The sequence below is a fragment of the Scyliorhinus torazame genome, chromosome 7 (genome assembly GCF_047496885.1).
Source record: "Scyliorhinus torazame isolate Kashiwa2021f chromosome 7, sScyTor2.1, whole genome shotgun sequence".
NCBI classification, from domain to species: domain Eukaryota; kingdom Metazoa; phylum Chordata; class Chondrichthyes; order Carcharhiniformes; family Scyliorhinidae; genus Scyliorhinus; species Scyliorhinus torazame.
The window spans coordinates 69,306,641-69,594,998 of record NC_092713.1 but is presented as its reverse complement, the minus strand read 5'-3'; the positions used below and the strand labels follow the sequence as shown (position 1 = coordinate 69,594,998).

Here is a 288,358-nt window from a genome sequence, read left to right as displayed (position 1 = left end):
AACGAGCCTGAGGGTGCCGGTGACGGCACCGCTGCCGCTCTCACCGACCAGGTACACCACGAGTCCGGTGGTGGCGGCAACGCTAAAGATCTGGGGGCAATGGAGACGACATAGGGGTGAGATGGAAGCCTCGGTGTGGTCCCCGATCCGGGAGAACCATCGGTTCGTCCCAGGAAGGATGGACGGGGGGTTTCGGAGCTGGCATCAGGCAGGGATCAGCAGGATGGGCGACCTGTTTATAGACAGGACGTTTGCGAGCCTAGGGGCGCTGGAGGAGAAGTTTGGGTTACCCCCGGGAAATGCGTTCAGGTATATGCAAGTGAGGGTGTTTGTGAGGCGGCAGGTGAGGGGATTCCCGTTGCTCCCGGCACAGGGGATTCAGGACAGGGTGATTTTGGGTGTATGGGTTGGAGAAGGCAAGGTTTCGGCGATATAGCAGGAGATGAAAGAAGAGGGGGAGGCTCCGGTAGAGGAGCTGAAGGGGAAGTGGGAGGAGGAGTTGGGGGAGGAGATTGAAGAGGGTATGTGGGCTGATGCCCTGAGTACGGTTAATTCCTCTTCCTCATGTGCCAGGCTCAGCCTGATACAGTTTAAGGTCATGCACAGAGCGCATATGACAGGGGCGAGGCTGAGTAGGTTCTTTGGGATGGAGGACAGATGCGGGAGGTGCTCGGGAAGCCCGGCGAATCATGCCCACATGTTCTGGTCGTGCCCGGCACTAGATGAGTTCTGGAGGGGTTTCGCAAAGACTATGTCCAAGGTGGTGAAAGTCCAGGTCAAGCCAAGTTGGGGGCTGGCATTATTTGGGGTGGCGGACGAGCCGGGAGTGCAGGAGACAAAAGAGGCCGGTATTCTGGCCTTTGCGTCCCTGGTAGCCCGGTGGAGGATCTTGCTCATGTGGAAGGACGTGAAGCCCCCCAGTGTGGAAGCCTGGATAAATGACATGTCAGGGTTCATTAAGCTGGTGAGGATAAAGTTTGCCTTGAGAGGGTCTGCACAGGGGTTCTTCAGGCGGTGGCAACCGTTCCTAGACTATCTCGCGGAGCGTTAGAATGAGGTCGGTCAACAGCAGCAGCAACCCAGGGAGGGGGGTGTTTCTTTCGGGGGGGGTATTTGGGCGGGCAGGGGAGGGGGTTTTCCCTAGGGATACTTGTAAAAAGCATATGGGAGGGTTATTATGTGCGGGAGTAACCCATTGTATAAGTTCTGTAGTATGTTTGATTGATATGTTTATGTTCTGTTTTCTCTTTCTCTTTTCTGTTACGGGAGGGAGGGTTTAATTGGTTGAAAATTTTTGTTGTAAAAACTTTGAAAAACATTAAAAAAAATTTTTTTTTTAATCTTACCAATGACCGAAGTCAGGCTAACCGGCCTATAATTTCCTGTCTTCTGCCTCCCTCCCTTCTTAAACAGGGGTGTTACATTAGCCACTTTCCAGTCCTCTGGGACCCTTACTACCTCCAGTGATTCCTGAAAGATCATTACCAATGCCTCCACAATCTCCTGAGGTATCTCTTTAGAACCCTGGGATATAGTCCATCCGGTCCAGGTGATTTATCCACCTTCAGACCTTTTCAGTTTCCCCAGAACCTTCTCCTTGGTAATGGTCACTGCACTCGCCTCTGCCCCCTGGTTCTCCTGGAACTCTGGCGTTCCACTGGTGTCTTCCACCATGAAGACTGATGCAAAGTAACTATTCGGTTCATCTGCCATTTCTTTGTTTCCTATTATTACTTCTCCAGCCACATTTTCCAGTGGTCCAATGTCTATTTTTGCCTCTCTTACCTTTTTATATATTGTAAAAAAACTCTTCCTACCTTCCTTTTATATTACTAGCTAGCTTGCTCTCTCTCATACTTCATCTTCTCCCACCTTATTGTTTTTTTAGTTGTCGTCTGCTCGCTTTTAAAGGCTACCCAATCCACTGGCTTTCCACTAAAGCTCGCCACTTTGTATGCTTTTTCTTTAGCTTTTATGCTGTCCTTGACTTCCCTTAACCAGTTTTCCATTAACCATATGTGTAGGTTTCCTTTGTCTCTGAAAGTGCATTACATTGTAAATGAGCAAATCCACAAGTGAAAATAATTTACCTTCATGAAACCTCCTATTTGAAGTCAAATATAAAATTTGGAAGGCAAGGCACGTGTTTCAAACAGCGAATTTCACATGGCTTAGAATAGACTGAGAAATCTATTAAGGATGAAAATCTTTTTTTAAAAAGTTTACACCAGTTTAATTTTTATTTCAGCTTGTGGTTATCGGAATGAAAAACCATTCTACAAACCTGCCAGTACAGCTGGCTGCTAGTGCGTGTGTATTCAATTTGACAAAACAGGATTTAGCAGGTGGTATGCCTGTGCGCCTTTTGACCGAAGTGACCCGTCTCTTGCTGAAAGCCATGGAACACTTTCCCAATCATCAACAGGTAAAGAGTTGAACGTGCTATACAAAACAGTTGAATTAATATGCATACTGACCTGTTTGCAAGCAGTCAACTATACTCCCCCATTAGTCTCTGTTGTCTGTAAAATCTTAGACACTTCGACCAGTTTATTACTCAAATATTTTACCCAGGCATCTTTATTGGTGAGGCAACCAAAGGACAATACAAGTGTATGATTTAACCAAATTTATTTATCAAACAGCAAAAACAGTTACTCCTCCTAAATGATCCCAAACAATACTAAATGACCTCAAGATTCTTAATACTACCCGAGTTGATGAACTCGGTCAAGCTGAGTCTTGATTTCTCCAGGGCTGCTTCCTTCCATCCCTGGTCGGTTGCTCTGCGCGGATTTTGCACTGGAGAGGTCCTGGCTGGTCGATCTTGTACACCTCTTTGTGCCTTTCCAGAAGGTTCTCTGGCCCTCAGCCAATGAGGTCACGGGGCAGGGGTCACAACACCCAATGGAGTTGCCAATTGCAACTCTGCAGGACACCAGTGCTACTCCAGAATGCTGACACCAAGTTTGAATTTCATCAGGCCAGTCCTGGAGCTGACTGTAGTTTGATTTAATTTAATGTGTCTGATTTTAGCTGGCCTAAAATCTACGCCGCTGTTTATTTTACCATGATCCACCCAGCTCAGAACAAACTTTTGTTTTATGGAGCATGTGATTGAGGCACTCCACCTCGGTGAACTCCCCACTGTCCCCCAACATTACCTACCTGTGGATTGGGTCACCCTGTGATTCCCCAATGGTATTGCTGAGCATGGTGAGCAAGACATCCATGCCAAGGATTTTGACCCCAGGTCACCAGTGGCCCGCTGTCTTGCTGGCCTGTGATTTGACAAATCTTCCCAATAAGAGACAGCTTTGGTCTCTCTCTGGCGGTCAACAACATTTTGCCCAAATTCTGCAAATTTGTCACTGCCTGTTAATTAGGGTCTCTTCATTCCCCTCCCTATGCTGGGTCTCTTTTGCACACTTCCAAGTCTGGCTTTTCTTGCTGCTGTCAGCATTTGGGCCTCTTAAACTGCTTTGTATTTAAATGAATGGGATCAGACAGGAACAAAGTACAATTTCTTGTGTTCTTTGACTTGGTCCTACAGCAAACCTGCTTATACATTTTTTGAGCATTTTAAAAGTTTAATATAAAGTACATTAAATTTTTATTTTAGCTTCAGAAGAATTGTCTGTTGTCTCTGTGCAGTGATCGTATTCTTCAGGATGTCCCATTTAACAGGTAAGTAATCTCGTCAAATGCAATTTTTATTGTTGTAAATATTGGGGCTGAAATTTCTCTTAAAACATGGGAAGATGCTTCTTGTGCACAATGAATAACCTGTGAACTGAATAACCTGTGAACAAAACTGAACAAAATTAATGTAAATCACAGTCTCTGAGATTTATCCATTGAAACAGGATCCATGTTTCTGATTCTACAGGATCTGAAATTCTTCATAGAATCGTTACAGCACAGGGGAAAGCCATTCGGCCCGCTGTGTCTGTGCTGGCTCTCTGAAGGAGCAATTCACCTAGTCCCACCCCTCTGCCTTTTGCTCATAGCCCTGTAAATTCTTCCTTTTCAGATAATTATTCAATTCCCTTTTGAAAGCCTCACTTGACCCTACCTCCACAACACCCTAGGCCAGTGTTTTCAGACTTTTTTTCCCGGGACCCACTTTTGCCAACCGGCCGACCTTTGTGACACACCATGTTTGCTTACCTTTAATGCGAAAGGGGGAGTCTGCTTGGTCCTCGCAATCTCACTTGAATCGGTTTCAAAGGAAGAGTGGGCAGTGCACATGTCAGGTGCAGACTTCAGCCAGTTCCTTTGTGCCATCTTCATCTTTATGAAAATGGAAAATCCAACCTCGCACATGTAGATTCTCGTGAAGGGTAATAGCAACAAAATGCTTATTTTACTCAGCACTGGATACTCGTAGGGGAGGCTACTCCATAATGCTGACAGCCTCATGGGCTTTTGGTGTGCTTTAAATGTGGTATCACAGGTCAGCTAGAGCAGCATAGTCTTTTCATTTGTAGTCAGCTGTAAGTTAATAACTGGTCTCAACTTCAAAAGAAATTTTTCACCCAACACTTCTCTTTCAAAATCTAAAAATTCTCCTAATTTTCCAGCACTTCCCTGCGTATAACATACATGAGCTTTGCATCCTTATTTGCATTGGCACAATTGACAAAAACATACTTCAAGAAATCCTCTTTATACTTATTTCTTCTGAGTTAAGTTTCTTCTTTGTTGCTGTTAACCAGATGCCCTGGAGCTCTCTACAGAGCTAACGCTAACACTGCTTTGTCCTACCCTGGACTGTTCTGACCAGCTCTCTCTAGCAGATTTTGTTGTCCAGTAGATATGCTGCTTATTTAAGTCTCTGGTCGTCTCTTATTTTTATTAAAACAATCCATCGCCGCAGTCCTCTTGCCGCTGGAAAATGCAAGCAACTCTGCTCTGTGATTTGGCGGCAAAAGCACATTATATGGAGGGCGCTCGATGTCAAGTGTATGCGCAGGTTGCGTGACCTGCTCTCTGCTGCCGCTTCTAGCCAGAAGACTGCACACAGCTTCATTTATATTCATGTAAAAGCCGGTAGCGGCCGTTGGGTGCTTCTCCTGTGATCGTGGGAAAGCCATGACCGATCGTTCCGCGACCCACCTGCAGGTCGCGACCCATACTTTAAAAAACCCTGCTCTGGGCAATGCATTCCAGATTCTAACCATTCGCTATGTAAAAATGTTTTCCTCACGTTGCCTTATTTCTTTTATAGATTACCTTCTAGCTGTGTCCTCTGGTTCTCAATCCTCCCTATCCATTATATCCAGACCTCTCATGATATTGAATATCTATCAAATCTCATGTCCACTTTCTCTCCAAGGGGAACAGTCCTAACTTCCTCCATCTATCTATGGAACTGAAATTCATCTTTCCTAGAAATGTTCTCCTGAACCTTTTCTACACCCCACAAAATGTGCCACTCAGAACTGGATGCAAAACTCCAGTTGAGGTCAAACCAGTGTTTTGTACGAGTTTAACATAGCTAGCTTCTATCAATGTATTTATAGTACAAAATATGAATTGAGTGTGTGTGTCTACAGATGTTTAAAAGACTTCGGGTATTTAAATAAATCTAATTTCACTGGTGTTGCGACTCTGGGTTAAGCGGGCCTGGAATTGACCGAGCACTAGCCCAGAGTGTCGAAACTCCCACTGTTTTAATAACCCATTGCTTTTCTGTTCTTCCTGCCAAAGTGGACAACCTCACATTATACTCCATTTGCCAAATTTCAGCCCACTTGCTTAACCTATTCATATCTCTCTGTTGTTTCTTGGGACCAGATTTTCACTATCAAGGCGGGTAACTCAATTCGGGAATCTTCCAATTCGCTGGACCCCCTCAGTTTAAAAAGTGCTTCGATAAGTGCAATTTTCAGCTAGGCTAACTGACCTGTAATATCCTGTTTTCTGCCTTCCTCCTTTCTTGAATAGACAACATTTACAGTTTTCCAATTTGCAGGGACTTTTTGGAAGCTTAGAACCAATGCATCCAATATCTCTGTTGCCACTTCTTTTAAGATTCTTAAATACAGGATATCAGATATGGGGACTGATTAATCTTTAGGACCATTAATTTTCCTAGTACTTTGTCTCTAGTGATCACTATTGGTTTAAGTTCCATCTTCTCTTTTGCCCCTTGATTTTTTGTTATTATTATTGGGATGCTTCTTTTGTCTTCTACCATGAAGACAGCTACAAAATAGTTGTTCAAAGTCTCTCCCATTTCTTTGTTTCCTATTAGTAATTCCCCAGTCTTATCGTAGCCTATGAGATGAACACTGAATCTAGATATTCTTCCTTTGAGTAGTTAATGCTCTAGACCATGATCTACCCGAAATGGGAACAGAGTCCTGTAGCATATGCGATTAGCTGGGTGCTTTCCGGTACTCTGAGCACTGAGAAATACCACACTATCGAACGCCCATTCGGGTCGATTGGGAACCTTAGTGGGGAACCCGAGGCTGAGGCCACACTTAGTCCCATTTCTCACACTGCGGAGCTCCATCGGCGGAACTCCTCCATGAAGGATGAGATTGGGACTTACCCGACCCTTGAACCCCCCCCCCCCCCCCCCCCCCCCGTTAAGGCGGTCTTCAGGCACCACCCGCACAGGACACCCCTCTGGGCGTGATCCACTGCGTGGGAAAAATGCCAGCCTGGAGGTGCCACCTGGGCACCTTGGTGCTGCTAGAGTGCTACCCTGCCCACAAAGCAAGAACTTGGGGCCTCCAATCCCCTGGGAGATTTCCAAGTGTGCTGTTCCGCCTTGTTCCCGATTGTGGAGACAAGCACTGAACCGCACTCTTCCCCCTTGGCAACAGCAGGACCAGAAAATCATGCTGGCCTGCCTCTTCAAAAAACACGCAGCGGGTTGGTTGGTAAATCCCACCCTGTATCTTTGTTGTTCTCTGATTATGACCCTGTGTTTTTGGCTGTCTGCCCCGATCAACTTCCTTGACTCCACATTAACATATGTATATCTCAGCGACCTTCCTAATCATCTATAATCTGTTTCTGCTCCATAAGCTATTTGCACTTTATTATTATCGAAACTGCCATTCTAAACTCATTACCGCGAGAGACGCATACAATTTCATTCAGAGAAGAGCCATTTTCTCCAACTCTTGACCCTATTTGCAGGTTATGTTTGTGTGTTCCATCCCTTCCTGTCACAATCTGGTTATTATTGCCCTGCCCTTTCTCATTAACTTTCAAAATCTCCCTGAAGTGATCCTTGCCCTGCCGCCAATTATTTAGTTTACCCTCTTTACAGTCCTAGTTATACAATTTTCCAGGGCACAATCAGGAGCGTTCAAGTGAGGGCCAGACGAATAGCACAGCTTCTCTACCCACTACTTGTGCCAGTGCCCCACGAATGAAAACTCATTTCTCCCATACAAATCAAGCCATGCATTCAACTCTCTGATCTTAGTTTTCTAAAATAAATTTAGAGTACCCAATTCATTTTTTCCAATTAAGGGGCAATTTAGCATGGTCAATCCACCTAGCCTGCACCATCTTCGGGTTGTGGGGGCAAAACCCACGCAAACTCCACACTGACAGTGACCCAGAGCCGGGATCGAACCTGGGACCTCGGCACCGTGAGTCAGCAGTGCTACTCACTGCACCACCGTGCTGTCCAACTCTTTGATCTTAGTTACCAGTTGCCAATTTGCTTGTGGCTCCGGTTGTGTCTGGCAATAGCAATGCCTACCTCTTGTGGATCTGCTGTTTTAATTTGGCCCCTAGCTGATTGTACTTCTATAGCAGAACTTCTTTTAGTCATACTTATGTCATTGGTACCTTCGTGGACCATGACAACTGGAACCTTTCCCTCCTACTTCCAAGTTCTTCCCCAGTCCTGAAGTATCCTTAAATCTAGCACTGGGCAGACAAAGCCTTCAGAACTCGCTGCTTCTGTACCTGAGAGCATATTGATCCCCCTAACTATATTATCCTTCGGCATAAGTACATTCCTCTTTGCTCCCTAACTATATTATCCCTCGGCATAAGTACATTCCTCTTTGCTCCCTTTTACTTGAAAGGCTCCCTGAACCACAGTGCTATGGTCAGTTTGCTCATTCTCCCTGCAATTTCTGCCCTCATGTACACCGGCTGAAAGAACCTCAAACCTGTTGGACAAGTGCAAGGGTTGCAGCTTCTCCAGTGCTATGTTCTGGATCCCCATACCTGACTCACGTACATAATCATTATTCTCTTGTCCCTGACCAGGGGCAGCACGGTAGCATAGTGGTTAGTGAACACAGTGAACATAGAACATACAGTGCAGAAGGAGGCCATTCGGCCCATCGAGTCTGCACCGACCAACTTAAGCCCTCACTTTCACCCTATCCCCATAACCCCTCCTAACCTTTTTGGACACTAAGGGCAATTTAGCATGGCCAATCCACCTAACCCGCACATCTTTGGACTGTGGGAGGAAACCAGAGCACCCGGAGGAAACCCACGCAGACACTGGGAGAACGTGCAGACAGTGACGCAGCGGGGAATTGAACCTGGGACCCTGGCGCTGTGAAGCCACTTGTGCTACCGTGCTGCCCAGTTAGCACAGTTGCTTCACAGCTCCAGGGTCCCAGGTTCGATTCCCGGCTTGGGTAACTGTCTTTGCAGAGTCTGCACGTTCGCCCAGTGTCTGCGTGGGTTTCCCCTGGGTACTCCGGTTTCCTCCCACAGTCCAAAGATGTACGGGTTAGGTGGAATGGCCATGCTAAATTGCCCTTAGTGTCCAAAAAGGTTAAGTGGGGGTCACTGTGTTACGGGGATCGGGTAGAGACGTAGGCTTGAGTAAGATGCTGTTTGTAAGTCCTATTATTATTATTTATTTCCCTGGTAGTATTTTAAGCTACAACCCTAGTTTAAGAAAAAGAGCGCTTTAAAAATCTCCACCTGCTTATCTAGTTGGTGCCTCTAAATTTCAGCTCTCTGGTCTCATTGTCTCTTGCTCCCTTTCTGAGACCACTCCTTGTCCTGTAAAAGATTTAAACAGTGTCAATTCCCCTCACTCACCAAATTCCACTCTGTCTTGCACTACTCCTTCGAACTGGATTTTGTACTATTTACAAACCTCTTGCATTTATACTAGCGGAAATTCCAGAGGTCTGAGTCAAGCCCTTTTGACAAGGAAATCAGTTCTTAATTAGCTACCCAAATAACTCACTGCAGCTGCCACTAGCAAGCAGCTTGTTTATCACTGGAACTGGAGATTAATACATATATTGTAGTATCTTTCAGTCTCAGTCAGAGTTCAATAGATCTCAATATTTTTATTTAGGATTTTATCACCATTTATTCATCAATGCTAAAGGGAACCCTTTCCAAAACTCCAAACCCTCAAAATTCAAAAGATGAAAACGACAACTAAGAAATAGAAACAAAGATAGAACTGACATACCTAACCTCATAGGGCAAGTGTTGCCCCAGCGCTGTAGGTTGAACATCGTTATCCTATATATTCCTATCTGAATGAGAATCTGGGGTGACTCCGTGCATAGGGAAGAATAAACTCCGACATGGATGTCTTGACTTCTCAGCAGCATTTACCCAAATCTATGCAGATGTAAAGGGCTGGGATAAGTAAAATAAGAAAACAATGGGTTGAAGCTTGGTCTTGATCCTTTTTGTCTTACAGAATAAACATTTGGTAGTTATTTTGGTGGCTTTTGACTTTCAGGTAATTTCAAACCCAATTTTAAAATGACCATCGGTGAAATAGAATTGGAATATTATTGACAAAATAAGAATGCCAAATTTAGTGGTATGTTAGTAAGTGGATCTTAGACCTATAAATTCCTTGAGGAGAGAGGTTGTGTGTGAAAGTGAGAAACTGGAGACCAGTACAGTACAGCTCACCTCCACTGAAAACTAACAGGAATAATGAAGAGGGTAAGAAACTGAGCATTGAGGAAGACAGGAAGAACAGATACAAGTGAGGAACATGAAAATAATGTGTTGTATGGTTACCAGGAAAATACGAAGCGCTCATTGTAGCTGTGCTATAATTACTGGCACTACTACAATGCATCCTTTTCTTATTTATTTATAAAAAAATTTAATCCAACATGTAAATAACTTTGTTTTTTTCAGGTTTGAGGCGGCCAAATTGGTAATGCAGTGGCTTTGTAATCATGAAGATCAGAATATGCAGAGGATGGCGGTGGCTATTATCTCTATTTTAGCAGCAAAGGTATATGACTTTTTATTCAATGCTTTACAATAATCAAGTAAGGATTGTTGATTCTGTGAATGGAATTCTCCCCCACCCCCTTTTTTTCCTGCATAAACCCAGTTGAAAAGTAAAGTTCTCTATTCGCTCCCTCCACATCTCCCTTGTGTATGTAAAAAGCAAAATACTGTGGATACTGTAAATCTGAAATAAAAATAGAAAATGCTGGAAATAATTAGATTCCCCCAGCTTCAATGGAGAGAGACACAGAGGGAACATTGAAAACATTTCCTCTGTTTCTCTCTCCACTGCCAGATGCTGCCAGACCTGCTGAGTGTTGTTTTCGGGGGTTTGAGATACAAAACTCTTTTCATTAAAATATCTAGGTTCTGAATCCTAACATGTAATAATGTGATCCTTGTTTGTGCCTAACCTAATATGGTACAAATAAGTAGTATTTATGAAAAAAGGATATGTAAAATCTTCCTTAATAAATTCTCCTTCACAAAACATAGTGAAGTTTCAATGGAAGTGCCTTATCCCTCAGAACGTCAAGTGCTGCCAGCACAAGCAATGTCTTTCTTCCCTCTCTGAAGTGACAATACCTCTCCAAAGAATAATACCACAAAATACCTAATTGGCTTAGGGTGAGAATCATCTGGTGTTGCCCCAGCTCTGTAACTAGGCTCATGTAAACTGAAGACAAACTCATTTCCTCGGCTCCAGCGGTGCATTCCATTGTGAACAAGTGATATATCCTTGTAAGTTGCAGAACAAGTACAAACGGTGTTACATCCACTTATCAATGATGCAACCTATTGTAAACTATTCACATCAACATATTTTAACCTGAAGTTCCATGGTTACTAAAGCTGTTAAGAGCAAAGTTAATAACACTTCCTAAAATAATATCAGGAAAGAGATTTTCCTTTAATATATACATATGTTTTATTCTTTATTAGTATCACAAGTAGGTCTACATTAACACTGCAGTGAAGTTACTATGATAATCCCCTAGTCGCCACATTACAGCGCATGTTTGAGGGAGAATTCAGAATGTCCAATTCACCTAACAAGCACGTCTTTTGGGACTTGTGGGAGGAAACCGAAGCACCTGGAGGAAACCCACACAGACACGAGGAGAAGGTGCAGACTCCGCACGGACAGTGACCCAAGCCAGGAATCTAACCCGGATCCCTGGCGCTGTGAAGCAACAGAGATGGTTAATCAATTAAACCTAACAATACATGGTTTTGTTAAAGATGAGGTGTCATCCTAGGTTTTTAAGCTGCTGAACTCGTTTTGTTATTTCTTCAAAGCTGAGAAAGAAGCCCTTCATTGCACCGTGTAATTCCTTGAATCCAGACATTATAATACCTTTAAAGTAATTAAGTCATAAAATTCATGACACCAGTTCCCTGAAAACTGCCTTAATTATAAATTGTCTCACTAGCAGAAATTCAAACTGAACTGTTTAAGAAGTGGTCAAGATAAAATTCAGACCAACATAAAACCCTAAAAATTAGTTGTACGGAGCAGCACGCTCCGCAGTGAGCCGCCTCACGGCGCCGAGATCCCAGGTTTGATCCCAGCTATGGGTCACTGTCTATGTGGAGTTTGTACATTCTCCCGTGTTTGCGTGGGTTTCGCCCCCGCAACCCAAAAATGAGCAGGGTAGGTGGATTGGCCATGCTAAATTGCCCCTTAAATGGAAAAAATAAATTGGGTAATTAAAAAAAAAAATTAGTAATACAATCAAAACCTCGCACAAATATTTCCAGCATTTTCTGTTTTTGTGCCTTAACTTTTAAGGCCAGGGAACATTTTGTATTGTAATAATGTGACTTCCCCCCCCCCCCCCCCCCCTTCTCCCATTTTACACTTGCTTGACTAAGTGAGATTTTCAATTGGTACTGATTGTGGGTAATCTTGTGCTGAAGATCTGCACCCATTTAAGAACTGTATTGATAATCTACAGTTGAAATGTTTACCGTTCGTTTTGAGGTAGGGGAAAAGTTCAACCCCATCACTCTGGGCTAGTTTTGATCTAGGATTTTAAAAGTAAAATGATAGTGTCTGAGTAACATCTCATGCAGCCTTCAATAGTAATTTGAATGCATCACAAAACGTTCTGAACTTGTCGTCATTTTTGAATAAACCTTCTTTTGCAGCTTTCCACTGAACAGACTGCGCAGCTTGGTACTGAGCTCTTCATTGTTAAGGTAACCTTTGTTGTCCTTGGCCCCCACCACTATTAAAAAAAAATCTCTGATTTCCCACACAATGGGATGTAGTCTTTTTACTTGTTTGTGCTGGTAATATCACGATAAACTATGTGCAATTGGCCAAACCTTCAGAAGATCAGGGAATTTTAAATGCGAGTTGCCTTCAATATCACTTTTGTTTTACCACAATTCCAAATGTCTAATACTACTGCATGTTTTCCACATCCTCCCAAGTTAGTTTCAACCCTCCCCAATAGTGCTTGCAAATTGCCCAACAAAGAAATTAGTAATGTTTTTTGGGTGATGAACCCATTTTCACCATTAATAAAACTGCACTAGGTTATCATTCTAAAATTAATATTTTAATATTTTTATTGCAACAAAGAAAATAAATGATTGTGTTCAGCAGAACCTCTATCCCAATGTATCTATCAGATTTGTTTTCGACCTTGAATAAGCATTAGGATTTACATGAGTGAACCTAATTAGTTCTCTCTTTTTTTTTTAAACCTCAAGTTTTCTCTTCATACAATATTGGTTTCTTGTAAAATGATTGGATGCTAAATCAGCCTCTGCTAGAGTAGTATAGTTTGGCCTGGGCAGCTTTACAATCACTATCAAAGCAAGGAGTGATCCAGTGGCTCATTTGTCAGCACTCGTGCCTCTAGTGTCTGAAGATTGAAAGTTCAAATTCCATTCCAGAGATTTGAATGAAAAAAAAAATCTAGTTTGACACTTCAGCACTGTGGGTGTGCTGCACTGTCTGAGGTGCAGCAGATGAAATGTTGAATGAGGTCCCATCTATTTTCTCAGGTGGAATTAAAAGATCCTGTGCCGCTATTTTTAAAAAGCGCAGATCCTAATGTTTGGGCCAATATTTATCCCTCTATTGACATCACAAAATTATCTGGTTATCACATTGCAGCAGCAGATTTGCACAAGTATTGTAGAAAATGCTACATGCCAAGAGTGACCACACATCAAAAGTACTTTTATTGATTGTAAAGAACGCTGGGACATCCTGAGGTTGAGAAAGGCACTGTAAAAACGCACATCTCCCGTTTCACTTTATAAAAGATGCTATTATACACTATTACATAATTTGAGAGTTCCAACTGACCGTGTTAGGTCTGAGTGAGACAGTTCTCAGACTTCAGCTGTTGTCCATTTGGCTGAGAGACTAGTGTTCCACTGATCGAGATTGTCACTCCATCTGTCTTACTTTTAAAACATTTTTAAAAATAGTGCTTTTACAGCTCCTAGACATTTGCTCATTATAACTGTAAATCATTGCGGACAACATACTCACACTTTTCTATTTTATAGAAATTGCTGCATATAGTTGAGCAGAAGACAACCCTGGCATTAGTGGATACCACTTTAAAGTTTACACTTAGTGCACTTTGGAACTTGACCGATGAATCTCCGACCACCTGCAAGCACTTTATAGAAAATCAAGGCTTGGAATTATTTATGAAAGTACTGGAGGTAATTATTTTTTTAAAGTAGGTGATGCATCATAGTGTCTTTGTTTCTTCTTTCCTGTTTTTTCACACATTGTGATTCCTTGATTTAAGAAGCTAGGCAGGTAGATTTTCCACCTCTTCCATACCGTCTTTTCCCCAACCATCCTCCATAGTGTCTCCTTGTGGACCAGCTTTTCCTACAGATTTCTCTGTATCTCCTCAAAAGTGACATGAAGTGTCTTATCCACTTATTCTTTGGTGAGATGCCAGGTCTCGTCTCCCATTTGATGGTACAGAGATTAGAAATATACTCTTGTAGGGAATTGCAAGCTCATCACATATCTTCTATTCCAGATTTTTGTGAAATTAATGAGGAAAGAAGCAGTTATTGTGACTTAAATAAGTCGTCTGTTATTTTAAAAGCAATATTTATTTGTTTTTTTAACCTAATGATTGCCTATGCGCAAGTTAGTTCAAACATCAACACATGATGCCATTAAAGATTTCAATTTTTGGTGGTCATCATTTTAGTTACAAATACTACTGGGCTTTTATGTACAGTAAAATTTCTTCCAGCTGCTGTCATGAAAGAAACAATTTGGCCATAGTACAGTGTCTTATTATTGGGGCGTGTGTTCACCAGAGTCTCCATGCCACAATGCGCTGCTGTATTAAGTTGTGAGCAAAGGTTCCAAGTACAGTTCTGATGTGCCTTGTTCACTCTTTCCTTCAAGTTACTTAGGACATGCAATGAGCATAGGCAAGAGGTTTCTCTGTGACACAAGAATTGTACTAGGGCTGTGTTACAACATGTCGTTTTGAGTACAGAGTGTTCTTATAAGCCTTCTCCTATGTCATTGTTTTACTGGCATCTATTGAGGGTTCTGAGCATGTGCGAGCTTCGGGCAGGCTTTTGCAGTCTGCAAGAAGTGTGCTGTAAGCCATAACTGTTACTAGAGGTCCTGTTTTCATTGCTTTTACTATCTTGTTGTTTATTTATATAAAGAAGTTCCTTTCAAACAATGCATTTGGCTACTTCCTTTGTGGTCTCAAGTTACCACAGACTGCTGTTGCTCAATGCTATTATTACAAAATGATGGCATTGGGAGCAATCTATCCACCTTGGCCATGGAATTATTTAATGTAGAAAATATATGAGGGATTAACATGGCTGTGCTTTTCTGCAACTTCATGCTCATTGCAGTTTAAATAAGACAAGCAACTCACTGGGGTAGGTCTTAAATATTTCACATACTTTGGGGGGGCAGCACGGTGGTACAGTGGGTTAGCCCTGTTGCCTCACGGCGCTGAGGTCCCAGGTTCGATTCCGGCTCTGGGTCACTGTCCGTGTGGAGTTTGCACATTCTCCCCGTGTTTGCGTGGGTTTCGCCCTCACAACCAAAAGATGTGAGATTGGTGGATTGGCCATGCTAAATTGCCCTTTAATTGGAAAAAATGAATTGGAGTCTCTAAATTTATTTAAAAAGCAGGGAAAAAAAAGTTTCACATACTTAATTTGGAGGGTTGGTTGATCTGGGAGAACCCACTGATCTTTTAATAACTCTGGAATCTACAACATCCACCAAAGCTAATTTTAATGTATTCACTGAAGAACTGCACATCCTGTGATTAGGAGCAGCTCCACCACTTCTTACGCATTTAAATGGTTTGGTAACTGTTTTGACTCCTACAAACTGGTAACTTGCACCATTTATTATCTGCTGTGCTGTGTTAGCAAAATCAAAATCTTGATAACCCCAAACATAGATTAGTTACTGTTTTTTTTTAAGATATTGGGGAATATATAGGATCGCCACTATATTTCCTGTCTGATCAGAGGCAGCAAATGTAAGTCACCATGTTGCATCATCTAAATACATATATGTTTCTAATTCAGAATGATTTGGAGAAAAGCAAATACTAAATAGCACAGTATATGGAAAAAAACTGTAAACTGTCCACCTGGGTGGATCTGCTCTTTTCAGAACGCAGCTATCAGATTTTCTTTTGTTTCCTGGAATAAAATTATTTCTTTGGATGCATCTAATGGGCCTTCCTTTGTTCCGTGGTAAGCAGAATGCAATTTTTGTTATGAGATTTTAAATGTGGAATAGGGTCTATTCACTTAAACCCAAACCCGAACATTTTCTGCTCCAATTCCCTTCCTTTGCTTCCTTTGTGCTTTATCACTGTTTCTGGTAGAACATTCTAAATTACCTGCTGCTTGGAAAGAAATGATTTCTCCTCACGACTGCCTTTTGGTATTGTCCTCAGATTATATCCTGTAACTTCCAACTAACTGACCAGTGAAATAGATTTCTCAGTTTACTTGAAACCTCAGTTTTCTAGCTTCCTCCTATTTTAAAGCACCTCGCCTCTAGTGGGATCTTATTGAACTCCTTTTGCACCTTTTCCATGGCATTTTCTTCCTTAGTAAGGTGCTTATATATTCCATCAGAAGTTTAACTCCTGGTCTGTAATAGTTACTTACATTTTTTAAAGTCAAAGATAGAATTTTCCAATTTTGACACTGGAAACTGATGACTGAGCACTTCCTGGGTGCTGTAATTGACTATCCGTCTAGGATTATGTGCTAAAGTCCTGGGGCGGGATTCTCCACTCCCGTGCCGAAGTGGCCGCGCCGTCATGAACGCCGTCGAGGTTCACGGCGGCACGAAACGGCCCCGATCCCGACCGATTCAGGCCCTGATAATGGGCTAGGATCGGGGCCGCGTCATCTACACGCGCCAGGCCTTGTCGCCCGCGTAAAGGCGGCGCCGCATAGATGACTCGGCCGGCGCCGCATAACTGGCGTCCTGCGCGGGTTGGCCGGCGCCAACCCGCACATGCGTGGTTGTCGTCCTCTCTAAGTCCGCCCCGCAAGAAAATGGCGGACGGATCTTGCGGGGCCGCGGAAGGAAGGAGGTCCTCCTTCAGAGAGGACGGCCCGACGTTCGGTGGGCACCGATCGCGCACCGTTCACGACGGCAGCAACCAGGTGTGGACTCCGCCGGGGGGAACCCGCCGTTTTGGCCTGGCCGCTCGGCCCATCCAGGCCTGAGAATAGCTGGGGTGCCGGAGAATCGCCATTTTGGGTGTCTCCATCGATTTTCCGCCCGCGGAGCTCGACGGGGCCGTTCCCGCCGCTTGGGAGAATCGCGGGAGGGTGTCGGACCGGCGTCCCGGGAAAGTTTGGCGGCCCAGGCGATTCTCCCAACCGGCGCGGGAGTGGAGAATCTTGACCCTGGTTTGGGGCTTGAACAGGAGAGAGTGCTGGTAATAAACCAAACTGTTATTGTTGAAATTACCGTTACAAACACTTTTAAGACGAGAATTAAATAAAGTACTAGTGTGGCACACATTGCTTTGAAAAAAATGTCTTGCAAAGTTACTACTAATGAGAATTGTTACTACTAATGAGAATTGCATCTTTTGGTGTGGAAAGATCAGCATGGCATAAACTTGTTTGCCCTCTAAATATACAGAAGCTAATGCAAATCAGTGAAGGATTTCTACAAAATTTACGACAATTTACATAACACTTTATTACTATTAATTATTTTACATGATTATAAAACAGTAAGCGCTCCAAATAATGAGGGTTATGTAAATAATCAGATTTTGATTTTAAGTAAATTGGGTAAATCAGTGAGGTAATAATTAAGGGAAATATATTTAAGAACATCACCAAAGGGAGGAAGGTTGGAGATTTGTTAGGACACGGATTGCCCCACAGCAGTGGAGGCAGGGTCTGTAATAGATTTTATAGAGAAATGGATAGATTTTGAGAGGGTATGGAGAAATTACAGCAATGGTCGTCAATAACTGTCAGATTGATAGCATGGATGGGATTTCCCGATTCAGTGGTGCAAAATTCTATATTTCTATGAAATTTTTTTTTTTGTTCAATATTTATTTTTAAAATCAATTTATGTGCTTGCAGTACATTAATGACTTACTTTTGTATTTCTAGTCCTTTCCGGGTGAGCCATCCATCCAGCAGAAAGTTCTGGGTTTATTGGTGAGTAACCTTTGTGTGTCATGAAGATTATGTTTGGAAAAAGAAATGGTAAGTGTCTTGCTGTAGCACAGTGTGGTACAGCTCATCAACAACAGATGCGAAGCTGCATATCAGAGTGACAAAATATGAGTTTACACCAAAGATGCTGCAGACAATTTGTTCTAGATCTTTGCTATAATTGTTATGCAGAGGCCGGTATTTACCTAGAAGATGTAGAAAGAATTGAAGCAAAAATACACTGGAATAAACTACTGCTAGAGAGCTGGATGCAGGTTGACTACAGCGATGTGCTTCATTCCTGCAGTCAGCTTAGTGGATGGAGATGAGGGGAAAGGCAAAATTTATTTGATGGGAGGGGTGGGAGCATGTCCTTAGCAGGAAAAAAAAAATCTGTTTAAAGATGCTTAGTTTCTAATAGTAATTCAAATATTTTATTATGTTTTAGAACAACATAGCAGAAGTGAAAGAACTCCACCCTCAACTGATGAAGAAGAATTTTATTGAACATATCGGGTAATAATTATTTTGCCACCATTTAGTTTTAAAATTCTTCATTCTGGTGAATAATTATAGTAGATTCCACTTGTCATCCAGGCAGGTAACTGCAGGAAAAGATGGGTTCCCAGTTGGAAGTATTTATTCTTCCTGCTAAGGAATGTTCAAAATAAATAGTTCTGTAATATTTTTCTTCAAAGCTTTTGTTTCAGGCTGCGCATGCAATTTTATGGCAGATCTGATTGCATTGCTCATTTAGACTAGGATGTATGATCATTTCCAACAAATTAAATTGTCAAGACATGAACAATGTGCATACATCCTCAGCATTTTGATGTTTGCTTTTTTCCCCCTAATAGAATCAACCATAACTCTGAACTTATTTAATAATGGATGATTAGACAATTTTAAAAATAATCTTCTGATTTAGAAAAAATACAGTTAAGTAATAAAATGAACACAGTACGAAGTCTTACAACACCATGTTAAAGTCCAACAGGTTTGTTTCGATGTCACTAGCTTTCGGAGCGCTGCTCCTTCCTCAGGTGAATGAAGAGGTATGTTCCAGAAACACATATATAGACAAATTCAAAGATGCCAAACAATGCTTGGAATGCGATCATTAGCAGGTGATTAAATCTTTACACGACGGACTTCCTACAGAAACTCAGCACCCATGGACCAGTTGAACCAGGAACATTCCTCGTCACAATGGACGTCTCGGCACTCCACACCAGCATCCCCCATGACGACGGCATTGCTGCAACAGCCTCAGTACTCAACACCGACAACTGCCAATCTCCAGACGCAATTCCGCAACTCATCCTCTTCATTCTGGATCACAACGTCTTCACCTTCGACAACAAGTTCTTCATCCAGACGCATGGAACAGCCATGGGGACCAAATTCGCACCCCAATACGCCAACATCTTCATGCACAAGTTTGAACAGGACCTACTCACCGCACAGGACCTTCAACCGACGTTATACACCAGATACATCAATGACATTTTTTTCCTTTGGACCCACGGCGAAGAATCACTGAAACGACTACATGATGACATTAGTTCCATCCAACCATCAGACTCACCATGGACTACTCTCCAAAATCAGTTGCATTCTTGGACACACTCGTCTCCATCAAGGATGGTTACCTCAGCACTTCGCTTTACCGCAAACCCACGGATAACCTCATGATGCTCCACTTCTCCAGCTTCCACCCCAAACACATTAAAGAAGCCATCCCCTATGGACAAGCGCTCCGTATACACAGGATCTGCTCCGACGAGGAGGAGCGTAACAGACATCTACAGACGTTGAAAGATGCCCTCGTACGAACGGGATATGGCACTCGACTCATCGATCGACAGTTCCAACGCGCCACAGCTAAAAACCGCACCGACCTCCTCAGAAGACAAACATGGGACACAACCGACAGAATACCCTTCGTCGTCCAGTACTTCCCCGGAGCGGAGAAATTACGTCATCTTCTTCACAGCCTTCAACACGTCATTGATGACGATGAACACCTTGCCAAGGTCATCCCCACACCCCCACTACTTGCCTTCAAACAACTGCGCAACCTCAAACGAACCATTGTTTGCAGCAAACTACCCAGTCTTCAGAACAGTGACCACGACACCACACAACCCTGCCATGGCAATCTCTGCAAGACGTGCCAGATCATCGACATGGATACCACTATTACACGTGAGAACACCACCCACCAGGTATGCGGTACGTACTCGTGCGACTCGGCCAACGTTGTCTACCTCATACGCTGCAGGAAAGGATGTCCCGAAGCGTGGTACATTGGCGAGACCATGCAGACGCTGCGACAACGAATGAACGGACATCGCGCAACAATCACCAGGCAGGAATGTTCCCTTCCAGTCGGGGAACACTTCAGCAGTCAAGGGCATTCAGCCTCTGATCTCCGGGTAAGCGTTCTCCAAGGCGGCCTTCAGGACGCGCAACAACGCAGAATCGCCGAGCAGAAACTTATAGCCAAGTTCCGCACACATGAGTGCGGCCTCAACCGGGACCTGGGATTCATGTCGCATTACATTCATCCCCCACCATCTGGCCTGCGAAATCCTACCAACTACTGGCTTGATGTAATTCACACGTCTTTAACCTGGGGTTACCCCATCTCTGGATCTGTAAAGATTTAATCACTTGCTAATGGTCGCATTCCAAGCATTGTTTGGCATCTTTGAATTTGTCTATATATGTGTTTCTGGAACATACCTCTTCATTCGCCTGAGGAAGGAGCAGCGCTCCGAAAGCTAGTGACATCGAAACAAACCTGTTGGACTTTAACCTGGTGTTGTAAGACTTCTTACTGTGCTCACCCCAGTCCAACGCCGGCATCTCCACATAATAAAATGAAGAGTGATTACATTTTTCTGCATGTGTTGCATTAAGATTTTAATATGTTAGGATTTAAATTTACGCTCCATTTAAAAGTTTATAAGGATGAAGAAAAGAGGTTGTAAATTTGAGCATTTTTGTTCTATGTTGTAGTAATGGTTGAGGTTTAATTTGACTAACTGACCATAAGACACTCTGTTAAAGCTCAACCCAATTAGCAAGGCTATTTAGAGATTGGAAAGAATTTGCCATGTTTAGTTTTGCCAACAAAATCAATTTATTTTGTTTGTGTCAGTCTGATAAACAAATGGGACTGTTTTGGGGGAAATGATGGTAAAAGAAGTTAATGTTCTTGAATTTTAAAAAAATGTTGTGTTAATGGAATGTGCATGTAACTTGATGGATTGGATTGGATTGGATTTGTTTATTGTCACGTGTACCGAGGTACAGTGAAAAGTATTTTTTGCGAGCAGCTCAACAGATCCTTAAGTACATGGGAAGAAAAGAAAATACATAATAGGGCAACACAACATATACAATGTAACTACATAAGCACTGGCATCGGATGAAGCATACAGGGTGTAGTGTTAATGAGGTAGTCTATAAGAGGGTCAGTTAGGAGTCTGGTGACAGTGGGGAAGAAGCTGTTTTTAAGTCTGTTCGTGCATGTTCTCAGACTTCTGTATCTCCTGCCCTAAGAAGTTGGAAGAGTGAGTCAGCCGGGTGGGAGGGATCTTTGATTATGCTGTCCACTTTCCCCAGGCAGCGGGTGGTGTAGATGGAGTCAATGGATGAGAGGCAGGTTATGTGTGATGGACTGGGCGGTGTTCACGACTCTCTGAAGTTTCTTGCGGTCCTGGGCCGAGCAGTTGCCATACCAGGCTGTGATGCAGCCCGATAGGATGCTTTCTGTGCTGCATCTGTAAAAGTTGGTACGGGTTAATGTGGACATGCCGAATTTCCTTAGTTTCCTGAGGAGGTATAGGCGCTGTTGTGCTTTCTTGGTGGTAGCGTCGACGTGGGTGGACCAGGACAGATTTTTGGAGATGTGCACCCCTAGGAATTTGAAACTGCTAACCATCTCCACCTCGGCCCCCTTGATGCTGACAGGGGTGTGTACAGTACTTTGCTTCCTGAAGTCAATGACCAGCTCTTTAGTTTTGCTGGCATTGAGGGAGAGATTGTTGTCTCTACACTACTCCACTAGGTTCTCTATCTCCCACCTGTATTCAGACTCGTCGTTATTCGAGATCCGGCCTACTATAGTCTTATCGTCAGCAAACTTGTAGATGGTGTTGGTACCAAGTTTTGCCACGCAGTCGTGTGTGTACAGGGAGTAGAGTAGGGGGCTAAGTACGCAGCCTTGCGGGGACCCGGTGTTGAGGACTATTGTGGAGGAGGTGTTGTTGTTCATTCTGACTGATTGTGGTCTGTTGGTCAGAAAATAGAGGATCCAGTTGCAGAGTGGGGAGCCAAGTCCTAGGTTTTGGAGCTTTGATATGAGCTTGGCTGGGATTATGGTGTTGAAGGCGGAGCTGTAGTCAATAAATAGGAGTCTGATGTAGGAGTCCTTGTTTTCGAGATGCTCTAGGGATGAATGTAGGGCCAGGGAAATGGCGTCTGATGTGGACCGGTTGCAGCAGTATGTGAATTGCAGTGGATCAAGGCATTCTGAGAGTATGGAGGGGACGCGCTTCATGATCAACCTCTCAAAGCACTTCATTACGACTGAAGTCAGGGCCACTGGACGGTAGTCATTGAGGCACGTTGCCTGGTTCTTCTTTGGTACCGGTATGATGGTGGTCTTCTTGAAGCAGGTGGGGACCTCGGAGTGGAGTAGGGACAGGTTAAAGATGTCCGCAAATACCTCTGCTAGCTGGTCCGCGCAGGCTCTGAGTGCACGACTGGGGATCCCGTCCGGGCCTGTCGCCTTCCAAGGGTTCACTTTCAGGAAGTCCAATCTGACTTTGGAAGCTGTGATGGTGGGTATGGGTGAATTATGGGCTGCTGGGGCACTCGACGGCGGATTGTTGGTTACCTGCTCGAACCGAGCATAGAATGCATTGAGTTCATCGGAGACTGGTGCGCTGCTGCCAGAGATACTGTTCGGCTTCGCTTTGTTATGTTGTTTAGCCCTTGCCACAACCGCCGAGAGTCTGTCTGTGACTCTAGCTTGGTTTGATATTCTCTCTTGGCATCTCGGATGGCTTTGCGGAGGTCGTACCTGGATTTCTTGTATAGGTGAGGGTCATCTGTCTTGAACGCCTCAGATCTGTCCTTCAGTAGGGAGTCAATCTCGCGATTGAGCCATGGTTTCCGGTTGGGGAACGCACGTATTGCTTTCTTTGGCACGCAGTCGTCCACACATTTGCTGATGAAGTCTGTGACGGTGGTGGCATACTTATTTAAATTGGTCGCTGAGTTCTTAAATATGGACCAGTCCACTGTCTCTAAGCAGTCACGTAAGAGCTCTTCTGTCTCCTCGGACCAGCACTGCACAACCTTCTTAGCTGGATTCTCCCGCTTGAGTTTCTGCTTGTATGCCGGGAGAAGGAGCACCGTCTTATGGTCTGATTTCCCAAAGTGCGGTCGGGGGATGGAACGGATGGAATGTATTGTATTATCTGGTGTGCAGATCACTCCTGATGCACATGTATGTCTCTAAAAGTGGATTTTAAACATTTTTAATGGGGGATTACTTGTATGGTAGATGTTATGATGGTTTATATATTAATTTTGGTCAAAAGTGAGGTGAAACGTCCAAATGTAAGAGTTTTGGAAAAGATTAAATGTTTCTAGATAAATTATTTCTCTTTGATTTTGATTTGTGGTCTGCTGTGCTTTTAAATCTTTGGATCATCCATTGGAGTGCCGCACTATTGTAATTACCACCTCAGGTTAGTGATAGGGCAAATTAGCCAATTCCTCCTCCTACCTTTGCTGTGAAGTATGGATGTCTGCTGGAGGACAAACTAAAACTGATGTCCTCCAGTCAAGACTCTGGTGAGGATGCTGGTAACTTGAGTGTGATGCTGGGGAGTCAAGAGTTTATGTCTTTGCAATCGTTATTTGTGGGATGTATTTGAGCACATTTTGGTTAAAAATTGAAACTGGTTCCTTAACCTTATATAATCCATCCAGTGGTAAAATGATTTTTCAAATCTTTCTATGATTTATTTTACATAGATGTTACATAGAGTCCCAACAGTGCAAAAAGAGGCCATTCGGCTCATCAAGTCTGCATAACCGTCTGAAAGAGCATTCTGCGTAGGTCCACTCCCTGCAACTTAACCTCGCAGGTTATTTGGCCCTTCAAGTCTGCATCAGCACTCTGAAAGACCCACTCCCCAGGCCACCCCATAATCCCGCAATTTAACCTGCACATCTCTGGACAATAAGGGGCAATTTAGTATGCCACCTAGCCCACACATCTTTGGCTGTGGGAGGAAACGAGTACCCAGGGGAAACCCACACAGACAATGGAAGAATGTGCAAACCACACCAACAGCCACCCAAGACTGGAATCGAACCCGGGTCCCTGGTGCTGTGAGGCAGCAGTGCTAATCACTATCCCCTATGTTCAGAGAGCTGTTGATACATTGAAGAGTCAGGAGACTGTCGACAATTTTCATTTATATAGTACCTATAATTTAAAAAAAGCCTCCAGTGCATCACAAAAGCTTAAGGAAAATTGATATTAAGCCATCCGAGATTAAGTGAGTGACTGAAGACTTGGGTAGAAAAGTAAGTTTTGAGGTTTTTAAAGGAGGGAAATATTTAGTGAAGGAATTTGAGAATAGAAGATGGACAGCTACAGGTGCTTGTGTTACTAAAAGGACAAAGGAAAGGTGCACGCTGCATGAATGTTTTTGTAGGTCAGATGGACTATAGAGCTGGAAGACATTGCAGACATAAAGTGGGGGAGAAACTATGCAGAGGAGGAAAATTGTATATTTAACTATTTTGGGAGGGAGGGAAGTCATTGTAGGTCAGTGAAGTCCTAGCCTTATCAAGGATGATTCTGAGTCTTAGAAATTCAATATTCTGTAAGAGGTTTACTGTTAACATTTACTGCTTGAAGATATGTTTGAGGGGAACTGTGGTCCAAATTCTGTTCAGTAGATTCTTGAGGGGCTAAAGACTTTGTTTATGTAATATACCTTGTGTTTCTGTTTTAGTGTTTTACTACACAACAAGGAAGTGGAAGTCAGTTACTTTGCTGCAGGAATAATTGCTCACTTGATATCCCGTGGGCTAATTATCTGGACGCTGGATCTTGACCTTCGAGCTTCTCTTCTGGAGCAGCTGGTACATGGCCCATTGTATTTTGTAAAATGTATTTGCATGAGAAATTCTAATGTACAACATTGTTTTACAACTAATTAGAAATTTTTGTTGCTTTCGAGCTGATGCTAGTAATCCAGAGGAAAGATTTCCGTGGTTTAATATTTAGAATTAAATCAAATATTCTTTATTTACTCGTCTCTCGTTCCACATCATTATCTTTTTGTGCTCTTTAAGGATCTAAAAGTATAGGACTTGAGTAGGAGTAGGCCATTCGGCCCTCAGGCCCACTCTGTCATTCGATAGGATCATAGCGCTGACCTGGTTGCACTTAACTGTATGCTCTGCTCTCTTTCTTTCCCCCATCCCCACAAACAAAAATAAAAACAGTGTGCTAGAAAAACTCAGGAACTGTGAAGAGAGAAACAGAAAGAACATTTCGAGTACAATATGTCTCTTGCACTCTGAAGGTCCTCTGTACCTCTGTGTCTTTCCTTTTTATAGTGTATTAGTTTCCCTCCTTGACCTCCCCAAATGCATCATCTTTCACCACTCCAGATTGAATTCTATTTGCCACCTTTCTGCCCATCTGCAGGGATGTGGGGAGAGTGCGGGGGAATGGCAGTACATGAATTACTCCTTAGGAGACCCAGCCGAGACCCAACATGGACACAATGGGCCAAATGGTGCCTCCTTTCATGTAACGATTCTATGATGACTCTTCAAACCCTAGATTCTATCTAACGCTGCCTTGAATAAATCGAATGCCCCAGTCTCTGCTGCTCTCTGGGGAAGAGAATTCCACAGCCTGATGACCCTCTCAGAGAAAAATATTCTCCTCATCTTTGTCTTAAAATGGAGATCTCTTATTTTTAATGACAGCAAAAAGTGCTAGATTAAAAGTATTCGTCTTATTTGCCCTTTTTTTGTTTAAACCAGATAAGCCCTTCATTGTCGAGTGAACCTTCCGTGAACTGCTTCTAACACAGTTGTATTTATTTTATGGGGACCAATACTGTACACACTACTCCAGATATGGCCTCACCAATCTGTCCTTGGTCCCTTCTTATTTCTATGTGTTGCCCTCGATGACGTCATCCAAAAACATAATGTTCAGTTTCACAAGCATGCTGATGCCACCCATAGCCAAGAATGCCTGCTGCCATTGATGTAACATCACCTGACTCCTTCCCCTTCCCCACCACCATAAGAGCATAGCCAATCTACTGCTGACACCCTCATCTATGCATTTTTGATCTGTATGTTACAATTTCAATGCTGTCTGGGCTAGCCTCACATCTTCCACTGTCTAATTCATAAAAATTATGCTGACAAGTCCCATTCTTCTCCCATCAGTCCTGTGATTGCTGACCCTACATTGGTTCCTGGTCCAGCAACTCCTTGATTTTAAAATTTTTATCCTTATTTTCATATCACTCTGAGACCACACCCTTCTTCTATCTCTAGCCTCCTCCACCCCTCCAAATCTCTGAGATTTCTGGATTATTCTAATTCTGGCTTCCTTGAGCATCCTCCATTTTAATCACTCCAACAGTGGCTGCCATGCCTTCAACCTACCCAGACCCTTAACATTGATAGTCCCTCCATAAGCACCTCCACATCTCTTGGCTCTCTTCTCCTTCTAGAGGATTCCTACACCGGCTGAGGTTATCCATGAAGGCCCTGCCTTCTCCATCTTGCCTCTCGCCTTTGAGGTGTAATGACCCTCGGGTTAAATCACCACCAGTCAGCTTTCTCTCAAAAAACGCAGCTGTGGTCCTCTGGGACTTTGCCAACTTTCATCAGTCTCTCTCTCTCTCTCTCACACACACACACTCCACCCCCTCTCTCTCTCTCTCACACTCCATCCTCTCTCTCTTTCACATACATACTCCGGCTCGAAGGAAGCCTTTGGAAGTCTTACCCTCCTTGTGAGGGCCGGTTTAGCTCAGTTGGCTGGACGGCTAGTTGCAGAACAAGGCCAACGTCACGGGTTCAATTCCTGTACCGGCTGAAGTTATTCATGAAGATCCTGCCTTCTCAACTTTGCCCCTCACCTGAGGTGTGGTGATCCTCAGGTTAAATCACCACCAGTCAGTTCTCCCCCTCAAAGCCTATGGTTATCTGGGACTATTGCGACTTTATTTTTACTCTAGAGGATATCCTGTTTAAGTGCCTTACTGGGCCTGAGAATAATTATTATGATAAATCCACATTTTTATTTTTAATGCTTTATTTGATATTTTAGTTTCTACTTTAATTGAAATCTATTTTTACTTTCTACTTTCATTTCTACTTTGAAATGAAATGAAAGAATTTCTACTTTCATTTTCAATTTTCATTTCATTCATTCATTCAATTGCATCTACATGTCCCAATCATTTATTTTCTGTAAAATTTACAGTTATAAGTGAAGGGATTCAGCACATTTTACTGAAGTATAAGAATACTTCAGTACAATAGGTTGCTTACTCCAGTTGATAACATCACTGCTGCTGGCAGACTGAAGACCTCTTGCCTTGGTGCCAGATTCACAGCGAAGAGTTTAGAAGTTGGATGTTAATTGATTTTACCTGTCGGAAACTGTAGTGGGAAACCATTAATAAGGTTTATCCAGTGTCGGAGATTTTGAAATCTGATTTGTCTTGCACTTAAATGATTGTCAACTGAAAGTGCACTTCATCGTGATGTGGAGGAGAGGAGCAGGAAATAGTAATGGTGAGGTCTTGAGTCGATGAAGTATTGAGGGCAACTGCTGTATTTGACATTGAAATAGATGGAGAGATTAAATTTCATATCCATTTTACTGTTTCTTTTTCAATTGAATTGCTAAGAGAGCATTACTACACTGTATATATTCCAATAATCACTGGAGTCCAGGAGTGGCAGAACTCCATGTTTATCTAAATGCATAAAAAGGCTGCTCACTCACCTTCACTTCCAATCATTTTGCAACAAAAATTAAGCTGATGAACAGTTTGCTCTTTTTGGTCAATTGAGACCACTGTGATGATCCTTTTTAAAATGAAAGTCAGGGAAACAACCTGGCTGGAACCACTGCTGCCATGGTATGAAAATGACTGAAGACCACCTTGTTCAGGGATTACTAAATGCTGAGATGTTGCACATTTTCTGTCAACTATTACTTTTTTGTGACTTTTTTTCTTAGTGCTACGTACATGGGCGCGATGGCTGTCTGGATTTGGGCACATTTAACGGGGTGTTTCTTGGCTTGGCAAGAAACACCACGCTATTCAACGGCACTTTGCCATTTATTTTGACCTCGGGAACTTTATCTCTGCCCAGGCCGCACTTTTCTTTCCTGCTGGTGAGCCCAGCAGGAAAGACTCCTTGCAGATCGGGGTGCCATTTTGTGTGGTTGCCCTGATTTTTCCAGCTCCCCCTTCCCCAAGCCTCGGGGAAGGGCCCAGGAACACCCCTCTTCCACCTTGTATGGCCCACCCTTCCCTGATTCCAATACTAATCGGCATCCTGGTGAGGTGTCTCGGGGTGGCCGTTAGGTCCCGGGCAGCATGGTAGCATAGTGGTTAGCACAATTGCATCACAGCTCCAGGGTCCCAAGTTCGATTCCTGGCTTGGGTCACTGTGGAGTCTGCACATTCTCCCCGTGTCTGCGTGGGTTTCCTCCGGGTGCTCGGGTTTCCTCCCAATGTCTAAAGATGTACAGGTTTGGTGGATTGGCCATGCTAAATTGCCCTGAGTGTCCAAAAAGGTTGGGTGGTGTTATGGGGATAGGGTGGAGGTGTGGACTTGGGTAGGGTGCTCTTTCCAAGGGCCGGTGCAGACCAGATGGGCCAAATGGCTTCCTGCACTATAAATTCTATGATTCTGTGACCAGGAGAATCCTGCAAACACAATGGCTCATTTAAAAACATTGATCTGGATCATGCCTAACGAGGTCAAGACCCAGATCGCAATTTCTCACGAGACTCCGTTAAATCTGGCAAGGCATTTTGAGCGTCGCAAACCTCGCAAGAACGGCCTCATCCTGACACCAAGTCTGGCGCGACAATGAGGCCCTTAAATCGGGCCCCTATGTTTTAATAGAGATGAGTACCTTGGACCTCCTTGAATACAACTGAAATTTATTCTGAAATTCCTACTATATGTACCAAACCCCCTTCGCCCTACTACTTTCTGAATAGCAACCATTTTGCTTTATTTATCTAAAGACAGTTTGCTAACTTTCTTTTTCTTTTCAGAATTCTGTCATTCTAAATTGGCCGACTCCAGATTGTGAGATGGTAGCTTACAGGTATGTTTATGTTATTGATGATGCATTAGTGATGGTCTCCAGTCCCCAAACGTTGAAACTGGGATTCAGGGATAACTATAAAATGCGTTCATGAGCCAAGTTCTGTGTATTTTGTTTTAAAGCCAATTTCAAAATATATTGGTATCCAAATTTCTTGTCCACGTTTATTTACTAAAGTGATTTGTACGGATTATATGATCAGAAAGTCTCAAGCCTCTTAAAAACTTAACACATAATCTGGGCTGACACCAATGCAGTACTGAACACCAGTGTCAATGTGCCATTTGTTGGATGGGACGATACTTTGAGACACTCTTATCTACCCTCTAATAGAGATAAAAAATCCCCTGGTATTAACAGAGAGGTTTGTCATTTTGTATCTCTCCAACACCATTCAAATAGATTACTTAATCATTTACCTCATTGCTGTCTGTTGGACCTTGCTGTGTGCATATTGGCTGCTATGTTTTCCTATAGTATGACTGACAATTTTTTTTATAGTGCCTGTGCACTGTACAGTGATTTGGGCATGCTACGGTTGTGAAAGGCACTAAATAAATGGAAATAACTTTTATAGCCTTGCTGCAGCAGTTCTATGAATTTGTAATTATGGGCAAATGTATGTGAGAGCAAAAATATGAATGTTAAATGAGCACCATGCTTCAGGGAGAGAAGAATGGAACAGAGTATGAAAGTGATTCAACAGATCAGACTTGCTTTGCCTCAGTTCAAACTTAATGTACATAGGAACATAGGAATTAGGAGCAGAAGTAGGCAATTCAGCCCCTCAACCTGCTCCGTCATTCAATCAGATCATAGATGATCTCTTCCTGGTCTCCAAACCTATCCCTCTACCTGTTTCCCATATCCCTTTCATCCGTTTTTTATCAGAACAATATCTATCTCCATCTTGAAATCATTTAATGATTCTCACTCCCCATCGCTCTATGGGGCAGCGTGAGTTCCACAGATTCACTACTCTCTGTGAGACGTAGTGCCTCCTCATCTTAGTTTTAAATCTATTGCCTAATGTATCTTAGTTCTGTGAATGTAGTGGAATCTTTACTAAGAATTGCAGATTTTCTTTTTCCTTCCTGTTAACATGGAGTAAAAATTTATTTCCAGGTCATTCAGTCCATTTTTTCCATTGTTGGAATGCTCTGATACACCAGGAGTACAGATTTGGGCTGTCTGGGCAATGCAGCATGTCTGTAGCAAAAATGGTAGGTGGAAATGGTGGATGAAGTGCAGCAATGCTTGTTTATGTATGTTTATTGTGCTTAAGCAGAATTAAAAGTGTAAGTTTTCCTTTAACCTCAATTCATTTTCAAAATGAAGTGACTATTTTTCTGGTTTCTTGGGTATTTTTCAAAAATCCTTTACAGTGGAGTCTAATTGGAGTAACAATTTTTAATGAACTTTGTGTTAATTAATGACATTTCTCTCTGGCCACAGTTTATAACACAATTAGAACCAGGGGCGACATTCTCCGACCCGGCTGGCGTGAATCCCGCCCCCGCCGGTTGCCGAAGTCTCCGGCACCGGAGATTCAGCGGGGGCGGGAATCGCGCCGCGCCGGTTGGCGGGCCCCCCCGCTCGATTCTCCGGCCCGGATGGGCCGAAGTCCCGCCGATAAATTGCCTGTCCCGCTGGCGTAAATTAAATCGCCTACCTTACGGGCGGGACAAGGCGGCGTGGGCGGGCTCCGGGGTCCTGGGGGGGGGGCGCGGGGCGATCTGACCCCGGGGGGTGCCCCCACGGTGGCCTGGCCCGCGATCGGGGCCCACCGATCCGCGGGCGGGCCTGTGCCGTAGGGGCACTCTTTCCCTTCCGCCTCCGCCACGGTCTCCACCATGGCGGAGGTGGAAGAGACTTCCTCTACTGCGCATGCGTGGGAAACTGTCAGCGGCCGCTGACGCTCCCGCGCATGCGCCGCCCGGAGATGTCATTTCCGCGCCAGCTGGTGGGGCAACAAAGGCCGTTTCCACCAGCTGGCGGGGCGGAAATTCCTCCGGCGTCGGCCTAGCCCCTCAATGTTGGGGCTCGGCCCCCAAAGATGCGGAGCATTCCGCACCTTTGGGGCGGCGCGATGCCCGTCTGATTGGCGCCGTTTTGGGCGAAAGTCGGCGGACATCACGCCGTTTCCGGAGAATCTCGCCCCAGAATAGCATAATTTTCAAACTGCTCTGTCATCTAACATACACACAATTTTAACCTACCTCACCAGGCAAGAAACTGACTGACATGGGTTGGCCATTGATCAATAAAATGCACAACCAATCTGTTCTAATCAGTTTCCCACTTGCCTGGTTCAGGTAAAATTGTTCCATTGAATTTCATATAATTAGCCAGCTGAATTACTGCAGAAAGGGTGGTTGTTTTAGAGTCTGTTAATGATCCATCATATATATGTTATGGCAGAGACTACTTTTGCTTCATTAAACTTCAGATTCAAGAATAACATCCAACGTTTTATGCTCTGTTCTATAGCACCCAGGTACTGTAGCATGCTGATTGAAGAGGGTGGAATACAGAAACTGTACAACATTAAGAACCATCCTCAAATTTCACCAGATGTTCTGCGGATTGTTCTAAGCATTATTGAAAGTTTGGAGAAGTATATTGTACGTCATGGGAAGGTTGTCTCTTACCACAAAGAGCCAGAAACTAAACACAGTGTGGTCTAAGCAGTAAGCTGATGTTTTTGACAGATTGTACCAGTAAGTATTTTTTAAGAAGGGTTTGATAACTTTAAATTCCTCAAAGTCTCTACAAAAATATTGTGCTTTTGTTATCCCACTTGTAATGGGGAGGGTATTTGCAATCCTAATTGTGTATACACTGGCTCTCTACTACAACAATCCAAAACACTTCTCTTTTTAAAAAAATAAATAAATTCAGAGTACCCAATTCTTTTTCTTCCCAATTAAGGGACAATTTAAGGTGGCCAATTCACCTACCCGGCATCACTTCTCTTCTGTTGATGACCTTGTATTTTCCTCTGCTTCAATATTTTATTCAATTTTCTCTTAAGATGCAGAGGCCTCTGCTTAAATCAGTTTGTGGCAACCCAACTCGTGCTCCAATTTCAGAAGATTTCCTTTCTATTATATTTCCTTGCTTTCCTCAGTGAAACAACACAAAGGATCAAAGGAAGGCCTGCACAGACTATCCATGTCTCACCCATCCCTTGCTCAAAACCTATTACATCTGTAACTTTTCCCAGTTCTGAAGGTCACAGACCTGAAACAGTAACCCTGTTTTGCTCCACAGATGCTGCCAGAACCTCCTGAGTATTTCAAACATTTTTTTGATTTCATTACAGATTTCCAGCATCTGCAGTATTCTGCTTTTCAAATAGACAAAGAATAATTCTTTTATGTTCTGTATGGCTTTAATATCCAATCTATCATGGAGTTCCCCAAACTGCCACAAACAAATTTGTCCTTTAGCCCTTGAGCTGTGTGCCCCTAATTAGAAGGTGCTATTGACCCTTAACCTTTGTAGCTTATTTATCTGCACTCGGGACTCCTGGAACTCTTCGGTGTATATCTTGCGTTTTCACTTCTACTTTCCTTGTATTTCTCATTTGGTTTGCATTTAAACATTGACATTTGTCTTATAGTCCCACACTAAAATCCATCTTCATATATTGTTTTGAAATCTTTCTACATAAAAAGTTTTAACAACTTTGATTTCCATTTCTCCTTCATGGGCGGCATGGTGCCACAGTGGTTAGCACTACTGCCTCACAACGCCAGGGACCCAGGTTCAATACTGGCCTTGGGTGACTGTGTGGAGTTTGTACGTTCTCACTGTCTCCGGTTTCCTCCCACAGTCCAAAGATGTGCAGGTTAGGTGGATTGGCCATGCTAAATTTCCGTTAGTATCCAAAGATGCACAGGTTCTGTGGGGTGATGGGGTTTTGGTAGGGGGTGTGGGGGGGGGGGGGTGGGGGGGGGGAAGAGGGGGGGGAGAGGGGGGGAAAGGGGGGGAAGGAGAGAGAAAGAGATAGGTGGAGTGCTCTTTCAGAGGGTTGGTGCAGACACAATGTGCCGAATGGCCTCTTTCTGCACTGAAGGAATTGTATGATTCTGTGTCTGATGTATTTAAGAGTGGTCCTCAAGCGGGGGCACGTTTTAAAGTTAGGTTCTTCGAACATGCTCTAAAGCATTCACTTCCAGTAAATGTATTCTAAAACCATTACCAATATTATTTTAACGGAGATCTTTTTGAAAGTATTCCTTCCCCTCCATCAGCCCCCTAGAAAGTTTTAACTAATGCTGCTTTGTATAGGTAAATATTGTAAGTGGAATCTGTTGAGTTGCCATGCTAAATGTTTGTTACCCTGTTTTAATGCAGAGTTGGAAACATAGAAAATGCAAGCAGGAGGAGGCCATTCGGCCCTTCGAGCCTGCTCCGCCATTCATTATGATCATGAAGTTGAGCTAAATTTCTTCTTGAAATTACACACCGTTTTGACCTCAACTACTTTCTGTGGTAGAAAATTCTACTGATTCACCGCTCTGGGTGAAGTAAGTTCTCCTCACCTCAGTCCTAAAAAGTTTACCCCTTATCCTCAAACTATGATCCCTAGTTTGGACTCCCCACCACGGGAACATTCTTTCTGAATCTACCCTGTCTATTCCTATTAGAATTTTGTAAATTTCTATGAGATACCCTCTCAATCTTCTAAAGTCCGGGTCTCTCCTCGTATGACAGTCCCAACATCCCAGGAATCAGCCTGGTAAACCTTTGCTGCACTCCTTCCATAGCAAGAACATCCTTCCTCAGATCTGGGCACCAAGACGGTACGTAATACTCCAGGTTTGGCCTCCCCAATGCCCTATACAATTGTAGTAAAACATCTCTATTCCTATATTCAAATCCTCTTGCTATGAAGGCCAACATACCATTTGCCTTCTTTACTGCCTGCTGTACCTGCGCGCTTACTTTCAGAGACTGATGCACGAGGACACCAAGGTCTCGCCGAGTATGCACCTCTCTCAATTTACACCCATTCAAATAATAATCTGTCCTCCTATTTTTGCTACCAAAGCGGTTAACCTCACATTTACCAACATTATACTGCACCTGCCATGCATGTGCCCACTCAGTCTGTCCAAATCCTGCTGAAGCATCTCTGCATCCTCCTCACAGCTCGCCCTCCCATCCAACTTTGTATCATCTTCAAATTTGGAGATAATATTTAGTTCCCTCGTCCAAATCATTAATATATAATGTGAATAGTTGGGGTCCTAGCACAGATCCCTGCGGTACCCCACTAGTCACTGCCAGCCAATCAGAAAAAGAACCGGACAGCGGTGTATGGTACTTATTATTCCAATCTTGCAGGAGGAACAACCATATGTTCAAATCCTTTTTATCTTATTGCTTCGGCACTTGCTGGCTCCTGTGTACAGTACTTCTAGTAGCTTTCTGTTGGGTTCTTGCAAAGTACAAGTGTAGTGCCCAGCTGGAAATGTTATAGCAGTGACTTGATTGGAGTTCAGCTGTATTCATTTTAGCACTTGGGGTGGAATTATAGAGTAGATCTCCCTGTTGTTTGTGACTTTATGAATGGAGTTCACTGTACCATTGGCACAAGAAATCACACTGTTCTACCTCTTTTAAGGTGAAATTTAAGTTGAGTCGGAGAACTGATTCTTATAAATTTCTATTGATGAAAGCTTTGTAAAATTAGTGAGCAATGGTTGATTGTAAATGAAAGCCAGGACTGGGAAGAATAATAGTTTTTTTTAAAAAAAATTACACCCTAATAGTGACTTTCTCAAGTATTCAACAAACCCCATTGTGCAAAAGTTAGAAGTGAAGCCGCAACGAGTCTCCAATTAAAATGCATTTACTTTTTCAAACAGATAGATGATGTTTCGGAGAAATGTGCAACGCGTAACCTTTTTATTTCTGAAGACTATGAAGAGAACTTCCCTGATTGAAACTGTATGCTATTAAACATTTCTTTAAGCTAGGTGCAGGAAGAATATATCACAGTGGAGTGTTAGTGTGGTTTGTGGTATTGTTCTTGCAGATGTTTTGTTCTACCAAAAGCAGCTTATGCTTGAATAAATACTGCTGATAAAATGTTTACTTAATCTGGATGTCACTCATACACCTACTTTATAAAGAATAAATCCATGTGTAGAAAAGCTGAACTATGATTAGCTTAAACATGTTTGATCCTTATTAAAAATATTTTGTACAAAATGCTGATGACTTCTTCAGGGGAAGCAGGCGTTTGAAATTGCCAAACTACTTTGTATTGATGCTTGTTTTTGTCTTTCATAATGCTTGTACAGGTAAATGTTTTAAAGTATCATTGGTTTTATGATTTTTCTGCTCAGAGGGACTCTTGCCATCAATACCTCATTTTAAAAAACATTCTATTAAAATAATTATGATTTTACTTTATGTATTCTACTTTCTGTAAATTCTAATCGGATGTGGGGAACTAATTTGGTGTTACTGAGACAGAGCTTCCTGTTCCTCACTCACCCTGTAATGCGCACAAGCTGACTTGAACTCCATTGAGCCCAGTTGTTTTTCTGGTTCAGTTAATGCGTTTATTTATTATGGGTCTCTTGGGTGGGATTTGTGTCTGATCAGGAAAGCAAAGCTCAGTGAAAGTTTTTAGTTACTCTTTTCAGATATTCCCCCACAAGTCTGCTGAACTGATGCCCAGGACTCTGTTGAAATGACCAGCTCACCGAAAGAGTGAGATTTGACTTTTTTCCCCCACCAGTATCCTGCTGGAGTCAGTTTCTCACTTCCAGCTGACTCGCTTGGTCATGGATATTCACCATTTATACAAAAAATATATATTTTTAAAACCCTAAAAGACCAGAGCAATGTTCAAGCTAATCACCATTCTTTTAACCTCCCAGCTTTTTAACTTAACCAGGTATTCAGAAGAGGGGAGCCAGATTCATTCAACTGCTGATCACCCAAATGTATTCCAACCATATCATTCTTCTTTCAACATTGCCTCTCTGTTACTCAGCACGATATGACAGCACTCCATTTTGCTAAATTATTTCTAGCTGGACTATCTCTGCCAGTGATTTCTTGCCCCCTACCCCTCCCCCTCCCAGCTATTCCTTGGCTATTTCATCCACATGGACAATGCTACTGCTGTTTTGGCCCCTTCGGCTTGTCCTGTTGGTCTGCGTATCCAACATGGAGCCGTAATATGCTCCAGCTGAACAGCTCCAGACTGGAGCCATCTTCAGTCCTGACCACAAACTCCATGCCCTTGACACTGAAGCTGTGAGCTTCCTGATGCACGACCCTGCAAGGCTGTCACCAGTATCAAACACTAATTGGTCCACTTAACGAGGGCCCAAGGCTTCACCCTACAAATGATGGTCCCACCGGCTGATTCACCAGGACAGCGCCTGCTACCCCCTGCTAATGAGGGAGAGCTGCTCTTAAATCAATCCCGCAGAGCAAACCCCACATAGCCATGCCACCGACCGAGGAGACCTTCCCCATGATTCGGGGATGCCGACCTGGCCAGAATGTTTGGCGCGATAGAATCCAGGCGGGATGCCCTGTTCCACCAACGGGCTCGGAGGGTCGGCCACAGGGCAGCCAGTGTCGCCTGGGAGGAAGTGGCAGCGCCTGTCAGCTTGGATAGCTGTACCAGGCTGCATGCGTGAGTTGGCATTGGTACCCTCTTTCCCCCCCCCCCCCCCAACCCAAAGACTGTTGTGCCTGCGAGGCGATCAGCACATTTGTGGCACAGTTGTCATCCCCGCCCTCCACCAGTGCAGAGATGCACACCTCGGTGGGCCACAGTAGTGGAGAGGCTTTTGAGGCACATTCTGGTGAACACCACACAGTTGCCATGCACATCAGGTGAAGGTAGGAACACCCAGCCGAGACAGTAGTCGGAGGTCTGCTGGATCCCAGGACACAGCTGGGTACCAGACAGATGCTGAATCTCTGGACCAGGTTTACCCAGAACTGCTGCAATTGACAAGGTGCGGCCGTGCGATTCGGAGGGGGATGTCAGTGACATTCCAGCAGGTCCATAGCTGATTGGAGGAGTCCCAGAGGCTACAGGTGCAGGAGATGGCACTATAAATGCATGGCACCGAGGCCAACACTGCTAGGGTGGCAACTGCAGTGGAGAGCCTGGTGCACGACATGGGCAGCATGAGTGATGGTGTCCAAGGCGTGGCTCAGTCAGTAACGGCCATGGCTGAGGGCCTTAGCAGCATGTCCTCGCTGGGGGACGTGTCCCAGTCCCAGGTGGACCTTTTGAGGTACTTCAGAACATGTCCCATTTGTTGGGAGACATGTCCCAGTCACATGTGGACTTTGCCAGGGGCGTCACAGCATATCCCAATCACTTGAGCACCACCGAGGGCGTCGACACCATGGTGCAGACATTGGGGAGCCGCCAGGGCTGGCAGAGCCTAATGACGCAAGGGCAACCGGGGCTCAACTCAATCCAGCTGCTCCTCTATCCCAAGATGATCCCCAGGGCCCTGCAGGCACTGATCGGGAGGAAAGGGCACTGGGTACCACCCCGGAGCCACCCTGTGGCATGATGGCGGGCAACTGCTCCTCTTTCTCTCCCCATCCCCCCCACAGTCCCTGGAACAGGGTAGTACGACGCTGCGTTTGCTGCCTTCCGACCCCATGGACGTAGCATAGTGGTTAGCACTGTTGCTTCACAGCGCCAAGGTCCCAGGTTCGATTACAGGGCTAAATCGCTGGCTTTTAAAGCAGACCAAGGCAGGCCAGCAGCACGGTTCAATTCCCGTACCAGCCTCCCCGAACAGGCGGCGGACTGTGACGACTAGGGGCTTTTCTCACTAACTTCATTTGAAGCCTACTTGTGACAAGCGATTTTCATTTTCATTTCATGTGGCGACTAGGGGCTTTTCACAGTAACTTCATTGCAGTGTTAATGTATGCCTACTTGTGACAATAAGGATTATTATAATAAAGAAGGCCACGCGACCCGGCAGGCTGTTTCCACCTCTGATATACATCCTGGGGCCACACCTAGATGCAGCGGTACAGTATGGAAGGCTAAGCAGGTTGAGAATCACAGAGGACACTTGGGAGAGGGAAAGGGCTGGGGTAGGCAGCTAGGGGCAGTTGAGGACACAAATGTACAGCGTGAAAACACTTTGCACTGGAGAAATATGATGCCTCTGGCATGCTATTGCACGCTGACCTCCAAACCACTGCTCCAACCCTTGGGCATGGTGGTCCTGTATTCCCTGCCCAGGCATACCACGTGCAGATAATGGGTACGAGCGAGCATTCAGCAAACAGGTAGAGGTCAGACTATGGCATAGACTGAGCAGTGCTCAGCTCGCAGTGGGATATCACCCCCCTGCCTTCAACAGTGACCTGCTGATAGCACCACCAGAGTCGCATTACCCTCGAGTGATGTAACACAGAGACCATTGGTGGGATGGTGGGACAGGATGGGTGAGATGAAGGACATGACTGTCTGATGAGAAGCGGGCATGCTGGACGTTGCTGCCGCCTATCCTCTATCCAGGGTCTGGTCCTGCGGGTCCCTACACGGGCTCGTCTTCCAGCCCCTCCTGAGCTGGCGCCTCCCCATCCTTCTTCTCGGAGTGGCTGCATGTTCCTCCACCTCCAGCATATCGCCTGCTGCTGTACCAGGCGTAGAGGGCACAGCAGACCACCACAAAGCGTGCGACCCTCTGGGAGGTGTCCTGCAGGGCACCACCAGAGCGGTCTAGGCATCGGAACCCCATTTTGAGGAGTCCGATGCACTGCTCAATGACAACCCGGGTGACCTCATGGTCCTCGTTGTATCGGGTCTCTGCATTGGTCACCGGCATCCGTACTGGCATCATTAGCCAGATCTTCAGCGGGTCCCCCTTATTCCCCAAGACTAGCCGCCCATCCTGGGGTAGTCCTCGATGAAGTCGGGGGTGTCCGACTGCCCCAGGATGTAGCTGTCATTCACACTCCCTGAGAAGCGTGCAGACATGTGCATGATCATCATGTGGTGGTCACACACTAGCTGGACTTTTAGGGAGTAGAACCCCATTCCTGTTGATGTAGGGCACTCCCTGACGGCCCGGTGCACGCAAGGTGACATGCTGGACTTGGAGAATCCTGTCGATGGCAAAGAATCCTGTTGCCCAGGCATTTTGTTGGGCCTGATCCATGACTAAGTTTGTACAGTTAGCTGCCCGGACAAAAAAGGCATTCATAACCTCACGGACAGACTTGTGGGCTGTAGATTGTGAGATGCCGTCCCGCTTGAGCCCTGGAATGATCCTAAGGCGTAGAAGTTCAGGGCTACGGTGATCTTGATGGCCACTGGGAGCGGGTATCCTCCTCCTCAACATGGTGCCAAGTCAGCAAGGACATGGCACAGATGCTGCACCATCCCCTTGTTGAGGCAGCGCCTCCTGCGGCATATGCTATCCGTCATCTGTCCGAAGGACCTGCATCACTTGCAGACCATAAGTACACCTTGGGCCATCGCCGGCCTCCCCCTCTGGGTCGCTCCCTTTCATGGTGGGCAGCCTGTCCTCCGGGTGTGGGGCAGAGCCCTGACCATGGGACTCCGCCTCGAGCCTGTCGACCCTCCTGCTGCTGCTTTCTCCAACGGCTGGTCGCCTGGCCTGCCAGCTGCACCTCGAGTGCAGCTTCTGTGGGGGGTCCCAAGGTATCATCCATCTCGTGTAATATCTGTAAGGAATTGGAGAGACTGACAACCAGCAATGCCTTTCACCCCTCATATCCCCTGCCATCCCTCAGGGTTCAACAGCCCTGCCCACGCACCCCGAGCTGCAACGGGGGGCCCTGGTCACTAGACCCCAGACACCTGGTATTAATGTTACCTGGACCAGGCACTGGTCTCCCAGGAGCACACACCCACCCTGTCGTTGCGTAAATGTCCACAATGCTGGGGACCGGCCCCTGGGTGTTCGGATGTTGGCTGCTGCGTCCGAGGTGTTGCTCCCTGCAGTGTTCACGCAGTGTCCAGGCCTCATGGTCTGATAGGCAATAACACCAACATGCGACATGCCTCGCCCACTCACAGGAATCCACTTGGGAGCTGTGAAGTGCTCACTTTACTACGATTGTTAATTCCCTATTAGGAGTAGCCTTCAGCCACATAAACAGAGGCCGCCATGATCAGTGGGAGTTATGGAGCTGGAGTTACCCACGTTATGGGGGTACATAATCCAGGGGGTGGCATAGCAGACCCACAGGCACTGAGGTACCCCCCAACTCCCCAGGCACGTGGTTCACTGCCCGGGATCGAAGGTAGCTACTCACCTCCTCGGATTCCCACAGCAGCCATTCTGCCAGCTTTACGTTTTTTAAAAGGTATACTAATTGGTGCCGTGTCACCACTTGCTGGGGAGGCGGTTAGATAGGGTGTCGTTCCTGTTAATTGTAGAGAGATTTGCTTCAATTGGTGATTATTAGTTTCTCACCACACCATGGCGGGATTCTCAGCAACGGGGATGAGCTGGTTAGATAGCGCACAGATGGCGCCTGGCGTGTTTCCGAACTTTGCTCTCTCCCATGCTCTAATAGTGGCATTGCGCTCTCGCTCAAGCGTCATGTGGCCATCCAATCGCGTCCTTGATCTTCAATGCATCAAAAAAATGTAATTCTCCTTTTGTGGTTGCATATCTCTTTCTCATTCCTGTACGTCTGTCTCCAGGAACCCATCTCTACCAGTAGGCCCTAGATGTTGGAATGTCCTTGCTAAACCTCTCCTCAGATATTTCTTCAAAATCACCATGTTGACTCCCTTACATAACATCAAATAATCATTTTCAATTTTAAGTGCCTTTACATTTCTCAACAATGTAATTTGTTGCTTCTCAACTAGCATAGCTGTGGTGAGATTTAAAAGAACAATTGCCTGTAAAATTGTGCAATTACACAGAAACTGATGACTTTATTCCTCTTTCCTCACTAATTTCCTTCTGATATTGGTGCATGATGGTACTAGTTTATTGTCCCTTACTGTTCATGTATGAGCCTTGGACACTGAAATGTTGCCAGTTTATTAACAGGAATTGATCAAATCAATGTCTATAAACCATCTGGATATGCTATACCTACAGCAGGAATTGCTGGACAACTGATCAACAAACTCAGCACAAATAGGGGATTGAACCAGCTATCTTACAGCCCTATTCTACAATCTTTGTGCTGTTACTTCCAGGAAAGCATTCATTGTGCATTTTATTGGTTAGTGGACATATCAGTGATAGCAGCACTACATGTAGCAGGGCTCAGCTTATATTATGAAGCAATGTTCTATGTAGAAAATATAACAGTACAGTTCTGCTTCCCATCATCCAATTATTAAAGGATGGGATAGTTTCCTCATCAAATTTAAAAGTTACATTTTGAAGTTAAACAGACCGCTTTAAATTTCAAAACATACAAGCTAACAACTACCACCTAGAAGGCAGTCAAAATCAGTACTGTCACCAGTTGTAGGGACCTTTTAATTAACGTCCTCTTTCCAAAGTCATGACCCATTTTTGTGCAGTTTTCTTTTGGAAGATAATTACCTCAGTTGTAATGTCATTAATTTCCATAATCTAACAGTAGATTACAACTAAAGAGCTGCTAATTGTTAACTGGTTTACTGTTAAACACAGATTAGTTTACAACATTGCACTGCTGTTCAAGTCTCAGATGAGTAAATGGAATGGTTTTGGGTAGACAAGCGAATGAGTGGACCAAAATACATTGATCAACCCAGGAAAAAAAGACCAAATATTTAATCAGTTGTCCAGAAGTACTATTGAAAGCAGAGTTCTGCAGTATATATTCAGGATTGCTACCTTCTGATGAACTCATCATTGGGACTACTAACATCAAATTCACTTGTACAATTATTTCCCGTTAAATGACATACAGTGAAAATATTGCCCAGGATGAAACTTGGACTGATTATTATAATACTTGATGTGGAAACGAGGTGAAAAGTTCAGTAATCTCCTTTCAGAAAGGAAATCTGTCAGAAAGATTATGTAAAAGTTCAGAATTTAAGCAGCCCTGGTGATTGTAGCTGGAATCCTTATCTTGCAGATCTGAGACTTGTTTCATTTTATTCTCCAGTAAAATGTGGTAATCGTTTTTCTTTAAATGCCGCCATACCTTCCAACCGGTCCCTTGTAGGAATGACCTGTATTAGCAAAACGTATAATTACCTCAACAAAATATTTTAATTTTTTTTTTGGAATGAATAGCTTAATTGAAGGTTTCGCATTTAACCACAAGACATAAATCTTCAAATCTCCGACTATTATGCCACGTGTACGTGTTCCGTACAAGTGCTTCAACAATGTAATTGTTGTATTCGGCTTTTCCTTTTGTATGGATAATGAAAGGATACCAGAAAGAGGGGGATCTCCGGATGAAGCCAGGAGCAAAGGGAACCTCGTTGCATAGCCTCCTCCACAAGAAACAAAGCTGCACAATATACGAGTTCCCTTACTGGGTAAAATACAACCAATCAGGATCTAACGCAGCATCACAAGACCTCCAAGCAATGAAATTATACCACAGAAAAAGGGAAACACCCCAGTTACCGCCATCAGTACACGATATGGCTTGGCAGGATACACCCTCCTACAGGAGCCAGTAAGCCAAGGACTCTTACACCGTGCTAAGACGCTTAACACAACAAAACTCAACTCCTCTCCGGCCAAATCAGAACCCACTTGAAACCCAATAACAAGAAGAAAAATGGTCAAAATATCCATGAACAGAGTAATGGGGTGGGGGTCACAGAAATACAGTTCTCTCAACAGGTTAAGGACCACGCCCCAGAATTAAATATAACCAATCAGAGCCTGTATCAGTACGTCACCTCCCAAATAAACAAAATTCCAGAGGAACACCAGGATTAGCCAATAGACATCAGACAGGGGGCTCGATTCAACAAAATGGGATCACAACAAAATGGGAACAAAGTCCCATAGCAAGCGTGTTTAGCTGCGTGTTTTCCGGCGCTTGCAGCACCGCAAAAATGACAATTCTACACGACTCACGTTGGTATAAGGGGTCTCAGCAGGGAATGCACAGCCGAAGTGCACATTGCCCCGTTTTGTACCTTGGAGAGTTCCGCTCGCTGGAACTCCCCAGTGTAGCAGGAGATACGGTGCCCCAATCTCCGAGGCCGTCGAAGCAATCCCCTACCTACCCCCAACCCGAAAGCACTATGGGAAACCCCGCACCCCTCCCAAAACATGCAGAGCACCCCCAGCCCAATCGCTCACATGAACAAAATGCCAGCACGGCACCTAAGCAGTGCCCATGCCAGCTGACCGTGCCAGCCTGGATGCCAGGCTAGCTATCTCGTTTTAATATACAGATTTACCAAAAAGTGATCCTGCCCATTGTGGGTAGGATTTACATCGCAACATCTCGCAAGATCGCGTTGGATCTTGCAAGGTGTTGGGAGCCAGGTCGATCCTGGGAGCAGTGTCTTCTATCGGCCATGCTGAGCCATAGCGAGCTGCTTTTCGGGCGTAGCGTGGCCATTGGATTGCGCTCATGGACTGGCAATGTACACTTTCACAGAAAGGATACCAGAACAGCATAACCACATAGGAAACAGGATACTGCCCTCCCAGGGGGAGCCCCAGCCCAAAAAGGGGACAGTCTGGAAGTCCCTATATAAGGCCACTTGGTGAAGAGCGACCTACTCATACATTCGGCCTAATCTCCAACTGAAGAAAGACTCTTAATTGCTGAATCAAAGCACTCAGGCCCTGCAGCTAACAGGATAAGTCGTCCTCAGGGGAACCAAATCTCAAGTAAACAAATAGTCCAGAAGCCCTCAAAATGGGACATCTCAGGGAAGAATCACCTACTACCCTGCCCAACATATCCTCCAACTGATCCAGATAAACTTAATTACTACTGCCCTAACCTACTCAGTCAAGCTAAACTAGGATCAAGGACACACTAGAATAGGGGCTAACAGGCCTAGGATACTCACATCACTCCTATAAATTGAACAAAGCTAACTACCCCTATCTCTAGGCACCCCAGAGGTGCCCAATTTTTTTTTAAACACAAGCTTTTGAAATATTTTCTTAAAGACTAATGAGTTTTTTCTTGAAAGCAGGAATGACATTTCATACCTGAGCATAACACATTTCTTCAATTGCCATTCCAGATGAAATATCTACCTGCAGAGAATTGGAAATAGCATATTTAAACATCTATAAACTGGAAGTCTAATATTGCTTTAATTGGACAGTACAATAGATGACGCGCAGTGGTTAGCACTGCTGCCTCACGGCGCCGAGGACCCGGGTTCGATCCTGGCCCTGGGTCACTGTCCATGTGGAGTTTGCACATTCTCCCCATGTCTGCGTGGGTCTCACCCACACAACCCAAAAAGATGTGCGGGATAGGTGGATTGGCCACACTAAATTGCCCTTTAATTGGGAAAAAAAAGAATTGGGTACTCTGAAATTATTTAAAAGTGATAAAATAAACCTTCACAATTTGCTTATCCTGTACTTTTAAACAATTAAAATTTCTGACATTAATTTGAGAACGATAACCTTTACCATTCGGAAATATAGTTTTAGATTTACTTTGTAATTTTAACTAAATGCCGGCGTGATCATTTGGCCAAGGGAAGCTTTTTGACCTTTTATTATTCTGACTGAAGAATTTCAGTTTTTTTTTTTTTAAAAAGGTTGAGGAAAGTACATACACCCATCAAGCTTGTCTCTGTGGTATTTATTTGAATGGTCTCATGCATCCAGCTGCATTCTGAACAGCCTCAAGCTTTGGTTCCACTATCTCATCTGGCAGTTAATGTTTATGACTAACATTTTTTATAGTACGAAGTCTTACAACACCAGGTTAAAGTCCAACAGGTTTGTTTCGATGTCACTAGCTTTCGGAGCGCTGCTCCTTCCTCAGGTGAAGGAGCAGCGCTCCGAAAGCTAGTGACATTGAAACAAACCTGTTGGACTTTAACCTGGTGTTGTAAGACTTCGTACTGTGCTCACCCCAGTCCAACGCCGGCATCTCCACATCATAACATTTTTTATGATCAATTTTAAATTTGACTGGCGTAAGACAAAGTGGATACAAATAAATTTAAGTACTTAAAAGGTCACCATTTAAAAATAACAGGAGTCAGTGCTGGAGCGATTACTTCGTATTGAAATCATGTTAATTTTGGAAACAATTTTGTTTTAGTTCAATGATGTCAGAATTCAATTGTGCTCATCTACCGACAGTTGTGTACACGTTTTAAAAATTAACAAGCTAACTACTTCAATTTATCCAGCAAATAACCAAGTTATACAAATCAGGAAAGACTCCAGTTCAATCCCTTATCGGTGCAGAGTTAGATGATCTGAGTTAGCACAGAAATAGATATGCTGCGCTTGGCCTCAACACCGTGGGGGAAGGTAAACAACATCCAGGATTCTCAGTGCGGATTGCTATTTACCACTCATGGAAAAAGCAGAGTTTTAGATGCCAGGCAAGAACATTAATGGAACAAAAGACATGCTGGAAAAGATCATCAGGTCAGGCAGCCCCTGCGACAAGAAACAGAGTTAATGGGCAGGATTCTCTGGCTGCGTTCGCCCGGCGACCGGAAAATCCCGCCCGAGATCAACGGAATTTTCCATTGTTGGCGTCTCGCCTGTGGCGTTCTTGCGGCGGGCGGGGTGGAAGAATCCAGCCCAATGTTTCCGATTCATGACCTTTCATCCGAACAGTTCTGATGAAAGATTATCAATAAGAAACGTTAACTCTGTTTCTCTCTATGGATGCTGCCTGACCTGCTGCATTTAACCAGCATGGTTTGTCATTTCAGATTTGCAGCATCCGCAGTATTTGACTTTTGTAAGAACACAAGTGGGTTTGGCTAGTCTACCTGTCTCAGTTTAAGAAGTCTACTCGTCCGGGCTCATTCATGGAGAATGGCTGCCAACACTAGCTAAACTATTGTCAGGAAGAAATATTATGAAGAAAATACAAGTACAACAAACGATTCTCTTCAAAACTGAAGATCAAGATGGTGAAACAATTGGGATCACTCCATACACTGGAGTTTAGTGCTGGTGATTAGCAAGTGGCTGCAGGTATAAGCTCTCCTCCAAAGTTTGAACACTTGCATGCTGATACATCTGTGTTGCATTGGCCGGGCTGTTACATTTTAGAACAGGCAAGAACAGACCTAGCTGCCTGTTCAGGTGGAAATAAAATGTCCACTGTACTAGTCAAAGGCAGGAAGATTTTGAAGTTCCCTCAAGCACCATCGCCAATACAGATTAATTGGCTGCTTACCTCATTTGATGTTTGCAGGACCCTTCAGTGCACAAAATGACGACCACGTTTGTGACTAAACTCAAATTTTATTGAAATGTTTTGAGAATGTAAAAGACACTATAAAAGATATTTTTTGCTTCTATTTTGTCAAAAATGACTAGTTGATAGCAGGTGATGGGTTCTATTATTTATCCTAATCCCTCATAACCTCAGGCTACCCGACACAAATCTGAAAAAAGAGGTTTGAATTTCTTAGTACAGCCCTTGTGGGGAAGATGATTCTCGAGGTTAAGATCAATAAAGTCGCTCAAATGGATGGTTTGTGCCAACTTGGCTTATTCTTTTTTAGGCTTAATCCATATATTCAGAAATTTTAATTGTATAATTTCACTTAAAGAGGCAGTGTATGGTGTATTTCAGAACCAGTATGTCAGCAAAGCTTGGTGCAAATTAGTTGGCAACACACATAACTGGATAAAGCAGTTTGACGGGTGTTCTGTCAAGAAAACTGTCAGGTGTCTTTTATATAGAAAAAAAACAATTTCTCTCCTCAAGGCACTGAGTCATGGAGAAGGAGGAGGTCTCAATAGCCCTCAGGTATAACAAAAGATCATTTGACATTCTGATTAGGAGGGTCAGCAGCTTCTTGAACTCTACAGCTTGGCCTAACTTGCACACTTTGCGACAGGAGCAGGAACCTTGCTATTCTTTTAAATACACAACGTAAAATCACAACTGCCGCATCAACTGTGATCAGCTATCTATGAGCTATGGATCAAACTCAGGACCATTTTGCATGTCTTTATACTACACTGGATGGGGTACATTTAACCGATGAACCAGCAAAGGAATGCCTACATGGTTTCAAATATAAAATATTAAAAATTAGAAAAAAACTTTGTGGGGGGCAGATGATAATCCAATGAGGAGGTTTTCATTGGAGTTTATTTGAATACTGTCAGCTGCTTGCCCATTTGAGATAGAAAGTGGCTTGGCAGGCACCTGCTGGAGTGTTGTAGCATTATGCTTCATTCTTATTCACAAATGTATATATTGTACATCTACCACATTACCTCAATGCCTTTGTTCATCGCCTGCTTTGCCATTCTCAGAGCTACTGGTCCCTTTAAGGTCAATCAGAAAAAAAATATTTTGAATACAAAACAATATTCAGATAGTTACAGTCAAAAAATCATTAAGTTAGGAGTGGTAAAATGGCAACCTGCTCTTTCCACCTCGGTGTTTTTTTTAAAATAAAGAATTTGCTTACCAATTCAGTGAGTGTTTTAAATTTTAAAAGAAAATAGTGTTTATTGTACTTAACCCATTTATATTAAAAATGCTCCAATCACATTTACATATGCATCCAAGATTGTCTCTCTCACACACAGTAGGTTGGGCGGCGGGAGGAATAGGTGAATTGTTCGTGTCCAAAAAGAAAGTCAATCGTATATGAATCCTGTAGATTGGTGAATTGGACAGTTTCAGGCTGAGTTCATTGACCTTTCAGAATTCTGCTTCAAGACTATTTAAAATGTTGACAGATAATCCCGTCTTTTCCTCGCGTCAGCAGCTGTTTGGCTTATGTTAAAGATGCTGCACGTGACTTTCGCCTGAATACAGGCAGGGTACATGCTTGTAAAATGCCTGGAGTGAGAGAGATAAAGAGAGGTGGGGGAAACTACAAGTTCTGTTGCTGTTACCCGCTCCAGGTCTTTCTGGTTTCTGACCCTGGGAATTGGTGTCTCTTTGCACAAAGGGCTAAGACATTCCTTGATAAATTTAACCAGTTATTAAACATGGTCATGAATTCATTCCAGGTCCATTGTTTAAAGTAATTAGATTAAAATGGATGGTCTTCACCCACTTTAATAATTATTCCAAATATTGAATAGTTCAAAAAGTAGAAATTCACATTCATTTAAGCTAATTTTTGTCCTGGGTGGGGTACATCCAGACAGCCCAAATCCGTTCTAATAGCTTTGTAAATAGCAAGGTGTGGTTATGTAGATGTTTGGATATTTTGAAACCTGCTGTTTGTTATATTACCTTGTGTAATATATGTTACTCATTTGCTTCTTACCAAGATGATCTTCCAATTAAAGCAAATGATTTATTGAGTAACTTAAACAAATAAACTGTGAGTTTGTTCTCTCTCCAACACTTATACGGGCTGGTTTAGCACAGTGGGCTAAATAGCTGGCTTGCAATGCAGAACAATGCAGCAGTGCGGGTTGTCATGTGAGAGTACCTTTAAGAAATGGATGTTTAAGCAATGTACCTTTAAGAAATGGAACTGATCATATTACTGAAGTGATGTCAGAGGGTGGGGGGAGCTGAGCTCACTTCTGCTTTTGGTTTCAGTTTGAGGAGACAGCTGGGAGTGTCTGTGTGTTTGGCTGAGAGCTGCAGGAAGAAAACACAGAGCTGGTCTGTGGATGTCTGCAAATCCAAAGACTATAAATATATTGAATGTAACCTCATGTCTGTTTTTGAAGGTGAAGTCTTTTGGATGTTTAAAGAACAGTTTGAAGGATTATTTAGTGTTGTAGTCCTTTGGGGTTATATTTGAAGTAATGGGTGTTAAGATATTCAATGTTTGTTTTTAAAAGGTTAAATTGAGTTCCTAGAATAAACATTGTTTTGTTTTAAAAACCATTTGTCCGTAATTGCTGTATCACACCTGGAGAGTATACTGTGTGCTCCCCACACCACAATCTATTAAAAGTTATGGGTCGGTTGAACTCCATGAAACACTTTGGGGTTCTGTAAACCCGGACCCATAACAGGGTTCAATTCCGGTACCAGCCTTCCCGAACAGGTGCCGGATTGTGGCGACTAGGGGCTTTTCACAGTAGCTTCATTGAAGCCTACTTGTGCCAATAAGTGATTATTATTATTATACTAGATATTAAATAAACAAGATAGAATAAGAATAAACTATGATTAACTACACCTGCATTCTGAGCTCTCTCTCTCTCTCCACCTCTGGTCACTAGTCACTTATACACACGAGGCGGGAACTCGGATTGAGTCCGTCTTTTATACCTCTTTCTAGTGCTGCCCTCTAGTGATCTAGTTATGTCTATACATTAACCCCTTGTATACATACAGATTAGTTCATTTGAACCTTTTTGAAACTTATTCTGTGGCTTCAGTCCACTCAACAGTCAGTTTTAATATAAAACAGGGTTTTATAAAAAATACCAACAGTTCTCCCCCTGCATTAACACCATTTAGATTGGTAACACATAGATGATCTATTTGATAGGATTGCCTTCAGCTGAAGCAGCCGTGGAATGACCAAGCTTCCTGGCTGCAAGATGGAAGTAGTATAGGATATACTCCACCATTCACATATCTATCCACTGTCAATGTTGCCATGAGTGCTTATATCACAAAAAATTAAGTAACTGTTGAGGTCTTCATTGACTTTATTAACACATGCTGTTTATTTTACATACCTGTGGAAGTATCTCTTTGGCCAGATCAAGTGCCTTTTGATAAGCTGCATCCCCCAAATCGTTTTGGGCCACAGTATCATTCACTAGACCTATGGACATTGCTTGTTTGCCATCTATCCGTCGACCAGTGAAAATAAGTTCCTTTGCCATGCCAATTCCCACAACTCGAGGCAACCGTTGGCTACCACCTTGAGAACAGAAATAAAGAGTTTTGATTAACTATCACAGCATAGATTAGCTATTTTCTTGCACTGGAATTTCATTTAATATTTACAATTCTACTTTTTCCACATGGTTGAAGCTTGTGGCAATATGCAAATCTTATTATACAGCTGGAAAAATTCATAAAACATATAGGGCGCGATCCAACGGCCATGCTGCATCAGAAAAGCAGCTCGCCATGGCGCAGCGTGGCCGTTGATAGCCGGGAGACCCACATTGGGCGGGATCATTTTTTTAGCAAATCTGCATATTACAGCGACGCAGTAAGCCTCACTCTAATGTGCAGATTCCAGGGGTACCTGAGGCTTTGGGATTCAACCCCTTCGCCCCAGAGACCTAGGGTGAGCACCATTTAGCACTCATCCCCACAAACGGGGACCAGCGGGACCAGCACTCTTGGGGATCTCCCATGGGGATCGGAGGCCACAGCTGCATGCCCTTTGGGCAGGGTGGTGTCCTGGCACTGTTGGTGCCACCTGGCACCCTGGTAGTTCCAGCTTGGCACTTTGGCATTGCCACCTGGGTGCCAGCTGGGCACTGCCCAGGTGCCAAACTGGCATTATTTGTGTGTGTGCGCGCGCGCAATCGGGCAGGGTTGCCTGGCATGGGTGTTGGAGGGAGGAAGTGGTTGTTTTGGGGGCCTCAGAGATTTGGACATCATCGATCTCACGCTACAATGGGGAGTTCCAGCGAGCGGAGCTCCCCACTGCACAAAAAGGGGCTATGTGCAGCCTCAGCCGCGTGTTCCCAGTTCAGGCCCCTTATTCAACGCAAGTCGTGTTGATAGCCATGCCTTTCTCGGCATTGCGAGTGCTAAACACGCTCGCTCGGTGACTTTGTTCCCTTTGGGAGAATCGCGCCATAGGTTCATAAAACACATGTTTAGCATGTATTTCCTACATCAGAAATCTCTGGATGCCTTGCGTATACCATCAAGGTATTATTTTTAATATATTCTTCTCAATCCTATCAACACCACTGTGCTTCTAAAGTAATAAAACATAAAATGCTGGAAATCCATAACAGGACAGGCAGCATATGCGGAGGATGGAACAAAGTTTCAGATTTGATTGTTCATTGGACCGCTCCCTTCAAACACTGGTTCTATAATTGTTGCTACATGGGTTTTATTTAAACTTATTTAATTATCCCCCACCTCCCAAGTCAATTCACTGCAGGAAACGTTTAAATTATCCCTCCCAGATGTAAAAGACTCTGGGTGAAGAGGGAAAAGCAGAACCAGAAAGTGGAAAGAGGGGAAAAGGATAGGCAGAGATAAAGGAACTGGAAGAAGGCCAAACACAATAGCAAAGACAACTAAACAGGGTGAACAGGCTGCAAAAAGGAGAGCATGCAGCTATAGTGGAGACTGTGATCAAAATGAGGGATGGAGAGAGGGGAAAAGAAACATTAATACACAAGCAACACAGGGATAATAGAGTGCTATTATGATAATTTAACTTGTACAAAACCACATGAGCAATCTCCCAGTAATCTATAATATGTAAAATATTGCAAAAAGCCAAAGGAACCCAGCACTAAAGGAACCCATTAATATTTGTACGTTCTGGTGGATCATCTTAAAACAAGATGATCAGCTGTTCTTTCATGTTCTCAATAGTGCTGGCCATAATCAACATCTTGGGCGGGATTCGCCGCAATCGGCGCGATGTCCGCCGACCGGCGCCAAAAAAGGCGCAAATCAGTCCGGCATCGCGCCGCCCCAAAGGTGCGGAATCTTTGGAGGGGCTGAGCCCTCACCTTGAGGGGCTAGGCCCGCGCCGGACTGATTTCTGCCCCGCCAGCTGGCGGGAAAGGCCTTTGGTGCCCCGCCAGCTGGTGCGGAAATGATATTGCCGGGCGGCGCATGCGCGGGAGCGTCAGCGGCCGCTCACGGCATCCCCGTGCATGCGCAGTGGAGGGGGTCTCTTCCGCCTCCGCCATAGTGGAGACCATGGCAAAGGCGGAAGGAAAAGAGTGCCCCCACGGCACAGGCCCGCCAGCGGATCGGTGGGCCCCGATTGCGGGCCAGGCCACCATGGGGGCACCCCCCGGGGCCAGATCGCACCGCGCCCCCCCCCTCGTAGCCCGCCCGCGCCGCCTTGTCCCGCCGGTAAGAGATGGTTTGATTCTCGCCGGTGGGACAGGCATTCCAGCAGCGGGACTTCGGCCCATCGTGGGCCGGAGAATCGCCGGGGGGGGGCCCACCAACCAGCGCAGCGCGATTCCCACCCCCGCCGAATATCCGGTGCCGGAGAATTCGGCAACCGGCAGGGGCGGGATTCACGCCAGCCCCCGGCGATTCTCCGACCCGGCGGGGGGTCGGAGAATCCCGCCCCTTGTGCTTATGAAACTCAGAATATAATGTCTAAAGTTGTGTGATTCCATGATTAGACAGCATTTGCTGAGCAATCCAGAGTCTGCCAAGAACTACACTTACAAACAATTTAAGATCACTAGTTAGGCTCACAATGAGGCTCACTTATGCTTGCTAGAAACTACATACATTCATATGCAAGGACCTGTCTTTGCAGGCAAAAGGGACATGCCCAGGAATTGTGTCTTTTCGGAATTAAACAATAGCGTGGATGACAGTCATTCCCTGGTGCCTTCTCCATGGCAATTCTCAATCAGAATCAACTTGCCTACCAATCAGCATCCTTTCCTCATGCAGTATTGGTCCCTTTGAAATTTGGCAATCTTACATCTGTCCTGATGAGTGCAAGATGGAAAACTTTGACAGAATGTCTTTTTTCCAGCGATACTTAAACGACTATCTTCAGATTTTACTCTTTTTTGGAAAATTCCTGAATATATCAGTCAGTGCTATCACCAACAATTCCTCAAGTTCTTTCATTCTCTTACTCAAGACCCCCATTTAAAAAAAACCAATCTTCATCCTCATAAAACCTACTGTAGCACAATCAATCACTCACGAGGCGAGAAGAGATAAAGTCAATCGATGGCTTTATTACGCAGCCTTGTTCCCCAGCAGCTCGGTTACAGAATGCGGCTGCTGGGAGAACCCGGGTTTAAATACTCCGCCTTACTGGGTGGAGCCAGCAGGCGGCAGATCCAATCCGGATCCAGTGCCTGTCAACCAATAGCCTCTCGGCATCACTGGGTACCGTACTACCCCTAATATATACCACCACATTCACCCTTTGTTAAAAAAGAACCCGGCGGGGTGGTGGGTCGCATGGTGGTAGGGGTTTCCAAGGTCGGTACTGGGATTCCCTTAACAGAGTGGCTATGCATCGATATCAACTGTTAACTATTTACAATGCCGCTTTTACTGGGCCACTGAATTATTTACAGATCTTGCTTTGTCACGCAGATTCGATGAGTCGAGTGGGTGCCCTGGTCGGCTTTGCCGATCGTCTCAGCCCCGGTGGTGGTGCAGGAGCTGGCTCGGGCACTGTTGTCTCTGGGAGCGTCGCGATGTTTGTTCCTGTTTCACTACTCCTGGGCGGGCACAGGAGGAGGACCGATCCACCCGGGAAGGGAGCAGCTATGGGGTGCGCCAGCGGGAGGGCGGGGGTGATTGGTGTTGGGGGGGTGTGAGGAGCTCCGGCGGGCGGAAGGTCCCTCAGGGAGACCGTGTCCTGTCGGCCATCGGGGTACGCCACGTAGGCATATTGAGAGTTTGCATGGAGAAGATTAACCCTCTCGACCAACGGGTCTGATTTGTGCGCCCGCACATGCTTTCGGAGCAAGATGGGTCCTGGGGCTGCCAGCCAGGTCGGAAGTGACTTTCCAGAGGAGGACTTCCTAGGGAAGACAAGGAGGCGCTCGTGAGGCGTTTGATTAGTTGTGGTACACAGCAGCGACCGAATGGAGTGGAGGGCATCCGGGAGAACTTCCTGCCAACGGGAAACTGGGAGACTTCTGGACCGTAGGGCCAGTAGGACGGACTTCCAGACCGTTCCGTTCTCCCTCTCTACCTGACCGTTCCCCCGGGGGTTGTAACTGGTCGTCCTGCTCGAGGCGGTGCTCTTGCTGAGCAGGAATTGACGCAGTTCGGCGCTCATGAAGGAAATTTTGGGGAAACCGAACAGTGTAAAGATGGTGCAGAGGGCTTTAATGACTGGCCGCGGTCATGTCGGTCCATCACGTTTAGGAAGTACGTGTTGCGATCGGTGGATGGGAGGGGGCCTTTGAAGTCCAGACTGAGGCGTTCAAAGGGACGGGAAGCCTTTATCAGGTGCGCTCTATCTGGCCTGAAAAAGTGCAGCTTGCACTCTGCGCAGATTAGGCAGTTCCTGGTGGCTGTTCGGACCTCCTCGACGGAGTAGGGGAGGTTGCAGGTCTTCGCAAAGTGGTAGAACCGAGTGACCCCCGGGTGGCAGAGGTCCTCGTGGAGGGCTTGGAGACAGTCCACTTGTGCGTTGGCACATGTGCCGCGGGATAGGGCATCGGACGGCTCAGTACGCTTTCCGGGACGATACAAGATCTCATAATTATATGTGGAGAGTTCGATCCTCCACCGCAAGATCTTGTCGTTCTTGATCTTGACCCGCTGTGCATTATCGAACATAAAGGCTACCGACCATTGGTCCGTGAGGAGAGTGAATCTCCTCCCGGCCAGGTAATGCCTCCAATGCCGCACAGCTTCTATGATGGCCTGGGCCTCCTTTTCGACTGAGGAGTGGCAGATCTCTGAAGCGTGGAGGGTACGAGAGAAAAAGGCCACGTGTCTGCCCGCTTGGTTGAGGGTGGCCGCCAGAGCTACGTCGGATGTGTCGCTCTCGACTTGGAAGGGGAGGGACTCGTCGATTGCGTGCATCGTGGCCTTTGCGATATCCGCTTTGATGCGGCTGAAGGCCTGGCGGGCCTCTGTCGACAGGGGAAAAACGGTGGACTGAATTAGCGGGCGGGCCTTGTCCGCGTAGTTGGGGACCCACTGGGCGTAATAAGAGAAAAACCCAGGCAGCGTTTCAGGGCTTTGGAACCGTGAGGAAGGGGGAACTCCATAAGGGGGGGCATGCGTTCAGGGTCAGGGCCTATCACTCCATTACGCACTACGTAGCCAAGGATGGCTAGACGGTCGGTGCTAAACACGCATTTTTCCTTGTTGTAGGTGAGGTTCAGGGCGTTAGCGGTCTGGAGGAATTTGCGGAGGTTGGCGTCGTGGTCCTGCTGGTCGTGGCCGCAGATGGTGACGTTGTCGAGGTACGGGAACGTGGCCCGCAAACCGTGTTGGTCAACCATTCGGTCCATCTCCCGTTGGAAGACCGAGACTCCGTTAGTGACGCTGAATGGAACCCTTAAAAACTGGTAGAGCCGCCCGTCTGCTTCAAAGGTAGTGTACTTGCGGTCGCTCGGGTGGATGGGGAGCTGATGATATGCGGACTTAAGGTCCAAGGTGGAAAAGACCTTGTACTGTGCAATACGATTGACCATGTCAGATATGCGGGGGAGAGGGTACGCGTCTAGCTGCGTGTATCTATTGATGGTTTGACTATAGTCTACAACCATCCTCTGCTTCTCCCCGGTCTTTACAACTGCCACCTGGGGTCTCCAGGGACTATTGCTGGCCTGGATTATGCCTTCCTTCAGCAGCCGCTGGACTTCTTACCGGATAAATGTCCGGTCCTGGGCGCTGTATCGTCTGCTCCTGGTGGCGACGGGTTTGCAATCCGGGGTGAGGTTCGCAAACAAGGAAGGCAGTTCAACCTGGAGGGTCGCGAGGCTGCAGATAGTGAGTGGGGGTATTGGGCCGCCGAATTGGAACGTTAAACTCTGAACGTTACATTGGAAATCTAAGCCTAGGAGCGTGGGAGCGCAGAGGTGGGGAAGGACATAAAGTCGGTAATTCTTAAACTCTCTCCCCTGCACCGTTAGGTTCACGATGCAGAACCCTTTGATTTCTACGGAATGGGATCCCGCTGCCAGAAAAATCTTTTGGGTACTCGGGTGAATTGAAAGAAAACAGCGTCTTACCGTATCCGGATGGATAAAACATTCCGTGCTCCCAGAGTCGATCAGACATGGCGTTTCGTACCCGTTAACCAGCACCGTCGTCGGTGCCGTTTGGAGCGTCCGAGGCCGCGACTGGTCCAGGGTCAGAGAAGCCAGTCGTGGTTGCTGCATCGGGGCGTTTTCTTCAGGCCCCATGGAGCCGTCCATGCTGGGGTCCTTGGCTGTCAGCCAAGATGGCGGCGTCCACGGATCGCACGCGGTCGGGGGCGGACAAAATGGCCGCGCCCATGAGTCGCACGTGGCCGGGGGGTCACAAGATGGCGCGCCCATCCCCCCGCATGGAGTCCGGGACCCAAAATGGCAGCGCCCGTTGGCCACACATGGATCGTTGGGGGGGTTGAGTCTGTGGTCCCAGTTCTCCCCCGGAGATTGCGGCGACCCCCCGGGACTGGCACACCGCTGAATAGTGCCCCTTTTTACCGCAACTTTTACAGATGGCCGAGCGGGCCGGGCAGCGCTGCCAGGGATGTTTCGACTGCCTGTAAAAATAGCAGCAGGGCCCCCCCCCGGTGGTCTTGTGCTCTGGCCGCGCAGGCTTCTGGGGTGCCGGGGAGTTGGTCGCGGCGGGGGACAACAGAAGCGCGGGCATTCTGCGAGGCCACATCGAGGGAGGCAACAAGGGCCCGTGCCTCCGTGAGCCTCTCTCCAGCAGTCGCTGGCGAATTTGGGATGAGGTCATATCTGCTACAAAAACATCCCTGATTAGGAGTTCCGTATGTTCGTTAGCCGTCACCAGTGGGCAGTTGCAGCTTCTTCCCAATATTAGCAGCGTGCTGTAGAACCCGTCCAGCGATTCTCCGGGGATTTGCCGTCTCATCGTGAGTTGGTGGCGTGCGTAGACCTGGTTTATGGGCCGAATGTAGATCCCTCTCAGCATGGTGAGCGCCGTCGGGAAATCCTCCGCGTCTTCGATGAGCGTGTAGATCTCCGGACTCGCCCTGGAATGCAGGACCTGTATTTTCTGGTCTTCTGTAGGTCTGCCGGGGGCCGTTCGGAGGTATCCCTCAAAGCACGCTAGCCAGTGTTTAAAAGTGGCCGCTGAGTTTGCTGCATGGGGGCTGATTCGCAGACACTACGGGCCGATCCGGAGCTCCATAGTCCTTTAAAGTGTGCGTAATAAATTGTAGCACAATCAATCACTCATTGAGGCGAGAAGCGATAAAGTCAATCGATGGCTTTATTACGCAGACTTGTTCCCCAGCAGCTCGGTTACAGAATGCGGCTGCTGGGAGAACCTGGGTTCTTATACTCCACCTTACTGGGTGGAGCCAGCAGGCGGCAGATCCAATCCGGATCCAGTGTCTGTCAACCAATAGCCTCTCGGCATCACTGGGTACCGTACTACCCCTAATACATACCACCACACCTACCATTGACTCTGTCCTTCCAATTTTCAATTTCCCTTTCCAAAGTCTTTGTAAATGTTGTCACCTTCCAAATTCATTCCCATCTTTCCCACAGCTCCATGTCTGAATCTTTAAGTTAGGATTCCTTCCCAACACAGCACTGGAATAGCCTTAATCTGTCACTGGTGACATCCTCTGGACATGACCATTTTGCACTATTCATTCCAGTAGTTCTTGAGCACTCTGCAACAGTTGATATAGCTGATCACATCACCTCCTCCAATGTCTCTCCGCTCTTCAGCTGAGGGGGGCTGTCCTTGTTTGGTTCCACTCTTACCTATTCAATATTGGCCACAGAATGTCTAACCTGGCTTCTCTTATCACCCCCACACTGTCATCTTTGGAGTCACCTAATAATATGGCCTTTGTCCCTTCCTCTTCCTCATGTTTACTTTTATGAAATGAAAATCGCTTATTACCAGAATTCCTCCAATGTTGTACACCTTTAGAACAGTTCTCTTCTTGATGACCTGCAGCCCCTAGGCCACCACATTCTGTTGCCATTTCTTTCTGCATTTGATGGCAGATTCTCTGAAAAACTGGTCTGGACTGTACAGCAACACTATCCCTCCTCCACCCTCCCCAGGTAGCTCAAATGGTAGAATTTTGATGCATCCTCCCTGGAATGTGTTTGACAGTAAATTGGGTGGTGACAAGGGTCTTACTGCATTTGTGCTCTGCGGTTGTAATGATTTCCAATCAGTTATAGGTGCAAGAGATGGTCATGGGCCTAGAAATGTGGTTGTCCCAATGTTTGAGCAGGAGGTGATGGGGAGGTGGGCACCCCTGCACCTGAATTGTGAAGCCCGAGACAGTCAATATTGGACCCGATGTGGGGCCATCCATCTAATAGTCAACAAAGATCAGCCTGCTGCTGCCATCCACATTCAGGTAAATAAAATGTGAAAAACCTATCGTATAGGTTACAGGCAATCGCAAGGTCTGCTTTTACCAAATGTGACCAATTGTGGGGAGGTTTAGTCACTGATGTATTTTAATTACTGGTAATGCAAAAATACTCCCAGTTTTCAAACACTGTCCACTCCATCTTTTATATAATGAAAAAGGTAACTCACCAGCACCTGGAAGGAGACCCCTGGTAACCTCAATAAGACCCATTTTGGCAGAAGATGCTAAAGTTAAAGAAACAAGTGGCAATAAAGTAACTGCTCTTGTGCATGTCAACAAAATATTCAGAGACATGAGCTGTTTGACAGCACAATATGCAAGCGGATAATAAGAACTGCAATACCAGATTATTGAAATTTGAACCAAGGAACTGCAATGTAGTATTTTCACTTTTTATACAACAGCACTGAATAAGAAAGTGAGAGGGAAGAAAGGAAAATGAGGGAAATCATGTGCACAAGAGGAAGTGAGGAAGAGCACATGGGAAATCATTCACAAGAAGCACTGGATTTGCTTTTACTAATTGAGCCTTTGGTCTGGTCTCCTGCCCAATTTAATCAAAACTACTTCTCTGGATTTACGTTTTCCACACTATTTACATTCTTACATAACTCGAGAAGATCAAATTGGAAACACATATATTCAAGGCTGAAAAAGTGAAGTCTTTCAGTGTTTCCTCGTAAACCAGCCTTGAGGCTCTTTGTACTGCCTCAAACACTCGAATATCTCTCCTATTACCCAATGACCAGAGCTGGCCACAATATTCAAGGTGTGATCTGAGCAGAGAACGATACAGTTTTCTCACAACTTCCTCAAATTTGTATCCTTCTGTTTTACTATATAGTTTTGGTGATTGATACTCTGTGTTGGCTGGACATATTGCAAATGAAGTCTATGAGGACAAAGTCTCACAATGTCATCCTTAGCTATTTCAACATCAGAGTAGGTATTGTCTACTGCCTTTCCTATGTGCAGGACCTTTCACTTGTCCAGATTCAATACCATAGAATTCCTATAGTGTAGAAGGAGGCTATTTGGCCCATCGAGTCTGCACCAACCCTCCGAAAGAGCACCCTATCTAGGCCCACTCCCCTGACCTATCCCCGTAGCCCCACCTAACCTGCACATCTTTGGACTGCGAGTGGGAACCAGAGCACCCAGAGCAAACCCATGCAGACACAGGGAGAAATTGCAAACTCCACACAAACAGTCACCCAAGGTCGGAATTGAACCCGGATCCCTGGTGCTGCGAGGCAGCAGTGCTAACCACTGTGCCGCCATTGTTCTGTCTACTTAAATATTTTATACAGCATGAGTTGCAATTTCCAAATTGCCTTCTCCAAGTATTCTGCCTCTCCACAAATCTGACTAATTTTAAAATCCAATTATGTTTAAAGTCAATGGTGCAAATTTGAACCAAAGTAGTACCCCACTGAATACCTATTTTCTACCTTTCAACTAATTATTTGTCTTTATCCAAGACTTACCATGAATTCGCACTGTTTTGAGGTTTATCTCAGTCTTTTAAGTGGAACATTTCAACGTTTCCTGGAATTCTGAATACAACATGTCATAGCGTTTCCGAGTCAACTTAGATTGTCACTTACTCCAAGAAGTTGGAATCAGACAGATGTTCCTCTGAATCCATGTTGGCTGCTGTTTACTATGTTATTAGTAAATAACTTAGCAAATAACTGGGGCTCCATCCTGCACTCAAATTCATCTTTGAAATGGAACAGTCAAATTAGCTCCTTTTCCTTGACATGCTAATTGAGAAATCTGCCAGAGGGTTCTCTACTATCATCTGCCACGAGCATACACTCATTGATCAATATGCACATTGGGATTCTTACAGTTCCAAGCGTAAAGACAGGCCTTATTGACAACTCGTAAATAGGGCCCAAACCATGTATTCACCATGCAAGTTTGATGCTGAAATAGGGTGCATCAAAGCTATCCTGTGAGATAATCGCTACCCTAATCAGATTATTGCTTGCTGTATATCGTGCGAAGACATGGGCCTAAAGCCACCACCTTCAGTCCTGAAAGGTGCCCTGTCTGCCTCAGATTACCATGGAAGAGTAAGGTGTCTCAAAATTTGAGCAATAGGTTACGTTAGGCATTTCAGGGACTTGGGGTGACGGCCATAGTCTGATCAGTCACACAGTAGGTGGCTCCTGTCTGGAGGTGTCAGTTTTGGTCCTTTTTACCTGATATATGGGGGATTTTGATGGATAAAGTGTGAGGAGAGTGGAAGGTGATTGTTTCTCACCCCGGATTGGAATGTGTACGGGGTATCAAACCCGGTTAAAGTGGTGAGAGGCCTGGCCCAGGAGTTGGAGGAGACTCGTGGCGCAGCACAAGGTGAGAAGATGGCAGAGGGGGAAGGGCCGTCGTCGATGGTGAAACTTAAACTGCCGATGGAGCAATTGATGAGTTTTATTAAGGAGGAATTTTGGCAGCAACAAAGGAGATGCAGGGAGACCGGTTGAGCGTGATTCAAGGAACAGTAGCGCCTCTTTGCGGGACCTGAATTGGATGGAGAAGCGCTAGGAGGTGCAAGGAGCGACAATCCAGGAGGTGGAAAAGGTGGTGTCCGGGAACCGGATTGTGTCGTTGGAGGCGGAGATGGCGATCTTGGGAGATGTAAAGTGCTGCGTGTGAGGGTAGATGACAAAGAGAATCAGTCTTGGCGGCAAAATCTTCGTAATACAGGCCTGCTGGAGGAAACCTTTGCATTGTGGGCCTGCTAGAGGGAGTGGAGGGAACAAGTGCCACGGGCTACTTCGCAAGTATGTTTGCGAGGTTGATGGAGGAGAGGGTTTTCGACAAGGCCCCGAAGGTGGACCCACAGGTCCTTGAGGCAGAGGCCAAGGACTGGGGAGTTGCCACGGGCGGTGATTGTTCGCCTGCACATGTTCCAGGACAAAGAAAAGATCTTAGATTTTAGGGCAGCACGGTAGCATTGTGGATAGCACAATTGCTTCACAGCTCCAGGGTCCCAGGTTTGATTCCCAGCTTGGGTCACTGTCTGTGCGGAGTCTGCACATCCTCCCCGTGTGTGCGTGGGTTTCCTCCGGGTGCTCCGGTTTCCTCCCACAGTCCAAAGATGTGCGAGTTAGGTGGATTGGCCATGCTAAATTGCCCATAGTGTCCAAAATTGCCCTTAGTGTTGGGTGGGGTTACTGGGTTATGGGGATAGGGTGGAGGTGTGGACCTTGGGTAGGGTGCTCTTTCCAAGAGCCGGTGCAGACTCGATGGGCCGAATGGCCTCCTTCAGCACTGTAAATTCTATGTTCTATCTTGAGGTGGGCTAAGACAAGTCAGGACTGCAGCTGGAAAACAATCGGATTCGAGTCTACCAGGACATTGGTGCCGACCTGGCGAAGAGACCGGAGGGATAAATAGGGCTACGTCAGTGCTTTTTCGGCACAAGTTTCAGTTTGGGTTGCTGCATCCGGCCAGACTTTGGGTCGCTTTTGAGGGCCGGCAATATTATTTCTTGATGCCGGAGGAGGCTACTTACTTTGGTAAAGAGCACAGGTTGGGGGGGGGGCTGAGTAAGGGACTTGTGTACCGTCTGTATTTTTGGGAGAGATTTGTACTTTGCGTACTTTTTGTAGCATTTTATATTTTATGTATTTTGTTGTACCTATTTGCAACTTTTGTACAGTTTATGTTTGCATGTTCACGGATTCTTGAGGATAATTGATCATTTTGAGTATGGGGTGTCTTTGGTGTGTTTTTTTACCATTATGGGACATTGAGGGAGGGGATATGGGGATGGGTCGACAAGGGGATGTGCCACTGCAAGTGGAATGAGGGGGGGTGGGAAGCTGGAGGTGTAGGTGGGGCCCATTGGGCTTCCAGGTGGGAGTCGCCATGCTAGCAGGAGATGCTAGTGAATGGAAACAGAGTGGGGGTGGGGGCTGCAGAGGTTAGCCTGAGTGGGGGAGGGGGGGTTGGCGATGCAGTTGGTAGGTTGGTTTAAGTTTGGGGGAGGAAGGAGGGTGTGGAATCTGGGGTGTGCCCGGTTTAGTGAGGGAATGGAGGTTTGGGCGGGGTCCGAGCTGGGTGATGATGGCGGGTCTTAGTAGAGGGGGGAGGCAGATGTCCCCTGTGAGGATTGGAACATGGAATGCACGTGGGTTAAATGGTCCAATTAAACGGTCCCGGGTGTTTGAGCAGCTAAAGGGTTTGAAGGTGGAGGTGATTTTCCTGCAGGAGACATGCGGGTGAAAGATCAGATGTGGCTCTGGAAAGGTTGGGTGAGGCAAACATTGTATGTAGGGTTTGATTCAAAGCCTGGGGAGGTTGCAATTTTGTTTAGCAAGAAGACGGTGTTTGTGGTGGCCATGGGAGGTGTGGGACCCCGGGGAGGGGGGGGGGGGGAGCAGATTTGTGATAGTGAGCAGGGTATTAGCGGGGGCACCAGTGGTGCTGGTGAATGCCCAACTGGAACGATGTGGACTTTATGAAGAAGTTACTAGGGTCTATCCTGGATTTGGATTCTCACCAATTGATCATGGGCAGGGACTTTAATTGTGTACAGGAGCCTAGGCTGGATAGATAAAGTCCTAAATCAATGGCCAGGTCGGGATGGCGCGGGAGTTGGTGGTGACCAGATGGGGATGGAGGACCCTTGGAAATGTAGGTACCCGGGGGAGAGGGAATATTCTTTCTTCTCCCATGTCCACTAGGTATACTCTTGTATCGATTTTTTTGTTGTAGCTAAGGCGATTTTGATGGTGGCTGTGGTGGCAGAATAATGATCTCTGACTACGCTCCACACGATGTTAGGTTTAGGTCGAGGCAGATACAGAGACCGGGATGGAGGTTGGATTTGGTGCTTTTGGCAGATAAGGAGGCACTGGCGGTTAAGAACGAGGTTGTTCTCAATCAAAACGGGAAGGTCTGCAGTCATGTTCTGGGAAGCATTAAAGGCGCTGGTTCGGGACAAAATTATTTTGTTTAAGGCCCACAGAGATAGGGTTGAGAGGGAGGAGAGGCTGGAAGGTATTGTAGTTGTGGACCGGAGTTACTTAGTGGCCCGACTAGGGAGTTGCTTGCGGAAAGGAAGAAGCTACAGGGGCAGTTTGATCTGCTGACAAGAAGGAAGGCAGTGCGTCAGCCACACCGGTTACGGGGGCTGCAGTGTGAGTTCAGGGAGAAGGTGAGTCACCTGCTTGCCAATCAGCTGCGAGGGCAGGCAACGGTAACGCAGATTGTGCAGGTGAGGGCGGCGGTGGTGGGGAAGGGGTGCCAAAGTGTTTGAGGCCTTTTATCAGGGGCTGTATAGGACCAATCCGGGGGAGGGGGGGGGGGGTAGATATGGGCTTTTGGATGGGTTGGTGTTTATGGAGGTGTAGGCGGGAAAGCGGCAGATATCGGAGGAGCCGCTGGGATTGCAGAGGGTAATGGAGTGTGTTGGTTTATAAACAGTTCTTGGCTGAGTTGGTCCCCCACCTTTTGAGTATGTTTAATGGGGCAGTGGAGAGAGGGGAGCTCCTGGAAACACTGGCGCAAGCGTATATTTTGCTGATTCCAAAAAAAGGACAAGGACCCAATGGAGTGTGGGTCTTGTAGGCCCATTTTGCTGTTGAACACGAACATGAAAGGCTTGGCTAACTTGTTGGTGAGGTGGTTGGAGGGGTGTGCGTGCCGGATGTGGGGCTGGATTCTCCGCCGGCGGGATGCTCCGTTTTGCCGGCAGCCCGGGGGTTTCCCATCGGCGTGGGGCTGCCCCACATTGGGAAACCCTATTGACCGGCCGGCCTAACGGAGCATCCCGCCGGCGGGGTAAAACGACGGGAAATGTGGCGCGGCGGGGCAGAGAATCAAGCCCGTGGTCTCAGAGGATCAGACGGGGTTCGTGACAGGGCAGCAGCTCTCTAGTAACATTAAATGTGGTTGGGTCCCTTTTGGGGAATGAGTAAAGAGTGCCTGGGGTGATTGTACCTATGGACCAGGAGAAGAAGACCGGGTGGAGTGGCAATACTTGCTTGAGGTCCTTGGGAGGTTTGGGCCGAAGTTCGTGGCCTGGGTACGGCTATCGTGCGTGTCCCTACGGCTAGTGTAAGAACAAATGAGAAAAATTCAGAGTACTTTGGGTTGTATAGGGGGACAAGGCAGGGTGCCCCTTGTCACCATTGTTGTTTGTGTTGCTGATTGAGCCCTTGGCGATTGCGCTCCGTGCTTTTAATGAATAGCAGGGCTTGGGGGGGGGGGGGGGGGGGGGTTGTTGGGGGTAGAAAGCGGTCTTAAATGCTGTTGATTTATTGTTGTATGTGGCACATTCACTGGAAAGTATGGAGAGAATTTGGACTTATTGGGGAAATTTGGGGCCTTTTCCAGGTATAAATTGAATGTCGGGAAAAGTGAGATCATTCCGGTGAACGCTCTGAGGCTGTGTGCGAATATGGGGGCCCTGCCGGTTAATGGGGCTAGGGTTAGATTTCGGAATCTAGAGATTCAGGTGGTGCATGACTGGGCTACTTGTGCATAAATGAAACTTGACAGGTCTGATGGAGGTGGTTGCAGGGGATTTCAAAAGCTGGAACCCCCTGCATTTAACATTGACGGGGATGGTACAGGTGGTAAAGATGAATGTGTTGTCCAGGTTCTTGTTTATTTTTCAATCCTTCCCAATTTTCCCTACCCAAGGCCTTTTTCTGAAGGGTGGACAAACTGATCTCGGGCGGATTAGGATTATTTATGGGTGGCTGGGAGAGAAGGGGTCAGCCCTAATGAAAGGGATCAAGCGGAAGTGGGAGAAAGAGTTGGGGATCGAGATGGGGTGGGGAATCTGGAGTGAGAATAATGCATCAAATCAACTCAACCTCCTCCTGTACGAGGATGAGCCTTATACAGTGTAAAGTGGTACATAGAAGATGTGTGCAAGCGGCGTGGGAGGGAGCCGGCAAACCATGTTCATATTTTTGGGGTAGCTTTCGGGAGGCAGCGTCCGAGAGTCTGTCGGAGAGTGTGAGGGTCAGGATGACATCAGAGCTTATGGTTGTGATTTTTGGGGTGTTGGAGGCTGATGGATCTCGGTGTCTATTCGGAACCCTGGATATCCGTTATCCCTTCTCAGTTCCCAAATAACAGAGGTCAAGTATGTGCTTTTTGGTAAAGTCCACTTGTACTTTATTTGTCAGCTATGCCACTGATAAACTTATTTTCAATACAAAATTTAGAAGGTTTCCAACTAGCCCTGCAGCAAGCTAGTCAGATTGATTGTCTTTAGCGAATACAGTAGTTGAGTTTTCATTCAACTACAGATCGTAGTAATTCTTCAAATCATAATACACAGGATAAAATAACTAAGTAATTTAAACAAAAGAAAGATGGTGATTAGCAAAAGCAAGCAGCCAAAGGAAATAGGTTTCAGAAATATAGATGGGGTGATCTCAGGATGAGTTTTTCCCGGTAAGTGATTCTTAAGGAGGTTATTATCTTACGGTCTAGCCTTCTTTTTACTTCTGATTGGCTTTAACTAATTTATAATTTATTCAATTTGGCCAAAAGGTCTGTCCATCAATTTAAGAGATATATGTATTTAAATGTATTGGTGCAAATTTTCCATTCCATCGCCTGCCAATTTTCCAAATTATCCACACTTGCATCTAACATTAATTAGAGAAAAACAGTTTTCGTTAAGACATTATCACCCTAGACCAGCTGTTTCCATAGAAACAGGACTACCCGTACAACAGCACAAGTTCTTAAAATACAATGGGACCTTTTAGCTAGTTGACGAGACTGACCTTGCAGCCTCAATCAACTTGCAAATGTGAAACTTAAGTTTAAGACAGAAAGTAAAGTGTATGATCTGGATTAACCCTTAATGGATTCCCAGCTATTGTTGCTTAATATGATTATAGTTAATTATTCTTAATGAGTTCTCGTTTAACCCTTTTACCTCTATCATATTCCCTTACTCTCATGGTTATAGCTGACTAGAAAAGTCCATTTCTATCAGAGGCGCCAAGGTTGCAGGAAGGGAAGGGGCTGATGTCATGGCCTTCGCCTCTCTGATTGCCCAGCGATGGTTACTATTGAACTGCAGGTCAGCAGTGGCACCGGGGGCCACGGCTTGGTTGGGGGACTTATATGAATTCTTTAGGCTGGAGAAGATAAAGTTTACCCTAAGGGGGTTGGAGGAGGGGTTTTCCGTGCATTAGAGGCTGTTTCTGTCTATCTTTGAGGAATTATCCATGGGGGGGGGGGGGGGGGGAAGAGAACGGGGGGAGTTGGGGATTAAAAGGGGGAAATATTTAACAAACTGGATGTACTTTGTTTATTTTGTGCTATGTTGACGTGTTTGAGGGTGTTTGGAATAATTATATATATATATATATTTTTTTAAGTTAGCCATTTCATGCCGCTACTCTGCAGTGGCAAGACAAGTGTTATTCGCAACTAACAGGATCCTGCCATCAAGTCAAAAAGACATTCTGCCTATCACACAAACGAGTAATGTGGTACAGTACCAGTGTGACGCTCGGTACGTAGGCCTTATAGACCAAAAGCTGGTGGATTGTAGCAAGCCACATGTCTCATTGGCCGTTCGCAGCAGGCAAGGTACTGACCATACCCAATTAGCTGATGCTTGCAAAAGTCAAAACACAGTATCCCGCATTAGCCGTGATTCCGCAATTGGACAACATTTGATAAACAATCCTGAGTGTGCTAAGAATTACACTGACAATCAGTTTAAGATTATCAGTCGGACTCACAGTGTGGCATGCTTATGCCTACTGAAAACTACAAATATTAATACAGAGTCCAGAGTCCAGTCCTTTGCAGACAGAAAAAACATGTACACATATTGTGTCTGTTTCAACTGAATACAATAGGCGACAACCATTCTCTGGTTCATTCACCAGCGCAATACCTTGACCAATCAGAGTCAACTGCCTAGTTTGAAGTTTCTATGGCAATGCCTCTACCAATCAGAGCCCACTCTCTTACCATGAAGTATAAATTGTTGTTCCCTTTATATTGGATGTGCTTGTGAATGTTCTGATGAGTGCAAAACAAAAAGCTTCCATATGTGTCCTTTTTCAACGATGCTCAAGTTATTATTGTACAGATCATTTTTAAGTTTACAGCAATTTTCAATTAGTTGTGCAGATACTTGTTTCACATATCCTGTAATGCATTTGTTCAAAAATCTTTATAGTTAATGAATGAACACTACGATCCAGCTAGCTCTATTTTATCCGCATGCTATGTGAAATCATACAGCCATAGGAACACCGTTAAAGATGATCATTTTCAACCTTTGCCTCATTTTCAGTGAGAAAGCTGGAACAAGAGGATTAGAGATAATCCTGGGAAAGGTCTTTGAGAACTTACATTACTTATAACCCAGATAGGTTATAGCATTGAAGTAATGGCACAAACCCACCAGTCATCCCACCAAATCTCAATTTTTGAAGAGCAGCTTTTAAATTATTCTTAACTATATGTGAAGCTCTACATTTCTACTTGCGAGACCTCCGTATGGTAAGTTATATAGGCAGATGTGACATAAAATTTGACCCTACCTGCAACACGAAGATCACATGCCAATGCTAGCTCCAGACCACCACCAAGAGCATACCCATCTATTGCAGCAATGGTAGGCATTGGCAGTAATTCTTTAAAAGAAGAAATAACACCATTTAAGTCTCGAAAAACGTTATTAAAATTTATGCAATATCAAAGACGCAATCTGAATAACAAAGTGATCAGAGCTAGCCCTTGCAATTACAGTTTCTAGCAATCACATTGGCTAAGAATCACCTGCCCATCTATTGCGTCACTAATGCAGCTTGAAGACTATAGCTAATCACATGACCATAATGATTAATCCATTTTTGATTGACAAGCCTCTGGACTCATGCTAATAAAGCTCAGTTGGACGCTAGATTTTAGAAGCTCTGTTTAGCTAGTAATGGTCCATATTTATAAGGGTTTTGGTCCTGGTGATTGTTCATATGGGAAAAAGGTGAGGACAAACCTCAATTACATTGGTCTGCGTATCTCTTTCATTAAATCTCAAGTGATCAGGTACCCCAGAATGGGAGTACAGAGTGGAGATAATGAGAAATGAGTGCAATGAGGAATGATTGCTAACTTCGGTAGCTGGCGAGTGTTCAAAGGCATTAATTAGTTAAGCAGATAAATAATTGATTGGATACTCAGGAAGTTAAGGATGGTGTTACAGCCAGGGTGACGACAGAACTAAAATCCTTGTACCCTTTCCCTTACTGTCTGTATTCAGTATATTTTTTGAAAAGGAAGGCATGTTTCTTAGCTTCCAGAGTGTGTGCTGTCAATTTAAAGGACATGATGTGGAGATGCCGGCGTTGGACTGGGGTGGGCACAGTAAGAAGTCTTACAACACCAGGTTAAAGTCCAACAGGTTTGTTTCGATGTCGCTAGCTTTCGGAGCGCTGCTCCTTCCTCAGGTGAATGAAGAGGTATGTGCAATGTAATTTAAAGGACAACAGCAAGCTTTTGTGGGCTCAAATAAAGGAGGATTATTTATTAATGCATTCATCTTAAAAGTCTAAATTCTACATCGCTCATACACACACGTGAGAAAGATACAGTTCATAAGATTAGCAAACTTTTAAACGTTTTTTAAACTAAAGAATAGCTCACAATTCAGGGGCGAAATTCTCCTACCCGCCCCGCCACATTTCTGCCCCGACCGGCCGGCGGGAGTCTCCGTAACACCGGCCGGTCAATGGGGTTTCCCATTGTGGGGCAGCCCCACGCCGTCGGGAAACCCCCGGGCGCCGGCAAAACGGAGACTCCCGCCGGCGGAGAGTGACGCCCCAGGTGTTTGGCTCATCATAGAAAAAGCACGTTGAAGCAATGCTTTCACTCCTAATGGGTAATTTAGGTGGGTTCAATAGTTGGAGTCGTATATCAGGGTTATTACAGGATTTCCTCAAAGGAGATGGATAATGTTAGTCACTTGTAGTTTTTCTTGTCTGGAGGTCAGGTTTCTTTACAGATGGGATTGAAATAGGGAATCAGGCTGGGAGACTTTTATTTGTAGCCAGGTTTTTTAAAAAAGCACAGGTTCTACAGCTGGTATTGTGCAGTGGGTGTCCTTTGCAGACTGACCAGATTCTCTCTGGTTCTTGGGATAATTGATTTGTTATCTACAACTGGTTTTGGTCACATGGTGACAAATCTCATTGCCTTCCATTGTCAACATAATGGAGTGGAGCCAGGATGATTGACAATGGGGAAATGATTGGTAACCTATCAACACGCCAGCTATGATTAGCTCACTGAAAGATCTTGGGCGGAATTCTCCCCCACACGCCGGGCGGGAGAATCGCTGGGGCGCCGCGTGAGTCCTGCCACGCCGCCCCGACACCCGCACGCGATTCTCCCACCCACCCCCAACCAGCGGCGTGGGAATCACGCCTGGCCGCTCGGAGAATCGCAGATCGCCGTTTGCAAAAGGGTCCGACCCCAACACGACAGGTTCCCGCCGGCGCCGTCCACACCTGGTCGCTGCCAGCGGGAACTGTGCAGGAATGCTAGGGAGGCGGCCTGTGGTGGGGGGGGGGGGGGGGTCGGGCGGGGGGAAAGAGGGGGGTTCCTGCACCGGGGGAGGCATCCGATAGGGTCTGGCCCGCGATCGGTGCCCACCGATCGGCGGGCCGGCCTCTCTAAAGCAGGACCTCCTTTCCTCCGCCGCCCCGCAAGATCCTTCCGCCATCTTCTTGCGGGGCAGCCTCGGGGAGGACGGCAGCTGCACATGCGTGGGTGATGTCATTTACGTGACGCCGGCCGCATCATTGATGCAGCGCCGCTCTTTACGCGCCGCCAAGGCCCAGCGCGCGTAAAATACCCGACGCCGCTCCTAGCCCCCCCGGGGAGGGAGAATAGGGGGCCCAGCGGGATTCTCCCGTACCCGGCAGGGCGGGGGTCCCGGCGGGATGGAGTGGCGTGAAGCACTCCGGCGTCGGGCCGCCCCAAAGTTGCGGAGGATTCCGCACCTTTAGGGGCTAGGGCGCCCTGGAGTGGTTGGCACCCCCCCCCCAGCTGAAGGGACTCCACCGGCCGGCGCGTGTCCGCGCATGCGTGGGAGCGTCACCGGCTGCTGGCGCCATCCGCGCGCATGCGCAGGGGGGTTCACCTATGCGTCGGCCATGGCAGAGGCTGATGGTCGGCGCATAGGAAAAGAGTGCCATCACGGCAGAGGCCCGCCGTGGATCGGTGGGCCCCGATCGTGGGCCAGCCCACCGTGGGGGCACCCCTGGGGGCCTGATCGCCCCGCACCCCACCCAGGACCCCGGAGCCCCCCCGCGCCGCCAGGTCCCGCTGGTAAGGGACCTGGTTCAATTTACGCCGGCGAGACTGTCATAGAAGCAGCGGGACTTTGGCCCATCGCGGGCCGGAGAATCGCCGTGGGGGGTGGGGGGTGGGGGAGGGGTGCACGGTGCGATTCCCGCCCCCCGCCGAATCTCTGGTGCTGGAGAATTCGGCGGCCGGCGGGGGCAGGTTTCACGCCGCCCCTTTGCGATTCTCCGACCCGGCGGGAGGGGTCGGAGAATCCCGTCCTTTATTTGATATTCCATTCTCAAGGCTCCGACATATCTGGAAGTCATTGTTTGTTAGATATCTTCCACTGAGCTGGTAAGAATGATCTCTTTGCACCCTAGAAATTCATTTGAATTTGAGAACTTTCAGAGACATTTTTGAATGCCGGTTAATTCTTTGTTCAGAAATTGCAAGAGTCACCTGATCTCTGGCAGCATGTTTGGTGTTCATTTGTAAAAGAAAGGCAATTCCAGAAATTATATATATATATTTTTTTAAATAATTTTTATTAAAGGTTTTCATAAAATATCAATAACAAAATGAGAAAGATAAAAGAACCCAACAGGGTTAAGTGCAAAACACAATCTAAAAAAGCAATCCCCCCAAACCCCCCCCCCCGGTACATAAATAATAAATTAACATTAACACCCCGACTTAACACAACAGGTGTATACACCCCCTCAGACCCTCCAGTGTAAATAACATAAACAAAAATATAGTAAACCCCCCCCCCCCCCCCCCCCCGAGCTGCTGCTGCCATTGACCAATGTTTATCGTTCTGCCAGAAAGTCTAAGAACGGTTGCCACCGCCTAAAGAACCCTCGTACCGACCCTCTCAAGGCGAATTTCACCCTCTCCAATTTAATGAACCCTGCCATATCGCTGATCCAGGATTCCACCATGGGGGCCTCGCACCTTTCCACTGAAGGAGAATCCTTCGCCGGGCTACCAGGGACGCAAAGGCCAGAATTCCGGCCTCTTTCGCCTCCTGCACTCCCGGCTCCTCTGCCACCCCAAATATTGCGAGCCCAAAGCCCGGTCTGACCCTGGATCCTACCACCCTCGGCACCGTCCTCGCTACGCCCTTCCAAAATTCCTCCAGTGCTGGGCATGCCCAGAACATATGGGTGTGATTTGCTGGGCTCCCTGAGCACCTAACACACCTGTCCTCACCCCCAAAGAACCAGCTCATCCTTGTCCTGGTCATGTGTGCCCTGTGCAGCACCTTAAACTGTACGAGGCTGAGCCTCGCGCACCAAGAGGAAGAATTCACCCTCCCTAGGGCATCTGCCCACGTCCCCTCTTCGATCTCCTCTCCCAACTCCTCCTCCCACTTACCTTTCAGCTCCACCACCGAGGCCTCCTCCTCCTCCTGCATCACCTGGTAAGTTTCCGAGATCTTCCCCACTCCCAACCACCCCCCCGAGAGCACCCTGTCCTGTACAGTGTGTGGCAGTAGCCACGGGAATTCCACCACCTGCCGTCTGGCAAACGCCCTTACCTGTAAGTACCTGAAGATGTTCCCCGGGGGGAGCCCGTACTTCTCCTCCAGCTCACCCAAGCTCGCGAACTTCCCGTCCACAAACAGGTCCCCCAACTTTCGTATCCCTGCCCTGTGCCACCCCGAAAACCCTCCACCTGTTCTTCCTGGGGCGAACCGGTAGTTCCCCCGTAATGGGGTCCACGCCGAGGCCCCAACTTCCCCCCATGCCGCCTCCACTGCCCTCAAATTTTGAGGGCCGCCACCACCACCAGGCTCGTGGTATACCTCCTTGGAGGGAGCGGCAGCGGCGCCGATGCCAGCGCCCCAGATTCGTACCCACACAGGACGCCATCTCCAGCCTCTTCCATGCAGCCCCCACCCCCTCCATCACCCACTTGCGCACCATCGTCGCATTGGCGGCCCAGTAGTACCCACAGAGGTTGGGCAGCGCCAGCCCCCCCCCCTATCTCTACTCCACTCCAGGAACACCCTTCTCACCCTCGGAGTCCCTCGCGCCCACACAAACCCCATTATACCCCTGTTAACCCGCCTGAAAAAAGTCTTCGGGATAAACAGGGGGAGGCACTGGAACAGGAACAAAAACCTTGGGAGCACCGTCATTTTGATTGACTGCACCCTACCCGCCAAGGACAGCGGCAACGCGTCCCACCTCTTGAACTCCTCCTCCATTTGCTCCACCAGCCTTGTAAAGTTAAGCCTATGCAGGGCCCCCCAGCTCCTGGCCACCTGGACCCCCAAATATCTGAAGCTCCTCTCCGCCCTTTTTAGTGGGAGCTCACCAATCCCCCTCTCCTGGTCCCCTATCTGAACTACGAACAGCTCGCTCTTCCCCATATTGAGCTTGTACCCCGAAAAGTCCCGGAATTCCCTAAGGATCCTCATTACCTCTGGCATTCCTCCCACCTGGTCCGCCACATACAGCAGCAGGTCATCCGCATAAAGCGACACCCTGTGCTCCTCCCCACCCCGCACCAACCCCCTCCAGTTCCTCGACTCTCTCAGTGCCATAGCCAGGGGTTCAATCGCCAGTGCAAAGAGCAGGGGGGACAGGGGACACCCTTGTCTCGTCCCTCGGTGCAACCGAAGGTACTCGGACCTCCTCCTATTTGTGGCCACACTCGCCATCGGGACCTCATACAACAGCCTAACCCACCTGACAAATCCCTCCCCAAACCCGAACCTCTTCAGCACCTCCCACAGGTACCCCCACTCTACCCTATCAAAGGCTTTCTCAGCGTCCATCACCACCACTATCTCCGCCTCCCCCTCCCTCGCCGGCATCATGATAACGTTCAAAAGCCTCCGCACATTCGCGTTCAACTGTCTCCCCTTCACAAACCCCGTCTGGTCTTCATGGATGATCTGCGGCACACAATCCTCAATCTTCGTGGCTAAGACCTTCGCCAGCACCTTGGCATCTACATTTAGCAAGGAAATCTGTCTGTAAGACCCACATTGCAGGGGATCCTTGTCCCGCTTCAGGATCAAGGAGGTCATTGCCCCGGACATCGTCGGGGTAAAGCCACCCCCCTCCCTTGCCTCATTAAAGGTCCTAACTAACAGCAGGCCCAACAGGTCCACATATTTTTTATAGAACTCGACCGGGAAACCATCCGGCCCCGGTGCCTTCCCCGCCTGCATGCTTCCTATCCCTTTGATCAGCTCCTGCAGCCCAATCGGGGCCCCAAATCCTGCCACCAGTCCCTCTTCCACCTTTGGAAACCTCAGTTGGTCTAGAAAACGGCCCATCCCTCCCTCCTCCCATGGGGGCTCGGATCGGTACAATTCCTCGTAGAAGTCCCTGAAGACCCCATTGATGCCAACCCCACTCCGCACCACGCTCCCTCCCCTGTCCTTAACTCCCCTGATCTCTCTAGCTGCGTCCCACTTCCGAAGCTGATGTGCCAGCATCCGGCTTGCCTTTTCCCCATACTCGTAGACCGCCCCCTGGGCCTCCCTAGAGAAATGATATATTAATATGCTTTTACTGGCCATGACAGTTGTATTTGATTAACAGAAGAGGCTGATAAAATTGCAAAGAATATTAGCAAGTCTGAGGATTGGGAGTGTTTTAGAAACCAGCAAAGGACCATCAAACAGTTGATTTAAAAAAAAAGGGGGGGAAATTGAATACGTGCCAAGAATATAAAAGAAGATTGTAAGAGTTTTTACAAGTACATAAAAAAAGAATAGAGTAAATGTTGGTTCCTCAGATGCAGAGGCATGAGAAAATGCCACGGGGAAATTAGGAAATTGTAGAGACATTGAACAAATATTGTGGCTGTGATCTACTGGCGGCGTCCTGCTGGAACTGGGGCGCAACGCGGCCGTCAGATCCTGGGAGAGGCCTCCCCCGGGATTCCCGATGGCCGTTACGCCTCGTGAGATCTGGTTAGATCTCGCGAGATGTTACGATCTGGGTCCCGCCCATTTGGAAGTTTACGAACCCACCTAGCCGTGCTCACATTGGATCTAACGGCCACCCAGCATCTACCGGTCTCGCTGAGGAGAACCCAGCCAGGCGCTGTTCAGTACTGGTCCCTACAAACGGGGACCGGGCGGAACGGTACCTGGGGGTCACCCAGGCGATTGGAGGTCCCCGGGTGGTTGACCTCTGGGCAGGGTAGCAGCTGGACACTGCTGGTGCTACCTGGACATTTTGGCACTGCCAGCCTGGCAGGGCCACATGGGCACACTGGCAGTGCCACCCAGGCTGCTGGCAGGGGCACTGCCAGTGTTCCAAACTGGCATTTTGCCCACGACAGGATTGGGCCTGGGGGGGTGTCCTGGCTGTGTGAGGTGGGGTACGGGGGGCTCGATTACCCTCTTATAGATGAGTTGGGGTTTTGGAGAGATCCAGGGGTTGCACTGGGGTTGAGATCAGGGCGCCATTTAAAAATGGCATCCTGTTCTCTTCCTGCACGTCGGAGCTCCTCAGTGCAGGAAATGGAGCTGCGTGCAGCCTTTGAGGGGGTGGGGTGTTCCTCGCTGGAGCACTAAAATAAAAGTGCTGTCAGTAGCGCCCAGCTAGGGACGCTAATTCCGCCCAGAATGGTCTCTTTTTTTAAATTTAGATCGTGCCATGTGTCTCTATCTTCACAGCAAACGACACAAGTTACCTACAGGAGAGTAACCTCGGTGCTAAAAGGAGCGAGGAAATTAATATCAGCCAAGTATTGGAGAAGCTTAGGTGACTAAAATTCAACGACTACCCTAGGTCCTAGAGATAGCTGCAGAGATAGTGGCTGCTCTTGCTGTGATGTTCCAAAATTCTCTAGATAATGGAAAAGCAGATTGGAGGTGAAGATAGGGAGAAAAGCTTCACCCAGAGTTGAGAATCTTTGGAATGCTCTACCCCAGAGTTGTGAATGCACCGTCATGGAATATATTTGAGGCTGAGTTAGACAGAATTGAATCCCAAGATCAGCCATGATCATATTGAATGGCAGATTTGACAGGCCACATGGTCTTTTCCTGCTCCTATTTCTTAAGTTCTTGCCACTTTCCCAATAATCAGATGGCAAATAATAAACAGTGCCAACAGTTTCAAAAAGATTTTTCACCTCAAAAGGAAATCTTGTTTTAAAGTGTGTTGTCAAGTGGCAAAAATAATATCTAAAATGTTACAGGATTATTTCAACAGTTTCTTTTCATTTATTATACATAATAGATATACATTTCCTGGCCCACCATCTGCCCCAATGTTGGATATGTACTTTGTAGCTCAAGCTGTGGAAGCTGACTGCACCTCTGTCAGAGCTTGTGCTAGGTATCAGAACTAGAAATAGAGGACTGGGCCTCAAAGCCTTAGAGTAAACTAGAGAATAAATATCTGGTCATTCAAAAATAAAGGCCAAGACACTTTGGGCTGGTCTTCAACTTGCTACTGGTTCGCTTCGATTCTCCAGCCTCCTTCTGTGCCATGAGTTACTCTTTGACTCTGACCCTAACCCAAGGAAGGTGCGGGTGCAGTCCTCCACCAGAAAGGGGACGGATGGACACACGCACACAGGAAATTGAGGCAGAAAAGCTAGGAATTCTGCCTATCTGCCTTGTTTGTGTGAGTATGCTCAGTCCATGTTAGTTATGGGCATAGGTTCTGGTCCACCCGCAGGAGAAGCATTACAAGTTCCAAGTTGGAATAAAGTGGGCAAAGACCTGATAAGATTATTTTTCACAGCCCATTTCCTGCCAATTCCACAAGGCTCCAAAGATAAATTGGCCCATGTAATGCAAACAATCGAATAGTGCAAGAACTAAGCCATCTTGAAAACACAGTTATATGGGATGAATTTCAGGTTGCACCTTAAAGCACTACACAACACAAGAGAGATAGCAACAGATGATATGGCCCGTTAAACCTGCTCTGTCATTGAATACGATTATCAGCCATAATCTGTCTGCTTTTGTGCTCCAACTCCATTTTCCTCACAGCTACCCATATCCCTCAATTCCGCAAGGCCAAAAATATGTCTATCCCAGTTTTAAATACAGCCAACAATGGAGCACGAACAACTATCTCGGATAGAGCATTCTAAAGATTCATAATCCTCTTGTGAAAAGAAATTGCTCCTCATCTCAGTCCTAAACGATTATCCCTATATCCTGAGACAGTGTCCAACTGTTTTAGATTGTCAGCCAGTGCAAACCACCTGTCAAGCCCTTTCAAAATTTTGTATGTTTCAATGAGTTCCTCGTTAGTATAGTGGTTAGGATCCCTGCCGGTCAAGCGGGAGACTGGGGTTCAATTCCCCAATGGGGAAGTTTGAAGTTGTTCAATAACGGCACTCGCAGGTTTTTATGGTGGCACAGTGGTTAGCACTGCTGCCTCACAGCTCCAGGGACCCAGGTTTAATTCCGGCCTTAGGTGACTGTTTTGAGTTTGCACTTTCTCCCCATGTCTGTGTGGGTTTCCTCCCACAGTCAAAAGATGTGCAGGTTAGATGGATTGGCCATGATAGAAACTGCCTCTTGTCCAAAAGGGGTGGGGTTATGCAGATAGGTTAGAGGTGTGGGCCTAAGTAGGATGTGTTTTCCAAGGGCCAGTGCAGACTCGATAGTTCGAATGGCCTCCTTCTGCACTGTAGGGATTCTATGATTCTAATGAGATCACCTCTCACTCCTTGGAATATAAACCCAATTCACTCGGTCTCTCATCATAGAACAATCCTCTCATCCCAGGGACCATTCTAGTGAGCACTCACTGTACCGCCTTCAATGTAAGTATATCTTCCTTAAATATGGAGACCAAAACTTCACCACAATATTCCCCTCCAAGTCTCTCTCAATATTAACATTTACATGTTTCACACTGATAGAAACCTACTTTATTATAGGTAATAAAAGTTTAAGGGAAGGAATGATTTAGTGACATTATACTATTAAAAATCATATATTAAGCCATGACAGCAGAGAATGCTGAGAGCATGGGAAAAGATCTGATAAGGAAGTCAGTATTCAAACTGACTATCCAAGTTGCAGAATAGATTCATTGTTATCATTACTAGGCAAACATCCCAGTTCTAGAAAACATGGTGGGAAACAGGTGGTTTGATCACACTATATTTGGTCACATTATAGAAACATAGAGAAGTTTTCCCATGCCGTATTATCTCTTAAAACTTAAAAAAATATATATTTATTCACATTTTTCAACAAATTTTCAACAAACCCCCCCCCCAACAAAAAGAAACAAGAACACAACAATCAGAAATTATACATTGGATTTCCCCCATATACAATAGCCCCCCATATAACATTTAAAAACACAAATAGGGAAACCCCCCCACCTTCACCCAAACGCCACCCCAAAATAAATCCCCCCCCCCATTCCCCCCCCCCCCCCGCCCTTGGGCTGCTGCTGACCTCCTCCTAACGCTCCGCGAGATAGTCCAGGAACGGTTGCCACCGCCTGAGGAACCCTTGTACAGACCCTCGCAAGGCAAACTTTATCCTCTTCAGCTTGATGAACCCTGCCATGTCATTGATCCAAGCTTCCACACTAGGGGGCTTCGCATCTTTCCATAGTAGCAAAATCCTCCACCGGGCTACCAAGGACGCAAAGGCCAGAATACCGGCCTCTTTCGCCTCCTGCACTCCCGGCTCATCCGATACCCCAAATAATGCTAATCCCCAGCTCGGCTTGACCCGGGCGTTCACCACCTTGGACATAGTCCTCGCAAAACCCCTCCAAAACCCATCCAGCGCCGGGCACGACGAGAACATATGGACGTGATTTGCCGGGCTCCCCGAACACCTCCCACATCTGTCCTCCACCCCAAAGAACCTACTCAACCTCGCCCCTGTCATATGCGCTCCATGAGTAACTTTGAACTGTATTAGGCTGAGCCTGGCGCAAGAGGAGGAAGAATTAACCCTACTCAGGGCATCAGCCCACAGACCCTCACCTATCTCCTCTCGAACCCAAACCTCCGCAACACTTCCCAAAGATACTCCCACTCCACCCGATCAAAGGCCTTCTCCGCGTAGCTGCCACTACCTCCGCTTCCCCCTCCACCGAGGGCATCATAATCACATTGAGGAGCCTCCCCACATTAGCATTTAGCTGCCTACCCTTCACAAATCCCGTCTGGTCCTCATGAATCACCCCCGGTCCAAACAAAAAGTAAAAAAAGAATCACCCAGTCCTCAATTCTCGTAGCCAGCACCTTCGCCAGCACCTTAGCGTCAACATTGAGAAGCGAGATCGGTCTATACGACCCACATTGCAATGGATCCTTGTCCCGCTTCAAGATCAAAGAAATCAGCGCCCAGGACATTGTCGGGGGCAAGGTTCCCCCCCCCCTCCCTCGCCTTATTAAAAGTCCTCACTAGCAACGGGCCCAGCAGGTCCACGTATTTCCTGTAGAATTCAACCGGGAACCTCAATTACAGTCAGAAAGGGGACTGAACCTAAAAAAGATTACAATTTCCTTTTGAGATAGGGAGAGAACCTTTTTGGCTCTCTCTGAAATCATCTTTAAGTTCTCTCTCTCCTTCTCTGAATTCATCTTAACCTAACCTTTGAAACCTATTACTATTTTGCTTTGCAAACAGCTATTTCCTTTTGTTTTATTTTTGTATTGTGCATTTTGATCTGAAGAAATTACCACAAACTGAATTGTATTTTGAATTCAACTCAACTATCTGTATTTGCGTTGGACAAACAACTTTTTAGATTCTGTATTCGCATTAAATTTGACTTGATCAGTAGACTTTGAAACTGATATAAATAAAGCTATACTTGACTTCACCCAAGAAGCTCAGTCTCGAGTTCTGCAAGATTGATATATAGTGCGGCGACACATAAATATATATTAACAAAGTACAGATCCATCACACACCTTTTAAAATATACTCTGTTTTTCTATTCTTAAGGTCAAAGTGAATAAACTCACACTTCCCCACATGACATTCCATCTGTCACATTGTTGCCCACTCATTTAACCTGTCTATTCCTTTTTGCAGCCTCTTGCATCCTCCTCATAACTTACAAAGATTAGCGAAAATGTATCCAAGTCTGCTGACAATACATTACACTTCCCAGCCCTGATCCTTGTGACACTCCACAGCCTGTCAATTTGGAAATGCACATTTAAACCTATCCTTTGCTCCCCTTCTGTTAACCAATCATCTATCCATGCTAATATGCGGTGGCACGATGGCACAATGGTTAGCACTGCCGCCTCACGATGCCGAGGACCCGGGTTCCAACCCGGACCCTGGATCACTGTCCGTGTGGAGTCTGCACGTTCTCCCAGTGTGTGCGTGGGTTTCCTCCGGGTGCTCCAGTTTCCTCCCACAGTCCAAAGATGTGCAGGTTAGGTGGATTGGCCATGATAAATTGCCCTTAGTGCCCAAAATTTCCCTTAGTGTTGGGTGGGGTTGCTGGGTTATGGGGATAGGGTGGAGGTGTGGGCTTGGGTAGGGTGCTCTTTCCAAGAGCCGGTGCGGACTCGATGGGCCGAATGGCCTCTTTCTGCATTGTAAATTCTATGAAATCTATGAAATCAATTGAAAGTAAAAATTAGGCAGGGTTTTATTTTTGAAAATAGGCAGTCAATTGGATGTTGTTCAGTTTAATCAGAAAAGTGCTACAGAAATACTTAAAAATGGACACATAGCAGCGGCTGAAGAGATAGGGGAAGGCTATCTCACCAGTATTTGTGGCTACTGTACTAGCTTAACGACCCAAATCAGAAGTTCACATCTTTCAATAAATCAGGCAATTTGTGGTTTCTCACTAAAATAAAGAGGAAAACTGCTAGATTATCTTTGAAAATCCAAATGGTACAGCGATATCCTTCAAGGAAGAGTAGCTATCAATTGATCTGGTGACTAATTCACACAAGATAGTTTCCAACAGATTGAGTGACCAAGATTTTTAAATGAGGTGAACATTCACTCTGCCGTCTCTTAATAGCACAGCTCCAGTATACATTTTCAAGATAATGCATTTGATAAATTAAAAGATTATCCTTCTTTTGTAGATTTTATTCTCTGTTGTTCTTGATTTCACTATTATTTGGTATATTTTAGTCATCAGAAGTAAATATGCAACAAACTGCAATATATTCAAACCATGGAGCCTCCTGCTGAAATGGAGATGGCTTTGAAAAACTAATGAACACGGTGCTTAACACAGATTAGGTCTGGTGAAACTCTACACTGACCTCCATGCAATGAACATTACATTACCCACAAATACCCCTGGACTTGACTTAACAACACACACTTGCCACTTTGTTTAAATACCGCTACTGAAACACAGATATATATATTTAGAAATCAATTTCTTTGAACTTGCCTATATTGCTCATTAGACTTCGCAGCTTATGAACAAAGTGGCCAACCTCTGTATTACTCATTTCAGCACGTTCCTTCAAGTCAGCACCTAGAAAATGATTTGGGGAAAGAGGAAGGGAAAATAATTTGGAAAACAACTTCACTAAGAGCAAAGACATCACTTTTGTTGGCACTGGCTTAAAAAAAAGCAAAGAATAAAACTTGGTAAGCAATAGTTTCCATTGCAAATAAACACCCAACGGCTCTTCTGCAATGCAATGATCAATACAGTCACTTGGAGTTAACACAGTTAGGATAAAAATCCCCAGTAATCGATCCAATTTTTAAATTTGTGCACTGAAATGATTTCAAGTTAAACAAATTTCTAACGTCAACAGCTTTCCAATACTCTCAGTAGAAATTAGTTACCAAATCAAATCTCAACCGTTTTTATGGCATCTCATTTCACCACCCAGCAGAACCAATTATATACAATGTTATACCACTGCATTTTGGCAATCAATCATAGGCAGAGTGCAATGGCCCATTACTAGACTGCTGCTGAAAGGGGCATGAAAGGGCTCTGCATCTGCTGATTCCCCACATGAGGAAGCAGTTTCACAGCCTACCTTGCATAAAGGAATCACTTTGGGGAACTGTTGCATGTCTCATTTATTTGGGTCAAGAGTAGCAACAGGAAAGCCAAAAGGCAAGGAGGTGGTGGGGAAATAGGTGAGAAACCAAAGGAAAAGGTTGTGACGGTATAGATCAATATGTTCAGATTTCAAACTCTATTATTAGTTACCATAAAAAGATTATAAGACTAGAATTTATTAAAACAATGACATTATGGTCCATACACTTCAAAGTAAAGTAGCAAACAAAACTAAGTACATTTAATATATTTCAATTTAATATTTGCAAGCCATGTTTTATTAATCATATCATCACCACTTATTCTAATTAGACTAGCTCCTCAACAATCAAAAACTGAGGCACAATTTTGTCATTTAAGTATCTGCCATGAAGTTTAGAGCTCCAAAATGGTTTTCCAAATGCTGCAGGGCCTTGTATAGTTAGCAGAATCTTACACCATTACAAACAGGAATATGCTAGCTACAGGCCGAATGGATTACAAATGACTCAGGTTGCAGATCCCTTACCTGCACAGAAAATTCCTTTGACCTGACTCTTAAATAGTACCACACGCAAACTTTTGTCCTGATGCAAATCTTCAATGGCTTCTTCAAGCTAAAAAGAAGTAATTATTTCTGGTTTTTCATAGTAGTTCTTGTGAATATAGTCACGGGTGAGGAAAATCAAAGTCCTCATAATGGAACTGTAAATTCTCATGTCAAAGGGCTGCACCAAAATTGATGATGGTATTGATAAATGTATTTAGAGAAAACAGATAAAGGGAAAAGGAAGAAATGCGAGCAAGAAGAAAGAGAGAAAAAAAGCATGCAGACATATGTGATGCAAGTTAACAGAGTAGGTCTTTGTTAAATATATATTTTATAAAATTGAGTTAACACATGCCACATTTTCCTGGAGACTAGTTTGACGTTGTAGGGGCCATCGAAAGGCCTAAAATAGAAGACTATGCAGCAAGGGACTTGCACCACTAATTATGAAGCTACATATTTTCCTGGAACCCTTTCTGAAACCAGTGATAATTATCAAAGCTCCTTCCACCCTCATTACAATGAATGCTGATTGTGATTTTGCTGGATTTACATCAGTTTAAATCCATGTTCCACTTACTTGCATTTCAGGTTGCTGATATTAAGAGATCTTGTTCAGAGTTAGAGATTATCCTCCAAAGAGGCAGCTGTGCTAAAAGGAGCCCTATCGCAAGCTTCAGCTCATAATTCTTTGATTTTTTTGGGGGGTGAATTTAAGTCGAAATAGGACTGAGTTACTTGCGTTCCAAGTCTAGGTCGCAGGTGGCACGAGGAGTGCAGGTTCGATACTCCAAGACAAGTGGCAACACAGTGAGCGATAGGACTGTACATACCTGCTTAACAAACACATTTCCGAGGGAATTTCTTGCATGAGGTCTACTCATTAAAACTGTTGCAATCCCTGAAAGGAAAAAAATTAAACAAACTGACTTCATGTTTGCAACCATCAATTTTGTTGCTGCACCTAGATTTCTGTTAACTCCCAAAAAGGATTCTTTAGTCACTAGCATCACACCATTCAGCCAGAACTAAAGCAGTGCAGGCAGGGGGCTATGCTTAGGCCACTTCCAAATCCTATTTTTTTGTCCAGCTTCCGATGTTCCAAGCATTCATGGTAGAATGGCCCACTTTAATCTTCTAGAAATGACAGAAATTAAAAGCTGTTCACAAAGATGAAGCTTTGCCTGAGCCCATTCCGCTTCAAATAAGAAAGTAATGTTTTAAAAACTTTCTTTCTTGAGATCTAGGAGGGTGCTTTAACATTTAAAGTGCAGCGAATATGTTCCCTTCCCAGTGCCTGCCCAACACCAGCTACAGGAGAAAATGCAAGTGGCGTTATGGCAGCAAAGACTGTTGTATACTAAAGTTAATCTTCATGGGGGCTGGTTTAGCACAGGGCTAAATAGCTGTCTTTTAAAGCAGGCCAGCAGCGCGGGTTCAATTCCCGTACCAGCCTCCCCGAACAGGCGCCGGAATGTGGCAACTAGGGGCTTTTCACAGTAACTTCATTTGAAGCCTATTTGTGACAATAAGCGATTTTCATTTCATTTTTTCATTTTCATGTTCACTTTTAGTGCAAATCAAAACAAAAAACAAACCATAAACAAGGAAATTTACCAGACAATTTTTTTCCATTACGTATCAACTTTGGATCAGTGGCACATGCTTGCTTCCACTTCAGAAGGTGTTCAATGCCTGCTATGGACACAAGCACACTGTCCGTGGCCCAGATTTTGCAGTCAGCAGCTAATAATTGGCGTTCGTTATTCATTACACTTAGTGCCCACAGACCTTTATAGTTGCCCTTTTGAGTAACAACTTATGATGACATGGTGTCTAACAGTGTGCCAACCTGTTTACAAGGCATCTAGAACCCAAGTAAGGTAATCAACCTGTCCTCTCAATCAGGGCCATGAATCCTCATGCAGAAAGCAGAGTGTAAACCAGGAAGTGAAAATTCAAAGTCATTTTTTTCATAGAAAGCAAATTAAAGAGCAGGAATTAAAGATAATGGGACAGGAGGAAGAAGCAAGACAAGAAAATCATTTTTAACTCTCCAACAATAATTAAAGTCTGAAATATTACCAAAGAAGAGCAAGGTAGTGTGCCTTAACGACTACCGACCGATGGCCCTGACGTCTGTTATCATGAAATGCTTTGAGCAGCTAGTCATGAGATGGATCAATGCCAGCCTCCCAGACGGTCTCGATCCACTGCAGTTTGCCTATCACCGCAACCGATCCACAGCAGATGCTATCTCTCTGGCCCTACAATCAACACTCGAACATCTCGACAACAAGGACACCTACGTCCGACTGCTGTTCATAGACTAAAGCCCTGACTTCACACCATTGTCCCGACAAGACTAATAACCAAACTCTGAAAACTTGGGACTTGACCCTACCCTATGCAGCTGGATCCTTGACTTCCTCAACAACAGACCGCAATCTGTCAGGATAGGCAACAGCACCTCCTCCACAATAGTCTTCAACACCGGGGCCCCGCAAGGATGTGTGCTCGGTCCTCAGTACTCCCTATACACACATGACTATGTGGCAAGATTTAACTCCAATTTGATCTGTAAGTTTACGGATGATACGACTGTGGTGGATCGTATCTCAAACAACGACGAATCAGACTACAGAAGGGAGATAGATCACATGGTTGCATGGTGTACTGAAAACAACCTCTCTCTAAATGTTGGAAAGACCAAGGAACTGATCATCGACTTCAGGAAGCGTAGTTCGACACCCCCACCCAGTCTATATCAATGGCTCCGAAGTGGAGATGGTCGATAGCTTTAAGTTCCTGGGAGTCACGATCACCCACAGTCTATCCTGGTCCACTCACATTGTTGCAAAAGTCAAGAAAGCCCAACAACGTCTCTACTTCCTACGGAAGCTAAGGAAATTCAGCATGTCTGCATCGACTCTCACAAACTTCTACAGATGTGCCATAGAGAGCATCCTATCTGGCTGCATCACAGCCTGGTATGGCAACTGCTTGGCCCAAGATCACAAGGCACTGCAGGAGTGCGGTGAACCCAGCCCAACGCATCACACAAGCTTGCCACCCTCACATTGATTTTGCCTACACTGCCCGCTGCCTCAGGAAGGCAGACAGCTTTGTCAGAGACCCCTCACACCCAGGCTTAACCCTTTTCCAGACCCGTCCCAGGCAGAAGATACAGAAGTCTGAAGTCCCGCACATCCAGACACAGGGACAGCTTCTTCCCCACAGCTACAAGACTCCTCAACGATTCTCCCTTGGACTGATCTGTTCCCTGTAAGAACACTATTCACGACGCCCTATGCTGCTCTTGCTCATGTATTTGCTTTGTTTGTCCCTTGTTCCGCACTGTAACCAATCACTATTTGCTGATGTACCATTTGTCAATGTACTCTGCTGATTATACTTTTGTCTACTATGTACGTATTGTGTACGTTCCCTTCACCGCAGAAAAATACTTTTCACTGTACTTCGACACATGTGATAATAAATATCAATCAATCAATCATTAAGGTTCTACATTATAAAAGTTCATTTTCAATGCCAGAGGATGCTTGGCAAAATAAGATTTATCACAATATTTAAAAAATCACTGACGCCTTAATGAACAAGCCCTATTTTTTTCTGATGGACTCAGTGGGTAATTAGTGGAAAATTACCACAATTTAATTTGTATGTCAATGCCTCACCTCTCAGCGAGTTACTAGAGCAGCAAAGCTTGTGGAGGTGAAATGCAAATTGGACGGCAACTTCCTGATTTCAGTGTTTGAATGTGCGGGGGTTACTTCATATTACCAGTAACCATTGATAGTCTCACTGTTATTCTTAACACAAATTCTGGGCCATGATCTAGGCTGACACTTCAGTGCATTACTGCGCTGTCAGAGGTGCTATTTTACAGGTGAAATATTAAACCTTGGGCCATCTGCCCTCACTCATGGAGATGGGTTGTGGAGATGCCAGTGCCGGACTGGGGTGGGAACGTAAGAAGTCTCTCAACACCAGGTTAAAGTCCAATAGGTTTATTTGAAATCAAAAGCTTTTGGAGCGCTGCTCCTTCATCAGGTGAAGTGGAGGCAGGTTCATAATCACAAAGAGGCGATACACAATGGCAAGATAATTACAGATTGGAATGTGAAGAATGGTTGGAATGTGAGTTTTTGCAGGTAAACAAATCTTTACAGGAACAGAGTGTGTGTGGAGTGAGTGATATTCACAGGTAATCAAGGTATGAATTATCTCAAGCCAGAACAGTTAGTAGGAATTTGCAAACCCGGACAGTATGGTTACATGTAATGTGACATGAACCTGAGATCCTGGTTGAGGCTGTCCTCATGTGTGCGGAACTTGGCTATCAGTTTCTGCTCGGCGATTCTACGTTGTTGTGTGACTCGAAAGCCGACTTGGAGAATGTTTACCTGAAGATTGGAGGCGGAATGTCCATGACTGCTGAGGTGTTCCCTGACTGGAAGGGAACACTCCTGCCTGGCGATTGTTGCGTGGTGTCTGTTCATCCGTTGTCGAAGCGCCTGCCTGTGGTAGTCACCACTGTTGTATTATATTGTATATATGGGTATTACGGTAAGGCCCCTGTACCACAGGTACGGGGGTAGATCCCTGCCTGCTGGCTCCGCCCAGGAGGTGGAGTATAAATGTGTGCGCTCTTCGAACAGCAGCCATTTCGTAAGCTGTTGTAGGAGGCCACGCATCTCTGTGTAATAAAGCCTCGATTACATTCTACTCTCGCCTCGTCGTAATTGATAGTGCATCAATTTACTACACAGAGATTTTTCAGAGGTGGACCTCCGCATCAAGCCGGATCGCCTGCAGCTGCATCCTCAAGCAGACAACGGCAAAAAGGACTTCCAACATTGGCTAGCTTGCTTTGAAGCATACATCGGGTCTGCGCCAGACGCAATCTCAGAAGCTCCAGATTCTGTACACGCGGCTGAGCTCCAACGTTTTTCCCCTCGTCCAGGACGCGCCTACCTACGCAGAATCCATGGCGCTACTGAAGGAGAATTACGCTCAGCAGACCAACAATATCTATGCCAGGCACCTCCTATCCACACGGCACCAACTTCCCGGTGAGTCTGTGGAAGATTTCTGGCGTGCCCTGCTCGCCCTGAGGAGAGACTGTTGCCACCAGGCCATTTCGACCACTGAACATTCGAACCTGCTAATGAGAGATGCATTCGTTACAGGCGTAGAGTCTGACTACATCCGTCAGCGCCTCTTAGAAGGGGCCATGCTTGACCTCGCGGCAACCAAGAAACTAGCGCTCTCACTCACGGTCGCCTCACGCAACGTACAGGCTTATGCCCCCGACCACACGGCCCACCCCCCCTGTGCATCGTGGACCCCACCAGCGGCCACCCCATCGTGGACCCCACCAGCGGCCACCCCATCGTGGACCCCCATCAGCTACCTCCCTCAGCCAACCCCACGCCTGCGCCGCGCGGCAGCCAACCATCCCCAGAGGACTCAAGTGCTACTTCTGCGGACGGACAAAACACCCCCAGCAGCGTTGCCCGGCGCGGAGCGCGCTCTGCAAGGCCTGTGGCAAGAAGGGACATTTCGCTGCAGTGTGCCAGGCCCGCTCAATCGGCGCTATTGTCCCGGCACCCCCCCCATGTGTGGCCAGTGGGCGCCGCCATCTTCCTCTCCTCAGACCACGTGCGGCCCGTGGGCACCGCCATCTTGCTTGCCTCAGAACCAATGGGTGGAGCCATCTTGCCAGCCCCAGGACACGTGCATCCCGAGGGCGCTGCCATCTTGCCTGCCCCAGGACACGTGCGAACCGTGGCCACTGCCATCTTACCCGCCTCAGGGCCCCGGCCCTTCGGGCACCTCATCGGGCCGCTCATCGCCTGCAACCGCCGCCGACCAGCCGTGTCTCGCCTCGGTCACGATCGACCAGTCTCGACCGCACAACCTCGCGACCGCTTCGACATAGGTGAAGGTCGACGGGCACGAGATATCCTGCCTTCTGGACTCCGGGAGCACTGAGAGCTTCATCCACCCCGATACGGTAAGGCGCTGCTCCCTCATGGTACACCCCACTAACCAAAGAATCTCCCTGGCTGCATCGCCACCCTCACCGTCCAGGGCGTAGAGTTCAGCAGCTTCCGGCTCTACGTCCTCTCCAACCTCTGCGCTGCCTTGCTACTCGGCCTGGACTTCCAGTGCCACCTCCAAAGCCTAACCCTGAAATTTGGCAGGCCCCTATCACCCCTTACTGTTTGCGGCCTCGCGACCCTTAAGGTCGACCTGCCTTCCCTGTTTGCAAATCTCACCCCGGATTGCAAAGCCGTTGCCACCAGGAGCAGACGGTACAGCGCCCAGGACAGGACCTTCATCAGGTCTGAGGTCCAGCGGCTGCTGCGGGAAGGTATCATCGAGGCCAGCAACAGCCCCTGGAGAGCCCAAGTGGTAGTGGTGAAAACCGGGGAGAAAAACAGGATGGTCGTTGACTACAGTCAGACCATCAATCGGTACAAGCAGCTCGATGCGTACCCCCTCCCACGCATATCTGATATGGTCAATCAGATTGCACAGTACCGGGTCTTCTCGACAGTGGACCTGAAATCTGCCTACCATCAGCTCCCCATCCGTAAGGCGGACCGCCCATACACTGCGTTTGAAGCAGACGGCCGCCTTTATCATTTCCTTAGGGTTCCCTTCGGCGTCACCAACGGGGTCTCGGTCTTCCAACGGGAGGTGGACCGAGTGGTTGACCGGTACTGACTGCAGGTCACTTTCCCGTACCTGGACGTCACCATCTGCGGCCACAACCAGCAGGACCACGACGCTAACCTTTCCAAATTTCTCCACACCGCCACACTCCTCAACCGAACTTACAACAAGGAGAAGTGGCCCGACCCCGATCGCATGCGCCCTCATGGAATTCCTCTTCCCCACGGCCCTCAAACGATGCCTGGGGTTCTTTTCGTATTACGCCCAGTGGGTCCCAAACTATGCGGACAAGGCCCGCCCACTCATTCAATCCACCGCTTTCCCACTGACGGCCGAGGCTCACCAGGCCTTCAACCGTATCAAGGCCGACATCGCCAAGGCCGCAATGCACGCGGTCAACGAGGCGCTCTACTTCCAAGTCGAGAGAGATGCATCAGATGTCGCTCTGGCCGCCACCCTCAACCAGGCAGGCAGGCCCATGGCATTCTTTTCCCGCACCCTCCATGCCTCCGAAATTCGGCAAACCTCCGTCGAAAAGGAGGCCCAAGCGATCATTGAAGCTGTGCGACATCGGAGGCATTACCTGGCCGGCAGGAGATTCACTCTCCTCACTGACCAACGGTCGGTTGCCTTCGTGTTTAACAACACATAGCGGGGTAAGATCAAAAATGATAAAATCTTGAGGTGGAGGATTGAGCTCTCCACCTACAATTACGAGATTTTGTATCGCCCGGGGAAGCTCAACGAGCCCCCGATGCCCTGTCCTGAGGAACATGTGCCAGCGCACAAGTGCACCGACTCCGGACCCTGCACGACGATCTCTGTCACCAGGAGTCAACCGCTTTTACCATTTCATTAAGGCCCGCAATCTGCCCTACTCCATCGAGGAAATCAGGGCTATCACCAGGGACTGCCAGGTCTGCGCGGAGTGTAAACCGCACTTCTACCGGCCGGACCGTGCGCGCCTGGTGAAGGCCACCCGCCCCTTTGAACGCCTCAGCGTGGACGTCAAAGGGCCCCTCCACTCCACTGACCGCAACACGTACTTTCTTTATGTGGTCGACGAGTATTCCCCTTTGGTCCCATGTCCCGATATGACGTCTGCCACCGTCATCAAAGCCCTCAATACCACCTTCGCTCTGTTCGGTTTCCCCGCCTACGTCCACAGTGACCAGGGATCCTCATTACTGAGCGAGGAGCTGTGCCAATACCTGCTCAACAGGGGCATTTCCTTGAGCAGGACGACCAGCTACAACCCCAGGGGAAACGGGCAGGTGGAGCGGGTGAATGGGACGGTCTGGAGGGCCGTCCAGCTAGTCCTACAGTTCAGAGATCTCCCGGCCTCCCGCTGGCAGGAGGTCCTCCCCGACGCATTTCAGTCCATTCGGTCGCTCCTGTGCACCATGACCAATGAAACCCCCCATGAACATCTCTTTGCCTTCCCCAGGAAGTCCACCTCCGGGGTTTTGCTCCCAACGTGGCTGACAACTCCAGGACCCGTTCTCCTCCGCAAGCACGTACGGCTCCACAATGCGGACCCGTTGGTTGAGAGAGTACAGCTACTCCATGCGAACCTGCAGTACGCCTACGTAGCGTACCCCGACGGCCGCCAAGACATAGTCTCCCTCAGGGATCTGGCACCAGCTGGGTCCCCACGCCCCACCCCCTCTGCCCCGGCACCACCTTCCCCTCCCGCGGGACACCCCACCGCAGCCCCCGCTCCAGGACAATCCATCCTCCCCTTGCTCCCACCCGGGGATGAAGAGGATTTTGACATGCTCCCGGAGTCACTGAAGACCAAGCGGACGCCTGAGTCGCCATCAGCACTGCGGCGCTCTCAACGACAGATCAAGGCACCCGATCGTCTAAATTTGTAACCTTCTCTGTAATTTTAAAACCAATGTGTATGTATATAGTTTTCCACCACCTCCGCTGGACTCATTTTTAACAGGGGGTGAATGTGGTAGTCACCACTGTTGTATTATATTGTATATATGGGTATTACGGTAAGGCCCCTGTACTACAGGTATGGGGGTAGATCCCTGCCTGCTGGCTCCGCCCAGGAGGCGGAGTATAAATGAGTGTGCTCTCCGAACAGCAGCCATTTTGTAAGCTGCTGTAGGAGGCCACACATCTCTGTGTAATAAAACCTCGATTACATTCTACTCTCGTCTCATCATAATAGGTAGTGCATCACTGCCGATGTACCATGCCTCGGGACATCCTTTCCTGCAGCGTATGCGGTCGGCAACAATGACCGAATGGCATGAGTATGTACCATGTATCTGGTGGGTAGTGATCTCACGTGTGATGGCAGTATCCATGTCAATGATGCAATCATGTCATTGAGGCATGATCAATTGCACAAAGACTTGAGTTGGGTACAACTGAGGCTTTATTGCTCCAAGATGTGTGGCCTCCCACAGCAGCTGGTGAAATAGCTGCAGCATGGAGGACACACATATTTATACTCTGCCTACTGGGCGGAGCCAGCAGGCAGGGACTACCAACATACCTGTAGTACAGGTCCTACCGTACATCACCTAATAGAGGTGCAATAGTGGTTTATCACAGTCATGCCAGACATTCAGCTTCCGAAAGCTTGTGACTTCAAATAAACCTGTTGGACTTAAACTTGGTGTTGAGACTTCTTACTATGGAGACCGGTAATAGATCCCACCAGCATCACTAAAACAGTTCACCTAACCAAAAGAAAAATAGTGCAGTTGCTGGAATCCTGAAATAAAAATAACGGATGCTGGACATACTCAGTAGGTTGGGTATAGCAGGTGTACAGAAAGACACAGGATTAATCTTTTAAAGTCTGTGGCCTTTTATCTGACTATCTATTCATTTGCCTCTTCTATTTCTAGCATTCTGTTGCGTCTCAACTGGCTGCTACGTTACAACAATGACCGTATTCAAAATTATTTCATTGGCAGTGACCTTTAAGTCATAAACGACGTCAGATACATTTCTTAAATTTATTTAAATCGGAATGATGAATGTACCGACGGGAAACCTCACTATTACAGACAGACTTAGGTTAGAGCAAACACTGCTCAGCACATTCACACTCCGTGACCTCGAGGGCAAAAGTCGTACACAGTTGCAAACATTGCAATAGCAAAAGCATAACACCGGAGACGAATCCCTTACCCGAGTTCTCCCCCTGTAGACGCTGGACATGGATTTCGGTAGGGCCACTGATGTTGGAGCATCGCCTTCTGCTGACAGCCAGCGACGTGACTCTGCCCCATGTAGAGCCCAGTCCTCCCCTGGTCAGTGAGGTCAGAACAGTCTGCAGAGACATTCCGATACCCGAGCGAGCAAGGCCGCCTCTGCCAGGTGCGGTCAAACTTCCCACACACACGACTGACATCGGCTGCAACAAGTACGGAAGTGAAATTGGCAAAGTTCTACATTGACTGGGAGGCTGGTGTTGAGAGGAAATCCCGCCTAAGCGCCGACCTCATTGGACACAGGAACATCCCCTCTCATTGTCCTGATGTGTTCACACTGCCTGAGAATATTTTGTTTATTAAACGGTGGGTATAAGATTAAAATTAAGCAAGACTTCAGCTGGCCCAGTTAGTTACTGGGAAAATGTTGGAATTAAGGAAGCAGTAGCAAGCCATCTGGAAAATAATAATATAATCAAGCCAAAATGGCTTTGTGAAAGAGAAATGCTGGTTGACAAATTTATTATAGAGTTCTAGGCTGTACCAATACATTTCCCCCAATTCCATGAATCAGTAAAGAAAATGCTAGTTTGCAGTTTCTGTGATAAAACAATAGCAAAATACTGTGGATGCTGGAATCAGAAACAAAAAAGGCAAATGCTGCCAGGCCTGCTGAGTTTTGTCAGCATTTCCCTGTTTTCCTTACAGTTTCTGTTATTGTAGACCGAGTGGTCGTGTGGGAACATGGCCACAAAAGAGGTCGTGTGGCGGGAGCCTGGGCAGAGCTGCGAAGCTAATGAATAAACTACTCTTTGTGGAAAGCCCTTGCTATCAATAATTCAGGAACCCACATTTACAGTTATATTGTCTCGTGTGCGACATGAGGCCAATCTCGATTTGCATAACTAACTGCAAATACTGCATATGAAGTCAGCGTCGGAGGGATGGATAAGGATGAACTCCCCCCAACATTATCACAGGCTTCCATATCCTTAATATTAAAGAAGGATAAAGACCGGGAGCAGTGTGGGTCCTATCGCCCAATATCATTGTTAAATGGGGATGCTAAACTACTGACAACGATCATGGCCTCTTGAATTGAGGACTGTGTGGCGGGGGTGATAGGGGAAGACCAGACGGGGTTTGTAAAGGGGAGGAATCTGTCGGCGAATGTCAGGAGATTACTGAATGTGATAATGATGCCCCCGGAGGGACAGGATTGGAGGAGACGGTCACAATGGATGGGGAGAAGGCGTCTGATCGGGTGGAGTGTTTGTGGGAAGTGTTGGGACGGTTCTGGTTCGGGCAGGGATTTGTGGACTGGGTCTGACTGTTGTATAGAATGCTGGTAGCAAGTGTACGGACAAATTGGGTGAGCTCGGCATGCGCCGTGGAACAAGGCAGGAGTGCCCACTCTCTCTGTTGCTCTTTGCTTTGACAATAGAGCCACTGGCAATGGTGCTTAGAGTGTCAAGAAGTTGGAGAGGGATAGTGCGGGTGGAGAGGTGAGCACAGGGTCTCGCTATATGCGGATGACCTGTTGCTTTATATTTCGGACCCACTGGGAGGCATCGGGGGAGTTATGAATATTCTAGAAGAGTTTGGCCGGTTTTCCGGATACAAGTTAAACATGAGGAAGAGTGAGATCTTCCTGGTTGAGGCAAGGGGGCAGGAGAGGAGGTTGGGAGAGCTGCCATTCAGGATGGTGAGGGTGAGCTTCAGGTATTTGGGCACCCAGGTGGTGCGGGGATAGGAACAATTGCACAAGTTGATTCTGGCGCGGTTGTGGAATGATGAGGGGGGATTTCAAGATGTGCTCCCGCTTTCACTGGCGGACTGGGTGCAGACTCCCGAGGCTCTTATTTGTTTTTCAGAACCTCCCGATATTCATCCCAAAATCATTCTTTAGGAAAGTTAATGCTTTGATATCGGGGTCTGTTTGGGTGGGGAAATCCCCACGGGTAAAGAAGGTGCTGATGGAGCGGGGACACGGGGGGAGTGGGCTGACCTTGCCAAATATAATGAACTATTACAGGGCAGCGAATATTGCTATGGTTAGGAAGTGGGTAGTGGGGGAGGGGTCGGCGTGGGAGCAGATGGAGGCGGCCTCTTGCCGGGGCAAGAGTTTAGGGGCATTGTTGACAGCGCCTCTGCCACATACAACAGCAAGTCGTCCGCAAACAAAGACATCCTCTCTATTCCCCCTCCACTTTGTGGATGACCTCAATGCTATGGCCAGAGGCTCAGTTGCTAAGGCAAACAGTAGTGGGGACAGTGGACACCCCTGTCTTGTGCCTTTCACCAAGTGGATCTTTAACCCGCAAATGGGTCTCCAGCACATCAGCCTTCAAACCTCTAAGGTGAGCAATCACTCTAGATCTCTTTGCCGAGCTGCTCAATCCCCTCAATTTCCATGTGACCAGCTGGATGGGGGGGTCATCTATCCCCGCCCCATACCAGAGTCAGCCATTCACACCCTGTGGGGCAGTCCAGCAACCTCTCAAGGCGAGCCAACATCAGGCCCACCCAAGATGTCCACCAAATCCCCAACACAACCGAACAAAAAAGTCCCAAGCTACTGTCAGAAAATTAATCCACCCTTCCCGCCTCCTCCATCCCATCTCCCGCCAACACCACACCCAACCAGCATCGACTAGGCATTCAAAGACTCCCCCTTGCCCCTGAACCTCACCCAACATGAAAACAAAACCCCTAAGCTCATACTTAAACCCCCCCCCCCCCCCCCACCGTATGAGTTGCAGCAAGTTGAAGAGGATGCCGTTTGTCCTGAATTCAATGTGTCGTTCTGTGTCAAGGTCTTTTGAGTGCGTACTGGAACATGGCTAGGAGGTTTGTGGCAAACGCTGCAGGAGCCAATACACAGCCTTGCTGTTGGTGACAGAAAAGGCATCTAATGATGCACCACCTTGCATCACACTGGCCATCATGCCATTGTGAAACGAGCAAATGACTCTGATCATCTTTTCAGGGCAGTCGCATCGGCATAGAACTGTCCACCAGCCTTTCAGGGTACTGTGTCAAAAGCCTGGGTCAGGACAATGAACAACGTATGATGGAGAAAGTGGGAGGGGTTGAGTAGTCTACTCCCATGTTCCTGTATAGAGGTTCTTATTCTGCCGCGGGACTTTTCTTGAATTTGACCTGCTGCAAAGATCATTTCCACTGTTCCCCGGCACGGACGTCACACTGTCATTCTGAGTTCACAGAGTCAATGAGATGAGTGACACTTCAATTAAGAATAACGCTTATAGAATCGTAGAATCCTTACAGTGCAGAAGGAGGCCATTCAGCCCATCGGGTCTACACCGAACGAGCATCCTACCTAAGCCCACCGCCCTCACCCTATCCTTGTAACCCCACCTAACCTTTTAGACACTACGGGCAATTTAGCGTGGCCAATCCACCTAACCTGCAAATCCTTGGACTGCAGGAGGAAACTGGAGCACCCGGAGTAAATCCACCCAGACACAGGGAGAAAGTGCAAACTTCACACAGGCACAAATGGCGGAACCGAACCCAGGTCCCTGGCGCTGAGAGGCAGCAGTGCTAACCACTTGCTAGCTTCCTGCTGTTGAAAGAAGAGATATTCCACAATGATTGTCACAGGTGGACTTGCCCCCTTTCCGTTTGTTATGGAGGCCTAGTAGTCGTAGGGCACAGTGCCCAAGTTCCAGAATAGACAGAAGAGACTAGGGAATTTCCTAACCAGGTCAATTGCTCCATTATTGAATTCTTCAGATGGGATGCCATCAGCTCTCGGTGATGTGCCCAATAAAAGCTGTTTATTGGTCTTTGTGACTTCCACTTGAGAAGGATCAAGAGGGAGCTCTTCTCCAGTGTGGTGCTGTGGAAGTGACTCAATGGTATCATTGCACACGATGCAGATGTGGTTACAAGAATGGTTCCAGAGATGAGAAACTTCATTTATGAGGATAGATTGGAGAGATTGAGACTGTTCTCTTTGGAGAGAAGACGGCCAAGAGGAAATTGATATAGCTGTTCAAAATCATGAGGAGGTTGGACAGAGTAGATAGGGAGAAACTGTTCCCACTTGTAAAAGAATAGAGAAGGAGAGGACACAGATATAAAGTGATTTGTAAAAGAAGCAAATGTGGTTCGGGCCAAGAAGACAGGTTCCAACCATTTTGATGAAGCCAAAGAAACTAAATTAAATAAACTGAGGGACAAATTTAAAGGGGCAGGCCCTTAAAAGGATACTGCCTTAAACAAAAACAAATCACATGTGAAACTTAAAATATCAAACTAAAATGTGATTAAAAGCACCCCAGTCCCTGCGGGGCTCAGCGGGCACGGAAAGCCTCAATGGTGCCCGTGGACACTACATGCTCCCACCCTAGCGACACCCAGCCGCGAATGTAGCCACGGGAGAGGGGCAGACAGTCAGGTCAGATGACCCCCTCGGTCACCTGCTGTCTGCACTTGTTTATGGCAAGCTTGGCCAGGCCCAGGAGCCTGGTGTGAAGACAGGTCCAATTAAGGCATTTAAGAGGGAATTAGATGATTATTTGAACAGAACCAATATGCAGGGTGTCAGGGAAAAGGCAGGTGAATGGCAAAACGTCATATTGCTCATTTGGAAACCCTGTGCAGACATGATGGGCTGAATGGCCTCCTTCTGCATCGTAACAATTCTATAAACCCCTACATTTTGTTACACATATTCCACATGTTTAAAATCTTCCTTAAAATTCACTACTATCACTATCTCCTTGGTTGGCTTCCTATTGCTGATCTTTATGAAGTGCCTTGAAACAATTTTCTCTCCAGAAGTTAAAGAATGCAAGGTTTTGTTGAAGATAGTACAACATTTACATGTTTCTGAAGCGTAAAAGTACAGCATTCATGAGCAGCCCAACGGTAACATGTTTTTAAAAACTGGAAGTTGTATTACGTAGTGCCCAAAGACCATTGCAAAACTAGATTTTTAAGGGTGACTTCCAAAATAGGGATGAGATGTGTCATGCCAAAGAAATTCTGGAATAATTCCTGTATATGAGGGCAAGATGGCTAAAGGCTATGTCACAGAGCATCAAGTTAAGGACTGGAATCATTTTTAAAATTTTACTCATGCAAGTGTGCTTTCTTCAACACACAAATGTGTGTCGTACTGAGAGTTCATCTAAGGGTATACCACATTTGCTGATCACATTAATCTGACATTACTGTGGGAGATTAACCTCCTTGCAAAGAATGCCTGGAAGGAGATGCAGTAGTTTTTGTCAAGTTTTGTCCTCTGTGATGCAGCCTTAAATGTCCACAACCATTGAAGCAATTAGCAGCAAGATGAGAATTCAGGACATTTCCAAACGGTGCACGTGAATGTATATTTGCAGGTGCAATAACTGTGGGCAAGATCATTCAGATTTCCACCCCACTCCTTTCTTGCCTTCAAATCCTTCTGATCCTTTCTCGACGGACCTTCTGACTCAGGCTGGGTGAGAACTGTTCAGGATAACATGTTCCCGGGACCTTTTGTCAAGGGCTTCAGATTTGGGTGTTTGGAGGCCATGCCCTTTCTACATAGCACTGGCTGCCAGCCATTCCATGGAGGGAGCCAAGCGCTCGCTTGCTGGAGTTGCGATAGCAGACAGAATGTGGGCAGACTCCTCCAGCCTTCAGTGCAGTCTGCGCATCTCTGGATGTTCCCCTGCCGTGTCCACATTACCAATATCCATAAATTCCCGACAGTGGAGAAGAGACCATTCTGCCAATCGGGTCTGCATCAACCCTCTCAAAGAGCACTCTACCTAGGCCCACTCCCTGACCTTATCCCAATAACCTCGCACATTGATCATGGCTAATCCACCTAACCTGCACATCTTTGGATTCAAAAGGGAAACTTAACATGGCCAATCCACATAACCTGCACATCTTTGGACTGTGGGAGGAAACCAGAGTGCCCGGAGGAAATGTACAAACATGGGGAGAACTTGCAAACTACACACAGTCACCCAAGGTCCTTGTATGTGATGTGCTCACCAGACTGTGGCCCAGAGCCTGCTCTAAAAGTCCTACTCTAGGACGATCTGGAGGAAAACATTCAGGGACACATCTTTGAACCGTGGAGCCACATGTTGCCTTCTGTGGGACATTCTGGTTGATGCAGAACCTTGCATGACAGCCAGACTGATGCTCCTGGCTTGAAATGAACAGTTGTCCAGGTGCCCCTTAAATATGGCAGCAGGACATTCAACCTCATGCGGTAATGGTGAATACCTCACTGAAAGATTTGCTGTGTTTCTTGGAAATACAAATGTAATAAGTTGAGCAGCACAAGATAGGAAGATAGGGTGTGGCCAGCTGTCTCCCCCCCCCCCCCCCCCCCCCCCCCCCCCCCGCTAAGCAGAAATCACTCTTGCTTGTGCTCCTGCCACCAAACTTATACGCCATTGGAAAGATTCCATCCTCAAAGTTACTTTTCCCTGGAGCGGCCAATTAATGGCCAGAATTCTGGCTCACTGTCAGCAGGTAAGCTCCTGAAGATGGAGGATAAATCAGAGGCCTTCCTAACCTAGCAGCAGGCGAAGATGCCAGGTGTTATGACACCCCACAGGGACAGAGCCTGTATAGCATCCATTTCTAAGTTTATTGACAACTCAAGAATACAAAAGAAACAGCAACTGGGCCACGGCCCGGCTGCTCTCACAGTTCCAGCATCCGGTCTCCAGACACCATCCAGTCTAAAACTGCAAAAGCGAGTCTGTTCTCCTCCACTTTCAGCCCAGCAGCAGCCAACCAAAATGCGCCCTGTGCTCCACTCCCAACCGGTAAGCAGAAAGGCAGCCAGTAACAGATACGAGATCGAGACGTGGCAACTGGAGGAAGGCAAGCACTTTTCTTTTTCCCCTGCAAGCAACTGGCAGCAGCAACAGGCTCCTCTTGCCCTCCATCCAACCAGTGATAGTGAAGTGGGAAATGGTTCAAAAGGGCACTTGGCACAGAAGATGGCTGCCTGACACACAAGATGGAGACACAGAGAATAAAGCAGACATAACTGATGCCTGGAGTCCAGCGGGGTGCCAGTAGGACAGATAGGAACAGATCCAGGACAAAGGGAGCCAGACAGGAAGATTAAGAAATACATAAATGCGGGACACCACTTGAATAAAGCTGACTTCAGCCAAGGTGTACACAATGATATGCTAATACGAATGTCTTGGGCCATTTCCTAAAACAAAGGGACAATCGATACTACTTTCCTGCTGCTGCCTGTAACCTGTTAAACCTCTTTGACTGCGGCCATGTGTAAATGGCAAAATGTTACAAATAGCGATATAAAACGTTTAAAGATAACAAGGTGATAATTGTTTTGTATCTGAGCGCATTGTGAACCCAAAGTGGCTGTTTAAAGATAACAAGGTGATCATTATTTTGTATCTGGGCTCATTGTGAACACAACGTGGCTGTTTAAAGATAACAAGGTGATAATTGTTTTGTATCTGGGCGCATTGTGATAGCGATGTACAATCTATAAAATGTTTAAAGATAACAAGGTGATAATTGTTTTCTATCTGGGCTCATTGTGAACCCAAAGTATAAAATGAATGACTACCATTCAAACCGGGAGAAAGGCTGGCTACTGTACCGCGCGGGGTACGTACACTTTCTCCCGAAGCTTCGTGTAACAATAAAACTGCATTTATCTGAACACAGCAAGTCTGACTCTTGAAGTGGTTAATTTTTCCCACAACAGTAGCATCGTTCACCCTTGCCGTAATCCAGGCTTCAAAGCCCGGAAGAGGCAGCCAGCAAACAGAATAACACACCAGATCCAGAAGCAGGGTTACAGCCAGAAGCAGCAGGAGCTCAGAGAAACACATCCTGCATGTGCCTCAGGGCATGAGCTACTCAGGTGACTAGGCAGCAGAACATCCTCCCAATTGGAGGTGCTCCCCACAGAATATAAACCCCAATCTGGAAGCAGTTCAGGGAAGGAGACCCTGTCGGGAGTGGAGAGGAGAGATAATTGTGACTAGTGTGGAATAAGGTGAGTTGCACTCTGTCTGCCTGGCCTCTCATGGAGTCTTTGCCTCCGCCCACAACAGCAGGTATGTAGGGAGAAAGCACTTCAAACTGGGGGCATACTTTCTTCAACATTTTTGAATTTAAATTATGTGTTATTCTGCCAGGCCAGACCATGAGGAAGGGACTATCAGCGAACTGCAGGGTGATCTGCATCAAGATAGACAGGGAGGGCCTCTCCACACAAGGGGCTGCTCTATGCAGCTTTAGTAAACATTTAATGGCTTCCTGCTGGATGTGGGTAGGTATTCCTGCTGCCCACAACCCCCTATCGCACTGCCGCAAAATGGCCTGGGGGTGGGATGGAGCCAAGCAATTGCATGCTTGCTGGCGGTGCTAATTCTCGCACCTGTCCACCTCTGCTCCTGCCTTTGGCAGAGGCCAGTACACAAGCCCAAAAGTATTAAAGCTGTTTGATTAGTTGTCTTTTTTGTCAATCTCAAAGTTTTGCTTTTTAAAAATACACTCCAGATAAAATATTTAGAAATTTACCTCCAGTATCTTTTCAAACTTTAAGCAGCAATTGTTAAAGCTGACTGACTGGCACAGGTGCACCCTGGTACATTGTACAATCCAAGTTCAGCCCATAGAATCAAAGTTCTGGGCAAAAATATCAAAAAAAATTCTGGGTCTTTGTGAGAGGCAATGGTTGCCAAGTAACAATGTGAACTAAAAGTCCAACGGCAGTTCTAAAGATACACTGTGAAATATAATGTTTTACATTTATTTTGTTTCGATCTTTATTTTGGACAGGAACAATTTCAGTTGCCGAGGAAAAAAATGAAGTTACCAGTTCGGAGAAGTCTGTGAGAACATGAAGGCAGCTTGGACCAATCAGAGTCACTAGTTCCTAATTCATCATCAATCTGGAATAGGGTGAAAAAGGCAGCGAGAAAAAGACAAAGAAGGACAAAGCACGGAAGGAAAAAAAGAGGCCCATATATTTCCAAAAAAGTGAAAAGCTTATCAAATTTAACTACTCCAAGTCACAGCGAATCTGAAAGATAGGGAAATTTCTCGCTGCATTATTGTAATACTATCCCAGAAGATTAAGAATGCTGTGGATTAATTTCTTGAATGACAGGATGTGAAATACTGATTGAAACATAAGCCAATTTGTGGAATGTGGCATACAGCAAATCAGAATGCTGACATAGATCAGAAGTGGCCACTGTGAAACATGCAAATCCTGTTTAAAATTGGAAATATGCAAGAGGTCTGCCTGAACTGGGGGATGTCAAACAAGGGCAGCACAGTGCCAGGTTCAATTCCAACCTTGGGCAACTGTTTGGATGGAGTTAGAACATTCTCCCCGTGTCTGCGTGGACTTCCTCCGGGTGCTCCGGTTTCCTCCCACAGTTCAAAGATGTGCAGGTTAGGTGGATTGGCCATTCTAAATTTCCCCATAGTGTCCAAAGGTTAGGTGGGGTTATTGGGTAATGAGGGCAAGGCGGAGGATTAGGCCTAGATAGAGCTCTTTCAGAGGGTCAGACAGTTACATGGGCAGGGTGGGTATAGAGGGATATGGGCCAAATGTGGGCAAGTGGGATTAGCTTAGTGATAGAAACTAGGCGGCATGGACAAGCGGTCGAAGGGTCTGTTTCCATGCTGTAAACATCGATGACTCTATGGGTCAGTGCAGACTCAATGGGCCGAATGACATCCTTCTGCGCTGTAGGGATTCTACGATTCTACGACAACATTAGCCAAGGTAGTTAAGGGACCTCAGGTGGCGGCTATGGAGTGAGTGGTTGCACCCAGGATAGCACCGGCTCAAAGGCATGCATTTGAGCTCTTTTTGCCAGAAAACGGGAGAATTTTGACGGGAAAGTGTAACTGAAGGTGTGGAGGAGAAGATTCCCCTCAGGAGTGGCATCAGACCCGGCAGAAGAAGGAATTGGAAGAGACCCGTGGCACAGCAACAGTTGGAAAGATGGCGGAGGGAAAGGGTCATCGTATGTTGGAAAGCCCCAGATGGAGCAGCTGATGGCGTTTATCAAAGAGTTCTGCCAACAAAGAAAGGAGATGCAGGAAGATCAATTGAAGGCCATCGGAGGAGCGGTTGCACCCCTGAAAGGCTCAATGGAGGGAGTCGAGAAGTGCTTGGAGGCACGGTTAGTCACAGATCCGGGAGATGGAGAGGGTGATGTCTGACCATAGTGATCGGGTGGTAGCATTGGAGGCGGTGGTGGGGCTCCTGGGGGCCTTTTCAAGTTGTTAAGAGCAAAGGTAGAGGGGCAGCATGGTGGCACAGTGGTTAGCACTGCTGTCTCACGGCGCTGAGGTCCCAGGTTCGATCCCGGCTCTGGGTCACTGTCCGTGTGGAGTTTGCACATTCTCCTCGTGTTTGCATGGGTTTCGCTCCCACAACACAAAGATGTGCGGGGTAGGTAGATTGGCTATGCTAAATTGCCCCTTAATTGGAAAAAATGATTCGGGCATTCTATAGTTATTTTTAAAAAAGAGGAAAGGTAGAGGAGCAGGAGACAGATCGAGAAGGCAGATGTATTGTTGGTCTGCCTGGAGGTGTGAACGGCATGAGTGCTACGAGATAAGTCTCCAGGATGCTGGCCGGGCTGGAGGCTGAGAAGGTGCTGGACAAGGTTCATAGCACGCACAGGTCCCTAAGGCAGAAGCAAGAGCGGGGGAAGCTGCCGCAGACAGTGATTGTAAGGTTTCACAAGTTTGTGGAGAAAGAGAAGAGCCTGCGGTGAGTCAGGGAGAACTGCGAATGGGAGGGGAGCAAGGTCCGAATATATCAGGAATTTGGAGCGGAGCTGGCGAAAAGGCGTGCTGGGTTTAACAGGGCCAAGGCAGCTCTCTCAACGGCATATCCGGTTCGGGATGCTGTACCCGGCAAAACTATGGGTGTATACTGCACCTGCCGCTTGCGGGGAGGGCCCAAGTGGTGAAAATGAATATCCTGCCATGTTTCCTATTCCAGGCACTCCGATTTTTATTCCTAAAGCCTTTTTCCAGAAACTGGACACAGTTTTGGAGTTAAGGGCAGGGGATGTGCCATGGGTAAAGAGTGCCCTGCTACAGAGGCAGAAAGAGGGGTTGGCATTACCGAACCTGCTGCACTACTACTGGGCAGTGAATGTGGAGAAAGTGAGGCGGTGGTGGGAAGTAGAGGGGTCAGAATGGAGGAAGAGTCCTGTAGGGCTCCAGCCAGACATCATGGTGACGGTACTGCTGACGAATGTGATATAAAATAGTTAGTTTAAATATATTAGTTACAGTAACATAGATGTAGGCCGGTCTAATTCTAGTGAGTTCACAGACAAAGGATTTCAGAAAGCATGGCAAGGAAGGGGGAGGGGTGTCTGGTAGAGGAGGAGAAAAGGATGCTGGGTAACAAGAGGCCAGGGTTAAGGAATGAGAAGTGAGCCAATTAGGATGTATGGCCAGGTCAGGAGGGGTACAGGATGACCTATGGGAATCGTGTATCTGAAACGTGATGCCATTTGAATGTATTTGCAGAGATCCCTTTGTCTCTTCATTCGTTTCCAAGGGGTCCAGGAGACTGGTTCTGTGTTCTGTGTCCCTGAGAAGCGAGTCAGACTTGCAAGTTGGTTAAAAATAAATAATACTATGCCTATAAATCCATCTCGAGTTTTATTGAGGCCAGACTGACGGGTAAAGAATTCAACATTTGTCATTTGGTGCCGGAAACCCGGGATTTCTCCAGACGGTTATCGACCAACTACAAAATCAGAATTAGACTGATTTTGGTCAAGGAAAGTGGAAATGGGCCCACAATGTGTGTAGCTGGAAAATGACACACATTGGTTTTCCCTCTTCTTATGGTCTGATTGGTCTGGTCACTTGCGGTTGGTACGGAAAGATCGTCTCGATGAAATCAAAGGTCAGTCTGGGGATTAGAAAATTTAACTGATAGGATATCATAATTGACAGTTCGGTTTTGGATTTGTTTTGGAACTGATGGGACCTCAGAGTGGAGGGTTTAGTTCCAAGAGTGTGTGAGTGTTTTGATGAACTGATGGGACCTCAGAGAGGAGGGTTTAATTCCAAAAGTGTGTGAGTGTTTTGATGAACTGATGGGACCTCAGAGAGGAGGGTTTAGTTCCAAGAGTGTGTGAGTGTTTTGATGAACTGATGGGACCTCAGAGAGAGGAGGGTTCAGTTCCAAGAGTGTTTTTAAATCTATAGTTGATTAAGCTAAAATTGTATCCTTCGACTGTAGTGGCAAGAAACGCAGTCTAGAGGACTAGTTAGAGATTATGGGGAAATGTTTGGATAAATTTCAAAACAAAAGAACATCCAAAAAACTGGATGCTGCATGTTAGTTAAAGCAGAAGTCTCTCAAAGGGTTAACAGCAGCAGCCAAAGTTAATGACTACAGACAGTGCTTCTCACAAGGGCCTTGAGATAACAGGCAGCCTGTGGTGTAATTGGATACCTTTCTTTCGAGTCAGTGAAACTCCAGCAAAGTTACGTTTTGAATTAATTAAAGGAAACCAGTGGATTTCTCCACCTCTTTGATAAAAGTTAATTATTTTAGCAAGCAATTGGTTGACATTGACAGAATCTTAAGTTTGAATTACTTGAAATAATGTTTATCTCATTTTATTTGTGAAATAATAGAAACTTAAAGAAACTCACTGACACCATTTTAAAAAGTGTAAATCTGGAGATGACAGTTGACTTTGCTCCGGTATAAATCACCGCAGCTAACTGCTCCCTCATTGATAGCAGCCAACATTTTTGTGACTGTAAGAAAAACTTGTTAAAAGAAAAATTGTTAAGATAAAGAATTAATTAAGTTGTAAAAGTTATACAAGTTTGTGTTAAGCAAATTGTAAATTCAGTTCTGAGTTGAGATCAGAGCTAAGCTTGCAGGTTGCAGTATTTCAATTTGAATTTTCAACCATTTTAAGTTTTAAAAGAACACTGTGAAAACCTTTTAAATAATTTTGCCAAGTAGCAAAAATTGCCATTGGTTATAAATAGGCAAATTAAATTTTTTTTTTAAAAAAGAGAGCCAAAGTATGAAAGCTAAAGAGTTAATTAGATTATGGAGATAATATTGTCAGCATGAGAGGGATAAGATCATGTTATTAAGTTGGCAAGAAAATGCCCTTAAAATGGGGATTCCAATTAGTGAAAGGGGGAACCAGAAAATTCTGGAGATCTTGAAAAAGGAGTGTGCATTCAAAAAAAAGGCTACGTAGTTCAATGGCTGGCCTTGCATTGACAGAAGCAGATGAGGACCTAGAAAATTGGACCATGTCGGCTAGAGTCCTGACTGCACCAGTAGCATTGTCTGCACTAATTCCGGAACCACCAGGGCATCATAATTTAGATTCAAATCATGCCAGCCTCTTCAGTTGATAGCTTGGGTCCTATTTCAGCATCTTCACTGTCTGTTAGAGAAGGGGAGCTCTGGACTTCCGGTGACGTCGGGCGGGAGGCGGCCGCACAATGGAGAGCCCCCGCTCGGGAACGGCAATTTCGGGGCTTTAAGCCCGGTCCCAGGGTGCGCGGAGGCGGCAGAAGAAGGGAGAAGGCATGGAGGAGGCACTGAGAAGACACAGGAGGAAAAAAAGAACAAAGAAAAATGGCGAGGGTGAGCAGAAAAACGGCCGAAAAAAACCAGCTGGAGGTCCGTCGGGGAGTGGAAAGGTCACCGTGGGGTCACCAGGAAAAATGGAGGCTGGAGCACCAGGGAAGGCCACACTGCTTACGGCTGAAGAAATAACCAAGGTGATGGCTGTGGAATTTGAAAAGCAGTTGGCGCAGATTGCGAAATGCATGGAGACGGTGAGGAAGGAGATGAGGGAGGTTTTGAGTGTGCTGGTGGAGGAGGCGGTTTCCCCGGTGAGGACGGAGGTGGCGAGTGCAGTGGCAGAGGTGCGGGAGCAAGGGGAGGCGCTGAAGGAAGTGAAGGAGACATTATTGCAGCACGGTGATCAACTTGCCTCGATGGGGAAAGAGATGCGGAAGGTGATGGATACTAACAAGGATCTGCGAGGAAAAATGGAAGACCTGGAAAATAGATCCAGGCAACAGAACTTGATGATTGTGGGGCTGCCCGAAGGAGTTGAAGGACCGAAGCCGACTGAGTATTTTGCCACGATGCTGGCAAAACTACTGGGGGAGGGGGAGGACCCCTCCCGATATGAACTGGATCGGGCTCATCGGTCGTGGAGGCCTGTACCAAAGGCGAGTGAGCCGCCAAGGGCAGTGACTCTGTGCTTCCGTAAGTACAGGGTGAAGGAGAAGGTCCTGAGCTGGGCCAAGCAGAAGTGGGTGGTGCAGTGGGCTGGAGCTGGTATACGTGTATACCAGGACTTTACGGTGGAGCTGGCAAGGAGGCGGGCTGCCTTCAACCTTGTGAAGAGGGCACTGTACATTAGCAAGGTGCGGTGCGGCATTGTATATCCAGCGAAGCTGAGGGTGACTTACAAGCTCAGGGACTTTTATTTTGGAACGGCGGAAGCAGCGGAGGAGTTTGCGAAAGCAGAAGGACTGTGGCAGAACTGACAAACTGAGGAATGGCCATGTGCCTATGTAACCTCATGACTGTATTTTCTTCTTTTCTGTATCACTGTGCGCGGGTGTAGAGATTAAAGGAGCCAAGGTGGTATATATTTGGACGAGGGAAGGGACGGGACTTTCACTCGAAATGAGAGTTCTTTGGGGTGTAGGTGGATAGGCGGGGTTTGTTTGCTAAAAGGGGATCTTTGGGCTTTCCTGGGGCCGGGCAAGTGGGAAAGGGACCCGGGCGGGGGCCTCCACGCTGGCCGGTGTGTGCCGGCCAGTGAACGGGAGTGAGGTGGGGGAGGGGCTGCGGCCATCGGAGCCTGGCAGAACAGGGTCCGAGTGGTCTAGCCGGGGTGGAAAGTTGGGGGGGAAGGAACCGAGGGTAGGGGAGGAGTTTTACAAGAGGCAGTGGACGGGAGGAGCTGGAGGCCTGGGGTGGGGGGTGGGGGGGGGGGGGGGGGGGGGGGTGGGAGCTGTGTAAGATTAAGGGTGACTACGGGGAATCCCTGATTTATTTTTGTCATTTATTTATGTAAACATGCGGGTTGAGGTTTGGGGGTTGATGGGTAGATGGGATCGTTGTTGTTATTATGGGGACTGACATATCTTGCTGATTATTGTTTATTGTTGATGGATGTAAATGTGGGAGAAAATGTGAAAATGGAGGAGAATTTTTTTTAAATTATTTTTTTTTAAAAGAGAAGGGGAGCTCTGTTCAGCAAGCTCAGTTAGCTCTAGGACCCCATCTCGGACAATGAGAGAGGGGCCTGATTCTATCCAGAAACAATCATGCATACCACCTAGATCCCTTCAGACCGATATGGTAGGACAGAAAAGTAGGAGAACAAAGAGGATGGGAATGGTTCTGAGGAGCTGGAGCTCCCCCTTGTAGAAGGGAAGGACGTCGAAGTCTTTGAAGAACCAGAGGAATCCGCTAGAGCGCCCCCTAGTGAGACTCTGAGACAGTTGCCGATTTGGAAAATACCAAACCCTGATGCTGTAACATCAGTTTGTGGTGACTACTGGATTGGACTGTAACTCGTTGGCCCGAGAATTACTGTGTATCTTCCAGCTACAGCTAGAGTGCGGAGACGAAGGGGTAACGGTTCAATCATGGAGGATGAGACAACAGTGCTATATTTCTATCACTCCCCAGTGGTGGATGTTAGACATTGAACATTCACTGCATCACGTTACCCTGGCCTATGACAGAACCGGAAAAAACAGGGAGTTGGAGGACAGATACCGGCCGTTAATTGGGACCGAATGGCCAGTCAAGGTTACAGCCACAGTCACGGGAAAAGAACGTACAGCCGATTTTGTTACAATACCACCACATTTATGGCCACAGTCAGCTTCTGTGGGTCCTCATATTACACGTCAGGTCCACGACCAGTACCATGCCAAGGATCTGGGGTCTATGGGAAGGGTAGGCAGTGGATACCAAACATCGCTGTCTATACAAAGCTGCTGACGCCTTACACTAGTGAAGGGGGGAATTTTACTCTCACCACCGAGGCACTCGAAGCCTTCCGTTGCCTGAAGGAGGCCTTGTTACAAGCACCGGCCCTCGGTAGGCCCTTGTACGACTGACCGTTCCAGATATACTGTACTGTTCTGGAAGGATGTTCAACAGCGGTACTCACCCAGCAACATGGGGACAAGCACCGGCCCGTAGCATATTACTCCTCCAAACTTGATCCAGTGGCGTTGGGCCACCCTGTTTGCACCCAGATCTTGGCAGCGATATACAATAGTTTGCAGGCTGCTGCCAATATAACTCTCCAACAGGATATTACGGTGTATAGCTCGGTCATCGCACTACTGGGGCAACTGCAGACTCAGAATCTTACCGCAGCTCGTCAGAATAGGTATGAAATATACCTTTTGAACAATCCATGTCTGACATTTAAATACTGTACCACTATCAATCCAGACTGTTTTCTTAGCGGTCCCCCTGTCCATGAAGATGCACCTGGCCACGACTGTTTAGCCTTAATTCAGGAAACTACCACAATAAGGGACGATCTGAGTGATATTCCATTAGAACAACCTGACATGATTATGTATGTTGATGGCAGTGCATTAATAAGCCCCACTGGCCAGAGACTGTCCGGTTATGCAATCGTAGATCAGGATGGTCTGATCCTAGAAGCGGCCGCTTTTCAGACCCCTTATTCAGCCCTACAAGCCAAACTTTTTGCCCTTACCCGTGCATGTATACTTGGGGTAGATTGTCGGGTAAATATTTACACTGACTCCCGATACGCCTTTGGGGTAGTTCATGACTTCGGACAGCTCTGGAAGAATAGGGGATTCCTTACCTCGGCCGGCACGGAAATATCCCACCGGGGTTTAGTTAATGACCTACTGCAGGCCCTCCTTATGCCCGCGCAGATTTCTATCATTAAATGTGCTGCCCATACAAACGGTAAGACTTCAGTTGACGTTGGTAATGAACAAGCAGATTGTGCAGCCCGGACAGCTGCGCAAATTCAGCAAGTGATGGTGCCTAAAATGTTAAGTCACACTAAACAATCTGCTATAAATAGGTCTGCTTCTGACAAGCCAATGCCAACCATCCAAGACGTCATAAGGTTACAGGAGGATGCTCCTGAGAGTGATAAACATATGTGGAAACGGTTAGGTTGTACATATGATTCTGTTTCCTTGATGCCATTTGAATGTATTTGCAGAGATCCCTTTGTCTCTTTCGTCATTCGTTTCCAAGGGGTCCAAGAGACTGGTTCTGTGTTCTGTGTCCCTGAGAAGCGAGTCAGACTTGCAAGTTGGTTAAAAATAAATAATACTATGCCTACAAATCCATCTCGAGTTTTATTGAGGCCAGACTGACGGGTAAAGAATTCAACATTTGTCACTGCTGGCACCGAGGAGATATAGAGAGAGCCCGGTTGTACAGTCCACGATAAGTGTGGAACTAGCTGAGGAGACATTTTAGATTGGAGGGGAAGTCGATGTTAACATCATTGGTTAAGAACCATGGGCTCAAGTTGTGGGAGATGGATGGCATTACAGGAGGTGGAGAGAGGTGGGGCTGGTGAGGGTGAGGGATTTATATTTGGAGAAGAGGTTCGCGGGACGCTAGCAAAGATTGTGGCGATTTTTGGAGTATCGGAAATGCCGGAGCTGATGGAGGGGAGGAAGGCCGATGTTATGACCTTCACCTCTGATTGCCCGGCAAAGAATTTTACAGGAATGGCGGTCGATAACAGCACTGGGGTGGCAGCCTGGCTAGGGGATCTGTACGACATCCTTCGGTTGGAGAAGATTAAGTTTGAATTGAGGGGTTCTGCGGAGGGCTTTGAGACATGGTGGGGATTGTTCATGACCTTGTTTGCAGGGGAGGGGGGATGGTAAAGGGGGGAAACTTGTAAAGACTGTAAAATTGTGAGTTGGGGAGAATGTTCTCCAGATTATTCATGTTTTTGTATTTTTGAATAGGTTTGGAACAAAATATATTTTTTAAAAAGTTGAGGTAGTTAAGATAAATAATAAATCCTGCTTCAATGCCAAAAGTTGATATCAATAACAGAAGAGTAAAAAAAAATCCACTTCAAAAACTACAAACTTTGCAAACATAAAACCTGCAGGTGGGGACTTCCGGTGGCGGCGGGTAGGAGGAAGCCGTACGTTGGAGGGCTCCCGCCCGAGAATTGATTTTTCGGAGTTTTGGTGGCCTGTCCCAGGAGCAACTTTTGATTAAACAAGGGTAGGAAGGCATAAAGAAGAGAAAAAGGGGGCTAATGAAGGTCCGCAGTGGGTGGAAAGGTCGGTGCAGGAACTGGAAGGAAGGCAGAGGCTGGGTCGCCGGGTGAGGCTGCACTGCTCACGGCAGAAAGGATGACCGAGGTGATGGCTGTGGAACTTAAAAAACAGTTCACAAAGCACATGGAAGCGATGAGGGAGGAGATGGGGGCGATATTGAAAGTGCTGGTGGAGGAGGCAATTGCCACGGTGAGGGCGGCGGTATCGAGTGCAGCGGTTTGGTGCGGGAGCAAGGCGAGACACTGAAGGAAGTGGAAGAGGCACTATCGCAACACAGTGATCAACTCACCTCAATGGGGAAGAAGCTGTGGTGGGTGGTAGAGACCAGCAAGGGGCTGCGAGCCAAAATGGAAGACCTGGAAAACAGATCCAGCTGGCAGAATCTGAGGATTTGGGTCTGCCCGAAGGGGTGGAAAGCCAGAGGCCGACGGAGTATTTTGCCATGATGTTGGCGGAGCTATTGGAGGAGGGGGAGATCCCTCTCAATACGAACTGGATCGGGCTCATTAGGTCATGAAGGCCTATACCAAAGGCGAGTGAGCCGCCAAGGGTAGTGACTGTTTGTTTCTGTAGGTACCGTGTGAAGGAGAAGGTCCTGTGCTGGGCAAAGCAGAAGAGAAAGGTGCAGTGGGCTGGAGTTGGTATCCGCATATACCAGGACTTTACGGCGGAGTTGGCGAGGAGGCGGGCGGCCTTCGGCCGAGTGAAAGCAGCACTGTACAAAAGCAGGATGCAGTGCGGCATAGTGTATCCAGCTAAGTTGAGGGTGACCGATAAATCCAAAGACTTTTATTTTGAGACGATGGAAGTGGTGGAGGTGTTTGCGAAGGCAGAAGGGCTGTGGCAGAATTGAGAAATGGGACTGAAGACTGGTCTTGTAAGGAGGGTAGGGGGTTGGTAGGAGAGTAAGTAGCTGTATGTAGCTTTATCTTTTCACTGCATGGTGTTGTATGTACTAAATGAGTCGACGCTGCCTGTTTGGACAAGGTAAGAACATAAGAACTAGGAGCAGGAGTAGGCCATCTGGCCCCTCGAGCCTGCTCCACCATTCAATGAGATCATGGCTGATCTTTTGTGGACTCAGCTCCACTTTCTGGCCCGAACACCATAACCCTTAATCCCTTTATTCTTCAAAAAACTATCTATCTTTATCTTAAAAACATTTAATGAAGGAGTCTCTACTGCTTCACTGGGCAAGGAATTCCATAGGTTCACAACCCTTTGGGTGAAGAAGTTCCTCCTAAACTCAGTCCTAAATCTACTTCCCCTTATTTTGAGGCTATGCCCCCTAGTTCCGCTTTCACCCGCCAGTGGAAACAACCTGCCAGCATCTATCCTATCTATTCCCTTCATAATTTTATATGTTTTTATAAGATCCCCCCCCTCATCCTTCTAAATTCCAATGGGTACAGTCCCAGTCTCCTCAACCTCTCCTCGTAATCCAACTCCTTCAGCTCTGGGATTAACCTAGTGAATCTCCTCTGCACACCCTCCAGTGCCAGTACGTCCTTTCTCAAGTAAGACCAAAACTGAACACAATACTCCAGGTGTGGCCTCACTAACACCTTATGCAATTGCAGCATAACCTCCCTAGTCTTAAACTCCATCCCTCTAGCAATGAAGGACAAAATTCCATTTGCCTTCTTAATCACCTGTAAACCAACTTTTTGCGACTCATGCACTAGCACACCCAGGTCTCTCTGCACAGCAGCATGTTTTAATATTTTATCATTTAAATAATAATCCCTTTTGCTGTTATTCCTACCAAAATGGATAACCTCACATTTGTCAACATTGTATTCCATCTGCCAGACCCTATCCAAATCCCTCTGCAGACTTCCAGTATCCTCTGCACGTTTTGCTTTACCACTCATCTTAGTGTCGTCTGCAAACTTGGACACATTGCCCTTGGTCCCCAACTCCAAATCATCTATGTAAATTGTGAACAATTGTGGGACCAACACTGATCCCCGAGGGACACCACTAGCTACTGATTGCCAACCAGAGAAACACCCATTAATCCCCACTCTTTGCTTTCTATTAATTAACCAATCCTCTACCCATGCTACTACTTTCCCCTTAATGCCATGCATCTTTATCTTATGCAGCAACCTTTTGTGTGGCACCTTGTCAAAGGCTTTCTGGAAATCCAGATACACCACATCCATTGGCTCCCCGCTATCTACCGCACTGGTACTGTCCTCAAAAAATTCCACTAAATTAGTTAGGCACTACGTGCCCTTTATGAACCCATGCCGCGTCTGCCCAAATGGGACAATTTCCATCCAGATGCCTCGCTACTTCTTCCTTGATGATAGATTCCAGCATCTTCCCTACTACCGAAGTTAAGCTCACTGGCCTATAATTACCCACTTTCTGCCAAATGTTCTATGTTCTACCTCCTTTTTTAAACCATGGTGTCACGTTTGCTAATTTCATATCCGCTGGGACCATCCCAGAGTCTAGTGAATTTTGGTAAATTATCACTAGTGCATTTGCAATTTCCCTAGCCATCTCTTTTAGCACTCTGGGATGCATTCCATCAGGGCCAGGAGACTTGTCTACCTTTAGCCCCATTAGGTTGCCCATCACTACCTCCTTCGTGATAACAATCCTCTCAAGGTCCTCACCTGTCATAGCCTCATTTCCATCAGTCACTGGCATGTTATTTGTGTCTTCCACTGTGAAGACCGACCCAAAAAACCTGTTCAGTTCCTCAGCCATTTCCTCATCTCCCATTATTAAATCTCCCTTCTCATCCTCTAAAGGACCAATATTTACCTTAGCCACTCTTTTTTGTTTTATATATTTGTAGAAACTTTTACTATCTGTTTTTATATTCTGAGCACGTTTACTCTCATAATCTATCTTACTCTTCTTTATAGCTTTTTTAGTAGCTTTCTGTTGCCCCCAAAGATTTCCCAGTCCTCTAGTCTCCCACTAATCTTTGCTACTTTGTTCTCATCCCATTGTAATCTCCTTTGTTTAAGCAGAAAACACTAGTGTTTGATTTGACCTTCTCACCCTCCATCTGTATTTTAAATTTCACCAGATTGTGATCGCTCCTTCCGAGAGGATCCCTAACTCTAAGATCATGAATCAATCCTGCCTCATTACACAGGACCAGATCTAGGACCGCTTGTTTCCTTGTAGGTTCCATTACATACTGTTCTAGGAAACTATCGCAGATACATTCTATAAACTCCTCCTCAAGGCTGCCTTGACCGACCTGGTTAAACCAATCGACATGTAGATTAAAATCCCCCATGATAACTGCTGTACCATTTCTACATGCATCAGTTATTTCTTTGTTTATTGCCTGCCCCACCATAATATTACTCCTATCAGTGACTTTTTCATCTTACTATTCCTGATTTCCACCCAAATGGATTCAACCTTATCCTCCATAGCACCGATGTCATCCCTTACTATTGCCCGGATGTCATCCTTAAATAACAGAGCTACACCACCTCCCTTTCCATCCACTCTGTCCTTCCGAATAGTTTGATACCCTCGGATATTTAACTCCCAGTCATGATCATCCTTTAACCATGTTTCAGTAATGGCCACTAAATCATAGTCATTCACGATGATTTGCGCCATCAACTCATTTACCTTATTCCAAATACTACGAGCATTCAGGTAAAGTACTTATGTTGGCTTTTTTACCTCTGTTCTGAATCTTAACACCTCGATCAGTAACCTCTCCTAAGTTATATTTCCTCTTAACTTTTCCCCTAATTTTCCTTGTCGTTGAACCCATATCTTCATGTAACAATCTGCCGCGTTGCTTACCATTAATGTTTTTCCTTCCCGTTTTATTCCTTTTAGTATTCCTGGTCCTATTAACTGAGCTCCCCTCAGTCACTGTACCTTGTACTGTCGCCCTTTCTGATTTTTGACTATGGCTTCTCTGCCTTACACTTTTCCCCCTTACTGCCTTTTGTTTCTGTCCCTGTTTTACTATCTCCCAACTTCCTGCATCGGTTCCCACCCCCCTGCCACATTAGTTTAAACTCTCCCCAACAGCTCTAGTTGGGGAGAGTTGGGACTTTCCTTTGCAATGTTGGTTCTTTGGGGCTTGTGTGTTTATGCTGGGGTTGTATGTTAAAGGGGATTTCTTTGTTTTCCTGGGACCGGGCCAGGGGAGGGGGGGGAAGGAGAGCCGGACGGGAGTCTCCATGCTGGCTGGTTTAAGCCGGCCAGTGAACGGGAGTGAGGTGGGGGGAGGGACTGTGGCCATCAGAGCCTGGTAGAACAGGTTTCGATGAGCCTAGCCGGGGTGAAGAAATTGGGGAAGGGACCGAGACTGGGTGAGGTATTTTCGAGAGGAAGTGGAGGGGAGGAGTCTACAATTCATGGGTGTCATTCATTGTACACTCTCGGGGATTGGATGGCCTTGAATATTAAGGGGGGGGGGGGGCGGACTATATATGTTAATGGTGACCATGGGTGATTCCTGATTCCTTTTTTTTTATTGTCATGCAGGCTGTTGTGTGGGGGTTGGTGGGAGGATGGGATCGCTGTTGTTAATAAGGGGTTTGACATTGTATCTGTTACCGTTTACTGTTTATTGGTGGGGGTAAATTTTGAAGAAAATGTGGAAAAAGGAGAATAAAATCATTAAAAAAAAAAAACCTGCAGGCAACAGAAATCCTTTCTTTGCCCATCCCAAAATGCCCTTGAACTGAGTGGCTGGCTCAGCTATTTCAGAGGGCAGTTAAGTGCATTGCTGTGTGTCTGCGGTCACATGTCGGACAGACCAGATAAGGTAGGTGGATTTCTTTCCGTAAAGGACTATTGCAGTCAATGAGCAGCCCCGAGGTGACTTTGAGGGACGCGCTGCGCCAGAGCGGTTGGGACGGAGCGAGCACGAGGAGCGGCACCAATCGCCATCATGTTGGGGCTGATGTTCCGACATGCCAAGAGCCACAAGGGCTTAATTCCATTGTTTGTCTTCATTGGAGCTGGAAGTATTGGAGCAACCATGTACCTCCTGCGGCTTGCTCTCCGTAACCCTGATGTAAGCTGGAATCACAAAAACAACCCTGAACCATGGAATGATATAGCACCCAATCAGCAGTACAAGTTCTTTGCTGTGAACATGGACTACAGTAAGCTGAAGAAGAATCGACCAGACTTCTAAATGTTGAAGGCAGACCATCTTGTCCAGGTGGCTTTGTTGGGCCTTAAAGCTCGACGCACAATGAGGCCTATGTTATTACTGTTATCTATTGAGTGTACCTGATGTGTGTGTATATGTGAAACATTGATGTAAATAAATCTGGATGCATTCCCTAAAAAAAAAATTTTTTTTAAATAAAAAAAATGAGCAGCCCCAAAAAGATAAGCTAAAAGTAGTTTATTTCCTACTCACAATTAGGAAATACAGTAACTAAACAACACTCCAAGTCCCAGCCGGACCATCCTGACATGTTGGCTCCCTCTTGGCTGGCTTTTGTCTCTGGGAATTAACAGGCCCCACTGTTGGACCTGTGGCACAGTGGGACAGTGGTTAGCACTACTGCCTCACAGCTCCAGGTACCTGGGTTCAATTCTGGCCTTGGGTCACTGTCTGTGTAGAGTTTGCACGTTCTCCCAGTGTCTGCATGAGTTTCCTCCGGTTGCCTCCCACAGTCCAAAGATGTGCAGGGTAGGTGGATTGGCCATTCTAAATTACTCCTTAGTTCTAGGGATATGTAGATTACGGGGATTGGACAGGTGATTGGGCACATTAGAGTGCTCATTCGAAGGGTTGGTGCAGACTCCATGGGACAAATGGACTCCTTCTGCACTGTAGTGATTCTATGATTTCCCCCCTCCACCCCTCAGCAGGAGAGCTCGTATCCCATGAGCCCCATGAGGAGATTGATCCGCTCATCTCCGTGGGGGTTATAACAAGGACATTAGTGAAGAACCAAAACTAAGATGCAGTGCAAGATCATAGTTTAGGCCAGAGATGCTACTGGACAAAACTTTGTAGAAGCAGAACGCTAATAACTTGCATTTAAATGGTGTCTTTAACATACTAAAATGTCCCGCCCTTCCGGTGGCGCCCTCGAGGAAGCAGGTCGGATTGTTCCCGCCCGCGATGGGCAAACGGACTTTTGCAGAATCTGGCTAGGTTGAGGGGACAATAGGGAAGAGGGAAGAGGCTCTCCCCACCCCCCCCCCCCCCCCCAAGGATATGAGCAGCTGGACCAGAAGTGGTCGAGTGGAGCGGCAGGGCTCGAAGCGGGAGCAGCGGGGACCCCAGGCCAGGCGGCGAAACATGGTGGACCGCAGGGACCAGAGGCTCACTGGCCAAGGGAGCAGCAGATGGAGTTTTTTTAAGAACTGCTTCGCCGAATTGAAGAGGGGTGAAGCTCTCCAGCCAGGCGGACATGGTGGCGGAGCTGGAGCACGAGGTGGAAGGGCTGAACGCCCGCCAGAGGAGGATGCAGGAGCAGCTTGAAGAGCTGGGGAACAGAGCCAGGAGGCAGAACTTGAGGATCATTGGCCTCCCCGCGGGCTGCGAGGGGTCGGATGTGGGTGCATACGTGAAAGGTATTCTCGAGGCGCTGATGGGGCCGGAGGCCTTCCCCTGACCCCTGGAGTTGGATGGGGCGCATAGAGCCCCCGCAAGGAAGCCCAGGACGGGCGACCGACCGAGGGCCTTGGTGGTCTGCTTTCACTGGCTTGCTGATGGGGAATGTGTGCTGCGATGGGTCAAGGCGGAGAGGAGCAGCAGATGGGTGGATTGTGAGGTGCGCATCTACCAGGACTTGGGAACAGAGCTGGCCAAGAGACATGCAGGATTCATCAAGTTAAAGGCAGCCCTCTACAAAAAGGTGAGGTTTGGAATGCTGTATCCTGCGAAGCTTTGGGTTACGTTTGAGGAACTCCACTACTACTTTGAGACACCAGAACAGGTTTGGACTTTTATTAAAGAAAAGAAGCTGGACTTGAACTAACGGGCACTTAGTTTTTTCAGTGCTGTACAGTGACGGCGGTCTGTTAACCTAATTTGCTCTGACTAGGCTTGGACTTTTATTAAAAGAAGAAGCTGGACTTGAACTAAAGGACTCTGGGCTCTCAGAGCTTTTGTGTGGCGGCGGTTTGTTAAATTATCCTGTACTGTAAATGTTCTATCCAAGATTGTTTTCAGCCGGGACAGAGAGCAAGGGCTGGAGGCGCATTGTGTAGGGTGTTCTTGGGGGATAGCATCGAGGGGGGGCGGGGGGGGGGTAGAGAGAGGGGCCCTGCAAAGGGGGCCCTGCGCTTGGTACCTTTTGGCGGGAGATCGGGGCCTCGGAGAGGGGGATGGGCTAGGGGCTGGTTAGGGGACTTGAAAGGGCACAGTGAGATACAATCAGGTTAATGGTGTGTGGGGGGAGGGCCCGAGCGCTCGGGTGGTAGACAGACAGGCGCCAAGGGCAGGGGTCAGCGCAGCTAGCGTAGGTCAGGGGGCCCCAGGGAGAGTAGGAGGAGGGGCGGGCTAGGTCCAAGCGCAGGGCTGGCCTGGCAGGTCGGGCCTCGGGGGGTAGGGGAGGTTTGGAGAGGGCAGCCGGGAAGGAGAGCAGAGAAGACTTAAGTGGGCGGGGGGGGGTGGTTATCTAGGGATCCCCCGGGGTAGAAGGTCGCTTGCAGACTCTCAGAGAACAGTGCAGAAAACCGACAGCAGTGGCACCTGAGGGGGGAAGGGTTAGAGCCACGTTAGTTTAGTTGAACACGTGGGGCAGGGCAAACAGAGCTGACAGGGGAAGTGCTTTATTAACATGTTTATTCTTTCCCACTGTTTGTTTTCACTATGTTAAGGCTCTTTGCATAGGGCCTGTTTTCTCTCTGGAAATGTTACAAATTTGTTTTAAATAAAAAATTTCAACAAAAAAAACATACTAAAATGTCCCAAGGCTTCACAAAAGCATTGTCAAACAAAATTTGACACTGACCCACATACATTAGTACAGGTGATCAAAAGCAGAGACAAAGATGCAGGTTTTAAGGAGCAACATGAAGGAGAGGAGAAAGTTTGAAAAACTTAGGGGGGTGGAATTCCACCAGGCAGTTAAAGCAATGGCCACCAATAGTAGAGCGGTTAAAATGGGGGCTAAACAAGAGGCCAGAATTAGAGCACATATGTCAGAGGATTGTCGGGCTTGGGGTGGTTAGTTATAGGGAATTGAATAAATGAAAAATGATCTAGTTATTTTCACCCTGCATCAAATCATGTACCATGGCTGTAGTGTGTACTAGCTACAGAATGCAGCACAGCAAATTGCTACGACTTCTTTGACAGCACCTCCCAATTCCACAACCTCCTTACAGGTGCTTACAGGTGCATGGGAGCACCATCACCTTCAAGTTACACCTTTCCTGCACTGGACAAACATTTTCTGTGTTGCATTATTGTGGAGTCAAAATTCTAGAACTCCTTACCTTACATCATTGTGGTAGCAGCCATACCACATAGTCTACAGTATTCAAGGAGGCCAACACCACCTTCCCCAGTTCAATTCTTGATGGGCAGTAAATTCTGCCCAGCTGTGTGCACATCCTGAAAATGAATTTTAAAAACTCCCAATTCCTGTAAACGATTCAGAAAAATATTGCACCACTAATACCTTTTTATGCAAACTACTAGATACTATATGTATTTGATTCCATTATAAAAATAAAAGAAGTTAAGCGATTGATTGTACATTGTCAGAACATAAACCACATCAAACATAATATGGCCGTTGGATCCGACATTATACAACTTGTGGTATTTTTCCAAAACATTTGTGCAAAATCTCCAAATTGAAGTGCAAAAATCTTTGCAATGATTATGGATATATCCTGTCTGGGTGACTTGGAATATTGTAAAACTTCAGACGCTTCTAATTTTGCCACCCCGTTCTGAAGGTGTTGTATAACACCAGGGCTGGTTTAGGACAGTGGGCTAAACAGCTGGCTTGTAATGCAGAACAAGGCCAGCAGCGTGGGTTCAATTCCCATACCGACCTCCCCAAACAGGTGGCGGAATGTAGTGACTAGGGGATTTTCAGTAATTTCATTGAAGCCTACTTGTGACAATAAGCGATTATTATTATAACATCAACCCTTTGAGATTTCATCTAAGTAGCTATTTCTCATACAAGCTGAGACAACCAGTGCTAACAGGTTATTCAACCACGAAGGGTAGCATTGCAAAGCTTAATGATATTGTCACCCAAAATTCACATGTGTACTTTCCAGCAGGAGTCACTAAATTACAGGTAGAAGTAGGAATACTGGCCGATTTCCTCCCCACCCCAGACTAGCCAAGGGACATTGAGGCCAATTGTTGTGCCTTGACTATTATAATGGACTTTGAATTAGCTATTGCATTAAGTGTTCTTTTTGTCAAATAATCTAGACAAAGTTGTTGGCTGAACACAATCTTTGAGGAAACCGATGCACTTGGCGGAATACTCATCAGGAAATTTTCTAAAATGGCTTACATGCTGTGAGGTGTTAAAATCCACAGATTGTACCTGAATGTCTAACAGTTTTCTAACTTTGATCATTGTCTCTATATCCTTGTAAGGAATTATTTTATCTGATTTTGAGTAAAAGAAAAGTTGAGGCCACCTCGATGGGTCCACCTTCAAAGCATCATAGCATGACAAGGAGATAAATTGTGTTACTGGATAAAGCACAACCTGAAGAAATACAAACAAGACAAAAGCAGGAATAGCAATGCACTTCACAAAAACATTGGTTGAAGAACCCAAGACAGTATACAATGCACGGATACCACCCTGGAGGTTCCTGTTTGCAGGTGCACTATCAAAAATGGTTCCTACTACATTTAACTTATTGAAATAAGTTTCAGTTTTGTTGCACAGGAGCTCAACAATGTGGCGGTATAGCATACATCCACCATTACTGAAAACGTGGAATAAGATTGGATGCTCTTCCATGCCAATATCAAACAGGAGATCCAAGAGTTTTCTTGCAGTGTAATGGAGAGTTTTGTCGAAGATTCCAGGGAAAAATATCTGACGCCACGGAGCAATAAATCTGAGAGCTATACAACCCTGAAACAAGAAAAGTAAATAGATTTTAATACAATATATAAAAGACATTCATCATTATCTCAAAATAAACAACTTTAAGCAAGGAAGAGAGTGGTGATTTTATGATGACTTTTGAAGATTTTCAATATCCCAGTGACAGAATGGAAATTAAATTTGCACAGTTTTAAAAATCGAGAGGTTGTGACCACTGAGTAAGGGGCCAGGACAGTTTAATTTGTTAAGCAGCCAACTTTCCTTATTGTGGTCCGCAACTGAGAAATACAGAGCGGGATTCTATGTTTCTGAGACAAAGCGTTGATACTAGTGCAGAATCTGTGGGCTTTCATGACAGAAAACCGACGCTGCATCAGGTCCGATTCAGCTACTGTTGAGGGGCTGGCACCATTGCCGCATGGAACACAATCGATTCCAATGAAAAGCGGAGCGGGATTCGCTAGGTTCGTGATCGACACTCGGGAGGCTGACAAGCTGCAGCCGCACATACACATTACACTCCCCACACACACTTATCCCAGCCAAAAAGATGTCACTGGTTATGAGGAGCGCACCAATACAGCTGATGGGTCGGCTGGGGCCAGAGGGCACCCAGGGGGCATGCCCTGGGGGGGACATCTATGCGACATGTGACACTAGGTTCAAAGTGGGCTGTTAGCGGTGTGCGCAGCTGCATGGCTGCCTTGCCAGCTACGGCATTGGCATTCCATGTCCGTCCATACCGATCCCACAGGCCACCTCCTGGCCATCCCCACTCCTCTCCCTGGCAGAAGCCCCCCAGCCAGCGGCACAACTGTCAGCACACTATGGCACTGTTGGATACTTTTTGTACCCCCTCTCTCTCCCTCAGCAACTGCCACGTCGGTTTCACGATTTTTAAAAGCACAAGTGAACCACGCCGTCAGGAACGCGGCCCATTGGGCGCGGAGAATCGCGCACGCCCCGGAGAATACTGGTCAGGCCCGCTCATGATATGCAAACGGTGTCTACTGTATGTGCATTCCGGAACACATTGACGCCGCTGTCGAGATGCTGGAGTGTTGCGATTTGGCATCAAATCGGCAACTGACGCGATTTTGTCGTTGGAACCGATTCTCCGCCCAATCCTTTTTCCCAATGTTGGCGTCGGCTGACAGAGAATCCTATCACAATGTCTCATTCTAGATGGTCTATCAAATTATCATACTTATTATTGTGGAAACAATTCTGTTCATTATCAGCAAGAATTAGGTATTTTCTGAGAATACTCAACTGGTAAATTCTTGGGGGAGAAAGGACCTGGAGGCATGGTCTTGCAACTTACTGGGAGAACAGACAAGAAAGACAGACTGTACTGCAGACTGCAAGATGCAGGTCTGTAGTTGGAGGCTAAGATGCAGACGGTTAGTTTGTACATGAGAACATGTTTCGAAAGAAAAGTAATAATAAAAAAAGGCAAGGCAATCAATGAAAGGGATAAGACCTGTGGTTTATTACTTTTTCAAGACTAGAACTGTGATTAAATGGAAGAAGTGGTTGCTTTAATTGATAGCCTGTAAATTAACTTGCTGTCTGCAAAATAAAACAGTTTAGTTAAACGGCATCAGGCTGTGCCTCTCTAAAATGGTTCTCTGTCTGCTTACGGAAAGATTGGAGAATTACAGGGGCAGCATGGTGGTGCAGTGGTTCGATCCCGGCCCGGGTCACTTTCCCTGTGGAGTTTGCACATTCTACCCGTGTTTGCATGGGTCTCACCTCCACAACCCAATGATGTGCAGGTTAGGTGGATTGGCCACGCTAAATTGCCCTTTAAATTGGGAAAAAAACAATTGGATAGTCTAAATTTATTTTTAAAAATTGGAGAAATGCTAGTGAAGCCCACATGAAAGACATGCACCCACCAAAGGATGGCCATTGCAATAACTTAGGAATTTCGGAACTTCCACCAAATATGATACCCAATCTAGAGAGCCTCCAAGGAAATTTAAAACAAATATCCAGTTTGAATAACAAAGGTGTCCACATTGTTATGCCTCTTGGTAGCTATTATACAATTAGATATGGAGCAGAACAGACATAATCCACAAGACAAGGATGTTTGAATCACTTATGGAAGCAACCGCTAACACTATCCCTAAAGGAATAGCCAAGGCAGACCCCTAATTTATTACGTTATCACCCAAAGTCTATGCAACATCACTGCAAATGTAATAATATTCAGACAAAAGAACATGAATCAGAATCAGATAAGACAGATGTAGCAAGAAAAATATTCCGGATTTTTAAAAAAAGAACCATATCAGTGGACAAAACACTAACATAAACAATGAATTATGCATCACGATACACAAATCAACCACAATTCTGGCAGAGGATAATTTTGTGGATTTCATTTGATCAATGTCTTCATTTAACCTGGATTTTCAGAGATTATTTGATGAAGTTCAGTATGACCTCTTTAAAAATACATGATGATAATGTGAATGCAACCTACAGCAAATTAATGAGACACAAGTGATCCGCTTGTGTATGTGGATCGCTGAAAATTTAGATATTATCTACTTATTATCTGACTAACCAGCAATGTTATTCCCCAGTAAAAGCACCAAGAACTCAGCACAGGCCATAGATCAGAGCCTTTCCCAGTACTGTAAATTCACAGAAGGAAACTGATGAAATATCTGAGGCTTGTTGTGTTGAGTTAGTGCTGATCCAGTGATGTTTTACATCTGTGTCTGACAGCAGCTTAAATAAATATTGTTACATTATGGTACTGAGTGTAATACAATGTGATCTATTTGGTAAAATGCACATGAAGCAAGGGGGAAAGTTTTCTATTTATGACCAAAGCATGTATTTCTCAACTCTCACCATAGCAACGTGTAAAGATGCACTTTCACAGACTTCATTAGTGAACACAAAATATATTTATTAATAAGAATTGTACAGCAGCCTCATGGCTGTAGCTACTTCCCAAAATATCTCTACCTAGGAGCCTTTCTCACCATGGGGTGATTCCACACTAATTGGTCATCTAGGCTGTGACTCCTACTCTGCTGGGTTGCCCTTAAAGGGACAATCACCCACACAATGTGACCTGAATTCTCTCTGTCCATGCATTTTAGTTACATAACCATTTCTACTTTCTGAAGAAGTGTCATCTGAACTCAAAACCTTAACTCTGTTTCTTTCTCCAAGGATGCTGCCAGACCTGCTGAGCTTTTCCTGCATTTCCATTTTTATTTCAGAATTCCAGAACCTGCATTTGCTTTTATTTATTTCCCATATTTTGTTCCTGCCGACCTTCATGCAAGTGTATCTGCTGGACGTTAACCTTGCCCATTGTCTTCCAATCCCACTCACAAGACCCACAACTATCCCCTTGTACTCTGCCAGTAGAACAACCATTGTCTTTCTTTGCATTTGCCAACAGCTTTGCAAAACCCTGGTTGGACCCCATCTGGAGTATTGTGAGCAGTTTGGGCTCCACTCCTTAGGAAAGATAGAATTACCTGCAGGGAGTGCAACATAGATTTACAGAATGACATTTTGACTCCAAGGACTAAATTATGAGGAGAGATTACACAAACTAGGGTAGTTTTCCTGGAATTTAGACGGTTATGGGGTTATTTGATGAAATGAAAATCGCTATTGTCACAAGTAGACTTCAAATGAAGTTACTGTGAAAAGCCCCTAGTCGCCACGTTCCGGCGCCTGTTCGGGGAGGCTGTTACGGGAATGTGGCAGGATCAAAGTTTTCAAGTGATCAGATAAGGTAGATAGAGTAACTATTCACACTTGTGGATCTCCCTTAAAGGAATACCACGAAAACTCCAGGGAAGGAATAATATTGAAGGTGGCAATATTTTAATCCTATATTAAGTTGTCCAGTTGTAATGTGGTGATTGAACCAGTTGGCCCTGTTTAATGCAATGAAAGTGCCAGGAAGGTGACAAGAGAAAATGTTTTCATCTGAAACGGTTGTGGAAATAGATTCAATAATAACTTTTGAAAGGGAATTGGATAACTACTTGAAGAGGAAAGTTTGCAGGACTATAGGGAAAGAGTGGTGGAGTGGGACTGATTAGATGGCTCTTTCAGAAAGTTGGAGCAGGCACAATGGATTGAATGTCTTTCTTCTATGCTGTATTATTCCATAATCATAAGTATTTTCTTTGTTCTTACATAATCTAATTTGCCCTTAGTTGTGTCAAGTAATTGTGGATCAGCTGCAGAAAACAAGTTACACAGAAAGATCTGGGAAGGACAGGCCTATTGGGTAAATTCTTATTTTTTAAATAAACATTTTATTGAGGTATTTTTGTCATAGTAACAACAACAAAATAAACAATATACATGAAACCATAAACATAGTGCAAAAACCGTTTACCTCTGGTACAGGTCCCACCCTTATTGACCCCCTACTTTAATCTAATCTACTTCCCCCCCTCCCCCCCATCTGCTGACGATTAATTTCCCGCAGAGAAGCCGACAAACGGTTGCCACCTCCGGGTGAACCCTAACAGTGACCCTCTCAAGGCGAACTTGATTTTCTTCAAACAGAGAAAGCTAGCCATGTCTGATAGCCAGGTCTCCGACTTCGGGGGCTTTGATTCCCTCCATGCTAATAGTACCTGTCTCCAGGCTACCAGGGAAGCAAATGCCAGAACGTCTGCCTCTTTCTCCTCCTGGATTCCTGGGTCTTCCGACACCCCGAAAATCGCCACCTCTGGACTCAGCTCCACCCTTGTTTTTAACACAGTGGACATGACGTCCGCAAACCCCTGCCAAAATCACCTGAGCTTTGGACATGTCCAAAACATGTGGACATGGTTCGCCGGTCCTCACGCACATTTTGCGCACCTGGCCTCCACCCCAAAGAATCTGCTCATCCGAGCCACTGTCATGTGAGCCCGGTGAACAACCTTAAATTGTAACTGGCTGAGCCTGGCACATGTTGCAGACGCGTTGACTCTACTCAACGCGTCTGCCCATAGACCATCCTCTATCTCACCTCCCAGCTCCTCCTCCCACTTGCGCTTCAGCTCCTCGGTCTGCGTCTCCTCCGACCCCATAAGCTCCTTATAAATGTCCTAGACACTCTCTTCTCCTACCCACCCTCTGGAAATCTATCCTGTCCTGAATCCCCCTTAGCGGTAGGAGCGGGAAGGTTGACACCTGTTTACGAAGGAAGTCCCGCACCTGCAGATACCCAAATTTGTTTCCCCTCGCCAACCCAAAATTTTCCTCCAACGCCCTCATACTCGGAAAGCTCCCCTCTATGAACAGATCCCCCATCCTCTCAATCCCCGCTCTCCGCCATAACCGGAACCCCACCTCCATGCTCCCCGGGAAAACTGGTGATTATCACAGACTGGGGTCCAGACCGATGCTCGCACCGCTCCCACATGCCACCTCCACTGGCCCCAAATTCTCAGGGCCATCACCACCACTGGTGGAGTACCGTACCAGCGGGAACGGTAGAGGCACAGTTACCAACGCCCTTAAACTGGTGCCCTTACAAGAAGCCGCCTCCATGAGCACCCATGCCGACCCCTCCCCCACCACCCACTTCCTGATCATAAGAACATAAGAACTAGAAGCAGGAGTAGGCCATCTGGCCCCTCGAGCCTGCTCCACTATTGAATGAGATCATGGCTGATCTTTTGTGGACTCAGCTCCACTTTCCAGCCCGATCACCATAATCCTTAATCCCTTTATTCTTCAAAAAACTATCTTTATTTTAAAAACATTTAATGAAGGAGCCTCTACTGCTTCACTGGGCAAGGAATTCCATAGATTCACAACCCTTTGGGTGAAGAAGTTCCTCCTAAACTCAGTCCTAAATCTACTTCCCCTTATTTTGAGGCTATGCCCCCTAGTTCCGCTTTCACCCGCTAGTGGAAACAACCTGCCCGCATCTATCCTGTCTATTCCCTTCATAATTTTATATGTTTCTATAAGATCCCCCCTCATCCTTCTAAATTCCAACGAGTACAGTCCCAGTCTACTCAACCTCTCCTCGTAATCCAACCCCGTCAGCTCTGGGATTAACCTAGTGAATCTCCTCTGCACACCCTCCAGTGCCAGTACGTCCTTTCTCAAGTAAGGAGACCAAAACTGAACACAATACTCCAGGTGTGGCCTCACTAACACCTTATACAATTGCAGCATAACCTCCCTAGTCTTAAATTCGATCCCTCTAGCAATGAAGGACAAAATTCCATTTGCCTTCTCAATCACCTGTAAACCAACTTTTTGTGACTCATGCACTAGCACACCCAGGTCTCTCTGCACAGCAGCATGTTTTAATATTTTATCATTTAAATAATAATCCCTTTTGCTGTTACTCCTACCAAAATGGATAACCTCACATTTGTCAACATTGTATTCCATCTGCCAGACCCTAGCCCATTCACTTAGCCTATCCAAATCCCTCTGCAGACTTCCAGTATCCTCTGCACTTTTTGCTTTACCACTTATCTTAGTGTCGTCTGCAAACTTGGACACATTGCCCTTGGTCCCCAACTCCAAATCATCTATGTAAATTGTGAACAGTTGTGGGCCCAACACTGATCCCTGAGGGACACCACTACCTACTGATTGCCAACCAGAGAAACACCCATTAATCCCCACTCTTTGCTTTCTATTAATTAACCAATCCTCTATCCATGCTACTACTTTCCCCTTAATGCCATGCATCTTTATCTTATGCAGCAACCTTTTGTGTGGCACCTTGTCAAAGACTTTCTGGAAATCCAGATATACTACATCCATTGGCTCCCCGTTATCTACCGCACTGGTAATGTCTTCAAAAAATTCCACTAAATTAGTTAAGCACGACCTGTCCTTTATGAACCCATGCCGCGTCTGCCCAATGGGACAATATCCATCCAGATGCCTCGCTATTTCTTCCTTGATGATAGATTCCAGCATCTTCCCTACTACCGAAGTTAAACTCACTGGCCTATAACAAAGAACAAAGAAATGTACAGCACAGGAACAGGCCCTTCGGCCCTCCAAGCCCGTGCCGACCATGCTGCCCGACTAAACTACAATCTTCTACACTTCCTGGGTCCGTATCCCTCTATTCCCATCCTATTCATGTATTTGTCAAGATGCCCCTTAAATGTCACTATCGTCCCTGCTTCCACCACCTCCTCCGGTAGCGAGTTCCAGGCACCCACTACCCTCTGCGTAAAAAACTTGCCTCGTACATCTACTCTAAACCTTGCCCCTCTCACCTTAAACCTATGCCCCCTAGTAATTGACCCCTCTACCCTGGGGAAAAGCCTCTGACTATCCACTCTGTCTATGCCCCTCATAATTTTGTATACCTCTATCAGGTCTCCCCTCAACCTCCTTCGTTCCAGTGAGAACAAACCGAGTTTATTCAACCGCTCCTCATAGCTAATGCCCTCCATACCAGGCAACATTCTTGTAAATCTCTTCTGCACCCTCTCTAAAGCCTCCACATCCTTCTGGTAGTGTGGCGACCAGAATTGAACACTATACTCCAAGTGTGGCCTAACTAAGGTTCTATACAGCTGCAACATGACTTGCCAATTCTTATACTCAATGCCCTGGCCAATGAAGGCAAGCATGCTGTATGCCTTCTTGACTACCTTCTCCACCTGTGTTGCCCCTTTCAGTGACCTGTGGACCTGTACTCCTAGATCTCTTTGACTTTCAATACTCTTGAGGGTTCTACCATTCACCGTATATTCCCTACCTGCATTAGACCTTCCAAAATGCATTACCTCACATTTGTCCGGATTAAACTCCATCTGCCATCTCTCCGCCCAAGTCTCCAAACAATCTAAATCCTGCTGTATCCTCCGACAGTCCTCATCACTATCCGCAATTCCACCAACCTTTGTGTCGTCTGCAAACTTACTAATCAGACCAGCTACATTTTCCTCCAAATCATTTATATATACTACAAAGAGCAAAGGCCCCAGCACTGATCCCTGTGGAACACCACTGGTCACAGCCCTCCAATTAGAAAAGCATCCTTCCATTGCTACTCTCTGCCTTCTATGGCCTAGCCAGTTCTGTATCCACCTTGCCAGCTCACCCCTGATCCCGTGTGACTTCACCTTTTGTACTAGTCTACCATGAGGGACCTTGTCAAAGGCCTTACTGAAGTCCATATAGACAACATCCACTGCCCTACCTGCATCAATCATCTTTGTGACCTCTTCGAAAAACTCTATCAAGTTAGTGAGACACGACCTTCCCTTCACAAAACCATGCTGCCTCTCACTAATACGTCCATTTGCTTCCAAATGGGAGTAGATCCTGTCTCGAAGAATTCTCTCCAGTAATTTCCCTACCACTGAAGTAAGGCTCACCGGCCTGTAGTTCCCGGGATTATCCTTGCTACCCTTTTTAAACAGAGGAACAACATTGGCTATTCTCCAGTCCTCCGGGACATCCCCCGAAGACAGCGAGGATCCAAAGATTTCCGTCAAGGCCTCAGCAATTTCCTCTCCAGCCTCCTTCAGTATTCTGGGGTAGATCCCATCAGGCCTTGGGGACTTATCTACCTTAATATTTTTTAAGACACCCAACACTTCTTCTTTTTGGATCTCAATGTGACCCAGGCTATCTACACACCCTTCTCCAGACTCAACATCTACCAATTCCTTCTCTTTGGTGAATACTGATGCAAAGTATTCATTTAGTACCTCGCCCATTTCCTCTGGCTCCACACATAGATTCCCTTGCCTATCCTTCAGTGGGCCAACCCTTTCCCTGACTACCCTTTTGCTTTTTATGTACGTGTAAAAAGCCTTGGGATTTTCCTTAACCCTATTTGCCAATGACTTTTCGTGACCCCTTCTAGCCCTCCTGACTCCTTGCTTAAGTTCCTTCCTACTTTCCTTATATTCCACGCAGGCTTCGTCTGTTCCCAGCCTTTTAGCCCTGATAAAGGCCTCCTTTTTCTTTTTGACGAGGCCTACAATATCTCTCGTCATCCAAGGTTCCCGAAAATTGCCGCATTTATCGTTCTTCCTCACCGGAACATGCCGGTCCTGAATCCCTTTCAACTGCCACTTGAAAGCCTCCCACATGTCAGATGTTGATTTGCCCTCAAACATCCGCCCCCAATCAATGTTCTTCAGTCCCCGCCTAATATTGTTATAATTAGCCTTCCCCCAATTTAGCACATTCATCCTAGGACCACTCTTATCCTTGTCCACCAGTACTTTAAAACTTACTGAATTGTGGTCACTGTTACCGAAATGCTCCCCTACTGAAACATCTACCACCTGGCCGGGCTCATTCCCCAATACCAGGTCCAGTACCGCCCCTTCCCTAGTTGGACTGTCTACATATTGTTTTAAGAAGCCCTCCTGGATGCTCCTTACAAACTCCGCCCCGTCTAAGCCCCTGGCACTAAGTGAGTCCCAGTCAATATTGGGGAAGTTGAAGTCTCCCATCACCACAACACTGTTGTTTTTACTCTTTTCCAAAATCTGTCTACCTATCTGCTCCTCTATCTCCCGCTGGCTGTTGGGAGGCCTGTAGTAAACCCCCAACATTGTGACTGCACCCTTCTTATTCCTGATCTCTACCCATATAGCCTCACTGCCCTCTGAGGTGTCCTCTCGCAGTACAGCTGTGATATTCTCCCGAACCAGTAGCGCAACTCCGCCTCCCCTTTTACATCCCCCTCTATCCCGCCTGAAACATCTAAATCCTGGAACGTTTAGCTGCCAATCCTGCCCTTCCCTCAACCAGGTCTCTGTAATGGCAACAATATCATAGTTCCAAGTACTAATCCAAGCTCTAAGTTCATCTGCCTTACCCGTAATACTTCTTGCATTAAAACATACGCACTTCAGGCCACCAGACCCGCTGTGTTCAGCAACTTCTCCCTGTCTGCTCTGCCTCAGAGCCACACTGTCCCTATTCCCTAGTTCTCCCTCAATGCTCTCACCTTCTGACCTATTGCTCCCATGCCCACCCCCCCTGCCATACTAGTTTAAACCCTCCCGTGTGACACTAGCAAACTTCGCGGCCAGGATATTTATGCCTCTCCGGTTTAGATGCAACCCGTCCTTCTTATACAGGTCACACCTGCCCCGGAAGAGCTCCCAGTGGTCCAGATAATGGAAACCCTCCCTCCTACACCAGCTGTTTAGCCACGTGTTTAGCTGCTCTATCTTCCTATTTCTAGCCTCACTGGCACGTGGCACAGGGAGTAATCCCGAGATTACAACCCTCGAGGTCCTGTCTTTTAACTTTCTGCCTAGCTCCCTGAACTCCTGCTGCAGGACCTCATGCCCCTTCCTGCCTATGTCGTTAGTACCAATATGTACAACGACCTCTGCCTGTTTGCCCTCCCCCTTCAGGATGCCCTCTACCCGTTCGGAGACATCCTGGACCCTGGCACCAGGGAGGCAACATACCATCCTGGAGTCTCTTTCACGTCCACAGAAGCGCCTATCTGTGCCCCCTATAAGTACCCGCTTTCTGCCTACTTCCTTTTTTAAACAGTAGTGTCATGTTTGCTAATTTCCAATCCGCCGGGACCACCCCAGAGTCTAGTGAATTTTGGTAAATTATCACTAGTGCATTTGCAATTTCCCTAGCCATCTCTTTAAGCACTCTGGGATGCATTCCATCATGCCAGGAGACTGGTCTACCTTTAGCCCCATTAGCTTGCCCATCACTACCTCCTTGGTGATAACAATCCTCTCAAGGTCCTCACCTGTCATAGCCTCATTTCCATCAGTCACTGGCATGTTATTTGTGTCTTCCACTGTGAAGACCGACCCAAAAAACCTGTTCAGTTCCTCAGCCATTTCCTCATCTCCCATTATTAAATCTCCCTTCTCATCCTCTAAAGGACCAATATTTACCTTAGCCACTCTTTTTTGTTTTATATATTCGTAGAAACTTTTACTATCTGTTTTTATATTCTGAGCAAGTTTACTCTCATAATCTATCTTACTCTTCTTTATAGCTTTTTTAGTAGTTTTCTGTTGCCCCATAAAGATTTCCCAGTCCTCTAGTCTCCCACTAATCTTTGCTACTTTGTTTGCTTTTTCCTTCAATTTGATACTCTCCCTTATTTCCTTAGATATCCACGGTCGATTTTCCCTCTTTCTGCCGTCCTTCCTTTTTGTTGGTATAAACCTTTGCTGAGCACTGTGAAAAATCGCTTGGAAGGTTCTCCACTGTTCCTCAACTGTTTCACCATAAAGTCTTTGCTCCCAGTCTACCTTAGCTAGTTCTTCTCTCATCCCATTGTAATCTCCTTTGTTTAAGCACAAAACACTAGTGTTTGATTTTATCTTCTCACCCTCCATCTGTATTTTAAATTCCACCATATTGTGATCACTCCTTCCGAGTGGATCCCTTACTATGAGATCTTTAATCAATCCTGTCTCATTCCACAGGACCAGATGTAGTACCGCTTGTTCCCTCGTAGGCTCCATTACATACTGTTCTGGGAAACTATCACGGATACATTCTATAAACTCCTCCTCAAGACTGCCTTGACCGACCTGGTTAAACCAATCGACATGTAGATTAAAATCCCCCATGATAACTGCTGTACCATTTCTACATGCATCAGTTATTTCTTTGTTTATTGCCTGCCCCACCATAATGTTACTATTTGGTGGCCTATAGACTACTCCTATCAGTGACTTTTTCGCCTTACTATTCCGGATTTCCACCCAAATGGATTCAACCTTATCCTCCATAGCACCGATGTCATCCCTTACTGTTGCCCGAATGTCATCCTTAAATAACAGAGCTACACCACCTCCCTTACCATTCACTCTGTCCTTCTGAATAGTTTGATACCCTTGGATATTTAACTCCCAATCATGACTATATTAGCCACCCAGTAATAGTTGCTGAAATTTGGCAGCGCCAGCCCACCCTCCGCTCAAGCATTACCTTCCTCACCCGCAGGGTCTTGCCCGCCCAGATGAAGCCCGTGATCACTCTGTTGACCCGCTTAAAAAAGGACCGCGGAATAAAGATGGGGAGACACCGAAAAACAAATAGGAATCTCGAGAGGACCATCATCTTCACCATTTGCACCCTCCCAGCCAAAGACACCGGAAGCGCGTCCCATCTCCGAAAATCATCCTTCATTTGGTCCATCAGCCGGGCCAGATTCAATTTATGCCGCCGGTCCCATTCCCGCGCCATTAGATGCCTAGGTACCTAAAGCTTCCCTTTACTAACCTAAACGGCAGCTCTCCCAGTCACCTCTCCTGTCCCCTCACCTGGACCACAAACATCTCTCTCTTTCCCATATTAAGCTTATACCCCGAAAACCGGCAAAATTCCCCTCGAGTCCTCATGATTTCTTCCATCCCCTCTATTGGGTCTGAAACATACTGAAGCAGGTCATCCGCATAGAGTGAAACCCTATGCTCCACTCCTCTCCGGACCAGTCCTCTCCAGCCCCTCGAGGCTCTCAGAGCAATTGCCAACGGCTCGAGAGCCAGCGGAAACAACAGTGGGGAGAGGGGGCATCCCTGTCTCGTCCCCCGGTGCAGTCCAAAATAGTCCGATGTTGTCCTATTCGTCCGTACACTTGCCACAGGAGCCTGATCAAGTAACCTGATCCAGTCAATAAAGTCCCGCCCGAATCCGAACCGTCCCAGTATCTCCCACAGATAGTCCCATTCTACCCGATCAAAAGCCTTTTCTGTATCCATTGCAATCTATTGGGTAAATTCAACCAACACTTTCACTGCATGATTTGCACATTCAACACATGCTAATAGATCAACAAAAAACAAAATTCTGCAGATGCTGGAAATTTGAAATAAGGCCAGATCTTGTTGAAAATTTACAGACAACTTGAAATGTGTTAATAGGATCATGATATCTCAATTAAATGTGGAACAATTTGTTGATGAGTACATTCTAAAATAGATAAGTGAAAAGAAACATTTTCCTCAACACCAACCTGATCTTTGTAGATGTTGCTGTACTTTGCTAAATGTTTGTCTTGGCAGCCAGCCCAACCCAACAGAATTATCACAGGGTCTTCTTTTAAGCCTAAAATACACAAAACATTATGTGTACACAATTGAATATTAAATCTAACACTGTGATATAGGTACAATTTCTATTTGGATTCTTGTGACAAGTCTGGCTTTGTCCAAAATTAGTCCTTCACAAACAATTTGAACTATAAAAACAATTAAGTATCACCTCAGGAAGGATATTTCGGCCTTGGAGGGAGTGCAATGTATGTTTACTAAAATGATACCTGGACTATGGGGGTTGTTACGAGGAGTGATTATTCAAATTAGACCTGTTTTCACTAAATTTAAACAGTTAAGGGATGATCTGATCAAGGTACTCAAGATATTAACAGGGCAAGACAGGGTAGATAAAGATAAACCTTTTCCATTGGTTGGAGATTCTAAAACTAGGGGGGGCATGGTCTAAAAATTAGGGCTAGGCGAGAGATGTTAGGAGAGATGTTAGGCAGAACTTCTTCACTCAAAAGGGTGGTAGAGGTTTAGAACTCTCTCTCACAAACAACAGTTGAAGCTAGAACAGTTGTTAATTTTAAATCCGAGACAGATTTTTGCTAAGCAAAGATATTAAGGTATTTGGGCCAAAGGCAAGTATATGGAGTTAGGTCACAGATCGGCCGTGATCTCATTTAATGGCAGGACAGGCTCGAGGGCCGAATGGCCTACTCCTGTTCCTATAAAAGGGCAATTAGTTGCAATATTTTTCTTTAATTTCTAGTATTTAGATTTCACTTCACTTGTACAGACTTTGGAATTCTTATGAATGCAAGACTCTGAAATATTACTTTGCATAGTCTTAACTGAATTTGCAGTGAAAATAAATCATTTGCTTCATTTAGCAAATTACAGTTTGTGAACCAAGACAGCAAGTGTTCCAAAGCTGTTTGAGCTTGAAGACGACGTAGCTCAGCCAAACCCTCTGTTCACCAATGGTCCTATTTTGGATAGCTAGTGGAGCTGGAGGAACAAGCAGGCTTATTTGTACTGTGATACGTAAAGAGACAATGACCAAACTTTTCTGGCCCTTCCCGTCAATGGGATCTTCTGGTCTCATCGACAGTGGAGGGTGCGAGCAATAGTAAAAGCCATTGACAATGGCATGACCGGGAGATCCCGCCACCGGCCAATGGTGGATCGCCTCGACCGCTGCAAAACAGGCCGCGGAGATGTGTGGAAAATTCCATTCAATGCCTCCAGAAATTCCAGAGCATGCATGGCCCACCCAAAACGACTTTACAAAAAACAAGATTAAATCAAATGGGTCAAATCAAGTAGAATCAAACCAAATATTCTACATGCTGCCCCACTATTGGTAGAAGGCATTGATCCACAGATAATTAGGTATAGAAAATAAATATTTTGCAGATGCTGGGAATAAAAACAGAAAATTCTCAAAATATTCAGCAGGCCAGGAAACAGAGGTAATGGCCAGGACTTTACTGTGGTACACACGCACCATCATTACTCCTCTGGAACTGACAGAAACATCTCTGCACATGCACACTTAAACATGGAAGTCAACAAGTTGCTGTGAGTGATTCCATCCCTTCTCCCGAGGGTGCAATCCTGAAGTCTCCACAGACTGTAATGAATTAGAAATCACCAAATGGCAGAACTTTTTCTTTTACACTATTAGTCTGACTGCAAAAAACATTGAAAAGATTACTGGGGAATGAGACATAACTGGATTTTCAATGGCATACTAAGTTCATAATTATAGCTCAAAGACTTATCTGACTAATTTTATATCTGTGGAATGCTAAATTTCTCCAATATGTTAAACGATTCCACCTTTTTTAAGTTTAAGATATCAGCTTCTACCTTAATCCCAAATGTATTAACCAATTATTTATTACACTTTCTGTAAAATTGAATTCAAAATGAGGGATAACCAGTGCATTTTACTTTCGGGTTTACTGCCAGTAAGAATACTTAAAAGTGATTATCATGCTTTTAACATCACCATTCCTGGGTGCCAGAAATCTCTTGTGAATTGGCACCAGATTCAAATTAATGTCAAAATCAAAGGAATGGAAATTAACAGATTGTTGTGGTTAGCGTTCTTCGAGGTCAACGCCGAGCACCATTGCTTCACTGCTGATTGTGAATTCTGGGCTAAGATTTCAGGTGACCTGATGACCTTTCATCAGAACTGGAAACAAAGTTAGAGATGTAAAAAGGTTTAAGTACTGATCAGGCAGGAGAAAAGAGGAAGGAGAGGAAAGAACAAATGATAAGCTATGTGATAGAAGACATGAAATGACAAAAGAGATTTGGATTTGTCACGCGTACCGAGGTACAGTGAAAAGTATTGTTCTGCATACCTTCCAGGTAGATCATTCCATACACGAAAAACATAGCACATACAATAAATACACAATGTAAATACATGGACAAAGACATTGGGTGAAGAATACGGAATGTAGAGCTACAACAGTAGAGAAGATGTGGAGAGATCAGTTCAGTCCATAAGGTCATTCAGTAGTCTGGTAACAGCGGGGAAGAAGCTATTTTTGAATAAGTTGGTGCGTGTTCTCAGACCCTTGCATCCTCTGCCTCATGGAAGAGGTTGTCAGCGAGAATAACCTGGGTGGGATGGGTCTTTTGATTATTCTGCCCACTTTCTCAAGACAGCTGGAGTTGTAGACAGAAGAAGTGGGTTTGCATGATGGACTGGGTTGTGTTCACGAATCTCTGTACTTTCTTATGGGCTTGGCCGAGCAGTTGCCATACCAGGTTGTGATGCAGCCAGATAGGATGCTTTCTATGGTGCATCTGTAAAAATTGGTAAGAATCAATGTGGACAAGCCAAATTTCTTTAATTTCCTGAAGAAGTATAGACACTGTTATGCTTTCTTGGTCGTAGCGTCGACGTGGGTGGACCAGGACAGATTGTTGGTGAGGTTTACACCTAGGAATTTGAAGCTGTCAACCATCTCCACCACAGCACCATTGATGCAGACAGGGGCGTGTATGACACTTTTGCTTCCTCAAGTCGATGACCAGCTCCTTAGTTTTGCTATCATCAAGGGAGAGATTGTTGTCATTGCACCATGCCACTAGGTTCTCTATCTTCTTCCTGCACTCTGATTCATCATTGTTCGAGATCCAATCCACTATGGTCGTGTCATCAGCAAACTTGTAGATGGCGTTGGAGCTGAATTTTGCCACAGTCGTGTGTGTGTAGGAGTATAGTAGGGGGCTAAGTATGCAGCCTTGCGTTGCCCCTGTTTGAGAACTTATTGTTTATCCTTATTGATTGTGGTCTATGGGTCAGGAAGTCGAGGATCCAGTTGCACAGGAAGAAGCCAAGTCTTAGGTTTTGGAGTTTGGATAGGAGTTTGACTGGGATTATGGTGCTGAAGGCGGAGCCAGTCAATGAATAGGAGTTTGACAGTGCAGGGCCAGGGTGATAGCATCTGCTGTGGGCCAGTTGTGGCGATATGAAAATTGCAGTGGATCAAGGCATACTGGAAGTATGGAGCTGATGTGTCTCATAACACTTAATGCAGTACTGAAGAAGGGCTGCATTGTCTGTGGCACTGTTTTTAAGATGGGAGATTAAACTGATCAGCCATGGTGTCTGCTTCGAATTGTCTTTTTTTTTTAAATGACCACTTCTGTCTCTTCATGTCGAAGTTACAAAAAGGTCATCATTCAAAAGAAAAGCTGGAAAAACAATTACTTTAAAGTAATTAATGGGATCTGAAGTTCTCTCGATGGCACAATAAGATGCTAAGGAATTGCAAGTTATTTGTTTCTTACAATCAAAGAGAGATTGGTGAGGACAGTGATAATACTCATTAAAAAAAGGAATAATGAATTCCTGATACTTGGAGGTGAGGAAACATAGGCAAGGGATTTAAGATGGAAGGATATTCGTGAAAAGTGAAGCTGGACTTCTCTCTGCTTTCCAGGATAGATCCCACAGTACTCAGTGACTTTGGCACAGGAGATCAAAGTAGTACAGTACTTGATGTGGTGCAATCAGATGTGATAATGCATGGGCAGCATGGTGGCACAGTGGATAGCACTGGGACTACGGCGCTGAGGACCCAGGTTCGAATCCGGCCCTGGGTCACTGTCCGTGAGGAGTTTGCACATTCTCCCTGTGTCTGCATGGGTTTCACCCCCACAACCCGAAAGATGTGCAGGTTAGGTGGATTGGCCATGCTAAATTGCCCCTTAATTGGAAAAAAATAAATAATTGGGTACTCTAAATTTATAACAAAGAAAATGTGGTAATGCATGATGAAACTAGTTGCGCAATTAGATACACTCACATTTGTACTATAGCCAATTCCATGATTTCATTTGGGCACCGCCTTGCATTATAGTGGAACAATTGACCAACTGTAATACTATTTATGTAGCTTTGCCTATTTGGGTGCACTGCGTAAACAGTCTCGCCATATTTAATATGAATATTACTTATTAGAATAAAAATAACTTACCAAATACAATACAGGGTGGAATTCTCCAAAGCTCCCTCTGCCTTGAGAGACAGAGAGAAAAAGACTGAGAGAGAACATGGCAGAACACCCAGAAATCGAGGTTTTATGCCAGCATTAATTTACCAGCAGGGTCTTCCACTGGTGCCCACACTGGCAGCTCAGAAAATCTGCCGGAGGTCAGCGTGAACCTAATTTGCATCCTGTTAGCAGGATACAGATGAAGACCCAACCCCCCACCCAACACCAGATTCTCCGTGATGCCGGCGGGGAAACATGGAACATGGGTAATGGGTTTAAAATGACAAGATATTCATAAAAAATTAAGCTGGACTTCTCTTTGCTTTCCAGGATAGATCCCACGGTAATCAGTAATTCCGGCACAAAAGACCAAGATAGTATAGTACTTTTGGGGCTGTTTAGCACAGGGCTAAATTGCTGGCTTTGAAAGCAGACCAAGGCAGGCCAGCAGCACGGTTCAATTCCCGTATCAGCCTCCCCGAACAGGCGCTGGAGTGTGGCGACTAGGGGCTTTTCACAGTAACTTCATTTGAAGCCTACTTGTGACAATAAGCGATTTTCATTTCACTTTTTAAAAATAAATTGTACCCAATTCATTTTTTTCAATTAAGGGGCAATTTAGTGTGGCCAATCCACCTACCCTGCAGATCTTTGGGTTGTGGGGGCGAAACCCACGCAAACACAGTGACAATGTGCAAACTCCACACGGACAGTGACCCAGAGCCGGGATCGAACCTGGGGCCTCGGCGTCGTGAGGCAGCAGCACTAACCACTGCACCACCATGCTGTCCCTAAGGTGGTATAATACTTGATGTGGTGCAACAGGGTGTGGTCTGGAGTTCGAGATGGAGACTGTCTGTGTGGAGTTTGCACATTCTTCCTGGGCCTGCATGGGTTTCCTCCAGGGTTCTCCAGTTTCCTCCCACAGTCCCTAGATGAGCGGGTTAGGTGGATTGGCTATGTTAAATTGCCCCTTAATGTCCAAAGGTTAGGTGAGGTTACAGGGATTAGGGGTGGGCCTAGGCAGAGTGCTCTTTTGGAGGGTCTGTGCAGAACCGATGGGTCAGGTGGCCTTCTGCACAGTAAGGATTTATGTTCCCATCTTTGTTCTCAGAGGTCCACCTTCCATTCTCAGAGTACTCCCGGAGATCTATTTTCACTTTCAGGTGGCCCATCTTCTTTCTTTTAAAGTTAGAGTTCCCAATTATTTTTTTCCAAATTAAGGGGCAATTTTAGTGTGGCCAATCCACCTAACCTGCACATCTTTTGGGTTGTGCGGGTGAGACCCACGCAGACAGGGGGAGAATGTGCAAACACCACAGACAGTGACCCGGGGCCGTGATCAAACATGGGTTCTCAGCACTGTAGGCAGCACTGCTAACCACTGCGACACCATGCCATCCTACCCATCTTCTTTCTTCAATGGTGGGTCAGTGATGTTGCCGGACTTTCAATATGGTACCCAGACACGACGACAGGCTACACGGCATCCAGGCCTGTCCCGCTACTGAATACGGCATAAAACACTGGGGTGCATTATTAATTAAGTACTGTCAGTTGTCACAGTGGGAAACGTCCATGTACTCAACTCCGCCACAGCACTGAGTCTCAAAATGGGAGAATGCCACCTACCATGCTTAAAACTGGATGCAGAGGCGAGTAGGGAAGCACAGAAGTTAATTTGCAAACCATTATAATTTGTGCAACCGCCGTTCAATTTTTGATTAGGATGACAACCGTACAACAATTAGATGGGAAAAAATAACAATACTCAGCAAAAATCAATACTTTTGAGATAACCAATGAGTCTAAATCGGTTAGGATTGTATTTGTTGGCGTTTAGAAGAGTGAGGGGGGGCGGGGGGGGCGGGGGGGGATCTCATAAAAAATTAAAATTCTAACAGGATTGGACAGGGTAGATTCAGAAAGAATGTTCCCGATGATGGGGGGAGTCCAGAACTAGAAGTCATAGTTTGAGGATAAGGGGTAAACCTTTTAGGACTGAGGTGAGGAGAAATGTCTTCACTGAGAGAGTGGTGATCTGTGGAATTCACTATTGCAGGAAGTAGTCGATGCCAAAAGGTTGCGTAATTTCAAAATAAAGGGATCAAGCCGAGCAGGCTTGAAGGGCCGAATAGCCTCCCTCGAATTCTATTTTCTATGTTTCTATGAAAAAAAAGAGGTCAAATTAACAAAAGAACAGAACCAATATTATGACTTGCAAGAGATCGAAGTCTGGATCAAACACGCAGAAGCCACTTGGGCTTCCAGCTCTTCCGGCAGCGGACTCGCCCGCGGAATTATTTGAAGTTAATGCATTCTTAGTATATAAATTTATGTAAATGAGAAGCTTGGTGATCATTCCGTGCATCTGGAAAGTCGAGAGCACCTGGACCACACCCGCGCAAAGGTAGTCAGAAAGGGGGTGGGGGGCAGGGATAATCAGGGGGGGGGGGGGGGGGGGACATGACGGGGGACAGAGATAATCAGGGGGATGGGGGGAAAGAGGGTGGGCAAGCGGCCTTCACCTGAGTCGTTGGCTCGCGGAAACACGATGGTATATTTCAGCTCCTTGTCTCCCATCCTTCAACCGTCCCTCTTTATCCGCTCCGACTTCCTGACCTCATCCTGAACTACCGGAAACAACCAATCCGGAAGCGAGCTCCGCGCGCCTCGGGTGGGGCGTTTCCTTAGCAACCGCGCCAAACAGGAAGCTGAGGGAAAGCCCGCCCCCTTGACCCTCTCCGTGGCTTCGATTGGCCAACTAGGGCGGCAGTCCCCTCTTCAGGCAGCGAATGGCCCGGGAGGACGTCAATCACCAATTCGGTTTCCCCGTTTCACGGTAGGTTGGCGTGTGCGCGATTGTGTTGTCTCTTCACCGTGGACAACATGTTGGGTGGAATGGATTTTCTATTGATTAAAATAAATTCTGAATCGACCAACCGTGGGGAAAGGGAGAAATATTTGCGGCCGAGCAGGAGGATTTTCGGGCCATCGTGCCCCTGCCAGCCGGTAAAAAGCTGTCCAGCTGCACCCCGCCTGCCAGCTCTTGGTCCGTTGCGCTGTACCTCGGCATACTGCGGGCGCATTCCAAGTGTTTATAAAATGCGATGAGGTTGTTTTTTTTGCCTCCACCCGCCTTTAGACAGTGAGTTTGAGAGGCTCAAAGTCCTCTGGTAAATCATCTCCTATTACAAATCCACAAAGTGAACGATGTGAGGGAGGCAGGCAAAGATTATGAGCACCCCTGTTTACATGACCTTCATTTCTGGAGCAGCACATTTGACCAATGGGAATGTATGACCCTCCCATTCGCCAAACTCAGAACTTTTCCCATCCCTCAGCTGCCCCCTCTTACAATAACCTGATGCCCTTTGAGCTTTCCTAGCAGCCATGTTGACGGACATGCAGAGTGTGATGCTGCCTCTGCAGCCCGTCCACTTCCATCGTCCTCTCTATCCACCCTCAAGCTACTTCCCATCACCCTTGACCTACCCGACATCACCCTGCTCCTTCCAGGAACCTTCAGCCATCACTCTTAACTCAGACCCAATGTCCCTTGAGCTTCTGTCTCTCAATCTCAAACCACTTCCCCCCCTCTCTTGTCATCATCCTGAGGCCCCCCTCCTTCATTCCTGACTTGCCCTTGGTATCTCGTAACAATTCCTCAGAGACCTTTGATCTGCCCACCAGCTGGTCGTGCCATGCTTCACACTTGATATCCCTTCTCTGACTTGTTAGATGTGGTACAACTGCCTTCCTTGGACACACAGGACCAGACCTCTATAATGATGAACCCTACCCTATAAGCCAGAGCTTGGTCCTTTTTGGATACCTCCTTTCCCCACGCCACACTTGCCTTGTTGTACTACCGATTGAAGACCCAACCACCACTACTCTCTGTTCCTGCCCCCCAATCCTAGTCCTTGCCGCCACGTGACCATCTAGCTGCTGCTGCTTCCCTCCCTGTACCACTGAGTTAGACAAAGACAAAACCTTAGCTTTGATCCAAAAAAGTAAAAAACCTCACCTTGTATATGTCATCTCTAAGCTGTCAGAAAGCTGGAGACACAACATTTTGGTGCGCTGCTGATTTAATCTTGGCACAGGGTAGGAGACAGAGAGTAGTAGTGGAAGGGAGTTTCTCAAAATGGAGAACTGTGACCAGTGGTGTTCCACAGGGATCCGTGCTGGGACCACTGTTGTTTGTGATATACAAAATGATCTGGCGGAAGGTATAGGTGGTCTGCTTAGCAAGTTTGCAGATGACACTAAGATTGGTGGAGTAGCAGATAGTGAAGGGGACTGTCAGAGAATACAGCAGAATATAGATAGATTGGAGAGTTGGGCAGAGAAATGGCAGATGGAGTTCAATCCGGGCAAATACGAGGTGATGCATTTTGGAAGATCCAATTCAAGAGCGAACAATATGGTAAATGAAAAAGCCCTGGGGAAAATTGATGTACAGAGAGATCTGGGTGTTCAGGTCCATTGTACCCTGAAGGTGGCTGCGCAGGTCGATAGAGTGGTCAAGAAGGCATATGGCATGCTTTCCTTCATCGGAAGGGGTATTGAGTACAAGAGTTCGCAGGTCATGTATAAGACTTTGGTTCGGCCACATTTGGAATACTGCGTACAGTTCTGGTCGCCACATTACCAAAAGGATGTGGATGCTATGGAGAAGGTGCAGAGGAGGTTCGCCAGGATGTTGCCTGGTATGGAGGGCGCTAGCTATGAAGAGAGGTTGAGTCGATTAGGATTATTTTCATTAGAAAGACGGAGGTTGAGGGGGACCTCATTGAGGTCTGCAAAATCATAAGAGGTATAGACAGGGTGGATAGCAAGAAGCTTTTTCAAGAGTGGGGGACTCAATTACTAGGGGTCACGAGTTCAAGGTGAGAGGGGAAAAGTTTAAGGGAGATATGCGTGGAAAGTTCTTTATGCAGAGGGTGGTGGGTGCCTGGAGCGCATTGCCGACGGAGGTGGTAGAGGCGGGCACGATAGCGTCATTTAAGATGTATCTAGACAGATACATGAATGGGCAGGGAGCAGAGGGATACAGATCCTTAGAAAATAGGCGACAGTTTTAGATGGAGGATCTGGATCGGCGCAGGCTTGGAGGGCCGAAGGGCCTGTTCCTGTGCTGTAATTTTTCTTTGTTCTTTGTCCTTTGACAATCTGGAATTCATAATGATAATATTTTCCCTGAAGAAATATAATCTCAGTGGGTAAAATAATCCATCCAAGGCTAACAAGAAAATTTAAAGGTAGTTTTAGATTAAAGTGAGAGGCTCATAAAGTAGGTAAAGAGGATAGTACACCTAAGGTTTAAAATTTTGCTAAGGATGACCAAGAAATGAATAAACAAAGAAAAACTGGGACTTGAGAGTAAACTGGCTAACAACATAAATCAGATTGTAAAAGCTTCTGAAGATATGTAAAAAGGAAGAGTTTAGAGAGAATAAATGTGGAGCCAGTCAATGAATAGGAGTTTGACAGAGCAGGGCCAGGGTGATAGCATCTGCTGTGGGCCAGTTGTGGCGATATGAAAATTGCAGTGGATCAAGGCATACTGGAAGTATGGAGCTGATGTGTCTCATAACACTTAATGCAGTACTGAAGAAGGGCTGCATTGTCTGTGGCACTGTTTTTAAGATGGGAGATTAAACTGATCAGCCATGGTGTCTGCTTCGAATTGTCTTTTTTTTTTAAATGACCACTTCTGTCTCTTCATGTCGAAGTTACAAAAAGGTCATCATTCAAAAGAAAAGCTGGAAAAACAATTACTTTAAAGTAATTAATGGGATCTGAAGTTCTCTCGATGGCACAATAAGATGCTAAGGAATTGCAAGTTATTTGTTTCTTACAATCAAAGAGAGATTGGTGAGGACAGTGATAATACTCATTAAAAAAAGGAATAATGAATTCCTGATACTTGGAGGTGAGGAAACATAGGCAAGGGATTTAAGATGGAAGGATATTCGTGAAAAATGAAGCTGGACTTCTCTCTGCTTTCCAGGATAGATCCCACAGTACTCAGTGACTTTGGCACAGGAGATCAAAGTAGTACAGTACTTGATGTGGTGCAATCAGATGTGATAATGCATGGGCAGCATGGTGGCACAGTGGATAGCACTGGGACTACGGCGCTGAGGACCCGGGTTCGAATCTGGCCCTGGGTCACTGTCCGTGAGGAGTTTGCACATTCTCCCTGTGTCTGCATGGGTTTCACCCCCACAACCCGAAAGATGTGCAGGTTAGGTGGATTGGCCATGCTAAATTGCCCCTTAATTGGAAAAAAATAAATAATTGGGTACTCTAAATTTATAACAAAGAAAATGTGGTAATGCATGATGAAACTAGTTGCGCAATTAGATACACTCACATTTGTACTATAGCCAATTCCATGATTTCATTTGGGCACCGCCTTGCATTATAGTGGAACAATTGACCAACTGTAATACTATTTATGTAGCTTTGCCTATTTGGGTGCACTGCGTAAACAGTCTCGCCATATTTAATATGAATATTACTTATTAGAATAAAAATAACTTACCAAATACAATACAGGGTGGAATTCTCCAAAGCTCCCTCTGCCTTGAGAGACAGAGAGAAAAAGACTGAGAGAGAATATGGCAAAACACCCAGAAATCGAGGTTTTATGCCAGCATTAATTTACCAGCAGGGTCTTCCACTGGTGCCCACACTGGCAGCTCAGAAAATCTGCCGGAGGTCAGCGTGAACCTAATTTGCATCCTGTTAGCAGGATACAGATGAAGACCCAACCCCCCACCCAACACCAGATTCTCCATGATGCTGGCGGGGAAACATGGAACATGGGTAAGGGGTTTAAAATGACAAGATATTCATAAAAAATTAAGCTGGACTTCTCTTTGCTTTCCAGGATAGATCCCACGGTAATCAGTAATTCCGGCACAAAAGACCAAGATAGTATAGTACTTTTGGGGCTGTTTAGCACAGGGCTAAATTGCTGGCTTTGAAAGCAGACCAAGGCAGGCCAGCAGCATGGTTCAATTCCCGTATCAGCCTCCCCGAACAGGCGCTGGAATGTGGCGACTAGGGGCTTTTCACAGTAACTTCATTTGAAGCCTACTTGTGACAATAAGCGATTTTCATTTCACTTCTTAAAAATAAATTGTACCCAATTCATTTTTTTCAATTAAGGGGCAATTTAGTGTGGCCAATCCACCTACCCTGCACATCTTTGGGTTGTGGGGGCGAAACCCACGCAAACACAGTGACAATGTGCAAACTCCACACGGACAGTGACCCAGAGCCGGGATCGAACCTGGGGCCTCGGCGTCGTGAGGCAGCAGCACTAACCACTGCACCACCATGCTGTCCCTAAGGTGGTATAATACTTGATGTGGTGCAACAGGGTGTGGTCTGGAGTTCGAGATGGAGACTGCCTGTGTGGAGTTTGCACATTCTTCCTGGGCCTGCATGGGTTTCCTCCAGGGTTCTCCAGTTTCCTCCCACAGTCCCAAGATGAGCGGGTTAGGTGGATTGGCTATGTTAAATTGCCCCTTAATGTCCAAAGGTTGGGTGAGGTTACAGGGATTAGGGGTGGGCCTAGGCAGAGTGCTCTTTCGGAGGGTCTGTGCAGAACCGATGGGTCAGGTGGCCTTCTGCACAGTAAGGATTTATGTTCCCATCTTTGTTCTCAGAGGTCCACCTTCCATTCTCAGAGTACTCCCGGAGATCTATTTTCACTATCAGGTGGCCCATCTTCTTTCTTTTAAAGTTAGAGTTCCCAATTATTTTTTTCCAAATTAAGGGGCAATTTTAGTGTGGCCAATCCACCTAACCTGCACATCTTTTGGGTTGTGCGGGTGAGACCCACGCAGACAGGGGGAGAATGTGCAAACACCACAGACAGTGACCCGGGGCCGTGATCAAACACGGGTTCTCAGCACTGTAGGCAGCACTGCTAACCACTGCGACACCATGCCATCCTACCCATCTTCTTTCTTCAATGGTGGGTCAGTGATGTTGCCGGACTTTCAATATGGTACCCAGACACGACGACAGGCTACACGGCATCCAGGCCTGTCCCGCTACTGAATACGGCATAAAACACTGGGGTGCATTATTAATTAAGTACTGTCAGTTGTCACAGTGGGAAACGTCCATGTACTCAACTCCGCCACAGCACTGAGTCTCAAAATGGGAGAATGCCACCTACCATGCTTAAAACTGGATGCAGAGGCGAGTAGGGAAGCACAGAAGTTAATTTGCAAACCATTATAATTTGTGCAACCGCCGTTCAATTTTTGATTAGGATGACAACCGTACAACAATTAGATGGGAAAAAATAACAATACTCAGCAAAAATCAATACTTTTGAGATAACCAATGAGTCTAAATCGGTTAGGATTGTATTCGTTGGCGTTTAGAAGAGTGCGGGGGGGGGGGGAGGGGGGGGATCTCATAAAAAATTTAAATTCTAACAGGATTGGACAGGGTAGATTCAGAAAGAATGTTCCCGATGATGGGGGGAGTCCAGAACTAGAAGTCATAGTTTGAGGATAAGGGGTAAACCTTTTAGGACTGAGGTGAGGAGAAATGTCTTCACTGAGAAGACTGATCAGCCATGGTGTCTGCTTCGAATTGTCTTTTTTTTTTTAAATGACCACTTCTGTCTCTTCATGTCGAAGTTACAAAAAGGTCATCATTCAAAAGAAAAGCTGGAAAAACAATTACTTTAAAGTAATTAATGGGATCTGAAGTTCTCTCGATGACACAATAAGATGCTAAGGAATTGCAAGTTATTTGTTTCTTACAATCAAAGAGAGATTGGTGAGGACAGTGATAATACTCATTAAAAAAAGGAATAATGAATTCCTGATACTTGGAGGTGAGGAAACATAGGCAAGGGATTTAAGATGACAAGATATTCATAAAAAATTAAGCTGGACTTCTCTTTGCTTTCTCAACCAATCCGGAAGCGAGCTCCGCGCGCCACGGGTGGGGCGTTTCCTTAGCAACCGCGCCAAACAGGAAGCTGAGGGAAAGCCCGCCCCCTTGTCCCGCTCCGTGGCTTCGATTGGCCAACTAGGGCGGCAGTCCCCTCTTCAGGCAGCGAATGGCCCGGGAGGACGTCAATCACCAACTCGGTTTCCCCGTTTCACGGTAGGTTGGCGTGTGCGCGATTGTGTTGTCTCTTCACCGTGGACAACATGTTGGGTGGAATGGATTTTCTGTTGATTAAAATAAATTCTGAATCGACCAACCGTGGGGAAAGGGAGAAATATTTGCGGCCGAGCAGGAGGATTTTCGGGCCATCGTGCCCCTGCCAGCCGGTAAAGAGCTGTCCAGCTGCACCCCGCCTGCCAGCTCTTGGTCCGTTGCGCTGTACCTCGGCATACTGCGGGCGCATTCCAAGTGTTTATAAAATGCGATGAGGTTTTTTGTTTTTGCCTCCACCCGCCTTTAGACAGTGAGTTTGAGAGGCTCAAAGTCCTCTGGTAAATCATCTCCTATTACAAATCCACAAAGTGAACGATGTGAGGGAGGCAGGCAAAGATTATGAGCACCCCTGTTTACATGACCTTCATTTCTGGAGCAGCACATTTGACCAATGGGAATGTATGACCCTCCCATTCGCCAAACTCAGAACTTTTCCCATCCCTCAGCTGCCCCCTCTTACAATAACCTGATGCCCTTTGAGCTTTCCTAGCAGCCATGTTGACGGACATGCAGAGTGTGATGCTGCCTCTGCAGCCCGTCCACTTCCATCGTCCTCTCTATCCACCCTCAAGCTACTTCCCATCACCCTTGACCTACCCGACATCACCCTGCTCCTTCCAGGAACCTTCAGCCATCACTCTTGACTCAGACCCAATGTCCCTTGAGCTTCTGTCTCTCAATCTTAAACCACTTCCCCCCCTCTCTTGTCATCATCCTGAGCCCCCCCCTCCTTCATTCCTGACTTGCCCTTGGTATCTCTTAACAATTCCTCAGAGACCTTTGATCTGCCCACCAGCTGGTCGTGCCATGCTTCACACTTGATATCCTTTCTCTGACTTGTTAGATGTGGTACAACTGCCTTCCTTGGACACACAGGACCAGACCTCTATAATGATGAACCCTACCCTATAAGCCAGAGCTTGATCCTTTTTGGATACCTCCTTTCCCCACGCCACACTTGCCTTGTTGTACTACCGATTGAAGACCCAACCACCACTACTCTCTGTTCCTGCCCCCCAATCCTCGTCCTTGCCGCCACGTGACCATCTAGCTGCTGCTGCTCCCCTCCCTGTACCACTGAGTTAGACAAAGACAAAACCTTAGCTTTGATCCAAAAAAGTAAAAAACCTCACCTTGTATATGTCATCTCTAAGCTGTCAGAAAGCTGGAGACACAACATTTTGGTGCGCTGCTGATTTAATCTTGGCACGGGGCAATTTGTTGAAGTTCCCATTTGATGAGTATCCATGGTTTGCATTTACTTGGTAAATAGGTTCCTGATAGCCGCTCCACCGCTAACACATTGCTGACTGAATTTCTCAATTTCACTTCCTGTCTAGAAACTGAAATTTCTGCAGCTGTCTAATGATGTTCTCTCACCCAGCTCATTTCCTGTACCTGTAGGCTCCATTAAATTCCACCCCATGTGAGGAGTGACATATTAACCTTTTTTTCCTCAGCTGACAAGAGATTAATAAAATTCAGAAAATGGCTTCATCAAAGGAAGAAATGGAAATGTCTAAACTTATGAGTTTTCTACAGGAATGGGACAATGGCGACAAAGCTGTCCGACATCGTATTTTGAGTGACTTCATAAACACAAATAAAGGTAAAACTGGTCCAGAACTGGAATTACAGTTTGCTCAAGGGGCCAGTTTGTTTCTCACAAGATTGACAGCATGGCTCAGATTAACGTATCCTTTCCATTAGACTGAATTTTAACAATTGCCTTCTGTTAAATTTTTATGGAATATTTTTAAATAACTCAATGAACATTTGTGTGGCAGGAGGAGGAAACAATGGGCACTTTTGTGTCTTACGAATCATATTTTGATTTAACCACAGTAGACAGAAATATGACATAGCAGACACGGCCTACAAGGATACTGGAAACAGATCACATAGTAACTTACAATATTGAAACAATAGTAAAACAATATTGAATATGCACTTGAACAGGGAAAAAAAGCTATGGGGGAAGAGCAGAATTTTGGGAGCCGGTGCAGGCATGATGAACAGAATGGGCTCCATCTATGTTGTATGAGTCTATGATAATCAGAGAGAAATAGATGCTGAACCAAATAGGGGGGAATAACCAAAATCTGAGGGAAAGAATTGGGTTTTAAGGAGATTATTAAAGGTATGGAGGGAGATGGAGAGGCAGGGTTTAGGCAGGAATTCCTGCATATAAAAAATCTGGACAATTGACTGAATGACTGCCAATAGTAGGGTGGAGGGAGGGGGATACATAAGAGGTCTAAGTTGGAGGAACTCAGACTTCTTGGAGGCTAGTTGGGCTACAGACGCTCACAGAGATAGAGTGGGGTGAAACACAAAGGAATTTGATCATCGGGATGAACATTTTCAAGTTGAGGCTTTCGAAGACCAGGAGCCAATGTATACAAACTAGCACATTATACATGGTATCATAGCAACCGTGGGAGACATTCATTCAAACCAGGGAATGAACTTAGCTCTAGTAATAATAATAATCACTTATTGTCACAAGTAGGCTTCAATGAAGTTACTGTGAAAAGCCCCTAGTCGCCACATTCCGGCGCCTGTTCGGGGAGGCCGGTACGGGAATTGAACCCACGCTGCTGGCATTGTTCTGCGTTACAAGCCAGCTGTTTAGCCCACTGTGCTAAACCAGCCCCTAATTGTGCAATGAGATGATGTTCATCAGGAACCTTGCAGTAAAGGAGTCTTTGGGAATATTGAGTTTGACGCCTGAAATTAGGGTCTTTAACCTGAAGAAAGCAAACAATGTAAGTATGAGGGCCAAGTTGACACAAGTAAATTGGGAAAATGGGTTAAAAATATGACAGTAGATAGTCATGGACAAATATTATTTAAAATTCTTTGAGGAAGTGACAAAGTTGATTGATGAGGGAAGGGCTGTAGATATCATATACATGGACTTCAGTAAGGCATTTGATAAGGTTCCCCATGGTAGGCTGATGGAGAAAGTGAAGTCTCATGGGGTCCAGGGAGTACTAGCTAGATGGATAAAGAACTGGCTGGGCAACAGGAGACAGAGAGTAGTAGTGGAAGGGAGTTTCTCAAAATGGAGAACTGTGACCAGTGGTGTTCCACAGGGATCCGTGCTGGGACCACTGTTGTTTGTGATATACATAAATGATCTGGCGGAAGGTATAGGTGGTCTGCTTAGCAAGTTTGCAGATGACACTAAGATTGGTGGAGTAGCAGATAGTGAAGGGGACTGTCAGAGAATACAGCAGAATATAGATAGATTGGAGAGTTGGGCAGAGAAATGGCAGATGGAGTTCAATCCGGGCAAATACGAGGTGATGCATTTTGGAAGATCCAATTCAAGAGCGAACAATATGGTAAATGAAAAAGCCCTGGGGAAAATTGATGTACAGAGAGATCTGGGTGTTCAGGTCCATTGTACCCTGAAGGTGGCTGCGCAGGTCGATAGAGTGGTCAAGAAGGCATATGGCATGCTTTCCTTCATCGGAAGGGGTATTGAGTACAAGAGTTCGCAGGTCATGTATAAGACTTTGGTTCGGCCACATTTGGAATACTGCGTACAGTTCTGGTCGCCACATTACCAAAAGGATGTGGATGCTATGGAGAAGGTGCAGAGGAGGTTCGCCAGGATGTTGCCTGGTATGGAGGGCGCTAGCTATGAAGAGAGGTTGAGTCGATTAGGATTATTTTAATTAGAAAGACGGAGGTTGAGGGGGACCTCATTGAGGTCTGCAAAATCATAAGAGGTATAGACAGGGTGGATAGCAAGAAGCTTTTTCCAAGAGTGGGGGACTCAATTACTAGGGGTCACGAGTTCAAGGTGAGAGGGGAAAAGTTTAAGGGAGATATGCGTGGAAAGTTCTTTATGCAGAGGGTGGTGGGTGCCTGGAGCGCATTGCCGACGGAGGTGGTAGAGGCGGGCACGATAGCGTCATTTAAGATGTATCTAGACAGATACATGAATGGGCAGGGAGCAGAGGGATACAGATCCTTAGAAAATAGGCGACAGTTTTAGATAGAGGATCTGGATCGGCGCAGGCTTGGAGGGCCGAAGGGCCTGTTCCTGTGCTGTAATTTTTCTTTGTTCTTTGTCCTTTGACAATCCGGAATTCATAATGATAATATTCTCCCTGAAGAAATATAATCTCAGTGGGTAAAATAATCCATCCAAGGCTAACAAGAAAATTTAATGGTAGTTTTAGATTAAAGTGAAAGGCTCATAAAGTAGGTAAAGAGGATAGTACGCCTAAGGTTTAAAATTTTGCTAAGGATGACCAAGAAATGAATAAACAAAGAAAAACTGGGACTTGAGAGTAAACTGGCTAACAACATAAACCAGATTGTAAAAGCTTCTGAAGATATGTAAAAAGGAAGAGTTTAGAGAGAATAAATGTGGATCCTTGATGCACTATCAATTACGACGAGACAAGAGTAGAAGAATGTAACCGAGGCTTTATTAGATGTGTGGCCTCCTACAGCAGCTGGCAAAATGGCTGCTGTTCGGAGAGCACACACATTTATACTCCGCCTACTGGGCAGAGCCAACAGGCAGGGATCTACCCCCGTACCTGTAGTACAGGGGCCTTACCGTAATACCAGTATATACAATATAATACAACAGTGGTGACTACCACATTCGCCCCCTGTTAAAATGAGTCCAGCGGCGGTAGTGGAAAAACTATTTACATACAGATTGGCTTTAAAATTACAGAGAAGGTTACAAATTTAGACGATCGGGCGCCTTGATCTGTCGTTGAGAGCGCTGCAGTGCTGGTGGCGACTCAGGCGTCGGCTTGGTCTTCGGTGACTCTGGGAGCGTGTCGACATCCTCTTCATCCCCGGGTGGGTCCAAGGGGAGGACAGATTGTCCTGGAGCGGGGGTGTGGTGGGGTGCGCTGGGGGGAGGGAGGGTGGCACCGGGGCAGAGGGGGGGGGGGGTGTGGGGACCCAGCTGGTGCCAGGTCCCTGAGGGAAACTGTGTGTTGGCGGCCGTCGGGATACGCTACGTAGGCGTACTGCAGGTTTGCGGGGAGTAGCTGTACCCTCTCAACCAACGGGTCCGCCTTGTGGAGCCGCACGTGCTTGCGGAGGAGAACGGGTCCTGGAGCTGCCAGTCACATTGGGAGCGAAATTCCGGAGGTGGATTCCTGGGGAAGGCAAAGAGACGTTCATGGGGGGTTTCGTTAGTCGCAGTGCACAGGCCGAATGGAGTGAAGTGCGTCGAGGAGGACCTCCTGCCAGCGGGAGGCCGGGAGATTTCTGGACCGTAGGGCCAGCTGGACGGCCTTCCAGACCGTCCCATTCTCCCGCTCCACCTGCCCGTTTCCCCTGGGGTTGTAGCTGGTCGTCCTGCTCGAGGCAATGCCCATGTTGAGCAGGTACTGGCACAGCTCATCGCTCATAAATGAGGATCCCCGGTCGCTGTGGACATAGGCGGGTAAACCGAACAGAACAAAGATGGTGTTGAGGGCTTTGATGACGGTGGCAGACATCATATCGGGTCATGGGACGGCAAAGGGGAATCGGGAATACTCGTCAACCACATTGAGGAAATACGTGTTGCGGTCGGTGGAGGGGAGGGGCCCTTTGAAGTCCACGCTGAGGCGTTCAAAGGGGCGGGAGGCCTTCATCAGACGCGCCCGTTCTGGCCGGTAGAAGTGCGGTTTGCACTCCGCGCAGACCTGGCAGTCTCTGGTGATAGCTCTGACCTCCTCGATGGAGTAGGGCAGATTGCGGGCCTTAATGAAGTGGTAAAAGCGGGTGACTCCTGGGTGACAGAGATCATCGTGCAGGGTCCAGAGTCGGTCCTCGATCCTCCACCACAAGATCTTATCATTTTTGATCTTACCCCGCTGTGTGTTAAACATGAAGGCAACCTACCGTTGGTCAATGAGGAGAGTGAATCTCCTGCCGGCCAGGTAATGCCTCCAGTGCCGCACAGCTTCGACGATTGCTTGTGCCTCCTTTTCGACGGAAGAGTGCCGGATTCCGGAGGCATGGAGGGTTCAGGAAAAGAATGCCACGGGCCTGCCTGCCTGGTTGAGGGTGGCGGCCAGAGCGACGTCTGATGCATCGCTCTCGACTTGGAAGGGGAGCGTCTCGTCGACCGCATGCATCGCGGCCTTGGCGATGTCGGCCTTAATCCGGTTGAAGGCCTGGTGAGCCTCGGCCGTCAGTGGGAAACCGGTGGAGTGGATGAGTGGGCGGGCCTTGTCCGCATAGTTAGGGACCCACTGGGCGTTGTACGAAAAGAACCCCAAGCATCGTTTGAGGGCCTTGGGGCAGTGGGGAAGGGGGAGTTCCAGGAGGGGGCGCATGCGATCGGGCTCGGGCCCTAGAACTCCGTTCTGAACCACATAGCCGAGGATGGCTAATCGGTTCGTGCTGAACACACTTCTCCTTGTTGTAAGTTAGGTTGAGGAGTGTGGCGGTGTGGAGAAATTTGGAAAGGTTAGCGTCGTGGTCCTGCTGGTCGTGGCCGCAGATGGTGACGTTGTCCAGGTACGGGAAGGTGGCCCGCAGTCCGTACCGGTCAACCATTCGGTCCATCTCCCGTTGGAACACCGCAACCCTGTTGGTGACGCCGAAGGGGACCCTAAGGAAATTGTGAAGGCGGCCGTCTGCTTCAAACGCAGTGTATGGGTGGTCCGCGTTGCGAATGGGGAGCTGGTGGTAGGCAGATTTCAGGTCCACTGTGGAAAAGACCCGACACTGTGCAATCTGATTGACCATATCAGATATGTGTGGGAGGGGGTACGCGTCGAGCTGCGTGTACCGATTGATGGTCTGACTGTAGTCAATGAACATCCTGTGTTTCTCCCCAGTCTTTACTATTACCACTTGGGCTCTCCAGGGACTGTTGCTGGCCTCAATAATGCCTTCCCACAGAAGCTGCTGGACCTCCGACCTGATGAAGGTCCTGTCCTGGGCGTTGTACCGTCTGCTCCTGGTGGCGACGGGTTTGCAATCCGGGGTGAGGTTTCCAAACAGGGAAGGCGGGTCGACCTTAAGGGTCGTGAGGCCGCAAACAGTAAGGGGTGGTAGGGGCCCGCCAAATTTCAGGGTTAGGCTCTGGAGGTTGCACTGAAAGTCTAGGCCGAGAAGCAAGGCAGCACAGAGGTTGGGGAGGACGTAGAGCTGGAAGCCGCTGAACTCTACGCCCTGGATGGTAAGGGTGGCGATGCAGTACGCCCGGATCGCCACTGAGTGGGATGCGGAGGCCAGGGAGATTCTTTGGTTAACGGGGTGTACCGCGAGGGAGCAGCGCCTGACCGTATCGGGGTGGATGAAGTTCTCAGTGTCCCCGGAGTCCAGAAGGCATGATATCTCGTGCCCGTCGACCTTCACCTTTGTCGACCCAGTCGCGCGGTTGTGCAGTCGAGACTGGTCGATCGTGACGGAGGCGAGACGCGGCTGGTCGTCGGCGGTTGCAGGTGATGAGTGGCCCGATGAAGTGCCCGACGGGCATTGGTCCTGAGGCGGGTAAGATGGCGGTGCCCACGGGCCGCACATGTCCTGGGGCAGGCAGGATGGCGGCGCCCTCGAGCTGCACGTTTCCTGGGGCAGGCAAGATGGCGGCACCCATTGGTTCTGAGGCAAGCAAGATGGCGGCGCCCACGGGCTGCATGTGTTGTGGCTGGAGCAAGATGGCGGTGCCCACGGGCCGCATGTGGTCTGAGGAGAGGAAGAAAGCGACGCCCACTGGCCACACGTGGGGGGTGCAGGGACAATAGCGGCGATTGAGCGGGCCTGGCACACTGCAACAAAATGCCCTTTCTTGCCACAGGTCTTGCAGAGCGCGCTCCGCGCAGGGCAGCGCTGCCGGGACTGTTTTGTCTGTCCGCAGAAGTAGCACTTGGGTCCCCGGGGTTGGTTGGCTGCCGAGCGGCGCAGGCGTAGGGTTGGCTGGGGGCGGTCGCTGATGGGGTCCACAAAGGGGTGGCCGCTGGCGGGGTCCACAATGCACAAGAGGGATGGGTCGTGCGGTCGGGGGCATCAGCCTGTACGTTGCGTGAGGTGACTGTGACGAGAGCGTTAGTTTCTTGGTCGCTGCGAGGTCAAGTGTGGCCCCTTCTAAGAGGCACTGGCGGATGTAGTTCGACCCTATGCCCGTAACGAACGCGTCTCTCATTAGCAGGTTCGAATGTTCAGAGGCCGAAGCGGCCTGGCAATCACAGTCTCTAACCAGGGCAAGCAGGGCACGCCAGAAATCTTACACAGACTCACCGGGAAGTTGGTGCCGTGTGGACAGGAGGTGCCTGGCGTAGATCTTGTTGGTCTGCTGAGTGTAGTTCTCCTTCAGTAGCACTATGGTCTCTACGTAGATAGGCGCATCCCGGACGAGGGGAAAGACGTTGGAGGTCAGCCGCCTGTACAAAATCTGGAGCTTCTGTGCCTCTGAGATTGGGTCTGTTGCAGACCCGATGTATGCTTCAAAGCAAGCTAGCCAATGTTGGAAGTCCTTTTTGGCGTCTGCTTGAGGATGCAACTGCAGGCAATCCAGCTTGATGCGGAGGTCCATCTTTGAAAAATCTCTGTAATAAATCGATGCACTATCAATTACAGTGAGACGAGAGTAGAATGTAATCGAGGCTTTATTACACAGAGATGTGTGGCCTCCTACAGCAGCTGGCAAAATGGCTGCTGTTGGGAGAGCACACACATTTATACTCCGCCTACTGGGTGGAGCCAGCAGGCAGGGATATACCCCATACCTGTAGTACAGGGGCCTTACCGTAATACCAGTATATACAATATAATACAACAGTGGTGACTACCACAATCCTTTAGAGGCAGAGATAGGAGAAATTATAATGGGGAATAAGGAGATGGCAGAAACATTAAACAAATACTTTGGATTTGTTTTCATGGGAATAGATAACAAAACATTCTGGAGGTAGTAAGGAATCAAAGGTCTGATGAAAACGAGAAATTTAAGGATATAATATTTGTAAAGAAAAAGCACTGGTGGAATTATTGGGACTAAAAACTAGCCATATCCTCGACCTGATGGTTTACACCCTAGTTTTTTTAAAGACTTGATGCCTGATATAGTGATTGATTGGTTTTAATCTTCCAGAATTCCCTAGATGCTGAAATAGTCCCAGTGGATTGAAAGCTAGCAAATTCAAGAAAGGAGGGAGAGAGAAAACATGGAATAGGTTAATTAGCATCAGCTGTAAGGAAAATGGAGGAATCCATTATTAGAGGCTGAATTCTGCAGAACCTCCTCGGCTTTGCTTTCAACAGACTTGATGGTGTGCAGCTCCCGGAAACACCCTTATTTGAATCCCCAGTGACAACCCTGTGCACTATTTGGCCAATTTCAGTTGTTTTAAGTGACAGAAACAGTTGCAACACTCTGTTGCCAGTTCCTGGATGCAGTCTTCATTTCTTTTTTTTCCAGCTGTGCCACACTCCTCTTCTCCCTCTAGCAGAACCTGGTCAGATGGACTAGTTTTCACATCTGCTGGAGGTCATGTGAAGTGAGCCTGTTTTACATCCCACAGCCGTGTTCATTTAATAGCCTGATTTAGTATGCATAGATCCAAAGAGGTTGCAGGAGCAGAAGGACCTGGGTGTATGTGCATAAGTCATTGAAGGTTGCAGGACAGATTGAGAGAGTAGTTAATAATGCATACACTATTCCAGACTTTATAAATAGGGGCATTGAGTAGAAGAGCAAGGAGGTTTTATTGAACTTGTGTAGAACACTGGCCATGGAGTATTGCGTTGAAGTTTTGGCGCCGCACTTTGGGAAGAATCTGAAGGTATTGGAGAGAATCCAGAAAGGATTCATGGGAAATGTTCCAAGAATGAGGAGCTTCAGGTATGAAGATATATTGAAGCAGTTAGGACTGTTTTCCTTGGAGAAGAGAAGGTTGAGAGGAGATTTTACAGAGTGGTCTGGGCAGAAAAGATAGGGAGAAACCTTTCACTCAGGAAAAGACCAAGAACCAGAGGACACCCATTTAAAGTAATTTGCAAAGGAAGCCACAGTGATATTAAAAATAATTTTTCACACAGCGAGTGGGTCCTGTCTGGAATGCAGTGCCTGAGGGTGATAGTTCGATTGAGGCTTCAAATTGTTATTTGAAGAGGAAGTGCAGGGCTACGAGGAGAAGGCAGGGGACCAGCATAACCCATTCAGATAGCCGGTGCAGACAGAATGAACTGAATGGCCTTCTTGTGCACTATAATAATTCTGTGAATCTGTAATAATTCTGTGATTGTGTGCAATTTCCCCAAACACATTGTTTCCCTTTCAGAAATCGTCTCCAATTGCTGCCTGGCAATTGCCATTGTTCCCTGGGACAGAAATGGTACAGGCGGCCACCACTGTTGCCTCTGACCAAACTCCAGCCACTTGCCCCCTGTGCATGTGCTCCAGTGCCTTCAGCCAATCAGCTTGCGCTGACTCATGCATAAGACAACAATGTATTTGATGCGACCATTCACACGAAACAAGGAGAAGTAAACCGTGGCTTTAATCGACTAGAACAGTGCCTGCCTGTGACTGCTCTGCTACCTGAGCCGCCTACAGGGCTACTGCTCTTTATACCTCCCCTCAAGGGGAGGAGCCAGGGGCAGAGCCCACAAAGGCACCAACATGATACATCACAGGTAATACCTTACAATGGTCCACAGGTGGAGTCCTCATGGGCAACAGCGTGATACAGTTACATACATGGTGAATGGTTAATGCAATACATTCACCACAGTATTCAAGAACTTGAGAAGAAAAGGAGGTTGGAAATGGAGCAGTTTTAGGGATGCATGGGTCTTAGCGTAAAATAACTATTTTTGGAGGATCTGCAGTAAAATGGTGGGATACACAGCAGATTGGCGTGTGGTATGACAAATTTAGCTTCGTTCAGAATTTAATGGCAGTTGTGGAATTTGGCTGTTTTGGGGAGATGGGAGTACTGCAAAGTGAAACATAGGACTGGAAATTGAATAAAACTTACTGTATGATTGCTGAGGTTTGGTTGTCGTGATATGACAACCAATAATTTGAATTAATGTGCGGTTTTGGCTGTAGTGGAAGGAAGTAATGGCTCCAGGATGTGATAGCATCATCAAGTATTTTGGCAGCAGGTGTCTTTTAGCATTGCTGGAAGTGGGCAACAGTCTGTTAGTGCCTGTCCGGCGCCCCGTAGGGACTAGGGTGGGCATTGCCCTTGAATGGGCCGTGTGATGTCGGGTTGGGGTGTATGGTGGAGGGTGGGGTGTGGGGGTGTAGGGGCACCCATATGGCCGGTATCACTCTGCAGAACCAGGGGCCAAGGTGGAAGATCAGTGGGATACGCAGCAAGATGGCACGGGAATGGTACGGGAATTGAACCGTGTTGCTGGCCTGCCTTGGTCGTCTTTAAAAGCTAGTGATTTAGCCCAGTGTGCTAAACCAGCCCCAGATTGTGGTACTCTAAATGTGTGCCACAAATACCCAGTATGTGCAATCCGGAATGCATTGACGTCTCTGTCGTGGTGACGGAGAATTGCCATTTGCCGTCAAATCGACACCTGCTGCGATTTCGGCATCGGAACCAATTCTCCACCCAATCGCGGTTCCCGATTTCGGCGTCAGCCAACCTAGAATCCTGCCCCATTGATGTATTCCTTCAGAGGTTAGCAGGCTGAAACTATTGCAGAAACTATGAATTCCCTGATGGAAGAAGGCACACAGAGATGAATGAGTCTTCTAGGTACTGAAACAGGAGTTCTGATGTTCCAGTAGTACACATTGTAGCTGAGGGCTGGGCAGTTTACCTGGACAGGGCTCTTTCTGCTGCTACCTGTTAGGGGGTAAAATGGCAGACTGCCGAAGTTCAGTTCCACATGCAACACTACAGGTTCCAGCAGCTTGGGGCCAGTCATGTGACATGCCTCCCACTTCTCCTCCTGGGCTTTGGATAAAGGATGTACTTGCCCAGAATCTTGTCTGGAATCTTGAGAGATTTAATAGAGTTCTTCCAGACACATGGGTCAGAAACTTCCGCTGTTCACACTGGCGGGATCTTCTGGTTCCGCCGATGGCGCAACCCGGCCACGGGTTTCCCAGCGGTGAGGGGTGCATTCGATGGGAAACCCAATTGACAACGGTGGGATAGAATATCCGGCTGACCACCAATGGCAGGCTGCCTCCTCCACTGCAAAACACGCGGTGGGTTGGGATGGATTGGATTTGTTTATTGTCACGTGTACCGAGGTATAGTGAAAAGTATCCCGCCCACTGTCTCCGTGGCCAGAGCTCTGCTCTGGAAATGTGAAGGGTGTTGGTGCATTTCTTTGGAATTTGATTTCCTGCAGTCACAGACATAGCGCCTCTATTTTGAAAATATAAATTTAGAGTACCCAATTAATTTTTTTTCCAATTAAGGGGCAAATTAGCATGGCCAACCCAGCTATACTGCGCCACCGTGCCGTCCTGGGCATTAGCGCCTCATTAAGAATAACAAGGACCCTGCTGGTTTTTTGAAATTCCTATGGTATGAGCTATGGCCAGTCAGGCATATCAGGTCAAAGCCTTTGTCTATTTTTAACATAAAATAATAATTTATAAAGTAAGCAGGTTGACATAGACATAGGTGAAGCAGCATTTCACTTGCACCTCCTTCAATTCGGTCTACTGTCTACTGCTCTGAATGCGGTCTCTACATTGTGAAGACTTAACGGAGACTGAGTGACTGTTTTATGGAACACTTTCGCCATCCTCAAGCATGACCCCAACCTTACAGTCACTTGCCATTTCAATTAGCATCTTGCTCTCACACCCATGTGTCTGTCCTTGGCCTGCTGCAATGCTCCAGTGATGCCCAACGCAATCTGGAGGAACAACACCTCCTCTTCCGATTAGGCACACTTCTGGACTCAAAATTGAGCTCAACACCGTTAGACTGTGAACCTTCCCCTCCATCTTGACCCCCCCTCCCTTTTTGTTTTTGTTTCCTTGGTTTGTCCCAATGTAAAAAAAAACTCCTCACAAGGTCATCTGTCACTTGTTTTTCAGTTTTACTTTAACTGATCACTGACCTTTGTTCTCCTATTAACACATTCTGCTATCTTGCCTTTATGTCACTGTTAGCACTTCTTTAGTCCTTAATACCACCATTAACACTCCCTTTGTCTTGTGACACAACATTTTTGTCAATCTCTCATTAGCTCTGACCTATCCCTGACTTTCTCTGCTGCTCCACCTCCTCCTCCCTCTCCAACTTTCATTCATTACATTTTGTGATGTTGGAAGAGATTGGGCGGCGATATAGGTGGGGTTTAGAGAGACACACAATGTAACCAACCAGAAGACCAAGTCTAAATCAATAAACAATTTATTGATGAACACACCTGAAGGCACATAGTCAGGTTCATGATTGTATAAACAGAAAAGGGCCTCAAGTTACTGAAGCAGTTCTTACACAGTCCGTTGTCCGTTTCCAAAGTGCATTGTCCAAAATTGGTCATAACCCACAAAGCACATAGCAAGTAAGTCACACAGGAATCCAACATCCTTGGCATTTCTATCCCTCTTCAGTTCAGAAGATGTGTCTTATGGACTCAAAATGTCAACTCTGTAACACTGCAGATGCTGCCAGACTTGCTGAGTTTATCCAGCATTTTTTGTTTTTATTTATGACACATATTTTTCTTGTCTTCTGGCTGGTACAACAGTTATAAGTCAGGCATTTTTAATTTAAAAAAAGATATTAACTTATTTGGTTTATTTATTCTCTGGAAATTGGGAGCATTGTTCTATTATGCCATATTAACAGGAGAACAATCATTATTTTCATAAGTACTTAACTTCTTTGAACAGCTACATGGTTGGTACCTGTGTAACTGAACAATTACAAGCCATTGGTGTATTTTTATCTGCAACAAGTGGGTAAGCATTGACTTAATCATTGCGATAATATTTATATCATCAATAGCTCTTCATTTTCTATTTTGGTGAAAATGTGAACTTTTCAGTTGTTGTCTGGGGCACATGCCAACCATTTCTGGAGAATTAGGCCCCTAATCCAAGACCTCTGTAAATGTTACTTTAGACTGGTGCTTGAAGGTGGGCAATATACTTATAGCAGTCTGTCACTCACTTTCAATGCGACTACAACACTCCAAATCCTATTACAGAAATGCATTTGAGGGGCAGCATGGTGGCGCAGTGGTTAGCATTGCTGCCTCACGGCACTGAGGTCCCAGGTTCGATTCTGGGCCACTGTCCGTGTGGAGTTTGCACATTCTCCCCATGTTTGTGTGGGTTTTGCCCCCACAACCCAAAGATGTGCAGGGTAGGTGGATTGGCCACGCTAAATTGCCCCTTAATTGGAAAAAATGAATTGGGTACTCTAAATTTATTTTTTAAAAAGAAATGCATTTGAGATTGAGAACTCATTAACGCTTTAATTTAAAAGCAATAATATACCTTTCTCTCACTATAATCATGTTAAATTTGTGAAACATGTTTATAAGTTTTTTTCAGCTGTATGTTTTGAATTGAACTGTTCTTTCTGGTTCGTGTAGATAAAGTTTAAGCATATTCAGTCTGAAGAACATTTATTATTCATATAAAGGCTTGTACTTTACATTTTCTTTAAAAAAATAAATTTAGAGTACCCAATTCTTTTCTTTCCCAATTAAGGGGCAATTTAGCATGGCCAGTCCGCCTACCCTGCACATCTTTTTGGATTTTGGGGGTGAGACCCATGCAGACACAGGAAAGAAAGAATGTGCAAACTCCACACGGACGGTGACCTGGGGCCGGGATCAAACCCAGGTCCTCGGCACCGTGATGCAGCAGTGCTAACCACTGCGCCACCGTGCCGCCCCTGCACTTTACAGTTTCTACAGTATCTGTGTATATGTTGATGTGTTGGGTACTCTGGATCTGTGGAGACTGTGTTTACCTTTGCAGTAACATAGACAGGCTACCAACACGTGTAATAGTACAACTCTATTTTATTTAACTAAGAGCTGTTAAACATACTTGCACTGTGGGTCGACACTATGTTAGATTGACTGAAGACCTATGCCTAACCTGACCAGCCTATACTGCTAGCACATGGTGGATGTTTGTGCTCCTGACTGCGGGCTCTGTCTGGCTCAGAGGCTGCATCCCGAATGAGCGGGAAATCTAGTGCCCTCTGTCTTTATAGTGACCGTGCCCTAACTGGTGATTGGCTGCTGTGTTGTGTGTGTGGATTGGTCTTGCAGTGTCGGTCAGTGTGTGTCTCTGCACCATCATATACTGATGTGTATATTATGACATCCCCCTTTTCAAAAAGAAATGTGTGTTCGTGGTAATAAATAATGTAGTATGCGAATGTTCCTAACTATGTGTGGCACATGCGAGCATATTTACAGGACTATGTACAGAAACTCTAAGATATTTACATTGGAAGGTGTCTAGTGCAGATGGACACAAAATATAACTAGAACAACAGTGTGTACAAACCAGCGAGTTAATCAAACAGGGTAACGAAACAATCAGTTAATGAATTCAAAGAGTCCATGAATTCAGGCAGTTCATAAATCCAATCTCTGAGGTGGGCGACGAATTCTGGTTGACCGCCTCAAGGGTGGGTCAGGGGCCGCCTGTTCTGGAATGGGCGGGACTGTGTCAGACTCAGAGGGTGGCAAAGCGAAAGGGAGATCTGCAAAGTCCGTGACGGGTTCGTCGTGACGTCGAGGCAGGACCTGCTGATCTGGTGGCGAGCGAGGAAGGAGTCGTAGTGCCTGCCTATTTCGGCGAAGAAGAGAGCCGTCTTGTAGACGAACCAAAAATGACCTCGGGGCCACTTGTCTGAGCACCACAGCGGTGGCGGACCGACCACCATCGAGAAGTTGGACGCAGACCTCATCATCAGGAGCCAGAGCAGGGAGATCCGTGGCGCGGGCGTCGTACGCCCATTTGTGTTGGGCCCGAGACAACCGCATTCGATGAAGGACTGGAAGGTTGTCTAAGTCCGGGACATGAATGGCCGGCACCGTCATCCGCAGCGTGCGATTCATCAACAATTGAGCCGGTGACAGGCCAGTGGACAATGGAGATGATCTGTAAGCAAGCAGGGTGAGGTAAAAATCGGATCCTGCATCGGCCGCCTTGCACAGGAGTCGTTTGACAATGTGCACCCCTTTTTCAGCTTTGCCATGGAATTGGGGGTAATGGGGACTGGACGTGACATGTGTGAAGTTGTATCGTTTGGCAAAATTGGACGACTCCTGACTGGCAAAACACGGGCCATTGTCGGACATGACCGTGAGCGGGATGCCATGGCGAGCGAAGGTTTCCTTGCACGCACGGATGACCGCAGTTGAGGTGAGGTCGTGTAACCTAACTACCTCCGGGTAGTTTGAGAAATAGTCCACTATGAGGATGTAGTCCCGGCCAAGTGCATGGAACAAGTCGATGCCCACTTTGGTCCAGGGGGATGTGACCAACTCATGGGGTTGCAAGGTCTCCCTTGGCTGAGCAGGCTGGAAACGCTGGCATGTTGGGCAGTTAAGAATGACATTGGCAATGTCCTCATTGATTCCAGGCCAGTACACTGCCTCACGGGCCTGTCGGCGGCATTTCGCCACTCCCAGGTGGCCCTCATGGAATTGCTCAAGGACGAGGTTCCGCATGCTGTGCGGAATGACGATCCTGTCCAGCTTTAGTAGAATTCCATCTACTATCGCCAGGTCATCTTTAATGTTATAGAATTGAAGGCATTGTCCCTTGAGCCACCCGTTTGTCAGGTGGCGCATGACACGTTGGAGCAGGGGATCGTTGGCCATCTCACGACGAATCTGGATGAGTCGTTCGTCCGTGGTGGGCAGATTGGATGCGGCGAATGCCACCTGAGCATCAATTTGGCACACAAAGCCCGCTGGGTCGCAGGGTGTGGTGACAGATCGGGAGAGTGCATCGGCGACGATGAGCTCTTTACCCGGTGTGTAGACGAGTTTGAAGTCGTACCGCCTGTGTTTAAGGAGAAAGAGCTGCAGGCGCGGCGTCATGCCGTTAAGGTCTTTTTGAATGATATTGGCCTGTGGTCTGTCTCGACTGAACTTTGGGAGTTCATAGACATAGTCATGGTATTTGACGACTCCAGTAAGAAGGCCCAGGCACTCTTTTTCAATTTGCGCGTAGCGCTGTTCGGTGGGCACCATTGCACGTGACGCGTATGCGACAGGAGCCCATGAGGAGGCGTCGTCACGTTGAAGGAGCACTGCTCCAATGCTGGACTGACTGGCATCCGTGGAGATCTTTGTTTCTTTGGCCGGATCGAAAAATACCAACACCGGGGCCTTGGTCAGCTTCGCCCTGAGTTCCCGCCATTCTTGTTCGTGGGTGGGGAGCCATTGGAACTCGGCCATCTTCTTAACCAGGTTCCTGAGAGCCGTGGTGTGGGAGGCGAGGTTAGGGATGAATTTCCCCATGAAATTGACCATGCCCAGGAAGTGGAGGACCGCCGTCTTGTCCTCCGGTGTCTTCATGGCCTTAATGGCAGATACTTGTCAGCATCCGGCTGCACGCCAAACTGTGAAATGTGGTCTCCGAGGAATTTAAGTTCTGTTTGGCCAAAGGAGCATTTGGCCCTGTTGAGGCGGATTCCGGGCCATGCTGATGGATTCGTCGGAAGACGCGTTGGAGGTGATCAATGTGCTCCTGCGGGGTGGTAGACCAGATGATGATGTCGTCCACATACACGCGAACCCCTTCGATACCTTCCATCATCTGCTCCATTATTCTGTGGAACACTTCCAATGCAGAGATGATGCCAAACGGCATCCGGTTGTAGCAATACCGGCCAAATGGGGTGTTAAAGGTGCAGAGCTTCCGACTGGATGCGTCGAGTTGGATCTGCCAGAACCCCTTGGATGCGTCTAGCTTGGTGAAAAATTTGGCGCGAGCCATCTCGTAGGTGAGTTCTTCGCGCTTTGGAATCGGATAGTGTTCTCTCATAATATTGCGGTTGAGGTCCTTGGGATCAATACATATGCGTAATTCGCCGGATGGTTTTTTCACGCACACCATAGAGCTGACCCAGTCAGTCGGTTCTGTAACTTTCGAAATTACGCCCTGATCCTGGAGGTCCTGCAGCTGCTGCTTGAGGCGGTCCTTGAGGGGTGCTGGTACCCTGCGAGGTGCGTGCACCACAGGCGTGGCATTTGGTTTTAACAATATTATATAAGTGTATGGGAGTGTGCCCATGCCCTCGAATACACCGTGGTATTGGGTGATGATGGCATTCAGCTGTGTCCGAAAGTCAGCGCCTTGAGATGCGGAAGTGTCAGCGGGTGACACGGAATGAACCCTTTGGACAAGATGTGGAGATGCTGGCGTTGGACTGGGGTGAGTACAGTAAGAAGTCTTACAACACCAGGTTAAAGTCCAACAGGTTTGTTTCGATGTCACTAGCTTTCGGAGCGCTGCTCCTTCCTCAGGTGAATGAAGAGGTATGTTCCAGAAACATATATATAGACAGATTCAAATATGCCAGACAATGCTTGGAATGCGAGCATTAGCAGGTGATTAAATCTTTACAGATCGGATCTGTAATTGCAGGACTGTGCAAGGATGCAAAGGTGGGTGAGGAAAGATTGAAAAGGTTCATCCTTACCCTGCAGACGCTGTTGAAAGACATAGCGCTCAAAACTTTCATTTACCTCGATGTCACAGTGACTGTCGAATTTGAGCAGGACTATCTTGAACTTGGACTTGTCTTCACCTTCAGTGAAAGTGAGAGAGTTGAAGATATGGATGGTGTGGTCCCCGGCCGTGGAAAGGAAGAGAGCAATCTTCCTGGCGTCTGAAGCAGCTTCCAGGTCTGTAGCTTCAAGGTATAGCTGGAATCGTTGTTTAAAGATTTTCCAGTTTGCACTGAGTTTGCCGGTGATGCGGAGTGGCGGGGGAGGGCGGACGCTGTCCATACTAGCGGATGGGTGATTGCTGGTCGAAGGCAGATGACTTGAAGGTAGGTCTATTAAACTCTAACATCAGATACTGGTACCATGATGTGTTGGGTACTCTGGATCTGTGGAGACTGCGTTTACCTTAGCAGTAACATAGACAGCCTACCAACACTTGTAATAGTACAACTCTATTTTATTTAACTAAGAGCTGTTAAACATACTTGCACTGTGGGTCGACACTATGTTAGATTGACTGAAGACCTATGCTTAACCTGACCAGCCTATACTGCTCGCACATGGTGGATGTTTGTGCTACTGACTGCAGGCTCTGTCTGTCTCAGAGGCTGCATCCCGAATGAGCGGGAAAACTAGTGCCCTCTGTCTTTATAGTGACCGTGCTCTAACTGGTGATTGGCTGCTGTGTTGTGTGTGTTGATTGATCTTGCAGTGTGTCAGTCAGTGTGTGTCTCTGCATCATCATATACTGATGTGTATATTATGACATATGTTTGCAAAAAATAGCTAAAACATTTGCTTTTGGACATTTACAAGTGTACCATATTTAATTATATGAATTTTAACATTTATTCCAGACATCGATATCTGATAGAAGTTTTAGAAGTTGGTGGTGTTTTGACTCTTCTGGAAATTCTGAAACTAAAACAGTTGCGAGAAGATAACAAAGAAGAAGCATTAAAATTGCTTCAAATTATTGCGAATGCTGGACGAAAGTGCAAGGAAATAATCTGTGAAAGCTATGGTAATCTAACACATTGGCACCGATCTATGTGATTTTGGCTGTGTAGTGTAAATTCGATCTGCTTCTACGTGAACTAACCTCACCCAATGTTGTCAGCTCATTAACATAGTCTTATGAAGGTCCTACTGTGTAGTGTGAGGTGCTTGGGAATGGACAGGAATTTCAGTTTCCAACAACCAGTGAAAGACCAACAATACCGTTCTTCTGTGTAGAGAGTGCCCGGGCTGGGATGTCAAAAGGTGAGGCATGAAGATGGACCAGACAGAATACCTTTTTTTGAGACTTATTAAGGCCTCACTCAGAAAGTCCATTACAAATGAGTACTATGTGGTTGAAGGGCTGGTTAGATGCTCCAGTTACTCCGGGAAAGTGGAAAGTATTTCTTCACACTCCTGATTTGTGTCTTGCAGATGGGGGACAGAGTTTGGAGAGTTAGGACATGAGTTACTCACTGCAGAGTTCCCAGCCTCTGACCTGTTCTTGTAGCTACAGTATTTATATTTTTATTAAGGCATTTATAAGAACAGTCAATACAAATCAATACAAGAGCAAGAACACACAGGAAACTCATAATGAATAAATAACTAACCAACACCCCAACCTCCCTACCATTCCCCTCCTCCTGTCCTGTCTTTCCCATTTTAGCCCCTTTATCCCCACCTCCTCCCCCTGCTGATGCCTCAATTCTCCTTGAAGAAGTCAGTGAACAGTTTCCATCTCCGGCAAACCCATCAACTGACCCTCTTATAACGAACTTCATTTTCTCTGACCTTAGGATCTCCGGCAGGTGACTCACCCACACCCCCATTTCGGTGGCTCCAAGTCCCTCCTCTCCAGCAAAATCCATCTCCAGGTTACCAGGCAAAGGCCAGAACATTGGTCTCCCTTGCCCCCTGGACTTCTGGGTCTTCTGATACTCCAAATATTGCTACTTCTGAACACGGGACCACCTTCACCCTCAACACCTTGGACATTATGTCCGCAAACCACTGCCAGAACCCTTTAAGTTTCAGACATGCCCAAAACATGTAAACATGGTTCGAAGGCCTCCCCGCGCACCGCCCTCACCTGTCCTCTATCCCCTCAAAGAACCTGCTCATCCTAGCTGCCGTCATGTGCACCCTATGAACTACCTTAAACTGGATAAGGCTGAGCCTGGCATTCATCCTCCTCAGAGCCTCCTCCCACAACCCGGCCTCCATTTCCCCCCCTGTTCCTCCTCCCATTTCCATTTGACTTCCCCTATCGGGGCTCCATCCCAGTCCATTAGCCCTTGCCGATCTCAGACATCTTGCCTTCACCCACTCCTTCCCTCGATAGCACCTTATCCTGCAATCCCAAGGGCGGCAAACCGGGAAAGGATGGCACCTGCGTCCTCACAAAGTCCCAGATCTGTAAGTATCTGAACCCGTTCCCACTGGACAGCTCCTATTCCTCCTCCAAGTATTCTAAACTCGCAAAGCTGTCCCCCACAAACAGGTCCACAAACCGCTCGATCCCTGCCTGTCACCACCCCTGAAACCACGCATCCAACCCCCCTGGTGCAAATCTGTGATTGTTGCAAACCGGTGCCTGCACCGAGACACCTTCCAACCTTAGATGCTGCTGCCGCTATCCCCACACCGGCAGGGCTCATGGAGTATTTGGCTGGTGAGAACAGCAGAGGTGCCGTCAACAATTCCCCTAAACTCGTACTCCTGCAAGAGGCCGCCTCCATCTACCCCCAAGCCAATCCCTCCCCCACTATCCACGTCCTCACTATAGCAATGTTTGCTGCCCAATAGTAATTCATTATGTGAGGGGAGGGGGGATAGAGAGAGCGGGGAGGGGGGATAGAGAGAGCGGGGAGGGGAGGGGGAAAGAGAGAGCGGGGAGGAGAGGGGGAATAGAGAGAGCGGGGAGGGGAGGGGGAATAGAGAGAGCGGGGAGGGGGGATAGAGAGAGCGGGGAGGGGGGATAGAGAGAGCGGGGAGGGGAGGGGGGAGAGAGCGGGGAGGGGAGGGGGGATAGAGAGAGCGGGGAGGGGAGGGGGGGATAGAGAGAGCGGGGAGGGGAGGGGGGAGAGAGCGGGGAGGGGAGGGGGGATAGAGAGAGCGGGGAGGGGAGGGGGGAGAGAGCGGGGAGGGGAGGGGGGATAGAGAGAGCGGGGAGGGGGGATAGAGAGAGCGGGGAGGGGAGGGGGGATAGAGAGAGCGGGGAGGGGAGGGGGGATAGAGAGAGCGGGGAGGGGAGGGGGGATAGAGAGAGCGGGGGGGGGGATAGAGAGAGTGAGGAGGGGGATAGAGAGAGCGGGGAGGGAGGATAGAGAGAGCGGGGAGGGGGGATAGAGAGAGCGGGGAGGGGGGATAGAGAGAGCGGGGAGGGGGGATAGAGAGAGCGGGGAGGGGAGGGGAGGGGGGATAGAGAGAGCGGGGAGGGGGGATAGAGAGAGCGGGGAGGGGGGATACAGAGAGCGGGGAGGGGAGGGGGGATAGAGAGAGCGGGGAGGGGGGATAGAGAGAGTGGAGGGGGGATAGAGAGAGTGGGGAGGGGGGATAGAGAGAGCGGGGAGGGGAGTGGAGTGGGGATAGAGAGAGTGGGGAGGGGAGTGGGGGGGAATAGAGAGGGAGGGGAGGGGGGATAGAGAGGGAGGGGAGGGGGATAGAGAGAGCGAGGAGGGGGATAGAGAGAGCGGGGAGGGGAGTGGAGTGGGGATAGAGAGAGTGGGGAGGGGAGTGGGGGGGAATAGAGAGGGAGGGGAGGGGGGATAGAGAGGGAGGGGAGGGGGATAGAGAGAGCGAGGAGGGGGGATAGAGAGAGCGGGATGGGGAGGGGGGGATAGAGAGAGCGGGGAGGGGAGGGGGATAGAGAGAGCGGGGAGGGGAGGGGGGATAGAGAGAGAGGGGAGGGGGGATAGAGTGAGAGGTGAGGGGGGATAGAGAGAGCGGGGAACGGAGGGTGGATAGAGAGAGCGGGGAGGGTGGATAGAGAGAGCGGGGAGGGGAGGGTGGATAGAGAGACCGGGGAGGGGAGGGGGGATAGAGAGAGCGGGGAGGGGAAGGGGGATAGAGAGAGCGGGGAGGGGAGGGGGGATAGAGAGAGCGGGGAGGGGAGGGGGGATAGAGAGAGCGGGGAGGGGAGGGGGGATAGAGAGAGCGGGGAGGGGAGGGGGATAGAGAGAGCGGGGAGGGGAGGGGGATAGAGAGAGCGGGGAGGGGAGGGGGTATAGAGAGAGCGGGGAGGGGAGGGGGATAGAGAGAGCGGGGAGGGGAGGGTGGATAGAGAGAGCGGGGAGGGGAGTGGGGATAGAGAGAGCGGGGAGGGGAGGGGGGATAGAGAGAGCGGGGAGGGGAGGGGGGATAGAGAGCGCGGGGAGGGGAGGGGGATAGAGAGAGCGGGGAGGGGAGGGGGGATAGAGAGAGCGGGGAGGGGGAGGGGAGGGAGGATAGAGAGAGCGGACAGGGGAGGGAGGATAGAGAGAGCGGGGAGGGGGGATAGAGAGAGCGGGGAGGGGAGGGGGGATAGAGAGAGAGGGGAGGGGGAATAGAGAGAGCGGGGAGGGGAGGGGGGATAGAGAGGGAGGGGAGGGGGGATAGAGAGGGAGGGGAGGGGGGATAGAGAGGGAGGGGAGGGGGGATAGAGAGGGAGGGGAGGGGGGATAGAGAGGGAGGGGAGGGGGGGATAGAGAGGGAGGGGAGGAGGGATAGAGAGTGAGGGGAGGGGGGATAGAGAGAGCGGGGATGGGGGATAGAGAGAGCGGGGAGGGGGGATAGAGAGAGCGGGGAGGGGGGATAGAGAGAGCGTGGAGGGGGAATAGAGAGAGCGGGGAGGGGGGATAGAGAGAGAGGGGAGGGGGATAGAGCGAGCAGGGAGGGGAGGGGGGATAGAGAGGGAGGGGAGGGGGGATAGAGAGAGCGGGGAGGGGGGATAGAGAGAGCGGGGAGGGAGGGGGGATAGCGAGAACGGGGAGGGGAGGGGGGATAGCGAGAGCGGGGAGGGGGCATAGAGAGAGCGGGGAGGTGGGATAGAGAGAGCGGGGAGGGGGGATAGAGAGAGCGGGGAGGGGGGATAGAGAGAGCGTGGAGGGGGGATAGAGAGCGGGGAGGGGAGGGGGGATAGCGAGAGCGGGGAGGGGAGGGGGGATAGAGAGAGCGGGGAGGGGGGATAGAGAGAGCGGGGAGGGGGGGATAGAGAGAACGGGGAGGGGGGATAGAGAGTGAGGAGGGGAGGGGGAATAGAGAGAGCGGGGAGGGGGGATAGAGAGCGGGGAGGGGAGGGGGAATAGAGAGAGCGGGGAGGGGGGATAGAGAGCGGGGAGGGGAGGGGGAATAGAGAGAGCGGGGAGGGGGGATAGAGAGCGGGGAGGGGAGGGGGAATAGAGAGAGCGGGGAGGGGGGATAGAGAGAGTGGGGAGGGGAGGGGGGGAGAGAGCGGGGGAGGGGAGGGGGGATAGAGAAAAAAAAAAGTAATTCATTATGTTTGGCAAGGCCAACCCGCCCCCCCCTCTCGCCCCCATTCAAACAGCACCTTCTTAATCCATGGGGTTTTCCCTGCCCACACAAACCCCAAGATCCAAGTATTAACTTCCTTAAAGAATGATTTTGGGACAAAGATCGGGGGTTTCTGAAAGACAAATAAGAGTCTCGCCAGCACTGTCGTTTTCATTGTCTGCACCCGCCCCGTCAGCTACATCCCACCTCTTAAAATCCCCCCTCAGTGGTTCCACCAATCGCGCCAAGTTCAACTTGAGCAGCTGCTTCCATCCCTGTGCCACCTGAATCCCCAAATATCTGAAGCTTGTCCCCACCACTTTCAATGGCAGCTCACCCGACCACCTCTTCTGCTCCCTGGTCCTCGATCGGGAACACCTCACACTTCCCCATGTTTATCTTATACCTGGAAAATCAACCAAACTCCTCCAGAATACTCATAATTCCCCCGATGCCTCCCAGTTGGTCCGAGAGATAAAGCAACAGGTCGACCACATATAGCGAGACCCTGTGCTCAACCCTCCCACCCCACACAATCTCTTTCCAGCTCCTCAACGCTCTAAGCGCAAATGACAATGGCTCTATTGCCAAGGCAAAAAGCAATGGGGAGATGGACACCCCTGCCTTGTTCCACGGTGCAGTCCGAAGCACCCCGAGCTCACCTGATTCGTTCACACGCTCGCTAACGGCGCCCTATACAAAAGTCGGATCCAGCCTACAAACCCCTGCCCGAACCCGAACCGTCCTAACACTTCCCACAAGTACTCCCATTCCTCCCGATCAAAAGTCTTCTCTGCATCCTTTGCTACTGCCACCTCCATGTCCTGTCCCTCCCGGCATCATTATCACATTTAGTAATCTCCTAACATTCGGCAACAGTTGCATCCCCTTTACAAACCCCGTCTGATCTTCCCTTATCACCCCCGGCACACAGTCTTCAATTCGTGAGGCTAGGATCTTTACCAGCAACGTGATGTCCACATTTAGTAGCGATATCAGGCGATAGGACCAACAGTGCTCCAGATCTTTATCCTTCTTCAGTATTAGGGATATGGACGTCTGTGACAATGTAGGGGGGCGTTCCCCCTTTTCCCTAGCCTCATTAAATGCCCTGACCACCAGGGGCCACGGGTCCCCCCCAAATTTCTTATAAAATTGTACAAGAAACCCATCCGGACCCGGGGCCTTCCCTGCCTGCATCATCCCATCATCCCAATGTCCTCCATCACCTCTACCACTCCAATGGGGGCCCTCAGCCCGTCCACCAGGTCCTCCTCCACCTTGGGGAACTCCAACCCATCCAGGAACTGCTGCATTCCCTCCCCCCGGCCGGGGGCTCCGATTCGTAAAGCCTCCTGTAAAACTCCTTGAATACCCCATTCACTCCACCAGGTCCAGTACCACTCTTCCCCTCCCGTCCTTCACCCTTCTGATCTCCCTCGCCACTTCCTGCTTCCTGATTTGGTGGGCCAGCATCCTACTCGCCTTCTCCCCGTACTCATACACTGCCTCCTTGGCCCTCCGCAACTGACTTCCCTGTGGACACCAACCCGAACTCCATCTGGAGCTTCTGTCTCTCCTTCAACAATCCTGCCTCTGGGGCCTCTGAATACTTCCTGTTCACCCGCAGAATCTTGTCCACCAACCTTGTCGTCTCTGCTCTTTCCACCTTTTCCCTATGCACCTGGATTGACATGAACTTTCCCCCCCCCAACCACCGTCTTGAGTGCCTCCTATAGCGTGGTGGCCGAGACTTGACCTGTATCGCTAAGTTCCACATACCCCTGAAGGGCAACCCTCACCCGCTCGCACACCTCCTCATCCGCTAACAACCCTACGTTCAGTCTCCACTGCGGGCACTGGACCGCTCCCCCTGGTCCACTTGCAGGTCCACCCAGTGCGGCGCATGGTCCGAAACCATGATCGCAGAGTACCCTGAGTCGATGGCCTCTGCCAGCAGCGTCTTGTCCACCACAAAGAAACCAATCCGAGAGTACACCATGTGCACATGGGAAAAGTACGAGAACTCCTATGTCCTCTACCTCGCAAACCTCCATGGATCCACCGCCCCTAACTTCCCCCCCCAACCACCGTCTTGAGTGCCTCCCATAGCGTGGTGGCCGAGACTTAAACATAGAAAATACAGCGCAGAACAGGCCCTTCGGCCCATGATGTTGTGCCGAACCTTTGTCCTAAATTAATCATAGATTATCATTGAATTTACAGTGCAGAAGGAGGCCATTCGGCCCCCTGAGTCTGCACCGGCTCTTGGAAAGAGCACCCTACCCAAACTCAACACCTCCACCCAGCACCAAGGGCAATTTTGGACACTAAGGGCAATTTATCATGGCCAATCCACCTACCCTGCGCATCTTTGGACTGTGGGAGGAAACCGGAGCACCCGGGGGAAACCCACGCAGACACGGGGGAGGACGTGCAGATTCCGCACAGACAGTGACCCAAGCCGGAATCGAACCTGGGACCCTGGAGCTGTGAAGCAATTGTGCTATCCACAATGCTACCGTGCTGCCCTTAAGAACAAATAAATCGGCACTATATCATTTTACCGTAATCCATGTACCTATCCAATAGCTGCTTGAAGGTCCCTAATGTTTCCGACTCAACTACTTCCACAGGCAGTGCATTCCATGCCCCCACTACTCGCTGGGTAAAGAACCTACCTCTGATATCCCTCCTATACCTTCCACCTTTCACCTTAAATTTATGTCCCCTTGTAATGGTTTGTTCCACCCGGGGAAAAAGTCTCTGACTGTCTTACTCTATCTATTCCCCTGATCATCTTATAAACCTCTATCAAGTCGCCCCTCATCCTTCTCCGTTCTAATGAGAAAAGGCCTAGCACCCTCAACCTTTCCTCGTAAGACCTACTCTCCATTCCAGGTAACATCCTGGTAAATCTTCTTTGCACCTTTTCCAAAGCTTCCACATCCTTCCTAAAATGAGGTGACCAGAACTGTACACAGTACTCCAAATGTGGCCTTACTAAAGTTTTGTACAGCTGCATCATCACCTCACGGCTCTTAAATTCAATCCCTCTGTTAATGAACGCGAGCACACCATAGGCCTTCTTCACAGCTCTATCCACTTGAGTGGCAAACTTTCAAAGATGTATGAACATAGACCCCAAGATCTCTCTGCTCCCCCACATTGCCAAGAACTCTACCATTAACCCTTTATTCCGCATTCATATTTGTCCTTCCAAAATGGACAACCTCACACTTTTCAGGGTTAAACTCCATCTGCCACTTCTCAGCCCAGCTCTGCATCCTATCTATGTCTCTTTGCAGCCGACAACAGCCCTCCTTACTATCCACAACTCCACCAATCTTCGTATCGTCTGCAAATTTACTGACCCCACCCTTCAACTCCCTCATCCAAGTCATTAATGAAAATCACAAACAGCAGAGGACCCAGAACTGATCCCTGCGGTACGCCACTGGTAACTGGGATCCAGGCTGAATATTTGCCATCCACCACCACTCTCTGACTTCTATCGGTTAGCCAGTTCGTTATCCAACTGGCCAAATCTTCCACTATCCCATGCCTCCTTACTTTCTGCAGAAGCCTACCATGGGGAACCTTATCAAATGCCTTACTAAAATCCATGTACACTACATCCACTGCTTTACCTTCATCCACATGCTTGGTCACCTCCTCAAAGAATTCAATAAGATTTGTAAGGCAAGACCTACCCCTCACAAATCCGTGCTGACTATCCCTAATCAAGCAGTGTCTGTCCAGATGCTCAGAAATCCTATCCTTCAATACCCTTTCCATTACTTTGCCTACCACCGAAGTAAGACTAACTGGCCTGTAATTCCCAGGGTTATCCCTAGTCCCTTTTTTGAACAGGGGCACGACATTTGCCACTCTCCAATCCCCTGGTACCACCCCTGTTGACAGTGAGGACGAAAAGATCATTGCCAACGGCTCTGCAATTTCATTTCTTGCTTCCCATAGAATCCTTGGATATATCCCGTCAGGCCCAGGGGACTTGTCTATCCTCAAGTTTTTCAAAATGCCCAACACATCTTCCTTCCCAACAAGTATTTCCTCGAGCTTACCAGTCTGTTTCACACTGTCCTCTCCAACAATATCGCCCCTCTCATTTGTAAATACAGAAGAAAAGTACTCGTTCAAGACCTCTCCTATCTCTTCAGACTCAATACACAATCTCCCGCTACTGTCCTTGATCGGACCTACCCTCGCTCTAGTCATTCTCATATTTCTCACATATGTGTAAAAGGCCTTGGGGTTTTCCTTGATCCTACCCGCCAAAGATTGTTCATGCCCTCTCTTAGCTCTCCTAATCCCTTTCTTCAGTTCCCTCCTGGCTATCTTGTATCCCTCCAATGCCCTGTCTGAACCTTGTTTCCTCAGCCTTACATAAGTCTCCTTTTTCCTCTTAACAAGACATTCAACCTCTCTTGTCAACCATGGTTCCCTCACTCGACCATCTCTTCCCTGCCTGACAGGGACATACATATCAGGGACACGTAGTACCTGTTCCTTGAACAAGTTCCACATTTCACTTGTGTCCTTCCCTGACAGCCTATGTTCCCAACTTATGCACTTCAATTCTTGTCTGACAACATCGTATTTACCCTTCCCCCAATTGTAAACCTTGCCCTGTTGCACGCACCTATCCCTCTCCATTACTAAAGTGAAAGTCACAGAATTGTGGTCACTATCTCCAAAATGCTCCCCCACTAACAAATCTATCACTTGCCCTGGTTCATTACCAAGAACTAAATCCAATATTGCCCCTCCTCTGGTCGGACAATCTACATACTGTGTTAGAAAAGCTTCCTGGACACACTGCACAAACACCACCCCATCCAAACTACTTGATCTAAAGAGTTTCCACTCAATATTTGGGAAGTTAAAGTCCCCCATGACTACTTGACCTGTATCGCTAAGTTCCTCATACCTCCAACCCTCACCCGCTCACACACCTCCTCATCCGCTAACAACCCTACGTTCAGTCTCCACTGCGGGCACTGGACCGCTCCCCCTGGTTCACTTGCAGGTCCACCCAGTGCGGCGCATGGTCTGAAACCATGATCGCAGAGTACCCCGAGTCGATGACCTCTGCCAGCAGCGTCTTGTCCACCACAAAGAAACCAATCCGAGAGTACACCCTGTGCACATGGGAAAAGTCCGAGAACTCCTATGTCCTACCTCGCAAACCTCCATGGATCCAACTCCCCCCCACCCCCCCCAGCCCCGCCCCCCCAATGCACTCCATGAATTCCTTCAGCTCTTCTTATTAATAATAATAATAATAATAATCTTTATTAGTGTCACAAATAAACACTGCAATGAAGTTACTATGAAAATCCCCTTGTTGCCACACTATAGCGGCAGTTCGGGTACACTGAGGGAGAATTTAGAATGCCCAAATAACCGAACAGCACGTCTTTTGGAACTTGTGGGAGGAAACCGGAGCACCTGGAAGAAACACTCGCAGACACGGGGAAAATGCGCAGACTCTGCACAGTCAGCGACCCAAGCCAGAAATCGAACCCGGGCCTCTGGTGTTGTGAAGCAACAGTGCTTTTAAAAAAAAAAAAAAAAAAATTTTAATAAACATTTTATTGAGATATTTTTGGTATAAAAACAACAACAAAATAGACAATATACATGAAACCATAACCATTGTGTAAAAACCGTTTACCTTTCGTACAGGTCCCACCCTTATTATCCCCCTACTCTAACCTAAACTGCTCCCCCCCCCCTTACCCCCGTCTGCTGACGATTAATTTCCCGCAAAGAAGTCGACGAACGGTTGCCACCTCCGGGTGAACCCTACCAGTGAACCTCTCAAGGTGAACATAATTTTCTCCATACAGAGAAAGCTAGCCATGTCCGATAGCCAGGTCTCCGACTTTGGGGGTTTTGAGTCCCTCCATGCCAATAGTATCCGTCTCTGAGTTACCAGGGAAGCAAAGGTCAAAACATCTGCCTCTTTCTCCTCTTGGATTCCCGGATGTGAAGCAACAGTGCTAACCATCTTCGCCACCGCCGACACCCTCCCGACCTCGGGCTTGACCGGTCCAAACCTGGTTCAATGACCGTGTTAAAGTCCCCTCCCATGACTTCCGGTGGCGGCTATGAAGGAGTAAGTTGCACATTTGGTGGCTCCCGCTCGGGTCGGACTTTTAGCCCTTTTCCCCTGATTTTCTACCGGACTTGAACTGTAAAACTGAAGACAGAGGAAATTGTGTACTGAATTCCCACATCGGTGCATGGAGAGAAGGACTAGAAGTGCTCGTAAAGGCAGAAACAGAAAGACAGAGAAGGCTTGGGCTGAAGCTGCAGCGGGAGATAGCATGGCGGAGGACCGGACCTCTGGTTTGTCGACCCAGCGGTCAACGGAGCAGCTGATGCAAGTTATTCAGGAAGGCTTTGCTAAGCAGAAACAGGACTTCTTGGACCCGGTTAAAAGAGTCGATTGAGCGACTGGAGCTTAGATTGGACGCCCAAGATCGGGCGATCCAGAAGGTGGAGAGGTGCTGGCTGAGCAGGAGAAACATCAAACTGCGGTGGAGTTGGAGGCTGGGATGCTGAGAGCCCAGCAGAACAAGCTCCTGGAGAAGGTAGAGGACCTAGAGAATAGGTCCCGCCGGCAGAACTTGAGAATCGTTGGGCTCCCGGAGGGGTCCAACGGAGCGGACGCTGGGGCATACATCGCAGATATGTTTGAGAAGCTGTTGGGGGATGGGGCATTCTCCCGACCCTTGGAGGTGGACAGGGCTCACAGAGCACTCGCGAGGAAGCCGCCCCAAGGGCAATGGTGGTGAGATTCCACAGGTACTTGGATAAGGAGCGCATTCCACAATGGGCCAAGCAAACACAGAGCTGTCAGTGGGACAATAGTATCCTGCGGGTCTACCAAGACCTGAGTGTGGAGGTGGCCAGGAGAAGAGCAGGCTTCAACCAGATTAGGTCGATCCTTTTTAAGAAAAAGGTGAAGTTCGGACTGTTGTATCCGGCCCGTCTCTGGGTCATGTACGAGGAACAGCACTTTTATTTCAAGTCGCCTGAGGATGCGCTGGACTTCGTGAAAAGGAAAGGACTGGTGGTGGACTGTGAACTTTTGAACTTTGCTGCAACGTTCATGTTTTTTTTCTTTTTGTTTCTCTATTCTTTAAAAAAAAAAGTTTCTCGTTTTTCGTTTTGTGGAATCTGTTTGCCTTCTGTATTGATTTGGGACCAGTGGCAGAGCTGAGTGAGTTAAGGTTTTCATTTGCACTGTTGGGGGATGGAAGTGTGCTTGTTTAGATTTCGGTGTTTTTCTGTCGGGCAATTGTGTGGGGGTTGTTTGATGTTGGAGTATGTTTGTATGAGCGGGGGGGAGGGTGGGGAGGGAACAATAGGTGGGAGACTATCCGGCGCCAGGGATGGGGGCCACCAAACTAGCTGGGCGGGCTAGCTCACGGAAGCGCAGTGGGGGGTATACATATGTTCGGTTTATCAAAGGGGTTGGGTTCGAGTGTTGTTACTAGGGGATGGAGGGGGTGAAATGTTCTGCTGATGAAGGAGGGACTTGGGCCAAGTGACAGAGAGGAGGTTGGGGGCGGAGGCTGCCTGGGGGCGGGCCGGTGGAGGCGTGGAGCATGGGCTGGAGGCGGGCCCAAAAAAGGGGATGACTGATTGGCGAAGGGGGTGGGCAATGAGCCCCCCAATTAGGCTGATCACCTGAATGTTCGAGGGTTAAATGGGCCGGTCAAGAGGGCACGTGTGTTCGTGCATCTTAGGGGACTGAAGGAGGACGTGGTAATGTTGCAGGAGACGCACCTTGGAATAACTGATCAGATTAGATTGAGGAAAGGCTGGGTCAGTCAGGTCTTTCACTCGGGACTGGATTCAAAGACTAGAGGGGTTGCGATCCTGATCAATAAGCGGGTGGTGTTTGAGGCGGTTAGAATAGTTTTGGATGTGGGAGGTCGGTAAATTATGGTCAGTGGGAAACTGGAGGGGGTGCAGGTGGTATTAGTAAATGTGTATGCGCCAAATTGGGATGATTTGGAGTTTATAAAGAGGATGCTGGGGAAGAATCCGGAACTGGACTCGCACAGGTTGGTCATGGGAGGGGACTTCAACACAGGTATTGACCCTGGCTAGGACTGGTCAAGCTCGAAAACAGGCAGGGTGCCAGCAATGGCAAAGAACTAAAAGGGTTCATGGAACAGATGGGGGTGTGGACCCATGGAGATTTGGGCAGCCGAGGGTGAAGGAGTTCTCCTTCTACTCACACGTGCATAAAGTGTACTCCCGGATCGATTTCTTCATTTTGAGCAGGACCTTACTGGCAGGGGAAGATGGACACTGGGTACTCGGCGATCACAATCTCAGACCATGCTCCGCACTGGGTTGACCGGCAGGTTAGTAAAGACAGTAACCAGCGCCCGCACTGGAGGTTAGATGTGGGACTTTTGGCTGACGAAGGGGTGTGCGAGCGGCTGAGGAAATGTATTCGGAACTACCTATAGGTCAATGAAACGGGGGAAATTTCAGCAGCGATGGTCTGGGAAGCACTGAAGGCGGTGGTCAGAGGGGAGCTGATCTCGATACGGGCCCATAGGGAGAAGGTGGACAGGGCAGAGACTGGTTAAGGAGATACTACAGATCGATAGGAGGTATGCGGAGACGCCAGAGGCAGGGCTTTTAAGGGAACGGCGGAATTCGGCTTGTTAACCACAGGGAGGGCGGTGGAGCAGCTGAGAAAGGCAAGGGGGCGATCTATAAGTATGGAGAGAAGGCCAGCAGAATGCTTGCACAGCAGCTTAGAAAGAGGGAGGCAGCCAAGAAGATAGGGAAAGTAAATGACAGACATGAGAACCTGGTTGGAGATTCAGCAGGGATGAATAAGGCGTTAAGGGATTTCTACAGCAGGCTGTAAAGGTCGGAACCCCCTACGGGGCCAGAAGGGATGAGGCACTTCTTGGGGGGGCTGAATTTCCCAAAGGTGGACGGGGAGCAGGTAGAAGGGCTGTGGTCCCCGATTGGGTTGGAAGAGATAGTGAAGGGTCTGAAGACCATGCAGGCGGGTTTTCAGATCCGGGGCCGGATGGGTACCCAGTGGAGTTTTATAAAAAGTTCTCTGGGATATTGGGGCTGGTGTTGATGAGGATGTTCAATGAGGCAAGGGAAAGAGGGGTGCTGCCCCCGACGATGTCACAGGCCACGATTTCGCTGATTCTGAAGCGGGACAAGAACCCGGAGCTGTGTGGGTCCTACAGGCTGATATCCCTGTTGAATGTGGATGCCAAACTGCTGGCCAAAATTTTGTCTTGCAGGATTGAGGATTGTGTCCCGGATGTTATTGGGGAAGACCAGACAGGGTTTGTTAAGGGTAGGCAGTTGGTGGCCAATGTCAGAAGGTTGTTAAATGTGATCATGATGCCCCCAGAAGGTAGGGAGGTGGAGGTAGTGATTGTAATGTATGCAGAAAAGGCTTTTGATCGGGTAGAATGGGATTATCTGTGGGAGGTACTGGGACGGTTCGGATTTGGGCGGGGCTTTATTGACTGGGTCAGGTTGCTGTATCAGGCTCCTGTGGCAAGTGTACAGATGAATAGGACAACATTGGACTATTTTAGACTGCACAGGGGGACGAGACAGGGATGCCCCCTCTCTCCACTGTTGTTCTCGCTAGCTACAGAGCCGTTGGCAATTGCTCTGAGAGACTCAAGGGGCTGGAAGAGGCTGGTCCGGGGGGGGGGGGGGGGGGGGGGGGGGGCATGGAGCACAGAGTCTCGTTCTATGCAGACGACCTGCTTCTGTACGTCTCGGACCCATTAGAGGGGATGGAAGAAATAATGAGGATTCTAGGGGAATTTGGCCAGTTTTCAGGGTATAAGCTAAATATGGGGAAAAATGAGATGTTTGCGGTCCAGACGAGGGGACAGGAGAGGCGATTGGGAGCTGTAGTTTAGATTACTAGGGGGAAGCTTTAGGTACCTAGGCATTCAAGTGGTGCGGGAATGGGACCGGCTGCATCAATTAAATCTTGCCCGGCTAGTAGACCAAATGAAGGACGATTTTCGGAGATGGGACGCGCTCCCGTTGTCATTAGCTGGGAGGGTGCAGACGATGAAGCTGACAGTCCTCCCGAGATTCCTGTTCGTGTTTCAATGTCTCCCCATCTTTATTCCGTGCCTTTTTTAAGCGGGTCAACAAAGTGATTCTGGCTTTGTTTGGGTGGGCAAGACCCGCGGGTAAGGAAGGTAATGCTTGAGCAGAGTCGGGGAGAGGGCAGGCTGTCGCTGCCAAATTTTAGTAACTATTACTGAGTGGCGAATATAACCATGATCACGAAGTGGGTGGTGAGGGAGGGGTCGGCATGGGAGCGTATGGAGGCGGCTTCATGCAAGGGTACCAGTTTGGGGTGTTGGTAACTGCGCCTCTGCCATTCCTGCTGGCACAGTACTCCACCTGCCCCATGGTGGTGGCGGCCCTGAGAGTCTGGGGGCAATGGAGGAGACATGTGGGAGCAAAGGGAGCATGGTCTGGTCCCCAAATGTAATAATAACCAGTTTGCCCCGGGAAGTATGGATGGGGGTTCCCGGATATGGCGGAGATCAGGGATTGAGAGGATGGGGGATATGTTTATAGAGTGGAGCTTTCCGAGTATGAGGGCGCTGGAGGAGAAGGTTGGGTTGGCGAGGGGAAACAAATTCAGGTATCTGCAGGTGCGGGACTTCCTACGTAAACAGGTGTCAACCTCCCGCTCCTACCGCTAAGGGGGATCCAGGACAGGGTAGTTTCCAAAGGGTGGGTAGGAGAATCATGTCCGAAGCTTAGGGGATTTTGGTCGGGGTTTGCAGATGTCATGTCCACGGTGTTAAAAACAAGGGTGGCGCTGAGTCCAGAGGTGGCGATTTTCGGGTGTGGGAAAACCCCGGGAATCCAGGAGGAGAAAGAGGCAGACGTTCTGGCCTTTGCTTCCCTGGTAGCTCGGAGACGGATATTATTAGCTTGGAGGGACTCAAAGCCCCGAAGGTCGGAGACCTGGCTATCGGACAATGGCTAGCTTTCTCTGTTTGGAGAAAATCAAGTTCGCCTGAGAGGGTCACTGTTCGGGTTCGCCCGGAGGTGGTAACCGTTCGTCGACTTCTTCGCGGAAATTAATCGTCATCAGAAGGGGGGGGGGGGGGGTTAGTTTAGCTTAGAGTAGGGGGTTAATAAAGGTGGGACCTGTAAGGGAGGGAGACGGCTTTTCCACTTATATGTTTATAGTTTCATGTACATTGTTTATTGTGTTGTTATAATACCAAAAAAATACCTCAATAAAATGTTTATTAAAAAAAAAGTCCCCTCCATGATCAACCGGTGCGAGTTGTTGTTGAAAACTCACCACTATTCTTAGAAGTCCCCCGATACCAAAAAGGGCCGACATTCTAAATGGTGAACAGGGATTCTCACTCCTGACTCCTTTGCAGGCTTCAGTGGGTGCTATTCAGGTCAAACTATGTTTTCAAGTTATCCCCCGGTATAACCCATACCTTCACAGAAGATTTAATCTACTTACCACTTAGTAGCATCGATCCTGGGTCCCGCATTGCTAAGTTAAGTAAATTAGACTTTTGTAATAACCACTGTTTCAGGTTAAACAGCTATTTTATTATTCTATTTTTTCTTTTAAAAAATGCAATCACTGTCTTTACAGAAAAGTAAAAAGATCTTGCTTCTGGATCCTTCTGGTTGGTTGAAGGGACCTTCAGGCCCACCTTGACAATCAATCTTCTTTAAAGTCTGGTCTTCTTTAGATGTATTCGCTGGTTAGCTCGGTTGCTCTTGTCGATCCCATGTACCGAGCTGTGAGAGCTGGCTGATCCTGAGCTGACTTCCTGAGCTGACTCTGCCTCCTCTTTAAATTCTGGTCTTCCTTAGATGTATTCGCTGTTTTAGCTCGGATGCTTTGCTCTGTCCCATGACCGAGCTGACTGTAAGCTGGCTTTGCTTGTTTCTCTTGTTCCTTCTATGCTTCTCTGCTTCTCTGCCCCTTTCTCAGAGGTTATATATTTTCCTGACAGTTATTAAGTTTTTATGACTTTATTGTAAAGTAACTTTTATTTCACTTGAATTGTAAAAGGTACCTTTAATCTAAATTTTTCCATCACGACTAAGTATTCATTTTTTTAAAAAAATTGTTTTTATTCAAAAAATTTCAATAATTTTTACAAGCCACTACAAAAAGAAAAACAATGAAAAGAAAACATAGTAATAAAACAAAAAACAACTTAACCATTTAACAAATTAACAATTTCACAAAACAAGGTGGGGTATCTGCCCTTTACAAATGAAGTCAGTCCCACCCCTCCCCCCCTCCCTCTGGTTTGCTGTTGCTGCTGACCTCCACCTAACGTTTCTCCATCGCCTGGAGAACCCCTGCAAGGACCCCTCGCAAGGCAAACTTTATCCTCTCCAACCTGAGAAACCCAGCCATGTCACTGACCCAAGCCTCTACACTTGGGGGTCCCTCCACTTTAACAAGAGCCTTCTCCGGGCTACCAAGGAGGCAAAGGCCAGAACTCCGGCCTCTTTCAACTCCTGCACTCCCGGATCGCCTGATACCCCAAATATCGCTATCCCCCAGCTCGGTTTTACCCGAGTGTCCAAGACCTTGGACATAACCTTCGCGAAGCCTTTCCAAAATCCTGTAAGTGCCAGGCATGCCCAGAACATATGGACATGATTTGCTGGCTCCCTGAGCACCTGTTCTCCACCCCAAAGAACTTACTCATTCTCGCCACTGTCATATGCGCCCAGTGCACCACCTTAAACTGAATCAGGCTAAGCCTGGCGCAAGATGAGGAGGAATTGACCCATCCGAGGGCGTCAGCCCACAGGCCCTCATCAAGCTCCTCACCCAGCTCCTCCTCCAACTTGCCCATCAGCTCTTCCACCGAGGCCTCCTCCGCCTCCTGCATCACTGGTATATGTCCGATACCTTGCCGTCCCCTACCCACACGCCCGAGACCACCCTGTCATGTATCCTCCGGGCAGGTAGCAATGGAAATTTCCCCATCTGCTTTTTCACCAACGCCCGAACCTGCATGTACCTAAAAACATTCCCCGGGGGCAACCCAAATTTCTCCTCCAGCACCCTCAGATGAGCAAAAGTCCCATAGATAAACAAGTCTTCCATCCTTTTGATACCCACCCTGTGCCAGCTTAGGAACCCACCGTCTATTCTACCCGGAACGAACCTGTGATTGTTCCGTATCCGCCCCCCCCCCCCCTTGGGGATGAGAATGGGCAGGCACTGGAAGACGAACAAGAATCTAGGGAGGACCGTCATCTTTACGGACTGCACCCTGCCCGCCAGGGAGAGTGGCAGCATGTCCCACCTCCTAAAGTCCTTCTCCATCTGATCCACCAGCCGCGCTAAATTGAGCTTGTGCAAGACCCCCCCAGCTCTTGGCCACCTGATGCCCAAGCAACGAAAGCTCCCTCTCCACCATCTTGAGCGGTAGCTCGCCCAATCTCTTTTCCTGGCCCCTCGCATGTATCACAAAAAAACTCGCTTTTTCCAACATTTTAGCTTATACCCCGAAAAGTCTCCAAAGTCTCCAAGAATCGGCATGACCTCCCCCATCCCCTCCACCAGATCCGCAATATACAGGAGCAGGTCATCCGCATACAGTGAGACACGATGCTCCTCCCTCCCCCGAACCAGCCCCCTCCAGTTTCTGGACTCCCTCAACGCCATGGCCAGCGGCTCGATCGCCAGGGCAAACAGCAGGGGGAACAGGGGGCACCCCTGACTGGTTCCTCGATATAATCTAAAGTACTCCGACCGCAGCCGGTTCGTCGATATACTCGCTATTGGGGCCTGGTACAACAATTTGACCCACCCTATAAATTCCTCTCCAAACCCAAATCTGCCTAACACTTCCCACAGGTACTCCCACTCCACCCGATCAAAGGCTTTCTCCGTGTCCATTGCCGCTACCACTTCTGCGTGCCCCCTCCGAGGGCATCATGATCACCTTCAGGAGCCTCCGCACATTCGTATTGAACTGCCTGCCCTTCACAAACCCCGTCTGATCCTCATTAATCACTCCTGGGACACAGTCCTCAATCCAACAGCTTGGCATCCACATTCAGGAGCGAGATCGGCCTATAGGAGCCGCATTGCAACGGGTCCTTATCTCGCTTGAGGATAAGCGAGATCAGAGCCTGCGACATCGTCGGGGGAAGGATTCCCTTTTACTTAGCCTCATTAAAAGTTCTCAACAACAGCGGGCCCAACAGCTATGAGAATTTCCTATAAAACTCTATGGGATACCCATCCGGTCCCGGGGCCATGCCCAACTGCATACCCCCTAACCCCTTAACCAGTTCCTCCATCTCAATCGGGGCCCCCCAATCCCTCTACCCGCCCCTCTTCCACCTTTGGAAACCTCAGTTGGTCCAGGAACTGCCTCATCTCTCTCTCTCTCTCTCTCTCTCTCTCCCTTCTCTCTCTCTCCTCCCCCCCCCCCCCCCCCCCCGCCCCCCCCCCCCCCCCCCCCCCCCCCCCGGGGTTCTGATTCGCACAATTTACCATAGAAGTCCTTGAAGACCTTGTTAATCTTTGCCGAGCTCAGCACCGTGTTCCCCCCCTATCTCTAATTCCCCCAATCTCCCTAGCCGCCTCTCTCTTCCGCAGCTAAGATGCGCCAGCATCCTATTTGCCTTCTCCCCATACTTATACACTGCTCCCTGTACCTTCCTCAACTGGGCCTCAGCCTTCCCCGTGGTATGCAAGTCCAACTCTGCCTGGAGGCTCCGGCGCTCCTTCAACAACCCCTCCTCGGGGATTCCGCATACCTCCTGTCCATCCTAAGTATCTCCCCCACCAATCTCTCCCTCTCCCTCTTCTCTCTGTGGGCCCTGATTGGAATTAGCTCCCCTCTGACAACTGCCTTCAGCGCCTCCCAGACCACACTCACCGAAACCTCCCCATTATCATTGGTCTCCACATAGCTTTCGATACACCTCCGAACCCGCCCACAAACCTCCTCGTCCGCCAGTAGTCCCACATCCATTCGCCACAGCGGGTGTTGGCCTCTCTCCTCCCCCAACCCCAGCTCCACCCAGTGCGGGGCATGGTCCGAGATCACAATGGCCGAATACTCCACCCCTCCACTCTCGGGATTAGCGCCCTACTTACTACGAAAAAAATCAATCCGCGAGTAAGCCTTGTGCACATGGGAGAAGAAGGAAAACTCCTTCGCCCTAGGCCTGGCAAATCTCCACGGATCCACTTCCCCCATCTGGTCCATGAACCCCCTCAGGACATTGGCCGTTGCCGGCCTTTTACCCAATCTCGACCTCGACCGATCCAGTGTCGGGTCCAGGACCGTGTTAAAGTTCCCCTTCCATTATTAAACTGCATGACTCCAGATCCGGAATCCGACTCAACATCTGCTTCATGAACCCTGCATCATCCCAGTTCGGAGCATACACATTCACCAGCACCACCCGGGCCCCCTGCAGCCTGCCACTCACCATAACTGCTTAACCCCCCTACCCCCCATTGCACTCCCGTAAGTCAGCTGACTCATGCTGACCCCGGCCGCTCCCGCCTCCACCACCAATCCCTCTGTGGATTCCCCTTACAAACCTCCAACCCCCCCCCATTTAAGTGGGGTAGAGAGAGTCATAGAATTTACAGTGCAGAAGGAGGCCATTCGGCCCATCGAATCTGCACCGGCTCTTGGAAAGAGCACACTACCCTAGGTCAACACCTCCACCCTATGCCCATAGCCCAGTAACCCCACTCAACACTAAGGGCAATTTTGGACACTCAGGACAATTTATCATGGCCAATCCACCTAACCTACCCCCGTGTGAACCGAGAAAGAAAACAAAACAAAGTACCGCACCCACCAGCCCCCAGCTTCAGGCACCACCCCCACCATTTCACAGGAAAAACCGCGCTCCCTGCCTGGGCCGACCCCACCTCCTGCGACGCAGCCCCTCCCAACTGCGACCTCGCCCAAAGCCCCGAGAGCCCCAGGCAAAGGGGCCACAAAAACACAAGAAAACGCAGGGAAAACCCCAACAAAACTGCCCCATCCCCCCCACCAACAACCCCCACAACATACTGCAGTCCATTAACTCGAGTCCAACTTCCCATTCTTGATGAAAGTCCACGCCTCATCCGGTGTGTCGAAATAGTGGTGTCGGTCCTGATACGTAACCCACAGCCTCACCGGCTGCAACAGCCCGAACTTCACCCCCTTTCCGTGGTGGACCGCCTTGGCCCGGTTAAATCTCGCACGCTTCTTGGCCAGCTCTGCACTCCAGTCCTGATAGATCCGGATCTCGGTGTTCTCCCACCTGCTGCTCCGCTCCTTCTTCGCCCATCGCAGGGCAAACTCCCTGTCCGTGAAGCGGTGGAACCTTACCACCATAGCCCTCGGCGGCTCGTTCGCCCTCGGCCTCCTTTCCAGGACTCTGTGCGTCCCATCCAGCTCCAGGGGCCGCGGGACAGCCCCCGCGCCCATCAGCATACTCAGCACCGTGGTCACATACGCCCCAGCATCCGACCCCTCTATGCCTTCAGGGAGACCCAGAATCCGCAGGTTCTGTCTCCTTGACCTATTCTCCAGGTCCTCCAGCTTCTCCTGCCATTTTCTGTGCAGCGCCTCGTGCGCCTCCACTTTAACCGCCAAGCCCAGAATCTCATCCTCATTATCAGAGGCCTTCTGCTGCACCTCCCTGATCGCCGTCCCCTGCATCTTCTGGGTCTCCACCAGCCTTTCAATCGACGCCTTCATAGAGGCCAGCATCTCCACCTTTAAATCAGCAAAGCAGCTTCTTAAAAACTCCTGCTGCTCCCGTGACCACTGGGCCCACGCTGCCTGATCCCCGCCAGCCGCCATCTTGCTTTTTCGCGCCTGTTCTCTCTTCTCCAAAGCCACTTTTTTGATCGCCCCACTCCTGGTCCGCTCCATACAGCGCTGGGGGACCCACACTGTTTCCTTCCCACACCGGGAATCGCCGTCAAAGTGCCGCTGGAGCTCCTGAAAAGTCCGTTTTCGGCGGGAGCTGCCGACCGTGCGACCTACCTAGGCATAGCCGCAACCGGAATGATCACTAAGTAGTCATTTTGACATTACCTCAGCTCATAGATCTTTGATTACATTGTGTCCTTTGTGATTTTCAAAATGCTTTGATTTCAAGAGGGGTGGGAATTTTGATCCCTGTCATTTCTATAGTTTTATTATCGAATTGTGTCCCCAGCTCACAATTTTGACTTTGATTTGGGTCTAATTTGTGTTCTTGTAGACAGGTTGTCTCCAGTTTTCTTTAATTTACCTAATTTCAGCAGAGCTTCACACCTATATATTTGACCCCCCAGTCATTCTTTTCTATCTGCTGATTTTACTTCAATGAAGGTGTGAATCATTGCTTTTTGCGTAGTGCTTGTGGTATTATAGGTATTACGGTACCTGACAGGCTAAAGCACCATTGGTGGAAACTGTATGCTTTCTATTGGTTAGAGTGTATGATAGCTCTGCCCTGATACGCAGGGTATAAGAACCCATGCCGCCCCAGCAGCCTTCATTCTGCACCTGAGCTGCTGGGGGAAACATCGAGCTTATTAAAGCCTTCAGTTGGACTACAACCTCACTTTAGTGGTCATTGATCGTGCATCAATGCTAAAACTCCACTTGGTTATAACTTGTAAGGTTTACATTTATCACCTAACTCAACTGGAACCCTCAACCATGCTTTACCAGATGCTTACTAAGATGGTTAATTTCAATGAAGGTGTGAGCCATTGTTTTTAGCTTCATACAAAAATCCTGTTTGGCCTGTTTGACCAATGCTATGCATTTTACAATCCTCTCTTGACTGCTGCTGTTAACCTTTCGTGGGATCTTTCCCTGTATCCTCTCATGTTCTCTTGGATCAGGTATTGCCAGACTTCCATGTTTCAAATGACATATCTTTCTCATATTTTCAATTACAGAGTCCAAGTCTGGCACCTTCACAGCACCCACTTCATAAACTCCACAGCATTCCAATTTGGGCCATGAACAGTTTCCTAAACCATCGGCATCCCCTTCAGCTTTGCACTCACCATCATAAACCTCCCTCCCGAATCTGCCACAATATTGCCCACCTCAAACGCAACCCGTTTATTTACCAACATCGTCACCCCCACAACTTCAGATCTAATCCCAAATGAATGAATTGCCCTACCCACCCGTTCCTTAGCCTAGTCTAATCCCTGATCTCCAAGTGTGTTTCTTGCAAAAAGGCCTCATCCTCCTTAAAACTCCTCAAGTGAGCGAACACAGGCAACTGTTTCATGCGACCATCAACCCCCCCCCTTCCCCCTGCCGGTCAGCCATATCCTTTCTTGGGCCAGCCTTCGGCCCGTGTCATGCGACCCTCCAGGCCCACCCTCGGATGCCCACTGTCACCACTTCTTTTCTTGCTGCGCCACAGCAGCCACACCTTTGTCAGCAGCACTCCCTATCCCCCCTCCCCTGAACAAAACAGCAATCCATTCCCACTCTACTATGCTAACAACCTGCCCCCCCCCCTCTCCCGTTAACTGGCCCGCCCAGCTAGCATGGCAGCCGCTGCCCAAGGCGCTTCAGCCTCCTACCCCCAGTGATTCCCCTCACCCCCACTCGCATACTTCCATAACACAGACAACAATGGAACAGGAAAAAAGGTGCACTCCCTTCAACGCTCCCCAAACATTTTGCCACCGATCCCAACAAAACATCTCAAAGGAGAGATGTTCTCCCACAACCAACAAACAAAAAGACAAAAAGGCAGAAAAAGCAAACATCTCCTCCTCCACAGTTCAACGTCCACCTGCTCCTGCCAATCCATTGTCTCTTAAAAATTCCATCGCCTCCTCTGGTGTCCTAAAATAATGTTCTTGGCTGTTAAAAGTCACCCATAGGCGGGCCGGTACAACATCCCAAGCTTCACCCCCTTCTTAAAGAGGGCAGTCTTCACCCGATTGAAACCGCTCTCCTCTTCTCCAAGTCCGTGCCCAAATCCTGGTGCATCCGGAGCTTGTTGCCTTACCAGGTTCACCTCTTCATCTGCCTTGCCCACCTGAATATCATCTCCTTATCGAGAAATCGGTGGAGCCGCACCACCATCGCCCTCGGTGGCACATTGGCCTGCGGCTTCCTCATCAGCGCCCAGTCAACCTCCAGGAGCCGGTCAAAGGCCCCCTTTCCTCATCACTTCTCCAGCACCTTGGTACGTACGAGCCAGCGTCCGTTCGCTCGATGCCTCCATTCATCCCCATGATTCTTAGGTTTTGTCTCCGGGAGCAATTTTTCAGGTTCTCCAACTTCTCCTTTAGCAACTTCTGGTTCTCCTGCATCATTCCAATCTCGGCCGCCAATGACGTAAGCTGCTCCTTGTGCTCCCCCACCTCCCCCTCCACTTTCCAAATGGCCTGGCCCTGGGACTCCAGCCTCTGTTCCTCACAAATAATTCCCGCTTTTAATGGTTCCACCGCCTTGGCTAGGTTTTCTTGGACTTCCCTCCTCTGCTTGCTGAACTTCTCGTTTAAGAAGTCCATCAGCTGCTCCATTGACCATAGGGCAGGCAGGGCTGACCCTTTACCCTCCACCTTCTTGACCTGTGGTGCATGACGATTCTCTTGCTCCAACTGCTCCCTTCTTCTCGACCCACTTCTGTTCTGATGATCCCCCCACCAGCACCACCAATGGAGTTTAACTTTCTTCAGCCACCTCTACACCTTTTGTCATCAAAACATCCGCCCAGCAACGGGGAAAGGACCAAAAAGGCCACCTCAAGCGAGAGCTGCCAAATGTGTGACCACTCGCTCCATGGCCACCACCGGAAGTCAACCCCCAGAATGTTGGCAGAGGGGAAATTCAGTGATGGTAATGCCATTGAATGTTAAGGGGAAATGGTTAGATTCTCTCTTATTGGAGATGGTCATTGCGTGGCTCTTGTGTGGCGGGAATATTACTTGTCACTTATCAGCTGGAGCTGGAATATTGTCAAAGTCTTTCTGCACATGGACATGGACTGTTTCAGTATCTGAGGAGCTTCAAATGCTGCTGAACATGGTTTATCATCAGGGAACATCCCCACTTCTGATCCTATGGTGGAAGGAAGGTCATTGATGAATCAGCTAAAGATGGTTGGTCCCCGACAGTAACCCAGGAAACTCTTGCAGCGGTGTCCTGTGATTGAAATGATTGACCTCCAACAATCACAACTATTTTCCTTTTGCTCGGGCTCCTTGATGACACATGTGGCCACATACTGCCTTGATGTCAAGGGCAGTCAGTACACCTGACGTATTGAGCTCTGTCCTTTTGTCAAAGTAAATCAAATTTGAAATATCTAAACCATGAACAAGGGCTTAACACTTTTCTCTTGTAGAATTTATTGATTCCACCCTTTTGCAAAATGTCAGATTTCACCCCCACATATCCTTTCACATTCAGTATTATTGTTGAAACCAGCTACAGGAGTCCACATTGACTAATTTGTTGTTTTGAGAGCTTTCCTATTTATCCCTTCAGCAAAAATTGCCATTCACTAATACAGAGGAGGCATTAAAATGCACCATGAAAAAAATAGTAATGCATCTCATGTAACACCTTCCTATTATTAGCGGGAATAACAATTTTAATCTTTGGGAGCGGAGGGTTTTAAAATCTTTTTATTAACAAATTTTCCGATATAATATTTTTGACATCCATATACATACTAAAATTAACAATATTCCAACTCTTCCACCACCCACCCCCAGACCCAAAGGAAACATCAATCAATCCCCCCCCCCCTAGCATCTGACGGTGACCAACTCCCTGAAATAGGAAATAAATGGCTGCCACCTCAGGTAGACCTTTTCAGCTGACCCGCTCGTTACATACTTTATTTTTTCCAAGTGCAAAAATCCATCAGGTCAATTAACCATGCCGCAGCACTGGGTGGGACTCAAGCCTTCCAGCCAATCAGAACTCACCTTCGGGCTATTAAGGAAGCGAAGGCAAGAGCCGTCGTCCCTGAATGAAACTCCGGTAAATCTGAGTCCCCAAAAATAACCACAAAAGGCATGGTTCCAAATCAACTCCAAAAATTCTCGACATGGTGCTGAAGAAAGAGACCCAGAAGCTCACAAGCTTAGTGCAGGACCAGAACAGATGTGTATGATGCATTAGGCCCCCAGAGCAACCCTCACACCTATCCTCAGCGTCTGCAAAAAATCCACTGATTAGTGCCCTATGCACCACCTTGAATTGAATCAGGCTGAGCCTGGCACACGAGGAGGTAGAGTTGACTCTATATAGAGCCTCTCTCCAGACCCTTCCCTCAAACTCCTGGCCAAACTCCTCCTCCCATTTCCTTTTAATCTTGTCCAACAGGACCTGCTCCGAAGACACTAGTTGACCGTAGATCTACGACACTTTCCCCTCACCTACATCCACCGCCGAGAGAACTCGGTCCATCAAAGAGGGCAAGGGAGCCCAAGGGAGGGAAGCGACCTCCTTGCACACAAAGTTTCACACCTGGTAGTACTAAAACTGGTTACTCTAGGAACCTTGTACTTCTCCAGCCACGCCTCACAATTAGCAAATTTACCACCTACAATGTTGGCTTAGCTGGCTAGGCCAGCATTTGTTGCCCTTCCCTAATTGCCCTTGACAAGGTGGCAGTGAGCTGCCTTCTTGAACCACTGCAGTCCAAGTTGTATGGTTATATCTACTGTGCTATTAGGAAGAGAGTTCCAGGATTTTGACCCAGCGACAGTAAAGGAGCGGCAATATATTTCCAAGTCAGGATAGTGAGTGAGTTGGATGGGGAACTTCAAAGTTCTGGTGTCCCCATGTATCTGCTGCACTTTTCCTTTTAGATTGTAGTGGCCATAGGTTTGGAAGCCTTGATGAGAACATGCAGTGCATCTTGTAGATGGTACACACTTTTTCTACTGTGCATAGGTGTTTGAAGGAGTGAATGTTAGTGGAAGGGGTGCCAATCAAGTGGGATGCTTTGTCTTGTATGGTGTCAGTATTGCTGGAGCTGCACTCAAGTGGGGAGCATTCCATCACACTTCTGACTTGCGCCTTGTAGGTGGTGGACAGGCTTTGGCGAGTCAGGAGATGAGTACAAAGGAGGTGAGCACAGCTGCCTCACAGCAACAGTGATCCGGGTTCAATTGTGACCTTGGGTGACTGTCTGTGTAGAGTTTGCACTTTCTCCCCATGTCTGCGTGGGTTTCTTCCGGGTGTTCCGGTTTCCTCCCACAGTCCAAAGATGTGCAGGTTAGGCGGATTGGCCATGCTAAATTGCACCTTAGTGTCCAAAAGATTAGGTGGGGTTACTGGGGTATGGGTATGGGGTGGGGGATTGGACCTAGATAGGGTTAGCTTTCAGAAGGTCAGTGCAGACTTGATGGGCTGAATGGCCTCCTTCTGCACTGTAGTGATTCTGTTCTATGATTCTACTCACCGCAAGATTCCAAGCCTCTGATCTGCTCTTGTAGACATATATATATATGACTCGTCCTGTTCAATTTCTGGTCAAGGGTAACTCTCAAGATTTTGATGGTGTTGGATTCAGTGATGGTAGTGCCATTGAATATCAAGGGGTGATGGTTTGAATCTCTCTTATTGGAGATGGACATTGCCAGGCACTTGTGTGGCGCGAATGTTATTTGTCACTTGTCAGTCCAACGCTGGATAGAATCACAGAATCCCTACAGTCAGAATGAGGCCATTTAGTCCATCGAGTCTGCACCCACTCTTTGAAAGGGCATCCTACCTAGGGGCAGGCCCCCAACATATTCTTGTAACCCAGCCTAACCTTTTGGACATTAAGGGGAAATTTAGCATGGAGCAAACCCCCTAATCTGAACATCTTTTGACTGTGGGAGGAAACAGGAGCACCCGGAGGAAACCCACTCAGACAGGGAGAACATGTGAACTCCACACAGACAGTCACCCAAGTTCGGAATTGAACCCTGGTCCCTGTGTTGTGATGCAGTAGTGCTAACCGACCTGATTATTGTCCAGGTCTTGCTGCATTTGCATGTGGATTGCTTCAATGACTGTGGAGTCATGAATGATGCTGAACATGGTGCAATCATCAGTGAACATCCCCACATATGACCTTAAGTTGGAAGGAAGGTCATTGATGAAGTAGCTGAAGATGGTTGGGCCCAGGACACTACCCTGAGGAACTCCTGCAGTGATGTCCCGGGACTGAGATGACTGACCTCCAACAACCGCAACCTTCCTTTGTGCTAGGTATGACTCCAACCACAGGCAGGTTCCCCCCCTGATTCCCTTGGCTCCAGTTTCGCTCGGGCTCCTTGATGCCATACTCGATCAAATGCTGTGTTGATGCGGGCAATGTGGTTGATGTGGTGTACATGAACTTCCGAAAGGCTAAAGTGCGACTTAACAGGATTATCAGCAAAAGTTAGAGGCCAGTGAATAAAAGGGGCAGTTATCATATGAGTACAAAATTGGCTGTGTGAGAGGAAGCAGAATTGTGAATGGTTGCTTTTTGGAAGGTATAGATTAGGGTTCTCCAGGGTTCGCTCCTAGGACTACTGTTTTTCTTGATCTATATCAATGGCCTATACTTGGGTGTGCAGAGCACACTTTCAAAATTATTGGATGACACACAACTTTGAAATATTGTCAAATGTGAGGAGGATGGTGATAGATTTCAAGAGGACATAGGCTTGAAGCTTGGGCGGAGATGTGACAGATGAAATTTAATGCAGGGAAATATGAAGTGATACATTTTGTTTGGAAGAATGAGGGGAGGTAATATAAAATATACAATTCTAAAGTGAGTGGAAGAGCAAAGAGACTTTGGGGTACATATGCACAAAGCCTTGGTGGCAGTCGAAGTTGAGAAAGTGATTAGTAATACACAGGATTGTGGGCTTTATAAATAGAGGCATAGAGTACAAACACAAGAATGCAATGCAATGTAAGGCCTCAATTGGTGTATTGTGTCCAGTTCTGAGAATCACACTTTATGAAGGATCGGTAGGCATTAGAAACAATGCAGAAAAGATTTAGAAGAGTGGTTCCAGGGATCAGGACCTTTAGTTATGAGGATAGATTAAGGGAAAATGGGGCTGTTCTCTTTAGAGAAGAGAATGTTGAGAGGAGATTTGATAGATGTGCTCAATATCATGAGGAGTCTGGATAGAGTAGATAGGGAGAAACTGTTCCCATTGGCAGAAAGGTTGAGAACCAGAAGGAAATGATTTTAGGTGAATGGCAAAAGAACCAAAGGCAACATGAGGAAAAACATTTTTCACAGCAAAGGATTAGGATCTGGAATGCACTACCTTCAGAGTGTAGTGGTGGCAAATTCAAACATAACTTTCAAAAGACTATTTGATAATTATCTGAAGAGCCAAAATTTTCAGGGCTATGGGGAAAAAAGGGGAGTGAGACTAGCTGAAATGGTGTTGCAGGAAGCCAGCACAGATATGATGGGCTAAATGATTTTCTTCTGTAGTGCAATCATACAGGGGTGCAATAATTCTATGTGAAACTGATTGAATGGAGAGTAGAATTATCAATCTTCACCATATTACTGGGTAAGATCTACAAAGTGGTAGTCATGCTCATCCATACAGAGAGTGGGGGAATCAATGTGGTTCATCTTAGCAATGTTGTAATTGCGCATTTGATAGCAGCTGCTTCAGAGTGACACCAAAAAAGGACAGAATTGCCTACCTGCAGAGTAATGTTCTGTCACTCTGTGCCATGGATGTCGGAATGCCAGATTAGAGCATTATGGTATTACCTCTGCTGTGGTTGAAACTTATTTGAGTATGTCCAAACATGTCTTCTGTGGGCCCTCTCATGACTAAAGAGTCCTATATGCGGTTGGCAAGGACGCCTATAGAACTTGAAGTTCATGTCATTGTTGGTGCTTGCAACTGCACCAACTCTGCCTGCTTCAGTAGAATCATAGATTCATAGAAGTTTACAGCATGGAAACAGGCCCTTCGGCACAACCAGTCCATGCCGCCCAGTTTTTACCATTAAGCTAGTCCCAGTTGCCCGCACTTGGCCCATAACCCTCTATACCCATCTTACCCATGTAACTATCTAAATGTTTTTTAAAAGACACAATTGTATAGAATCATAGAAGTTTACAGCATGGAAACAGGCCCTAACATCTAGCTCATTAGAGCTTTCAGTTGAACTACAACCTCACTTTAGTGGCCATTGATCGTGCATCAGAGACCATTCTGCCCATCTAGTCTGCACCGGCCCTTGGAAAGAGCACCCTACAAAGAGCACCAGTACAAATGCAGTTAAATCCATTCTACAGCAGCAAGTGACTATGAATAATAATTTGGCCTTACTTAGAAACATAGAAAATAGGAGCAGGAGGAGGCCATTCGACCCTTCGAGCCTGCTCCGCCATTCATTATGATCATGGCTGATCATCAAGTTCAATCCCCTGAACCTGCCTTTCCCCCCATATCCCTTGAACCCTTTAACCCCAAGAGCTATATCTAATTCCTTCTTGAAATTGCACAACGTTTTTGCCTCAATTACTTTCTGCGGCAGCGAATTCCACAGCTTCACCACTCTCAGGGTGAAGAAATGTCTCCTCATCTCAGTCCTAAAGGGTTTACTCCTTATCCTGAAATTATGACCTCTAGTTCTGGACTCCCCCAGCACCGGGAACATTCTTTCTGAATCTACCCCGTCTAATCCTGTTAGAATTTTGTAAATTTCAATGAGATCCCCTCTCACTCTTCTAAATTCCAATGAATATAATCCTAACCGATTTAGTCTCTCCTCATATGACAGTTTTGCCATCCCAGGAATTAGTCTGGTAAACCTTCACTGCACTCCCTCCATGGCAAGAACATCTTTCCTCAGATAAGGGCACTAAAACTGCACACAATACTCCAGTTGTGGCCTCACCAATGCGCTATACAATTGCAGTAAAACATCTCTATTTCTATACTCAAATCCTCTCGCAATGAAGGCCAACATACCATTTGTCTTCTTTACTGCCTGCTGTACCTGCGCACTTTACTTTCAGCGATTGATGCATAAAGACACCAAGGTCTCGCTGACTCTTAAAATATTTTTATTTTCTGTGTAAATAAGGTGTAAGAAATGTTGCAGAGTGTCTGGCAAATTCGAAATTGGAAAAGACCCAAGAACAGGCTCAGATCTTGTTGGAATTACTAGCCCAAGGCAACCCAAAGTATCAACAACAAGTGTACAAAGGACTGATTGCATTATTGCCATGTACCTCCCCAAAGGTACAACAACTGGCTCTTCAGACACTGAGGCCTCTGCAGGTGAGAAACAACAATAGTTGTAAGTCTGCATATAAAACAATATGGTTAAAGTGGTCCTTTATTTTTAATTGTAATAATTTTGTTCATTTCTTTTTCTATTCTATGATTCTTTTCAGTTTTTCCGTTCTGTTTTAGTCCCTTGCAAATCTTTTTAGCCAGAAGTGGAGCCTGACATCCTACACTAAGTCTCCTCTATCATAATATGATATGAGGTACAGAACAGCATTCAACAACAGCTAATTTTAGGTCCATAGTACTCTAGAATGTGTTGATTTAAAAAAATATATATTTTCTTTCCAATTAAGGGGCAATTTAGCATGGCCAATCCACCTAACTGGCGCATCTTTTTGGGTTGTGGGGGTGAGACCCATGCAGACATGGGGAGGATGTACAAACTCCGCACGGACAGTGTCCCAGGGCCGGGATTGAACCTGGTTCCTCAGCGGCGTGAGGCAACAGTGCTAACCACTGCCCCACCGTGCCGCCCTCTCTAGAATGTTTTGATGATTGAGCACTGTGGAGAGCGAAACAATACACGATTTAACAGAAAAGTTTCTAAGTGTAATTTGTTGTGGGTTTTGCTGGGAGTTTCCCGCGGACTCTGTCGGTGAGTTCCCCACCACTATCTAACAACACTTAGTCACTTTTTTGGGCCCTGCAGAGTTTCTCACTGGTTTAGTCCACACTTTGGGCGCGATCCATTGGAAAAAAGTTCCTAAGTGTAGTAGCAAGTGGAAACTGCTATAATCACTGTTATAAAACATTAATTGGTCCACTTAACAAGGCCCCACGGGCTTCACGCAGCAAATAATGGTCCTGACGGGTGATCTGCCAGGATCGCGCTCACCAGTCCGCCGCTTGCAAGGGAGAGCAGCACTTAAACCGCTCCTGCATAGCCAACCCCACAAAGCTCGCAGCCATGTCTCCGAAAAGACCAGCCGCATGATTCGGGGATGCCGGCCTGAGCAGATTATTGGACACGTTCGAGGCCAGATGGGATGCCCTGTTCCCCCCATGGTCTCGGATGGTCAGCCACAGAGCAGCCAGTGCCGTCTGGAAGTGGCAGCAGCTGTCAGCTCAGGGAGTGTGACCAGGAGGACCGGCATCCAGTGCCGTAAGAAGATCAACGACCACCACCGGACCACACGGGTGGGTTGGCACCGGACCCCTGACCCCCACAGGGTTGCGCTTGGCCAGCACTGTTCTGTGCCCCGACCTACCCATGTCCAGCAGTGCAGCCCATGCTGACCCCCCAATAACCCCCATCGCTGCCCCTGCTCACCATCCCCCCATACACTCCAAACCTCCCCCATACTCCCCATCCCCTCCTCCTAAAGTCCGCCTCCCCAACCCCCACCCCTCACACCGAAACGCCCCCCTTTGTTGTGGACAGCTTCACAGTTGCTGATGCACATCAAGTGGAGGCAGGAACGCCCAAGCGAGACAGCAGTCGGAGGTCTGTTGGATCCCAGGACCCAGCTGGATCCCAGTCAGATGCTGAGCCTCTGGACCAGGTTTACCCAGAGCAGTTGCAAACGCTAGAGTGCAGCTGTGATATTCAGATGGCAATGTCTGTGACCCTCCAGCAGGTCCATAGCCGATCGGAGGGGTCCCAGAGGCAATGCACACAGGAGATGGTGCCAGCAATGTGTGGCACCGAGGCCAACACTGCTAGAGTGGCGATCGCAGTGCAGAGTCTGGTGCATGACTTCGGCAGCATGTGTGGTGGCCTCCAATGCGTGGCTCAGTCAGTGACGGCAATGGCTGAGTGCCTTGACAGCTTGTCCCAGTCGTTATGGGAAGTGATCGAGTATCAGGAGGACCTTGATGAGGCTCTGCGGGGCATGTCCCAGTCTCAGGTGGGCATTGGCGAGGCCTTCAAGAGCACGTCCCGGTCGCTAGGAGACGTTTCCCAGTCCCATGTGGACATAGCCGAGGTGCTGCGGGATATGTCCCAGTCTCAGGTGGTCATAGCCGAGACGTTGCAGAGCATGTCCCGGTCACTGGGGGACTTGTCCCAGTCATAGGTGGGGATTGCCAAGGCGTTACAGAGCATGTCCCAGTCACTGAGGAACATCACCGAGGGCGTCGATACTGTGCTGTAGACATTGGGGAGCCACCAGGGCTGGCAGAGGCAGATGACACAGGGGCAGATGGGGTTGATCCAGCAGCCCCATCGTCCTGAGGTGAACCCCAGGGCCCTATGGGCACCGACCGGGAGGAGAAGGCGCTGGATGCCAACCCGATACCACTCTATCGAGTGGTGATGACAGCCACCTGCTCCCCCGAGACTCACCCGACTTGTAAGGGCATGTCTCGGTATCAAAACTGGGGATAGGGTGGCATGGCCGGACATGTGCCGCCGGAAAGTGCGGCGGGGCCCTGCGCCCCCAGAGGACACTCGCCAGGGGCATTGAAGGCCTCGGAACGCAGTAGGCAGCAGGCTGCCTCCACCTCTGATATGCATCCTGGGGACACAACTAGACGCAGCGGTAGAGCCTGGAGGGCTAAGCAGGTAGAGGATCACTGAGAGGGCACTGGGGAGGAGGAGGTAAGGGGGGTTGGGTGTGTTTTGTGGGGGGGAGAGTGGGCCGGCACCATCGGGGAATTGGGGCAAATGAGGACACATTTAAATGATTACAAATCGTTGACCTCGACCAATATGACGCCTCTCACACTCTCTTCTGCAATGCGGGCCAAGCACCAATCCCATGCCCCATCTCCCCGGACATGGAAGCCCCTGACACCTTCCGCCCCCCCCCCCCCCCCCGCACCTCCCCAGCACACCACGTGCAGATGATGGGTGTGAGTGAGCACTTAGCAGACAGGCAGGGGCCAGACTATGGCAGAGGTTGAAGAGTACCAGCACTCAGCTCTCGAAGGGTTATCATCACCCACCTGCCCTCGACAGTGACCCACTGTCAGTGCCGATATTGTCCCTTCACCCTGGAGTTATATTGCACAGACCCTGTGAGGGTGGGACAGTTTGGGGAGGGTTGGAGGGGGAAGAAGGTAGGTGAATGGGGGGAGGGGAGCGGGAAGGCTGAGGGATATGGGGGGAGGGGGTTGGGAAAGAGGAGAATGACAGACTTAGCCACGTCTTATGTGACGTGGGCTAGAATGAGGGCTTCCCTGGCCTTTCAGGCTTGCCGGGCCCTTGTGCTGCTGCCTGTCCAGCTGGTCATGCGGGTATCCCAAGGCTAGTCGTCCGGCCCCTCCTGGTGGCGCCGCCTCGTCCTGGTCCTCCTCCTCGGAAGTGGACAGATGTTCCTCCTCCTTCACCTCCAGCACGGTGCTCCGCTGCTGTGCCAGGTTGTGGAGGACACAGCAGACCACCACAATGCGAATGACCCTCGGAGGGCTGTACTGCAGTGCACGACCAGAGTGGTCGAGACATTGGAACTGCATCTTGAGGAGTCCGATGCATTGATCGATGACAGCCCGGGTGGCCACATGGGCCTCGTTGTATCGGGTCTCTGCATCAGTCACCGGCTTCAATACTGGAGCCATTAGCCAGGTCCTCAGCAGGTACCCTTTACCCCTCAAGAGCTAACCGGCCATCCTGGGGTGGTCCTTGAAGAGGCCGGGGATGTCCGATTGCCTCAGAGTGTAGCTGTTGTGCACACTCCCTGGGAAGTGTGCACAAACGTGCATGATTCTCATGTGGTGATCGCCCATGAGCTGGACATTCAGAGCGTGGAACTCCTTTCTGTTAATGTAGAGCACACCTAGACAGCCCAATGAGCGCAAGGTGACATGAGTAAGTCTATCAGCCCCTGGGCCCGGGGCATTGCATCGAAGGCGGAGAATCCTGCTGTCCGGGCATCTTATTGGGATTGATCCATGTCAAAGTTTATATAGTTCGCTGCCCGGGCAAACAGGGCATCCGTGACTTCACGGATGTACTTGTGTGCTTTACCTTATGAAATGCCACACAAGTCCCCGCTCGAGCCCTGGAATGATCCTGAGGTGTCGAAGTTCAGGGCCACGGCCACCGGGTGTGGGTATCTTCCTCCACCACATGGTGCCAAGTCACGCAATGACATGGGCCAGATGCCACACAATTCCCTTTTTGAGGCAGAGCCGCCTGCAGCACATGCTGTCCGTCATCTGTTTGAAAGACCAGCAACGCATGTACACCTTGGGCCGTCGCCGGCCTCCCCCTCTGTGTCTCTTCCTGGCTGATGGATGGCCGGGTCCTCAGGGTGTGGAGCAGGGCCCTGCACATGGGCCGCTGCCTCAAGTCTCTGTCTTTGCTGCTGCTGTGCCTCCTGAGGCGCCTGGCCTGCCGGCAGCACCACAAGGGCAGCGGACCATGAGGGCAGCTTCCGCAGGGTCCAACACATCATCCATTACATGTTATATCTGTAAGGAATTGGAGAGGGTGAGAGACTGACAACCAGCTATGTCCCCCACCCTGGGACCCTCCATTCTCCCATTGCTCCCCCCTTATCCTGCATAAGTCCCCCAACCCCCATCCCCAATGCTCCCCCCTCATTCATCCATTGCTCCCCTCCCCCTATTGCTCCCCCCTCCCCTTCTCTCCTTCATTCCCCCCATTGCTCCCCCCTACCTCCATTCTCCTATTGATCCCCCCCACACACACCCTGCCATCCGACATGCTCTGCCCATGCACCACCGACCGCAGCGGCGGCCCTGCTCACCGGACCCCACACCCTGTATCCCAGACACCCGCAAGTACCATTATCTGGACAGGCCTCTTCTCCCCACACCGGTCGGTGCACACGCTCACCCTCTGGTCGCCAAAATGTCCCCGGTGTTGGGGCCCAGTCCCTAGGTGTTTGGATGTTGGCTGCTGCCTCCATGGTGTTGCCTCCTGCAATGTTCAGGCACAGTATCCAAGCATCACGGTCTTATTGGTATTCTAGGCAATAACTCCCACATGCTACATGGCACATCTACCCACAGACATCCACTTGGGAGGCACAAAGTGCTCAGCTAACTATGATTGCCAATTCCCAATTACCAATAGCCTTCAGCCACACGGCCAGAGGCTTCCGCGGTCAGTGGGAGTAATGGGTGATCAGGAAGGCTGGCGGGCTGGTGTTGCCCCAGGAATGAGAACACTTGATCCAGGGGGTGGCATGATGGCTCGTGGGCACTGAGATATCCATCTTCTCTTACCCACCCCCTCCTCTGCCGAGGCCATTGGCAGCCACCCCCCCTGCTACGCAACCATCCCTACCCCTCCCTCCGATGGTGGCCCACCCTGATCAAGGCTGGTTCCCCGGGGGCTCCCCCACACCCCACCGAGCACCAGGGCAGCAACCCCAGTGCCGGGATCATTGCCCAGAAGAGAAGATGATTACTCACTTCCTCGAATCCCCACAGCAGTCCTTCCGCCAGCTTCACATTTTTAAAAAGGTGTATGTGGTGGTATGTATTAGGGGTAGTACAGTACCTGTGATGTCGAGAGGCTATTGGTAGACAGACACTGGGTCCTGATTGGATCTGCCGCCTGCTGGCTCCACCCAGTAAGGCGGAGTATAAGAACCCGGGTTCTCCCAGCAGCCGCATTCTGTAACTGAGCTGCTGGGGAACAAGTCTGCTTAATAAAGCCTTTGATTGACTTCATCTCTTCTCGTCTCGTGAGTAATTGATTGTGCTACAGTGTACTAAATGGCATCTGTGTGATCACTTGCTGTGCGGGCAGCTAGATCACGGTAGGCTGTTAGATTGTATTGGGAGTGGTCCTAAGTGGTGATTATTGCTTTTTTCGCCATGCTGCAGTGGGATTCTGATTTTGCCAACGGGGCAGGCTGGTTAGATCACAAACAAATCGGTGCCCGGCACGTTTCTCGATTTTGGCCTCTCCCACGATCAAATGGTCTCATTACGCTCTCGCTTAAACGCAACATAGCCATTAAATCGCACCCTTGGAATTTGTTTCATCACTGGGGAGCTGAACTCAGAGATTGGGTCGCCATTTGAAAGGGTGCCCCAATCTCTAAGCGAGCTTGTGGATCTCCCACATCTCCCACTGTGGGCAATGTCATCCTCCATACCCGAGGGCATTACCCTTACCCCCGCTCCCCAAGTGAGGACACCCCTATAGTGTCCCTGGGGCCTCCCTTCTTCAGGCTCCCTGCACCCTCTTGCAGATCCCCCACTTCCGTGACCCTCACCTCACCAACCACCCAGAGGCCCCTTCTTAACTGCACTGCACCCCCATCCTCCATACTCCCCTCCGCCCTCCTTTCATGGGCATGGCTCCCCTTGGGCCCTGACCCTTGGCAATGCCACCCTGACACCTGGGCTCCCTTGCAATGCCACCCTATCATCCTGGCAGTACTCCTGCTGGCTTTGCAGTGCCACCTGAGCACCTTAGCAGTTCCAAGGTGGCAGTGCCAAGGTTTAAGGCCCATGTACACGAGCGTGGCTCGATCCCGCACCATTGGGGCACATTGTGTCCAGTAGGTCGTGCCCACCGTTTCAGATTAATGCCTTGAAAGGCCTGTTCTGATGAAAGGTCATTAACCCGAAACATTGTTAACTTTGTTTTTCTCTCCACAGACAATGTTGAATGTTTCCTGCATTTAGGCCATAAGACATAGGAGCAGAAGTAAGCCATTTGAGTCTGCTTCCCCATTCAATGAGATCATGACTGATCTAATATGATTATCCTCAACCCCACTTTCCTGCATTATCCCCATAACCCTTGATTCCCTTACTGATTAAAAATCTGTCTAATTAAAAAAGCCTTGAATATACTTAATAGTACATTCATTTCCCTCGTTCAAGTCATTCGTGTGTATTGTAAATAATTGTGGCCCCAGCTCTGATCCTTTTTATATAAACTTAAAGTACCAATTTCTTTTTTCCCAATTAAGGGGCAATTTAGCGTGGCCAATCCACCTACAGCGCACATCTTTGAGTTGTGGGAGTGGGACCCACGTAGACATGGGGAGAATGTGTAAACTTCACACGGATAGTGGCCTGGGGCCGGGATCGAACCCGGGTCCTCGGTGCTGTGAAACAGCAGTGCTAACCACTGTTACTCCACCAGTTACATTTTCTGATTTTATTTTATAATTTACATTAAGATAGCTCCTTTCACAACCTCAGTGTCTCAACTGTTTTACAGCCAGTGATATATTGTTGAAGTAGGAAAACCTGGCAGCCAATTTAGACACAGCAAGATTCCACAAACTGTAATGAGATAATAGCCAGAGGGAGAGTATCAAATTGAAGGAAAAAACATACAAAGTGGCAAAAATTAGTGGGAGACTACAGGACTGGGAAGTCTTTAGGGGACAACAGAAAGCTACTAAAAAAGCTATAAAGAAGAGTAAGGTAGACTATGAAAGTAAACTGGCTCAGAACATAGAAGCAGATAGTAAAAGCTTCTACAAATATATAAGACAAAAAAGAGTGGCTAAGGTAAATATTGGTCCTTTGGAGGATGAGAAGGGAGATTTAATAATAGGAGACGGGGAAATGGCTGAGGAGCTGAACAGGTTTTTTGGGTCAGTCTTCACAGTGGAAGACACAAATAACATGCCAGTGACTGATGGAAATAAAGATATGATAGGTGAGGACCTTGAGATGATTGTAATCACTAAGGAGGCAGTATTGGGCAAGCTAATGGGGCTAAAGGTAGACAAGTCTCTTGGCCCTGATGAGATGCATCCCAGAGTGTTAAAAGAGATGGCTAGGGAAATTGTAAACGCACTAGTGATAATTTATCAAAATTCACTAGACTCTGGGGTGGTCCCAGAGGATTGGAAAGTAGCAAACGTGACACCACTGTTTAAAAAAGGAGGTCGGCAGAAAGCGGGTAATTATAGGCCGGTAAGCTTAACTTCGGTTGTAGGGAAAATGCTGGAATCTATCATTAAGGAGGAAATAGCGGGGCACCTGGAGGGAAATTGTCCCATTGGGCAGACACAGCATGGGTTCACAAAGGGTAGGTCGTGTCGGACTAATTTGGTAGAATTTTTTGAGGACGTTACCAGTGCAGTAGATAACGGGGAGCCAATGGATGTGGTATATCTGGATTTCCAGAAAGCTTTTTACAAGGTGCCACACAAAAGGTTGCTGTATAAACTAAAGATGCATGGCATTGAGAGTAAAGTGGTAGCATGGGTAGAGGATTGGTTAACTAACAGAAAGCAGAGAGTGGGGATAAATGGGTGTTTCTCTGGTTGGCAACCTGTAACTAGTGGGGTCCCTCAAGGATCAGTGTTGGGCCCGCAGTTGTTCACAATTTACATAGATGATTTGGAGTTGGGGACCAAGTGCAACGTGGCAAAGTTTGCAGACGACACTAAGATGAGTGGTAAAGCAAAAAATGCAGAGGATACCGGAAGTCTGCAGAAGGATTTGGATAGGTTAGGTGAATGGGCTAGGGTCTGGCAGATGGAATTCAATGTTGCCAAGTGTGAGGCTATCCATTTTGGGAGGAATAACAGCAGAATGGATTATTATTTAAACGGTAAGCTGTTAAAACATGCTGCTGTGCAGAGGGACCTGGGTGTGCTGGTGCACGAGTCGCAAAAAGTTGGTGTGCAGGTGATTAAGAAGGCTAATCGAGTTTTGTCTTTCATTGCTAGAGGGATGGAGTTCAAGACTAGGGAGGTTATGCTGCAATTGTATAGGGCGTTGGTGAGGCCACATCTGGAGTATTGTGTTCAGTTTTGGTCTCCTTACCTGAGAAAGGGCATATTGGCACTGGAGGGAGTGCAGAGGAGATTCACTAGGTTGATCCCAGAGTTGAGGGGATTAGATTATGACGAGAGGTTGAGTAGACTGGGACTGTACTCATTGGAGTTTAGAAGGATGCGGGGGGATCTTATTGAAACATATAAAATTATGAAGGGAATAGACAGGATAGATGCAGGCAGGTTGTTTCCACTGATCGGGGAAAGCAGAACTAGGGGGCATAGCCTCAAAATAAGGGGAAGTAGATTTAAGACCGAGTTTAGGAGGAACTTCTTCACCCAAAGGGTTGTGAATCTCTGGAATTCCTTGCCCAGTGAAGCAGTTGAGGCTCCTTCTTTAAACGTTTTTAATAAAAAGATAGATACCTTTCTAAAGAATAAAAGGATTCGGGGATATGGTGTACTGGCCGGAGAGTGGAGCTGAGTCCACAAAGATCAGCCATGATCTCATTAAATGGCGGAGCAGGCTCGAGGGGCCAGATGGCCTACTCCTGTTCCTAGTTCTTATGTTCTTATGTTCTTTTTTTAATGACAAAGAGTCATCCAAACTCGAAACGTTAGCTCCGTTCTCTCTCGACAAATGCTGTCAGGCCTGCTGAGATTGTTCAGCATTTTCTGCTTCTGTTTCTAATGTTGGTTGAGGGATAAACATTGGCTATGATACTGAGAGTGTTCCCTTTTCATTCTGCGTCATGGACTCTTTTATCTCCACTTGAGTGAGAAGATGGAACCCCGGTTTAATATCTCATCAGCAAGTTGGCACTTCCAATGGTGCAGAATAATTTTGTATTACCAATTCAGCTAATTAACTCCAAACAACAATACATGAAAAAAGAATCACAGGGAATGTCACTTCAAGCTACTATCCTTCACTACCTAGTGACCAATTAATAATAATAATCTCTATTGTCACAAGTAGGCATACATTAACATTGCAATGAAGTTACTGTGAAAAGCCTCCAGTCGCCACATTCCGGTGCCTGTTCGGGTGCACGGAAGGAGAATTCAGAATGTCTAATTCACCTAACAGGCACGTCTTTCGGGACTCGGTAGGGTGCTCTTTCCAAGAGCCGGTGCAGACTCGATGGGCCGAATGGCCTCCTTCTGCACTGTAAATTCTATGATTCTATGACTTGTGGGAGGAAACCGGAGCACCTGGAAGAAACCCAAGCAGACACAGGGAGAATGTGCAGAGTCTGCAAAGATAGTGACCCAAGCCGGGAATCGAACCTGGGACCTTGGTGCTGTGAAGCAACAGTGCTACCTACCCACTGTGCTACCCTGCATTACAGAACACTAATGGCAGAGGGTTTTCAGGATGCTGCATTCTGGGTCTTTGTGCCAAAGAATGGCGCTGGGGAACCTAAAAGCTGTTTCCGTTATAAAATGTTTATTTCATAAAAGGTGTTCTAAAATGTCAATCTAGTAACTTGCTATACATTGCAATTTTTGTTTTTCTTAGATGCTTGTGAAGACGGTACATCCTTGTATTGTTGAACCGCTTTTGAACGTATTGAAAACCATACACTATGAAGTGCAATATGAAGGTAAATCACTGTTTGGACTGAGAAAAAAATAGTTGGGCAGAGTATGGTGGCACAGTGATTAGCATTGCTGCCTCACAGCTCCAGGGACCCGGGTTCAATTCCGATCTCGGATGACTGTCTGCATGGGTTTTCTCTGGGTGCTCCGGTTTCCTCCCACAGCCCAAAGATGTGTAGGTTAGGTGGATTGGCCATGCTAAATTGTCCCTTAATATCACAAAATGTTAGGTGGGGTTACTGGGCTATGCAGATAGTGTGGGGGCCTGGGCTCTTTCCAGGGTCCGGTGCAGACTCGATGGGCCGAATGGCCTCCTTCTGCACTGTAAATTCTATGGTTCTAATATGGGGTTTCAGCTCCAGTTGAATTCCTAGATTTCTGTCTCTTCAGTTATTTTGGAGTAAGGTTATATTCAGAGACTGTTCTGTTTAAAAGCTTTAAAAACCATGTTGCTGAAATCCAGGTGCCTTTATCAGACCAAAACTCAGGTCTACATTAAAAGATAATTAATTTAAATAAAACAGGTAAATGGACAATATACTGTACCAAAAAGTCCCATTAATGCTTGAAATAAATGCGCCACTCACTTTCTATCAGAACGCAACCACTAAAACAGAAGTTCAACTTGTTACATTGTGACATGTGTATCTGGTTCTAACTGGCCAAGTTGTCTGCTTAACTTAAATATGGAAATTTACTGCCTGACAAGTAGATGAAATTTCTGGAAGAGAAATTTGTCCAGACCCTTTTTTGGGCTGGAATGGTTGGTGTGCTTGCTGTGCACACCTGAAGTCAGTGTCCAAGGTGTCATGATATTTAGGTAAACATCATAGCACAAACATACATACATACTGATGGACAGATCAACGGACCAATCAACACACACACAACACCACAGCCAATCACAGGCAAGAGCATACACAGTACAAAACAGGGAACACGACACTTCCTGGGCATTCCAGCAGGAGACAGCTCAGGGCACAGAGCTCATAGCAAGCCACTCAGACATCCACCATGTGCTGAGTGCCACTACAAGATAGTATTAGGATTAGGTCCACAGATTCTAGGGTTATGATCGAACATCAGTAACCAGTTTAGCACTGTAAATAAATGTTAGCAATAAAACTGAGTTGTACCATTCGCAACCGTGTTGGTTCGTCTGTGTAGCAGAGTACCCAACACATCACAAGGGTCATCTGAAATCGGACCTTATCTGGATAACGCTAGCAATCTGCTGACACCTGTTGAGTCTCCTGATGCAGCTCACCGGTTTCCTGAGCCACTGTCAATACTGTTAAAGATGGGGAAAGCAATCAAAAGGAGGCAGGAGCAGGTTTGTGCTGGCAGCAGCCCACAGGAGTGTTATGGACCCAGAAGGAGCACTGTTGCTTCTCTGAGGTCCGCATTATGGTAAGTTAAAAATAAATTATTTCCTTTTATTTGGCGGTCTCCAGTTAGTAGGAACCAAAATGTTCTTGTCAGTTTCAGAGCGGTCGGTGAGACCCGTAACAGGTGTGCGGGACCAGGGAGCAAAATCATGGGCCCTGTTTCCCGGCCCTGAACTCCACACCTTCCCCTTTAACACCCCCACCTCACCCCAATCTTACATGTTGAGTGCATGTTCAGCTGGATGACATTAAGCGACTATACAGGTTAAAGCTTGTTGATCTAAAATAGCAGGGCTGGCGTCACATCAGTGTTACTCACTGATTGTTGTCATGATCTGTCTACTCTGTATGCTTCTCGGAAATATTAGATGTGTGTTGCTAACCCTTCACCAATGTGGCATTCAGCCGCCGACTGCCATACTTCGCATCAGAAGTGAGTGTATGTGCTGAAAACTCCATTTGAGGTGCCTCCTAGCACCCAATAATCCAATGAGACAATCTCACTGAAGCATACTTTAGTAAGGACACGGGGAGCCAACATCGAGTATGAAACTTATTTACAGTTAAGTTATGTACAACTCCCTGTAGATCCCTACCGGGTTTCTCCTTGGTCGGTGCCTTGCTAGCCGATCTCTTATACAGCTGAATTGAGTTCCCCCGTCCCTCAGTGGGGGAGCTCGTACTCATGAGAACTATGGGAAAGATAATCTTCCCGCCCTATATGTCCCATGCGGGATATGACACGTACAAAGCTCTGAAGGTGGCCGCTGAGAGATTATTTCTGTTGGTCAAGGCATCTAAAACACTGGGGTATTGTCTCAGGATTAGGAGCCTATCATTTAGGACTGAGATAAGGAGAAATTATTTCAGTCAAAGGGTTGTGAATCTTTGGAATTCTCTACACAAGAGGGTTGTGGATGCTTCATCGTTGAATACATTTAAGGCTGAAATAGACAGATTTTTGGTCTCAGGGAATTAAGGGGTACAGGCAGTGGCAGGAAAATTGAGTTGAAGCCCAAGATCAGCCATGATCATATTGAATGGCACAGCAGGCTCGGTGGGTCACGTGGTCTATTGTTGCTCCCATTTCCTGTATTGTATAATTTTGCCCCAATCACAGTATCTGGTCCTTTCTGTTTGTGAATCTTGCTAAGTGTAATTTGGATGTAAGATATCCCTACATAACATTGACCACAAAAGTACATCACAGTAGCTGAGACTCCTGGGAGATGCACAATTGTGATGTCATGAAAGGCATTCTGCAAACCAACCAGCAGGCAAAATGGAACCATGGCCACACCATCGAGAGAGAGGAGGTTAGGTAGGAGGGCCTGGCCTAGTACACTGAATACTTGATGGTGGGTAAACCACTGTTGCACCTATATTAGGTGATGTAAGATAGGACCTGTACTACAGGTTCGCCGGTAGTCCCTGCCTGCTGGCTCCGCCCAGTAGGCGGAATATAAATTTGCGTGTCCTCCATTCAACAGCCATTTCGCCAGCTGCTGTTTGAGGCCACACATCTAAGAGCAATAAATTGATCGTGCCTCAATTTATTGCTCTAAGATTTTCTAAAATCAGGGCAGCACGGTAGCCTTGTGGATAGCACAATTGCTTCACAGCTCCAGGGTCCCAGGTTCGATTCCGGCTTGGGTCACTGTCTGTGCGGAGTCTGCACATCCTCCCCGTGTGTGCGTGGGTTTCCTCCGGGTGCTCCGGTTTCCTCCCACAGTCCAAAGATGTGCGGGTTAGGTGGATTGGCCATGATAAATTGCCCTTAGTGTTCAAAATTGCCCTTAGTGTTGGGTGGGGTTACTGGGTTATGGGGATAGGGTGGAGGTGTTGACCTTGGGTATGGTGCTCTTTCCAGGAGCCGGTGCAGACTCGATGGGCCGAATGGCCTCCTTCTGCACTGTAAATTCTATGAAACTATAAAAGATGGACCTCCGTATCAAGCCAGATCGCCTGCAGCTGGATCCACAATCAAGCGACACCAAAAAGGACTTTAATCACTGGCTAGCTTGCTTCGAGGCGCATATCAACTCAGCGACCACCCCTGTTCCGGAGGCTCAGAAGATACAGATCCTGTACTCAAGGTTGAGCTCCAACATGTTTCCGCTGATCCAGGATGCCCCGAACTACGCCGACGCCATGGCGCCTCTCAAAGAAAACTACGCACAGAAGACCAACACGCTCTTCGCCAGGCACGTACTCGTCACTCGCTCTCAACTCCCTGGTGAGTCCATAGAAGACTTCTGGCAGGCCCTAATCCCACTTGTCCGGGACTGTGACTGTCAGGCCGTTACGGCCACTGAACATTAGAACCTCCTTATGCGGGACGGCCCGCGCGTCCCTTTGCAAGGCCTGCGGCAAAAAGGGCCACTTCGCCGCAGTATGCCAGGCCCGCGCAGTCACCGCTATCGCTCCCACCCCCCTAGTCTACACACAATGGGCGCCGCCATCTTCATCTCCCCGGACTACACGCGGCCAGTGGGCGCCGCCATCTTCTGCCCCTCTTCTGTCCACGTGCGGCCCATGGGCGCCGCCATCTTGTCCAACCCCCGCAACGTGCGGCCCATGGGTGCCGCTATTTTGTCCCCCGCAGGATCTTCAGGCACCGCCATCTTGTCTCCCCCACGGGGCATGGACACTGACAGCATTTCAGGACCTGGACCCCCAGGCTCCCCATCATCCGACGCCAGCGATGACCGACCATGACTTGCCTCAGTGACGATCGACCAGTCTCGTCCGCACAACCTGGCCACCGCATCGACCAGTGTGAAAATCAACGGCCACGTGACCTCTTGCCTGCTGGACTCGAAAGCTTCATACACCTGGATACGGAAGTCCACATCCGGGGTGTCGCTCCTGACTTGGCTCGCGGCTCCAGACCAGTCCTGCTCCGTAGGCACGTCCGACTCCGCAAGGCGGACCCGTTGGTGGAGAGGGTGCAATTGCTCCATGCAAACCCCCAGTATGCCTACGTGACATACCCCGATGGCCGCCAGGATACTGTCTCCCTCAGGAACCTGACACCAACAGGTTCCACACACACACACACCCCTCTGGCCCGGCGCCACCCTCCCCTCCCCCGGCGCTCCCAGCATTAACCCCACCAAGACCATCCGTCCTTCCCCTGCCCACGCCCGTGGAGGAGGAGGATTTCGGCACACTTCTGGAGTCACCGAACATCGGGCCAGCATCAGCATTGCCGCCACCACTACGTTGCTCCCAGCGGAACATCAAGGCACCGGACGGTTAAACCTCTAACTGGTCCGCCGGACTTCAAAAGACATTTTCTTTCTGCTCAAATACTGTAAATATAGATTGATTGCTGTATATAGTTCTCCACCACCCCCGCCGGACTCAATTTTAACAGGGGTTGAATGTGGTAAACCACTGTTGCACCTATATTAGGTGATGTAAGGTAGGACCTGTACTACAGGTTTGCCGGTAGTCCCTGCCTGCTGGCTCCGCCCAGTAGGTGGAGTATAAATATGAGTGTCCTCCTTTCAGCAGCCATTTTGCCAGCTGCTGTGGGAGGCCACACATCTTAGAGCAATAAATTGATCGTGCCTCAGCCTAGTACACTGAATACTTGATGGTGGAGATTTTCTGATGGAATTTAAGTAATTACAGATTGAATGTTTCACAATAACTTAACTTTACCTGAACTCTACTTACTGTAATATCCAAGATTAAAATGAACTCAACAAGACTATTTAAGGTTAAATTCTCTGCATAGCTGCCAAGTTAACAGTCTGCAGTTCATCATATTGTTGCTAGTTATTGGTTTCGCAGTGCTTTACCCTTGAGTGTTGGCCTAGGTACAGTAGAAAATATCTGCTTCTCCATGGTCACTTGTATTCGGCTTGGAAGCAGAGTGAATCTCCAGGGCCACACATCATCGAGAAGGAGGCGGTCAGGTCGGGAAAGGTCTACCCAGGCCTGGGGCCACACACCATCAAAAGCGAGGGGTTTGGGTGGAAAACCAGGGAAGGGGGCCACACTCCATTGAGAGGGAGGAGGTCTGGTTGGGAATGACCCACCCAGATTCACACATCATCGAGAGGGAAGAGGTTAGTCAGGAAGTGCCTGGTCCTGGGCCACACACCATTGAGTGATATGAGATTGGGTCAGGTTGAGAAAGATTGGCCCGGGGGTCAGGGTCACACACCTTCAAGGGAAGTGGTCAGGAAGGGCCTTCTAGGTGAGACACTAGGCATTTCATCTTGCCTTGCACTCCAGCAGCCTCCAGCCAGGTCAAAAATGAAGAAAGCTCTAACAGAATAGAAGCAAAACCGTCCTCACACAAGTCCTCATGTGAGACAAGCAAAGGAGCTACTGGGGAATGTGGCACATGCTACTCGGCCAGTGATTGCTCTTGTTCAGAATCAGGATGGCCGATGTGCCAGACTGCCTCATTTGGACACTGACCATCCAAGTTGACAGGTGACTTGACCAATGAGGCAGGACCTTCTGAGAACATGGACCCCAGTGATTAGCTCTTCGTTCACCCTCCTCTCCTGGGTCCTGCAGATGTGACCACTTCGTTAGCATATGCAAGTGGGCAAATGGCTATTGAAACCAACTGCCAGGTACAACTGAATATTTCTCAAGCCAGAATACAACCATGGCCCTTTAAATCTGTTTGTCCAATTTTGTGACCCAGAAATGGGAAAATTAAGTCCAATTTTGTCATTACCAGTCTTGGATTCAGTAGAAATATAATCCAAGCATTTTTAATGTGACCCTAAAACAAAAGGTAGCTTTTCCTTTATCAGTGTTACGTGTGGAGCTAATCTTTGCCACACAGTGCAAATTAAGTTAATTGTTGTGTTTTCTCTCCATTGTGTGGTTATTTTTAAAATTTATTTATCTCCTTCGCACGTTCCATGTCACCACTCTGGCCGGGGGTCCCTCACCCTTCCTCCTGACCCCCATCCTTCCTACCCGCCATGACCATCTTCCCAGACCCAGCCCCTGCCCTAGTCACAATCACTCCCCTACACCTCCCCCTTCCCAGAAACCCCACACCACTTCCTCTTGAAAACATCTCACCCAGTATCATCCCCATTCTCTCACCATTCACACCTCCCAGGCCCATCGAAACCTTCCCATACAGGTTCCAACGGCCTCGGCCCCTCCCCCCTCCTCAATCCCATTCACTAGCCAACATCTTTGCTAGAACGGTGGCCACTGCAAGAGCCCGTCCCCCACATCAAATAAAACATACCAACTCCTATATCCCCCACACCCACCCCCTCCAAATTCCCAACACCCCACATCCAAACAAACCCCCAAACCGAAAGAACCATAAATCCCCACCAACCCTCCCAAACCAGCCCAACCCAAACCTCTATTACACAAAACAGTAAACCATAACGGGAAAATACAACATAAAGGAAAGGAAAAACCCTGTTAAAATCCGTCAAAGTCTAAATTCAGTCCAATCCCAGGCCTTCTGCCTTCACGAACGCCTCTGCCTCCGCCACCGTCTTGAAGCAATAGTTCCTGCCATTATGCGTGACCCTCAGCTTCGCCGAGTGGAGCACACCAAACCACACTTTACGTTTATGCAACGCCGCCTTGGCTTGATCGAAGGCCGCCCGACTCCTTGCCAGCTCCGTTGTCAAGTCCTGGTGTATATACGCATACCATCTCCATCCCACTCCACTCCTGCTTCTGCTTCACCCACCTCAGAACCTTCTCCTTCACTTGAAAATTGTGAAAGCAGACAATCACAGCTCTCGGCGGTTCATTTGTCCTCGGTTTTGGCAGGATCGACCGGTGGGTCCTGTCCAATTAGTTTTTAGAGGGATCCCCCCCTCCCCCATCAACCTCGGCAGTATGTCGGCTCACAGTCCTCTGTTGATCTCTGCCACCTTCCGCAGCTCCTCACCCATCACGGTGAACTGGTCACTATGCTGCGACAATGCCTCCTCCATCTCCTTCAGTTTCTCCCCTTGCTCCCGCACCACAACTGAAGTCTTCACCAACTCCTCTCTCATTGGGGCAAGGGTCTTACCCACCCACTCCTTAAGCGAGTTCATCATCTCCATCCATGCCTTTCAAATGTTTTGAGAACAACTGCTCAAATTCCCCAGCCATTACTTCAGCCATCTTTTCCACCGTGATGGGTGCGACCCCACTAGACGGGTTCTCCCGCCATCTTTACCCCTGCAGCACTCCCTGCCACACATGGCGGTGGACTATCTATCGCTCACTCCCTTTTTCCCTGGATTCTTTTTTCCAGTCCCATTCTATAAATGCCTCAGATCTTCCCACAGTTTCTCGCAAAAGAATTTTCCCAAAACTAGGTGCAAAGTGTCAAGAAAAGACTACTCTGACAGGAGCGACCAAACATGTGACCTCCACCTTCATGCCGCAACCAGAAGACCCCCATTCTGTGACATTTACTGTATTATCCTATACATTCTCTGAGCTTGTGGCCTTTTGATTGAGAAATATCTTGTGTTATTGTGGATTTTTAATCCCTCACATATTTTCCCCAGCAATAGAAAATATGATTGGATAAATGTTTGAAAGGAAAACAAATCAGGCTGTTGGGGTTGGGACTATTGGGACTTCTGTTCTGTTGGAGCTTTTTTTCACTCTATGATGAGCTGATGCAGGCTGAATGGTGTCCTTCTGTGCATTATCATTCTATATTTCTGTTAAAAATAAAAAATCCAATTTTGTCTCATTGCCACAAGAGATCAATATGTTTGTGTAAAAACAAATATTCTTGTGTTACATACAATGATTACTGTTCTATAGGAATTGAATTTATCAAGATACTCTTGGACTATAATGTGCGAAAAGCTTTGCTAGAAGGATTAGTTACACGTCTTAATCCATCAATGGATGACATAAAGAATCGACCAAAAATTCTTGACGGTAAGAAAGAAAATCTCAAAGATCCCAAGGTGTAACTCAAAGTTGTGAGTTATATCAAATTAACACCACCTCAATGTTTGAAAAATGTTTATTTGTTTAATGAACAATTTTATTTGCTGGCAAAAGAAAGTTCAATCGAGTATGTAGCAATGGATCATGATCTGAATGGAGACCTGTGTAAAGAAATATCATGGGCTGAATTCTCTGCACCCCGACGCCTTAGCCGCCCTGCTTTTCTCTGTCCCCAACCGGCCGAATTCCATACGGCGTGTTTCTAATGTGATCCTGCCATTCGGGAACCTTGGGTGGCAGCTGCGGACTCAGTCCAGGGCCGCCACAGTCGGGGGAGGGCCGATCGGAGGGCAGGGCGGGCCTAATTTGGGACTGGGGGCTATGTGTGCAGGCGGTCCGGGTTGGGCGAACGGCCGATGCGGGGCTCTATTTTGCCGGTTCAGGTCCGCGGGCTGAGTCCGCCATGGAGCACGCCCTTTGATCCAGACGTGCGGGGGGCCGTATTGGCAGCTAGAGCTGTGAGCTACACAACAGCTGCCTGCTAGCCGCCTGCAAGACGGCAAATCTGTGGCCTTTTGACGTCAGTTTTCCTGGCATAAAAGACCACAGTTTTCATGATGGCGTGGGGATATAGTCCCGAAAACAGAGAATCCAGCTCCCCATTTTCTGACTATCAGTGTGGTATGCTGTGAAACGGATGTTTGTGTGTGTGTGTGAGTGGGCGTGATGAATTTAATTAAACTTTAAGGTAGTTAGACTGTGCAAGGTTAAAAACAGCAAAAGGGATAGGGGTGAAAGCAAGCATATTGAATTGAAGGTAAGGAAAGTTGAAATGGTACACCAGTGAGCAGCATGAATAGAAATTTGCATTAGGAGATAAGGGAGTGAATATAAGTTTAGCAATTGTATTTCAAAAGTAAAATTTACAACTGGCAAATATAGTAAATGAGTAAAGCAGAAATTTTATTTTCATCCAAAATTAGCAATAAAACAACATGAAAGATTTTTATATTTTGGGAAGGGGGCTTCCAAAGAGAAATTGGAAGCTGTATGGTAAGACTAACCATGATTTTCTGAAGAATGTACTGTGCTTAGAGAAAGCTTTGAGAGACGCAGTGTGAACCCTAGCCACCCTCTCAGAGAAAAGTTTAATCTGCAAAGTTTTGATGCAAGTCTTGAATTTCCATTGTCGGGCAAGGGAGAGAAGCCCTGAGAAATATTTCCCCTATAGCAACAGTAGATATATTGTGGTAATCTTACTGAGATTTTTATAGATTAAACATCTTTAGGGACTGGTGTTCTGAGTTTAACTAAGCAGAAATCTTTTGAGAAATTTTTGTAGAACTACTTTTAATTGTGTAAATGCAATCATGAGTGTTTAAATTTTCTTTTATTTTTGTTAATGTTTTAATTTCATATTTAAAATCTCCAAAAATGGTTTTGCAATTCTTGCTTCTGACTTCAGAACATATATCTTCTTGTAATAAAATACAAATTTCAAATCTTTATGACAGCTTTCCCAAGATTCCCTTTGTGATTTGGGCTGTCTGGCGACTACCACCTTCCATACCATAACACCTGCCAGTACAGCATCAAATAAAACTTTGTGAATTACGGAGAGGACTGTAATTTCTTAGTTCAATTAGAAAGCTTATGAGACTATTATTGTGGTGTGCCATAGGTAATATGTTTGATTTAATCTAAGTTTGGCCATTTCAACTTAAATGACCCAGTTTCATAAATTTATCAGTACTCAATTTAAGGTTAAACCAAATATAAAATATTTTTAAAATTTGATTTTTGGTTACACTTGTGGTACTTTAAGTAAAGCAGTAACTTGGATGGGAATTGTCCGGCTGTTGCCGCTGGCAGGATCTTCTGTCGTGCCAATGATGAATCCCCACCATGGGTTTCCTGGGGGCAGGGAGTGCATATGACAGAAAACCCTGTTAACAGTGATGGCACCAGAAGATCTCACTGGCAGCCAATAGCAGACTGTCCCCGATACGGCAAAACACAAAAACTAACATTTACATCATCAATGGTGTGTCTAAGGCAGGCCCTGACTCAATTTTCCCTTTGCTAAATGACTCTGCTGGTGCTTTTCTATATGATCTCCTATTCTCTAGGTGGTCCTGAAGCATCCTTGTTTTCCTTTGCCATGTGTAAGGATCCTCCTGTTCAACCCCTGTTTAGTCCCTTATTTTTCCCTTTCTTTTATTTTTTGAAATTACAATTTGTATCCATAGATGATTAATGCGCCTGTGATTTTAATGCAGACGTTGCCTTTAATTCAAGCAGGAGAGGTCAGTGATGACTCAGTTTGACTGACTTGGATGGCAGCCAATGAGCTGGCACGCAATGCTGAGCTGTAACCAGTGGTGATTAGTTCTCATTTCTCTGGAATGTTTCTCTCTCCCCAATAAGGCAGGGTTGTTTTAGTTTCGCTTTTGATTCTAAAGCTGGAAGGCGCAGCTCTTTTTTTCTCTCTCTCTTTCTGCTATGATGGAATCTCTCTAAAAATCCAATGTCAAAACTCGTCTCTTTCCCCAGTAAGGCTGGATGTTAATTTAGTAAAACTGTAAAGGATTGACATTAAAATTCGGGCTGGAAGCTGGGTTTGATGTGAGACAAAGAATCTTAGGGAAGAAGTGTACTCAAAGGTGGACCTTTGAGTTGAAGGCCCAGTTTAATTTCAAAAAAGATTTAGGGTGTACACTATTAATTTTTTCCAATTAAGGGGCAATTTAGCATGGCCAATCCACCTAGCCTGCACATCTTTTGAGTTGTGGGACGAAACCTACGCAAACACAGGGAGAATGTGCAAACTCCACATGGACAATGACCCAGAGTCGGGATCGAGCCTGGGACCTCGGCACCGTGAGGCAGCAGTGATAACCACTGCACCACCGTGCTGCCCTGCAGGCCCAGTTTAATAAATGCGAAAGTGTCTCTCCAGTAGAAATCCTACTGCCTGTGAGTACTGAATTAATGTTACTGCAAGAATTCCATCACCAACTGTACACCGGTGGCTTTGATCAATCAGCGTGCTGAGAGGACAGCCTGCTGCAAATAATTCAAAATTGAGGGCAGCACGGTAGCATTGTGGATAGCACAATTGCTTCACAGCTCCAGGGTCCCAGGTTCGATTCCGGCTTGGGTCACTGTCTGCGGAGTCTGCACATCCTCCCCGTGTGTGCGTGGGTTTCCTCCGGGTGCTCCGGTTTCCTCCCACAGTCCAAAGATGTGCAGGTTAGGTGGATTGGCTATGATAAATTGCCCTTAGTGTCCAAAATTGCCCTTAGTGTTGGGTGGGGTTACTGGGTTATGGGGATAGGGTGGAGGTGTTGACCTTGGGTAGGGTGCTCTTTCCAAGAGCCGGTGCAGACTCGATGGGCTGAATTGCCTCCTTCTGCACTGTAAATTCTATGACAACAAGGACTCTTATCTTTTGTTACCTTAATCCATATTATCTTTACCCCTTTCCACCCTTCTGTGTTTGTCTTGTATGTATGAGTAGAAGGTAGGACAGTAAAAGCAAGGGTTATTGGCCATCTTGTCGTTATTTTGTTGTAATTACTGCATATTTCATTTTTATTTCTGTCATAAATATACAATAATTGTGTTTCAACTAATAAACTTGATGACTGTAAATTATTGGGCAGCCAAGGGCCAAAGATTTCAGGAATTTTTATACAAATTATTGGTTAGTTGACTTGTATTGGGACTCTGGGGCATGTGGGGCCGGAATCGACTACTCTCTAGCCCAGGGTGTCGTAACACATAGGCCGAGATTCTCTGACCCGACGCTGAGTCAGAGAATCCCGGGGTGGGGGGCGTGAGAATCGCGCCCAGCCGCCTCATCGCCAGCTGCCCCACTCTCCGGCGCCGTTATCCGGGCGCCTGCGAAATTCCCACCACGCCAGTCGTGGGCCGTTGACAGCAGCCCCCGCGGCGATTCTCCGGACCCCGATAGGCCGAGTGGCTGACGTGTTTGGCCGATTCTCGCCGGCGTGGATTACTCACCAGGCGGGACCGGGAAGGTGAGTCTGCGGGGGCCATCCTGGAGGGGGGACAGGGGGATCCGACCCTGGGTGGGAAGCCCCAAGGGTGGCCTGGCCTGCGATTGGGGCCTTCCGATCGGCTGGTTCGTGGGCTGGTTCGTGGGGGCCTACTTTACTCCGCGCCGGGTCCCTGTAGGGCTCCGCCATGTTGCCCGGGGGCCGGTGCAGAGAAGGGAACCCCTGCGCATGCACGGAAATACGCCGGCCGTTCTGCGCATGCGCGAAATCATGCTGCCTGTTCCGCGCATGCGCGAACTCATGCGGGTCGCTCCGCGCTGGCTGGAGCTGCGGGGACCACTCCAGCGGCAACCTAGCCCCCTAAAAGGGTGAGAATTCCTTACTTTCGGGGGGACTTAGCCCCATTATTAGTGAACCGCATCCATCTTCACATCTATCAACTATTTTAAGATCTCATCCCCTCCCAGTATTTGCCTAAATCAATTAACTTGTATTGTTCTAATCACATCAAGTTATATTCTTATTGTATTATTGCTAACAGTTCATTATTTTCTGGTCTATTTTACACCTAGAACTGGCTTCTTACTTCAGCAGCAATGTTTCAACACCACATGTATAATCAAACTTTGTTACTTTTTTCAATTCTTTGTTCAATTTTTTTGTTAATATACTCTTCCTGCTATTAAAAAATACCAGTGTAACCTCCTTGACACATCTGCCACCTTTAAGCACATTTATTCTCATATATTCTGATTTTGACCAGAATTCTCTTGTATGTAACCTGAGCATAATGTTTATGTGTGAAATCAAATTGATAATATGAATTTGGTCTCACATTTATTTTTTATTTTATAAATTTAAAGTTCCCAATTCTTTTTTTTCCAATTAAGGGGTAATTTAGCGTGGCCAATCCACCTACCCTGCACATCTTTGGGTTGTGGGGATGAGACCCACGCAGACATGGGGAGAATGTGCAAACTCCACACGGACAGTGACCCGGGATTGGGATTGAACCTGAGTCCTCAGCGCCGTGAGGCAGCAGTGCTAATTGTCACACATTTAGCTTTCTTCCCTCACAATAGTACCAATAGTTCCAATGAAGAGTAATATTGGACTTGAAACGCTAACTTTTTCTCTCCCCACAGATGTTGCCAAACCTGCTGAGTTTCTTTGTTTTTATTTCCGATCTCCACTATCCACAATATTTTGCTTTTATTTTTATCAACTTCTAGTCTATCTTTTCTACTTCAATGTCAATTAGCTTTCCTTCTTTGACATAATTCCTCAACATATATTTGCCAATTATTTATTTCTACCTTAAATTGAATAATTCAATAGTTGTTCACCTTTATTTTTGTTTAACTCACTCACATCTCCTCAAATCACTCTCTTGTCCAAAACAAATAAGCTCTGTCTCTCCTATCCACATGTCTCTATTCTTATTACTGTCTTGCCTGAGTCCATCGTTCAACCTCCTGTATGTTCACATTTTTACATTTGGATAAGCTAAGACTTATGGAAGACTGGAAACCAACCAGGAGAGCATTGCAATAGTTGAGTTTTGAGATGACAGAAGCATAGATGAGGATTTAATCAGCAGAGATGCTGAGGCAGGTGTGGAGTTGCACAATGTTACAGGTGAAAGGAGGTGATCTTTATGATGGAGAGGATATTGGTTAACAGTTCGTCTTGAGGTAAAAAAATGATATTTGGAAATTGCGACCAGCCTGATACAATGACCAGGGAGTCATTGGAATTGTTGGTGAGAAACTGGAGGGGATGGAAGGAGGGGTTGTAGACAATGACTTTAATCTTCCAAATTAACTGAAGGAAATTGCAACTCACCCAGGATGTCTAATAAGTAGGCTAACAACACAGACAGTGAAAGGGATGATAGAGGTTGTGGAGAATTTAAGTTGGGTGTTGCTGGCATACATGTAATGTCACCGAGGGACAGCATGTAGGGGAGAAATAGAAGGCATCAAGGATCGATGCTTGGGGGCCACAAATGATAACAGTGAGGGTGTAGGAAGGTAAGCCATTGTTGGAGATGCTTTGATTAAAACTGGATAAGAGCAGGGTAGTCCCAGATAACTAGATAGAAGTCAAGTGTTGTTTATGATTATTGATTTGAAGTTAGGGCCGATAACAAAATTCCTACAGTGTAGGAGGCCATTCGGTTCATCGGGTCTGCACTGACCCTCTGAAAGAGCACCCCGCCTAGGCCCAACCCCACCCTATTCTGTAACCCCACTTAACTTTTGGACACTAAGGGGCAATTTAGCATGGCCAGTCCACCTAACCTGCACATCTTTGGGCTTTAGGAGGAAACTGGAGCACCCAGAGGAAGCCCATGCAGACATGGGGAGCCAAAGAGAAAATGCTGGAAAATCTCAGCAGATCTGGCAGCATTTGTAGGGAGAGAAAAGAGTTAATGTTTCGAGTCCAGATGACACTTTGTCAAAGCAGACCATGGGGAGACTGTGCAAACTCGACACAGTCACCCGAGGCCGGAATTGAACCTGGGTTCCGGCACTGTTAGGCAGCAGTGCTAACCACTGTGCCACCATGCCGCCCATGTGATCAATCTGCAAAGTGGTCAAGAAGGATGAGAAGAGATGGAGCGCTATGGTGATAGTAATAGAGGATATAATTTGTGACTGGTGCTGTTTTAGTGCTGTTGCAGGGTGGAAACATAAATGGAAAGATTCAAACTGGAAGTTGCAAGAAACTGGAAGTTGCACATTTGGCAAGTGATGGCATGTGAATTGTTCAACAGTGAACAGTATCACATCAAAGTCATATGCTCCAGTCTATCCTGAATCAACATGTATATGTGCAAATTTACCAGAAGTCACCAGGATCTTTTGCCGCATTCCTTCCCTAAACTAGTACTTAGGTGAAATGTATTGTCCCACTAAGATCCGCTAATTAAATATGGATCAGATTTAAACTAACGTGTTTATAGCTCAGCCATACATTACTTTTCCCAATGAACCATCTGAAGAGCTGTTAATTTTTCCTAATGCAAAATATTTATTAGCATCCGAAAATAATTTTCACAAATTAAGTTGTTTTTAATTCATAAATTCAGTGTAACTTAAATGCCAATAAAATTATATAGTTTTACTAGCATCTGTTATGTAGAATTTTTTTAAGACAGTAATGTTCTTTAACATTTAGATGAACCCACAACAAAGCTTACAGAATCCACACCTTTGTTTGTACAGCAGGCAGCAGCAGCAAAAGTTATCGGGTAAGTCAGGTGCCAAATTATTTTATTGAAGACAAAATCCAAGTGGGTTTCTGCAAATCACCAGTTCACCAATTGTTTTTTTTAAATAAACATTTCATTGAGGTATTTTTGGTATTGTAACAACAACAAAATAAACAATGTACATGAAACTATAAGCATAGTGCAAAAGCCGTCTCCCTTCCTTACAGGTCCCACGTTTATTAACCCCCTACTCTAAGCTAAACTAACCCCCCCCTTCTGCTGACGATTAATTTTCCACGAAGAAGTCGACGAACGGTTGCCACCTCCGGGTGAACCCTAACAGTGATCCTCTCAAGGCGAACTTGATTTTCTCCAAACAGAGAAAACTAGCCATGTCCGATAGCCAGGTCTCCGACTTCGGGGGCTTTGAGTCCCTCCAAGCGAATAGTATCCGTCTCCGGGCTACCAGGGAAGCAAAGGCTAGAACGTTTGCCTCTTTCTCCTCCTGGATTCCTGGGTCTTCCGACACCCCGTAAATCGCCACCTCTGGACTCAGTGCCACCCTTGTTTTTAACACCATGGACATGACATCTGCAAACCCCTGCCAGAATCCCCTAAGCTTCGGGCATGCCCAGAACATGTGGACATGGTTCGCTGGTCCTCCCACACATTTTGCACACCTGTCTTCCACCCCAAAGAATCTGCTCATCCGGGCCACTGTCATGTGAGCCCGATGAATGACCTTGAATTGTATCAGGATGAGCCTGGCACATGTTGTGGATGCGTTAACTCTACTTTAAAAAAAAATATTTTCTTGAAAAGTTTTGGTCAACCAACACAGTACATTGTGCATCCTTTACACAATATTATAACAACACAAATAACAATGACCTATTTTATAAACAGAAAATGAATAAATAATAAATAACAAAAATGAAAATTAACCCTAATTGGCAACTGCCTTATCACAAGTAACACGCTCCAAAAATATAATTTAACAGTCCAATATATAATTATCTGTAGCAACGACCTATACATATTATACAGCATATATTAACAACCCTGAGAGTCCTTCTGGTCGTCCCCCCGCCCCCCCCCCCCCCCCCCCCCGATCCTGGGCTGCTGCTGCTGCCTTCTTTTTTCCATTCCATCTATCTTTCTGCCAGGTATTCGACGAACGGTTGCCACCGCCTGGTGAACCCTTGAGCCGACCCCCTTAGGACGAACTTAATCCGCTCTAGCTTTATAAACCCTGCCATGTCATTTATCCAGGTCTCCACCCCCGGGGGCTTGGCTTCTTTCCACATTAGCAATATCCTACGCCGGGCTACTAGGGACGCAAAGGCCAAAACATCGGCCTCTCTCGCCTCCTGCACTCCCGGCTCTTGTGCAACCCCAAATATAGCCAACCCCCAGCTTGGTTCGACCCGGACCCCTACTACTTTTGAAAGCACCTTTGTCACCCCCATCCAAAACCCCTGTAGTGCCGGGCATGACCAAAACATATGGGTATGATTCGCTGGGCTTCTCGAGCACCTCGCACACCTATCCTCCACCCCAAAAAATTTACTGAGCCGTGCTCCAGTCATATGCGCCCTGTGTAATACCTTAAACTGAATCAGGCTTAGCCTGGCACACGAGGACGACGAGTTTACCCTGCTTAGGGCATCTGCCCACAGCCCCTCCTCTATCTCCTCCCCCAGCTCTTCTTCCCATTTCCCTTTTAGTTCATCTACTATAGTCTCCCCTTTGTCCCTCATTTCCCTATATATATCTGACACCTTACCATCCCCCACCCATGTCTTTGAGATCACTCTGTCCTGCATCTCTTGTGTCGGGAGCTGCGGGAATTCCCTCACATGTTGCCTCGCAAAAGCCCTCAGTTGCATATACCTGAATGCATTCCCTTGGGGCAACCCATATTTCTCGGTCAGCGCTCCCAGACTCGCGAACTTCCCATCCACAAACAGATCTTTCAGTTGCGTTATTCCTGCTCTTTGCCACATTCCATGTCCCCCATCCATTCCCCCCGGGGCAAACCTATGGTTGTTTCTTATCGGGGACCCCCCCAAGGCTCTAGTCTTTCCCCTATGCCGTCTCCACTGTCCCCAAATCTTCAGTGTAGCCACCACCACCGGGCTTGTGGTGTAGTTCCTCGGTGAGAACGGCAATGGGGCTGTCGCCATAGCCTGTAGGCTAGTCCCCCTACAGGACGCCCTCTCTAATCTCTTCCACGCCGCTCCCTCCTCCTCTCCCATCCACTTACTCACCATTGAAATATTAGCGGCCCAATAATACCCACTTAGGCTCGGTAGGCGTTAACTCTACTTAACGCGTCCGCCTATAGGCCATCCTCTATCTCTCCTCCCAGCTCCTCCTCCCACTTGCGCTTCAGCTCCTCGGTCTGCGTCTCCTCTGACCCCATAAGTTCCTTGTAAACGTCAGAGACGCTCCCTTCTCCTACCCACCCTCTGGAAACTACCCTGTCCTGAATCTCCCTTAGCGGTAAGAGCGGGAAGGTTGACACCTGTTTACGTAGCAAGTCCCGTACCTGCAGATACTTGAATTTGTTTCGCCTCGCCAACCCATACTTCTCCTCCAGCGCCCTCATACTCGGAAAGCTCCCCTCTATAAACATGTCCCTCATCCTCTCAATCCCTGCTCTCCGCCATATATAGAACCCCCCATCCATACTTCCCGGGGCAAACCGGTGATTATTACAGATTGGGGACAAGACCGATGCTCCCTCTGCTCCCACATGTCTCCTCCATTGCCCTCAGACTCTCAGGGCCTCCACCACCACGGGGCTGGTGGAGTACCCTGCCAGCGGGAACGGCAGAGGCGCAGTTACCAACGCCCCCAGGCTAGTGCCCTTGCATGAAGCTGCCTCCATATGCTCTCATGCCGACCCCTCACCCACCACCCCCTTCCTGATCATGGCTATATTCGCTGTCCAGTAATAGTTACTAAAATTTGGCAGCACCAGCCCGCCCTCTCCCCGACTCCGCTCAAGCATTACCTTCCTTACTCGCGGGGTCTTGCCCGCCCAAACAAAGCCAGTGATCACTTTGTTGACCCGTTTAAAAAAGAACCGCGGAATAAAGATGGGGAGATACTGAAATACAAACAGGAATCTCGGGAGGATCGTCATCTTCACCGTCTGCACCCTCCCAGCCAATGACAACGGAAGTGCGTCCCATCTCCGAAAATCGTCCATCATTTGGTCTACTAGTCGGGCCAGATTTAATTTATGCAGCGGGTCCCATTCCCGCGCCACTTGAATGCCGAGGTACCTAAAGCTTCCCCCTACTAATCTAAACAGCAGCTCCCCCAATCACCTCTCAGTTGACCAATTGTTGACAAACTAAGGCAACGTATGGTGTACTGACAGATCTCCTATGGCACTTTGCAGTGAGTTGGAACTTCCTCTGTTTTATAATATTGGGGGGGGGGGCAGAAAGAGAGGTTGTTGGTTTAACCATGTGGAAGACAACTTCTCAATGTAAGATTGTAATAAGTCCACAAAGGCAGAAGTCTCTTCACCAGAATTCCTTTTCTTTACAAGACCAACAGCCGACCAACCATGTACACTCAGCTTGCTGTCTACACTGGGAGTGCAGAGGATCTGACGCTCCCTGTTATATACACAGAAAGGGGTCCCCTGATTGGGCCACTAATCAGGGAACTCGTATTCTAATTGGCCAATCTCAAAGGCCTGTTCTAAGTCATTACAAAGAGTCTATTTGAAATTTGAATTTAAAAAAAATCTTATTTTGGACTCCAGAAATTCCAGTTAGTGAAAAACAAAAATGAACATTTTATTTCCAAAGCATTTGGAGAGATGCAATTATAAAATGTTGGGATTAGATTTTTTAAGCATAACTCTTTGGCTAGGATGTGCACACAATATATGATATTTAACATATTGATAGATTGACAGAGAATAAAAGGGCCGATTCCATATTTCTAGCATGGAGCAGGTAAAGCCTGGTGTAAATTCATAGGCTTACATTTCATGTATGAAATCCCTTCCCACCCAGGTACCAATTGAGGTCCTTAAGTGGCCAATTCATGTCCCCTTCAGGGCTTTATCCCACTTCTTCTGGCATTAACCCAATGCGGCAGGGGTCCCACGTTCAAAGGCACTGAATATCTGATTAAGGACTGAGCATTGGAAAGGTGAGCCTTTTGAAAGCCACTCCCTGCTCTTGCTGCTGACCCATTCCCTCTTCCCCTCCAGCCGATACCACGACCCCTCCTGCCATCACTCACCTGTGCTGGGGTCTGTGCATAAATTGACTGCCCCTTTTCTTACATTACAACAATGAGTACTCTTCAAAAAGTACTTAATTGGTTATGAAATGCTTTATTTTTTATTTTTTTATATTCTCCTCCTTTTTCACATTTTCTCCCACATTTACACCCATCAAAAATAAACAATAATCAGCAAGATATGTCAATCCCCATAATAACAACGATCCCATCCGCCCACCAACCCTCAAACCTCAGCCCACATGTTTACATAAACAAATGACAAAAAGGAATCTGGGATTACCCATAGTCACCCTCAATCTACACAGCCCCCCACCCCCCACAAACTAATGTTTGATGTTATCCAGTTCTTGAAAGTGCATAATAAATAGTGCCCATGACTTGTAGAACCCCTCCGAGCTTCCCCTCAGTTCGAACTTAACCTTCTCAAGGGTCAAGTATTCCAACAGGTCCCCCCGCCACGCCAGGGCAGTGGGTGGAGAGGCTGCTCTCCATCCCAGCAGGATCCGCCTTCGGGCGATCAACGAGGCGAAGGCTATGATATCTGCCTCCGCTCCAGTTTCCAACCCTGGCTGGTCCGACACCCCGAATATGGCCTCCTGGGGACCTGGGTCCAGTTTCACACGCACCACCTTGGAAATTACCCAAAACACCTCCTTCCAGTACTCCCCTAGCTTTGGACAGGACCAAAACATATGAACGTGATTCGCGGCCCCCCCCCCCCCGCAACGCTCACACACATCCTCTACTCCTTCAAAAAAACAGCTCATCCTCGCCCTCGTGAGGTGCGCTCTATATACCACCTTCAGCTGTATCAGCCCCAACCTTGCACATGAGGTGGAGGCATTCACTCTCCGGAGCACCTCACACCAGACCCCTTCCTCTATAACCTCTCCCAGCTCTTCCTCCCACTTTGCTTTGATCCCTTCCAGTGGTGCCTTATCCTCTTCCAGAATAGCTCCGTACACCGCTGACACTGCCCCCTTCTCCAGTCCCCTTGTCGTCAACACCTCCTCCAGCAATGTGGAGGCCGGTTCCTCTGGGAAGCTCTGTATCTCCATCCTGGCAAAATCCCGAACCTGCATGTACCTAAACCCTTCTCCCTGCTCTAGCCCATACTTCGCTTCCAGCTCCCTCAATCCTCCAAACCGACCCCGAAGAAACAAATCTTTTAGCGTCTTAATCCCCTTCTCTTCCCATTTCCGAAAACTTCCATCCCACCTCCCTGGCTCAAATCTGTGGTTCCCCCGAATCGGCATTTCCCTTGACCCTAAAACCAACCCGAAGTGTTGGTGAAACTGCCTCCAGATTTTCAATGAAGCTATTATTACCGGACTCCCTGAATATTTCCCCGGAGCTATCGGGAGCGGCGCTGTTGCAAGTGCCTTCAGCCCCGACCCACTGCACAAACTCTCCTCCATTCTGACCCACTGAGAATCCACCCCTCTGACCCAGCTCCGCACTTTCTCCACATTCGCCGCCCAGTAGTAGTACAACAAGTTTGGGAGACCCAAACCCCCTGCCTGCCTTCCCCTCTGTAGCAGCACCTTTCTCACTCTGGCCACCTTGCCTCCCCATATGAATGAGGTAATCCTTCCCTCAATCTCCCTGAAAAAAGACTTTGGCAGGAAAATCGGTAGGCATTGAAAAATAAACAGGAATCCCGGCAACATATTCATTTTAACCGCCTGTACCCGACCTGCCAGTGACAGAGGAAGGCCGTCCCACCTTGCCAGATCGGCTTTATGAAATGCTTTATGATGGCCTGCGATTATGAAAGGTGCTACATAAATGCAAGTGTTAATAGTTGACAATTGATACAAACATTTCAGTATCAATTGGAACAGATAATGTGAATAGGAAACATGCATTAGGTGATGTTCTTTTGAATTTGTGGCCAAGATACATAATTTACACACAGTGCTTTACTCTGCATTTAGCTACTGTTGTATTTGACCTAGAATGCTTATTGCCAATGATCACAAAAGTGGCCTATTTCCTAGCACTGATATCTAGATGAGGACTTACTTCTTTTCAAGAGAAGTAAAACAGATTTTGGGTGCAGAAGTAAAATTAATTATTATTCATTCCAATTGCAGAATATGTCTTGTATCTATTTTATAATCTTTTGCCTTTCACAGTATACTCATTCAAGAATCTGCTGAGATCGCTGAGGAATTGCTGCAATTCAGAGTGGTGCATAACCTCCTGATTGCTATGGGGAATCTGGACCATGCTGACAGTCAAAGGCATGCTAGTTTGACATTGGAAGTAAGCATATTATTATGGGAGTAATTTTCCAAGTCTGTTTTTGCTGGCAGGGTGCTTCACTTGGCATCAGCTGGGAAATCATGAAAAGTGAGCCCATGATTTCCAAACACTTGCTGTTGCTGTGTGAAATCAGCATAATTAACTCTTGCATCTTGGGGCAATGCATGCTCAAGTAACTACAGTGATTTTATCAATTCATGATAAATGTATATATTACTGAATGTACTGTATAATAGTTCCAGGTGAAGAAAATATGTTTGCAACTAGGCCAAAATGTTTTAATATACTATTAAAGAGGTGATGATAAATTTTATTTCTGTATTAAATTTGAATATAAACATGTTCCCCAGATGACTCCTTAAGTGACCTTTGCTGTCACATTTCCCTATATTACAATAATAATTCCACTTTAAAAGTACTTAGTTGTTCTTGAAAGCTGCTATCTAAATACAAGTTCTAATTTTCGTAATAGTCCATTACAATTATTATGAAATTGAATCATTTGGGCCAAAATGTTCATCATCAGCATTTGTGGCACTTAGTTGTCATATGGATGTCAATTGCTCCAATAACCCTGGTAATTGAAACAGTTGATGACATTCTGTGGGAGCATGGTCAAATTATTTAAATTGAGCTGTCTTGGCAAATACCACATTGATGATGTCTTACAGAGGCTTGCACAGAAAATTGACTGACATGAAAAACGTTCTCTGTGCTTTGCTGAAAGGAGCCTGTGGCAAGGGAATTGAGAACTGTGGTCACTTTGCATGCCAGAGTAACGGTTGTGTATGCTGCGATTCTCAGTTACAGATCTGGCGGCAGTAAATATGTCACTTCCAAAGCTTTGTGACTAAAGCACAGCTTTCTGAGACAATGCTCTTGGGAAATGTCTGAGAAAGTACACGCAGATACAAAAGCCCAGCTGGATGGGCATCACTGAGATGATCTGGCACTTCTCTGTTGCTGTCTGCTTAATCTAGCTTCACCTATAGCTACCTGCCTTTCTTGTTCTAACATGTAAATAATGCAACATTCAGTTCCCATTAGGAAACCCTCAGATCTCAATTATCTTAAAACGGATTGCTTTTCAAAGTGTAATGCAGAATTTAGGGAAGGCATCCCAAGCTTAAGAGTTTTAAAAAAGTTTTACAATACTTGCAGTGAGCCCAGGATATGACCAAATATGTCCACAAGCTCCTTTAATGGGATATTTGTATCTTGATGAATGGGTCCCAGAAAATTGTGCCTTTTAAGGCGTGGCTCATATTTTCATTGGTAGATGGGAAGGTAAATGCCATTGTTTGGACAATTGAAGTGGGCGGAATTCTCCCATTTTGAGACGAAGCGTGATAGTCGGTGGCTCTGGCTGCACCTTTCCCGCTGGCCAGAATGGCAAGATCCTACGCCAGATTCTGCACTGGAAACTTCATTAATTATGTACAGGCAGGTTTTAAAAAAAATATTTTTATTCTCCTCCTTTTTCATATTTTCTCCCAAATTTACACCCAACAATAAACAATAATCAGTAATGAATGTAATATCAATCCCCATATCAATAACAACGATCCCATCCTCCCAACAAACTCCAAACATTAGCCCGCATGTTAACATAAACAAATGACAAAAAGGAATCAGGGATCACCCATAGTCACCATTAACACATACAGTCCCTTTTCCCCCCAACCCTCCTAGCCCCCTCCCCCCAATGTTCAATGTAATCCAATTCTCAGAAGTGCATTATGAATAATGCCCATGTATTGTAGAATCCCACCATCCTTCCCCTCAGTTCAAATTTGACCTTTTCAAGCGTTAAGAATTCCAGCAGGTCCCCCCGCCACGCCAGGACACAGGGTGGAGAGGCAGATCTCCACCCTAACAGGATCTGCCTTCGGGCGATAACGAGGCGAAGGCTACAACATCTGCCTCCACGCCCGTTTCCAACCCTGGCTGGTATTCATCCAGAATATGGCCTCCTGAGTGCCCGGGTCCAGTTTCACGTGCACCACTTTAGAGATTACCCTAAAAACATTCTTCCAGTAATCCAGGACCAAAACATATGAAAGTGGTTTGCGGGGCCTTCCCCCGTAACATTCACACACATCTTCTATCCCTTCAAAGAGCCGGCTCATCCTCGCCCTTGTAAGGTATGCTGTATACACCGCCTTCAACTGTATCAGCCCCAACCTCGCACACGAGGTGGAGGCGGTCACCCTCCGGAGCACTTCACACCAGAACCCCTCCTTCATACCCTCTCCCAACACTTCCTTCCATTTTGCCTTGATCCCTTCTAGCGGCGCCTTGTCTTCCTCCAAAATAGCCCCGTAAACTGCCGATACTACCCCCTTCTCCAATCCCCCTGTCGTCAGCACCTCCTCCAGCATGTGGAAGCCGGCTCTACTGGGAAGCTCTGTATCTCGTTTCTGGCAAATCTCGAACCTGCATGTATCTAAATATTTCCCCCTGCTCCAGCCCATACTTCACTACCAGCTCCTTCAATCCCGCAAAACGACCCCCAAGAAACAAATCTTTTGGTGTCCTAATTCTTTTCTCCTCCCATCTCCGAAAATTTCCATCCCGCTTCCCTGGCTCAAATCTATGGTTCCCTCAAATCGGCATTTCCCTTGACTCTGCCCTCAACCCGAAGAGCTATCGAAGCTGCCTCCAAATTCTAAACAAAGCTATTACCACTGGACTCCCCAAGTATCTCCTCGGGGCCGTCGGGAGCGGCGCTGTCGCTAGCGCCTTCAATCCCGACCCTCCACCCAAACTCTCCTCCATTCTGACCCATTGGGAGTCAACCCCTCTGACCCAGCTCCGTACCTTCTCCACATTCGCCGTCCAGTAATAATCCATCAGGCTCGGAAGACCCAAACCCCCTGCCTGCCTTCCTCTCTGTAGTAGCATGTTTTTAATTCTGGCCACCTTCCCTCCCCATGTGAACGAGGTAATCATCTCTTCAATCTCTCTAAAAAATACCTTTGGCAGGAAAATCGGCAGGCATTGAAAAATAAACAGGAATCGCGGCAGCACATTCATTTTATGTAAAGGCAGGTTAATGAGAATTCCAATGTCATCGTTTCAGCTGTGTCATTTCATGTGGCTGTCAGGGGAGGCATTGTGGCACAGTGGTTAGCACTGCTGCATCACGTCACTGAGGATGCGGGTTCGATCCCGGCCCCAGGTCACTGTCCGTGTGGAGTTTGCAAATTCTCCCTGTGTATACGTGGGTCTCACCCCCACAATCCAAAGATGTTCAGGGGAGGTGGATTGGCCACGCTAAATTGCCCCTAAAAGGTTTCATATGGCTCTCACTGGGAGGCAAGTTCATGTCCGGAACTCCTGGCAGGTTGGCAACTGATTCAGCTGCCCAGCATCAGCTAGCAGGTTCAATGGTCCTGCCGCCATATTTAAACAGCAGTCCCGCATACTCATATCACTATCTCCAGCCCATCTGTCTTCACAAAACTGTACAGGATGTCAGCAACCAAGTGCTAGCAGTCTCAAGAAGTCTGTTCTTTGATTCAACCACCTTCCCCCCAAACCTGTCACTTGCGAAGTGCCCATGCCCCACTTGGACTTATACCCACCACTTGTGGAATCTTTGTGCATCCTCTTCCAGTAATACATCTGCAATCACTTTCACCCCTTTGTTTGTCTGCGTTTCATGCAGCCATGAAAAGCTTCCCTCCCCTTGGTCTTCCCTTTGCCTTTCATTGCTCGTCCTCTTCATCCACCTCCTTGCCCCTCTGACTGCCATTGTGAGCCCTCGTCCTTCCCCCACCACCTCCTTCCACATTGCATCGCTCACCTTTGCTGGTCTTGGTTGGGCTACCCACCACCTCCCCTGGCCTCACCTCGAACTTTAGACTTTTGTTGCGGTGGCTGCACGAGTCCCACAGCACAGTGCTGTCCAGGTAGCCACTGGTGTGGGGCTCCGGGGAAATAGAGACCCCTGTAGTCCCAACCCCGTGTGCTGTACTGATCTGAGACAATGACATAGGAGGGTCCATGGGTCCAGCAGCATGGTGCTGTCCATGAAGATCAGCTTGGCGTGGAGATGGAGAGCAGGAAACAGTCTGCCCTGGCAGAGTGATGGAGAGTGCATCAGCGACAAGTGCAGCAATATGGCAGATAGGCTTTGTTGCACTCATTTCAAAGTTTCACGCAAACTAAGGGCCATCTTATGCACACCACTCTTTATCACTTAGGTTTCAGATCAATGTGATTTCCTGCTGGAGTGACACAAGATTGGAAGGCCTGACAGGACGATGAAAGTCAGCTGTTTTAATCAGCATTAATGAGCTGCAAATGATGTTCATGCCACCAGGCAATGAGAGAATTGGGAGAATTGCAGCATGATTTTAAATCAGTCAGTTTCCAACTTTTGGCTCTCGCTAGATTCTCTGATCCCACCTGCCATCAAACTCGTCATTGGTGGGATGGGAGAATCCTGATGTCACCGCTTCAGCGCTCTCATTTCATGTGGCTGTCACTGGGAGGCCAGATGCTTCTTGTTACACCTCAGATTGCCTAGCAGTGACCTGAAGGCCTGTCTTCATATACATACAAGCTTTAATTTAAAGACACATGGCATATCATCCACCACCACAATTTCAGCCTACTCTTATATAACGTTCATGAACAAATGGGAATTTTACAAACTTTTCTCCCACTGAGTGAGCAAGTTTTAATAATGTTCCTGCCCGCCCGCTTTGGAACCGGGGCCCTTTCACGTGTAGGACGAACATAGAACATACAGTGCAGCAGGAGGCCATTCGGTCCATCGAGTCTGCATCAATCCACTTAAGCCCTCTCTTCCACCCTATCCCCTTAACCCAGTAACCCTACCTAACCTTTTTGGATACTAAGGGCAATTTAGCGTGGCCAATCCACCTAACCTGCACGTCTTTAGACTGCGGGAGGAAACCGGAGCACCCGGAGGAAACCCACTTAGACACGGAGAGAAGGTGCAGACTCCGCACAGACAGTATCCCAACATGATACCCAATTGATATAAAATTCTTCAAACCATCTTGGAACACAGAATCACAGAATGGATTTCATGTTAGTGGTTCTCCTGCAAAACCTCAGTGTAAACAACTACATAAGTTAATGCTACCCCTAGGAATTGCTGACATATGCCCTTACACAATTTAGGAATATCAGGGCCTAGGTCTTGAATAGCGATAAAGTGGCATGAGGCCAAAATTCTGCTCAATCAAAAGCATTGGGCAGAGCAGAATTGTTTATCACTCTCCATCATGGGTTTTGATAAATGTTTAGACCTGTAATTTTGATCTCAATTAGTACCCAATTTTGATAAAGGGCAGAACTGATGTATGATGTTTCCTGGAGGAAGGATAAAAAATTACATGTTCCCACCACATTGCACTGTTCATTCCAAAAAGCTGTAAACACTACCCTGCCAGATTTTGACATTCAGAATAAAATTAATACTGCATATATTTACAAGAAATATACTTATGCAAATATTTAAAAATACTGCAACGAACAAGCAGTATAATATCTCACATATGATACTGCTCCAAAGTAAAATAAATCTACAATTTTGTCATTCAGTCGAACATATCCTTGTCGCCATTTACTCTTCATGCAAGCAATTAATCCTGATCACATTAATCCTCTTCATATGTCTGCAGCCTTTGATACAATTGATCATACTATCCCCCTCTAATAACTCTCCACTGTTATCAAGCTGAATGAGATTGCTCTCATGTGCTTCCATTCTCATCTATCTAATTGTAGCCAGTGTAGCCACCTGCAAAGGGCCATGGGATTTATGGCCAACCCAGGACTCAGACAGATACACAGCCTGTGTGTATCTAAAACACAGGTAACCAGACCTGATCGAAACCCCCGCTTGTTTGCATTTTAATGGCCCATTTTCCCAGGACAATATAACTCCAATCAAGCAACCGGTACAGCCACAGACTGATCGGCGCCACTTACTCAGAAAGCACAACTGCCAAAGTCAATGACTGCTAAGGACCCGCCCAGCTACCAAGGCACCCGCCCCTTTATTGGCCGAAATCGAAGAGAGTGATCAGAGCCCTGTCGAACTATTAGGTCCAAGGCTATAGACCGCCCCAAAGAGTGCGAAATCCCAGCAGGATAAAAGAGAGCGCAGCCATATGTTCTGTCTCTTTTGGATCTGGCCTGTGCCAACCCAATTGTAGCAGGAACAGCCAGCCAAGTTCAAGACCAACGATCGCTACCTGATGGGTGAGCCCAGCAGAGACAGAGCCACTTTCTTCAAACCAGCCAAGTGAAATCCAGATAAAGGCCTTATCCATTTGCACAGTGCTGGTCGCCCTGAAGTTAAGTATAGGTTATTGTAGCTGATAGGTGTAGTTTAACTCGTAGTAGATATTGTGTTTGCATGTTGAGATAACTCTTGTGTATGTAAATAAACCATCTTTTGAACTAACTAACTGGTTGTGTGGTCATTTGATTGATATAAGGGAAGGCTTGTGGTTCACTGAGATAAATAGAAATACCCATAGTATTGACGACGCTGTTGGGACTGAAACAGAGCAACACAAGAGATCACTTGCAGTGTTTTCTCTTCCTGCTCTTGCACGGTTACCTCCTCTGGCGACCCCAAGGATGTATCCTTGTCCTCCTTCTATTTCTAATCCAAATGTTGCCTTTTGGCGACATCATCCGAAGACAGTATTAATTTTCACATGTACCCTGATGACATCCAGTTCTACCTCACCACCACCTCTCTCAACTCCTCCACTGTTGTTAAATTATCAGACCGTATATCCGACATCCAGAACTGGATTAGCAAACATTTGCTCCAATTAAATGTTGGGTAGACTGAAGCTATTGTTTTTGAACCCCATTCCCTAGCTAATAATTCTGTACTCTCCCTGGCAACAATCTGAGATTAAGCTAGTCTGTTTACAACCATGGTGTCACGTTTGATTTCAACAACATATTCGCAACATTACTTAAACTATTTCCACTTCTGTAACATCACTCAATTGCCTCCGTCTGAGCTCATCTGTTGTCGAAACCCTCAACCATGCCGTGCTTTCCTCTAGACTCAACTATTCAAATCACTCCTAGCTGGTCTTCTACATTGTACACGCTGTAAACTTGCGGTCATCCAAAACTTCTTACAGTGTCTTAATTTGCAGCAAGTTGCATTCCCCTATCATCCCTTTGCTCGCTGACCTACATAGGTTCCCAGTCAAGCAACATCTTGATTTTAAAATTCTCATCCTGGTTTTCAAATCCCTCCATTAACTTACCCCTCTCTGTAATCTCCCGCAACTCCACAACTTTCTGAGATATCTGTGCTTCTTTAATTTTGGTCTCTTGTGCACTCCCAATTATAAATGCTTTGACATTGGTGAGCCATGCTTTCAGTTGCTTAGGTCCTAAACTCTTGAATTCCCTCTGTACACCATACCACTGCCCTTCCTCACTTTCCTCCTTTAAGACACTTTTAAAATGTACTTCTTTGACCAAGCTTTTGGTCAACCACCTTTGAATACTCTGTTATACTTTTTATGATTGCTCCTCTGAGGCGCTAAGAAATGTATCAATGGTCCACAACTTACTGCGTCATTCGCGACTTAAGTCACTGGTGTGACGGCCTGGAAGTGCAGGCGTTCAGACATGCACGCTGGAAGTGCGCGGTGTTAAAACTCCCGGACCTTTTTGTTTTGGCTGCTTGAAGCCCTGCGCTGCTGAATGAAAAATCCAGCTGCAGCGCTATCTTGGGCCACTTACCTGGACTTTTGGTGAGCTTTTACACCTATTTATTTACGCTGAATTTTTTCAGTCGAGCAGAGGCAGCAGACATCGGGAGACATTTTTTTCGGAGGTTAATGTTTTATATTATTAGTGTTTTTTTAAAATGATTTTTTTACAATGATTTTTTAAAAAACTTTGGTTTGTCATGAGGATGGTAATTTCATTAAAGGAACTATAATGGATAGAATGTGGTGATCACTCACTAACGGGTATGATTGTCCACCTAAGATATCCAGTTTTACTGATCACGGATTCTGTTGGTCCATGAATGGCTGCTGAGCCTGATCCGAAAACCGCATCTTCAATCACTCATATTTTGAAAGAATATTTTTTATTCTCCTCCTTTTTCACATTTTCTCCCCAATTTACACCCACCAACAACAAACGATAATCAGTAACAAATATGTCAATCCCTATATCAATACCAACAATCCCATCCTCCCACCAAACCCCAAACATTAGCCCGCATGTTCACATAAAGAAATGACAAAATGGAATCAGGAATCACCCATAGTCACCATCAACACACACAGCCCCCCCCACCTAATGTTCAATATTATCCAGTTCTTGAAAGTGCATGATGAATAATGCCCATGAATTGTAGAACCCCTCCATCCTTCCCCTCAGTTCAAATTTAACCTTCTCAAGAGTCAAGAATTCCAACCATTCCCCCCCGCCACGCCAGGGCACAGGGTGGAGAGGTTGCTCTCCATCCCATCAGGAACCACTTTGGGCGATCAACGAGGCGAAGGCTACATCTGCCTCCGCACCCGTTTCCAACCCTGGCTGGTCCGACACTCCGAATATGGCCACCTGGGGGCCCGGGTCCAGTTTCACCTGCACCACTTTAGACATTACCCTAAAAACCTCCTTCCAGTAATCCTCTAGCTTTGGACAGGACCAAAACATATGAACATGATTAGCGGGGCCTTCCCCCCCACAACGTTCACACACATCTTCTACTCCTTCAAAGAATCGGCTCATCCTCGCCCTCGTGAGGTGTGCTCTGTATACCACCTTCACCTGTATCAGCCCCAACCTCGCGCACGAGGTGGAAGCATTCACTCTCCGGAGCACCTCACACTAGAACCCCTCCTCCATATCCTCTCCCACCTGTTCCTCCGACTTTGCTTTGATCCCTTCCAGTGGTGCCTTCTCCTCTTCCAAAATAGCTCCGTAAACCGCTGACAATAACCCCTTCTCCAGTCCACTGTCGCCATCACCTCCTCCAGCAATGTGGAGGCCGGCTGCACCGGGAAGCTCTGTACCTCCTTTCTGGCAAAATCTCGAACCTGCATGTATCTAAACATTTCCCCCTGCTCCAGCCCATACTCGCTTCCAGCTCCTCCAGTCCTGCAAACTGACCCCTAAGAAACAAATCTTTTTGTGTCTTAATCCCCTTCTCCTCCCATTTCCGAAAATTTTCATCCCACCTCCCTGGCTCAAATCTGTGGTTCCCCCGAATTGGCATTTTCCTTGACCTGCCCCCAACCCAAAGTGTTGGCGAAACTGCCTCCAAATTCTCAATGAAGCTATTATTACCCGACTCCCTGAGTACTTCCCCGGGGCTATCGGGAGCGGCACTTTTGCTAGTGCTTTCAATCCCGACCCCCTGCACAAACTCTCCTCCATTCTGACCCACTGGGAATCAACCCCTCTGACCCAGCTCCGCAACTTCTCCACATTCGCCGCCCAGTAGTAATACATCAGGTTCGGAAGACCCAAACCCCCTGCCTACCTTCCCCTCTGTAGCAGCACCTTTCTAACTCTGGCCACCTTCCTTCCCCATATGAACAAAGTAATCCTTCCCTCAATCTCTCTGAAAAAAGCCTTTGGCAGGAAAATCGGCAGGCATTGAAAAATAAACAGAAATCGTGGCAACGAGTTCATTTTAACCGCCTGTACCCGACCCGCCAGTGACAGAGGGAGGCCAACCCACCGTGCCAGATCAGCCTTCACTCTCCCCACCAAACTAGAAATGTTGTACCTGCGGAGCCGCCCCCACTCCCGGGCAACCTGCACCCCCAGGTACCTAAAGTGAGCCCCTGCACTACGGAATGGCAGCCCCCCCACCCCCGGCCGAGACACCACAAAATACTCACTCTTGTCTTGATTTAGTTTGTACCCTGAGAAAGACCCAAACACTCGAAGCAGCACCAATAATCCCCCTATCGACACCCTCGGTTCCGACACATATCAAAGCAAATCATCGGCATATATGGACACCCTATGCTCTATCCCCCCTCCGCGCACTATTCCTTTCCATACCCCCGAACTTCTTAATGCGATGGCCAACGGCTCAATCGCGAGTGCAAACAGCAGTGGGGGACATAGGACATCCCTGCCTAGTCCCACGATGGAGAGAAAAGTATCTCGAGCTGATGTTGTTTGTGCGGACACTCGCCCTCGGCTCCTTATATAGTAGCTTTACCCAGTTCACAAATCTTGGTCCAATCGCAAACCGCTCCAGAACTGCCATCATGTATCCCCATTCTACCCGGTCAAACGCCTTCTCAGCGTCCAGTGCTACAACCACCTCTGTTTCCTTCCACTCTGCCGGTGCCATAACAACGCTCAATACCCTTCTAACATTTGAAAAGAGCTGCCTCCCTCTCACGAACCCTGTCTGATCTTCATCTATCACCTTCGGGAGGCACTCCTTCAGCCTACCCGCCAGTACCTTCGCCAATACTTTTGCGTCCACATTCAGAAACGATATGGGCCTATACGACCCACACTCCGTCGGATCCTTATCTTTTTGTAGCAACAGGGAAATCGATGCCTGCCCCAAAGTTTGTGGCAACACCCCTGTGGTACCCTCAATAATGACGCTTAGAGTGTAAACAGTAAAGAAGGCTTTAATAAACTAAGAACTAGACTAGTGCCGAGGCGTGTGCTAACTGCCGCACTGCCCACAAGGCGGCCCCTTATATACGGCTCCCAGATGGGCGGAGGCGGAGTTCCCCAGGGTTCCAAGCCCGGTCTTAAAGGGGACATCACCTTACATGATGACAAGGATACAGTGTTACAGTAACCGTTCATCACACCCCTTCCCTATCGCCTCTTCAAACATCCCCACCATCAGGGGTGCCAGCTTATCCTTGAATTTTTTATAATATTCCACCGGAAACCTAGCCGGCCCTGCCACCTTCCCCGACTGCATCCTCCCAATCACATCCTTTATCTCCTGCTCCACTATCGTTCCTTCTAATGTAGCCCTGTCCCCCTCCCCTAACCTTGGGTACTCCAACCCATCTAGAAATTCCTGCATCTCACGGTCTCCCCCGGTTGGCTCTGACCTGTACAACCTCTCATAATATTCCTCAAAAACCTTGTTAATCAGATCCGGAGCCACCACCAACTTCCATGCCCTATCCCTCACCTGACCAATTTCCCTTGCTGCTGCTTCCCTCCGGAGCTGACCTGCTAACATGCCTTATCTCCATGTTCGTAAACTGCACCCCTTGCTCGCCTCAGTTGGCGCACCACCTTCCTGGTAGATAGCCGGTCAAAGCTCGCCTGCAGTCCCTTCCTCTTTTCCAGCTTCGCTGGGTCCCCATCTTCTGCATAACTCCTATCTACCTCCAACATCTCATCTATTACCCTCTGCCACTCCAACCTCTCCTCTTTGTCCACCCTGGCCTTAAACAAAATCACCTCACCCCTCTTTAGAGCCTCCCAGACAACTGCCTTCGACACCTCACCCGTACAGTTGAAACCTGCATATTCCTTAATTACCTTTTCAATTTTGTCACAGAACACTTGGTCCCCCAAAAGTCCCACATCTAATTTCCACCCCGGCCTCTGCGCTACCCCCTTCTCCAGTACCATATACACCCAATGCGGAGCATGATCTGACACTGCAATTGCCGAGTATTCCGACCCCTTAATCCCAGCCAGCAAACCCTTCCCCACCACGAAAAAGTCGATCCGCGAGTATACCTTATGGACTGCTGAGAAAAACGAGTACTCCCATTCCCTCAGGTGCAGAAACCTCCAAGGGTCCACCCATCCCATTTCCACCATTAGCCCAGCCAATGCCTTTGCCACCCCTGGCGAGCGCGGCCGTGACCTGTCCAATCTTGGCTCCTGAACCAAGTTCCAGTCCCCCCCCCCCACTATCAGTTTGTGTGTGTCCAAGTCGGGGATGGCACCAGACACCTTCTTTGCGAATCCCACATCGTCCCAATTGGGACCGTACACATTTAACAGCGCCACTAACCTCCCTTCCAGCACCCCTGTCACAATCACAGATCTACCCCCCTGATCTGCCACCACCTTCTCCATCTGGAAGTGTACTCTTTTGCTGACCATTGCCGCTACCCCTCGAACCCTTCTGTCAAATCCAGAGTGAAACACCTGACTAAACCAACCCTTTTTAAGTCTCACCTGGTCCTTCACCCTCAAGTGAGTCTCCTGCAGCATTGCTACATTGGCTTTCAAACTTTTAAGATGCGCAAGCACTCTTGGCCGGACCTCCGAACCCCCTCACGTTCACGTAACTATCCTAACTGGGGGTCTCTCACCCGCATCCCCCCCCCCTTCTTATCGACCATCATCATACCACCGGGCCCTACCCCATGAGCCTGACCCACCCCTATCCATTATTAACATCGAACCCCTTCCCCCCCTCCCCAAAACCCCCCTACATTTCCTCTCAAAAAAACATCGCCCAGCATCAATCTCTTTCCCCCCCCTCACTCGCCTCGTAGGCCCATCGAAACCTGCTAACTAGGCTCCAATGTCCGCAGCCCTCGTCTCACCTCACCTCTGTTCACTGGCCGACTTTAGTTAGCTAGCGCAGGTGGCTCCCACCGCCAAGACGTACCATCCCCTCTCACCCTGTCCCAGAAAAAGAAAAACCAAAAACAACAATCCAACCCATACAATTCACTAAAATAAGATATAACCGTCGCAACACAGAATGCCAACCAACCAACCAATAACTTGAACTCTGTAACAATGTGAAGTGAATTACAATACACATCAGTAAAAAGAACGTTATAGCATTTATACATTTTCCAGCTCCCCAATCACAGTCCACAGTCTCTCTTCCAGCCCCGCTCCTCACGTCTGTCCCAAGCCTTCTGCCCTCACGAACAACTCAGCCGCCTCCGCTGTCTCAAAATAAAAGTCATTGGCATCATACGTCACCCTCAGCTTCGCCGGGTATACGATGGCGCCCTTTTTGTACAGTGCCGCCTTCACTCACCCGAATGTCGCTCAACTTTTTGCCAACTCCACCGTCAGGTCCTGGTACATCCGAACTCCAGCACCATTCCACTTGATGCACTATCAATTACTACAAAGACGAGAGTAGTGAATAATCGAGGCTTTATTGAGCAAAGATGTGTGGCCTCCTGTAGCTGCTACCAGAATGGGAGCAGCTCCGGTGTGCACACACATTTATACGCTGCCTACTGGGCGGAGCCAGCAGGCAGGGATTTACCCATGTACCTCTAGTACAGGAGCCTTACCGTACTACATCTAATATACAGATAGTGATGACTACCACATTCACTCCCTGTTAAAAAAAAGAGTCCGGCGGGGGTGGTGGAAAAATTTACAGTTCAGGCAAAATTTACAGTTCAGGCAAAAATTACAGGTTCAGTCGGTTGGGTGCCTTGGTCCTCCGCTGTGATCGCCTCGGTCCCGGTGGTGATGCGGGTGCCGACTTGATCACCTGTGACTCCGGGAGCGTGTTGTCCTCTTCTTCATCGCCCCCGAGTGGAACCAGTGGGAGGACGGATCATCCTGGGGCGGGGGCTGTGGTGAGGTGCACTGGGGGGAGGGGGAGTGACGCCGGGGCAATCGGAGGGGGGGGGTGTCGGGCCCCGTGGGTGGGGATCCAGCGGGTGCCAGGTCCCGGAGGGAGACTGTGTCCTGGCGCCCGTCGGGGTCGCCACGTAGGCGTACCGCGGGTTCGCGTGCAGTAGTTGTACTGCCATGTTGGGAGCGAAACCCCGGAGGTGGACTTCCTGGGGAAGGCAAGGAGACGTTCATTAGGGGTTTCGTTAGTTGCAATGCAGAGTAGTGATCGGATGGAGTGGAGCACGTCGGGGAGGACATCCTGCCAGCAGGAGACCGGGAGATGTTTAAACCGCAGGGCCAGCAGGACGGCCTTCCAGACCGTCCCGTTCTCCCTCTCCACCTGCCCGTTTCCCTGGGGGTTGCAGCTGGTCGTCCTGCTCGAGGCAAATCCCTTGCTGAGCAGGAACTGACGCAGCTCATCGCTCATAAAGGAGGATCCCCGGTCAATGTGGACGTAAGCGGGAAACCGAACAGGGCGAAGATGCTGTTGAGCGCTTTAATGACCGTGGCAGAAGGCATATCAGGGCATGGGATGGCGAAGGGAAATCGGGAGTAATGCACTATCAATTACGACGAGACGAGAGTAGAGAGTAATCGAGGCTTTATTACACATAGATGTGTGGCCTCCTACAGCAGCTTACGAAATAGCTGCTGTTCGGAGAGCACACACATTTATACTCCGCCTCCTGGACGGAGCCAGCAGGCAGGGATCTACCCCTGTACCTGTAGTTCAGGGGCCTTACTGTAATACTCATATATACCATATAATACGCCAGTGGTGACTACCACATTCACCCCCTGTTAAAAATGAGTCCAGAGAGGGGGGGGGGGGGGGGGGGGGGGAACAATATACATACAGATTGGTTTTAAAGTTACAGAGATTACAAATTTGGACGATTGTCATTGAGAGCGCTGCAGTGCTGGTGGCGACTTAGGCGTCGGCTTGGTCTTCGGTGACTCCGGGAGGGTGTTGAAATCTTCTTCATCCCCGGGTTGGAGCAAGGGGAGGACGGATTGTCCTGGAGCGAGGGCTGCGGTGGGGTGCGCCGGGGGAGGGGAGGGTGGTGCCGGGGCGGGAGGGGGGGTTTGTGGGGACCCAGCTGGTGCCAGATGCCTGAGGGAGACTGTGTCTTGGCGGCTGTCGGGGTTCGCTACGTAGACGTACTGCGTGTATGCATGGAGTAGCTGTACTCTCTCAATCAACGGGTCTGCCTTGTGGAGCCGCATGTGCTTGCAGAGGAGAACGGGTCCTGGAGCTCCAGCCACGTTGGGAGCGAAACACCGGAGGTGGACTTGCTGGGGAAGGCAAAGAGACGTTCATGGGGGGTTTAGTTGGTCGCGGTGCACAGGAGCGACCAAATGGAGTGAAGTACATCGGGGAGGACCTCCTACCAGCAGGAGGCCGGGAGATTCCTGGACCGTAGGGCCAGCTGGACGGCCCTCCAGACCATCCCATTCTCCCGCTCCACCTGCCCGTTTTTCCCTGGGGTTGTAGCTGATCGTCCTGTTCGAAACAACGCCCCTGTTGAGCAGGTACTGGCGCAGCTCCTCGCTCATAAATGAGGATCCCCGGTCGCTGTGGTTGTAGGCGGGGAAACCGAACAGAGCGAAGATGGTGTTGAGGGCTTTGATGACGGCAGACGTCATATCGGGGCATGGGACGGCGAAGGGGAATCGGGAATACTCATCGACCACATTAAGAAAGTACGTGTTGCGGTCGGTGGAGGGGAGGGGCCCTTTGAAGTCCACGCTGAGGCGTTCAAAGGGACGGGAGGCCTTCACCAGGCACGGTCTGGCCGGTAGAAGTGCAGATTACACTCCGCGCAGACCTGGCAGTCTCTGGTGATAGCCCTGACTTTCTCGATGGAGTACGGCAGATTGCGGGCCATTATGAAGTGGAAGAATCGGGTGACCCCCGGGTGACAGAGACCATTGTGTAGGGCCCGGAGTCGGTCCACTTGTGCGCTGGCACATGTACCTAGGGATAGGGCATCGAGGGGCTCGTTGAGCTTCCCGGGGCGATACAAAATCTCGTAATTGTAGGTGGAGAGCTCGATCCTCCACCTCAAGATTTTATCATTTTTGATCTTGTATTATTGAACATGAAGGCAACCGACCGTTGGTCAGTGAGGAGAGTGAACCTCCTGCCAGCCAGGTAATGCCTCCAATGCCGCACAGCTTCGACAATGGCTTGGGCCTCCTTTTCGACAGAGGAGTGCCGAATTTCGGAGGCATGGAGGGTGCAGGAAAAGAATGCCACGGTCCTGCCTGCCTGATTGAGGGTGGCGGCCAGAGCCACGCCTGATGCATCGCTCTTGACCTGGAAAGGGAGGGACTCGTCGACCGCGTGCAGCGTGGCATTGGCAATGTCTGCCTTGATGCGGTTGAAGGCCTGGCGGGCCTCAGCTGTCAGGGGAAAAACTGTGAAGTGAATGAGTGGGCGAGCCTTGTCCGCACAGTTAGGGACCCACTGGGCATACTAGGAGAAAAACTCCAAGCATCGTTTCAGGGCTTTGGGGCAGTGGGGAAGGGGAAGTTCCATGAGGGGGCGCATGCGGTCGGGGTCGGGCCCTAGAACTCCGTTTTCCACAACATAGCCAAGGATGGCTAAGCGGCTGGTGCGGAACACGCACTTCTCCTTATTGTATGTGAGATTAAGGAGTTTGGCGGTGTGGAGAAATTTGCGAAGGTTAGCGTCGTGGTCCTGCTGATCGTGGCCACAGATGGTAATGTTATCTAGGTACGGGAAGGTGGCCCGCAGTCCGTATCGGTCAACCATTCGGTCCATCTCACGTTGGGAGACCGGGACCCCGTTAGTGACGCCGAAGGGAACCCTAAGGAAGTGATAGAGGGGGCCATCTGCTTCGAACGCAGTGTATTGGCGGTCCGCCTTGCGGATGGGGAGCTGGTGGTAGGCAGATTTCAGGTCCACTGTGGAAAAGACCCGACACTGTGCAATCTGATTGACCATATCAGATATGTGTGGGAGGGGGTACGCGTCGAGCTGCGTGTACCGATTGATGGTCTGACTGTAGTCAATGAACATCCTGTGTTTCTCCCCAGTCTTTACTATTACCACTTGGGCTCTCCAGGGACTGTTGCTGGCCTCAATAATGCCTTCCCACAGAAGCTGCTGGACCTCCGACCTGATGAAGGTCCTGTCCTGGGCACTGTACCATCTGCTCCTGGTGGCCACGGGTTTGCAATCCGGGGTGAGGTTTACAAACAAGGAAGGTGGGTCGACCTTAAGGGTCAAGAGGCCGCATACGGTGAGGGGGGTAGGAGTCCGCCGAATTTTAAATTTAAGCTTTGGAGGTTGCATTGGAAATCCAGACCGAGTAACAGGGCAGCGCAGAGGTTGGGGAGGACGTAGAGCCGGAAGTTGGTAAACCTTACGCCCTGGACGGTGAGGGTCACGATGCAGTACCCCTGGATTTCCACGGAATGGGATCCGGAGGCCAGGGAGATTCTCTGGGTAACGGGAGCAGCGCCTTACCGTAATGGGATGGATGAAGCTTTCCGTGCTCCTGGAGTCAAAAAGGCAGGAAGTCTTGTGCCCATCGATTTTCACCGTTGTTGTTGCGGTTACGAGATTGTGAGGCCGGGACTGGTCGAGGCTGATCGAGGCGAGTTGTGGCTGATGCTGAGAGGCCCCGGGCTGGTGAGCAGTGTGGCAGGCAATGAGCGGCTAGACGAAGTTCCTGACGAGCAGGGTTCCTGAGGCGCCGTCCAAAATGGCGCAAATTACCTGCTGGGAAGATGGCGGCGCCCACGGGCCGCACGTGGTGTGTAGAGAAGAAGATGGCGCACATGGGGGGGGGGGGGGGGTGTAGGAACGGGCCTAGAGACAGCAGCGATCGACCGGGCCTGGCACACAGCAGCAAAATGTCCCTTCTTTCCGCAGGCCTTGCAGGTTGCGCTCCGCGCTGGGCAGCGCTGCCTGGGGTGTTTGGTTTGCCTGCAGAAGTAGCATTTGGGCTCTTCCAGGGTTGGCTGGCTGCCGCGCGGCGCAGGCTTGCGGTGGGCTGGGGTCGGTAGCTGGTGGGGTCCACGAGGGTGCCGTGCGGTCGGGGGCATATTTTTGGACGTTACGGGAGGCGACTGTTAGCGAATTCGCGAGCTGCCTGGTTGCCGCCAGATCCAGCGTACCCCCTTCCAAAGGCGCTGGCGGATGTATTCTGACCCCATGCCCGTAATAAAAGTGTCTCTGATTAAAAGTTCTGTATGCTCGGCTGCCAAGAGTGCCTGGCAGTCACAGTTCCTCGCCAGGATGTGCAGGGCACGCCAGAAATCGTCTAGGGACTCACCGGGAGTTGCTGTCTCGTGGACAGGAGGTGCCTGGCGTAGAGTTTGTTAACCGGCCGAACGTAATGTCCTTTCAGGAGGTCCATTGCTTCAGCATAAGAGGGCGCATCCCGGATGAGAGGAAAAATGTCATGGCTCACCCGTGAATAAAGGACCTGGAGCTTCTGTGCGTCCGAGGGTTGTTCAGCCAATGTTCGGAGGTAGCTTTCGAAGCAGGCTAGCCAGTGGTCAAAGGCGGACGTGGCGTTGGCTGCTTGAGGGTGCAGCTGTAGGCGGTCAGGCTTGATGCAAAGTTCCATCGTTTCAAAATCTTTGCTCAATAAATTGATGCACTATCAATTACTACAAAGACGAGAGTAGTGAATAATCGAGGCTTTATTGAGCAAAGATGTATGGCCTCCTGTAGCTGCTACCAGAATGGGAGCAGCTCCAGTGTGCACACACATTTATACGCCGCCAACTGGGCGGAGCCAGCAGGCAGGGATTTACCCATGTACCTCTGGTACAGGAGTCTTACCGTTATACATCTAATATACAGTTAGTGGTGACTACCACACCACTGCACCTCTCGCTTCTGCTTTGCCCAGCTTAACATCTTCTCCTTCATGCAGTACTTATGGAAGCAGATAATTATTGCTCTTGGCGGCTCATTCACTTTGGGCTTCGGCCTTAATGACCGATGAACTCGGTCCAGTTCGTACCGGGAGGGGTTCTCACCCTCCCCCATCAGCTCCGCCAACTTCTTTGCGAAGTACTCTGTTGACCTTGGACCCTCTGCCCCTTCGGGCAAGCCCACAATTCTCAGATTGTGCCGCCTCGAGCGATTCTCCAAGTCCTCGAGCTTTGCTTGGAGTCCTCTGTTGACCTCCACCACCCTCAGGTGGACTGGTCGCTGTGCTGCGACATGGCCTCCATAAGGGGAAATAACCAGCACTCCCCCCTCCTCCTGTCCTGCCTTCCCCATTTTTTATTTTTTTTAATAAATATTTTTATTCTCCCCCTTTTCCACATTTTCTCCCGCATTTACACCCATCAACAATAAACAATAATCAGCAAGATATGTCAATCCCCATAATAACAACCATCCCATCCGCCCACCAACCCCCAAACATCAGCCCGCATGTTTACATAAACAAATGACAAAAAAGAATCAGGGATTACCCATAGTCCCCCCCCCCCGCCCCCCCCCCCCCCCCCCACCCCCCAACTAATGTTCGATGTTATCCAGTTCTTGAAAGTGCATAATAAATAGTGCTCGTGACTTGTCGAACCCCTCCGAGCTTCCCCTCAGTTCGAACTTAACCTTCTCAAGGATCAAGTATTCCAACAGGTCCTCCCGCCATGCCAGGGCATTGGGTGGAGAGGCTGCTCTCCATCCCAGCAGGATCCGCCTTTGGGCGATCAACGAGGCGAAGGCTATGATATCTGCCTCCGCTCCCGTTTCTAACCTTGGCTGGTCCGACACCCCGAATATGGCCTCCTGGGGACCCGGGTCCAGTTTCACACGCACCACCTTGGAAATTACCCTAAACACCTCCTTCCAGTACTCCCCTAGCTTTGGACAGGACCGAAACATATGAACGTGATTCGCGTCCCCCCCGCAACGCTCACACACATCCTCTACTCCTTAAAAAAATCGGCTCATCCTCGTACTCGTGAGGTGCGCTCTATATACCACCTTCAGCTGTATCAGCCCCAACCTCGCACATGAGGTGGAGGCATTCACTCTCCGGAGCACCTCACACCAGACCCCCTCCTCTATAACCTCTCCCAGCTCTTCCTCCCACTTTGCTTTGATCCCTTCCAGTGGTGCCTTATCCTCTTCCAAAATAGCTCCGTACACCGCTGACACTGCCCCCTTCTCCAGTCCCCTTGTCGCCAACACCTCCTCCAGCAATGTGGAGGCCAGTTCCTCTGGGAAGCTCTGTATCTCCTTCCTGGCAAAATCCCGAACCTGCATGTACCAAAACACTTCTCCCTGCTCTAGCCCATACTTTGCTTCCAGCTCCCTCAACCCTGCAAACCGACCCCGAAGAAACAAATCTTTTAGCGTCTTAATCCCCTTCTCTTCCCATTTCCAAAAACTTCCATCACACCTCCCTGGCTCAAATCTGTGATTCCCCCGAATCGGCATTTCCCTTGACCCTAAACCCAACCCGAAGTGTTGGCGAAACTGCCTCCAGATTTTCAATGAAGCTATTATTACCGGACTCCCTGAATATTTCCCCGGAGCTATCGGGAGCGGCGCTATTGCAAGTGCCTTCAGCCCCGACCCCCTGCACAAACTCTCCTCCATTCTGACCCACTGAGAATCAATCCCTCTGACTTTCTCCACATTCGTCGCCCAGTAGTAGTACAACAGGTTCGGGAGACCCAAACCCCCTGCCTGCCTTGCCCTCTGTAGCAGCACCTTTCTCACTCTGGCCACCTTCCCTCCCCATATGAATGAGGTAATCCTTCCCTCAATCTCCCTGAAAAAAGACTTTGGCAGGAAAATCGGTAGGCATTGAAACATAAACAGGAATCGCGGCAACACATTCATTTTAACCACCTGTACCCGTCCTGCCAGTGACAGAGGAAGGCCGTCCCACCTTGCCAGATCGGCTTTCACTCTCCCCACCAAACTAGTCATGTTGTACCTGCGAAGCCTCCCCCACTCCCGGGCAACCTGCACCCCCAGATACCTAAAATGAGTCCCTGCTCTACGGAATGGCAGCCCCCCCACCCCTGCCCACACCCCCGGCCGAGACACCACAAAGTACTCACTCTTGTCCAGGTTCAACTTGTACCCCGAGAAAGACCCAAATACCCGCAGTAGCTCCAATATTCCTCCTATCGACGCACTCGGTTCCGACACATACAGCAGCAAGTCGTCGGCATATAAGGACACCCTATGCTCTATCCCCCCCCCCGCACTATTCCTTTCCATGCTCCCGAACTTCTCAATGCGATGGCCAACGGCTCAATCGCAAGTGCAAACAGCAGGGGGGACATAGGACATCCCTGTCTCGTCCCACGGTGGAGAGAAAAGTATCTCAAACTAATATTATTTGTGCAGACACTCGCCTTCGGTTCCTTATATAATAGCTTTACCCAGTTCACAAACCTTGGTCCAATCCCAAACCGCTCCAGCACTGCCATCAGGTACCCCCATTCTACCCGATCAAACGCCTTCTCGGCGTCCAATGCCACAACGACCTCTGTTTCCTTTCTTTCCGCCGGTGCCATAACAACGTTCAAAACCCTCCTATTGTTCGAAAATAGCTTCCTCCCTTTCCCGAACCCCGTCTGATCCTCCCCTATCACCTTCGGTGGGCACTCCTCCAGCCTACCCACCAGTACCTTCGCCAACACTTTTACGTCCACATTCAGAAGTGATATGGGCCGATACGACACACACTCCGTCGGATCCTTTTCTTTTTTTTAGCAACAGGGAAATCGATGCCTGCCCCAAGGTTTGCGGCAACACCCCCTTCCCTATCGCCTCCTGAAACATCCCCACCATCAGGGGTGCCAACCTATCCTTAAATCTTTTATAATATTCCACCGGAAACCCATCCGGCCCTGCCACCTTCCCCGACTGCATCCTCCCAATCGCATCCTTTATCTCCTGCTCCATTATTGCTCCTTCTAATGTAGCCCTGACCCCCTCCCCTAGCCTTGGGTACTCCAACCCATCTAGAAATTCCTGCATCTCACGGTCTCCCCCGGGTGGCTCTGACTTGTACAACCTCTCATAAAACTCCTGAAAAACCTTGTTAATCAGCACTGGAGCCACCACCAACTTCCCTGCCCTATCCTTCACCTGAAGAATTTCCCTTGCCGCTGCCTCCCTCCAGAGCTGACCTGCTTATCTCCATGTTCGTAAACTGCACCCCTTGCTCCTCTCAGTTGGCGCACTGCCTTCCTGGTGGACAGTCGGTCGAAGCTCGCCTGTAGTTCCTTCCTCTTTTTAAAAAAAATATATTTTATTGACATTTTTCAAACAGAGATTTTCCGTTTTTACAACATAATAAAGGAATATGCATTAAACGTTATTTAAATAATATCTTAAACTACCAACAAATGAAAAAAAAGAGATAAACAAAAAGCAAATATCAAATATCAACAGCTGGCAAAAAACAAAAACACAAGATAATACCCCCCCCCCCCCCCCCCCCCCCCCGCTCCCCCCTGGGTTGCTGCTGCTGTCCTTTCTGTTTCTCCATTATCATTCCGCGAGATAGTCAAGGAACGGTTGCCACCGCCTGGTGAACCCCTGAGCCGATCCTCTTAACGCATATTTTATTCGCTCCAGTCTTATGAACCCTGCCATGTCGTTTATCCAGGCCTCCAAGCCCGGGGGCTTCGCTTCTTTCCACGTAAGTAGAATCCTACACCGGGCTACTAGGGACGCAAAGGCCAGAACGTCGGCCTCTTTCGCCTCCTGCACTCCCGGCTCTTCTGCAACCCCAAATATAGCTAACCCCCAGCTTGGTTTGACCCGGACCCCCACCACCTTTGAGACCACTCTTGCCACACCCTCCCAGAACTCATGCAGTGCCGGATACGACCAGAACATGTGGGTGTGGTTCGCCGAGCTTCCCGAGCACCTCCCACACCTATCCTCCACCCCAAAAAACCTGCTCAATCTTGCTCCCGTCATATGCGCCCTGTGTAGAACCTTAAATTGAATCAGCCTAAGCCTGGCACATGAGGATGAGGAATTTACCCTGCTTAGGGCACCTGCCCACAGCCCCTCCTCAATCTCTTCCCCCAGCTCCTCTTCCCATTTTCCCCTTCAGCTCCTCTACCATCGTCTCCCCCTCGTCTCTCATCTCCCTGTATATTTCCGACACTTTACCTTCTCCAACCCATGCCCCCGAAATCACTCTATCCTGGATCCCTTGCGTCGGGAGTTGCGGAAATTCCCTCACCTGTTGCCTCGTAAATGCCCTCACTTGCATGTATCGGAAAGCATTCCCTGGTGGCAACTTATATTTTTCTTCCAATGCTCCCAAACTCGCAAACGTCCCGTCCACAAACAGGTCCTTCAGCTTCCTAATTCCTGCTCGCTGCCAACATTGAAATCCCCCATCTATCCTCCCCGGGACGAACCTGTGGTTATTCCTTATCGGGGACCACACCGAGGCACCCGTCACTCCCCTGTGTCGTCTCCACTGCCCCCAGATCTTCAAGGTCACCACTACCACTGGGTTTGTGGTGTACCTTTTCGGGGAGAACGGTAGCGGCAAGGTCGCCAGCGCTTTCAGGCTTGTTCCCTTACAGGACGCCATCTCCAGCCTTTTCCACGCCGCACCTTCCTCTTCCCTCATCCACTTACGGACCATCGACACATTGGCGGCCCAATAGTAGTCACTCAGACTCGGCAGTGCCAATCCCCCTCTGTCCCTACAGCGCTGCAGGAACCCCCTCTTTACCCTCGGGGTCTTTCCCGCCCATACAAAGCTCGTAATGCTCCTATCTATTTTTTAAAAAAAGGCCTTAGTAATCAGGATGGGGAGACACTGAAACACGAAAAGAAACCTCGGGAGGACCACCATCTTGACCGCCTGTACTCTGCCCGCCAATGACAGGGGCACCATATCCCACCTCTTAAAGTCCTCCTCCATCTGCTCTACCAGTCGCGTCAGGTTAAGTTTGTGTAGGGTTCCCCAGTTCCTGGCCACCTGAATCCCCAGGTATCAAAAAGTCCCTGTCACTCTCCTCAGCGGCAAAGCATCTATCCCCCTGCCCTGTTCCCCGGGGTGCATCACAAAAAGTTCGCTCTTTCCCATATTTAATTTATATCCCAAGAACTCTCCAAACTCCCTAAGTATCTGCATTACCTCTGGCATCCCCTCTACTGGGTCCGCCACATATAGCAGTAAATCGTCTGCATATAGTGACACTCGATGTTCCTCTCCCCCTCTAAGCAGCCCCCTCCACTTCTTAGAGTCCCTCAGCGCTATGGCCAATGGCTCAATGGCCAACGCGAACAGTAACGGGGACAGGGGGCACCCCTGTCTTGTACCCCTATGTAATCGGAAGTACCCCGATCTTTGCCTATTTGTAACAACGCTTGCCACCGGGGCCCCGTACAGGAGTCTAACCCATCTAATGAACCCCTCCCCGAACCCAAATCTCTTCAGCACCTCCCACAAATAGTCCCACTCCATTCTATCGAATGCCTTCTCTGCATCCATCGCCAACACTATCTCTGCCTCCCCCTCCGGTGGGGGCATCATCATCACCCCCAGCAACCTTTGTATATTGGCGTTCAATTGTCTCCCTTTAACAAACCCTGTCTGGTCGTCGTGTACCACCCCTGGGACGCACTCCTCTATCCTTGTCGCCATCACTTTGGCCAGCAGTTTGGCGTCTACGTTTAGGAGGGAGATGGGCCTGTATGACCCGCACTGCAGCGGGTCTTTGTCTCGTTTCAGAATTAACGATATTAATGCCTCCGACATTGTCGGGGGTAGTGTCCCCCTTTCCTTAGCCTCATTGAAGGTTCTTGCCAGAAGCGGGGCCAGCAGGTCCATGTACTTCCTGTAAAATTCCACCGGGAACCCATCTGGTCCCGGGGCCTTCCCTGCTTGCATATTCCCAATTCCTTTGATCACCTCCTCCACCCCAATCTGCGCCCCCAAGACCTGCCAACTCCTGCTCCTCCACCCTCGGGAACTCCAGCTGGTCCAAAAAGTGTATCATTCCCTCTTTCCCCTCCGGGGGTTGGGACTTATACAAGCTCTCATAAAATGTCTTGAACACCTCGTTCACTTTCCCTGCTCTCTGCTCCATCTTTCCCGTTTCGTCCCTAACTCCTCCGATCTCTCTCGCCGCCCCCCTCTTTCGAAGTTGTTGGGCCAGCAGCCGGCTTGCCTTTTCCCCATATTCATATTGTATTCCCTGTGCCTTCCTCCACTGCGTCTCCGCCTTTCCCGTGGTCAGCAGGTCAAACTCCGTCTGTAGTCTTCGTCTTTCCCTGTATAGCCCTTCATCCGGGGCCTCCGCATACTGCCTATCCACCCTCAGAATTTCCCCAACCAATCTCTCTCTTTCTTTACCCTCTTGTTTCCCCTTGTGGCTCTGATGGAAATCAGCTCTCCTCTAACCACCGCCTTCAGCGCTTCCCATACTACTCCCACCTGGACCTCCCCATCGTCATTGACCTCCAGGTATCTTTCGATACATCCCCTCACCCTTCTGCATACCCCCTCGTCCGCCAGTAGTCCCATGTCTAATCGCCAGAGTGGGCACTGGTCCCTTTCCTCTCCTAGTTCCAGCTCCACCCAATGCGTGGCGTGATCTGAAACGGCTATGGCCGAGTACTCCGTTCCTGCCACTTTCGGGATCAGCGCCCTTCCCAAGACAAAAAAGTCTATCCGGGAGTATACTTTATGGACGTGGGAGAAGAAGGAAAACTCTTTCCCCATCGGACTAGCAAATCTTCACGGATCTACCCCTCCCATCTGCTCCATAAATCCCTTAAGCACCTTGGCCGCTGCCGGCCTTCTCCCGGTCCTGGATCTGGACCGGGTAGTTCCTTCCTCTTTTCCAGCTTCGCCGGGTCCCCATCCTCTGCATACCTCCTATCTACCTCCAACATCCCATCTATTACCCTCTGCCGCTCCAACCTCTCCTCTTTATCCACCCTGGCCTTAAACGAAATTACCTCACCTCTCACCACCGCCTTTAGAGCCTCCCAGACGACTGCCTTTGACACCTCACCTGTACAATTGAAACCTACATATTCCTGAATTACCTTTTCAATTTTCTCACAGAACACTTGGTTCCCCAAAAGCCCCACATCCAGTTTCCACCCCGGTCTCTGCGCTGCCCCCTTCTCCAGCACCATATCCACACAATGTGGAGCATGATCTGACACTGCAATTGCAGAGTATTCCGACCCCTTGACTCCAGCCAGCAAAGCCTTCCCCACCACAAAAAAGTCGATCCGCGAGTATACCTTATGGACCGCTGAGAAAAACGAGTACTCCCGTTCCCTTGGGTGCAGGAATCTCCAAGGGTCCACCCCTCCCATTTCCACTATTAGCCCAGCCAGCGCCTTCGCCCCCCCTGATGGGACCAGCGAGCGCGGCTGTGATCTGTCCAACCTTGGCTCCTGCACCAAGTTCCAGTCCCCCCCCCCACAATCAGCTCATGCGTGTCCAAGTCGGGAATAGCCCCAAACACCTTCCTCGCGAATCCCACATCGTCCCAATTGGGACCGTACACACTTAACAGCGCCACTAATCTCCCCTCCAGCGCCCCTGCCACAATCACATATCCATCCCCCTGATCTGCCACCACCTTCTCCATCTGGAAGGGTACCCTTTTGCTGACCAGCACCGCTACCCATTGAGCCCTTCCATCAAATCCAGAGTGAAACACTTGGCTAACCCAGCCCTTTTTAAGTCTCACCTGGTCCTTCACCCTCAAGTGAGTCTCCTGCAGCATTGCTACATCGGCTTTCAAACTTTTAAGATGTGCAAGCACCCTTGACCGGACCTCCTAGCCCTCTCACGTTCCACGTGACTATCCTTACTGGGGGTCTCTCACCCCCCCACCTTTCTTATCCAACATCACCATACCACTGGGCCCTGCCCCATAAGCTGACCCGCCCCTGTCCATTGTTAACATCAAACCCCTTCCCCCCCTCCCAAGAACCCCCCCTACAAAAACATCCCCCAACATCCATCCCTCCATCCCCTCTTGCTCGCCTCGTAGGCCCATTAAAGTCTGCTCTCCAGGCTCCAACGTCTGCAGTCCTCCTCTCACCACACCCCCGTTCACTAACTGACTTTAGTTAGCTAGCGCGGGAGAGACTTCCGGGTGCGGCGATGACCAGCTGAGTCGCACGTTTCGGCAGCTCCCGGTGGAACGGACTTTTGGGCTCTTAATAAGAGCCCCAACGGCAATTTTAACGGCTAAAAGTACTGTGCGGCGAACCAGAAGGGAATCCCCCCTGGATACGGATGAAAAAAGGAGAGGTAGGTGGCCGGATTGCGGTGGATCCTTTAGAGCAGCGGAAAGGAAGGCAAGCAAAAACCAAGATGGCGTCGGAAGGTGGCAGTTTAATATGGGGCCCTGAACAACACGAGTTCTTGAAACGCTGTGTGGAAGAACTCAAAAAGGAAATGAAGAAGGAGCTGTTGGCCCCGATATTACAGGCGATCGAAGGGCTAAAGGAGGAGCAAAAGACCCAGGAGCGGGAGCTTCGGGTCGTGAAGGCAAAGGCTGCCGAGAATGAGGACGACATACAGGGCCTGGTGGTGAAGACGGAGATGTACGAGGCACACCATAAACGATGTGTGGAAAGGCTGGAGGCGCTGGAGAACAACGCGAGGAGGAACAACCTAAGGATTCTTGGTCTTCCTGAAGGTGCGGAGGGAGCGGACGTCAGGGCATATGTGAGCACGATGCTGCACTCGTTAATGGGAGTGGAGGCCCCGGCGGGTCCGCTGGAGGTGGAGGGAGCATACCGAGTGATGGCACGAGGACCGAGAGCAGGAGAAATTCCTAGAGCCATAGTGGTGAGATTCCTCCGTTTTAAGGATAGAGAGATGGTCCTTAGATGGGCAAAGAAAACTCGGAGCAGTAAGTGGGAGAACACGGTGATCCGCGTATATCAAGACTGGAGTGCGGAGGTGGCGAGAAGGAGGGCGAGCTTTAATCGGGCCAAGGCGGTGCTTCACAAAAAGAAGATAAAATTCGGAATGCTGCAACCGGCAAGACTGTGGGTCACATATCAAGGGAGGCACCACTACTTTGAGACGTGGACTTTTATCGTGGAAGAAAAATTGGAATGAGCGGGTTATTTAATAATAATTTTAAAAAAAAGAACGTTTGAAACAAAGTGGTGGGGCGAGTATGGGGGGCGAAGAGGGGGGTAAAAAGGGGGGAAAGAGGAGTTTTATGTTATTAATCCTGCGATGTGGTAACTTTTCTCTCTTCCACAGGAGGTGGTGGGGGGAGGAAAGGAGGTGGAGGAGATGGGGCGTTGGCCATTGGGGGCGGGGCCAAGGGGGAAGCGCGGGCTCGGTTCCCGCGCTATGATAACCATGGCGGGAATAGGGAAGCAGGAAGGAGGGGGCGTCGCACGGTGCGAGCCGAGGTCACGGGGGGAAGCCGAGGTCGGCCAGAGTTTGCTGACTTCTGGGAGCAACATGGGGGGTGTAACTACGCTAGTGGGGGATCTAGCGGGGGGGGTGGGAGGGGGGAATTATTGGGCTGCTGCTGCTGGGGAGAGGGGGGGAGCTGGTATGGGGTGGGATGGGCGGGGGGGGCACTGCCTGGGGGGGACACAGCTGCGTGGGAACCGGGTGAGGAGCTGGAAAAAGGGGATGGCTAATCGACAAGGGGGGGCGGGTAAAAAGCCCCCCAACCCGGCTGATTACGTGGAACGTGAGAGGGCTGAACGGGCCGATAAAGAGGGCACGGGTACTCGCACACCTTAAGAAACTTAAGGCAGACGTGGTTATGTTACAGGAAACGCACTTGAAACTGATAGACCAGGTGAGACTACGCAAAGGTCGGGTGGGGCAGGTGTTCCATTCGGGGCTAGATGCGAAAAACAGGGGGGGTGGCTATATTAGTGGGGAAGCGGGTAATGTTTGAGGCAAAGACTATAGTGGCGGATAGCGGGGGCAGATACGTGATGGTGAGTGGCAAACTACAGGGGGAGACGGTGGTTTTGGTAAACGTATATGCCCCGAACTGGGATGATGCCAATTTTATGAGGCGTATGCTAGGACGCATCCCGGACCTAGAGGTGGGAAAGTTGGTAATGGGGGGGAGATTTCAATACGGTGTTGGAACCAGGGCTGGACAGGTCGAGGTCCAGGACTGGAAGGAGGCCGGCAGCAGCCAAGGTACTTAAAGATTTTATGGAGCAGATGGGAGGTGTAGACCCGTGGAGATTTAGCAGACCTAGGAGTAAGGAGTTCTCGTTTTTCTCCTATGTCCACAAAGTCTATTCGCGAATAGACTTTTTTGTTTTGGGAAGGGCGTTGATCCCGAAGGTGAGGGGAACGGAGTATTCGGCTATAGCCATTTCGGATCACGCTCCACATTGGGTGGACTTGGAGATAGGGGAGGAAACAGAAGGGCGCCCACCCTGGAGAATGGACATGGGACTAATGGCAGATGAGGGGGTGTGTCTAAGGGTGAGGGGGTGCATTGAAAAGTACTTGGAACTCAATGATAATGGGGAGGTCCAGGTGGGAGTGGTCTGGGAGGCGCTGAAGGCAGTGGTTAGAGGGGAGCTGATATCAATAAGGGCACATAAAGGAAAGCAGGAGAGTAGGGAACGGGAGCGCTTGCTGCAAGAACTTCTGAGGGTGGACAGGCAATATGCGGAGGCACCGGATGAGGGACTGTACAGGGAAAGGCAAAGGCTACACGTAGAATTTGACTTGCTGACAACGGGTACTGCAGAGGCACAGTGGAGGAAGGCACAGGGTGTACAGTATGAATATGGGGAGAAGGCGAGCAGGTTGCTGGCCCACCAATTGAGGAAAAGGGGAGCAGCGAGGGAAATAGGGGGAGTGAGGGATGAGGAAGGAGAGATGGAGCGGGGAGCGGAGAGAGTGAATGGAGTGTTCAAGGCATTTTATAAAAAATTATACGAAGCTCAACCCCCGGATGGGAGGGAGAGAATGATGGGCTTTCTGGACCGGCTGGAATTTCCCAAGGTGGAGGAGCAGGAAAGGGTGGGACTGGGAGCACAGATTGAAATAGAGGAAGTAGTGAAAGGAATTAGGAGCATGCAGGCGGGGAAGGCTCCGGGACCAGATGGATTCCCAGTTGAATTTTACAGAAAATATGTGGACTTGCTCGCCCCGCTACTGATGAGGACCTTTAATGAGGCAAAGGAAAGGGGACAGCTGCCCCCGACTATGTCTGAGGTAACGATATCGCTTCTCCTAAAGAAGGAATGCGGGTCCTATAGACCTATTTCCCTCCTAAATGTAGACGCTAAGATTCTGGCCAAGGTAATGGCAATGAGGATAGAGGATTGTGTCCCGAGGGTGGTCCATGAGGACCAAACTGGGTTTGTGAAGGGGAGACAGCTGAATACGAATATACGGAGGCTGCTAGGGGTAATGATGATGCCCCCACCAGAGGGGGAAGCGGAGATAATGGTGGCGATGGATGCCGAGAAAGCATTTGATAGAGTGGAGTGGGATTATTTGTGGGAGGTGCTGAGGAGATTTGGTTTGGAGATGAGTATGTTGGATGGGTGCAGCTGTTGTATAGGGCCCCAGTGGCGAGTGTGGTCACGAATGGACGGGGATCTGCATACTTTCGGCTCCATAGAGGGACAAGGCAGGGATGCCCTCTGTCCCCATTATTGTTTGCACTGGCGATTGAGCCCCTGGCAATAGCACTGAGGGGTTCCAAGAAGTGGAGGGGAGTACTTAGAGGAGGAGAAGAACACCGGGTATCTCTGTATGCGGATGACTTGTTATATGTAGCGGACCCGGCGGAGGGGATGCCAGAGATAATGCGGACACTTCGGGAGTTTGGAGAATTCTCAGGATATAAACTGAACATGGGGAAAAGTGAGTTGTTTGTGGTGCATCCAGGGGAGCAGAGCAGAGAAATAGAGGACTTTCCGCTGAGGAAGGTAACGAGGGACTTTCGTTACTTGGGGATCCAGATAGCCAAGAATTGGGGTACATTGCATAGGTTAAATTTAACGCGATTGGTGGAACAAATGGAGGAGGACTTCAAGAGATGGGACATGGTATCCCTGTCACTGGCAGGGAGGGTGCAGGCGGTTAAAATGGTAGTCCTCCCGAGATTCCTCTTTGTGTTTCAGTGCCTCCCGGTGGTGATCACGAAGGCTTTTTTCAAAAGGAACGAAAAGAGTATCATGAGTTTTGTGTGGGCCAGGAAGACCCCGAGAGTGAGGAAGGGATTCTTACAGCGTAGTAGGGATAGGGGGGGGCTGGCACTACCGAGCCTAAGTGAGTACTACTGGGCCGCCAATATCTCAATGGTGAGTAAGTGGATGGGAGAAGAGGAGGGAGCGGCGTGGAAGAGATTGGAGAGGGCGACCTGTAGGGGGACTAGCCTACAAGCTATGGTGACGGCCCCATTGCCGTTCTCACCGAAGAAATACACCACAAGCCCGGTGGTGGTGGCGACTTTGAAAATTTGGGGACAGTGGAGACGGCATAGGGGAAAGATGGGAGCCTTGGTGGGGTCCCCGATAAGAAATAACCATAGGTTTGCCCCGGGGAGAATGGATGGGGGATTTGGAATATGGCAAAGAGCAGGAGTAACGCAACTGAAAGATCTGTTTGTGGATGGGAAGTTCGCAAGTCTGGGAGCGCTGACCGAGAAATATGGGTTGCCCCAAGGGAATGCATTCCGGTATATGCAACTGAGGGCTTTTGCGAGGCAACAGGTGAGGGAATTCCCGCAGCTCCCGACGCATGAGGTGCAGGACAGAGTGATCTCAAAGACATGGGTGGGGGACGGTAAGGTGTCAGATATATATAGGGAAATGAGGGACGAGGGGGAGATTATGGTAGATGAGCTGAAAGGGAAATGGGAAGAAGAGCTGGGGGAGGAGATTGAGGAGGGGCTGTGGGCGGATGCCCTAAGTAGGGTAAACTCATCGTCCTCGTGTGCCAGGCTAAGCCTGATTCAATTTAAGGTGTTACACAGGGCGCATATGACTGGAGCACGGCTCAGTAAATTTTTTGGGGTAGAGGATAGGTGTGCGAGATGCTCGAGAAGCCCAGCGAATCACACCCACATGTTCTGGTCATGTCCGGCACTACAGGGGTTCTGGGTGGGGGTGACAAAGGTGCTTTCGAAAGTAGTGGGGGTCCAGGTCGAACCAAGCTGGGGGTTGGCTATATTTGGGGTTGCACAAGAGCCGGGAGTGCAGGAGGCGAGAGAGGCCGATGTTTTGGCCTTTGCGTCCCTAGTAGCCCGGCGCAGGATACTGTTGATGTGGAAGGAAGCCAAGCACCCGGGGGTGGAGACCTGGATAAATGACAAGGCAGGGTTTATAAAGCTGGAACGGATTAAGTTCGTCCTAAGGGGATCGGCTCAAGGGTTCACCAGGCGGTGGCAACCGTTCGTCGAATACCTCACAGAAAGATAGAGGGAATGGAAAAGAAGAAGGCAGCAGCAGCAGCCCAGGATCGGGGGGGGGGGGGCGGTGGGGGGAGGTGGGGGGGGGGGGGGAGGGGGGTGGGGGTGGGGGGGGGGGAGGTGGGGGGGGGGTGGGGGGGGGAGGTGGGGGGGGAGGAGGAACCAGAAGGACTCTCAGGGTTGTTAATATATATGTATAATATGTATAGGTCGTTGCTATAAATAATTGTATATTGGACTGTTAAATCATATTTTTGGAGAGTGTTTATCTGAGACAAGGCAGTTGCCATTTAGTTTTAGTTTTAGTTTTTGTTACATATTATTTATTCTTTGTTTATAAAACAGGTCATTGTTACTTATACTGTTATATTATTGTGTAAAGGATACACAATGTACTGTGATGGTTGACCAAATATTTTCAATAAAATATTTTTTTTAAAAGTTAGCTAGCGCAGGTGGCTCCCCCCGCCAAGACCTCGCGCCCCTTCCACCCAGTCCCAGATAAACCAAACAATCCAACCCCTACAATTCACTAACATAACATTTAACCGTCGCAACACAGAACGCCATTAACTTGAACTCTGTAACAATGCAAAGAGAAGTAAATTTCAATACAAATCAGTAAAAAGAAAGTTGTAATATTTGTACATTTTCCAGCCGCTCAAACACAGTCCACAGTCTCTCTTCTAGTTCCACTCTTCACGTCTGTCCCAAGCCTTCTGCCCTCACGAACGCCTCAGCCGCCTCCGCTGTCTCAAAATAAAAGTCTTTGGCGTTGTATGTTACTTTCAGCTTCGCCGGGTACACCACACCAAATCGCACCCCCTTCTTGTACAAAGCCGCCTTCACTCGCCCAAACGCCGCTCGTCTTTTTGCCAACTCCACCGTCAAGTCCTGGTAGATCCGAACCGCAGTACCATCCCACAGCACCTCACATGCCTGCTTCGCCCAGCTTAATACCTTCTCCTTCATACAAAACTTATGGAAGCAGATAATTGCTGCCCTTGGCGGCTCGTTCACTTTGGGCTTCGGCCTTAATGACTGATGAGCTCGGTCTAGCTCGTACAGGATGGGGCTCTCACCCTCCCCCATCAGCTCCGCCAACTTCTTTGCGAAGTATTGCGTTGGCCTTGGGCCCTCTGTCCCTTCGGGCAAGCCCACAATTCTCAAATTGTGCCGCCTTGAGCGGTTTTCCAAGTCTTCCAGCTTTGCTCGGAGTCCTCTGTTAACCTCCACCACCCTCCGCAGCTCATCCCCCATCGAGGTGACTTGGTCGCTGTGTCGTGTCACGGCCTCCTCCACCTCCTTCATCTTCTCACCCTGCTCTCTCACCTCGGCCGATGCCTTTGCCACCTCCACCCTCATCAGGCCGATTGCCTCCTCCACCAATGACCTCAACACGACCGCCGTCTCTTTCCTCCAGGCCTCCATGTGCCTCACAAACAGTTTTTCCAGCTCCACCGCCATCACCTCGGTCATCTTCTCCACCGTAAGTAGTGCGGCCCCGCCTTGCAGTTCGGCTTCTGCCACCCTGTCAACACATTTGCTCGCCTTCTCCTTCGGTGGCAAACCCGCATTTCCTCCTTTCTTCGACGCTGCTCTTCACATCCTTTAGCGGCTTATTGTTTTTTATCTTCTTTCTTTTCTCCTCTCTCCCCCTTCACCCTCCTACCCTTCATCAATCTGTCATTCTTTTTTTGAATAAAAAAAGGGGAGAGAAAAAAAAAAACTTTCACCAAACTTCCTTAAACCTTCTTTCTTTCTCCTCTGCATTCACCTGGGACCAGGCTTCAACTTTCTTTCTTTCTTCCTAGATGGGAGCCATCCAACGCTGCCGTCCCCATTTTAACCACCTTAACCCTCCCTCCCGCCCCTTTCTCCTCTGCTAACACCTCAATCCTCCTTACAGATGTCGATGAACTGGGCAGCACAGTGGCGCAGTGGTTAGCACTGTTGCCTCAGGGTGCTGAGGTCCTAGATTCGATCCCGGCTCTGGGTCACTGTCCGTGTGGAGTTTGCACATTCTCCTCATATTTGCGTGGGTTTTGCCCCCACAACCCAAAGATGTGCAGTTTAGGTGGATTGGCCACGCTAAATTGCCCCTTAAATTGGAAAAATGAAGTGGGTACTCTAAATTTATTTTAAAAAGTCGATGAATGTCTTCCACCTCCAGGTGGACCCATCAACTGACCCTCTCAAGACAAACCTGTTCCTTCCAATCTCAGGAATTCCACCAGGTCACTCGCCCAAATCCCTGCCTTTTTAAAATAATCTTTATTGTCACAAGTAGGCTTACATTAACACTGCAATGAAGTTACTGTGAAAAGCCCTTAGTTGCCACATTTTGGCACCTGTTCGGGTACACAGAGGGAGAATTCAGAATGTCCAATTCACCTAACAGCATGTCTTCCGGGACTTGTGGGAGGAAACCAAAGGACCCGGAGGAAAACCCATACAGACATGGGGAGAACATGCAGACTCCGCACAGACAGTGACCCATGCCGGGAATTGAACCTGGGACACTGGCACTGTGAAGCTAGAGTGCTAACCACTGCGCTACCATGCATTACATTATATACCTGTAATGCCAATCCTCCCCCTCCTCGCCCCAGCTCCAAAAATACCCTCTTGACCCGCGGGCTCACCCTACGCCCACAAACCCTGAAATCAACGCATTGAACTTTAAAAAAAATGATTTTGGAACGAAGATCGGGAGGTTCTGAAATACAAACAAGAAGCTTGGCAGCACTCTCATCTTCACTATCTTCATTCGCCCCGCCAATGACAATGGCAGGACAACCCACCTCTTAAAATCCCCCTTCATCTGCTCCACCATCCAAGCCAAATTTAACTTATGCAGCTGTGCCCAACCGCGCGACACTTGAATGCCCAAGTACCCAAAACGCAACCCCTCCACCTTGCATGGCAGCATCCCCAACCTGCTCTTCTGCCCTCTGGTCTCAATTGGGAACATCTCGCTCTTTCGCATGTTCAGCTTGTATCCGGAAAACCAGCCAAAGTCCTCCAAGATCCCCATAATTCTGCCAATGCCACCCAATGGGTCTGAAATATATAGCAATAGGTCGTTTGCATACAGCGAAACCCTGTACTCGAACTCCCACATTATCGCTTTCCAATCCCTCTAAGCGCCATTGCCAATGGCTCTATTGCCAGGGCAAAAAGCAATGGGGAGTGGGGGCACCCCTGCCTTGTCCCAAGGTGCGACCCAAAACATCACAAATGCACCCGGTCCGTCTGCACACTTGCTACCAGCGCCTTATACAGCAACCGGACCCAATCCACAAACCCCTGCCAAAACCCAAACCGTCCCAATACCTCCCATGGATATTCTCAAATCACTCGGTCGAAGGCCTTCTTTGCATCCATTGCCACTGCCACTTCCACTTTCTGCTCCTCCAGGAATATCATAATCACGTTATGTAACCTCTTTACATTTGCCAACAACTGCCGCCCCTTCACAAACCCCATTTAATCCTCACCTATCACCCCCGAGACACAGTCCTCAATTCGCGAAGCCAACCCCTTCACCAGCAACTTGTTGTCCACATTTAACAACAATATCGGACGGCAGCATCCACACTCCTCCGGATCCTTATCTTTCTTCAGTATCAGGGCGACAGACACCTGCGATAGTGTAAGGGGGAGCTCCCCCCTCTCCCTAGCCTGTTATATGCCCTCACCCGCAGCGACCCCAGATCCCCCTCAAACCTTTTATAAAACTCCACTGGGAACCCATCCTGGCCCAGGGCCTTCCCTGCCTACATCACCCCCATATTCCCCATAACCTCCCTCAACCCCATGGGGGCCCCCAGTCACTCCACCAGGTCCTCGTCCATCTTAGGGAAACTCCAACCCATCCAGAAACCGCTGCATTCCCTCCCCCACTGCCGGGGGCTCCAACTCATATAGCTTCCTATAAAACTCCTCAAACACCCCATTCACCCCTGCTGGGTCCAGTACCAACCTTCCCGTCCTGTCCTTCACTCTTCCCATCTCCCTTGCCATCTCCTACTTCCTACGTTGGTGAGCCAGCATCCTGCTCGTATTCTCCCCGTACTCGTACATTGTCCCCCTGGCTCTCCACAATGGCCCTTCCGCCTTCCCCGTAGACACCAGCCCAAACTCCATCTGGAGCCTCAGCCTCTCCTTCAACAATCCTGCCTCCAGGGCCTCTGAGTACCTCCTATCCACCTGTCATGATATTCAAACACACACATCATGATGGACACACTAACAGGCAAATCAGAGTACACAACACCACAACCAATCACAGACAAGAACACCAACCACATAAAAAGCACGAGCACGACACCTGGAGGTCAGTAGGTCTGGGGAGAAGGAAACAAGAAAGAGCTGTTGAAACACCACAAGCAGGGAGCCCCCCACGTGCAGAGTGCAAAGACCAAGTTGTAAATAGTGAGTTTAAATAAAGAAGCGTTGTACCATATGCAACTGTGTTGGCTCATCTGTGTGTCAGAACACCCAACACCACATGGTACAGGAGTGGATCGATACCTGCCTACTAACCTGCCATTCTGGACATGGACCACACCGGCAAACCGCAGCCGATGCAAGTCACGGGGAACCTAGGCACCAACTGGAAGCTCTACAGGCAGCGATTTGACCTGTACATCCGTGCCACCGAAAAACAGAATGCCTCGGATGATTCGAAGATTGCAATGCTCCTCTTCTACGCAGGCCCCCACCCAAACGATGTCTTTAATTCACTGGTGTTCGAAGAAGGCGAAAACCAGGCCAAATATGACACGGTCATCCTCAAACTGGACCAGCACTTTCAAACTGAAGTAAACGAAACTTTTGAAAGATACATCTTTCAGCAACGCCTGCAAGGTAAGGAGGAGCTTTTTCAACCCTTTTTGACGCACCTCCGGATTCTAGCGCAGTCCTGCGGTTACGGCACCACTACAGAGTCCATGATCAGGGACCAGATTGTTTTTGGCGTTGCCTCTAGTGGCCTACGCCAGCAGCTTCTTAAAATAAAGAGCCTCACCTTAGCGTCTGCTGTGGAAGCCTGTGTCCTCCATGAAAATGCTACCTGCCGTTTTGCCCGATTTCAGGCGTCCGAGTTGGCACGGAGGGGGTCCCCAGCCGTCGAATCGGCAAGCCAGGCCGCCCACGACGTTGAACGCATCCAGGCCGTCGATTTCTTCCCGCCCCACGGCCCGGACGACAGCGGCCGCTTCCCGCGCTTTTTGCGGTCTCCCGCGCAGGTGCGCGCCAAAAATAACGGCCACAACGAGGGACGCACTGCGCAGGCGCGCCCACCGCAAGATCGCACTGCGCATGCGCAGTGGCGCAACGAACGCCGTGACGTCATGACGTGCAGAAATTGTGGAGGTCTACACTTAAAAGGGCAATGTCCTGCAAAATACCGACAGTGCAACAGATGTGCCATGATAGGCCACTACGCAGCCCGCTGTCGTGCGGCTCAACCTATGGATCCGGCGCATCCTCGACAACCTCGCACACGAGTCAGGACCGTCCAGCCCACGCATCAAGACTTCCAGTTAAGTGATGCAGATGACCAGGATGACTTCCGAGTTGCCGTCATTGATGTCAACAAGGTCAATGCCATCAATCCAGACGATGAGTGGTGTGCCACCCTGATGGTCAACCGATCGCGCGTCGCCTTCCGTCTGGACACCAGCGCATCCGCCAACCTGATTGCTTACTCTGCAGTCCAGGCCATGAAGGTCAAACCACCCATCACACCATCCCGGCTTAAGATGGTTGACTATAACGGGAACGTTATCCCGTCCGTAGGATCTTGCCAGCTACAGGTGACTCACAAGAGGTACACGGCCACACTCCCCTTCGAAGTTGTGGGCTCATCAAAGGACTCGTTACTGGGCGCACAAGCGTGTAAGGTCCTTCACCTGGTACAGCGCATCATGTCTCTCTCTCCAGATGAGATATCCGACTTCCCGGATGCTGAGTTCCACGCGAATCTCCATTCCCTCCTCGCTCACAACCAGGAGGTTTTTGAAGGCATGGGGACATTGCCACACACGTACAAGATTCGACTCAGACCGGACGCCATCCCTGTCGTTCACGCACCTCGCAGGGTTCCTGCGCCTCTCAAAGACCGCCTCAAGGCACAACTGCAGATTCTTCAGGACCAAGGGGTCCTATCCAAGGTCACGGAGCCCACGCCATGGGTCAGCTCCATGGTCTGTGTAAAGAAGCCCTCTGGCGAGCTCCGTATATGTATAGATCCAAAAGATCTGAACAACAACATCATGCGGGAACACTATCCCATCCCGAAACGAGAAGACCTCACCAGCGAGATGGCGCGAGCCAACATATTCACTAAATTGGATGCGTCCAAAGGATTCTGGCAGATCAAACTGGACCCGGCCAGCCGAAGACTATGCACATTCAACACCCCTTTTGGCAGATTCTGCTACAACCGGATGCCATTCGGCATCATTTCGGCATCTGAAGTATTCCACCGCATTATGGAGCAGATGATGGAAGGCATCGAAGGGGTACGTGTATATGTGGACGATATCATCATTTGGTCCACCACTCCGCAGGAACACATGCATCGTCTTCGACGTGTCTTCACCCGCATACGGCAAAATGGCCTGCGTCTCAACCGTGCGAAGTGTGCTTTCGGCCAGACGGAGCTGAAATTCCTCGGGGACCACATCTCAAGGTCCGGGGTCCGTCCCGATGCAGACAAGGTTAGCGCCATCACAGCCATGCCACGACCGGCTGACAAGAAGGCTGTCTTAAGATTCCTGGGCATGGTCAACTTCCTTGGGAAGTTCATTCCCAACCTGGCTTCTCATACAACAAACATGCGCCATCTCGTAAAAAAATCGACGGAATTCAACTGGCACCAGTCGCATCAGCGGGAATGGGAGGAGCTCAAGCACAAACTGGTCACGGCACCAGTGCTGGCCTTCTTTGACACGACTCGCCCTACAAAGATCTCAACAGACGCCAGCCAATCTGGTATTGGAGCGGTACTCCTGCAAAAAGACAGCACGTCATCATGGGCCCCGGTTGCGTATGCCTCACGAGCCATGACCCCTACCGAACAGCGCTACGCGCAAATCGAAAAAGAATGCCTGGGCTTGTTAACTGGACTGGACAAGTTCCACGACTATGTGTATGGCCTGCCACGATTCACGGTCGAAACTGACCACCGCCCCCTGGTCAACATCATTAACAAAGACCTGAACGACATGACTCCTCGCCTCCAGCGCATCTTACTTAAACTCAGGAGGTACGATTTTGAACTGATCTACACTCCGGGGAAGGAACTCATAGTGGCGGACACTCTTTCCCGAGCAGTGAGCACACCACCAGATGCGGAGGGGTTCGTGCGTCAAATTGAGGCACACGTGACTCTGACAGCAGCAAATATGCCAGCTGATGATCCTTGTCTGGCCCACATACGCGCAGAGACGGCGACTGACCCTCTGCTGCAGCGAGTGATGCGCCACATGACGGAAGGGTAAAAGGGCAGTGCCCCCAGTTTTATAATGTGCGAGATGATCTCACCAATATAGACGGGGTCCTTATGAAATCGCATAGGATCGTCATTCCACACAGTGTGCGCCAGATGATTCTTCGTCAACTACACGAAGGCCACTTGGGCGTCGAAAAATGCAGACGAAGGGCCCGGGAGGCGGTATATTGGCCGGGTATTAATGAAGACATAGCCAACATGGTGCTCAACTGCACAACCTGTCAGAGGTTTCAGCCAGCGCAACCTCCGGAAACACTTCTACCACACGAGATGGTGACGTCCCCCTGGGCGAAGGTGGGTGTTGACCTATTTCACGCGCTCGGCAGAGATTACATTGTTATTATAGACTACTTCTCAAACTACCCGGAAGTCATGCCTCTCCATGATCTGACGTCGTCCGCAGTCATTGGGGCCTGCAAGGAAACGTTTGCTCGCCATGGCATTCCAAGGACTGTCATGTCAGACAATGGACCTTGTTTTGCCAGCCGTGAATGGTCGTCCTTTGCCGCAGCATATGGTTTCACTCATGTGACATCCAGCCCTCTGCATCCACAATCGAACGGGAAGGCTGAAAAGGGTGTCCACATCGCAAAGTGGCTCCTGTGCAAGGCGGCTGATGCCGGATCGGACTTTAACCTTGCCTTGCTGGCCTATCGATCGGCCCCGTTATCCACGGGCCTCTCGCCAGCGCAGCTACTAATGGGTCGCTCCCTCAGGACGACGGTACCTTCCGTCCTGGCACCGATACCAGACCATGAGGCGGTTCTTCGGAACATGCAACTGCAGCGTGATCGCCAGAAAGGTCGGTACGACACACGAGCGACGGACCTGCCCCCCCCTGTCCTCCGGAGACAAAGTACGCGTCCATCAACCGTATGGTGGCTGGTCAGCACCGGCCGAAGTCCTCCGACAAGTGGCTCCCCGCTCGTTCCTGGTTCGCATGCCGGATGGTTCCGTGCGTCGCCGCAATCGGCGCGCCCTTCGCCGACTTCCACGCTCACAGCCACACAACACGCCAGATCCTCAACAGGCTTCCGAGGATGACTTTGTGGAGCTGCCGCACATCACGCCCTTTCCATCGCCACCCATGGCCATGCCTGCACAGCAGCCGGTGGTTCTTGATCCACCCTTAAGGCGGTCAACCCGAATTCGTCGCAAACCCATTAGAATGGACTTATAATACAGTTCATATGTTTAATAAGTTGGACAATTTTACATGATAACCTGTTGTTGTTTATCGTTCCAGATGTCGTCTGACTGGACAACTGTTCAAATTTTTTTTCTTCTTCTCTCGTTCGCATTTCTGTTATGTTATGGTACAACTGGATTCATGTGACGCACTCGACATCGCCCCATGTACATAGTTCCGTCATAGACACATGCTGCACACGACACACACACACTCTTAGATGCACTCACGTCACGATCATATTTATTACCACGTAGGCACATATCTTTGTAAAAAGGGGGGATGTCATGATATTCAAACACACACATCATGATGGACACACTAACAGGCAAATCAGAGTACACAACACCACAACCAATCACAGACAAGAACACCAACCACATAAAAAGCACGAGCACGACACCTGGAGGTCAGTAGGTCTGGGGAGAAGGAAACAAGAAAGAGCTGTTGAAACACCACAAGCAGGGAGCCCCCCACGTGCAGAGTGCAAAGACCAAGTTGTAAATAGTGAGTTTAAATAAAGAAGCGTTGTACCATATGCAACTGTGTTGGCTCATCTGTGTGTCAGAACACCCAACACCACACCACCCTCAGAATCTCTCTTCCACCAACCTTGCCATCTCCGCTCGTTCCACCATTTCCCTGTGTGCCGGATTGAAATAAACTCCCTCTTCACTGCCTTGAGTGCCTCCCACAGCATAGCGGCCTTAATCTCCTCTGTATCGTTGAGTTCCACATACCACCGGATGGCAGCTTTCACCAGCTCACGCACCTCCTCATCCGCCAACAACCCCACATCCAGCCTCCATTGCGGGCATTTTCCCCCCTCCTCGGTCCACTCGCAAATCCACCCAGTGTGGTGCATGGTCTGAAACCACAATCGCCTGATACTCCGAGTCCACCACCCCGCCAGCAACGCCTTTTGCAGCACAAAAAAGTATATCCGGGAGAACACCCGGTGCACGTGAGAAAAGTACAAAAACACCTTCGCCCTCCCAACCTCCAGGGGCCATCACCCCCCTATCTGTTCCATGAACCCCTTCAGCTCCTTCGCCACCGCCAACACCTTCCCCAATCTCGGATTCGACCAATTCAAACTTGGCTCAATGACCGTGTTAAAATACACCCTCATTATTGTGGTAGTATGTATTGGGGGTCATGTGGGACTGGAAGCCCTAATGTCATTGGCTGACAGATCCCGGGTCCTGGTTGGCCGTTGACCTCATACTCCGCCCTGAAGGCGAAGTATAAGAAGCCGGTGCCTTCCCCCGCAGGCCAGTTTACTATCGGGCTGCTGGGGAACAGACACGCTTAATAAAGCCTCATCGACTTCACTCTATTCGTCTCATGGAGTCTTTGTGCGCTACAATTTATTAAGCGTGCCTAAAAAGGACTATGGAGCTCAGGATCATTCCAGAATGCCTGAGGATCAGCCCCCACGCAGTGAATGCGGCAGCAGCCTTCAAACACTGGCAGACTTGCTTCGAGGCCTACCTCAGACCGACCACCGGCCGGGTCTCAGACGAACAAAAACTGCAGGTCCTGCACTCGAGGTGAGCACGGAGATTTTCACCCTCATTGAAGACACCGACGATTTCCAGACGGCGTTCGCAGCACTGAAAAGTCTCTATGTCCGCCCAGTTAACCAAATCTACGCTCGCTACCAGCTCGCGACGAGACGGCAAGCTCCCGAAGAATCGATGGACGAGTTCTACGCCGCGCTACCCGCGCCTACGGCCCCGACCGCGCGGCAGGCCATTGGGCCCCGTACGTACCCGTCGCGGCAAACCCCCCCCCCCCCGGACACCCCACAGGCTTGCGCGGCCCAAACGCCGAGTCGCACCGGGGGCGCCCGCTGTTATTTCTGCGGCCAGGCGAAGCACCCCCGACAACGCTGTCCGGCCCGCGCAGCCATCTGCAAAAGCTGCGGGAAAAAGGGCCACTATGCGGTGGTGTGCCGATCCCGCAAGGTCGCCGCCGTCCCGGGGCCACAGGGAGCCCTACAGGCAGTCTATGCCTCCCAACCCCCCCAGCACGCCATGTGCGACCCGCAGGCGCAGCCGCTCTGGGTCCCGACCACCGCGGCCCCGGGAGAACTGGGAGCCCTGCACGGCGCCTACGCTCCCCAACTCCCCTCCCCGCAGCCCATGTACGACCCGCCGCCGGCGCTCCCGATTTGGGTGCCGGCCAACACTCTCCACGGAGAGGAATGGGTCTTTCGCGTCCCGAACGCCACCCTCACCCCCCTCCCGCGCCCCACGCCTGACCCGCCGGCGCCGCCTGCCTGGGCCCCGACCGCCGCTGTCCCCGGTGAGGGAGCTCCTCGCGCTCCTTGCGCTCGCAGCCCCACGCCTGTCCCGCCGGCGCCGCCTACCTGGGCCCCGACCGCCGCTGTCCCCGGCGAGGGAGCTCCGCACGGTCCCAGCGCTCGCGGCCCCACGCCTGTCCCGCCGGCGCCGCCGACCTGAGCCCTCACCCCCATCCCGCGCCCCACGCCTGTCCCGCCGGCGCCGCCGACCTGGGCCCTCACCCCGCGCCCCACGCCTGTCCCGCCGGCGCCGCCGACCTGGGCCCTGTCCCGCGCCCCACGCCTGACCCGCCGGCGCAACTTACCTGGGCCCCGACCGCCGCTGTCCCCGGTGAGGGAGCTCCTCGCGCTCCTTGCGCTCGCGGCCCCACGACTGACCCGCCGGCGCCGCCGGCTTGGGCCCCGACCACCGCTGTCCCCGGCGAGGGAGCTCCGCGCGGTCCTAGCGCCTGCGGCCCTGGCGCTCGCAGAGAGGGAGCTCCGCGCGGTCCTAGCGCCCGCGGCCCTGGCGCTCGCAGTGAGGGAACTCCGCACGGTCCTAGCGCCCGCGGCCCTGGCGCTCGCAGTGAAGGAACTCCGCGCGGTCCTAGCGCTCCCCAGACCCCCCAGCACACCATGTGCGACCCGCAGACGCCGCCATTTTGGGTCCCGACCACCACGAGGGGAGGAGGGGCGCCGCCATCTTGGACCGCCCCCGACCTGTACGATGCATGGGGGTGGCCATCTTGTCCACCCCCGACGCCATCTTGTGACCCCTCAGCCATGTACGATGTATGAGGGCAGCCATTTTGTCCATCCCCGACGCCATCTTGGACGGCAACAACGGACCACACCCCACTACTACAACCACGGCTCGCTTCGGTTACGCTCGATCAGGCTCGGCCCCGGACTCTCCAGACGACAACGACAACGGTCCTAATTAACGGCCACGAGACGCCATGCCTAGTCGACTCCGGGAGCACGGAAAGTTTTATACACCCCGACACGGTAAGACGCTGTTCCTTAACTACCTACCCCAGTGCACAAAAGATTTGCCTAGCTGCAGGATCCCACTCCGTACAGATCCAATGATTCTGCATAGTTACCCTAACGGTACAGGGGAGGGAATTCAAAAACTACAAACTTAACGTCCTTCCCCAACTCTGTGCCCCCACCTTGCTGGGCTTAGACTTCCAATGTAACCTACAGACCCTTACGTTTAAATTCGGCGGCCCCATACCCCCACTCACTATCTGCGGCCTCGCTACCCTCAAGGTGCAACCCCCGTCCTTGTTTGCGAACCTCACCCCGGATTGCAAACCCGTCGCCACTAGGAGCAGACGGTACAGCGCCCAGGACCGGACCTTCATTCGGTCCGAAGTCCAGCGGCTACTAAAGGAGGGCATAATCCAGGCCAGCAATAGTCCCTGGAGAGCGCAGGTGGTAGTAGTGAAGACAGGGGAGAAACAAAGGATGGTCATTGACTATAGCCAGACCATCAACAGGTACACACAACTAGACGCGTACCCTCTCCCCCGCATATCCGACATGGTCAATCGGATTGCCCAGTATAAAGTCTTCTCCACCGTGGACCTCAAGTCCGCCTACCATCAGCTCCCCATCCGCCCAAGTGACCGCAAGTACACAGCCTTCGAGGCAGACGGGCGATTATACCATTTCCTACGGGTCCCTTTTGGCGTCACAAACGGGGTCTCGGTCTTCCAACGGGAGATGGACCGAATGGTTGATCAACATGGGTTACGGGCCACGTTCCCGTACCTCGACAATGTAACCATCTGCGGCCACGATCAGCAGGACCACGACGCCAACCTCCAAAAATTCCTCCAGACCGCCAAAGCCTTGAACCTCACGTACAACGAGGACAAGTGCGTTTTTAGCACCGATCGGCTAGCCATTCTGGGCTACATAGTGCGCAATGGGATAATAGGCCCCGACCCCGAACGTATGCGCGCACTCATGGAATTTCCCCTCCCGCACTGCCCAAAAGCCCTGAAACGCTGCCTGGGGTTCTTTTCGTACTACGCCCAGTGGGTCCCCCAGTAAGCAGACAAGGCCCGCCCCCTAATACAGACCACGACCTTCCCTCTGTCGACAGAGGCTTGCCAGGCCTTCAGCCGCATCAAAGCGGACATCGCAAAGGCCACGATGCGCGCCATCGACAAGTCCCTCCCCTTCCAGGTCGAGAGCGACGCCTACGACGTAGCTCTAGCGGCTACCCTTAACCAAGCGGGCAGACCCGTGGCCTTTTTCTCCCGAACCCTCCATGCCTCAGAAATCCGCCACTCCTCAGTGGAAAAGGAAGCCCAAGCCATAGTGGAAGCTGTGCGACATTGGAGGCATTACCTGGCCGGCAGGAGATTTACTCTCCTCACTGACCAACGGTCGGTAGCCTTCATGTTCGATAATGCACAGAGGGGCAAGATTAAAAATGACAAGATCTTAAGGTGGAGGCTCGAGCTCTCCACCTTTAACTATGAGATCTTGTACCGGCCCGGAAAGCTGAACGAGCCGTCCGTTGCCCTATCCCGCGGCACATGTGCCAACGCACAAATTAACCGCCTCCAAACCCTCCACGAGGACCTCTGCCACCCGGGGGTCACTCGGTTTTACCACTTCATCAAGTCCCGCAATCTCCCATACTCTTTAGAAGAGGTCCGTACAGTCACAAGGGACTGCCACATCTGCGTGGAATGCAAGCCGCATTTTTTCAGGCCAGATGGAGCGCAGCTGATTAAGGCTTCCCGCCCCTTTGAACGCCTCAGTCTCGATTTCAAAGGGCCCTCCCCTCCACCGACCGCAACGCATATTTCCTTAATGTAGTGGACGAATACTCCCGCTTCCCTTTTGCCATTCCCTGCTCCGACATGACCGCGGCCACAGTCATTAAAGCCCTGAACAGCATCTTCACGCTGTTCGGTTACCCCGCATACGTCCACAGCGACAGGGGGTCCTCTTTCATGAGTGACGAGCTGCGCCAGTTCCTGCTCAGCAAGGGCATAGCCTCAAGCAGGACGACCAGCTACAACCCCCGGGGGAACGGGCAAGTAGAAAGGGAGAACGGCACGGTCTGGAAGGCCGTCCTACTGGCCCTACGGTCCAGGGATCTCCCAGTTTCACGGTGGAAGGAGGTCCTCCCGGACGCTCTCCATTCCATCCGGTCGTTATTATGTACAAGCACTAATCAAACGCCGCACGAGCGTCTCCTTGTCTTCCCTGGGAGGTCCTCCTCTGGAACGTCGCTGCCGACCTGGCTGGCGGCCCCAGGACCCATCCTGCTCCGAAAGCATGTGCGGGCACATAAGGCGGACCCGTTGGTCGAAAGGGTTCACCTCCTCCACGCAAACCCCCAGTACGCCTACGTGGAGTACCCCGACGGCCGACAGGACACGGTCTCCCTGCGGGATCTGGCGCCCGCCGGCACCACGCACACCCCCCCGACACCATCAACCCAAACGCCCCCCTTCCTGCCACCGCCGCACCCCGCGACCGCCCCCTTCCCAGGAGGATCAGTCCCCCTCCCCTTTGCACCGACAGCTGAAACTGTGCGGCTCCCGGAGGCGACAACGCTGGTACAAGCACCACCACCACCGCCGGGGCCAAGGTGATCGACACGGACGACCAGACCGCCCGACCGACTCGTGGCGCGATGTAAAACAAAGATGGACTGTCCAATGAACATTTTGTTTTTCCTATACCCTCTGTAAATAGTTGTAACAGGACGATACTGTCCAATACTGTACTACCATGTAACTGTTCTATCCTCCCAGGACCAGCCCTGTAAACCCTTACCACCATACGAAGCATCACCCCGCCGGGTTCATTTTTGACAAGGGGTGAATGTGGTAGTATGTATTGGGGGTCATGTGGGACTGGAAGCCCTAATGTCATTGGCTGACAGATCCCGGGTCCTGGTTGGCCGTTGACCTCATACTCCGCCCTGAAGGCGAAGTATAAGAAGCCGGTGCCTTCCCCCGCAGGCCAGTTTACTATCGGGCTGCTGGGGAACAGACACGCTTAATAAAGCCTCATCGACTTCACTCTATTCGTCTCATGGAGTCTTTGTGCGCTACAATTATCAACTGGTTTGAGTCCAGGTCAGGGATCTTCCCCAGCACCCTCTCATAAATTCCACATCATCCCAGTTTGGGGCATAAACATTCACCAAAACCACTGGCATTCCCTCCAGTTTCCCACACACCATCATGAACCTCCCCCCCAATCTGCCACAATGTTCCCCATCTCGAATGCTACCTGCTTGTTTACCAACACCAACACCTCCCTCGTCTTCCTGTCCAGTCCTGAATGGAACACCAGCCCTATCATTCTCTCCTCAGCCTTGTCTGATCCACTGTCTTTAAGTGCATCTCTTGTAAAAAGGCCATGTCTGCCTTCAGACTCCTCAGGTGCATGAACACACGTGACCAGCCAGTTTGGGAGGCTCCCCGCCCCCCTCCCTTGCCAATCAACTATATCCCTTTTTGGCCCAGCCCCCGGCCCATGTCACGCGACCCTCCAGGTTCACCCTCGGATGTCCACCATCATCACTCCCTTTCCCGCTGCGCCACAACAATCATACCCTTGTCAGCAACACCCCTCCCCCCCCCACCCCCAAGCAAAACAACAACCCCATTCCCCTCCCCTGCACCAACCACCTGACTGCCCCCCATTGTGCTCCTGTTAACTAGCCCACCCAGCTAGTCTGGCAGCCCCCGCCGAAGGTCTCCAAGCCTTCTACCCCCCACTGATTCTCCCCACCCCCCCATTCGCTGTCCCTCAAGAAACAAAGAAACAGAAAAAAGGTGCACTCACCCTTGATGCTCCCCAAGCACCCACCACCAAACCCAACCAAGCATTTTCTGTTTTTCAATAGGAGCTGTGTGCCCAGCGTGACCATATTTAAAACTATCGGAGGAAAATGCCATTTCCATAAAATAAATTCAGACCCCATCTTACACTAGTAGCACACAAATCTCTCTCCCTTTTCTTAGTCTAGAACTGCACTGAAACTGTTCACAATGATGCAGAAGAAATTTCTTGCCCCCCGCCCCCCATCCTTACTCTTCAAACATGTATAGAGCAAAGGTGTACAAAAACTAGGTTTAGAATTATTTTACAGCTCAAACGTAAAGAGCTTTCAGAATAAAATTTCAGAATTAATTAGTAATCTTGATTTGGAAATCATTTGTGATTTAATTGTCCAAATTGGATGTCAAGTAAGAATGAATCAAATGACTCTTCAGTCTGACATAATGCAACCCCTTCATACATTACACATAACTAATTGCATTCTTGATCGTAATTTGTTGAACAGAACAAAAAGTTTCCATAGCTATAGGTCCAGAGCAACACTAACCAACAACCCCCTTTTCCTAATTGAAATATAAAATGGTTTCTGAGAAATCAACTTTCCTGCCTTAGGATATAATTTCCACATTATTACGACACCCTGGGCGAGTGCACCGTCGGTTCCATCCTACAGACCCCGGAGTCCCAACATAAGTGAATCAACCAATAATTTGTTATTATCTGGAAATCTTTAACCCTTGACTGCTTCAATGAGTTATAGGCACCAGATTTATAAGTAAAACATTGACAAATTATTTATATTTATAGCAAGAGTAAAAGATGAATATATAATGGAAATAATGGTTTACTAGTCTTACTATTCCCAGAGCCCCGTCCCACCCTCCACCCAGACACACACAAGAAAAACATTTGGTACGGGGTAGGGAAAGGATTAAAAATAACAGGGATTATGAGAGATTTTAGGATCTTTGCTGCTGAGGCGGTAATCTCTTCAGAATGTGAGGTGTTGCAAACCATCGGTGAGTTTGGACCTTTTAAGGATTACCATCCATTAGAACTCTCAGACTGCAGGTGTTCCTCTGGGGAAATCGCCTTCACACAGGAGATTCAGGTCTGTGGAATTCTATCATGCGACCACCAGATGGACTCTGTCTTCCTGAGATATTACTGGAGTTTTCTACCTGAGAGTTTACAGCAGATTTTACATCCACTCTGCCTTTCAACTGCTTGCTTAGTCTCTGTGCAGACAATCTGGCTGTTTTGTGAAGAGAGTTCTCAGACTGGGCTTTTCAGAACCATTCAGACAGAGGATTAAGCTGTTACAGACCTGGAGGGAGAACCTGTTCGCAGCCTTTCAAACCAGGAGTTCCGTTCCACAGGTCTGGCTGGGAGCCTCTTAAATCACCTGGCAGAGAGGGTGCCTTAAAGCTGCTTCATGCCTGGATCTTTCTCAGGACTGACAAAATGGGGCTTGCTTCTGTTCCAGAAGTTTCTGAAAAGGGGCACCAATCCCAAACGAGAATCTGTCCAAGGCTCGGATTTCAAACGAGCCGATTGGCTACTTGCCAAGTCCACCAACATGGCATCATGGGCTATGGAGGGGATCTGCCGGATGAGGCAACGTAGCAGCTTTCAGCGGGAGGGAGGGGGGTGCAGTTGGGGTTTAGTTCAAAACCAAAGTCTGTGATTTTAAAACCAGCCAGCAGGACAGTCATTAAATGAGAAACACAAAACAGACAAGGATTTTAGCAAGTTCCTTACAACGTTAGTTATGATTTCTTTAACACCAAATCTTTGAGCTTTAAATACTCAATACACTATTCTCAGAAACATTTTTTTTTTAAATTTAGAGTACCCAATTATTTGGTTTTCCCATTAAGGGGCAATTTAACGTGGCCAATCCACCTAACCTGCAATCTTTTTGGGTTATGGGGTGAAACCCACGCAGACACGGGGAGAATGTGCAAATTCCACAGGACAGTGACCCAGGATTCTCAGAAGCATTTTTAAGATCTGATCTCTACTTGATTTTTATGAATACACTGAATATGAGTGTTTTGTTCATTGTTTTGAAAGTATACAACTTTGCAATCATGATCAGAATTTGCCCGCCAGGGGCATCGAGGGCTACATCAGATGTGCATCCTGGGGAAACACCAAGACGTAGTGGTAGAGCTAGGAGGGCCATGTTGAGGATCACGGAGTGCATCGGGGGAGGGGGTTTGGGGGGTAGGTAGGGGTTGGAGAGGGGCAGGGTTGGGGGGCAGCACCAACGGGAGTGGGGTATTGTACAGCACATTAAATTCCTTTTGCAAAACCATTATGATGCCTCTGCCACTTACGTCCGCAATGCGGGCTGACCCCCGGACCATTTGCCCATCTCTCCAGGCATCCCCCCTCCCGTGACCCTCACCCACCCTCCGGCTGTGGATATGTTCCCGGAGCTGTGTCTATCCCCTGGATGTTCGGATGTTGCATCTGTGGTGTTGCTTCCCGCAGTGTTCAAGCACAGTGTCCAGGCACCAAGGCGTGATTGGGATGCTAGCAATGACTCTCACATGCTACAAGGCCCACCCACCCACGGGAATCACTTGGCATCTGTGAAGTGCTCACGGAACCACGGGATTGCCAATTCCCTCTGAGGAATAGCCTTCAACCGTGCAGCCAGAGGCCTCAGCAGTCGCTGGAAGGTATGAGTGATCGGTGGGGCAGGAACGGGTAAACACAATCTAGGGTTGGCATGGTGATGCCACGAGTGGTTGCTCCCTCCCATGGCCGCCCACCCCTGCGGAGGGTCCCCCACCACCCAGCATCGGGGTGGAAAAACCAGCGCCCTCGGACTCTGCCTGTGAGCAAAGATGGCTACTCACCTCCACGGCTCCCCACAGAAGCCCTTCCGCCAGGTTCACGTTTTTCAAAAGAAGTACTGATCGGCTCCAATGTAAGCATTTGCTGAGGAGGCCGCTGCATGATGGGAGGCCATTGGATAAAGGGTCGTTCTCATACATTTTATGGAAATGGGGGTAAGTGGTGATAATTGGTTTCTCGCCCCACTATGGCGTGATCCTGTTTTTGCCTACAGTAGCAGCCGGTTGCATCGCAAACTGTTTGACATCCGGAGCGGATCTCGTTTTTGGCCTCACCCACTATTCACTGGTCTTATTAAGTTTGAGCGAGAGCGCAACGAGGCCAGAGAATCGTACCAATGATCTCTGCCTCTCGTCAGCTGTGACCAAAATGTATGTAAAATTGTAATGAAACTGCAGGAAGCTAACAAAATTAAACCAGCTGGCAATCATGTATGGAAACATTTTTGTGTCGTATAAATAGAGTCACAATATCCAACTTAATTTTGGAGTGATTCATTGTGAGCTGTTATCTCCTAACACATGTTGGCATCATCCTTCCACGGAATAAAATTGTTATTTTAGCAAACTGATTATGATCTTTCACCATGATGAAAGGAGTGGAAAAGTTGTTGAAAGTTGTTTCAAAACATCCTCTATTTTATTATTGTAAATCTTGTCACCCTTTCCAATGAGTCTTTCACAGTGGATCCTCTCTCCAGAAAGGCACAGTGCCTGCTGTATCAGTTCTTGAAAGGGCAAATAACCCCCAAAAATCGGGCTGGATTCTCCGCTGGCGGGATTCTCCGTGCATGGGCAGCACAGTGGTTAGCACTGTTGCTTCACAGCACCAGGGTCCCAGGTTCGATTCCCGCTTCCTGTGCGGAGTCTGCACATTCTCCCCGTGTCTGTGTGGGGTTTCTCCCACAAGTGCCAAAAGACGTGCTTGTTAGGTGAATTGGACATTCTGAATTCTCCCTCCATGTACCCGAAAAGGCACCGGAATGTGGCGACTAGGGAATTTTCACAGTAACTTCATTGCAGTGTTAATGTAAACCTACTTGAGACAATAATAAAGATTATTATTGCGCAGGCAGCACAACCATGCCCGGGGATTTCCCAACAGTGTGGGGCTGCCACAATGGGAAATCCCATTGGCCAGCTGGTGGCGGGGGTGGGCCGCACCAGGAAATTGGTGCGGCGGGACGGAGAATCCCACCCCAAATGCTTTGCAGTGCAGCTTGGCTGGTCCACCAGCAGAGGGCTGCTCTGGAGTGGATTATCTTGCACTACAATGTGTGCTTTTTGACACAAATCTGTATATATGTGTACATTGGAAATTGCAGTCCATTGTGACCCTCAGTGGCAAAGGTCTCCGTGTTTAGTGCTACTAGGATCATAAAATCAGGGTCAATGGGATAAATGACCGTTATTCATTTTTGGTGAGCGATAATATCAGCCCACAGAAATATTTTGTTCATCAATTGGTGTCTTTGGATCTGTTACTTCTATGGTAGCATTCTCACCTGAATCATGTGGTCCAGGTTTAAATCCCACTCCATAACTTGAGCACAAACATCAAGACTGGCACTGCATTGCACTACTGTGGGAGTGCTTCTCTGTCAGGGGCTCAGTCTTTTGCAGGAGCAGGTAAATCACAGCCCTGATGGCCCTTGTAGGTGTTAAAGATCCCATGGCATTATTTCAAGGAAGAACAGAAAAATTATTTCTGCTGTCCTGGCTAACCTTTATCCCTCAATCAGCATCACAAAAGCAGAATATTTAGCCATCATCTCAGTGTTTGTGTAAACTTGCAAGGCACAAATTGGCAGCCGCATTTCCTACAAGTGAATACACTGCAAAATTAATTAATTGGCTGCAAAGAACTTTGCGATGCCCGGTAGACATGAAGAGCAATATATAAATGCATGTCTTTCTTTTTCCAGCTGAGGGTGTAAACAGGGTCTTAATTTACCATCTCAGTATTACACTGACGTGTCAGTTTTGGTTAATAATTACCTTTCGTCTTTATTCAGTACCTCTTCAGCCATAGCAATGTCACCTGGAACTATATTGCTGTTCCTTTACTGTTGCTGGGTTAGAATCCTAACAACACCGTGGGTATACCTACACCGCATGGCCTATAGCAGTTCAACTAATTTGTGTGAAAACCAATAAACTAAATTAAAAGTGAGGGACAAAGTGAAAAGTTGCAGCCCCTTAGGGGGACACTGCCTTAAACAGAAAAAAAAAAAAATCGCAAATGAAAAAACATCAAACTAAAATGTGATTAAAAGGGTCAATAGGCACCCAGGCCCTACAATGCCAAGTGGGCATGGACGGCCTCAATGGTGCCAGTGGACATTGCATGCTTCTTCTCTAGGGCACCCAGCCACGAATGTAGCTGCGGTAGAGGAGCAGACAGTCTGATCAGACGACCCGCTTGGTTGCCCACTTACTGGACCTGTAGATAATAAATTTAGCCAAGCACAGTAGCAGGTTCACGAGGAGGTCCTCCTCCTTCCTTGCCCTCTCTGCACTGGGTGTCTGTAGATCAGGAGCGTCAGGCTGAAGTGCAAATACAACTGTAACAAACTAAAAAGAGGGTGCATTTTAATGCATGGTCCACGGACTGACAAGGCCGCAAAAAGGCAGGCATCTTGGGATGTGGTGAATCGATGCAGCCACGGTTGTATGGGACTGCTTTATACAACACCCTCTACCTCAGGTCCCCAATGTTAAGGGGGAGGACTTCTCCGTAGAAGGACCTCCACTGGGGTCCTCTGCTGCCAGAAGGCAAAGCTTGTCTGGGTGATAGCAAGAAACAAAAGGTGTGCAGCAGCAGCCCATCCAGGAAACACTTCCGTGCCGTGTGAAAGGGCACAGAGGACATTTCCGTGAGGCAGCTCGGACTGAGGGGCTCCGTCTCCGCGGGGAGGGATTTGGGGTCAATGTGAAATTTTGTCTGAGCGGGGGTACACTCAGATGGGAGTTTACTGCACTCCTGCGCAGCCTCAAGATCACAAGTGCCATCAGGTCCGAGCCCCAACGTTTTGAGGTCATGGTTAGCACTGGCTATGAATTAGATATCTATTGCTGCACAATGTGCTAACTCGTGGGGTGTTATCCAGCCCACTCCTCCGCCACCCAGCACGTCCCAGATTTTGGTTACCCAGTCAGCCACAGTCCGTCTCTTCTCCAGCCACCCAAAATGGTATTGGCGTAGGTGTGGATTCCTGAGTAGTGGCTCCCTGGCAACAGCTGCTACTCCAGAGAGTTGTGGCGAGAGGCGGCCATGTTCCAGACTTTGAGTAAGTCCTGGTAAAAGATGAACAATGCCTGCAAGGAATTATGAAGACCCATCAGATCTATGAACATCCTGGCCGCCTGCAGCGGTTCAAGAAGGCAGCTCACCACCACCTTCTCAAAATTAGGAATGGCCAATAAATGATGGCCTAGCCAGTGATGCCCACACACAGTGCAATATAAATTGTTATTCCCTTTGAGATTTAGGATTCTTGCAATCTTGTCCTGATGAGTGCATGATGAAAAGCTTTAACAACATGTCTCTTATTTTTAGGAAAACTCGAATTGTATTCTACCAAGTGATTAGTCATGTTTTGTTTGTTAAAAGAGAATTAAAAACTATACATCTTCAATTTCAGCACTTTATTCGTACATTTCCAGTTGTAGAAGAAAATGTACGAAAAGCCATGGGAGAAACACTTTACGAATTGTATATGGTAATTCTTTAATCATCTTGATTATGGTACTGTATGACACTAATAGCAAATGGAAATGCATTTTTTTCAAGTTTTTGTTTTGAACATTTTAGAATTGGCCTTTTCTAAAATATAGAAAAATGTATTGCAATTTAGTACACTGATTTATGGTTCTATATAGAAAATATGAAATCGAAACAATTTGTAATAAATGTTCTGTTTGAATATATAATCATAGAATCACATTCAGCCCATCGAGTCTGCACCGACCCTCTGAAAGAGCACTCTACCCAAGGCCACTTCCCCACCCCATTCGTTTAACCCCTTAACCTAATCTATACATCCCTGGACACTAAGGGGCAATGTAGCATGGCCAACCCACCTAACCTGCACATGTTTGGACTGTGGGAGAAAACCAGAGGAAACCCATGCAGACTCAGAAAGAATGTGCAAACTCCCCACAGTCACCCTAGGTTGGAATTGAACCCGGGTCCCTGGTGCTGTGAGGCAGCTGTGCTAACCACTGAGCCACCTTGCACATAATCTTTGGTAGGGAATGGCACCAGTTACTTCCTTTGATTATTTGCCTTTAAAAATTTTTCCTCCCATTTAAAAATCTTTATATAGCACCCTTGATTCAGTGGAGCTAGCAAGTGTTGCAGTACTGACCCAGAGAAGATCCTACATTTAATCTGGTCTTCGTTAAATTAGTTCTTCGTAACAGTGGTCTTAGAATGGGAAGGGGGATTTTTAGGCCTAATTGATTTCCAGTGACCTCTGCTAGAATCTGTGTTGAAAACACAAGTCAAAAACGTATCAGGCTTAGGTTCTTTTGAATCAAGAGAAAATGTAGAAAAAATATGCTCTAGCGTTTTACTTCAAATCAGGAGGCTTGAATCCTAACTTGCATCTGAGTTTGTCCATTTACTCTGTTCTTGTCATGTGACAAACATTTGGTGAGGACCAATTACCATTCAGTGAGCTTTGTTTACTAATACTGCAACAACTCTGAATTGAAGCATACATTGAATCTCAGTGCACCACTCAAAATACCCAATACGTTGGGCTGGATTCTCCGCACCCCGACGCCAAAATCACGGCTGACGCCGGGGCAAAGAATCCATTTCCCCCACGGAATCGGGACCGGCGTCGGTTCTCCGATTCTGCGGCCCCGAAAAGCCATGTACTAGGAGAGTATGCCGCGCCGCCTAGCACCTACCTGGGGCCATTGCTGGAGGCCCGCTCCGCCATTCCCCGACCGGCCAAAGTCCTTACGGCGTAGATCTAATGTGGTCCAGCTCGTTGGTATACTGGCGTGGCGCTGGGGACTCGGTCCGCTGCCGCCCTGGTTGGGGGCGGGCCGATCGGAGGGCAGGGGGTGCCTAAAACACGGCCGGGCATTGTTTGGGTGGGTGGTCAGGGTCAGGCATGCGGCCGATCAGGGGGTGTATTTTCAGTGTCCAGCTCCGCGGTCCAAGTCCACCTTGGAGCACAGCGCTGCCGCTGGAGGCCGCCGCCATGCGCGTATGCGGCCTCCGACCCGGAAGTGCGGCGTATCTGCAGAAAAGCTGCTAGATTTACGCCGGGTCCCTGCTAGCCCCCTGCGGAACTAGGAATACGTGGCCCTTTCATGCCAGTTTTTCTGGCGTGAAAATCCAGTTTTGTTGCCAGCGTGGGGACATAGTCCCAATAACAGAGAATCCAGCCCCCATCCTTGATCTAAAAATAAAATTTACATTTTTATACTACACATGAAATACAGAAAGCAACCTTTATAGGGCAGGGAAAATAGGTAGCTGTGAGCTGGAGAGAAATGTGTAATATCTTGTTGTCTTGAACTTATATATGTATCCTTTAAACAAATACAGATGAATCCAGAGAGTTTGTATTTGAATATGGACCCGGTCCAAGATGCTGTTTTGATTAGCAACAAAATCAATATTCCAGCAAGTAAGTCAGGATTAATACTATGTCCTAAACAAAAGAAATACACATTTTACCAGTTGAACCAATTATTCATGTAATAATCTATTATGTTTTACCCCAACAGTTGAAATACCAGAATGAATCTCAAATTCCTGTTGTCGCATTACAAGATGGAACTCTTTTTAAACAAATAAAAATGAAAAAGATCAATGCAACATTTTTATGAATTAATTATATTTTTGAATAGACTTCAAAATGGTGTTTGAATTATCTCAATGTCTTGCCCATTCTATCTTAAAACAGTGGAAATTCATTCTAACCCTTAATGAGTCAAGCTTACATCTGCCATGCTGCTGCAGTTCAGTTGATTTTAACAATGTGAATTTGCACCATAGATTTAATGCTAGCATTGTAACCAACAGGATGACCAAAATTCATTATCTTATGATTATTTATGTAACTTATATTCACTTGTGTCTGTATGAACATCTATTAGATAAAAGGTAAAAAATATATTTTTTGGCATCACTGTTAACTTTCCCATGGTTCCTGTCTTTCAACCTGTTAAAAATATTTTATGTGTAACTGTTGATAAATATTGTTTCTAAACTCTACAATTGTAAGAAAATATTGCATTCATGCTTTTTTAAGCTAAGTCTGGCTGGGTAATGGTTCCTTGCTGGAAAATGGTGAGCTGTGGACTCTAATTGGGTGTAGCATATGTTAGAGGGAGATTGGAGCAAGCCTGCACCAGCAGTGGCTTGCAGTATTGTTGCAGAGCCAAGAGCACTCCTGATCCTTGTGGCTCCACATTAACGCACGTTAAAAACTTACCTTTCTGTCGCTGACCTTTAAGTTCTATCCAAAAGGCGATAAGCTCTTGATCATGTAAATTCAGGGTGAATACTGAATATATGAAATTTGTTGGAAGACAGAAAAATACGTGCTTGGGTTATGCCAGAGTGGAGCGAATTGCTGAATTCGAGCTTTGAGGGATGGGTGCTGGAGTTAAGATTGTTCCTAAATTACAGCAGTGACTTGGAATTACTGATGTAACTCAGGTATAACTTGCAGCATTCATTTGTGGGTTCAACTCTCATCCCAGAAACTTGAGCACAATATTTAGGCTAACTTTCAAATGCAGTACTGTCAGAGATGCCCTCTTTTAGATGAGACATTAAACCAAGGCCCCATTTGTTCTCTCAGATGACATTTAAAAATAACCCTTGACACTATTTTGAAGGAAAGCAAGCAGGTGACTGTCGTGGAAATAATAATAGAGACAAAAGCTTCGAGTTTCGTTTCAGGAACTTTATGTGACACAATATCATGGAGAGGGCTGCAGTAGGCTAAATAGCCATCCACAGTACTCTGAATTATACAAAAGAAAACCATTACCTTTATGGTGTGAAATAAACAACTCTGAAGAAAACAGCACCTGACTGGCCATGTTTATTTTAAATAAACCTTGGAAACATACGTAAGATGAAATACATATGTTCTTGTCCTTGGCTAAAAACAACTTTTGTATGCATTTTGTTGTCCTTTGGGAGAACGTGTTATCATAATAAGGCCGAGTACAAAATATCAAGCAGTATTTTGTTTACATTATCCGATCTTCTAAGTTTTGTTCAGAAGCAGTGTTAAAATACAGTCAAGCAATCCCATCATGCATAGCATGCCTTTTCTTTAATAGCAACTAATATTAATGTATTCTCTAAGCGGCCAACTAATCCGCACATTAACTTCCCTTCCACACTGACTTAGCAACTGTAACTTGTGTGAATCTTTAATCTCGCTTTAAAAGAGACAGGTTTTACTCACACGGAGTGGAAGTACAGAATGAGGCTAAAGGCC

General features: G+C 48.1%; 4 protein-coding genes, 1 long non-coding RNA gene and 1 pseudogene across 14 annotated transcripts in view; 4 read left to right on the top strand and 2 right to left on the bottom strand.

Annotated features, from left to right (window-relative positions):
* Nucleotides 1–35,765, top strand: part of zyg11 (zyg-11 family member, cell cycle regulator) — an 83,175-nt gene extending 47,410 nt beyond the window's left edge. For both annotated transcript variants that reach the window (XM_072510871.1, XM_072510872.1), the window contains exons 5-16: nt 2,249–2,425; nt 3,623–3,687; nt 10,123–10,222; nt 12,373–12,423; nt 13,753–13,914; nt 17,866–17,913; nt 18,359–18,426; nt 24,960–25,089; nt 29,289–29,341; nt 30,467–30,564; nt 31,832–32,061; nt 35,221–35,765. In XM_072510871.1, coding sequence (XP_072366972.1) covers nt 2,249–2,425; nt 3,623–3,687; nt 10,123–10,222; nt 12,373–12,423; nt 13,753–13,914; nt 17,866–17,913; nt 18,359–18,426; nt 24,960–25,089; nt 29,289–29,341; nt 30,467–30,564; nt 31,832–32,028 — 1,149 coding nt within the window. In that variant the 3' untranslated portion in view covers nt 32,029–32,061; nt 35,221–35,765. The remainder of the gene's footprint in view (nt 1–2,248; nt 2,426–3,622; nt 3,688–10,122; nt 10,223–12,372; nt 12,424–13,752; nt 13,915–17,865; nt 17,914–18,358; nt 18,427–24,959; nt 25,090–29,288; nt 29,342–30,466; nt 30,565–31,831; nt 32,062–35,220) is intronic.
* A 5,790-nt stretch (nt 35,766–41,555) lies between these two features.
* On the bottom strand, nt 41,556–92,580 carry echdc2 (enoyl CoA hydratase domain containing 2). 2 transcript variants are annotated; one of them, XM_072510869.1, is made up of 10 exons: nt 92,310–92,576; nt 83,279–83,346; nt 82,425–82,512; nt 81,284–81,370; nt 68,189–68,281; nt 58,805–58,861; nt 50,119–50,306; nt 47,728–47,778; nt 44,494–44,541; nt 41,556–42,527 (listed from the first exon to the last, which is right to left on the bottom strand). In XM_072510869.1, exons 1-10 carry the CDS (start codon nt 92,530–92,532, stop codon nt 42,450–42,452), a joined length of 981 nt encoding a protein of 326 aa, XP_072366970.1. In that variant the 5' UTR covers nt 92,533–92,576; the 3' UTR covers nt 41,556–42,449. The 2 variants fall into 2 exon arrangements, with proteins under 2 accessions (XP_072366970.1, XP_072366971.1); XM_072510870.1 differs by lacking the exon at nt 58,805–58,861 and having other exon boundaries at nt 92,310–92,580.
* A 17-nt stretch (nt 92,581–92,597) lies between these two features.
* Nucleotides 92,598–104,001, top strand: LOC140426293 (uncharacterized). Its single transcript, XR_011948180.1, has 2 exons — nt 92,598–92,698; nt 101,150–104,001. It is a non-coding gene; the product is annotated as an uncharacterized lncRNA (long non-coding RNA).
* An 11,523-nt stretch (nt 104,002–115,524) lies between these two features.
* Nucleotides 115,525–115,998, top strand: LOC140426291 (cytochrome c oxidase subunit NDUFA4 pseudogene; annotated as a pseudogene).
* A 38-nt stretch (nt 115,999–116,036) lies between these two features.
* tmem53 (transmembrane protein 53) lies at nt 116,037–140,868 on the bottom strand. Its single transcript, XM_072510868.1, has 3 exons — nt 140,731–140,868; nt 133,652–133,743; nt 116,037–120,732 (listed from the first exon to the last, which is right to left on the bottom strand). Exons 1-3 carry the CDS (start codon nt 140,783–140,785, stop codon nt 120,040–120,042), a joined length of 840 nt encoding a protein of 279 aa, XP_072366969.1. The 5' UTR covers nt 140,786–140,868; the 3' UTR covers nt 116,037–120,039.
* Nucleotides 140,869–140,982: 114 nt separating this feature from the next.
* LOC140426289 (armadillo-like helical domain containing protein 1) lies at nt 140,983–287,933 on the top strand. Of its 8 annotated transcripts, none has more exons than XM_072510861.1 (12): nt 140,985–141,044; nt 148,873–149,106; nt 161,220–161,288; nt 166,897–167,063; nt 197,680–197,876; nt 208,020–208,104; nt 216,268–216,387; nt 223,605–223,677; nt 230,052–230,181; nt 284,519–284,596; nt 286,444–286,525; nt 286,626–287,933. In XM_072510861.1, exons 2-12 carry the CDS (start codon nt 148,901–148,903, stop codon nt 286,640–286,642), a joined length of 1,224 nt encoding a protein of 407 aa, XP_072366962.1. In that variant the 5' UTR covers nt 140,985–141,044; nt 148,873–148,900; the 3' UTR covers nt 286,643–287,933. The 8 variants fall into 8 exon arrangements, with proteins under 8 accessions (XP_072366966.1, XP_072366962.1, XP_072366968.1 ...); XM_072510867.1 differs by having other exon boundaries at nt 141,030–141,044; nt 148,955–149,106; XM_072510863.1 differs by lacking the exon at nt 140,985–141,044 and adding an exon at nt 144,940–145,042 and having other exon boundaries at nt 148,955–149,106.
* The last annotated feature ends 425 nt before the right edge of the window (nt 287,934–288,358 follow it).

Coding starts and splice junctions, on each gene's coding strand:
- echdc2 (XM_072510869.1), bottom strand. CDS start 92,532: ATGTCAGTCGTGTGTGTGGGAAGTTTGACCGCACCTGGCAGAGGCGGC. Junction 50,307..58,804: donor GGGTCTCCTTCCAGGTGCTG/GTGAGTTACCTT, acceptor TCTGTTCTCAAG/GTGGTAGCCAACGGTTGCCT. Junction 42,528..44,493: donor AAGAAATGTGTTATGCTCAG/GTATGAAATGTC, acceptor TTGCTAATACAG/GTCATTCCTACAAGGGACCG.
- tmem53 (XM_072510868.1), bottom strand. CDS start 140,785: ATGGGAGACAAGGAGCTGAAATATACCATCGTGTTTCCGCGAGCCAAC. Junction 133,744..140,730: donor TCCGCGAGCCAACGACTCAG/GTGAAGGCCGCT, acceptor TGTGTATTTTAG/GCTTAAAAGAAGACCCTGTG. Junction 120,733..133,651: donor GCAACATCTACAAAGATCAG/GTTGGTGTTGAG, acceptor TTCTTGTTTCAG/GGTTGTATAGCTCTCAGATT.
- LOC140426289 (XM_072510861.1), top strand. CDS start 148,901: ATGGCTTCATCAAAGGAAGAAATGGAAATGTCTAAACTTATGAGTTTT. Junction 149,107..161,219: donor ACAGCATGGCTCAGATTAAC/GTATCCTTTCCA, acceptor TTCTTTGAACAG/CTACATGGTTGGTACCTGTG. Junction 223,678..230,051: donor GCAGCAGCAAAAGTTATCGG/GTAAGTCAGGTG, acceptor TGCCTTTCACAG/TATACTCATTCAAGAATCTG.